This window comes from Sphaerodactylus townsendi, linkage group LG01 (assembly GCF_021028975.2).
Source record: "Sphaerodactylus townsendi isolate TG3544 linkage group LG01, MPM_Stown_v2.3, whole genome shotgun sequence".
Lineage (NCBI taxonomy): Eukaryota > Metazoa > Chordata > Lepidosauria > Squamata > Sphaerodactylidae > Sphaerodactylus > Sphaerodactylus townsendi.
Genome location: NC_059425.1, coordinates 160,914,533 through 161,136,769, shown reverse-complemented (window position 1 = coordinate 161,136,769; position 222,237 = coordinate 160,914,533). Strand labels below are relative to the sequence as shown.

At 46.3% G+C, this 222,237-nt stretch overlaps 3 protein-coding genes and 1 long non-coding RNA gene across 5 annotated transcripts; 2 read left to right on the top strand and 2 right to left on the bottom strand.

Moving 5' to 3' along the window:
• The first annotated feature begins 6,531 nt into the window (after positions 1–6,531).
• Positions 6,532–22,835, top strand: E2F6 (E2F transcription factor 6). Of its 2 annotated transcripts, none has more exons than XM_048498670.1 (7): positions 6,532–6,871; positions 14,321–14,435; positions 15,785–16,001; positions 17,917–18,075; positions 18,230–18,344; positions 19,837–19,984; positions 22,052–22,835. In XM_048498670.1, exons 1-6 carry the CDS (start codon positions 6,803–6,805, stop codon positions 19,963–19,965), a joined length of 804 nt encoding a protein of 267 aa, XP_048354627.1. In that variant the 5' UTR covers positions 6,532–6,802; the 3' UTR covers positions 19,966–19,984; positions 22,052–22,835. The 2 variants fall into 2 exon arrangements, with proteins under 2 accessions (XP_048354627.1, XP_048354638.1); XM_048498681.1 differs by lacking the exon at positions 6,532–6,871 and adding an exon at positions 8,499–8,664.
• On the bottom strand, positions 16,539–51,337 carry LOC125433821. The gene is made up of 2 exons (XR_007244673.1): positions 51,215–51,337; positions 16,539–16,980 (listed from the first exon to the last, which is right to left on the bottom strand). It is a non-coding gene; the product is annotated as an uncharacterized LOC125433821 (long non-coding RNA).
• A 389-nt stretch (positions 51,338–51,726) lies between these two features.
• ROCK2 (Rho associated coiled-coil containing protein kinase 2) lies at positions 51,727–182,253 on the top strand. The gene is made up of 33 exons (XM_048498693.1): positions 51,727–51,897; positions 111,477–111,558; positions 113,198–113,298; positions 116,917–117,054; positions 117,363–117,623; positions 122,416–122,560; positions 126,092–126,230; positions 127,637–127,728; positions 129,393–129,552; positions 129,961–130,018; positions 133,556–133,644; positions 134,875–134,923; positions 136,840–136,975; positions 137,108–137,199; positions 137,364–137,610; positions 137,874–137,980; positions 139,290–139,449; positions 141,470–141,630; positions 147,945–148,129; positions 149,637–149,706; positions 150,345–150,448; positions 150,731–150,917; positions 151,983–152,076; positions 152,178–152,272; positions 152,971–153,150; positions 153,549–153,717; positions 158,121–158,191; positions 159,472–159,560; positions 161,355–161,433; positions 162,291–162,549; positions 168,666–168,879; positions 178,564–178,688; positions 179,916–182,253. Exons 1-32 carry the CDS (start codon positions 51,727–51,729, stop codon positions 178,673–178,675), a joined length of 4,296 nt encoding a protein of 1,431 aa, XP_048354650.1. The 3' UTR covers positions 178,676–178,688; positions 179,916–182,253.
• A 2,048-nt stretch (positions 182,254–184,301) lies between these two features.
• On the bottom strand, positions 184,302–197,179 carry SLC66A3 (solute carrier family 66 member 3). The gene is made up of 7 exons (XM_048508823.1): positions 197,034–197,179; positions 194,613–194,695; positions 194,450–194,519; positions 193,106–193,163; positions 191,278–191,398; positions 189,709–189,750; positions 184,302–186,059 (listed from the first exon to the last, which is right to left on the bottom strand). The coding sequence occupies exons 1-7, from the start codon at positions 197,177–197,179 to the stop codon at positions 185,968–185,970; spliced, it is 612 nt and encodes a 203-aa protein (XP_048364780.1). The 3' UTR covers positions 184,302–185,967.
• Positions 197,180–222,237: the final 25,058 nt, after the last annotated feature.

The following is a 222,237-nucleotide window of genomic DNA, read 5'->3' as shown; positions in this document are numbered from 1 at the left end:
TTCACTGGATAACTATGAGCCAAATATAACCTTTTAGCACAGTTTACCTTCATTTCATTGACCTTTAATAGGCATAAATTTAAAAATTACATAAACATGTACTACAGCCTTAAGCATGGTTTAACAAGAAGGAAAAAAGGAAATGATCTGCATAAATTAATGGTCATATCCGACAGCTCCAGAATCACATCAATTTTTTTAATTGCTAAGAAGAATAAATGTATCCATAAAATCATCTACCCAAGTAATACAATATTACAACATAAACAAGGAAGTTTAAAATTTTTAAAGTAAAGTAGAACAGCAGTAGGTATCCTAACAGGCATACTTAATAATGTCAAAAGGAATTTTTTTTTTGCTTTAGTAGTATTGCTAAAAACGTGGCTTGCAGAAGTTCCAGTGTCATAATCTGACAGCAAAAACTGAATTGACTGGACCTTGTTTATTAATCTTTTGTTGTGAAGTAAGGCAGAAAGGCATTCACTAAGAGGACCCTCATATAGTTGACATTCAAAAATGATACGGAGTACCGAATTTAATAAACCAGACATACAGGGATAAAGTCTTTCCTGATAGATGACATCCTGAAATCTTCCTAGTAGAACATTAGATAGGAAAGCTCTTCTTTGGGCAGGGGCATCTAAATTATAAAAATAAGTTGCAGTAAAGCCCATTGCGGGGGAAAATGCAATAGGCTCTAGAAAGGGGGGAGGCAAGTAAGCATTTTCCCTTGCAATGGACTGTACTATCCTTTACCAACCCTTTCCCCCTCCCTCCACTGGCGTGCTTCCTACCTGTTGATCCCTATCGTTGGTAAGTGGGCTGGCTTCTTGTTGGGGCAGCGGGATGGTGGGTGGAGGAATGGGGAGGGTGGTGCCAGGGCTTGCAGGGCAGTGGGCGGCTTTCTGCTGTTGCCTCGCCGCACCTAGCTTGTTGTTTGGGGCGGTGGGAGGGCAGGTGGGGGACTGCCCAGGCTGCCAGGGACTCTGTGGGCCAATCGCTGTGCAGGGCTCAGTTCTGCACACAGCTTGGCAGGAACTGAGTCCTGCGCAGCGGTTGGTTAGGACTCAGGGGTGAGTTGCCATAAATCCCAATTGATTTTGAATTCCAGCAAAGGTACGTGAGCATAGAAATGGCTGAGATATAAAACATTTCTGGCACTCCTGATCCATAAGTCTCTGTTTAATAGACCTAAAACAGATATTTCCTCAGAGAGTAGTGAGTTAAAAGAAATTCAAGCTTGAGCTAGTTTCTGTAAGATGACTTGAAACTATGGAGACCTATAAGGATTGTTTTTTAAGTATACTATAGAACTTTTGGATTCAGCTCTAAAATGAATTTTAATCCAATATTTAAAAGTAGCAATCCAAGTCTTACCCTCCACACAACTTTGACCCAATTCAGCACAATTAGCTAGATAAGGAACACACTTAAGAAATCCATACTTTACTTACAGGGTTGCTGTGAGGATAAAATAGGAACAGGAAGAGCCATGTGTTCTCCTTAAACTCTGTGGGGAAAATATAACAGAATAAATAAATTTTATTTATTTAGTTAAAATATTTATATTTCATTTTACTCCCCTAGACTCAAGATAGCTAATAACATAACCACAAGTTGCAAGAACACAAACACATACAAATCAATTAACAAACTAAAAATGTACAAATTAAAAGAACAGTCAAAACAGTTAACATACCACCAAATGCTCTCTGAAATGCAGCCAGTGAAAGGGCTCACACACACACACACACACACACACACACACACACGGTTTGATAAATAGGAGGTTTCTAAGATGTGAAGAACTTTAAAGGTAATAACCAGCACTTTGAATTGGGCCCAGAAGCAAATAGGTAACCAGAGCAATTGACATAGCATTGGAATTACATGTTCTGGCTGGTGGATACCAAACAGGAATTTCATTACTGTACTTTTTATCAGTAGAAACTTCCAATACATTCTCAAAGGCTGTCCCTCATAAATACGAGGCTAGAGTATTAGAGTATGGTCTGAGAAACCCACATTTGGATCACCACTCTACCATGGAAGTTTGGTGGATGATGACTCTCAGCCTAACCCACCTCACTTGGTTGTTGGATGGTAGAATGATGTATGCAAATGTTGGAATTGCAATCTGGAATTGCAATTCTTCAACCTGTTAGATTTTGGGTCTGATAATTTAGCAGAGTGCACAAAGCCCATCTAAACTCTGTGTCTGCCAGGGACAAAATTACTTGGAGCTAATTTATCTACTCAAACTAATAGATAAACTTCATTTATTATTTCATTATACTTCATTTATTAACTTCATTATAATTTCATTATACTTCATTTATTACAGGAACTCCATTTCTGGATGGAACAGAGTATATAAAGTTTTCTAATCTAACTAACTACTGGTAGGATAGAGGGAGATACTGCATCCCATCCTCATGGTAGCAAGATGGAGAATAAGTGTGAAGAGAAGGTGGAAAAGGTGGAAGGAAGGAAACTTCCTTGGGAGTAGCAATCTACACATCAAAAGGATAGTATCAGAGCAATAGAGTGCCTTGACCCTGCTATCTCTGTGACTCTCTAGTCAAGACCCACTCTGATGCCTGAAGTTAAGAGATAGCACAAAGTCCTTCACTTCAAACAGTAAGCTACTTGGGGTGTCCTTTGCAAAGAAAGGCAGGGTATATATCCTAATGCCATTCCTTGTAAGCACATTTCTATTCTATAGAGGGGGCTTCTAATCTAATTAACACTGTATGCATTTTCTTGGCAAGAAGCATCTGGGGTGTTTATCTGAGTAAATGTACGTACAGTCAAAAGTCACACATTGAATTAGTTTAGGACGGGGTATAATAGAACACTCTTTAGCAAATGAAATGACTGCCCTCTGGTGGAAAACAAAGAAGCAAATAATTTGAACTACAGTGACTCTTTCAATCCTTTCACATAGGACAACCTGCCTCTGAATACATTATAGCACAGATTTCTAAAACATGTAAAAATACGCTTCACTGAAATGAAGACATTAAGCAAGAATAATTACAGTGTCTTAGATTCAGTGGAGAGATGTCTGTGGATTTTGTTCCCCTTTCCTGCTACAGACCTCTGACTCTCCCCATCCACACTGCTTGTGGGGCAGGCAGGGGGGTAGCTTTCCCCAACTTCAGGGGGCATTTGGAGGTTGCAACGGAAAGGAGGCAAAGAAGTCCTACTCTGTGAATAGAAATCCATTCCTATAGAAATCACCATTACATTAGACCGTAAGGCGAAATGGCCAGGTCCCAAGAGTCAGTGTCTAGAGCAGGGGTAGGGAACCTGCGGCTCTCCAGATGTTCAGGAACTACAATTCCCATCAGCCTCTGTCAGCATGGCCAATTGGCCATGCTGGTAGGGGCTGATGGGAATTGTAGTTCCTGAACATCTGGAGAGCCGCAGGTTCCCTACCCCTGCTCTAGAGGGAACAAACACAAGTGTGGAGTGAGAGCTGTCATGTACGTATTGTTGATATGATCATGTTTTGAACAAACAAGTGTATCAAAGAAAATGAGGTATATCAAGGAAAACAGGGAATGTATCAAGGAAAACAGGGATTATGTGACATGTTGTTCACCTTGACTCTGCTGTTCTGCCCTGTTACTGGATCCACTGATACTTTAACTGGCTGCAGACAGACCCTTTGCTCAATAAGAGATAGGGGCAGAGGTGGGATCCAGCAGGTTCTCACAGGTTCCCGAGAGTAGGTTACTAATTATTTGTGTGTGCCGAGAGGGGGTTACTAATTGGTGATTTTGCCACATGATTTTTGCCTTAGTTACGCTCCTCCTCTCAGCAGTAGCACACAGAACTTGAAGCAGTCTAGCAGGAGGTGCACCGGCATGCGTGGCAGCCTGCACCTGCGTGCATTTGTTTCCTGCACAAAGACCAGCGCAGCGGCTGTGTCCTTGCCACAGCCCCACCCAGGAATGCCCCACCCCCAGAATGCCCGGCCACGCCCCCGTCGTGCCCCGCCCAGCCCCACTGGCGCTACGCCACAGTTTGAATCCCACCACCATGGGAACTTGTTACTAAAATTTTTGGATCCCACCACTGGATAGGGGGTCCCACCTTGCAACTGGCCAGGTGGTGGTCAATTCTGACACCAGACCTCCAGACAATTGTGTGGTGGCAAAAAGGTAACCAATCAGGTATTTGCAAATTTTTATTGTCTGCTTGAAAGACTATATAAAAAGTGTCTTTGAAATGTGTTCTATGGACATTGTTTTTTGGCTGACTACAGAACATTGCCTCACTATTATTGCAATAAAAGCTTATCTGCTTCGTTGAACCAATCTACATGTCTCTGTGTAACTGGGAGACTGTTGGAATTTTCCAACAAAGTCAGTCCAACATATGTGAACCACAACTACACCACTGTGGAAAAGATAATTCTTCTCATAATGGCTTCACAATGTTAGTTTTCACTCAACAACAGACAAAAGTGATAACAAACTATTATTTTAATTGCAAGATTCATGAATTTAGGTTAGACCAAAGTTCCGTCAGTCTTTTGATGTATGTACAATGTATGCATCACGATCTTGGGTGTTCAATGGTAAGTCTACAGTATCTTAACCATGTGAGATTGGTCTTGTTTATAGGAGCTCTCCATCATACCTGACTCATTAACTATGGATCTTCCACTTGCATGAAGAAATCTTCACATTAGCAAAAACTCATAAGGACATCTGCCACAGCTTTGGAAACACTCCATACGACATCTGCCACCCATAGCCTGTCTGAAATAACTGCTTATTCTCCCTTGCTGTTTCTTAAGCTTAGAATTAGTGCAATTTAATCCTTCTAATATCTCTTCAATACCCACTTTTTCTGTAAACACTTTGGAGCCATTTTGAGTTTGGTATATATAATTTCCTTATACTCATGTCTTGTAATCCTTCCTTTGCCAACCTCCCCCTTGTGAAAATTAGGTTGCAATCTATAAACACGAAATACCACTCACTGACTCACTGACTGGCTCACCAACAGAACTCAAAAACCACCGAAGCCACACACATGAAATTTGGCATACCTGTTCCTTACTACTCCAGGTGCCCACTAAGAAAGGATTTCCCAAAATATTCACTTTCACTCGATTTATTACCTATTTACTGTTTTAACTGCTCATCTCTGGCCATCTGCGCGAACATTCTAAGGGCAAACCAACCGCTCAGTCCACAGACATGCTGCACGAACATTCTAAGGGTGACAGTTCAACACCACCAGCTTCATGTCCTTCACCAACTGCACTCTACCACCGCCCTCCACAACGCACGTGAACCTAGTTGAAAACAAACCCATCAGTCCACAGACAGGATGTGAGGAAATATGCTGCATGTCACCCCAAAGTTCACAAACAGGCTGCAAAAAAGTATGCTGAATGTCACCCCAAAGTTGACAGGCTGTGAAAAAGTACTCCTCCACCCACCCTCACGTTAACAACACAGCTACAGCCAAATACTATCAAAACAGATTACAAACCATACTATCACCTTGGACTATTAAACATTTGTCGGGTTTCGCATATGGACATCAGATTTATTAATGTGGAGACAAGTTTATTGCTCTCAGCCTCCGATCACCCTGTGTTTGGTGTTGTGCTCTGAAGTGATGGGATGAGTCCCCAGGAATGTGCTGCAGTGGCGGTACAGTCCAACTCCCTGCCCTTCAACCCTACCCTGAACCTCTTCACAGCCTTCTCACTCATCAGCATCCAATGGCAGAACACTTCCTTTCTGCATCCTGAAAATACAACGGCTGCTTCCACATGACGTCTTTTGGATCCCACCAGGTGAAAGAGAGCAATAACACCTATAGGAAGCTGCTGCAAAATATGTGAAACCCATCAGTCCAGACAGGCTGTGAGGAAATATGCTGCATGTCACCCCAAAGTGCACAAACAGGCTGTAAAGAAGTATGCTGAATGTCACCCCGAAATTCATAGAGAGCTTGTGATGAAGTATGCGTAGCGAAGCACGGGTGCCCTGCTAGTATTGGATAGAGGAAAAACTACCGAATAACAGCAAGAATAAGATAAGAAGTTAGCCACAGTGGGCAAGAAGCAAAAAAAAGCATAAATCACATGATGGCACCTGCCTGGGTCTGATCTAAATGTGCAGCAGAATAAAGTGGCAGAATGAAGCCAAATGAAATAAATTAAGTTTTTTTCCCCCGTTCTCCTTTATCCCTTATTTCCCCTCAGCAGAACAATAACCAGTAGCGCCAGTACCACACCAGCAGGGTTTTTTTAGTTTGGTGCTGTCTACAGGATGCAAAGGGCTACACTAGAACCTTTTTTGCTGATGTTCTCATTAACAATTTACAGAAAACTGTACATGGGGGGTGGGAAAATCATTAAAAATACAGCTCTCCAGCCGTAGTCTGGAGTGGTGCCATTCATGGCGGGGGGCGGGGAGATTAAAGCAGCTACTACGCCAAGGCCTGCCACCAGGGAAATAGGGAAGACGCTGTGAAACGAAGCCGTAGGAGGAGCTTTGCAAGGGTGGCGGTCAGCGTCAAGCCCAAACCAGTCCAGGGGAAAGGAGCAAAAGGCTGCGGCCCTAGAGCGAGATCCGTCTTGCAAAAGGAGGCGGGTCTTTGGCGAGGCAGCCAGGAAAGGGCGGCCTCTCAGCGGCCATGGTGGGAGGTGGCGCTTTCTCTGTTCTGGTTCTCTCAACCCGCCACCGAGCCCGAGGAGAGGCTGAATTGCAAGGCCGAGGGCTGACTGAAGTCTCCTCTTCTTCAAGGGGCGGGGGTTGGCTGCGTTAACATGGCCGCACGCAGCCCGGAACAGCAGTCGTCACCTCTGCTTCCCCAGCTTCCCATGGATCTACTGCAAGTGAGTAAAGGAGCAATCTAGGGAAGCGACGTTTGTTTACTCGGAAGCGAGACTCTTTGAATGCCATGGGATTTGCTTCCGAGTAGGGGAGTTTTGGATTTGCTCGGCTCCTGTGCGCTCCCTTGGCTTGGGCGTGCACGGAAAAGCAGACGGGCCCATGGTGTGTGCGCGGGCGCCCAGGAACGGGAGGGTTACTGGAAATTGGAGAGCATCCGAGAGTGTTGCAGTTGGGGTCAGGACTCTTATGCTGGGGCGCATTTAAAAACTAGGGACCTGTAAATAATAGGAGGGAACGTGCACGCGTGAGCAGCCACATCCTTGGTAGGGTGCATGGGGAAGGGGGATTGGGAGGGATTCGTCTAACCCTTCCCGCCTTTTTCAAGAAAAGCGTTGTTGCAAAAGGGTTTATGGCTTAGTTCTGTAATGTCTAGTTAGTCTGTTTCTACTCCGTCCTTACCGTCTCCGTTTCCCATTTTCTGGTTTGCAACACCTTTGTAAGGTAGATGACTCTACGGGATATGACTAGTCCATAGTCACCCAGCAAGCTTCATAGCAGAGTGAAATTTGAGTTTGCAGACTTCAGGTGCAACACTGTAGTTGCTACTGTGGCTCTCTGTTTTTCCATCTTTTCTATGCTGAATAGAAAGGACAGGTATTGTCGAAGGCTTTCAGTACCGGATTCAACTAGTTGTGGTGGGTTTTCCGGGCTATGAGGCCGTGGTCTGGTGGATCTTGTTCCTAACGTTTCGCCTGCATCTGTGGCTGGCGTCTTCAGAGGTGTATCACAGAGAGAAGTGTGTTACACACTGTGTCTAGAAAGGACAGGACTTTCTATGGCCAGGGTGAGGGTGTGTATCAGTCTCCAGAACCCATGCTGATGAACTTAAATTTTCAAAGCTCCCAATGGCACCTGGTGGGCCACTGCGAGTAGCAGAGAGCTGGACTAGATGGACTCTGGTCTGATCCAGCTGGCTTGTTCTTATGTTCTTAAAACGAGTGATTGAGAACTGTTAGTAGTGTTCAGTGGCTCATTGACGTGTGTAAATCTGTTTTGGCACTTGAAGAACTGTCACTGTTTCTCAGTTGGTACCAATATCTCTACATAAGTATGTAGCACTCTGTATTTTAGAAATAGTGATGCTAACTGCCCAGTTTTTTATGCCTGCCCCTCCTACTGTCCAGGAGTTTCAATTTGGTGTCGTCGGTAGGAATGGAGCATGAAGAGATTTACCTTTAGTGTCATAAACATTCAGAGCTGGACACTGAACAGTCTGCACGGTTAATCGAGATGTAGCCCAGTGATAAATAAAAATTATGGACCCAGTTAGATCTGTGAACCATGTCGCTGGTTACTTTTTGCTCATGTTCAGGTTTTCTAGGATACATGTATTTTTATTTAGGCAAAATATTTGTGTTAATTTTCCTAAAACATATACAGAGAGCCCATGATGTTTTTGTAGTGAACAGTATTGGTTTTTGTAGAACAGTGATTTTCAAACTTCAAGGCACCCATTCTAATCAGTTTCTGTGTCAACTTGTATGCCTTACATTAAGCCTCTATTTGCCAGATAAATGTCACCATTATTTCTAGTCTAGCTTTCTCGCTGACACTTATGGCAGATTACAGAAAATGAAAAGCAGTTCAATCTGACAGCAGATACCTCCACTAAGTAATGCAATACGACTAGGATTACAGAACTGGAAAACGACATAAACAAGAACTGTTTGAGACATGATATACCATAATGAAGAACGTGGCTTATAGTAGAAGAGGACATGGTAGTAAAAATAAGGTGATATGTATAGTAAACATTGCAATCAACTACTGTGTTGAAATGATCTTATTGAAATGATCTCCTAGGCTTTCTATTATAGTACTATTGTAATCCCTTCAAAGAAATGCCTTCTGAAATGTTTCTGTTCTGCATATTCTATTAAATGTTAGAAGTGGGGGGGCCTTCCTGACCTTTCAGACTGGTCATTCCACAAGGTGGGAGCTGCCACAAGGAATGCTCCTAAATGGATGGTTAGCTGTCTTACTCATTTGCAGGATGGCACCTTTAGAAGACTTTGCTCAGCTGTGTGAAAGTGTCATAGCACAGAGAACGGTAGATAAGGTGGTCATGCAGGTATATGGATCCAAGGCTACATATAGAAACAGAGGGCTTTTACGCACCTATGGTATTCACATTGCATGATTCTCTGTTACACATATGTTTTCTCCTCTTCATCAATCATCCCACCCTCAGAGTATGGGATCACTTCTATTGACTTTTCCTTTTACAGTCGTGAATCAACAGGATGACCAAGTATGTATTGCACAAAATGTAGGTATTTTACTGCACAGTGCTTTTATCTTTTTAAAAATTGTAGGAGACAAATAATAATAATCTCCTAAACCCCGTTAAATGTATCTAAATGTGAGTGTTCTCTTGAATGTCTCTTGGCTTCTAGAAAGACAGAGGCTATCAGAGGCACTCTCCATTGTCATGTACTTTCTTCATATAGACAGTTTGAGGTAGCTTTATAGTGAAGGTTGTGCTGTTGACAATTACAGTTTTAGGGAGCAATAAAAAGTGAAATTACCTTTGTCCATTTTGTCTTGTCACAGTTTCCTCTGCTGTCACCTCAAGCATTCTGTCAGTGGTTCATTATAACTTGATTCAAGCTGAGCAAATTAAATGTGCTGGAGTTTCTAGTGCAGTCAGGGTGGTTTTTTGTTCGGTGGGCGTGATGAATGGCCTAGGAGCACCTGTTGTTCACAACCATTCGTTTGGCATCAGTGACTGGCAGAAAGCCTACTGGAAGAGTTTTTGTACTAGGGTAACATAACAAAAATTAGAGGTTGTGTCCATTACCTATAAGTGGAATTGCCCTGTTAGAATTCAGTATACCCCTGTATATAAAGTGGTAGAGAAAAAGAGGGATACCGTATTTTTGAAAGCTTTTACGGCCAGAATCAACTGGGTGCTGTGGGTTTTCCGGGCTATGTGACTGTGGTCTGGTAGTTTTTGTTCCTAATGTTTCACCTGCATCTACGGCTGGCATTGTCAGAGGCATGTCACAGAAAGATGTGTATCTCTCTGTGCCATGGAGACACACGCTACTGTGACATGCCTCTGAAGATGCCAGCCATAGATGTGAGCAAAACATTAGGAACAAAAACTACCAGACCACAGCCACATTGGTCAGAAAACCTACAACACACACCAGAGGGAAAGATGTATTTATTTATTTAAAACATTTAGAGGCTGCCTTTCTCCCTTACAGACCTCGAGGCAGCTTACAGCATAGATAAAATGTATATATCAAATTACATTAAAAACAGAAACTACATTTTAAAATCACAATTCAGGACTGCTAATAAACTTAACCAAATGCAGTCCTAGACAAAACCATCTTCAACTGCCTCCAGAAGATTGAAAGTGAGAGAGCCAGATGCACATCTCACTGGAATTTGTTCCATAACTATGTCAGGTCACTCTTTCATGTATCCACCAAATAAGCTTCTTTGATTCATGGGACAGCTAAGAAGGCCTCTTTCTGTGATTGTAATTCTCAGTCAAGAACATATGGGAAAGGATGACATTTCAGATAACCTGGTCCCAAGCCATGTAGGGGTCAAAACCAGCACCTTGTACTAGACTTGGGAGTGGATCAGTAACCAGTGTAATTGCTGTAATATCTGGGTCACATGGTCCTGATATCTGGCCCTAACCAGCAGTCTAGCTGCAGCCTTTGAACACTCTTCAAGAGTAGCCACAAGTAGAGCATCTTACTGTAATCCAGTCTAGATGTAGCTAAGGCATAGATGACTGTGCCAGGAACAGATGCAGTTGATGCACCAGCTGAAGCTGGGCAGAAACACTCCATAGACACCTGGTTTTGTAAGCTAACTGCTCTGTTAAGTAACATTCCCAAGCTACGAACCTGACTTTTCTAGGGGAATATGACCCATTCAAGGCAGGAGACATTGTAGTCCCAGATCTGCCTTTCTGCTAACCCAGAGAACCTTGTCAGGATTAAGTTTCAGCTTGTTCACCCTCATCCATCCCATATTACTGACTCAAAACACCAGTTCATAACAGTTACAGCTTCCTTGGAATTAGGTGGGAAAGAAAGGTGTAGCTGGGTTTGAGATTATAGTTCAAACCTCCTAATGACTCCTCTCAGCACTTAATAGCATGAGGGATAAGGTTAAACTTCGTGGAAGCCCCATATCAACAGCCATTGGGTAGAGCAGGAATCTGCAGCACCCACCTCTGCAGCACCCATTGTACTGAGCTCAGTAGGATACTACTGTTGATAATCTCAAAGCCTGCTAAGAGATCCAACAGTACTAGCAGGGTTACATTCTCTCCGTCTGGGTCTCAGTAGAAGTCATCAGTCAAGGCGACCAAAACAGGCTCTGTAACAAACCATGGTCTGAAGCCGTATTGAAGTGAGTCTATAAAAATTAATCCCTTCCAAGAGCCCCTGGAACTGAAGAGCAACCACCCACGCAAGCAGATTATAAACTGGAATTTTTCAATTTAGTAGGGTTAGGAAGGATTTTTTCAAAGAGGTTTAATCACTGCTTCCTTGAGCGTGGGTAGTACAACCCCCGCCATCAGGGGAGGATATACCACTCCCTTTTCTGAGTCAGCCAGTCCCCCTTGGCCGTTTTTTTCAGTCAGGAAGGGCAAGGGTCAAGGACATGGGTGGTAGGTCTCACCTCTCCAAAGACCTTGTCCAGATCCTTCGGCTCCAGAGGCTGAAATGCATCCATATAAACTGGATATACAGGTGCCAAAGGTACATTGTCTGAATATGTGCATCTGTGCCAGCATCTAAGACAGAGTGGATCTGAATGAATTTGTGCGTTAAGTAGAAAATTGATCACATCAGGCCACTGTTTTGCCAGAATCAAATTCCCTAGGTCTATGATGTAAAAGCCATTGGACCACACAAAAGAGCTACATTTGATGATTATGTGAAGATGCAATGGTGGCAGAGATTGTTATTGAAATAAGGTTCAAAATCTGTTACTTTTAGACCCTTTAGAGGCTAAATAGTGGCTATTGGGAAAAGTGGACCATTGTCAGAGTTAAAAAGGCAGAGAAAATATTGTTCGTCTGTGTGGCGCCCCCGAGTGGTGGGATGCTGTCTTGCATAGGCTCCTTGAGATGGCTCACCAGTGCCTTGAGTCTCAAGAGTGGCCTCGGAGGTGAGGGAAGAGGACTCATTGACTGCCCCTCCCTCACAGTCCATACAGTTCTTCAGAGTTGAGAGCAGGGGATCTTGTTTCCTCCTCGACCAGGATCATCTCTGCCTCATATAGTGGCAACTCCACCAGTCCTGACCTTGTGGTAGAGTGTGTGCCCGCCCTTCTTGGGCTGTGATGGCTGTTCACCCTGTCTCTCCCTGCTGCAGCCCATCCCCTCCCATGTCCTTCTGCCACCCCTCCTCCCTGCCTCACCCAGACACCAAGGTCAGCCTGCCAGGACCGCTGCCACTTGTGGCTCTCACCCCCCCTTCTCGTTCAGCTGGGGGCCCACTTCCGTAGTGCTCAACTGCTGCTGTGTCTCATTCAGCCCCTGGCTCTTCCTTTGCCCACACTTCAATTCCTCTTTGCTGGCCTCGGCTGTGTCCAGATGGCGGCAGGAGGTGAGGAAGTCGTTGGGACCGCTGGGGTGGCGGGAGGGGTGCTTGTGCCACTCGACAGTGCTTCCTGGCCCTGGCTATTGTGCGTGGCTGGCTCTGGTTCATCCCAGAGCAACTGTGGGGGTTGGTGTGTGTGCTGACAGCAGACCTGCCTGAGTGCTAGCACCCACCTTCAGGCAGGGTGTGAGCGCCACCCTGGACAATCTGTAAAATCTTTATGACAATTCACCCTGTCGCATAATAACGAAAGTAGGCTGCATGATACAACTTCTCCATTACAGCGTTCGATGTTGTAGATCATGACTTTCTGGTCCACTGCCTCGCCGGTACTGGAGTTCAGGGGTCAGCCTTGTGTTGGCTGGCCTCATTTCTCCAAGGCCGGGGACTGCAGGTGATGTCGGGGAAGAGAACTCCAGGTGTCATCCCAGAAGTTGTGGGGTGCTTTGGGGGGCGATCCTCTCCCCGATGCTTTTTAACATCTACATGCACCCCCTGGCAGGATTGGTCCGGAGTTTTGGGCTGCAATGTCATCAGTATGCAGATGACACACAGCTCATGTTCACGATGGAGGGCCACCAGTCTTCGGCCCCTGATGCTCTCCAGCGTTGTTTGCTGGTTGGTTGAGAGTGAGTCGGCTGAAGTTAAATCCTACAAAGACGGAGGTCCTATGGCTAGGTCGGGGAGAGTGTCCAGTGTCCTTTGGCCTGCCTACGCTGTATGGTGAGGCTTTACAGCTCGCCTCATCCGCCAAAAGCCTAGGGGTGATTCTGGACCCAGCATTATCGATGGAGGCTCAGGTCACCAGACGGCCTTTTACCATCTGCGGCAGGCACGGCAACTGGCCCTGTACCTTTCCTGACCCGATCTGGCCACTGTGATTCATGCAACGGTCACCTCCAGACTAAACTACTGTAACTCGCTCTACGCGGGCTTGCCTGTAGCCATGATCCGGAAATTGAAACTCGTTCAGAATGCAGCAGCCAGGCTCCTTACTGGGATTTTGAACAGGGACCGGATTACACCGGTCCTATACCATCTGCATTGGCTGCTGATCAAGTACCGGATCATGTTTAAAGTGTTGATTTTGACCTTTAAAGCCATTCACGGCCTCGGACCTGCATACCTGAGGGACTGCCTCTCCCCATATTGCCCTGTTAGGCCCCTCCACTCCTCAGAAAAGGACCTATTGGTGATCCCTGGCCCAAAAGTGATCAGGCTGGCCTCTACAAGGGCCAGGGCCTTCTCAGCCCTGGCCCCTACCTGATGGAACAGGCTCCCCAAGGACATCAGGGCCCTGCAAGACTTGCAGAGTTTTCACAGGGCCTGCAAGATGGACCTGTTCCACCAGACCTTTGGTCAGCCTGGTTGGGCACATCTACCATTCCATCTGGGCATGAGGATGGGGAGGGGAGAGAAGCATGACACCATCTGCATTTTTATGGTTCTGGTTTTATCAAGTATACTGACATTTTATACTGTGTTTGAATGTATGTTTTAAAATTGCTGTTCATCGCCCTGAGCCCCTAGGGCAGTGGTTCTCAACCTTCCTAATGCCGTGACCCTTTAATACAGTTCCTCATGTTGTGGTGACCCCCAACCCTAACATTTATCCGTTTTACAGATGGAGAACACTGGTGCAGAGAGTCTTAGGCGACCCCTGTGAAAGGGTCATTTGACCCCCAAAGGGGTCCTGACCCACAGGTTGAGAACCACTGCCCTAGGAGGAGGGTAGTTTATAAAACTAATAAACTAACTAACATGGACACATAGTATTTCATTCAACCTACATTTCTCTTCTCTTTATAGGCACACATTAAAATTGAAAAGGAAGATGATGTTCAATTCGTATCTGTGAGTCACAAAGAAGTAGGTCACAATGAAGCAGTCACAAAGAAGGATGTACCCTTTGTGCCTGTTAGAAGTAAGTTTGTGTAGATATTTCTATAGATACCCAACCTGAGTCTCTTATTTTCACGATGCATACATGACCATAGCACCATAGTACTATATCTGCATCAATGCTAATCAGGTTTGGCTTTTAACCAGAGTTTAAAACCTGAGTTTTACATACAACCAAAGAAGGAGAGAGGAGAAGCCTCTCCTCATAACAACATATCATTAGTGAGCATGGGCTTTTCACTATGGCCCACTGATTTCTTTTCTTATACAATATGCTTTCACTGCAAGTAGGATCCCCCCCTTCACCAAATAAATCTCTGGAAGTGGAATACAGCCCATGAGTTTCCTCAGAGAATCAGAGACGTCATGTGAGCATATTATGTTATTTTCCAACTTGCTACTTCCAGTCCAAACAGATTTGTTTTTGAGTAAGGCTAGTGAGTCCCCCGGGGATAGGGCGGTATATTAAATTGAACTAATAATAATAATAATAATAATAATAATAATAATAATAATAATAATAATAATAATAGTGCAGGCGTAGCAATATAACAAAGACACTGAATAAAGGTGTTCACGTAATTTTGAGGCACAAATAGTAGTTTGGGATTCTTAGTCGATTCACCACGGTTGTCAGTAAAAACTGTCCTAGATATACTGTTTACTCTATATTATTTACATTGTTAGGTAAAGGTAGTTTCCTGTGCAAGCACCGAGTTATTACTGACCCTTGGGGTAACATCACATAACAACATCTTCTATCTAGGAAGACTATGTTTATGGAGTGGTTTGACATTGCTTTCCCCGGAGTTCCACACTTTCCCCCCAGCAAGCTAGGTACTCACTTTACCGACTTGGAAGGTGAGAAGGCTGAGCCAACCTCGAGCGAGCCGGCTACCTGAGACCAACTTCTGCTGTGATCAGATTCAAATTCAGGCTCACTCCACACAGTGCTCTTTGAAGCTGTGCGGAATAGCAAGATCCACTTGCAAACAGTTGTGAAAGTGGTTTGAAAACGCATTATTTTGCCTGTGCGGAAGGGGCCTCAGGTTGTGAGAAGAGCTTTGACTGCAGTACTGCAGCTTACCACTGTGCTCCCCGGGGTCCCTGTTTACATTTATAACAAATAGTCAAATGCACCTGTGCTGATAAATAAGCACCATGTTTCTTTATAAATAATTTTCATTAATATCCATAGTGCTTAATGGCATAACAAATGGGACAATCTTCTGTTCTAAGGAGCTTGCCAACTTAGAGGCAACAGAATAAAAATGTGTCTGCTGTTGAAGTCACTAATGTTAATGTTAAATCATCAGCATCTCTCCTACAGCTGGCATCAATTAACCTGAAAATCATCTTCAATCTGTACAGAAGCTGTGAAAGGCAGGAAGCCTCGTTATGATGGTTCTCTGGTCCAGTTGACCAGGAGGTTCATGGATCTTGTCAAAACCGCTCCAGAAGGAGTTCTCGACTTAAATGAGGTGTCACGGATGTTAGGGGTTCGGAAACGAAGAGTGTATGATATCACAAATGTTCTGGATGGAATACTTCTGATCCAGAAAAGATCAAAGAACCTTATCCAATGGATGTAAGTTGATTTGCATGTCCAGTTCTCAAGCAAATGAAATTTTGTGTAACTAAAGTATATAATAACTTTTAGGATGCAGAGTTCTAGAAAATGTGGTGTTAGATTAGGTGCAAGTAGGAGACCTGCAAGAACTTATGTATACGAATTGCATTTCTTCTTTATCTCTGTCCATTTTTGTTTTTTCGTTGCCTCACTCTGACAATGCTTGCAATCTCTTCCCATTTCTTTCTCTTCCATATATCTACCGTTCTCTTTTCTCACCCTCAGTAGCTTCTACTGTTCTCTCTTGGCCACTCACCCATATATTTTTGCCCCTCCCCTTCAGCATTATCAACTTTCCTTTTCTGGCTGTTCGTTTGTTTCTCTTCCCTCCAGCTTAGCCTTCCTTTCTTACCTTTCATGTATTTTAGACTTTAATCCTCAACAATGTTGGTTGTGGGTTGTCTAGAAACCCCAAACTGCCCATGACACCTTCCAGTATAATCTAATGAGATATCAGTGGCACACTTTATTTTAAAAAAACCCAGACTCTAGAGGTTTTCCTAAGCCCCTACATAGTTTATTATCAGATTTTCCTTCAGTTTCCCCCAAGCTTATGGAAAAATCTACTCTCTCTTTTTCTGGTCCTATTACGTGGATTTTTAAAATCTACATTCTATTGCCTGGTTCAGAATCAAATAATATATTGTAACAACAAAGAGAGGGAAGAACTTCCTGGAGATTTTGGCTTGGCCACAAAACTGTTTGCTATGAACAAGTTGTACTTTGAGCCTCAGCTCTCCATCTGTAATATGGGTGTAATCATAATGGCCTTCTTTACAGCATTGCCTGGAAGAATCCCTGTAACAGTCTTTGTGAAGAGATTGGAATTCTTGTTTTGGAAGGAGGGACAAACTCTGTATAAGTTGTTGTTCGTTGAGTGTTCTTAATCCAGCTCCTAAATACAGAATGTTTTGCAGTCCGGTTCAATATACTTTACCTAGAAAGAGACATTATGTTAAATTAAATTCTTCAGGTTTGCCTATGTAGAATTGCAGGTTTATTTACATTATGTAAAACAACAGGAAAAAGTAAGGGGGGGGGGTTGTAGCGAAATACATATAGGGCAGTGGAATGTACAACAGATGGGTTGCATAATGTAATTTGGTTTTTGAAGTATATAGGAATAAATACTTCATGTCTTTTGCATTTGGAAAAGATTGTGGGAATTCAGTTGCTTTAGGAGGAGGAGGAGTTTGGATTTATATCCCCCCTTTCTCTCCTGCAGGAGACTCAAAGGGGCTTACAATCTCCTTGCCCTTCCCCCCTCACAACAAACACCCTGTGAGGTGGGTGGGGCTGAGAGAGCTCCGAGAAGCTGTGACTAGCCCAAGGTCACCCAGCTGGCGTGTGTGGGAGTGCACAGGTTATTTTGACTTCCCCAGATAACCTTCCACAGCTCAGGCGGCAGAGCTGGGAATCAAACCCAGTTCCTCCAGATTAGATGCAAGAGCTCTAAACCTCCTATGCCACTGCTGGTCTAACTGCACAAGTGGCAGCGAGATGTGATTTTAGTACTTCTACTTGCATGAGTACTATAGTAGTGAATCTTCTGTGGAATTCAGCTCAGTAACTTATTATTATGCAGCTTGCACGGCTAAGTTCTGTGTGTTTTTAGGTGTGCCTTAACATATTAAAATCAGTGTTCTTAGATGTACTTAAATCTAAGATGGTAGGCCTGGTTCATTCTCTGAAAGCTAGATTTCTTCATACTGAGAGACCTATAACTACTGACAATTGATATTTATTACTAAGACCTGGTTTTGCTTTTGTTAAAAAAAACTCTTGCAATGATCAGCAGGTTCATGCAATAGCTTTGTTTTTTCCCTTCAAATTTCTGTATTGCAAGTCTAAAAATCTGTGTGTTCTGCCTTAGTGGTTCGGATATCAAACAGATTACAAACAGGACCCCTGAACATCAAAAGTTAAAAGATGAGCTCTATGACTTAACTGCGATGGAGGAAGCTTTGGATGAATTAATCAAGGATTGTGCTCATCAGTTGTTTGACTTAACAGATGACAAAGAAAATGCAAGATATCCTTTTCATTTTATTTCCTCTTCTAATGAGAAACATTTTGAAATGCTTGCTTTGAGCAACAGAAAGATGTTATGAATTTTTGCATGGCATGTTATAGTACTTTGCATCTCTAACAAAAGTGGTTGTTAAAATTCCTTTACTATTGCATACATTAGCGTATGTGACCTATCACGATATCCACAGCATTCAGACATTTCAAGAGCAGATTGTTATTGTAATCAAGGCACCAGAAGAAACAAAAATGGAGGTACCAGCTCCAAAAGAAGTAAGCATTTTTCTACAAATATTTTTAATTGAAGGCAAGGGTGTTAGTATAGGTAGATAAGCACAACATCTGTTTATAAAGGTCAACAGTGTAGTTTTGTTCTTTAAAAATTTCATCGAGGAAGCAGTCATATATAAAAATATATCTATATACAGTGGCATATTTGTCTAGGGACAAGGGGTACCCCTTGTCTCTGGGCGCCATTCTTCTGGTCACGGTGGGGATTGGCCCCCCATGTGACCAGGAAGACGGCAGCAGGGGTTGAGAGCGCTCAAAGACGACGAGGCAGCAGGACCTCAGAGCCTCACCCCCAGGCCGGCGGGGGTGGGGGGTGGGAATGGAGACAATTTGTCTACAGGCGTCATTTACCCCGGTCAGCCTCTGTCTATATATCAAGTGTACCTCTCCATTTAAATGTTAAAGGAATATGGAGTACAGTATACAATTTAAGCTGCCATTTTTCTTTCATGGAAGTGAGAGGCACTTGAATGAGTGCTGTTAACATCCCAATCTTAAAATGGGTTTTGGTGAAATACACTATAAGAATAATTGTTCAGCATTAGGCTGTAAGAAATGCCACTGCTCAAGGAGGACTTTGAATAAAAAGGGGTCTTGGGCACTGCTTGCTTGCTTAAATTTTGTTTTCAAATGTGCTTTAAGAGGGGGTCAGCAACTGGTAGCCCTCAGGCCAACTTTGGCCCCTAAGTGACAATATATGAACCTCCATTTCTACGCATACTCAGGCAAAAAGGGGAGATGAATGAGCAGTATCTGTGACACTAGGATAAATTTGTGGCACAAGACTCTCTGGAGAAAAATACTGAGACTTAAATCTACTGCTGTCTTCTGAGAAAATCAGTAATGGACCAGAGACTTAGTTTGTTTTGACTGATTGTGGTGGGTTTTCTGGGCTGTGTGGCCATAGTCTGGTAGATCTTGTTTCTTACGTTTCGCCTGCATCTGTGGCTGGCATTTTCAGAGGTATATCACAGAGAAAAGTTTGTTTCACACTGTGTCTAGTGAGAAGGGAAAGTTTAGTGTTCTCAAATAAAATGTTATATCCAGTTTTGTTTAACGCATGTTCTGCAACTGCATATTTTTCAGGATGGTTAAGCTGACAGTGTTTTTCGTGCTCCTTAATGCGAGTCTGAATGCTGCATTTTGTGGTTCCTATGTAAATCTTTCCACAGCTGCAGGGTATGTGATAGACTCCTGCAGAAGTGAGGGGGTCTCTCGTCCTTTGCTGAGCGTAGCATCTGCTGTATTTTCCTGGTGGGTTTGAAGATGGTTTGTAGGAACAAGATCTACCAGACCACGGCCACACAGCCCGGAAAACCCACCACAACCTGTTGAATCCAGCCATGAAAACCTTCGACTATACATTAGTGTGTTTTGTTTGTCAAAACTTTGTTAGTTTGTCAAACTTTTTTGTTAGTTTGTCAAAACTTTGAATACTGGATTCTTGCTTTAACAAAATCTTTGTGTTTTGCAGGATTCTATAGAAGTACGTATAAGAAGCACAAAAGGACCCATTGATGTCTATTTATGTGAGGTACCACTAAGTAACCCAGATGATGATGCTTTGAAAAACTCCGGCAGCCTTTCGTTCAAAACAAAATAAGCAGCTGCTGTGTTTGAAGGTAAATATAGTAAAATGGAAGGAGGACACTGATATGTACCATTTAGATGTAACACACTGGTTACGCTTGCATAAATGTAACAAAAAGAGATAGGAGTCCTGTGGCACGTTAAAAGCCAACAACGTATTCCAGTCTAAGGCTTTGAGAAGACAGGAACACATGAAGCTACCTTCTACTGATCCATCAAGGGCAATATAGTCTGCTATGATTGGCAGCCGCTGATATCACCTGATCCTCTTCTAGGATGCTAGGGGTTGAAATGGGACCTTCTCATGCAAAGCAGGTGCTCTGCAACTGAGCCATGACCCCTTCCCATCTGAAGAAGTGTGCTTGAGTCCATAAAAGCTTGTTCTGGAATACAATTGTGATACTTCATGTGCCAATTGACCTGCTTTTTACAACCGTTAAATGTTTTGCTTGTTTAAGTCAGCGCACAATATATTTAATCTTCATTGTTCAGATATGAAATGTAAAAATCTTGTGTTGTCATCTTCCATGGGACATTATACTACACAGTTCCATGGATCTGAGTTATTTAAATGATAGTGGTGTCCTGTAGTACACTATAGGATAGTCTCTGCTGAAATAAAATGGAAAATAGAGGCATTTGAATCAAAACATGCTTACTATTTCAGCAATGCTTACTTCTGCAATTAATCATAGTCTTGCATCACTGCTGTGAAAGAAATTTAGTCCACACTGTATAACCCTGTATTAATCCACACTTATCCATGCTGAAGAATTTGTATAAACCACCCTGATTCATTTATTCCAGTCTTCCTGCCCGCCTGCCCCACACACACACAGAGAAAAGCATTCCAAGCATTAGGAAATTGTCTGGGACTGCTGGTAAAATTGGTCAGGGTTCCTGGAAAGGTGCTCACATTTTGTGGCACTTGGAAATATATTTTTGTCTGGAATTTGCTCTACTTTAGAGGCTAACTGCAATGTGAATGGGGGGGGGGGGGTAGGGTTTGAAGCCGCACTGGAATGAGTGTGACGCCAGCACCATTGCCACCATTGCGCAAACAGGCCTGGACACTGACACAGAAGAACTTCAGTCGGCAGCATGGCACAGCTCTGTGGTGGGCAAATGTGAAAGTTTGCCCTTGTGGTAGTGGTCCTCTTCCTTAGGAGGCTCCGCTAGTATGGACAGGAGTGTTTCCAGAGGTGGATGTTAGTTGGTTTCCTAAGCCCTTTGGGCCTGGGAACGCTCCCTTTTTCTGACACAGGAAAAGGGTGGCATAAGTCATTCCCCTGAATGGGCCTTTTCATGGTTGGGCAGGGGTTTTTCTTTGTTTTCCTGCTGGCTGTGCTGGCCAGTGCCCCTTTGGAGGTGGTGGGGTAACGTTGTCTGTCCAATACCACCCCTTCCCTTGGATTGGCCTCCCAAGTTATCATTCCTTAGGCTAAATTTGGAATGAGAACCTTTATTGCTCGTGTCTGTCACAGCAATGGCTGCTTTTAAGAACTTGCACCATAAAAAGGTTATGTCTTTCTATGGAGTAACACTGCCCTTGCTCCCCAAAGGGCTTTGACTTCTTGTAGAACAACAGTATTTGAGTCTTATTTATAGGGTTTTTGTCATCCTTGCTGTAACAGCTAGGTACGCTTCAGCAGCACATGGTAATGGATGGTTTCTCTTTAACAGCCACTTGAGATCAGAGTAAGTACATGAGTGAGTAATGCAGTATGTTTAAGATCAGATTGCCAGCAGTCTCAACATGTAGTTTTAATGTACAGTGCAAAAGAGGTAATGTAGGTAAGAACTGTTTAACTTGGGCCCCTTCCGCACATGCAGAATAATGCACTTTGCAGCTGGATTTTACTGTGCGAAATAGCAAAATCCACTTGCAAACAATTGGGAAAGTAGATTGAAAGTGCATTATTCTGCATGTGTGGAAGGGGCCTTGCATTGGTCTCAGACTTAAGTATGCTTTTGTTGTGCATGCTTCAATGTCACTTTGGAAGCAACAGTTTTTAATCAAAACACCTTTAACAAACATGGCTTCCTTGACCAGTATGTATCTCACCCTAAAATAGCATGTCTTCTGTTTTTACTTCTAGAGCAGACAGAATAAGAAAAATGTGTGCAGCAGTCTGAGCTTCGGCTCTATGGACTTCACAGGATTTATATTACCTGGCAACACAGAGGCAACAAAGCTTTTCTTAACTGCAGTCAGGAGACAAGGATGTGTCCATGGGATTGCAGGGCCAATCCATGCCTTGAAACTTTATTCTAGCAGAGAGACTGAGACTAACCTGCATCCTTGTTCTCTAATGTCCAGTTGTAATTTGAATGCTACTGGGCCAGCCAGACTTTGAAAAGGTGGCTAGATTGCTGTCTGTGCAGCTCTTTCATCAGAAGTGTGTATGCAGGCATGCACCTGAGAACAAATCGGTAGCATCTTGTGCAGCTTAATGGAATGGCAAGGAACATGAATTTGTCAATAAAAAATACCACCTTTTGGAACTGAATTTGTAGCAAAATATGGATGGTAAGGGACAATACTTGAAGAAGTGCACTTTTTAACTCTGAAGCCAAATGGAATGATTAAGCCTGTACTGAGATACTGAAAGAACTTTGCAGGGGAAATATTTCACACAGGAAGGAAAGAATAAAGCATAACCTTGTCAAAATTATGCACTGTTCCATGGGATCTGTTTAGGTAAGGTGCATTGAGTTCAGTATTGAACTGTGGATGTAAATCTTCAAGAAATATATACTGCTTAGATCCATATGTGCATATGTGTATCACGTTTAAATAGCTGCCAGTGGGAATTTTGGCAGGGTGAGTGGCAATTCTACTTCTGTACAGAAAAATGGAAATAAACTTGTAAATTTGAAAAATGTTCAGCCTTCTGTCCTCATTAACTTATTGGTAGCACGCAACTAAAGTTTAAACATGCTTTGTAAACTAAAGCATGCAATTTTAACAATAAAATATTGCTCATATATAGAGATGTGAAGGCCCAAGAGGGAGGATAAATGGGGGAGGGGGTCCCTGAGCCCCGTTATTCATTTTTTCTCACAGAAAAAAATGGACATTTTTTGAATGAGGCAAGCAGTAAGTTTGCTGCTGATGCTTCTCAGGACTTATGGGTTAGAGCACAGGAGGGGGGAGGGAGGAAAAGAGATTATGGTGGTGATTATTATTTATTAGCTTGTGCCATCTGTTAACCATTTCGCACTGTTGTTTTATTGTTTATTGTAGTTTTAATTGTTTATTGTAACAATTTTAGTGAGTGTATAATTGATTTTATAATGTGACCCGCCCTGAGCCCTGCAGGGATTGGGTGGGATATAAAATAAACAAATAAATATTTTAATGCTCATGAACTTGAGGCTAAATTGGAATTAGAAAGGGGATCATTTAAGAAAATCTAACTTGCCCACTGAAAAGTTTTCTAGAGGTTGGTTATTGAACAGAACAGCACAGACAAGGTCTTCATGAAAACAAAGGACAAGGAAGAAGAAGAGGAGAAGGAGGAGGAGTTTGGATTTATATCCCCCCTTTCTCTCCTGTAGGAGACTCAAAGAGGCTTACAATCTCCTTGCCCTTCCCCCCTCACAACAAACACCCTGTGAGGTAGGTGGGGCTGAGAGAGCTCCGAGAAACTGTGACTAGCCCAAGGTCACCCAGCTGGCGTGTGGGGGTGCACAGGCTAATCTGAATTCCCCAGATAAGCCTCCACAACTCAAGCGGCAGAGCTGGGAATCAAACCCGGTTCCTCCAGTTCAGAATGCACCTGCTCTTAGCCACTATGCCACTGCTGCTCCTTTTACACGCCTTTACAACATATATGGTACTAACGATAGGTACTTTGCTAGGTACCTTTATTGTGTTTATTTCATCTACACTCTACTTTTCTCACTGTGACTTAAGGCATGTTACACAGCTCTAAGACAGTTTAATACAAACAAACATATAGGATGTGCCACAGGAGGTGGTGATGGCCACTAACTTGGATAGCTTTAAAAGGGACTTGGACAGATTTATGGAGGAGAAGTCGATCTATGGCTACCAATCTTGATCCTCCTTGATCTCAGATTGCAAATGCCTTAGCAGACCAGGTGCTCAGGAGCAGCAGCAGCAGAAGGCCATTGCTTTCACATCCTGCACGTGAGCTCCCAAAGGCACCTGGTGGGCCACTGCGAGTAGCAGAGCGCTGGACTAGATGGACTCTGGTTTGATCCAGCAGGCTAGTTCTTATGTTCTTAATAGTTGCATTTAGAAAGATACATACAAAAGATACTTTGTATGTATGGATTACTTCCTATGACTGGATTACAAAATTAGAGAACCTAAAATTGCAGTCATGAAACATATCAGAAGGGTTGCAGAATGTATCAATGAAGGATGACAAATCAGCAAATAAAAGCAGTTTAACTTTCAGCTCCAAAACTTTTTTTGCCTTCAAGCATGTGAGGAAGTAGAAGCTTAGGTGACTGTTCTCTGTTATTGAGGCTCAGAACATTTTGCAAATAAAGGTTTGTTTTGAACTTTTCCCCTCTTAAAGTAGACCTTGAAGTTGTTTTGTTTGATCTACACCAGTGTGTCCCTGCTAACTGGAAGAACCAGCTAGTTGGAAGATCTTGGTGTAGTCTCTCATTAGCAAGAAAGAAAAAGGCAGTCAAAAATCAGAGGCAGATATTAAGAACTGCTTTGGCATATTTGAACATGCCAAAGCATATGTCAAAAATAAGCATTCCAGTACCAAAGACCTTTTGGGTAATTAGCTGGTTCATGCTTCTGATTTGCTGTATACGCTTTCTAGTGCAGGTACATGCAATGATAATTTAATCCTAATTCTTGAAATCTTGAGAGGAAGAAGTCACAAGCAGAGCAGGATAGCAGCCTCTAACTCACTCAACAGGGTAAACCACATTACTGGAATTCTGTTTCATGGCCCAATCAGCCTACACATACAAACTAGGCTAGAAGCAGCTGAAGACAGGTTAGTTTTCAGTAGCGCTTCCACTGCATACCATATATCCCACCTGAGGAATCTTGGAGGCTTTTGAGGCAGAGGGTATGTCAAGGAAAGAAAATTCCGTATATTCAGGCAAAGAAATTTTTTCCAACACAATTGCAAGCAGCTAAATTTATTTGCAAGTCTTCTGAGATGGTACCATCGTCAGTTCATTGCAAAACCATGAACCTAGTGTCAAGAGGATCTAATATAGTAATGATTTTAGGATAATTTCTCTACATTTGGGGACCTTGTTCTAGTTGACATCTCAGCTGGTTTTGAACCAGGGTTGGCCAGGATTGTTGGCTGGTCCCAATAACATTTGAATGCTTAGAAGAAAATATAGTTTGTGCTAGAAGTGAAAGCAAAGCGTGTCGTGTTGTATGTTACAATCTAGCAGAGCTGGATTTATGCTGACTAATTGAGCTACAGTTAAAATTCCAAATTACTGTAGGGCAATGCCTCTTAAATTTGGCATGACTTAGAGCCTCGATATGTCTTAATCTGGCTCTGCATCAGAATAACTTCATACATGATGCACGTTAGATAAGCTGGAACTGAATCTGGGTAAGATACATGATAGTAGGTAGCCTGGCTTCTGAGAGAACTATTTCTGATAGGATAGTACTTTCCTCACCTCAACCATGTGGAGCTGAGGCCTCAAGTCTAGGTGATGTTAATGAAGAGCATTTTCTAACCACTTATTGTGAAGGCCTCATCCCTTTGAAAGGAAGAATTTTACTACATTTATCCTTGCCTTTGTTTAGAAGTTAATCATAGCTTCCATGGGATAGATTTTGAAAACTGTTCAGATAACACAGTTGATATAAAAGTCAGGGTTCACCATCTAGTACATGAGTAAGCAAAATATATTTGGCCTGTTTCCCAGAAATCAAAATGGCTGCCAGTTTGTTTCCTAATCTGTTCAAAGTGTTAGTTTCTTAGAGTGCTTCAGAGCCTGGGAAATGCATGGTGATCACTTTTTCCTAGATCAGCTTTCGCAGGACTTGTGGGTATTTTTAAAGAAAAATATAATGAATTCTCTTGTCAGGTTTGCAGTGAAGGGCCATGGTTGTAGAAATACAGAAAAAATAAAGCTTTATTAAGCGGTTCTTGGTGAATAGTGATGTTAAATACTGTCCCCCTGACGTATACAATATACCCACACCTCTGACTGAAACCAAAGCTGGGCCATTTAACAGTATATGCAGATATTTGTCCCTTGCCTTTCACATCTTCAGCTTTTTGTTACCTTCCAATACTTAAATGTAAGCTATTTGGGAAGAGACCAGTCATTTCACTCTGCAAAGTAATGTGCACATTGATGGTGCTGTATAAATCATATTTGTGCATCTATGTCTTGTAAGAACTGTTGTTTTCTCTAGGTGGCAGCCTTGTGCTTTTAAACAGCAGTAAGTGTCTTGGTGTGAATTCATAGTCTTGAGTAATGGTATATATTTATATATACTAAACAGGAAAAATAAAATATAATCCTGTTTAGTGTTAATTGGTTAATTGATTCCTGTGTTTTACGTGGGGACGGGGATATTGCAGTTGGTTGCAATTGGTGAGAGAATATCCACCCTTGAGCTGGTGTGTGGTGTCCCACAAGGGGGACGAGAATTTGCTCCACACCATTCATTATTTAAACAACTATATATGCAGCCCTTTAGCCAGAGTTGATCCTTGGGGTTTGGACATTGGGGATGGCTCCATTGAGTACAATGAGTGATGCTACCCAGTTATCCAATCTGACAGTGATGGACTGTCATGTCGGATGCTAGCACTTCAGGTTGTGCTGGTCAAATACCTGAAGACCATAATGGAATGGATGAAAGAGAGGTGGTTGAAACTAAATCCAGCAAAGACGGAGGACCTGTGGCAGAGCAGATAGGACGTTACTGGCTGCCATACCTTGATGGGGTGCAGCTAGTTGCTGCATCATTTGTCAAGAGCCTTGGCATATACTTGGATACCTCCTTATCAATGGAGAATTAGGTGAATACATGTGTGGCGTTTTACCATCTTTGCCAAGAGAGACAGCTGACTCCCCCATCTGTCCCAAGTTGACTTGGCTTCAGTGATCCATGTAATGGTCACCTCTATGCTGAATTACTGCAACTCGATCTACGCAGGGCTACCCTTGGGCCTGCTCCGGAAACTCCAGCTGGTCCAGAATGCAGAAGCAAGGCTACTTACAGGAGCCTCATGGCAGTCACATATACAACCTGTGCTCTGCCAGCTGCACTGGCATTAGGTGGGATACTGGATCAAGTTTTAGTACTGACATACAAAGCCCTAGAGTCTGGGACCAACATACCTGGGGGGCCACCTCTCCTATTACGTCTAGTGAAAACTTGCTCGTGGTCCCTTTTTTTAAAAGGAGCTCCAGACAACATCCATCACCCTTTCTGAATTTAATGGGTCCTTATACTACAATGCTATATGAAGCGACAAATTATTAGTCTTAAGGAATTTGTAATTTGTGGACTTGCCCTAAGACCACACAATATTCGTTTGTTTTAGAACAAGGCTTGAAGACTGCTGCATAAGATGTTTCAGTTACTTTTCAAAGCCATTTTTCATTCTGTCAAGACTTTATTTGTAGACTCTAATATATACCTGACTTATTTGTGACTGTGGATTTATTTCCTGCTGTTTGATTGTTCTTTTGATGGTGTGCAGTTGATTGTATTGGGGTGGATTCCATCAACTTCTTTGCTCAATCTTACAAAATTCTCCTAATTATAAGCCCCAAAACCATGATTTTTGATTCATGCAAGTCCCATGATCTCCAGCCAAGCCTTTTTGATAATAAAAGGAGACTCCCTGATCCTTTTTTTAAACCAGTGGAAAAGGAGATTGCAGCCTCTTTATTGGTTGTGGTTTTCACACTTAGTTGTCTTTGTTTTGTTTGTATTATCAGCCTTTGTGGAAGAAATGTAAATAAAACAAATAAAAAGACTCAGGAAGAGCAAGTATGGAACGTTTTAATCAGCAATAAGAATAAATATTATGGAGAAGTAACCTGCTTTCCTTGTACAAAATATTTACCATACAAATGAGGAACAGAATGTTCTTTTCAATCTGGAGTCATGTCATATTTGTATTTTAAAAGATTGTTTGAAAACCAAAAGCTAGCTTATTAAACATATAAAAATTTTATCTGTAGAACTAAAAACTAGTGTTTAGGAGGCTAGCTATACGGTAAGGTAATAATAGCAACATTTAGCATTTATACAGGGTTTGAAGCATTTCAGTTATGTAACCAGATAAACCCATTTCATTTTTCAGAAAATCGTCTACAAAGTTAACTTAAACTGGTGATAAATGTACACAAATAGTTGCTTAACAAATACAACATCTCCTATTTTTTCAAGAGTTCTCCCAGCATACTAATACATTTATGCACTGATTCTATTAGTTCTGAGCAAAGTATTTAACACAATTCAGTTGTTTATATGGCCTCTCGCTAAAGTGGCTTTAAATAGACTTTCCTCGTTTTAAAGACCTTTCTCTGTTCTTTTTGAATTATTTGCAATTCTATTCTGTGTAATAAAACTTTCAATACAAACTGAAATATCTAAATGAGCAAATTATGTGTATCTAGGTTTTAACACAATGTGTTAAGGGAGCAGTCGAATTCAGCCATATTTAGGCAGCCGCTGATCATTCCCTTTCATAGTTCCAGCACCCTGTCTGAACTCTATTTGGATCTGCCAGCACAGCACTGTCCATTGGGCTTGAGGGCACACTGTGTCTACCGGTTAGGGAAGGCACCTAGGTCTAGAAGGAGAACTAAACCTCACCTGGGTTGGCAAGAGGGAGATGCTTTGGAACTCACTTGTGCCCACAATTCTTTGTTGTGTCTGGGACCTCTGACACGCTGCTTATCCTACTGGGCAAAAATGACCACAGTGCCCACAAGGATTTGGATTTAGCACAAGTGGTGGAAGCCAATTGGCAAATCTTGTTTGCTCAACTCCCCAACATGCAGCTGCTCTGGCCAAATCTGCTAGAGAGGCTTTCCTGGCAGGGTGCCTGCTGCCTGGAGAAGTGGATATGTCCCGGTCGCTAGCACTGTGGGCTATGTGGTTGAGGCTAAAGAGGCTCTCTTCTGTCTGTATGATGTCCATCTCTCAGAGTAGATGCAGGACATCTGACTTCATGGGGTTCAACAAGAAGGGTGGGTTTATTTGCAGATGTAGGAGCTTTGGCAAGAGCCAAGCAGGTTTCTTGTCTGCCTGCTGTGATGATATCAGCATAGGGCTGGATCCATTTTCAGGGAAAATGTGACTTGTATACCCATTTCCCTCATCTCTGGGGACTCCCTTAAGGGATTTTAAGGTGAGGGTTTGCAGCTCACATATCCAGCTCAGGTGCTGTCATGGCACTCTCAATCTCAACTGAATTGCACCCATGTGGAATCCTGCATCCTGTCAGTCCATGATATCCCCTAGTACAGGGGTAGGGAACCTGCGGCTCTCCAGATGTTCAGGAACTACAATTCCCATCAGCCTCTGTCAGCATGGCCAATTGGCCATGCTGGTAGAGACTGATAAGGAGATATGGATTCTAATTTTATCTGAGCTTTTACAGACTACTAATGGAAGCTGGGATTTTTGTCTATCGATCAGCAAGTGAGTTGGCCGATGCTGGGACCTGCTGCTGTATGATTCTATCAACTGTAACCAATACAGTTTTGGCTATTTGAATACCAAAAAAAAAAAGTGTCTGTTGTATCTTGTTTGTATTGCCACTTGGTGCTGAGCCCACGAGTCCCCGGGAAACAAAATGGGTAGCTTTAGCTAGACAGCACAGTCTTTTCCATTTGTTCTGTATGGTGTTACCGAGACATTGGATTAACCATTGGTTTTTATACTCATAATGGAGGCTACTGCTGTTCTAACTTTCTTCCTCCCACAAGATCAGGCTACTGGAAATTCTATTCAGCCCCCTCTCCAAGTGGATTGAAAGTACGTTATTCAGCGTGTGTGTATGTGCCCTAAGTTTAGCCAACAGCCTGGAGAGAGAGAAAAAGTCCTGTTTCTTTAAAAGAGCCTTAATGGGATGTTATTTACCTCCAGCTATGAAAAGCTTCAGCTGCCCATTTTGACTCATTAAGCCTCTGGTAAAGGCACACAACATTATTCGCCAAGCCTCTTGGCAACCCTGTGATGATATTATGTACTTTGTACAGTTATTCTTATGTTAGTGCAAACAATGCTTAAAGTGTTGATTATAATGTACATTATATGTCAATCACCTATTTTTAAGAACAATTTTTAAGTTAAGGCTAGTGCTGCGTCATTAGATTTCGGCCCCAGTCCTTTACGCAGCTGGCAAGGCTGCAGTTCAAATCCTTGTTCAAGAAAACGTTCCGATGGGAGAGTATCAGATTAAACTGCCATTTCCTCTATTTATAGTTTGAAGAAAGAGCATAAACTTGGAATAAATGACTATTTGCTGCAAATGGACATTTAAAATATTTCGTAACACGGATGGAACTTGATGCATTTTTTACAGAGAAAAGTATTTGGTTTTAGATTTCAGCTAGCTCAGAAGCGTCAAAATGCAGCTGGAAAAGAGACATGAAGATTCCAAGTGTTCTCTGAATTCTAAATATATCTAAACTTCTGAAAATCTGTTGCTTGGAAATGAACACAGGACAACAGACGCTCCTTGTATATAGCTTGGCTTGAAATGGAGTTTTGTTCCCTCTGCTGGCTTTCCAACAGTGACAATTATTAGATTATTTCTCCATAAATACAAATCAAAGCCCGGTGAGGTGAGATAAGGAAGAACCTGCTTATCTTTCTGTGTGTGTGTGTATGAAGGGAGGTTTAACTATAGAAAACAACTTTCTTGACTTTACTTGCCATACAATTGTTCCAGACTGCATCCTGGTTCAAGAACAATAGCATGCACATTCTGATTATCTGGACATGAAGGACAGAGGCAGAAGTAAGTGTCAGAAATGCTGAAGGGTTCTACTTTCATGTAAGTTACCAGTCAAGACAGGCTGAGACTTTTTTCTGGGTGCAATCCCTACTGAGTAACATGGGACCAACTCCCAAGTAGACGTGCTTGGATTGCTCCCTAAGATTAGAAAATGCTAGTAAGAATCTTTTAAGGACCCAAATATTTGGGGATTTGGCTGTCCATAAAGGCATATGTACATATATGCATGCAAACCCTGTCTGTTCATTTTACAAATAAATTACCATTTTAAAAGGCAGCAAAAAAAAAAGGCCTACTTAACAGGTGGTTGTAGTAGGGATGAAAAGACCCTGGTTCAGATCCGCGTTCTGCCACAAAACTCACCAGGTGATTTTTTTTAAAAGCATTTCTCACCCTAATCTACCTCACAACACTTCAGGCAACTGTCATGATCCAGAGTTAAATCCAAAAACAAAAACCACATCATGCCAAGTAAAATATTTATTTATTTATTTAAATTTATATCCTGCCCTATCCCCGCAGGGCGATATCACAAAAAAGTATATTGATATCACAAAACAGTATTTGTTACAAAACCATATGTAAGCTTTGGAGTTTTGCTTAGCAGGTTAAAAAGTTGCTAAGTCTCTTGCTGTGATCGGAGACCTTCCATTGGCAACCACTTGTTGCCTACTCACACACTTAGCGGCAGTTGGAGACATTTTAAAAATACTAGCATCATACATGGCATGAAGTCTCTTTTTGGCTTTTGCAGGAAGTGATGTCACAGTACGTGATGCTTGCACCTCCCCCATGTCTCAATCCTCAAAGTTCCCGCTAGTTGTCAGATATGGCCTTGCAACACATAGGTGGGTATTGAAAAGCAAAATGGAGAGATAGAAAAGGAAATGTTTCAGGCCCTGATTTTATGTGTTGACTGCACGCTTTGAATGCCAGATTTGAATAAATACAAGTCAATCTAGATGCAGCTGATATCAGGTCAAATGTTTATTTTTCAGGGAATAAAAAGAAGGGAGAATGGCAACTTCCAAAGGAAAATATGAAAAATCTCTATAGTGCAACCCCATGCCGAATGCTCCATCCTAAACTTATTTGGAATCAATAGGTTTAGAATGAATTAACTTTGCATAAGATTCCACTGCTAATTGATCAAACTCTAACATCAAATGGAACATACAAGTCCTTTTAAGGGCTAAGAACAGAGGAAAAAGGTGGGCACTTCTGATAGAAGGAGGCTGCCCTACGCCTAAAGGGAAAACGGCCACTCAGATGACCCTATAGAAGTGCTGCTCCAACATCACCTTTGAGGAGGGGGAGAGAATGTTGGAGGGAACACAGGTGGAAAAGGAGTAGGGATGTACCTCAATATGAGAGTACCAAAAGCTCAGGTCTGGCTCCAGAAAAAGAGCAGACACAGTGATGGATAGCTCTGCCTGGTAGTGTGTCACAGTGGTTTAGTGCTGTCTCTAGGAGAGAATAGAGTACGTTACTGTTAGGCCAGCCTCTGGGGACAGATATAACTTGGGGGGGGGGAGCAGGAGGGAGTGGGAGCCCTGTTTTGGGTCACATGGGAAAGCATTCATCTGCCCCCTCCCCCCAGGCCAGGAAGAAGCTGGAGCATGGCCCTCATGAAGAGAGAGAGGCAGGGAGTAAGAGAAGGGCGGCCTTTCTTCCCTCCTCCTGCCACTGCTGCCACCAACGTCTCTGGTGACTTTAAAATTAAGCTTTATTTACTTCTAGAAGAAGCCTGGGGGTGGGAACAAGGGAAAAGTGTAAGAAAGGTTAAATTTTAAAGCTTAATTTTAAAGCTGCCAGAGGCTTTTGCGGCAGCAGGGGCAACCCATGAATGACATCCCCTTCTTGCCGAAGCTCTGTCACCCCTGTCTTTCTCTCTCTTCCCCCGTTCTGTCTCTTCCTCCTCCCTTTTTCTCTATTTCCCCTTTCTCTCCCTTTCCTCCATTCTGTCTCCCCCCTCATTCTTTCCCTGTCCCCCTGTTCTGTCTCTTCCCCTCCCCTATTCTCTATTTCCCTTTTTCTCTCCTTTCCCCTGGTTTGTTCCCCCCCCCTCATTCTCTCCCTTCCCCCCTTTCTCTTATCTCCTCCATTTCTCTCTATATCCCCCTTTTCCCTGGTTTGTTCCCCCACTTTGTTCTCACCCTCCTGTTCTGTCTCTTCTTTCCCATTCTCTCCCTCCCCACCCTGTTGTGTCCCCACCTTCGCCACAAGGCTGTGTGTGTGTAGTATGTCTTTGCCAAAAGGTGCTTTTGGGATGGGGGGAGTAAACATTACTTCCTGGAAAGGTTTTCTGCACATGCTCAGGGATAGAGCCTCCCACCTCCAAATAGAAAGAGCTGAGCTCTCAGGTCTATTCTGTAACAACTAAGGCCGTTTCCGCATGGCCACACTGGGGTGTGTGGTGGCGTATACAATGGCATATACAATGGCGTATACAACACACGAACAGTCCCGGTAGGGGCAGGGAAGACGGCGCAGCGCTGCGCCGTCGCCCAATTGACGTACCTTCCCTGAGACCTTCCAGCGCATCGCCAAGGCCAGGGGACACACCCCCTGCCCTGCGTGACAGCTCTGGAGTCGCAGGGCAGGGGGGCGCGTCCCCAGGCCTGGGCGACATGCCGGAAAATTGCAGGCGGTTTTGCCGTCCCTAGGGCGCTGTAAATGACCCGTGCGGAAAGGGCCTCTATGTCATCTTGCTGACAGAGAAAAGGCACTGTAAATGTTTACAAATAAGACCCACTGGCAAGACATGTCACTGAGTATATAAGGAATGCCTTTCTTTTATGAAGGAGACCAATTTCTGGTTTGGAGTGTTTATGCATTGTGTGGACCAAGGTATGGTTACCAATTGTGGGTAGGGAAATTCCTTAAGGTTCAGGTATTAAGAAGGGAGGGGTACTGGGAAGAGGAGGAATTTGAGCAGAGGAACACTGACAGAGAATTCACCCTCCAAAGCAGTCATTTTATCCAGGGTAACAGATCTCTGTAATTTGGAAATCAGTTGTAATGCTGGGAAGATTGGGCTCACCTGGAGGTTGGCAGCTCTCACAGAATTTAATTTCTCTGAGTATATTAGATTGTCCTGGAAGCAAAATGAACCATTCCTTCCAGAATCACTGCTGTCAGGTTCACTTCTCTTAAAATCTTTTCTTTGGGGGGAAAAGAGCACGTGGAAAGAGATGTGCTCATGCAAGAAGCGATGCATTTTTGGGGTCCAGCAGAGAAAATAAAATGGGTCCAGTGTCCTTCTGAGCATATGCAGAATGTCTCCTCCCTCATCAAAGCATTGGCACAGATAGGACTTTTGTTCTCCACTTTCTGTAATGTTTATACTTGGCCTTTTGGCTATGATTGCTACAGCAGTAACACAGTGTAGATCCTTGTGCTGTGCTGGCAGCTCCTGCCAAGACAACATTTTTTAAAAATCTGCAAAGCCAATCAAATCTCCGCTTTCATTTCCTGAAAACTAAAAGATGGGCGTTGTTGTTGTTTTTTGGGGTGGCGGCGATTTCATTGCTTGCCATTTTCTGTAGATATGCCCCTGTCTGGAGATAAGAAGATCTTGTACGATTCTTGAGAAAGAGCAGGCTATTATGGGTGAAATCCTGTGTGTGTGTGACAGGATCCAACCTAGAGGCTAATCAGTAAAAGCCTGTTTGTGCCTCAAAGCATTAAAGAAAATTCTACCCAGTCTCTAAATCCACACCTAATTTAAATTTATGCACCTCAGCCCAGTTTTTCTTTTGTCTTCCTAGAGCAGTGATGGTGAACCTTTTCGAGACCGAGTGCCCAATCTGCAACCCAAAACCCACTTATTTATCGCAAAGTGCCAACACGGCAATTTAACCTGAATACTGAGGTTTTAGTATAGAAAAAAATGGTTGGCTCCAAGGTGTACCGCGTTACTTTCGGGGAGTAAAAGCTTGGTGGTAATGTCGGTAGAAGCTTTTCTTTTGAAACAACCATTGCAACACTTGAAAGGGTGAGATCCGACCCTAGGAGGGGTTTTAACTCAGGAAGCAAGCCCCATTGCCAGCAACCGAGCTTACTCCCAGGTAAAGGATCATGCTTTAGTTATTTCCCATGAAAATCAGTGGGGTTTAACAGCACTTAACAGGGTTACCTACACTGCTTCCCCAAAACTAGGTCTTAGGTTTAATGCTAATAATCTCCCTGAAATAATTACACTATTATCACATGATGAACTCTGTGCACGCGTGCCCACAGAGAGGGCTCTGAGTGCCACCTCTGGCACCCGTGCCATAGGTTCGCCACCACTGTCCTAGAGAGCCGTCCTGCTGATCTTTTCCTTGAGACTAACCTGTAAATAAATAAACCTTCTGTGGTGTTTATATTTAAATTTAAATTCTGTCTCAATGATCTTGTGCAAACACAATACTTACCTCACGACAGTTAACCCAAAGCCTATACACTTGTTACCTTTAGGACACCTGGTATCTGAGGGGGAAGGTTTATAGTTCAAAACAGACCCAAAATCTTAGGAGGCTGTGCGCATCTCATCAGAAGGGTCGGGGGGGGGGGGGGAGCTTGTCACAGAGCTCTTACATGCAAATGAATATTTGCTTATGTATTTTTGTTCTGCATAATTTATTCCAATTCTGCTAGTCATGTGGAAGGTTAGCATAAGGCATTGAAGCCTCTTCTTCAAGTGTATGTTGCAACCAAGTTTTAAAAATTATATATTACTTCACAAAAATAAAAGCAGAGCTGTTCCAGTGACAGAATGCTGTAGTTCATAACAAGTTCTGCTCTGTATCTATAATGCATTCTTGCTGCGTATCAGTATAAACCATGCCTGGGGTTGTAGGTAATGCAGAGGTTATATACAGGCTACTGTTATGTCCCTTCCTCTTTCTCCGTTTTGTACTCAAGAGATATTCCCAGGCAGACATGTGTGTCTAAAAACTTTGGAACAGACGCCATTTCAGAATAGCAGAAGAACGTTCCTAATAAAGACTTTGGCCTGGAGATATTTTTGTCACTACTCTGCCAGTTACTCGGTGCTGGCAGCTTTCAAGGCACGATTATTTGGCTTGGGTACTTGTTTGATTGCTTTTTCTAACTTTATTGCCAAGGCTTGTTTTTAAAGCATTTATCTGCAACAGAATTGCAGTCTACTGGTTGCCCTGAATGACCTAGTGTAAATCAGGTGGTAAGTGATTCCCTACATGGCACGTTCACACTGGGGACAACTGCACACTTCTTTTGTTAAGACGCATTGTGCGTTCTAATTAAATTTCAAAATGCGTTCCAATTCCTCGGTTTTACTCATTAGAGGGCAGCAAAATTAACCCATCTGTAATTGCACAAGACGTGGGTGTTTTGCATGTCTGGCTCACGTAATGGTCGGACACAACGCAACAACTGTTATTTGCAGCATCTGTATCTCACCCTTTCTCTGAGGAGCTCAGCGCACGGTACCTATGATTGTTCCATTTTCACAACAACTCTATGAGGCTGGAAGACAGAAAGGCTTGGCCAGCGAAAGCCAGTGAGCTTCACACACGAGCACAGATTTAAATTCTGGTCTCTCCGGGCTATGTTTAACGCATCACACCACTCCATTCCGTGATGGTTCTTATTAGGAACTAAAACATCAAAGGTAGTTAGTAGTTATATCAACCACTACTTGGTTACTAGCTTGTAACTCTTCATATTACTCTCTCTAAGATTAATTAAACTCTGTTATTTTAATGCACTACCTGGGAGTGTGATGGAGTCTCCTTCTTTGGAGGTTTTTAGAAAGGCTTGATGCATTGCAGGGGGTTGGACTTGATGGCCCTTGGGGTCTCTTCCAACTCTATGATTCTATGATCTATGTTTTGCAACAAAGAGAAAGAAAACCTGATTGCTACTGATAACTTGGCCACTTAAACAGGGGATTCAAGTGCCCAAAAGTATCCTGAAGAGAGGGCACAGACTCTAGAAGTGATTACCACCAGAGGACAAGCAATGGATGGAAGGATCCATTGAATACTTACTGTGAAGGGTCTTTCTACTGTAGGTAAGGGGGACATCTCAGATGGGTGTCTTCTCCACCAATAGCAAGGAGGCAGGAAATCGTCATCAATTTTGTCATGTCACTTCCTGTCTTTCAAGGCCATATTTGTTCAGTATCCTTATGACCTAGCAGTCCCGTTTTAGTGACCTGAAAACTATAGACAATACTAAGAAACAATTTAATCGTTAACTTGAATAAATGAGCTAACAAACAGAGGCTCAGCGTGTGTTATTCAACACATTCAAAACTACTTATACAAAGGCCATGCGAGGGTTTTAAGCCAAAGGACCAGGGGGGGGTCGAGATGTCCCCACATACCCTACAGGTAGAAAGACCAGCCCTTCACAGTAAAGGTATTCAATGGATCGCTAAGCCCTACACTGCTTGCTAGAGTTTGCGGGACTTATCATCGAGAATAAGGACCTCCCAAGCGAAGTGTAATCCCCAAGAGTAGGGTGGGTCCATCAATCCAGTCGATGATATGTTCCAAGCAACTCTCGCGGCGAAGGCCATTTCAGTTGCTGCCAGAGTCCATCTTAACAGTGTCTGATGAAGAGAGGAACTAAACAGATGACCAAGTGGCAGCGCTATGCAACGATTACGTTCCACTGGAACCCAACCCTAATGTGCGGAAGGCAGCATTTGGTAGCTTCGCGCTGCGTGTTGAGTGCGCCGTCACGCCCCGAGGGACTATCCAACGTGAGGCCGATTTATATGCTTCCGATGATTGTAGCTTTCGAAGCGTCGAGTGCTAATCGCGCCCGCTGTGTTGACATTAAAGCGCCCACATTTGGGGGGGTAACATTAATGTGAATAGAACTTTCCGTTTTCGCGGATGTCTTCTGTCCTGATCATGAAAGGCTTTCAATGCTATAACCGGACGTCAGGTTTATGCACCACATTGCCCGATTCTTCTTTGGGATATGGAGAGGGGTTAGAGCATGAGGGAATTGGAGTACTATGATTTCTTGTTGGATATATGGAATTTGGAGTATACTTTAAAGGAATGAATGAGGGATCTAATCGTTAAGACAACTCTGTCTTTAAAGGAACGATACATTGTAAGCGTTGGCGTTGACCCGATATGGATGCTTTCAATTCCGAGGACCCTAGCGTGTTGGCGTGAAATAGCAAGTAGGAACAGAGTTTTCATCGCGGACCCATACGCCAATGATGGATGGTTTGGATGCGGTTGAGATGGGGGGGTTTGAAGTTAATGAAGTTAGGGAATGACGTATGCCAACGTATGAGGGGAACGATTTAATATCACTGAGTGGCTGAGAGAGAGTTTAACCCCTCTTAAAGAGGAATTTGCCCGCGTCGAAGGGATGTAATGCTGCGATAGGTTTTCACCTATCAGCCGGCGAGACTGTTGAGGATAGCCGAGATTTGCCTTCTTAGGGTGGCACATCGGAGTCCCTTCTCAAAACCTTTTTGGAGAAAATCCAGATAATAGCATGTCACTTACAGAGAGGAGCTTCGAAGGTCCACTTCTCGGTGCTTAGCACCATTTAACAAATGTCCTCAGGATGCATTATAGATATTGTTAATGAGTGGAGCGTTTTAAAATTGCTGCTAGTTATGGTCCTAGTGACCTTACAAGCTGGAAAGTAACCCCTCTTTGTCTCTCCAGTTTTCTTCTCGTTCACACTCCATCGCAGTCCAACCTACCGCTGAGCCACCCTAGGAATTCTGGGTGGGCTTTCAAAGGACCCTATGTTAATAGATTCCGGCGAGTATCGGAAGAACCATGGAGTCGACGGGTGGACATTTCTAGTATGCGTGGAAGGTACCACGGTCTTAAATGGCCATTGTTGATAAAGCGCCGAGGGGATGACACTGAGACTTTCTCCAACCCTGATTTTTTGCATAGGAAGCGGCGGAATCAGCAGAATTGTGGCAGGAAGGCATTAAAAGTAACAAGGCGGGGACCTGCGCAGTGCTGCAATGATGCCAGCATCCGCTTGTAGCCAGCTTTGTGGTGAAGGTAATACCTGGACATGAATTCAGGGGCGGCTGTGTATTGTATCCGCCATGGCGAACAAGGTCCATTTTAGGTTGACCCGAATTAGTAGGAACCAAGATGTCTCTGGAAGACCCTTGGGTTGAGTCTCCATTAAGCCTATGTTGTACTTGATGATTGCCTGCTCAGCCCAGTCCTGCCTTGTCATTTGTTTTATCCCCGGTATGTATTGTTGGGCCTTTCGATGGAAACCCAGTAAGTTGTGTTTTCCCGACCAGTTGAGGGACTTTTAAAGACTTCCTTACGTACGAGTTTTGGGGATCTTGAGCCCCGAAGGATTTGATTTTATATACATCTTGGTAAAGAGATGTTGTTGAAATGTCACCAATGTGATTATCCAGAATGTTGTTTGTTGTACTTCTGACTGGAAGTGTTTATGTACAAGGCTAGGAACACTGCCCGCGTCTCCAGCACATTGATGCAGGAAGTCGGGCTTCCTGAGTTAATCCAAAGGTGCCTTAAGATACCAAAATTTTTACCCCAGTTTAGCGCAGCATCCCACCCTAGTATGAAGTCTTCCCGTCTGTGAAGACTTGAGGAAGGCCCTGTGTCCAGTGGAGGTAGCACTTTGTCTTCTTTTAGGTTGTTTTGTTGCGTCTCCACCAATTGAGGGCTTTCCCTGACCCTGCGGAGTTACCTGCAGGTAAAAGGATTTAGGCGGAACCTTCCCTGACCTCGCGGAGTTAGAGTAAAGTTAAAGGCGAGAATCCAGTCCGCGGAGGAGAATTGAAGGAGCCCGAAGCGCCATTTTAGTTAGCGAAGTAGCGTAGAAAAGCCGGGAAAACCGAAGATGTTCCGCTTTTACCCCGTGCTCTGCGGGGAGTTCTGTGCTTGCCACGTTAAAGATTGGGGAGGGCGAAGGCTTTGTTGTTTCTGCTCTTTCTTTTTTTGAGTGAGATTGCACGACAAACTTGCTCCACATACACTGCGTTCACTACCTAGGAGCCTCTCCTAAACACTAGCACTCCCTGCTAGGCAGGAAAAAATACTGAACAAATATGGCCTTGAAAGACAGGAAGTGACATGACAAAATTGATGACGATTTCCTGCCTCCTTGCTATTGGTGGAGAAGACACCCATCTGAGATGTCCCCCACCTACAGTAGAAACAATGTTTCCTGTAAGCCACATGAGTGTGCTGCGCAGATGAAAATATTGCTACTCGTTGAGTAGCTGATCTCAAGCAGATGTGAGGGGCAGCCCTGCAGGGGGAGCTCTCCAGGTAACCAGTTCCCAGGTGATGTTTTAGGCACGATTTGGAGTAACTGGCCAAAGACTGGGAGCGGGGACAAGGGAGGGAACCCACATAGTCTTCCCCAACCAGTGAAGTGTGCCTCTGGATGGGGTGCGATTGAAGTCAGCCACCACGCTGCCTGACTTAGCAGCCACATCTCCAGAAGGCCAGGGTGAGTTCTGATTCCAGGTCTGTACACAGCTATTTGGGGAGGGGGCTATAGGACAGTGGTGGCGAACCTATGGCATGGGTGCCAGAGGTGGCACTCAGAACCCTCTCTGTGGGCACGCACAAATAGAGTCACCCCCACACACATCTAGGCTGGCCTGGGCCGCTGGGCTCGAATATTAGCATTAAACCTAAGACCTAGTTTTGGTGAAGCAGTGTAGGTAACCCTGTTAAGCGCTGTTAAACCCCACTGATTTTCATGCGAAGAACTAAAGTGCAATCCTTTACCTGGGAGTAAGCTCGATTGCTGGCCATGGGGCTTGCCCTCCTAGGGTTGTGATTCACCCGTTGGAAGAGTTGCACGGCTGCTTCCCAAAGAAACGAAAGCCACCGACTCTCAATACCACTGGAAACTTTTACCTCCCGAAAGTAATTGCGCATGCCTCTGGAGCTTCAATGACGTTTTTTCTAAGGCTTCTAAAACCTCAGTATTTGGGTTACATTTGACCATGGTCTGTACATCTTTAAGGTGATAAAATAAATTAACAGGTTTTGAAGGTTTGCAATTTGGAGCTTTTCGGTCTCTTGAAAAGGTTCGCCATCACTGCTATAGGACATGCCTCTGAAGTTCAGGATGAGATCAAGTTGCTGGGAGAAAAGGGGTGGCCACTCTTTTCTATTCTTTTCAGGAAAGTCCTGCTTTTTGAAACTCTGTGGGGCAGGCAATTCAACTTCCTTTGAGGCTGCCAAGTTTCCTTCCTCTGTGCCTTCTGCCCCCCCTCTGCCTTTCCAAGGTTGCATTTGGTCTAGCGCAGGGGTAGGGAACCTGCGGCTCTCCAGATGTTCAGGAACTACAATTCCCATCAGCCCCTACCAGCTGACAGAGGCTGATGGGAATTGTAGTTCCTGAACATCTGGAGAGCCGCAGGTTCCCTACCCCTGGTCTAGCGGGTCTACTATCCACAACTCTGCAGAGGTTAAGAGCCCTTGGGTGAAGCGTGGGGGAGGAGGAAGAGGAAGAGGAAGGACATAGTGGGGGGAGAGGAATTGTCGGATTAAATACAACCCTTTGTTAGTATTTAAAATTTCATTTGAACTCCGCCCAGCACAGTTCATGCTTGATTGTTGAAGTGTGGTCCCCCCCCCCCGCATCGAGAGTTTGCATAATGCACTGCAGCTCAGTTAATTATTCTGATACACAATATTTAAAAAGTGAAAGTCCAAAAGAAAAGGTAATGGAGAGGAGAGGATGGGGAAAAGGAAAAGCCGCAAAGACTACAACCCCAGTGGCACACCTCCTTTGCAACAAGCTGTAGCATGAAAACACAAGCACTGGGTCAGGCTGCAGGCTTCTTCACAACATAGCTCCTCTGACAATTGAATTTCGGGTGGACATGATGTAACTTTAAAGAATGCAACATTAAAACCTTGGGGGTGGGGGAAGATGGCTGGTCATGCTTTAAGAATGAGCCAAAGAAAACAGCCAAGATGGTTTGCAAATATTGCTTTTCCTGCAACCAACCAAACCACCCATTATTATTATTTTTTGCATGCTTATTTCTGTTACCTGAATCCCAGTCCACAAATGTGTGTTGACAAATGTGCGGGAACAGTGAGTTCTGACGAACTGTCAACTGTCGCAGATATTTGTGCGACATTTCAAGCACGCAGTACTGATTGTGAATGTGGATTTAGTCCTGTGAATTCAATGAAAAGCAAATCAAGGAAACAACTTGAGGTGTCTTATTTAAATTATCTGATGAGAATAAAGAGTTACATTTTTTCTGGATACGAAATAAATCTGGACAGAGTGCAAATTACTAGATTACCAATAAAGACAGGTGGGAGAAAATTTGTACTACCTATAGTGATTTTCTGCTGTGAGAAACTTTGAATTTATTCAAATCGTGTTGGTTATTTTTTTTAAATGTGCTTCTAGTTTTAAGCTCTTTAATTATCAGGAAAATAACTGTATGTTGAAACTCTGTAAATTCATGCAGTGTGACTTAATAGAAAAGTGCTTTTTAAACTGTAAATATGTGCTGGATAAGCTGCACAGTAGCCCTGAATCTAAAATATTTTTACTCAAACCATCAAAAGTTCCACACAGCGGTTGGGAAGTTCGGTTAAGTGGTGGGGGAAAATTAAAAGGAACATTGGCTGGAAATCATCTGCTGACTAGCACTGTCCAAGACCATTTCTGCAAGAAATAACTGGGATAAGAAATTGCTCAGTTTATGTCCTCCAGGTCAATACCCTTAGTATCCAATTGCTGAGATCCAGGAAGTCTTGTATACTGCTGCATTTTGGTATGAGAACTGCTAGATACCAGTGTATATAAGTATTTATCCATGCTTTCCATTGTTTCCACAATGCTGCTGAAATGGATGGATTGGATCAGGTAATCAGACGAATCTTACATTTGTATGTGTATATGCCTTATTTGAGGGGCTGATTTTGAAGCCATTTTTATAATCCTCTTTTTAGTCTAAAAACTGTTCAAAATCTATTTTAAGAAGAGGAGGAGTTCAGATGTACACCCTGCCTTTCTCTCCTGTAAGGAGTCCCAAAGCAGTTTACAAACTCCTTCCCTTTCTCTCCCCACAACAGACACCTTGTGAGGTAGGTGAAACAAATCTAGGGGAAACAAATCCAGTTCATTAGCAGGGAAACAATCCAGTTCATTAGATTAGAGTCCTCCACTCTTGTGGAGAGGGAAATCAAACCTGGTTCTACAGATTAGAATCCACTGCTCATAACCACTGCACCATTCTGGCTTCCTTCCACGCTGGATTAAACTGCTCTCTGTTTTATGTCTTTATAGTCTGGATTTTTAATGCTGAGATTTAATTAACAACTTCTACAGTGTTTTGGGTTTTTATCATATTTTTATTTTGTAGGTTGCCTCAGGAAATTTCCCTGGAGCGACTGCAAAAATGTGTTAAATAAATAAATTCTGAAAGAACTGTGACTAGCCCAAAGTCATCCAGCAGGGCTTCATGTATAGGACCTGGGAAACAAATCCAGTTCACCAGATTAGAGTCTGCCGCTCATATGGAGGAATGGGAAATCAAACTTAGTTCTCAGGATTAAAGTCCACCGCTCGTAACAACCACACCATTCTGGCTTTCATCTTGGCTTTAGCTACTCACTGTTTTATGTCTTTATACTATTGACTGGGTTTTCAATGCTGAACTTTAATGAACAAATTCTACAGTGTTTTATGTTTTTATTGTGTTTTATTTTGTAAGCTGCCTCAGAAAGATTCCCTGGAGAGGGCTGCAAAAACATGTTCAATAAATAAGTCATAGCTACGCTCCTCTGTGTGCTGGCAATAAGCAGGTGTCATCCTTTGGCCAATTCATAGTGGGTGGCTGTTACTGACATGTCATATTATTTTACTGTATCTCTATCATGGCAACTTACATGAAATTTACATTTCACTATATCTTCTAATAATAAAGTGTGTGGATCACACCTATCACAAAAGCAACAAAATGGAACCATCTGTAGGTCGAGGAGGAGATTCTGTTTACTTGGGCAGTCTCTAGGTAGGTACATTTAATAGCCCAATCCCAATGGGGAGTTGTGGTATGGGCTGTGGGATTGGCATGGACCCGCACCAACATGTTTGCCCACCCCACTGGCCTAAGTGGCCTCTATGTTAGCAGGGAGGGCAAACAGGGCAGCAGGTGGGCACCGTGGAGCTCTGTGGTGGCCGGCCTGGAAGAGGCTTCCACCCCCAGAGCTGCATTGGCGTAAAGGAAAATGTCAGAGCAGATGGGTGGGGGCTAGGGGCATTCCTGTGGGTTGAGTTGGCAGTAGTAACCTTCTACTTGGTTTTCAGCCTGAGAGTATCCTTGGTGCAGGCCTGTAACTTATGCCACAAAACACATGATGTAAGTTACTTTTTTCAATGGAGTTTTCTGGGCAGCAGCAGGGTTTTTTGGAGGTGATGTGGAGCCACCTCCCCTGTGCCCACCCAGCTGCTATGGAGCTCACCCCACATCTGGATTGGGTTGTAATTAATTCCTTGTTGGGCACCTGCTGACGTTATGGGAAATTCCCATTTGGGGATCCCCACAAAAGCCCTAATGTGTATAAAAGTAACCTTGTTGTAGGAAGAAACTATTTGAGCCACAGAGTTTGAAGGGAAAGTTTCTTCATTGGAATTAATATTACTGTGTTGCTATTGAATTAGCAATGGACCCTTGATTTAACAAAGATAGCTTTCAAGTTCTTTATCACGGAAAATGACATAAACATCAATTTTGTCAGTCATTTCAGAGATCTGAGGAGTCTTACCTTGTTAGCAACATGTTAATTTAGAAGAATTTATTCAAGCCACTAAACTTTGTTTGAACAAGTTGGACTTCACTAAAAATTATTTAGCCTCCTTAAGCAACCAGATATATTAAATTCTACCCCAATTATACTGGTTTCCAGCACTAATAGTACTGAGATCCCACTTTTGATAAAATTCAATCTTTTGGGTACTGTTTGAGAGTTGAGCAGCAGCCTGAATAGAAATTTTATGTATCTGAAACTTGTATTTGTTAATCTCTGTCATGCCACCCCTCCCGATGAACAAAAGAGAAGTAATGCTTTACATATTCATTCATTTTTTTAAAAATACAGTTCCATCATGTGTGATGCTATGTATTATATAAAGAAACATAAAATAATTACAAAAATAACACAATCTCATACAAGGAGAATAGATGTTGTCAGTTGTTGGTGAATGATGGTGTGTCACCCAAACATCATGGTGTGTCATCTTTGATACATGTGTCAAAGGTTTGCTATGACTGGACTAAACCAATACACTCAAATATCAGAGGGGGATATAATGTATGCAATAAATACACCACATACATCTATTTTATCCTTCCAACAGTTTTATGAAGTAGATTAAGCTAAGAAACCAATGTATAACAACAATGAACTATGAGCCTCTCACTAAAACCCGACAAATCCCAAAAATGGAAGCACAGTCTGATTGATTCTTGATTAAGCAGCATACACACAACTATGCTGGGAAAAAGCTACCTACTCTGCAACTGTAAAAATCATCTTTCATTGAATGAAGAAACTATTTAATCTTTCAACCCAAAGGAGTGGCAGTGGGAAATATATATATATATAGGCAACCTCTACTTCTGCCATTTTTACATTAGAGCACTATCCTTTTATCAGACAGAAATCTGCCTCCTTTCTGCTTCCATGTATTTATTGTCAGGTATGTCCATACAGTTCATATACTTTTAGATATACAATTCTCTCTAACTCCAATAAAACCAAGGGTCCATAAGCTAAACAATTTTAACTAAAAAATCATTGGCAAACTCAGATGATTATCAGGAGAACAAATAAATTAAAGCAAAATAAACTAAACTAGAACAGAAATTCTGGATTGGTAATCAACTGAATTTGAATAAGTACTTTAAAGTCTCAGGTCAGAAAAGATGTGTGTGTGTGTGTGGGGGGTCTTTCTGGCCACCACAAGGTAACACTATCACTTAACAGTAATTTAAAAACGCTGCAAGGACCTTATCTTGATTGGGCCCACATCACAGGCTTTGATATGCTTGTTCCTCCACTCACATGTTGTATCAAATGCCCAATGGCCACCTCCCGTGGCAGTTTTGCCACTTGAAATGCATGTGGGGGGCAAAGAACCATTTTATGTAACTTTGGCATCCTGGGGGTGGCCACAAGCATTTCATCGTGCCTACTTGGGCCCTCAGAGCTACAGAAATATATCTCACTGCCTTCTCTCAATTATGAAGTTGCTTTTTACAAAAAAAGAACTGGTTCGCATAGCTCAGTACTGCCTAGAATGGCAGCAACTCTTCAAGGTACCTGGAAGAAGCCTTCCCCAGCCCAGCTATCAGGGATTAATCAACTGGGGAGCTATAAACCCTCCCTAGCATATTATATAACCTTTTGACCCAAATCTTCTGTCTTTACAATGGAATGGATCCAACCAGCTTAAAAAAACAACAACTAATGGTGGCTTTTTGATCACCAAAAGCCTGTGCTGGGGATTATGGGAACTGAATGGACAAAAGTCATGTGGGATAGGTAAAGGTAAAGTTTCCCCTTCAGTCATGTCCGGCCCTGGGGTACCACTGCAAGAAGTGATTTCATAGGCAAGCTGTTTTTGTGGGGTAGTTTACCATTGTTTTCCCCGGCTATTCTTTACCCCCTAGCTATGTACTAGGTACTCATTTACTGACCAAGGAATGGATGGATGGCTGAGTTGACCATGAGCCAGCTGCCAAGATATCTGACCCACAGGGGGCTCGAACTCCTGACCACGTGAGTAGCAGTGCAAGCACTTAACCACTACGCCACGCTCCTCATGTGGGATATGAGGCTGTAATGAGGGGAATTCTAGACTGAATAAGAAAGCTGGCTGTGGGAGAAACCAGGGATATTACCACTTGGAATTATATTTTGCATTAGTGGTTATAATGTGTATAGCTCTATATTTTACTTATCTCATTAGTATACAAGAGGACTGAGTAGCATTTAGAAAAGGCCAGTAAGAGGTGTGTATGTGGGAATGTCTGAGAAATAACTCCTGATTTAGACATACAAATATAAAGCCTTAATGAAGATTGATTAATATAAAGTTTGCTTTTAAATTATCATGGGTATATGAAGATTTAGAACGTTAGTCAAATCTAAAGTTGCAGCTGGCAGTACTTTGCCCTTTCAGACTCCCTTGAACACCAAGGTTATGCAACTGGAATTCAAAGGATGATGCTACTGATAATTTTGGACAGAGAATGCTGCTTACTCTGCCACTGCAATTTTTATTTTGCGGTGCTTGAAATAGTAATGCTTGTTCTGTCAGGTCAAGCAAATAAGCTTGAGGGCAAATGAACCAGATCATTGCGTAAGAAGTATGACTTTTATGTAGCCATTTTCAGATTGTGACCAGATTGTGTCTTCATAAAATAGTTGTAATATGATAGATTGATTCTAAACACAGCTACTTAGTCACTAATCTCAGTGAGTTCATTTGATTGTATTTGGAAACCAGTACAGTTAGGATTCAAGGGTACACAATTCTTCCTATATGAGAGTCAGCATAGTGCAGCAGTTAAGAGTGTTAGTTTAAATTTTGACTCTGTCAGGTTCAAATTCCCACTGGATGACCTTGTGCAAGTCACTACCCCTCTCATCCTAATCTACCTCACAGAGTTATTGTGAACGTAAAATGGAGGAGGGGATAACGATGTGCATCACGAGAATTTTGGAGGAAGGGCGGGATAAAAATGTACCAATTAAGTATGTGTGTGGAAATCAATGCAAGTGACTTTAAAGGTTTCTGCGGTTTTCAGGGATTGCCTGTGCAAACTGCTGCAAAATAAAGTAAGAAAGAGGCAATAAAAAGATGAAGCAAAACACTAAAAAAGAATAATGTTATTCTTCTCCTTTTTTGAGATTGCTTAGGTAACACACCAAGGCCTGTATCCAACCATGCAGTAAAAAAAAATTGCCGTTAAGTTTTCTTAAGAAGAGGGTTGTGGTTTCCTCTGATTTCCCATCTCCTGCTACACCATATCACGAGACCCTCAGGAACAGCATAATGTGGATCTGCAGTGGGAGGGGGAAACTAATGGAAACCACCACACATTCTTGATCAAACCTCTTACAGTTTCTTATTGTGGCTGCATACAAGTCAGTATCCAGATTTGAGCCATCATCACTTGCTTTTCTCTGCAGTCTATGGGAAATTTAGGTATTAGCTGGATGTTGCTTTTGAGTTACCTTTGCTGAACATGGCTCTTGACACTCACACATTACTATATAGGCTCTGAATTAATAGAATTTTGGCCTTTTTAAAGACATCTGGCTACCCTATACAGAAGGCAGAATTTGTTTCGAGGGTCCTCAGAACATGAACTTTCAATGTCAGGACTTAGTCCAGGAGAATATAATAAAAATGCATCTCAACACACATAAAGTATATAATTGAGAACCAATCCAGTAAGGCAGGATATTTTCAGGGAGCCAATCCTCAGCATTTATAATATCATGCATTTATAATATTTCTATCCGGCTCTGTCCAGCTAAGTGCTAAGGCCAATTTACAACCTATATAAAAATTCTACAGACTCTAGAAAACCAGTCCTCCCAGGGCAAGAAATGTAGATGGGGCATATCTACAGGAAATGGTGCTTGGAGCAAACACTGAAATGGTACCCCCCCCCCCCCCGATCGCAGCTTTGCCAAGAAGGAGCAGCAGGGGGGCTACGAAAATGAGAAGAGTTCTCCCCATCTCCATAAGCCTCCCTCCCACTGTTTGTAAAGCTGGATCCCGACTTTGCAAAGCAGGGTGGTGGGGGCGCCAGCAGGTCACCTGTGAAGATGGGGAGCCCATTGTGTGAAAAAATACAATGGGCTCTAGCAAGGGGGAACTCGCAAGTGGGGACTCGAGAGGATATTACCCCTACCTTTTTCCTTCTGCTCTCCCCTTTTCTCTCTGCTTCTCACTCTCCATTCTGCCACCCCTTTTCGTAATCTTTGCTATTTTTGCCCCGCTACCACGACACTCTTTCTGCCTCCCTACCCTAGCTCTGTTTTTAACTTTCTGCTCTGCTACCCCAGATCTCTCTGTCTGCCCACTTATTTCAGGTCTCTTTCTCCCTATTCCAACTTCTTATGCTCTATGTTTCTGCCACTCTACCTCAGCTTTCCTTCTCTCTTTCTGGCCACCTACTTAGCTCTCTCTCTTTTTACCTCTCCCCAGCACTCATTTTCTTTCTGCCCCTACTCCAACTCTCCTGTTCTCTCACTATCTCCCCCACCCCACCACAACCCCCCGGCCCAATTCATAGTAGTATGCCCAGAGTGCTCTGGGTGGGTGTGGTGAGGTCTCCCCCGCACAGCTTCGCTGTCACTGCCTCAGGGTGCAGCGAGGCCTTAACCCTGCCCCCCAAATAGCCTAGGACAGGGCGGCCTGTTCCATCCTGGCTACTGTTACCAGGCTAGCTGCTGACTTACTCAACAGCTGACTCAGGCAAGGTATAGGGCAGCCATGTGAGGACCCCTACTGGAGAGTTGGCTCAGGCAGAGAATAGGACAGATCTGTGAGGACCCCAGAGCTTTAAGAAGAGTTACCACTGAGCGAGGAGGAGTCTGGAAGTTGCAGTCCTGTCAGCCCTGCTGTACAGGACTAAATCTCTCAGGGTCCTTCACTTTTTCTGATTTGTTGTCGGGAACATGCTGCTCTTGTTCTCTCTATAATGTAAGAACCCAAACATAGAATTGCCATTCTTCAAAATCACACTAAAATACTGAACGAAAAAGCTAACTTTTAACTACATCGTTTAAAGACTAAGTAGGGAAGATGGCAATACATTTTTAGAAAATTAAGCACTGTTTCTAAACTAGTTGCAGTGCTACCAATATAGGTCTCAAGGCTGCTGGCCCAGAAACATTTTCACTGAAGTGTCAATGAACTAAGTAAAACTTGTTTCCACGCACAACTATGCAGAAGCTAGCTCTGTAAGCAACTATGAGAGAAGAGTTGGGGAGAAATCTCTGGCATGTAGCATGTTATGGTTTTTGTTTGTTTCGGTAACAACAGTCTGTGGGTGTGTCAGTGTAAAAGAATCGCCTCCTTTCTGACTTCAATGAGTAAGGTGGGGAAACAGCACATTGCCGAAACCATTTAATCTGGGGTCGTTCACTGCAATTTGGGGGAGAAGCTAATTTACAGTGCAAGTCCTACCCGGAATTACCCTAGTCTAACCCCATTGATGAGCCCTGCATGGGAATGCAGACACGTGACATACAGTGCTATTTTATGCAGGGTTGACTCCAGCGTTTAAACCAATTTCTGTTTTAACTCTGCACAGGACTGCGGTGCGGCCACTGTCCCCTTCTTCCAGCGTTTGCTGCTGTGCAAGCGAAAAACTATCTGTGGAATCCCACCCCCGCCAATTCCTTAACGCTTAAACCAAAGCAGTGAAACTGACTCAAGCGAAGCAAAAAGAGAGCTTTACGTGGCTGCTGCTTCTCCAACCCGCCAAAGCTTTATATGGTCTGCACGCCATAAAACGCAAGCCTCATTCAAGGGACTGCTCCAAGGGCTCAATGTCGCTTGGGGTCGCCTCAACCCACCCCCAACACACACACACACACCCTGTGTCGTCCTTTGGGTGGAATGAGAAAAGAGGCATTTTGGGGGTGGGTGGGAAGCAAAGGCAAGCAGGGAAGCACCCTACAGCTAGCCGGAGTCTCGGCGGCGGCATTCCCGCCAGTCAGTGACTCTCTTTTGGAAGAGTCTGAAGTAAAACACGTTGCTGTGTTGCACCCCCACCCCAGCTTTGCCGCGGGGGGGGGGGGGCAACAGGGCGCCTGGGAATCCCCGTCTCCATAAGCATCCCTCGCCCCTGTTTGCAAAACTGGATGCTGATTTTGCAAAGGGGGTTGGAGCCAGCGGGGCTGCCTGTGAAGATGGGGAACCCCCACAACTGGATCCTCTCCTCAATGCGGGGAACCCTCTCAGTGTCCTCGCACTGAAGCAACAGAGGCTTGTGGGTAAAGCGGAGGCCATAGCAGCCACCCTAGTGATACTTTATGGGCCGGCGGGGGGGGGGGGGGGGGGGGGCGCTTCAGCCAGCTGCACCAGCGAACAAGGGCCCCGTCCGTTGCAAGGGGAGTGACACAAAAGCCCCAGAGAGAGGAGCCCGGCGAGGCGGTCCCAGGCCCTCCTTCTCTTCCTCACCGCAGAGGAAGAGGGGGAGGGAAGAAGCCAGCCGGGCTCATCCGCTGTTGCCTTCCCTCCCTCCCCCCCTCCCCGGGTACTACTGACCTGGTGCAAAATGGCCGAGAGACTAGCACAGGGAGACCGTCCATAACTTGCCTTCCCGCCTCGGCAAGAAGCGATAGTTGCATTCCTCAAACTGCCGCCTTCTCCCTCTGCCCCCCCCCCCCCGTTCATGCCTGAGAGGGGGGCACGCCAACAACCGGGCGGGCGGAGCTGAAGCGGCCGCGCTCGGGAGGGGCGGAGGAGGAGGAGGAGGAGGGCGGCCGCTGCTTGCGCCCCTCTTATGTGTTTCTCCCGAGACAGGCCGAGCCGGGGCTGAGCGACGCCGACGACGGCCCCTTCCCCCGAGAAGGCGGGCGACTCGTCTTTCCTTGGGCGGCGGCTGCTCCGTAGGCCCCGAAGCGGATACCCCCGGCGCTGGCGGCGGAAGGCGGCCGTCGCTTGCTGCTGCCGCCGCCGCTGCTTTCTCCTCTCGCCCGCCTCGCCTTGGAGCCCCAGAAACAGGAGAGGAGGGAAAAAGCAGCTGAAGAAGGGAGAGCCCTGCGGCGAGCGGGGGAATGAACCATCAGCCGCCGCCACCGCTGCAGCAGCAGCAGCAGCAGCAGGCGGGGAAAATGTCCGCTCCGCCGCCGCCGGAGCCCGGCGAAGGCTTCATCACGGGGCGCCAAAGGAAGCTGGAGTCGATGATCCGGGATCCCCGATCTCCGGTCAATGTGGAAAGTTTGCTGGTGAGTGGAGCGGGATTCGGGGGTGGGGTGGGGGAGTCTTTGTTTGAGGGAAGGGTGGCTGGAGAGGGATGGAATGGGGGGTCTCATTTGGTTGGGGGGGCATTTTGGGGTTTGCGGTGTTGCAGAAAGTTGAACTGCAGCCGTTTGAACAAGGCTGCTCCCGCTTCTAGTTGTTTTTGACAACTTTCTAATATTTCCGTTTTGGTTTTTTTTTTACTGGTTTCGAGTTTGCACACAGACCCTTTATATTCCGAGTGAATCTTCACTTTGGAATATAAAGGGTCTGTGTGTAAACTCACACTGGTAAAAAAACAAAAACAAAATAGAAATGTTAGAAAGTTGTCAAAAACAACTAGAATTGCAGCTTGGCATAGACAGGAGACACATTGGATGCTTAACTTTCTACAAACTCGCAGGTCCTACACAGCATGATTGTTCTTGAGGCCTTTAGGTTGTGAGAGATGGCCAAGTTCTCTCTGGGAGCACCCTTTCAAAAAAGGGGGGTGGGTGGGGGTAAGGGGATAATTTCTGTTACAGCGATGAGTCTTTATTCAAAACACTGACACCATAGTCTGGTGATCCCCCAATTGGAACACAATTCCCACCCTGTGCTCTTTCCTCCCCCCACCCCGAAAAATTCTTGACAGTGAGAGATTTTTGTTTTGCAATTGAGTAATTTGATTGGTGGACGATGCACTTAAGACACCCCCCCCCCCTCTTTTCCCTCTAGAGTGCACCAAGAGTGCTGGCATGTTATTCAGCTGGGCCTGTTGAATATTTTTCCCTAGAAAGTTAAGAAGGGGCGGCAAGGAAGTAATGCGGATCTGCAAATAGGAGTTTAGGGGAGGAGGAGGAGGAGACAAGAATTCCTCTAGTGAAAATAGTTTTGTCTTTGCTCAGTTTGGGCAACTTAAAGGCTCCCCCCTTTCATTTCTGAATAGATTTTCGTGGGAATTAAAACATACTAGGAGTCCCAATGGCGTTTGTTGACTTGCAGTTGTATGTAGAGGCATTCCGGTTCCATAGGATTGCGGAGGCAGAATCCTAAACACGTTAATTCTGGAATTTTTCTTGCTGAATTCAATTAGATTGCTACCAGGCCAATCTATTTGTAATGAGATGTAATCTTTGATTACAGTCTTTGATATCATTTGTGATCCTTTATCTTTGGTCCCTGAGTGAACTTAGTGAATTTAGGAGACTAAAGTTGACCTGCCTGCAAGCACTATGTAGGGAGAATTGAGAAATTAAGGAGCTATGAGGGGGACACATTAAGAAAGGGACAAATTAGATTCCCCCCCCACCCCCCCACCCCCAATTCTAAATATAACATTAGGCCCCTTCACAATGAGCAGTCTCCTACCATAGGAAAATAGCATTTGGGAATGCCAGAAATTTCATGCCTACTTTGGGAGAAAGAGGAATGGGATTTTTGTTTCTGTTCCAAGAGTTGTTCCCTGCAGGCATTTGGGGAGGGGGGAGAAAAGCAGCTGGAGTCATTTTCAAAAATGACTCAGTCCTGCTTGGGCAAAGTACAGGAACTGACTAAACAGTATGTGTATGTCTGTGCTGGAGGGTGTAGGGATGCCTTGTGTGGTGGTATACTTGTTACAGACACTCTGTAGTGTAATGATGACATTCATGACACTTGCTGGAAGTATTGCAGCATATTTTTTTCTAGACTATGCTTGTATTCAGCAAAAACAGTCCTTGTCTCCACTGTCCATCTCATGAGCTTTATGTTCTTCAACTAGTGAAATTCTTGACCTTTGGCAAATGGTGATAATGCAACAGTTAAACAACCAATTACCAGATAAATATTTAATTGTCTACTGGAAAATTTCCATACTTCCCTCTTTCACAATTGTTGCATTGTTGAGTTGTTATGAAAATGGAGCAAATGCAATTACACTGCAGAAATTAATTTTAGGAAGAGAAAAGTTAGCTTGGCCTTAATGTTTGTAAGTTGATAATGTTCTGTATAGTTTTGTTTGGTAATATTGGCTAAGTAATCAAAGTACATTGAATTGTAGTGAGTCTTTTGCATTTGTATACTGTATGCAGAGGGTATAAAGTGGCTCATATATATTATTTCCACGGAGTATTCATTTAAAAACTTCATTTATCTTTGGATGAACTGATGCTTTGATTTGAAAAATGTGTTACTTGAAGAGAAATCCAGTTGATTCTGATGGAACTTACAAGTATAGCTTGTAAATTGTGGATTTGTGCAAAAATACTTTATCTTTTCAAGTATTAAATGTTTAGTGTATCTTTAGTGAGTATCTTAAACAAGGATTGCAAGTTCATCAGTACGAAAAAGAACTACTGCCCCAAATAGGAAGTGTCTCAAATGTCAAATGAAATTTGCAATAGAATTTCTTTAAATGCTTTCATCATTTCCTGCTGTGTCTTATGGCTCAATTGGGGGAGAGGATGGACAAAGGGAGTTGGAGAGGCAGCAGAACCCTACACTGGTGTATCTGCGCTCCTTGGCACTTACGCCAATAGACATAAATCCACCAATGGGTGTCAGCACTCTTGCACCCCTGTCGCAGAGGTACGGCTGGGAATGGAGCTGACATTAGTCAGCTTCCACCCTGGCTTTGCCTCCTGGACTTAAGCTACTCTTTTGGTGGGGTATGCCCAGTGGTGGGATCCAAAAATTTTAATAACAGGTTCTGATGATGGTGGCAATCAAACAGTGGCGTCACCGCACACACGCACCTCCAGTCCCTATTGGGCAGGGAGGTTGCTTTAGTAACCCCTTCTCGGCACTCAGAAAAAATTAGTAACCATTTCTAGAGAAGTGGTGAGAACTGGTTGGATCCCACCTCTGGGTATGCCCATTGAGCCCAGTGGAGGCTTTTCAGTTGCAGGGAGGATTTGTTTTGTTTTGTTTTTTGCCTCCCCGCGCTGCCAAAAAGCCTTCTGGAGGCAGCAGGGCAGTGCGAGAGTGTTGCTGTCCCTGGTCACCCCAGGACTCTGGACTGGGCCTGGCTGGTTTAGAGAAGGAACACTAGTTATTTTAAAATGTGTAAACACTCGTTGACAGCTGGGGGAAACGAGAACTAGTGCATTGTGTTCCTATTCACTCAACTTGTTAATGTGGATAAATGGACATTGGAGCCGCTGGTTTGCTTTAAAATCTTGACGGATTGCACATCCATCTTCATTTCTCAGTCTTACTATGATTGACCACTTCTGAAATCATGTAGTAGTTTATGTGTATTCAGTGGCAATTCCTTTTAAACAAACATGCTTAATTTGTAAGCAACCCATGTTGTAAAACTTATGAATTGGCATTCTAAACTGAGTAGTGCTTAAAAAGGAAGACATATAGATTTTTTTCATATAATCAGGAATACATAATTGTGCCATGTATTTAAATATCTATTAAACCCACAATAATGGAGTCATTAATTGCAAAAAACCCGACAACCCTGTTAATAATTAAATAGGGCTGTTTTAAGCCCACAACCCTGTTATAATTAAATAGAGCTGTTTTTAAAATATGGATGATATCAGGTTTGTTTATAGAGTAATTAAATATCCTCTTGCTTTTAATCTGGCGTGCACTAATTTGCTAGTCCTTGGTTTTTATTCATGGTAACCTATGGAATGACAAACATTATTTTAAAATTAAAACACATGTGACTTATAAAAGAAAAAAGTCAGTTTTAAATTCAATTATACTTATTATGTACTGTTGAAAGGAGCTGTTTTTAAGAGAAGACTGGCTGGAATATAGGTACTACAATGGCTGTTAGCCATAGTGAACATGTTTGGACGCAGTACCAGTGGTGAAGTGGGGCATCTCATTGGCCATCTATGAAACACTTGTCCCCTGGATAAGGTGGGCCATTGGTCTGATCAGGCATGGCTGTTCTAATAAATATGTATCCTGGGGAAAACCAGCTACACTGTTCAACTAAGTTTGAAGCTTTCCATCCTGCCTAAGGTAGCTTCCTCCAAAGAGTCACTTTGGCTGGGTGGAAGATATTGGGGAGCAGAGTGTCTGGATCACCCCTTTATTGCCTGACAGGAGCCTTTGTTCCTATCACTTGTGACAGGTTACCACCTCTCCAAGGGAATTCCATGGATTTTTGACTATATCACTGCAGTGAAATAGTACCATTCCTTAACACCAAACGATCAGTTGAGCAGCCAACCTTACAAAGCTTTTGATGTTGAAGTGCAAATGGAAGAGTCCTTGGCTTTTTAATCTGCCTACTCATATTAAAAGTGGACCTTATATCTTTAGTCACAAAGTATTGCCAACCTGCAGCAATCTCTTTAATGGAATGGATACTATCGGTTTTCAGAGGCTGTCCGGATAGTATGCATTCTGAATGCTGATTTTGGGATTATTGCTTGCGTACTAATAGTTATAATAAAGGATTGTAAATGCCTACCTAAGATGTTATCTCTTCTAGCTCAAATTGTGGTAGGATGTTAGGAGCCAAGTATTTGTGGTATATTTAATGAACATGTCATATTTGGAAAGATAATGTTTTGTACATGTTTATGTGGTCTGTATACCAGGACTGCAGCTATAGCCTAATTCTGGCCTTTTCCAAACATTACGAGCTGATAAGTGGCTGGCAGGATTGTGCACTGTCTCTAATCTTCCATGTAAATTCAACATATTACTTTCCTTTCACCATAGTTCATAATGGTGTCAGAGCAACACATGATTAAGCAGACACTCTGTTCTTATCCTGATTTGCATGCAGTCATAGCCAAATATTTTAAACTCCTAGAAAGCAGGTTTGAAGCAACCTGAATTTGTGTTAATCATTATTAATTTCCATCAGATGTCATGCTGAACAATTGTAAAGGGAATACAAGTAATTGATGGGGGGGCGGGGTGGACTGGCAAAAATCTCCAGTCAATACTTTAAAGTCCACTAAAGACTTGTGTTGGCCTTTGACTGCAGTAGCCATTAGATATTTTCAAAGCCACTAAAATTCAAAGCTTTTTCTCTTGAAACTGTACTTTCTAGCATATTTAATACAGATTGTTTCTCACTTACTAAGATCAAAATAACCAGTCCAGTGAAATCATTGAGCTTTTGCTTGCCAACATAATTGTAGTACAGAAAAAAGTGGTTTGTTTTTGTGACATCTAGCCTACAACTGTTAATAATGTGTGTTCTTGAAAGTAAGTTCTGTTAAACTGAATAAGTAGACCTGTATGGGGTTATTCAGCATGTCGGTCTTTCCTTGAATTCTGTGTAATAGATTTCTGGAAGTATAAGTTATGTGCTTTATTGATGCTTCATGAACTTATTTAAGACATCACAGCACGTATAATGCTACTTGTATGCTTTGATCAGAGGTTACAACACAAGTCATTTATGAGCAATTCTGTTCTGCTTACAAGGAGACTTGAAAATTGTATTTTCAAGTTTTAAAAATGACTAGTTTTGAATAAATAATTGTATGATTAAAGAAAAAAATCTGAGTTATATTTTTACTGGAGACTTTAATACCAGATGCTGTATGAACACTGTGCTACACAATCAGATAGATTCCATCACACTTGTTTCCTATTAGTAGTTAACATGCCAGTCGATACCCTGCCAGGTCTGCTGGAAGTGATAGCAGGCTGGGCCTTAGGGTTAGTACTGGAGGATTTCCATATCCATTCTGACAATGCTGTGTCCAACCAGCAGGGGTAGAGCGAGGGGGAATTGTGCCCAGGGCATGTGTGCGCCCTGCACCCCTGCCCAGGAATACTCTTGCCACGCCACGCCACACCCCGCAGAGGCACATACCTGGTGTGTTGCTCACCCCCCGCCCCCTTGGCGCTGTGCCACTGCCAGCCAGGCAGTGGACCTGGTGTGTTCCATGGCAACACTGAGGCTCTCCCAGTTCATTCAAACTCCAACCAAGCCACACCTTGGACAACTGGATCAGGGTGGATCAGCATTGTTATTATCATTAGATCTGACAGCAATGTTCGATGTAGTCAACTCACCCTTGTCAGTGCTAGTATCCGGGGGTCAGCTTTGCAGGGCTATGCTCATTTCTCCAGGGACAGAGGATGGTGCTAGGGGAGAGGACATCACCACGACATTGATTGTTATGTGCCATCCCACAGGGGCGATTCTCTTCCCAATGCAGTTTAACATCTATATGTTACCCCTTACTCAGTTGGCCCAGGGTTTCAGGCTGTGCTGTCACCAATGTGCTGATAACAACCGATTATATCTGTTGATGGGTGGTTGGTCAGACTCTACCCCAGATATTTTGGGCAGTTGTTTGAAGGCTGTGGTGAAGTGGTTGAAACAGAGTTAGCTGAAGTTAAATTAATTTAAGATGGAGGTCCTATGGCTGGGCTGAGGAGACTTGGTAGTGGTGGGGAATAGCCACCTCCCAGCTCTTGATGTGGAGCAGTTAACACCTCTGCCAACCATCAAGGGTTTAGATGTGATAAGTAAAGCCTCCTTATCCATGGAGGCTCAAGTCACACAAGTGGCCAAACTGGTGTATTACCATCTCAACCAGGACAGATTACTGGCCCCCTATTGTCACACCCTGATCTAGCCACAGTGATCAATGCCACAGTTATCTCCAGATTAGATTATTGTGTCTTGAGAGTAGACTTCCCTTGAGACTGACCTGGAAATTCCCAACTGGTTTAAAATGCAGCTGCATAGTTCCTTACTGGGACTATGCCCAGGGCTCCATGGTGGGAGCATATACAACCAGACTTCCATTAGCTGCACTGGCTACAGAGTCAGGGTCAAGGTCTTGGTGTTAACCTTTAAAGCCCTGAGGGGTCAGAGGTCTTTGTAACTGTGGGACTGTCTCTCCAGATATACCCCCAAAAGAGTACTTCGCTCCATGGATAGTGACTTATTGGTAGTTACTGGCCTAAAAAGTATCTGGCTGTCCTCGACTAGGGCCAGATCATTTTCAAGTCTGGCCCCAACCTGGTGGAATGCTCTGTCGAATGAGTCAACGCCCTGTGGGACCTGTCTCTGTTCTGCATGACTGGCAAGACAGAGCTATTTTGCCAGGCCTGTGGCTGAGGGCAGTGATGCTGTTTCCTAGATAGCTGACCTCCCTACCCCTGTCCCTTTCTCCACTTTCCCCCTCCCTTCTTCCCTACTGTCTTCATTCTCCTTGACTAGAATTGGTTTTATGGTGCCGTAGGATACTATATCATGGAACTGACTTTGATTTTAATGTGTAACTTTTGTTGTAAGCTGTCCTGGGCCCATATGGGCAAAGGCGGCCTATAAATCTAATTATAAATTTAAAAAAATAGTTGCCTTGACCAGGATAGTCCCAGATTAGCCTGATCTCATCAGATCTCTGAAGTTAACAGGGTTGGTCCTGGCTATTATTTGAATGAGAGACCTCCAAGGAGTACCAGGATTGTGACATGGAGGCAGGCAATGGTTAACCACCTCTGATTGTCTCTTTCATGAAAACCCTTTGGAGTCACAATAAGCCAGCTGTGACTTAAAAAAAATTACATCTATTGTGTTCAGCAGTTACATGTGAGGCTGTCAGCTAGAGGTACTTATCCTTGCCCCACCATCTCCTCAAGCTTCCTATCCCCAAACTTCTTTGTGTCTTTGCTGGAGAACCTGAGCTCTGAGGATCCTGTGCAGGCTGTCATGCACAGTCCTTCTAGCTCTCTAGCCCTTACAATTCCTTTGCCCCAGGTAGTGACTTGATGGTTGTTTCACAACATCCCTGAAGCAACAATGCTAGACGTTGCAACTGCACCTATGTTGGGAGCAGGGCAATTTCCACATTTCTGAGCGTGAGGTGCTCAGTCATATAACTTGTAACATCTGTACATGATAATGTAGTGCTGAGTTTTAACATTATGTAGAGACAAATATGGCATTTGTTGTGGCGAAGCCTTTTAGTAGTAAATATTCTCACTCTGAGAGGGAAGGCATTTTTAGCTTAGATCAGTGGTGGCAAACCTTTGGCACTCCAGATGTTATGGACTACAGTTCCCATCAGCCCCTGCCAGCATGACCAATTGACCATGCTGGCAGGGGCTGATGGGAATTGTAGTCCATAACATCTGGAGTGCCAAAGGTTCGCCACCACGGGCTTAAATGATTCTCACCAATCAGTCAAGGAGACCAATCTTAGTTTCTGACTTCCTATCTCCAGCGGGGGGGGGGGGGGGGTGGGTCTCTCTACTCCTCAGTTGGTTTCTTCCCTTGCCAGGAGCTCAGCTTTTTTTGTGGGAACTCCAGAGCTGGACTTCCACAGCCTGCTCTTTTTTTCTGTGCTTTCCCTCATGCTGCCTCTCCCTTCTGAGGAGTGATATGGCTGAGTCAATGAAAGGACAAAAACTACAACAAAGCCACAGATGGACTCATTGCCATGGAAGACAGGAATGCCCTGTTGTTCCATAAATATGGAGACTGGGACTCTTCCCCCCATGAAACCAGGCTGGTTGAGGCCCACGAAAGCACAGGCAGCCACAGACAGCCAGAAGTGCTTTGGTCCCTTCTCTCAAACACGAACACTGTGATGCTGTGCTGGGCGCCCAGTAGGATTGCAAGCTTGGGCATTAGCATGGGTATCATGTCGGTATGAAAATCTTTGCCATGAAATGCATAAAAGCATCAGATTTCCAGTGTCTCCCAGAGAGGCGTATATGGGGGAAAACCTAAGAGCTCAAGGGATTCACAGCACTTCAGAGCTACCACTGCCTGCAAATAGCCAGGTGACTGGGGAGAGCAAAATGGAGTCATCTACATTGTTACTAGGAGGTGCAGCAACAAAACCCTCTGGAGGGTGCTGGTGGCATAAATCTAACTTTCCTTCCTTGCTTGCCCCTCTCCCTCTTTCCCCTTCAAGCAGGAAAATTCAAGGATGACCCCTAGGCCTAAGGTGGGCATGAGTCTGTGTCACCATGCAAACTTAGACAACCATATTCCTGTCAGGATTGTTACAGTGAATCCTGGTTCTTTCTAACCTATTTAGGGCAGGGAGGAGGGGGAGAGACCTATGCTTTCCCTGAACAGTTCATAAAGTCTCGAGACCCTTAGATGAAAGTAGTAATTCCACCTCAGGGGCCATATAACTCACTAGTTAGCACCCCTAACTCTCTTAGGTATTTTAATAATCAATACCTCTGTGGCAACAAATGGCCTACCTTCCTAGGCAAGCACAACTATCCAGAAATCTGCCTCAGGTCCTTTACTGAAACAGTCTCAGGCATGGAAGCCCTTCTGTGACTCACCAGGAAGGCACACCCATTCTGTTGTGTCGACCAACTGTTTTCTCTGAGCACCAGAGAAGTAGGCATCAACCATCTGAAGTAGCCTTTCTCATCTACAGTAGAGGAATTTCTGAACCCTTCTCAGCAATTTCCCTTGTTATTTGCTTTGCGTCGCACTGCCACTCACACACACGCATACACACACAGTGTGCTCAGTAATCAAAGTCCAGTCCAATGTCAGCACAGATAGTCCTTACTCACAAGCATCAAATCCAAACAGGGGGTAACATGACCAAGACAATCTGGGAATCCAGGCCAAGGTCAGAACAAAGGAGACAATGTGTGCGCACACAGCCAGGGCAGCAACAGACTCATTGCTTCCACACAGCTGCCTGTTTCCCAGCTTCTTTTAACAGGATGCCTCCCAAGCAACTGGAGATGGCCTGCACGTGGTAGCCTGCTTCTGCAAACACTCCTCTTTGCTGTTGAGGTTGGGGTGTTGCAAGACTGCCAAACATGCACTGTGCCTCAGGTTGCTATGCAGCCTTCTCCTGTAATGCTCATGGGTCTCAGATGCAGGGGGAAAGCAAGCCGGGTTCACTGTGGCTGATCTGGCGGGGGGGGGGGGGTGAGGAGCTTTTGAGCTGGTCCCTGGTTGTGGCTCACGATTTGACTGTTGATTTTTAGCTATGGTCCTGGGTTTGACTCTACAGAGGCCATCTCCTGTGACTTTACTGCTGCTTGCTAAGGGTGGAGTGCCATGCCACCATCCACATTTGAAGAATGCTCCAAATCCCTGGACTCAGCTGAGCCTGGTTGGGCCATGACATGTTCAAACATTTTGTAGAGGCACTATTGAAATCTTCTAGCTAGGTGGGAAATGAGTGATTATTCTATGGGCCCTATTGACTGTTACCAGATACATTTCCCTGCCATGAGCTTACATCAGTCTTTACAAACATGGAAGAACCTAGATTACTTGTAGTTCCTTGCACACCTTCAAGGCTCTTAGGAGGCTATAATCCCCAGCCATTTGGGTAAGGTGGAGAACTATGTGCAGGCCTGCTCATACCCTGAGGGCTCTGGATCTCTGACATGGATGATAGAACCTCAGGAGACCAGGCCTCTGCTTATTATCTCCAGCCGAACATTTCTCATGGGTCTACCAGGGCATTTGGTATAATCAGCGAGGCATTCCTTGTTTAGCAAGGACAAACCAAGTCCTGGTTGCTCAAAAACAATTTTTAAGAAACTACAATAACCCCCTGACTCTTTAGTGTCAGAAAGTTATTCATATTGTATGCTCCTCCAATAAAGGGAATGGACAGAGGCTTAGTGGTAGAAAATCTTTGCTTGTGGTTCTCTAAACTATAACCCAACCCATTTGCATCTATGGCTGATTCCGCATGGGCCAAAAACAGCAGTGTGAAAACGGTGTGAAAACAGTATAAACCCTTTTATACCATTTTAAACCCATTTACACCGTTTTCACTCTGCTGTTTTTGGCCCATGTGGAATCAGCCTATATTAGCGTGAATGGGGATCGATAATATTCCATTATATATGGTGGTGTCAGTGGGAACAGACAGCAGAATAGAGAGCAGAACAGGAGTGGGGTGAGTCTAAGAGAGAGTCCAGTCAGCTGACCAACCAGATCATGATTCATCATAAGAGGCACTATACCAGGACTGAACAGCAGAGGCATAAGCAAACCTCGCACCTCCATTGCTTCCAATTGCTTTTTTCCCCCTTATTGGATGGGTGCCTTTGGCGACTCGAAGACTTCCATTCCACATTCCCTCTTGAATGTCTCAGTTTGTATATGAGAAGAAGATCAGAAGCTTGTTGACCAAAATATTCCAGTTTATTTGAGTATTTGATGTAGGAAAGGTTTATATAGGATGTAAAAAAAAGGCCATGTCAGTTAAATCTTAAGTATCCTAATCCTACCCAGCTCTTCTTGGGTGCTGGAATCTCAATGGCGCTATCTCGATACTCTAAGCTACTATTCTCTTCAAGATTCTGATTCTCTCAGACATACCTTGTAGGGTGTAGGTGGATATCCATAGTCTCCTTACCTTCTATATACCACAAGTTTTCCTCTTCCTGTTAGAGAAAAATGATTACGTTAACAGATGGTGCCCTATGCAGGTAGGCTGTGAACCGCTACCTGTCTCCATACCCTGTAGACAAGATTCCCATGTCTAGACATCCATTTCTTCTTCTTCTTCTTCTTCTTCTTCATGAAGCAGTAATATAAGTGAGTCCTCTGACACTTAGTGTATTTCTTGGAGATCACATACAATACCATCAGTTTCAGTGACTCTGCGCTACAAATCTATAAAGAGGTCTCTGTTAAGAACTGCTTGTTTGAATTCTTTCCTCTCAGCTGAAAATTCAACAGATGGGATTTCAGAGGTGGGAGCCTTAAGATATCACAGGCTCTTATATCTTGAGGACAAGATGTCTGTGGAACAAACCTTACATTACTGTAAGGTTAATTCTGATTTCTTGACCTAAGAATTTTCATTTCTACTCCCCTTGTATTAATCTCTACACCAACAGAGAAGAAGTGAGTGTTGGTTTCAGATACACCACAACTTTTCCTGAAACAAAAGTTTCAAATAGGAATCTGATTTCTCCTTAGATCTTACCTACTACATCCATTTCTTTTTTTCCCCATGAAGCAGTAGTATAAATCAGACCAGATGGGTAGAAGGTCGCCTGTCTGACACTGAGCAAATGGCTCAGGCAGTGTGTCATCCTTGGCCAGTTCTGCACAGTACAAATGTAACGGTTTGACAAAGGGGAATATCCTGGTTTGGGCAAGAACTTTGCATTGGTCCCTTCCTCAAAGTGGGAGTGACCTGTGATATTTCCTTCAACCTGTTTTTTAAAAAACAAACAAAAAAACCCAATGCCAAAGTCGCAATCTTTTTTAAAAAAATCCCAGGTTGAACCCGCTTGCATGGGAATAGCATGGATGACAAACCACTTTATTTTTCCAACCTTCTGCCTATTCTCCTGCCTTATGTCATGTCAGTTTAGTTTCTGCTGAGCTGCCGACCAGTGTGATAAGCCCGCCATTTCAGAAACATCCCTCAAGTATGTTTTCTCCCCTTGGCAGTGATTGTGAGCACCATGTCACCCAAATGTGTACAGCAACAGGTTCACAACAAATCTGTCCAAGTTGCAGACATCTCTGTTGTTGAGTAGTAACCATTGCATTTCATTATCACCATTACCTCAGCTGAAGTGAATGGTAGAATTGCCACTTGGGCATTTCCTTCCTTCCTTCCTTCCTTCCTTCCTTCCTTCCTTCCTTCCTTCCTTCCTTCCTTCCTTCCTTCCTTCCTTCCTTCCTTCCTTCCTTCCTTCCTTCCTTCCTTCCTTCCTTCCTTCCTTCCTTCCTTCCTTCCTTCCTTCCTTCCTTCCTTCCTTCCTTCCTTCCTTCTATTATATTACCATTACATTGCTAATGGTCTTTCTGTCTTCTTATTTAGTATCTGTTCAGCTTAGAGCTGTGCAGTATTCGCCAGCCATGTTTACCTTTTTATACTTTTCTCTCTGAGTTCTAGGAGAAGCTATAATATGGCTTGCAGTGTACCTGAACTAAGGAGTAAGGTGACCCCCACTGGTAGGGACAGGAAGTTTGAAACTAAGACCCTCCTCTTTAATTGATTGTTAGGAATAGCCCATGCTAAAATGCCCTCCCTTCTGCAAAATAGAAGGAGCCCTCACTGTAAGTGCCAGCATTCATTTTTAATTAGGGTTGAGCTCGGTAAACTATGCACTTTATTCGTATGTATTTTGTGTCAGATTTCATCTCTACGAGAGAAACCTTCAGAATTTCCAGTAACTTTTAAGAGATTTATTCATCTGTAGATTTCAAGAACCTGGTTTAGATTTTAATTACAGTTGTTGTGAGAGTGAATCAACCTGATCTGATCCTCCACATATTGCCTCTTGTTAACCTTATCTTGGAAGATAACCTTAACCTTAAGTTAACCTTATCTTGGAAGAATTATATGTTGCCTTGAGTTGGAAAGACTGACCATAAGTGAAATGTATCTATAAATGATGCTATTTTTAAAAAAATCTGATTGACTATCAAAGTCAGATCCAGAATAGCCAAGTCCCGGGTATCATTTTGTAAGACACTCCATTTATCTACTCTGATACCAACTACATATGGAAATGTACAATTTGTAGAATTATAGGTAGATTGTCCTGAGAAACCTATCACATATAAACAAATAAAAATATGATGTACATTAAATAAATAGATGGAAACATAATGATATCATTTTGGGAAGTCAGGATACAAATACAGCACAAATTCCTGTTTGTGACCTCAGAATACATAGCATGTTGTATCTGGACCAGTGGCTAGTAATCATTCATACAGTAATTTTCAGCTTGAAGTTATTTGCAGCCTTCCTTGCATTTTGCTTTCACAACATTCTTATGTAGGTCACTACTATTTTGAAGATGAATCAATGCACAGGGTTGCTTTTCAACACCCACAGATTGATCCCATAGTTTCCAACTACTAAAGTCTGAGCATTTTCCAGATACTTCCTGCTGTGGAATTTTGAAGACTCTGACAGTGACTCAGACAACTACAAATATTCTGTTTAATATCTGAGACATATAGGTCAGGACTTCAGGAAGGCCTTTCCACAGTACAAGACTATAGCAGTGTTTGTGGATGCAAATCTGGCTTTCTCTCTTTCATGGTTTGAGTTGCCTTCATGGTTGGTTCAACTCTTGAGCTTGGAGTATATTTTGAAGAAAATATGAATGAATAACAATGGGATAAAGAATTTAAAGAAACAAATTTCAATATAAGAGTAACTGATGGAAAATTACATGTGTTGCTGGTAGAGCTAAGAAAAATGGAGAACAATGTATATTACCTTGATTGTAGTGGCAAAAATGTATTAAACAATGTGATGAAATTGTGGGAATTGCTGTTAGTAATGAAAATTGAATGTGCCTATAAGAATTAGATGAGAATGAGTAACACAGAGAATTTGCATATTGAAGTATAGATCAATGTTCAGTACCAATTCTTTATTTCCACAACATGTACCAAGAAAAAGGTAGACATTTCCCTAGCTGTCCCCTCTGATTATAACTGATTATATGCCACTGCATTTTCTGTTGTCCCAAAGAACATAAATGGCACTACTGAGTGGAAGAAAGGTTGAAGAAGTTGTGGCTAGACTAGAGCAACCATGTCAGTAAATAATTGAGAAGCAAATTGCCCATTCATTCTTCTGATTAATCTTCTCCTTCTACATCTTCTAGAGTTAAAGAGCTTCTGCCTCTTCAAAACCAGAAGAATGTGTGTACAACGTTAGTCTATTGTCTCCCCCTCCCATTAATTAACCAGAATTCTATAATACTAGGAAGACAGGAGCAAGTGAACCAGAGCCAGCTACGTACAATTCAGCTGTGAGGGCTAAATGTGTCTATTGCTATGTGAGCATTAAGAAGAGAGCTATGGCAGTACTCTTCACTGCTAGTTGCCTTGGCTTCAGGGAAAGGTAGACTCAATATCCTTATGCTGACTAAAGGACTGTATAGTGAAAACCAAGCTGTTTTTCCTTGACTAAAGCAAGCATTGACAATGAATTGGTCATGCCCTCATTTTTACTACCTTCTCCTTAGAAGGCTATCATGTCAGACATCCCTGTCACTCGGACATCTTCCTATCCTTGCTACAGAGCAATCCTAAATATCTTTGTGTTACTTATGTTTTCCAAATATATTCTCCTACAGACAGGGCAGGCATTAGTAGGGAGTAAGGAGACAATGGCTGGCTTACCTTTCTTGCTATGTAAAGGAGGGCATCTTGAATCTTGGGTGTTTCCTATGAGCCATTCAGGGAGGCAGGACCAAACTTTCTGTCTCCTTGATGGGTAACTTCTGAGCTAGGAAGTCGCAGTTGAATTCCTGCCTTGAGAGCATCTGGGAAATAGGTCTCCACAGCAGATATTCTTTCTACCCAAGTTCTATCAATTTCTCTCTCCTTTCAATGTCTATCCTTGTTGTTGCCAAAGTGATCTTTAATCCTCAGCCTTAATCTCTCTAGCACTCCCTTTTTCTCTCTCCTCTCCTCTGCTTGTTACTTCTTCCTCCCCTCCCCCATGAAAAAATGCAAAGGCTCAGGAGTTCAGCGCAGGCAGCTTTCTTTCTGACATTCACAAACCAAGGGCTGCTTTCTGCTTTGCTGCTGGGAGATGGCACAGTCTCCAAAAGGCTCAGATTTGTAGATTTGAGGAACCTCAGAGGAGGAGAAGGAGAGCGATAATGGGCAGAAGAGCCCTTGGTGCCAAAACAAAAGTGGCAAACTGCTGCCGAAAAAGAGTGTGAAAAGGCCTTGGCAGAGAAAACAGCCCTAACAGTTGTCAGTAGGTTCTGAGCAGCAATGATGTCAGGTTCAACCCCTTGGATAATCTCTCCCCCCACCCAGTGAAGGAAATAGAACATTTGAAACGGGGTAACTTACTACCTTACTACCACCTCTCCTCTCCTGAGATTGTGGGAGGGCAGCCATCTTGTTGCAACAACATTATGGAGATAGTCAGGAAGACCCATGGGGAAGAACTGAAGATACTTAGATGCTTCTCCTGCCTTCTAGGGAACTTTTGCCAATGCCATCAGTGGATGCTTCCAATGCAGCCTTGAGATCCACAGATCTACTACTGGAAGATGGTATGGGATCTGTAAAAGATTCCTTAGATAGAAAAGCAGATTTCATCTCCAGGAAATCCCATTATGTTTCCCCACTAGGAAGAAGAGCAGTGGCCACAGCAGCCCTCGCACATGAGCAAATCGTGTCCTCAAGGCTGTCAGATTCCTAGAAGATGCACCCCTGGGCATTATGACTTTTGCATCTCATTCCATGGCTGCAACCACTGCCGCTGCCTTTGGCTGAGTGCATGGCAAGTTGACCTTCACTGCAAGTCAATAGTGATGGCCTTTCTTTAGCGGCAGGCTGTTTGAAGACACGCCAGATAGAATCCTGGAAGAAACCAGAGACAAGAAAAAGACTTTGCCAGAAATCTACAGAAGGATGACAGGAGACCTTTCTTGCAAACATCTTTCATTCCTATTACACTCTTCTTTCGTCCAGACCTGACCATAGGAGAACCCAGTGGCCAACTAGTAGAGGACCCTTTCATAGAGGTTTACACTTCAACAGGTCTTCCCAGTTCCAATTGAACAAGAAAGATAGATTCATCAAACAAAGCAGGCCATTCATCAAACGATGCTAGGCCATTGGGTGTAACAATAATTCAATTTGCTTATGTCATAGAGTTCTGTCTTCCCATAGACTGTTTTCTTCCTTCTCTAAGAGCTCTCAGGAAGGAAAAGCACAGAAAGGTCTTAAATACCATAGAACATTTCCTGAGGATAAGTCTGATAGAACATGTACCTCCTGACCATGTTCCTGAGTATCACTCAAGAGTCTACTCTATATTCTTCAAGGTTCCCAAGAATAAGGGAGTTCAGCAGACCATTTTTTCCCAAATACATCAGCAGGTTTGTGACACCAAAACACTTCTGTATGGAGACCTTAAACTCAATCACTGAAGCTTCCAGGAGCCTTTATGACAGTGGTGGCGAACCTTTGGCACTCCAGATGTTATGGACTACAATTCCCATCAGCCCCTGCCAGCATGGCCAATTGGCTATGCTGGCAGGGGCTGATGGGAATTGTAGTCCATAACATCTGGAGTGCCAAAGGTTCGCCACCATGGCTTTATGACATCCATTAATTTAACAGAAACATATCTACATATCCCTATTTATGAGTGCCACTGCTGGTTCCTCAGTTTTTACTACCCCAGTCCTTCCTCAAACATGTTGATTCTGTTGTTGTTAAACCCTTTTTCCTATGACAGTGTTGTTTTCACCTGTTCTTGTGAATGTTTCTATGTTTGTTGTATTCCTTCCTACTCTTCCCTTTTTTAACTTGGAAAGTACTTAAACTAAGTTCAGAAGTTTCCTGTCTGCAAGAGAGAGGAAGTGATAGTTTAGTCCTGCCTCCCTGAATGACTGGAGGAAAACACCCAAATTCAACATTCCCTCCTTAGGGGAAAGGGAACCCTCGTGGTAGGTATCAAAAGTTCTGTTCTTAACAAAATGCACTGCCAGCTAGGAGATCTTAAACATACAAGGCAGTTTCATATAAAACCTGTTTGCAGAATTGTAGAATGGAAGTTGTATTTGTTGCTGACAGTAAAATAAAGACTGGAAAAGTGCAAGTAATTCAGTGGAACAAGGTGCTGTCAACACAATAAGGAAGAACTTCCTAGGAATGGGAAAGTGCCCTGATTGGGTAAGCTGACTTGCACTCTTATTGGTGGAGCAACCAGCTGACTCAGAGAGAGAGGAGGTATCTCTCTGGCCCCTTTCACTCATGCAGAATAATGCACTTTCAATACACTTTGAAGCTGGTTTTTACTGTGTGGATGAGGCTCCTTCTGCACATGCGGAATAATCCATTTTCAATCCACTTTCAATGCACTTTGCAGCTGTGCGGAATAGCAAGATCCACTTGCAACCAATTGTGAAAGTGGATTGAAAGTGCATTATTCTGCATGTGCTGAAGGGGCCTAAGAGAGGAAAACTTTTGTGTGCCTTAAAATCCAGATTCCTTCGAGTTAACCTCAGGTATCTTAGCTGTGTTAGATATCTGCTTTGAGGGAATTTCAGCTAGGGAGTGGATCTGATTTGAAATATACTGAGTTCAATGTATGCTGAAAGCAGAAAATACACAGACAGGTGAACTGGGAGTTTTATTTAGTGGTCAAGTCTGAAGATGGGATACTAGTGAGACTTTCCACAGGTGACCATAAATAAAAGGCAAGAGAATATACCTTCTGGGTGAAGAAGAATTCCTAAGCTGGGTACATTGGGAATTATACACGCAGGTTGATTCCCAGTCTGGTATATTAGTGCTGCTTAAGGTTACCTCAGGAAGGAGATTTGTGTAAAGTGGCTAGCTAACAGTGTCAAGACGATGTGTGTGTACTGTGTGAAAAGGTACCAGCTTTTTAGAATCTCAAGTCATTGTGAATCCATTAGCCAGTAACATCTAACTGAACCATCTTAAAGTAAAGAACATCTCACAACGTCTAAGCAACGGAAGAAACTTATAAAGCTTAATTGAATTGTTCCTGTGCCAGAATTGATATTTGTATATAGTTCTCTCTTGCCTGATTCCCATACATTTGAAATATCTCCTAATTCATCAGGTTTGTTCAATAAATGTAACTTTTGTTTGTTGAAGTTTCCTCAGTTTTCTGGTGCCTTGAAAAGGAGGGATTTGCCATAGGGGGAGGGGGCTCCCTTTACCTTCCTGGAGTTCCTAAGGCTGAGCTGATAAGCTTTAGACACTACCATCAAAACAGCTCAGTCATAGAAAAGGCGGGAAAACATGCCCAGCATAGTTAGGAGGCTGCCTGAGCCTGCCACAAAAAGTTAGAAGGGTGACATGACTGCCACAGTTGCACTCGGTTTTCAGGCAAATTTCACATGTTGAATCTTACAGCATTTTGACCGTCATACATGTAGTTCTATTGCTGCAGTTAGAGCAAGTGCAGTTTCTCATTCTCATGTGGATCAGAGGACAGTATCAGTCTGTATCAATACTAGCTTAGAGAATCTGTATTAATGCTTACTTAGAGAATCCTGACTTTTCAATGTTAGCAATGTAAAGGAGATGGAACAATCATTGTTCTGTGGCAGCCATGAAATAGTTAATACAAGCCCATATTTCTCTTTAGAAAGAATCTTCACTTTTGCTTATCCTACTGGAAAACAAATTAGCATATTGGGAGGAAGGCTTGGTTGAACTCTTTTTGGCAATATGTGAAGTAAGAGGAGTCTTGTGGCACCTTAAAATGTAACATCTGTTGCAGTATTAAGTTTTTGTGAAATGCTGCTAGGCTCCTGTTTGGTTTTGCTGCAACAAACTAATATGACTAATCCCTGGAATTTTCTAATATATATTCTCTACGTGCAGAAAGTTTATTTTTAATAGACCAAACACTACAACATGCAACCTGACCGCTGTTCACTCTCTGCCCTTTCCACAATCTGAAGTGCTGCATCAGAAAAAGAAAAGATTTACTACTTAATTCTTATGAAATTGTAGTCTTGTAGAAGCTGGGATTCAATTACACTCTGCCCTGCTAAAGTAGAACTGTCTTCCTTTAAGCCACAAATACAGTATGATAATGACTTCTGCTAATTCACCCATCTCCTCTAGATAATGCTGTGTAAATAAAGAATTGTCTTATCCAGTGACTCAGGAGCATGCAGACAAATGCTTCCCACCACAACTTTGCATGGAGCAAGCCATACAAAACCTTGGTGAAGCAGACAGGGGAAATGTATGTATGTAAAACGCTGCGACTGTCCAGTTGCAGATAGTCCATTTGAATTTGCTTCCTATCACTAGTAATGTGCTTTTCTGAGCACTGGATTAGGGCCTTTGTTGTTCTTACTTATCTTTAAAGAAACAGCATATCAGGTACTGATTCTGAAGTAGCATTTGTAAACTGAGAAGGTAGCCAGGCTGGGATCAGGTGTCAACTAACCATTCTAATACCTCAGTAAAAGTTGTTATAGCATGATAGTTTATTCACACATCATCAGGACTTGTGGACTATTGACTCTTCTGCTTCTACTGTTTGTGCAAGGGGTGAATGAAAATGGCTCTGACTTTTCTCATGAAATGGGAGAGGTGCTGACAGTTTGTTCTTTTATCATGTTAGTGTAGTTTTTATATAGCTTACACTATTCTTTTCTCCAGGGAACTGTGGTAAATTATTGTGTCACGTAATTTTTCAGCTAAATCTACAGCAGTGTCATGTATGCTTGAAATTGTGTTGTAGATGGTCACAAGAAGTGAAGTAACAGATTTACTCTTTCATGCTGGTATCTAGACAGTTTTCACTTTGCTGACACAGCTTTTAGTCAAATATCACAAAAGCCATATTGATAGAGCTCCTGAAACATTTAGTAGAGTTCACCAAGGGCCTAATTTTCATTATTCACTGTTATAACATAATTGTAATTACACCTTGATTGTATTTGAAATCATAGGAGTCATGCTATGCAATGATTATCTTCCGATGTCCGCCTAAAGTTAGCAGATGTCTCATATTTGAAAGAGTTGCTCCTTATTCTTAAAAAGGTTATGCACATTTTAATGAATCTTCCTCATGTCAGAACATATCAGCTCTGTCTTATTTTAATTCTACCAATTCTTGACTGAATTACTCGGCCAAATCATCTTTCATTGTTATCTTATGACTTGTTTACTGTCAAGCAAGATTGGTGCATCAAGATCTTGTGTAGTAGTAGTTCCACACGTGAAGCAGACTTAACTACCTCAGGATGCTTTGAGTGGGCAGTGTAATATGTGAACCATCAAGTCATGAAAGTACTGAAAAATGTACTGCCATGAGTGCAGAAATTGTTGCCAGCTGTTAACAGCTGTGATTCATACAAATACCTGTCCAGTGCTGTTTTCTGTGTAGACAGAAACATTTTGAGTGGTAGTTATCATTTAGGAGAAATCATTGAGGTTCCTTTTCAGTCTGGTAGGACTGACTGAACTGGCCCATGCAATCAGAAAAGTAATCTTGTTCCTGATTGACTAGGATTGTGAGAAAAGGTGGGAATGATTGTAATAGTTGAAAGGTGGCATATAAATAAAGTAAATAAGTAAAGTCCTGTTAAATACTCATTTGACACAAATATGAGTGAGGTAGCCATGCTGGTAGAGTCTCAAATCACTGGTGCAACCCCCTGGAAGCTCTGGATTGGTTTCTCAGTGCTGTTTTCAACTAAGCATGCATGCATGCACAGAGGGTTTCTCTCTGATAACTTTCCCCATCTGGGCACATAATGGCTTTTGGGATTATTTCAGGTCAGATAGGGAAGACTGTATACTGTTGCTCCAAGTGGACCCTCAAGCACCATTCAACACCGCCTTTATCACACAGATGCTAAAATCAGATCATGTGTCCTCGAAGTGCAAAAAAGAAAAAAATGCATGTATGCTTACCAACGACATCTGGTATTTTGTCATTTTCTTACATGGAGCTGCCTTGTATTTTTCATCTTCATCAAGCTAATCAGTTGGTGCCCTATCTACCTTGCCATGATGATCCATTCGATAGTCACCTCCAGGCTAAACTACTGTAACCAGAGGCGTTCCTCCCATTGGGCAAAGTGGGCAGTTGCCCTGGGCGCAGCCCTGTGGGGGGCACAGGTTTGTTTGTGGGATTTTTTGTATTTTCAGTGTTTTTCCATTTTTGGCCTGCAGAGGGCACAGCTTTTAGGCTAGCAGCTCCAAAATTTCAGGGATGTTTTGGGAGACTCTCCTGATGCTATCATCCAGGTTTGGTGAGGTTTAGTTCAGGGAGTCCAAAGTTATGGACTACCAAAGGGGGTGCCCCATCCCCCATTGTTTCCAATGGGAGCTAATAGGAGATGAGGCTACACCTTTGAGGGTTGATAACATTTGGACCCCCTGAACCAAACTTCACCAAACCTGTGAGGTATCATCAGGAGAATCTTTTACTGATACCACTCAGGTTTTGTGAAGTTTGGTCCAGGGGGTCCAAAGCTATGGACTCCCAAAGGGGGTGCCCCATCATCCATTGTTTCCAATGGGAGCTAACAGAAGATGGGGGCTACACCTTTGAGGGTCCATAACTTTAGACCCCCTGAACCAAACTTCACCAAACCTGGGTGGTATCATTAGGGGAGTCTCCTAAAGATACCCTGAAAGTTTGGTGCTGCTAGCTTAACAATTGCACCCCTGCCAGGAGGCACCTCCCAAATTTCCCCAGATTTTCCTTTTAAATCCCCCCCTTTGGCATGGATTTAAAGGGAGAATCTGAGGTCCCCAGTTTAAACATTGCAAGTGATGCTGTTTCAGGATGGGGGAGGATCAACCCCAAAATAGCATCACTTCCAATGTGTTTAAACTGGGAACCCCAGATTCTCCCTTTAAGGTGGATTTAAAAGGAGAATCTGGGCTCCCTAGTTTAAACACCATTGAAAATGATGCTGTTTGGGGGTGGATTCCATTATCACTTGTTTAAACTAGGGAGCCCAGATTCTCCTTTGAAACATTGAAAGTGATGCTGTTTCTCCCAGTTGGGGGTACTGGATACAACACCATAAAATGTTTTCATAGCAGTAATAAAACATTTTGAAAGCATTTTGAAAATGTTTTCAAAAATTATTTCTGCTGTGTGGCATGGCTTATTGCTTTGCTCAGATTTGTGAGTTGGGGCATGTTCTATAGCAGGGGTCCCCAAACTACGGCCCGGGGGCCAAATGTGGCCCCCTGAAGGCATTTATCCGGCCCGCCAGGCATGGCAGCGATGGCTCCATTCATGTGCAGTGGGGGCTCGAGGGAGAGGAGGAACCGGCCCCAACGGCTGTTGATTGCAATTACATGATGGCACCCCCAAATCTCCATGAATTTTCTGACCCAGAGTTGGAAACCTTACATGTGGCAACGCCTGCTCCGCCCTTCCCTCTCGGCTACTCCATGTGTTGCTCTCAGGCTTTCTGTTCCGCCTCACTCCCACTGGCATCAGCCAGGCTGGCGAATTGCTCGCTGGCTGCTAGGGAGGAAAGAACCCAGGAAGATACCTGATTCCTGGGTTAGATGGAATGTTTCATTGGGAAAGTTCTGCTTTTTTTTTTTTTTTACAGGGGAAGGTATTCCACAGCCTCCCCAACAATATTTGGAGCCCACCCTGTACTTGACATACTTTGGTCACTGTTTTAAAAATAGACCATGACAGAAAGGCTGAAAGGTGAAATCAAACATTTTACAATCATTTGTGCATAGGAATTTGTTCATAGTTTTTTTTACTCCGGCCCTCCAACAGTCTGAGGGACAGTGAACTGGCCTCCTGTTTAAAAAGTTTGGGGACCCCTGTTCTATAGTGTGATGGTGACTTTGAAACAACCTGGTGTAAAAAATCATTGCTTGGTCACAGTGGGGGAGGGTGCTGCCCATGGGGGGCGCCAAACTCCAGTTTGCCTAGATACGCCACTGGGCGTAGCTACAAGGGGTGGTGCACATTGCATTGGGCATGCGCCTGGGGGGGGGGATCAAACTCAGGTTTTGCCCAGGGCTCCAGTTTGCCTAGTTACGCCACTGACTGTAACTCTCTAGAGAGGACTGCCCTTCAGACTTCGCTGGTAACTTCAGCTGGTCCAGAATGCAGTAGCAAGAGTTCTTAGGGGTACGTCATTAAGATCTCATTTTCAGCCTGCACTCTGCCAGCTGCACTGACTCCCAGTTGAATCAGGTTTAAGGTTTTGGTAAAGGTGGGTTCTAGATAAGTGAGCTGTAGATCAAATCAAGCCTGACCCTAGATGCTAAAGTGACTAAATTGAGGCTGTTGTACTTTGGCCCCTTAATGAGAAGACAAGAGTCATTGGAAAAGGCAATAATGCTAGGAAAGGTTGAAGGAAGCAGGAAAAGAGGAAGACCCAACATGAGATGGATTGGCTCTATAAAGGAAGCCACAACCCTAAGTTTGCAAGACTTGGACAAGATTGTTAACAGTAGAATGTTTTGGAGAACATTGATTCATAGGGTCACCATGAGTAGAAAGTGACTGGATAACACTGAGGAGGAGGAGGAGGAGGAGGAGGAGTTTGGATGTATATCCCCCCTTTCTCTCCTGCAGGAGACTCAAAGGGGCTTACAATCTCCTTGCCCTTCCCCCCTCACAACAAACACCCTGTGAGGTAGGTGGGGCTGAGAGAGCTCCGAGAAGCTGTGACTAGCTCAAGGTCACCCAGCTGGCGTGTGTGGGAGTGTACAGGCTAATCTGAATTCCCCAGATAAGCCTCCACAGCTCAGGCGGCAGAGCTGGGAATCAAACAGTCTGGGACCATTGTATCTGTGAGACTACCTCTCCCAATATAACTTGCTGGTGATCCCTGACCTTAGAGGTGTTTGGCTATTCTCAACTAGGGCCCACAACCTTTTTTGGCTCTGGTTCTGCCCTGGTGAAACGTTTTGTTAACTGAGACCTGGGCCCTATGGGATCTGGCTCAGTTCCTCAAGGCCTACAGTTACCTCTTTACTGGTTTCCAAATCCCTGATCTTATTGTTATTTTTATTTACATTTATTCCTGTTTAATCTTATTTGTCTTATTTTTGTGGTATTTGCTTTTGATTCTCTCCTTTGTGCTCCTTCCTTGGTAGTCATCCAAATAGTGACATGGAATAAGAGCATCAGTGGGTATTTAAAATGTTGTGATTTTAATTATGAAATATGTATATGAAATATTGACTGTTTAAAGTTTTCATATTATTAGCTGCCCTGAAATGGTGGAATGATAAAACAACAACAACAACCATAAAATTGTAGGGATCATCACTGGCAGTGAGTTCCATAGGTTAGTTTTGCACTGTGTGAAGAAATGGTTCATTCTGTTCACAATCTGTTGTCAGTATACTATCTGTGGATGGTCATGAGGTTTAGATTGGGGGGAGGAGTTAGAGAGGGAATGAAAAACATCCAATTTCATTACCATTTCTATACTAGCTTTAATTTCACCACACATTGACTTTCAGCTACACCTCTAAGCACTGTGTAGGTTATGAGAAAGTTGGTGTTGCATGCTGAAATGAGCATGAATTGACTTGTCATATGATCTCACAATTAAGTTTTTCATCTTCACTATGGAAGACCCTTAATATACCATGAATGGAAGGTGGGGAAAAGAAACTCATTAAAGGAACCGAATTCATTGATTTCATTCTCTGCACTTTAGCCACAAATGTGAGCCATCGCTACTTGAGCAAGGCAATTCCATTGCTGTATTTGCCTCTGTGTGGTCAAGAGCATAACAGATTAGTTATGCTGATAGATGGGAGCCTTATTTCTACATTCTTCTAAACTGGTGGATGGTCCTTCATTTGTAGGTTGTAGTGCATTGTCTGCTGAACCCCTTTCTTAGGATATACCATTCTTAATTCATCAGCTGTATTTCTTGACCCTTGGCTGCCTTTCAGCACTGAGGCTGCTTGTTAGGGCTAACTAAATCCATCAACGATATTGCTACTATCATTGAATACCTTCAGGATCACAGATTCGTCATTAATCTATCAAAGAGCTCTCTTCAGTCCTCACAACAGCTGGAACACCTCAGGGTTCTCATGGACTCTATACAGTTCCCTATTTCTTCCCACAGCCAAAGTATGGAAACTAAAAGAGATGACATCTTCAATCATCAGCAGCAAATGCTCCTCCCTCATGCAATTGACCGAACTGATGGGGATGGTGGTGGCAGCCATAGATTCGTTACAGTGGGTTCATCTGCACTCAAAACCGCTTCAGTGTCTTCTTAGGCCATATCAACTCGACATCACGAACAGCCAAGACCAGCTGAACCTTGTACCAAGGGAGGTCAATAACTTTCTCCTATGGTGGATTGACATACCTAGCATGCAACAAGGCAAGCTGCTCCACATCCAGGACTAGGCTGTTCACGGATGCCAGCCTGCCTGGTTGGGGAATGACACTGAGAGATAATCTGACTCAGGGACTGTGGTCACCAGAGGAAATAAAACTTCCTATTAATCTCCTTGAGATCTGAACCATTTACTTGGCAATTGTCCACTTGGAACACCAACTTCAGGGTCACTTACCTAGGACAGCCTTTCTGTCTGAAGATGAGAAATTGATTTTTAATTATCTGACACTGATTCCTATGTTTCCTATAAGATGGCTCTTTTTGCCCTGGCAGCTAGGAAAACACAAGCAGAGTCCACATAAGGAGGGAAGGCATAGCTTAAACTGATGACTTATTAAGTTTCATGACAATTCAGTTCAGTATGAAAGAGGTTGTAGAAGTAGTTGATGTAGATAGTATTTGATATGGCATTTTAGCCTGTTTATAGTGAATGTAATTTATTTATATTTTAACTTAAAGACAAACTTATTTCAATTTTAGTGTTTTAATTGTATGTAATATTTTCCTGTTAGACTATTTATTCTTTTTGGATGTTATAGCCATTGGTTCAAGCAATAAAGACTATTACTACTTACTACTTAGTCAGGACAAACAGCATTTCAGCAACAATCAATAAATGTTTATTAGCCAAAGGCCATATGCGTACATAATCATAATCCATCAATAACCCAAAGAAACATTTAGCCTAAAAAAGTTTAAAAGACTAAATATATAACCACGTGATAAAATCTGAATCCATTGCAACTTTGCTTTCAAGATAGTGGTTCTTTTAACTATTTCTAGTTATAACAACATATAACACATTAAAAACATTAAATAAAAATTAAAGAATAAAATTACATGAATGTGACATAAAATCTGATTATTTGGGTGTTGTGTGATTTCCGGGCTGTATGGCCGTGTTCTAGTAGCATTCTCTCCTGACGTTTCACCTGATCTGATTATTCATAACAAAATGGGACTATAAGAATCAGCCTTATTACACTTGACTTTTATAGCGGGAGATAGTATTATCATTTCTTAAAATTAATAATATATGACTTTTTAAAAACGTTTAAGCCGAAAAAATTTAAAATTGCCAAAACCTAGCATAAAATCCTATTATGCATACCAAAATGGGCACATATTGACCGACAGTGTTACAGCTTAGTTTTTAAAATAGGAGCTTCCGTTAAATTTTTTTCCAGCTTTTGCTGCTAGAAACATAAAAGTGGCTACTTCGGTCGTAACCCCAGCAAACATATCAGCCATAAGGAGTCCTCCTCACTGCCTGTCAGACCCGTCAGGATGTCGTTGAGGTATTTGGCTCGAATAGATGTATAGAAGGGACAATGTAGGATGTCGTGTATTAAGTCCTCACTTTGGTTTGTAGTAGTTTTAACATACTTTGTTGGACTGCTCTGACTGTTTTATTACAAAGTCAGGTTTTCATTAAGTTAGTAATGAACATATGACCGTAATCCCTGGATTTAGAAATGTAAGACTGTGAGACAGTTGACACTACATGTTTTGCTGATTGGTAGCAAAAGAGTTTCTATATCTTGTATCTTCTTCTGAATGACTGACATAGGCATTATGCTAGTTGAAAAACAAGACAATGTTTATGTAACTCTTTTCAGCTCGAGCCTGCTCAGGAAAGGCAATACCGTACTGTGAAGAACTTTCGTACTAATTACTTCAGAATTGAAGACTATTAACTCAATGACTTCTGTAGACATTTTAGTTTTTACTTGCATTTGTTGCATATACCATAATTCCTCAAGTTTTTATTTATTTACAGTATTTGTGGTGCATTTTTCTCATAAAGACTGATTACACATAGTTAGTACAATCCACACAATGGGACATTCAGTAACCAATACATTAGTTTTAAAAATCTGGAACCACCCAAAAGTACCGAAACATAGTGTAAGTATTAGCATGATGCATTAAATGGTACAGAAATTACATAATGGGATCCTGTTTACAATACGCTGCACGTTATTGTCGGTGAAATCTTTGTAGCTATGTTAAAAAAACAGATTTTAATTTGCACAAATAGCCAGTTCATATGTTATAAGTAGACCCTGATCAATACAAAAAAATAGCACATGTGAGCTGTATAAAGGGAAGTCAGAATACTTTTGAAACACATGAGCAGGGATTTCTTCATCTCAAGAAGGTCTCTGTGAGGAGGCTTTTAGCCTATGTTACATTGTTAATTTGTTAAAGTATTAGCTACAGACTATTGATGGCGGTTAGTAAACTTCAATCACATCATAACCTATAATACATATATATCTTCTTCTTGGCAGGTTTTCTCAATATGGTGAATCCTTGGAGCAGAGTTAACATTTTAAAAACTCCTTTGTCCTGAATAAAATACATTTCTGGTTTTTTAAACAGGTATATATGGCAGGATGAGTGAACAGGTCATTGTAGTGGTAGTGTGGTGATTTAGAATTTTTTTTGAAAAGTACTGAGCCTAGAACCAAACCTTGTGGCACCGCACTGGATACCTCTTTCTGATCAGATTAAATACCATTGACCACTGGGAGCGGTTCCCTACCCCATCTAACTATTCTAGAGTCTAGTCTTCTGATAGGAAAAAAAGTATGCTTAGTAGATATACTTCCAAGCAAAGAACTTCAGGTTGCAAAGTGTTTCCTAATGCAAGTAAAAGGTAAAAATTTTATTTGTGTATATTTAATGTAGAGAACCTCAGGTTGTTTATCTTAATCCTTCCTTAATAATCTACCATTGAAATCAGCAGGGTTTCATTCTGATAATGCTGGCTAGGATTAAAACTAAACTTTTAAAAACTTGCTATTGAAAGCTAAATATTTAGAGTCTTAACCATCTCAAATTGCTCATTAAAATATCATTTTGGATAATATTTTTTTTAAAAAATAACTGATTAGCTTGTGTCAAAAGTGTTGGTATGACAAGCTTCCTCAGTGGAATTTGGATCATAAGTTAACTGTGTTCACTGCCTAATTCGAAAAATATTTTCCATTACATAGAGCTGTTCCTGAAAGTTTGGCCACATCCAACTGCCCCCCCCCTCCCCGCCCCAGTATGTTAAAGTTGGGGGTGGAATGAGGGGAAATTACTGTGTAGTTATGAGTTTGAAAATTTCTGGCACTTCAGGGTTTAGTTCTTCAGAAGTATTAAAAATATCAGATTCTGTTCCTGAATGTTTTAATGTTCAGATTCTAAAAGCTCTCATCTGGTGTCAGGTTACTGATGGGTTCTACATTTTACCCAAAGAGTCTGCATTAGAGATTCCAGAATGAGATTTAGTTTTGTTGATGGAAAAATCAAGAGCAAAGGGCTTTTCTTATGAGATGAATAGCCAAAGCTGCCTTGCTCAATAAAGCTTCATGGCCCTTCTGAAGTCACCACTGACCAGCCTTTTGCTGCTGTCCAAATTCAGTGACATTGATTCAAAAGACTGCTGGCACATACTTTGTTGTTACCGTCATGCCATGTTTTTGTTAATTATCAAACTTCTTAGTGCTTTTGGGTCCTGAGTTCAAATACACTCTCTAGCTGATCGTGCTTGTGTAGATTTTCTGAACTTTTGAATACTCTTCTAAGTCTCTAAAACATTCATGCTGGGTGTCAAATTTTATCAAGAAACAGTAAGAAGGTGTTAGGCTAAGCTGTAGTCACATATATCGATTTTGCATTTAATTGCCAGAAAAACTTAATATTGTGTTTTTTCTTATCACCTCCATGCCACACCAGCCTACATCCAACATTTTCTGTTATGCAAGCACTTGGTTATAATTGTGACTTTATTAACATTTGCTGTCGCTGCGCAGGAAAAGACCTTCAGTTTCAAATTGTTATTAGTTACTGTTCACCTGTATGTGAAATGGCCCACTCTGGATTACATAGAACATTGATTCCCAACCTGGGGTATGCATACGGCCAAGAAAGCGCATCAGAGTGTTTGGGGGTATGTGAAAAAAATTACATAATGGGTTTGCTAATATGGGAGTGTAATTTTAGGGAAATGGGTTGCCAAGGAGTACACAAGTGAAAAAAGGTTGGGAACCACTGATGATGAATGTTCATTTCAAAAGTAACTTTTGAGAACTGATCCAGATGTTCAGCAGGACGTATTGGACTGTACCACACCATTAATGTATGAGTGGGATTTTATATTAAGAACCAGTGTAGTGGTTAGGATATAGGGCTGCAGTCTGGGAGACCTAGATTCAACTGCCACTAAATTCTCTGGTAGACTGTGTGTTAGGCACTCCATCAGTCGAAATTAACTCATAGGTTTATTTTGAACGTGAGTAAAGAAGGAAGAAGGCAGACCCATGTATACTACTCTGAGTTTCTTTGAGGAATTAGGTTTTCAGACTTAGAGAAAGTTAGATTCAAAAGTCCACTTGGCCATGAATCTCATTTGATGATCCTTGGCCAGTCATACTTTTTCAGTTTACCTAACAACTCATTAAAGATAAAGTGAATGACAGGAGAATCCTTTGAGCTTCTTTGAAATAGGGTGAGATAAATATGTAACTGTAAATAAGGGGAACAGTTTAAGTCTGAACCTTTGCATCAGATAGATCATATGTTAATTGTCCATTGTGGTTTGTGTTGCAGTACGGTAAGCCACAACAAAGATCCTCAACACAGAATTGGTCCATATTTTTGAAAAGTTTGTTTTGTTGGTGTCTCTGCATTATCCCACATGAGGGTTCTGTTCCTGCCTGAAGCCGAGTCCATGAATTTTCTAGAGCTGTAGATATGGAGTTACTGCTCATATCCATTTTCCTTTGAGAAAGAGATTTTGAGACTATGGGTGCCATGAGGGGTAGAGAAATACCATCCAGCTGAGTTCTGTTTTTGCTTATTGCCTATTAAGTATATTTTTTCATCTCACCCAGCAAATACAGGGAGTCACATGTGGTTCCCCCTTGCCCATTTTACTCTCACAACAACTTTGTGAATTAGGTTAGGGTTGAGATAGAAATGGATCAGGGTTACTCTATGAGTTCATCACTGATCTTCTATGCAGTCCCACATTGAGACTGCTCGTGTGCAGGCCTGCTGCTGGAGATATTTTTTTTCAGATTAAAACCAGTAGAAGCTGTTAAAACCATTCTTGCCAAAATGACTGTGTTCATTGACCCTGCCATGTCTCCTTCCCCCAGTTCCTTCTTCACTGCTGTCAGAGTTGGTTGCTTCAACATGTTTCTGAGAATTTAACTGTTTTTCTCAGGAGTTCCAGGAGTTCTTCACAAGATCCCCCCCCCCCAATTTCCTCTTTTAATGTTTAAAGTCATGAGCATCTCTCCTAACAAAGGAGAACAGAGATGTCAACAAATATTCTGTCTCCACTAAGTGCAGTGAGTGTGTGACAGGATTTTTGTTGAAGTATAGTCCTAAAGAGCCTCTTCAAGAAAGGCACTTACTGCAGTGCCAAACTCACACTAACAGATGAGCATGAATTCTGTCTAATCAGCTCAGGTGAGGGTCAAAAAGTTTCTGCATGCAAGGCCAGAAATTCATCCCAAAAACCAGGAGTAACCACGTGTCAAAATATAAAGTGGCACTACAGAGAAAAGATCTTCAGTAGTCTGACCCTATACCAAAACTGACTTTGGGCCAAGAGCTCGTGTCTAAATCATCTTTGTTGGCATCATTATGCCATCGAAACTGCAATGTTGCTGATCACACTAATCTGAGATGTTCTTCAGAACCATGCACCAGTGCCCAAAGTTGAAGGAAAGCATAGGACCAATATGAAAAGGCACCAGTTGTTGGAACCAATCTGAGTCTCTTCTCCAGAGGAGGGAGACATTCTACCTAAGATTCCTTCACCTCAGCTAGCTTCAGTACAACTCTCGTTATCCAAGGTAGAACCCAAAAAGGATGTTTCTCTGGTTTCAAACCCTGTCAGATCTACAGTGACTCCCCTCCAACTCCATGGCCTCAACCACTGCAATCAATACCTTGACCACCAAATCCCCCTTTTTTTCATACCTCCTGCATATCTATAGGATGCTGTGATTATCATGTGCCACCACCTAGATCAGGGGTAGGGAACTTGCGGCTCTCCAGATGTTCAGGAACTACAATTCCCATCAGCCCCTACCAGCATGGCCAATTGGCCATGCTGACAGAGGCTGATGGGAATTGTAGTTCCTGATCATCTGGAGAGCCGCAGGTTCCCTACCCCTGACCTAGATCCATGCTATGCCAATACAGGCAACAGCACTACCCTGCTGCTACTACAATGTCAGCTATAACTTCCAAGCTACACCTATCCCCAGTTCAGATGAGGGAGTGGTTCATTCTTCCCCTGTATCCTCCACTGAAGATCTTAAAATGTATGGGGAACAAATGTTGAGGATGGCACATATTTTGAACATTGGGATAACCACTGCCGAACATTGTCCTATGGATAAAATCTGCAAACACTGATATTTGGATTCACCCTGAGTTACTGCATTGCAGGGCTTTATGGCCACAGTACAAGAGTCTTGGCAGAAGCCACCTTCTGTTCTTTCCACTGCCCAATATGTTGAGGGTTTCTACAAGGTCAGACAAAATTCAGTATTCTTCCTGTCCACTCATCTTCCTCCTTTGTCACTCATTACAAAGGAGATGCCAACCGGTGACCGGCAGTCCTATCATTCTGCTCCAATGGATTGGGCGGGTAGGAAATTAGAGGCACTGGGGAGAAAGACCTACTCCTTGGCAGCTTTAGGCATCAGAGTGCTATTGCTGGGATATCATCAATTCTTCTGGAAGGAAATGTCACCTTACTTGGATCTACTCCCAGACAATAAAAAGATACTGGCCAAGTTGCTGCAGACAGAAGCCATCAGTCTTCCAAATATGCCAGTAGACATGAAGTTGACTCAGTCACAAGAGCTATGGCTACCTCCATAGTATTTCTCAGAAATGCGTGATTCAGACTGGTGGCCTTACAGGTGGAAACCAGACAAAAAGTGGAGGACATGTATTTTGAGGATGCCACACTCTTCTTTGAAAAAATGAACCGTATATTGGTACAAATGAGAAAGAACAGACAAACTGCTATGTCATTGGGAATTACTACTTTGAGTCCTATCCAGTTTAGACAAAGATCTTTCTTCCACCAACAATGGCAACTGTACCATAAGCAGCAGAGATACTTTCCCCTGCCTCGTCAGTGGTATCCTACCGTATCCTTTGTCAAGAGAAGGAACTCCTCCAGGCCCATAGTGGGACGGCAATCTGCATCAGAAGACCAATTTCTGACTAATGCCACCCTCCTATGTTGTCCATCTCCATGACCATTTGTCACGTGTCATGTCAGCTTGTTTTTTAAATTACCGGTGATATCTGGGTTCTCCCTCAGGTTCAGGAGGACATCTTGGGTGATTCCAACCCCTGGTACCGAGAGGCAGGAACTTTTTTCTTCTGCTTCCTGTATCCTGTAGAGCAGTGGTTCTCAACCTTCCTAATGCTGCTGCCCATTAATACAGTTCCTCATGTTGTGGTGACCCCCAACCCTAACATTTATCCATTTTGCAGATGGAGAACACTGATGCAGAGAGTCTTAGGCGACCCCAGTGAAAGGGTCGTTCGACCCCAAAAGGGGCCCCGGCCCCCAGGTTGAGAACCACTGCTGTAGAGGGAGTCACCTTCTCCAGTTCTTTTCCTGCCTAGCACAGGGAGAATAATTTACCATTTGCTTTCTTCTTTAAGACTTGCCTTGTCTATTAAAACCACACTAGCTCTTGCAGGCAGATAGGATGGAGAATTTTTTTCTTTGTTGTATGTACAGTGAGGTTAACATCTTTTCTTTATTTTCATCTTAGCATCATTAAAGAGCTTTTTTTCTTTCTTTTAGCACTTAGCTTTTCACATGCCTGATGTAGAGTGGGCATATTTTTAAGAGTTCCGTGACTGCAGAAGAGGGCCCAGGATGAATTGCTAACAAAGATGAGTGTGACTGCTGTTTAATCTGACTTGAAGAAGATAATAAGATAGTCCTAGAACAGCTTTTTGATGGCTGGGGGTGGGGTGGGGGGGTTGGCAGCTGCCATTTCAGACTAGCCATCGAAGCTCCAGGCTGTGAGTTTGAAGAAAGCAGTTCTTTCTCTGAGACAGGAAGGCATCTTATGTGGGTGATTCTTACCCTCTTCTTCATTCTTTCTGCTTCCTTTCTCTCTGGTGGGAGTCATTCTCTTCCAGCTTGAATAACTCCCAAAGGATTCCAAAAATATCTGAAAAAGCAACAACTGTAACTTGCAGCACATGTGATTAATACATATTATGTCATGAACAGAGTAGGAAACAGAAAAAGACAGGAGAGTAATGAGATAGCTTCAGGAGGGGTAAGATGACTTCTGTTCTCAGAGGAGAAAGACCTTTCATGGTGAGTATCCAACTGTCCATTCTCCCTTTGAGGCAGGACATCTTGTATGGGACCTTCCAAAGCAGTTTCCCTAGAGCCGTGGTGGCGAACCTTTGGCACTCCAGATGTTATGGACTACAATTCCCATCAGCCCCTGCCAGCATGGCCAATTGGCCATGCTGGCAGGGGCTGATGGGAATTGTAGTCCATAACATCTGGAGTGCCAAAGGTTCGCCACCACTGCCCTAGAGCAGGAGTCTGCAACCTGTGGCTCTCCAGATGTTCATGGACTACAAATCCCATCAGCCCCTGCCAGCCTGGCCAATTGGCCAGGCTGGCAGGGGCAGATGGGATTTGTAGTCCATGAACATCTGGAGAGCCGCAGGTTGCAGACCCATGCCCTAGAGGGTGGATGGGTCATTGTCTAAGGTTCTACCATGTGCTGTAATACTCTCCTACCAAAGGTTGCATTAGCAAAAAATATCTGTATTTAACTTACAGTGCCTAACGAAGGTGGAAATACAGGACTATGTCATGGCTTGACAGAGGCATGTTGAGGTAATCCCGCTTTGATCACAGAGTTATGGATTGAGTATGTAGTCATACTCTAGGGAGCAGCTATTTTATGCACTTTATAGACGCCAATAATGCACATCTTAAAAGTCCTTTCATGGTGAGCATCCAATGGCTTGTTCTCCTAGGTTGAACAAGAATTATTGATATAAGCTCTAGGTTGATTTTAGTTCTATTATGACTTCTGAAGACTGTTCCTAGATGCTGTTCAAAGATACCATCTAAGTGTTCAAAAGATCAGAACTGTTCATTTCCATTGGTTTTATTTAACGATGGTGGTGATACTCTGGAACCAAAAGGGGAACGCTTACAGTGCCAAATGAAGCACATCATCTGAAGTAGTTGCTAAACATCAGTCTTTACTACTATTTGTAAATATCAACCAGCCTATAGGTTTTCAGTACCTACTTTATCTATACCAGCGGTTCTCAACCTGTGGGTCGCGACCCCTTTGGGGGTCAAACAACCCTTTCACAGGAGTCGCCCAAGACTCTCTGCATCAGTGTTCTCCATCTGTAAAATGGATAAATGTTAGGGTTGGGGGTCACCACAACATGAAGAACTGTATTAAAGGGTTGTGGCATTAGGAAGGTTGAGAACCACTGATCTATACTATTTATCTCCAGCTTCAACTTTTGGCTGGTCCCATAGATTCTGCAGTGCTAGAATCTGTACTATATAGTCTGGAGGAGTGTGTATAGTACTTGAGAACAGAGCATCACTTTACATGTTTAACCAATAGGGTCCCTTTTGGAGAACAAGGTTGAGGACAACATCCTATTTTCACCTTTGCAGGTTTTCCTGCCAATCTATTATGTGGTCTTAGGATTCTTTACACATACACTTAAACCTTTGTAGGGCCACAACGAATCACTCTGAATTCTTGATACCTCTCTCACATTTTTACCTGACAGGACCATTTTATGGAATTTGGTCAATGGCAAGTGTTTTTGGTTGTGCAGGAGGGTTGGACCCTGTTCCTTAGGCAGCATATTCACAAGGCAGGAGACATCATATATGTACTTTGCTTCCTCAGTTCTGAAGTACTACATACTCAATGAGTTCCACAGATTGCATCATGATATAGTTACGGTAGTAGTCCAATGGAGACCCTGCCAACCCTAGTTTCTTGGTAAGCAAGGAATGAATTCATAATTTCTCACTGGCAGTCTTATTCTCCCAACACCTCTGCATGTACTAACTAACTTGAAGGATCTAGTTTTAGTTGAACTGTTTCCCTGGGCTTAGGGAAGAAAAAAAAATCTTACAAAAGCATTGTCGTGGCTCTTGATACCATATTCCCTTTTTGGGCTTTCTTCTCAAAACATTGGCTTTTCAATGCTTTTATTGCAAAGTTTGTCATGAGATTTTTTAAAGTGAGTAAAAGCAACTGTAAATGAGTAGAGTGGAGGGAAACTGCTACAAAATGAATATGATAGCAACTTTTCTCCCTCCCCCCCCTATCCTATCCTATTTTGAGTTATTTTTTACTTTTACATAAACGGAGAAATGCTTCTTGAAATGTGTTAAAAACCTGCACTCATTTTTTAGACTCCAGCAGGGATGGAAGGCTCTCTTGTACTGCAAAAAATTAAAGTATAAGCTATCTTAGCCATGTTATCCTGTAGCTCGCATCCTTTTTGTCTTTCAAAATTCCCTTTCTAGTAGCGATTGTGTCTGTGCTTTGTGATATGATTTCCTTGTTTTTCATATGGACAAGGTTGTTTTTAAGCAAAGACTACATTCTATTTTTTCATCTTACGTAGGATGACCTTCCTCCACCCTACTCACCAAATTCCCAGGTTGGCTAGAACATGCAGATACTCTGTACTTTTCATGCAGAAAGAACAACAGTCATATTTGCAGGGCAAGCATTTTTTAAGGGTGCGTGTGTGTTATACTTAAGATAAATTTGCATCCTGTTTGCATGACTGTTTCCTCAGTGTTCCCGACAAGTGCGGGTCTGTGGAACAGCAGCAAATCCATTTTCTAAATAAATAAAATAAGCTGGAAAAGGGCTGTTGCCCATTGGTGAGAGCATCTGCTTGCCACGCAGAAGGTTTCAGATAGCAGGTGATGTGGAAAACCTCAGCATGAGACCCTTGAGAGCCACTACGAGTCTTAGTAAACTTGATGGACAGATGGTCTGATTTAGTACAATTTAGTGTTTGCACCCACCAAAGGTGCCTGCAGGCTCAGAAAGGCTGGAGACTTCTGATATAGCAGATTTTACACAAGAAACACATAAAGACATCAACTACTGTTTTGTCGAAGGCTTTCACGGCTGGAATCACTTGGATGCTGTGTGGTTTCCGGGCTGTATGGCCGTGTTCTAGCAGCATTCTCTCCTGACGTTTCGCCTGCATCTGTGGCTGGCATCTTCAGAGGATCCTCTGAAGATGCCAGCCACAGATGCAGGCGAAACGTCAGGAGAGAATGCTGCTAGAACACGGCCATACAGCCCGGAAACCACACAGCATCCAAACATCAACTACTGTCTGATCCTTTGAACCTGAGACCCAGCAAACTTCTATGGGATAGTGGGGATTTGAGAGCCAATGTGGTTTAATGACTAGAGTATCAAACTATAAATTAATCTGATGCATAGTAGTAAACTGCAGCATTGCAGTCAAAAGCTCTGCTCACTACCAACGTTTGATCCCTATGAAAGTCAGTTTCAGGTGGTCAGCTAAAGGGTGACTCAACTTTCCATCCTTCCAAAGTCAGTAAAATCAGTACTCAGCTTGTTGGGGTGACATGTGGAATACTAGGGAAGGCAGTGGCAAACCACCCTGTGTATCGGATGAGAGAGGCAGTGGAAAAGTATATGTAAACAAAGAGAAATCACTGTACCTAGACTACACACTCACAAAGGTAGTGAAATGATAATAAACCAAATGTATTAAAGGTGAAAAAATGTATTAAGAGAAATGTACAACAGCCAAAAATACAAAAGGACAAAAAAATCTTATGTCTGCCTCCAAAAAACTGCATAATATAAGAATAAAGCATCACAAAGATACCAAACTGTCTGTAAACCTCTTCGTCAGCATCAAAAAGACTGTGCGTAACAGAAATAAAGCATCTACAATAACATCAGGCAGTTTCCAAAACAGTTTACAAGACAGGTATTCCAGATAAATATAGTCCCTGTTTCGTGGGGAGACATGCTCTCGTCTTCCTCGGCAAAGAATGGTACACTTAATGGGGAGAGACACTCCTCCAGACCAATCTGCGTAGCTCTTTAAGTGCTCACCAATGCTGTCAAGTCCAAGAATTCAGCTTCTAAGGCTCTTCTTTGGATCTAAGTTGATTATCTAAAATATACATTACAAGATAAGACTAAAGACCAAGCTAATATAAAGCTGATATGAGGCTTAATAATATGCAGTGTAAAATATACACACCTGAACAGGTCTAAGCATAAACAGAACACCTGAATTTTGGAACATTGCAGCAGGCCTTACCAAGGCGCAGCGCATGTGTATTGCAATTGCTACCATCATATAAATACAAAGTCACAATTATTAACAAGTGGAAGTATTGTGCTGCGCAATTTACAATTAAAAAAGGTGTGAACTGATACATATGTTTTATTCCAGGTGTAATGCACTCCTATAAAGGAAAAGAATTACGGAGACCAAAAGGCTTACCTATATTCTTAAAAGCAATTCAACTTTAAAAAAAATGTGAAAACCATATTTTTTTTACAAAAATCAGACAAAATCTAAATTATGATTGAGTCGATATAGCCCAAAATGTCTGCAACTGAAAAATAAGTCGAGTTTCAGTTTGGAGCAATACCTACTCTTTGATGGGAACACGCTTGATATTTACGTAGAACACAAAAGGAAATATAGCGATCTGTGTGTCCTGTGGTCGATAAAGTGTGTCTGTGGCCAACAAGCGAAGCATCTGTATGGTTATGTCTTTTTTAGAATCTGTGTTCAGAAATCCTTAATTTCAAGGGTCTAATGCGCATTCCAATGAACAGTTTGGGGCAAAGACATTTTATAAGATAAACACATCCTTTAGTCTGACATGTGGTCAAGGTCTTAAGTTGCCATTCAGTCTCTTTACCACCCTGTAAGCACAGCCAGTCTAGTAAACGTTGTGATGTGATGTTGCCCCATGGGTCAGTAAAGAGAGATTACTGAACTAGTCCAAGTCTGAAATCGTGAGACTACAGCGAAGGAGTTTTCCTTTCCCAGCGTTATCCCTCTCATTTCCTTGCACAGACAGGATTTGCTTTCTGCTGCCACCAGCAGACCGTTATTAGAATTACAGCCTGAGGTCTATAGTCACGTAAAAAAAAATTACCTCCTCAATTCATTCAATATGGAGGAAAAATTCTCAGTTGTTGCAGAGGCGCTCAACTTGGCAGCCCCCTGCCTCTTTCTTATTCTTTGATAAGTGTGAGCTAAAGCATGAGGCTTTTTTGGTGTGTTTATGTAAACCAAATAACTCCAATTTCAGACTTTCTTTTTCCTAAAGAATATAGGCAAACTAATGAATAGAAACATACAGTTGATCAGTCGCTATGAAGTATCTTTACATGTCTCCCTGTAATCATAGCAAAAGTCTATTTGCTGTCTGAAGTATGTCAGCTCTCTGACTTAAGACTGCTTCTCTCTGAATGGCTTCTTGTTTTCAAGGGAGAATTTCTTCTACCCGTTCACCAGGAATAGAAAGTTAGTTGCTTCAGGCCTGGAAGCCTCCTCATCAATTTACAACATTCAGGTTGCTTTCATTGACATACTAATGGCTTTAGAGCCATCTACAGTTTGCAGTTTTAGAAGTATCTGACGGGGTCTCTGTGTGTATATGTCCTTGTCTCTCTCATCAGATTACTTGTATAGGCAGTTTCGACATCTGAGCCTTATGTTCATAGAGCAGTGGTTCTCAACCTGTGGGTCGCGACCCCTTTGGGGGTCGAACAACCCTTTCACAGGGGTCGCCTAAGACCATTGGAAAACACATATTTCCGATGTTCTTAGGAACTGAGACACAAATAATGTCATGTTTGGGGGCAGTGGTGGGATCCAAAAATTTTAATAACAGGTTCCAATGGTGGTGGGATTCAAACAGTGGCGCCGCCGCACACACGCACCTCCAGTCCCTATTGGGCAGGGAGGTTGCTTTAGTAACCCCTTCTCGGCACTCAGAAAAAAATTAGTAACCACTTCTAGAGAAGTGGTAAGAACTGGTTGGATCCCACCTCTGGTTGGGGGTCACCATAACATGAGGAACTGTATTAAAGGGTCGCAGCATTAGGAAGGTTGAGAACCACTGTCATAGAGTATAAACTTGGCATTTGCAAAGTAAAGTAGAAAATTCTCACACAGATATTTGGGCGAAGTATCATTTCATGCCAGGCACTATGTTCCTTCTTGCCAGTAATGAAAGCAACTCAAAGTCAGAAACTATGAAACAGCATTTCTGCTAAAGTAAAGCAAAATGTTGGGGAGCAGTCAGTAGGCAGAAGTTACGTATTTCTTTCTCGGTATCCACCCGCTGCTAAAAAAAATGTAAAATGAGTTTGATTCGGTTGAGGATGGAAACTTTGAAGCTAAATTTAAAAAGAGAGTAGGTTTAAATATATTCTTGAAGAAAGAACACAAAGGAGACCGCTGGGAATTCAGCTCTACTAGGTGCTTAAAATCACTTCCAATGCACTATCCTAGGGAGAAAGTATGATATATGGGACATTTTTGTAAACATTTTTGTCCTTCTCTCTCTCCAAGGAACTGAGAATGGCTTTCATGGGTCTACTTTTCCACTTTGTATTTCACTAATGTCTCTAAATCTTGGCTGGGTGTGTAGTGTTGCTGTTGTATTATTATTATTATTATTATTATTATTATTATTATTATTATTATTATTATTATTATTATATAGCGACTCTAGCCTGTAGGCTTCAGGATAGGTTCATGACTTGGTCTTTTGAAGAGGAACAAAGGTCCTTCTCAGCTGCCTGTTAACAGAGATACATGTTGAGAGGGGTAAGTTGCAAAGTGAGAATCTGTCCCTTGTGAAACTCCAGAAATAAGTTTTGTAATTTGCCTTAGAACAATGTATATGATGGATTTAAATGTTAGTATGCTCATGGGAAGTGTTTCTCTCCTGTCTTTCTCGCCTGAATATTTTCTGACAATAAGTCAAGTCAAAAAAGTATTCAGAAATGAGTGTTGATGTCTGGTCAGAACAGATTATGTTAGGTAATGGGTTGTTCATGATTGCAGGACCACAACTGAAATAGACGTAGGATCCGATGTGTGATATGCTTCATGGGGGAAAACAAGTAGCAGATGAAGTGTGGGAAGTGCTAAAAGAAGAACATTTTAAAACGGGATTTAATTATTTTGGCTGCTATGCATAGTTACATCAAAGTCAAATGCAACTTAGTTCTCGAATATTAAAAAATCCTATTTTTAAAAATTAGCTGGCATCTTTTTAATTTGCGATCCGCAGAAATGCATAAAATGTGGTCTGAATGTTTTCCAGTTTGCTTGTCTCGAACTTGGATCAGACTAGCAGTGATATTATTTCTTGAAACAAGACATTTGGAAATTTAAGTCTTGTATGTAGTTGCAGTCGGTGATTAGCATTTCAGATCCGATGCGTCCTCATGCGAATTCCACCCACCTAAAAACTCTTGTTGGGGAATTTTCCATATTTACGGCACATTTCCAAAATCTGCAACTGTTGATCTTCATTAATTCAGATATTGTCATCTTTACCTGTATTCTGTGAATAAAGTCTGAGAGAACTAGAAAGTTACTGTTCTCAACAAATTATTATTTGGTAGGTGAGTATGGGAAGGTAACTTCTGAGTTCCCTTTACTGAGACCTCCCATCTTAATGTGTTTCAGGAACATCTTGACTGGTGAGTAATAGGATTATTGAATGAGAACCAAAATTGTTTTTGGTTATTACATGCTGTATTGAGTTATTTGAATTGTTTACTGTATTATAGCTATGTATATACCTTATATACTCGCGCATAAGTCTACTTTTTCAGCACATTTTTGGTGCTGAAAAAGCCCCTCTTGACTTATACGTGAGTGAGGGTCCCACTTAATTCTTGTGTGGCGTTCCCCCTCTCCTGTCTTCGCTCTCTTCTGCCTTCTTCTCTGCCTCTCCCCTTTCAGCCGCTTTCTCAGCCTCCTTCTCTGCTTCACTCTCCTCTGCCTTCTTCTCTGCCTTCCCCCTTTCAGCCGCTTTATCTGCCTTTGCCTTCTTCTAAGTGGCGGCCGGCCTCTGGCTCTCAGCAGGTGACAGCTTGTCGACCTGGGTGAGCTGGACAAGCTGCGGGATGGAGAGGTCGGTGGTAGAGACCTTGGGATTGGTGAGATGGGGGGTCAGTGGCAGAGACCCCCATATAGCGCCCAACTGTATCTATTTTTATTTTTGAAATTTACCAGTAGCTGCTGCATTTCCCACCCTAGACTTATACTTGAGTCAATAAGTTTTCCCAGTTTTTTGTGGTAAAATTAGGTGCCTCGACTTATATTCGGGTCAAGTTATATACAAGTATATATGGTAGATAGAAATTTTGAGGTGAGCACATTTTATTCTTGGTAGATCATAATTATCCAGAGAATATCTTCTAATGGTATCCATTTTTCCTTCAAGGATCCCAGGTGTCTTGTAGGTTCTTCTCTTTTTACCAATCCCCAGTGTTATCATTGCAACAATTCTGTAAATAAGATTAGACAGACGGATCATTTGACAGTTGCAGAGATATACTGAAGTAAACGGAGTGGGAATTTAAATCTGCATCCTCCCAGATTAAGATTATTTCTGTCCACAACATAATATCCTTTTGTTTACTACAAAATTTGTGTTCTCTATTTCAACCTCTCAAGATAGCCAAGGTGCGTGCTAATGTAAAGTAGGGTGCAGCATCAGCACATTCTAATATTGGATATGTTCATAACGTAGCTTGTAGAAAATACAATTAAAACATAACTACACAAATTAAAACTTAGCAGTAGTGCCCTGGTTGTCTTATAGCTCTCTCAGTTAATTCTTTCAGTTTCAGTTCTAGACAAACTGTGCAAATGCAGAAAGGAGGAGCTAACAAAGATGACAGCAGGGTGTGTGGATGTAGCCGGGGACAAGGAAAAGGACAAGGGAACAGGATAAAGAGAAGGGGAAAAGGAAGGAGGAAGGAAGGAAGGAAGGAAGGAAGGAAGGAAGGAAGGAAGGAAGGAAGGAAGGAAGGAAGGAAGGAAGGAAGGAAGGAAGGAAGGAAGGAAGGAAGGAAGGAAGGAAGGAAGGAAGGAAGGAAGGAAGGAAGGAAGGAAGGAAGGAAGGAAGGAAGGAAGGAAAGGGAGACCAGCTGATGTAAAACGGTTGCTGTCCTTCACCATGAGTTTGGTGGAACATCTCTTGTCTTGCAGGTCCTGTGGAATTGTACTAAGTCCCCAGGGCTTCAGTCTCATTTGACAGAGTTTCATCAGGCTATGGTCAAGGTTGAAAAAGCCCTGACCCTGGTTGAGGACATTCGGGGCCAGGGACCACCAGTACGTTATTTGCCGAATGCAGCATTTTCTGTGGTGGCACCTCTCTTATAGAGTAACCTCCCTACAGCAGTCTGTAGGGAGTAACCTCCCTACAGCAGTCTGTTGTTCAAGTAAAAGTAAAGGGAGCCAACTGTTCAAGCACCAGGGGTTGGCATGTGTAACGAACTTGCCCCACCCTGAAGGGCTGGTGTACAGCAGGCCAAAGGGAGAAGGCCTTAGCAACAGCCAGAAAAAGAAAAAAAGGCTCCACAAGGAGAGAACCGACCTGATTGGCTGAAAAAGGTCCAGTAACGTTTGGCAAGAGCTAGGGGGAGCCAGTGGGCTTAGAGCACTGAGAGGAGAGTTGAGTGCTCATGGGAGTCGGTCAGAGAGAGAGAGAGAGCAGAGTCTGGCAGAGAGGAGTCTGTCAGCTCTGGAAGAAAAGGATTCTGTCTCAGCAGAGTTGGCTGACAGAAGTCCAGTCCCTGTCTAAGCGGTGTATGCTTGACAGAGAGAGGAGGCCCTGACTGGGTGCAGATTGAAGTGCGGTTTTAAAACTGCCCAGACCTATCTAGTCTGCCTTGCCCCTGTGTGTATCACCAGAATCACCAGTCTGGGAGAAGCCAGTCCAGAGGCAGTGAAGCCATATTAGGACTAGTGGGAGAGAGGGAGGCCAAGCGTGCCAGAATCTCCTGGGCTTGGACTGTGTGCCTGGGTGTGATCAGTGGGTATTGGAGCAGTGAGGAATAGTGTCTGTGTGCGTAAGGGAATTTATTAGTTCAAAGCTAAATCTTCCCTTAAGAGACACGCGCGTGTGTCGGTGTGCATATGAATCTGAAGTAACATCTTAAGACAGACTTATTCTGAAACCAACAAGCATTAAACCTCTCCAGTTTACCTGAGAAGCCTCTGTTTAAGCCAGCAAATAAACGTTTTAAGGTTTTGTTATATAAAAACCTCTCCAGTCTTTTATTTGTCTGTGTGTCTGTGTTCCCCAGTCAGGGTGGTGACCGTGTGGAAAATCAGTATTGAGTGGGCTATATAGAGGAAAAATATTATTGGTGGCAGTGCAGAAAGCAGAACTTATATAAGTGCTTTCGTTACAGCATGCAAGGGAGGGGGAGGGGCCCCAACATCTGGACATGGCCCACCCACCCTAGCGGAAGTAGTGGGAGGAGTGGCATGCAATGGAATGGGAAGGAGGGAGGGGAAGGAGGAAGGGGTGGCATGCAAGGGAGGGGGAACGGCATCTGGACATGGCCCACCCACCCTAGCGGAAGGAAGGGGAGGGGTGGCATGCAAGGGAAGAAGAGGGAGGGGTGGCATCTGGACATGGTCCACCCACCCTAGTGGAGGGAGGGGAAGGGAGGGGTGGCATGTAAGGGAGGGAGGGGAGGGAGGGAGTAAAGGGTGGCATGCAGGGGAGGGGGAAGGGGCCCGGCATCCGGACAAGGCCCACACCTTGGGATTAAGGTGTCAAGTGTAGTTGTTGTTATCTGTTTCAACCTTTTAGTGTGATTTTTTCCTCCAAGAACCACTATTATGTAGGGACTTCTCTATTGTATCCCAAAACTGTCTGTTGGAATGGTAGTGTTGTTTTGTGCTAGCTCCTTATGGTAGAGGCATTTTGTTTTATGGTGCTGTAAATGACTTGGTACTTCCCTGGAGAATCAGTCAAGAAGCAGCATTCATAATTATAGCCTGCAGGGGTGGCCAACCTATGGCACTCCAGATGTTCATGGAATACAATTCCCATCAGCCCCTGCCAGCATGGCCAATTACCTATGGCACTCCAGATGTTCATGGACTGCAATTCCCATCAGCCCCTGCCAGCATGGCCAATTACCTATCGCAGGGGCTGATGGGAATTGTAGTCCATGAACATCTGGAGTGCCATAGGTCGGCCCCCCCTGCCAAAACTACTGTGAGATTATTTAGCATATTCACAAGCTTCAGTACCCTAGACATTTGCTCAGTTTTAATGTCATTTATCTAGATGAACAGTTTTCTTAAATTATGGATCTTAGTTGAGAGACCTTTGTGCTAAGATGGGCTGTTAGGGTTGGGGGCGGGGATACCCCAAAGAAGTTTGGCATTTTTACTGATGTAAATGTTTTATGAATGCAGAAAATCATCTCCAAATCCAGGAAGCTCTTTATCAGTACTAATTATTGGGACATTATTGGGACATGGTAACCAGAAAGTTGTGGCTAAAATTGTGCACTGTTTTAAGCAGTTTGTCTATACAGGTTTGCTTTGCTTGTCTCATGCACACACAGACACACACTGTTATTTTTAGTTTGGTTGGCTTTCAACTTTTTGTAGAAAAAAAGGGAGAGAGGAAGGGAACAGTGAAATCGCTCCAATAACATATTTCCTGCTTGAAGTATGTTTCATCTATGAGGCCTAGACAAAGGACATGTAATTTCCTGGATTACTTATCTTTAGTATGGATGGTCTGTTGTACTGCATAATCTCTTGACCTCCACACATCCATCAAGATTCATAAGCGTAGTACACTCAAAAACCTTCACTTGCTAGTAGTCTTTTATTTACCCTGGGCACTAATCCTGAATACACTTGTATGGGATTAAATTGCATTGAAACCAGAGAGACATGTCTAACCAAATATGCTAACCAATGAGGAGGTGTGGTTTTTTTTATTCTGAAAGAGATCTTCCAGCAATAATTGTGGTAGCTGAGATGATTACTGAATTTCTAGAATGTTATGTAGAAGTACCGTGTTTCCCCGAAAATAAAATGCAACCAATTCAGCATTTAGGGTTTTACTGCCAGTTTTCTGCTGGTTATTCACAGAAAGTTCCTCGCTCGTCAGCTCCTTCAATGTGAAGAAAGAGCTCTCGGCTGTGGTGATTGTGATGCGCAGTCACAGCAGCTGAATTTGCAGTGTTTGAATGAGCCAAAATGGCAGCTGTATATTCCTCCGGGCTTGGAGAAAACTGCTGCTGCTTCTTAGAACATTTATGAGCTTTCTCTGGCTGAAGGTAATCCAGTTTGCTGGGTCCCAGGCTGGAATTGGCACGCTGCCTGATATCCTGGGCAGCAGCAGTGAGAGGTGCCTATAGTTTGGATTCAGAGAGAAAGTCGTCTCCCAAATTGTTTCCCACCATAATAACACAGGGGGGAAAGCGCAAAAATGTGGTCTGCAGGAGCCCTGACTTCCCAAGCATGTCTCTCAACTCCCCAGGCAAGGCAGACAGTCAAAAGGAAAAGGCAGACAAGAATAGTGAATTAGATAAAGATTAGAATGGAAAAAGATGCACATTAAAACTTGAAAACCGAAAGCTAGGAAATGTCAGAGCCTAGTCCTCATACTACTCTTCCTGTCTAAGGCAGGAAAAGAACAGGCAAGGATGACTCCCACCACAGGAAACAGGAAGTGGAAGAAAACCTGTTCCTGCCTCCATAAAGGAAGGGATGGGAATGATTCAAGCAAGGTGTCCTCCTGCCTCAGAGGGAGAACGGATGATGGTTCTGGCATGCATGTGGCTCCTCATGAGGAGCTATCAGGGGAATACATATTCCGTTCACGAAGCAATTTCCTCCATTCCTGTTTTCTAGCAACTGTGGCTTGCCATTACATCGAAACCAGCAAACGATGGTTTTGTGCATATCTCTTGAATCAGAATTGGAAACCAAAATGGGGAAAAAAACAGTACACAAGAGGAAAACAAGAGGGCAGAAGGCGGGTGGAAAGTAAAAATGTGGGTCGGAAGCTAGTTTATTTAAAATTATACCCAGGTTCCGTGTTTCATATGAATCAATCTTCTGAAAGGATCACAGCTACCGTGTTTCCCCGAAAATAATACAGGGTCTTATATTAATTTTTGCACCAAAAGATGCATTAGGTCTTATTTTCAGGGTGGGGCTTATTTTAGGGGAAATACGGTACCTTCACAATTCATTAAGGCGGGCTCTCAGCAACCCCATTGCTTCCCCGTCATGTGTGATGCAAGCTGCATCCTCATTGGTAGAGAGCACCGTGCTGGGTCACACTATCCTGATCTGTAACTACCAGTAGGACTTATTTTTGGAGCAGGGATTATATTTTAAGCCTCCTCCAAAAATCCTGAAAAATCATGATAGGGCTTATTTTCATGGTAGATCTTATTTTCGGGGAAACACAGTAGAAATGGCTCTCCTTATTCTTGATAATTTCTACATACCACCTTTACTGTTTAAAATGCTGTGTAGTATATTAATCTATGTAACCACTGGCGATGAATAATGTCCCCCATCTCTAATCAGAATGAGCTGGCCTACTTTATTTTCAAAACATTTGGAAATAATACTAGCTATTCTAAGCCCATTCTAGAGTTCGTACTGCTTTCATGTACTTTACAATCTCACTGAATAGCTCCAGCTCCTTGTTAATCTGTACACCTTGTGATTGTTAAAGTGCTGTCAAGTCGCTTCCGACATTGCGACCCTATGAATCCGTGTCCTCCAAAATGTCCTATCATTACAGACTTGCTCGGGTTTTTCAAACTGAGGGTCTTGGCTTCCTTTACAGAATTAATCCTTCTCCCTGGTGGTAGCAGGCCATCTGGCTGGGTTGTTCTCTACCCCACTCCGAGTAGGCAGGAAAAGGCTCTTTGTGACTTCCTGTCAGGTGCCTGTGGTGATGCTGCCCCAGTATCTTCCTGCCTCGATCAGAGTAGGCAGCAACTCGACAGGCTCCTTGCTGGATCTCAGCAATTACCTTCTCTTACATTCCTATTTTTGTTGTTTGTGTTGTGAGAGTTTTACTTGTATCGTGGGTGGTGTGAGTTGGTCTGTCGTCGTCTAGTCAGCCCTCCCTTCCTCTCCCTTGTGTTTCCCGCCAAAAACGCTGAGAGGAAGAAGACATGGCGACGGCGCCATTTTCCCCACAGAGGGACTTGTTCTGCCGCTCAGCGGTTGAGAACATTAGGTCCCGCTCTTCTATTGGATGTGGGAGGCATCTTGAATGGGTGTTTCCCAACCAGATCTCAGGGAGGCAGGACTTAACCAAAGTTGTCACTTCCTGTGGTCCGAGTGGGCGTCACCTCTTCTCCTCAGTAATTTTCCCTGCCTAACAGGGAGCGCAGCACTCTTTCGAGCTCCTGCTCACCAAAACCTTTTTTCTTCCTTTCTGTACCCTTTGTCAGTCTGTATTCCTTGTCTTCGTTTGTCTGTGTCTAGCTTTGACTTTGAAGGCGGGACTCTCTTTGGGTCAGAACTAGACAAGGTCCTTGTGGAGACCAAGGATCATAAAAAAGCTATGCCACGTTCTGTTAGGGCAGACCGACCTAGGTTTCCTGCGAAGCCTTCCTTTAGATCCTTCCGCCTCGTCGGCCAACGAGATCATAAGAATGGATCATGGGCTGGCAGTTCCAATCAGCATTCTCGAAAGAGACAGGAACTTCTTCGGCTCCAACAAATCATGGCAAGCCCTTTCAGGGCTGGACCACCACTGGCAATGGAAACAAGGCGTGGAGTGCTGAGCAGAGCTAAGTCCCGACATCGGGCTTGGGCTATTACGCTCCTTCAGTCATATTTTGGAAGGGTCGACGCTTCGATTCATTGGGTCAGGCGAAATAGAATCTGCCATTCGGCTGATAAACTCCCTGGAACTTCAAAATTTTCCCAAAAAACAGATTTCTTTTCCTTTCCCCAGTCGGCAGGCATGACAGGGCAGACAGGCTGAGATTAGCTATTGGACCATCTCCTCTGGGCCATCAAAGCCATAGAGCCAGTACAGCGCCACCAACAGGGATGGGAGTTTACTCACATTTTTTCACTGTCCCCAAAAAGAACGGGGACGTCAGAGCTATACTCAACCTAAAACATGTAAATCAGCACCTCCGCAGTTTCCGTTTCCGCATGGAAACACTTCGGACCATGGTGTCGGCCATACGGAGCAGAGACTTCCTAACATCTTTGGATCTGGCCGACGCGTACTTGCACATACCCATCCATCCAGGCCACCATCGCTTTCTCAGGTTTGCAGTAGGGGACCTCCACTTTCAGTATGTGGCTTTGCCCTTCGGGCTAGCCACCTCGCCCAGATTGTTCACCAAAGTACTGATCGCGCCCATCTCGTTGCTCCGGAGTCAGGGGGTGCACATTCACCCTTATCTCGACTTCCACTTCCCTTCTCATCTGGTAGGTCTCGCAATCAGAGAGCCAGGCAGTCAGGGATGTGGCCTAGGGTTCAACAGTTGCTGTCATGGACCACGGTTTTGTAATCAACAAGAAGAAGAGCACGCTGATCCCATCCCCAAGGCAAAATGGAAACATCTAGGAGCCCCTGGATAGATACATCCACATGTTCCCTCTCTTTTTGTCTCCATTGGCTTAAAAAGCCTCAGCACATCCAGGAGGTGAAACCCTAAGCGATGTTTCCCCAAGACCCAAGAGGCAGCCACTCTCTTCTACAGCTGGCGAGCCTCTTGGAGCCTCCTTCTGTCTACCACCATGGACCCTCATTCAGTGGGGGTCGGGCCCATACCAGACCCCTACACGCCTTTCTCGCGTCTGTATGCTTTAAAACAACAAATTATTTTGAAGAGATGCGTCCCTTGTCTCTCTTCCCTCTAGAAATTCGACCCACAGCCTCAAGTGGGCTGGAACCCGTCTATGCGCATAATCTTCGACAGGGCAAGATCTTTGCACCATCCCAGCAAGTCCACATCTTCTCAGACGCCAGTCTGTCAGGCTGGGGTGCCAAACTGGACTCTCACCTGGCACAGGGCACCTGGTCCAAATCCCAGGCTGGTTCACCTGCCGATCAACATCCTCGAAGTCAAGGCTGTTCTGATGGCTCTCAAGGCATTCAAACAACAGGTCCTGCGGAAGCACGTGGTGATACGTACGGACAACATCTCGGCAAAGTGCTATATAAATCACCAAGGGGGGTCCAGGTCTTCTGCCCTACACAGGGAGGCATTTCGGGTGATTTCATGGGCGGAACTCTTTCTAGCGTCCATTCGAGCCGAGCACATTCGCGGACTTTTGAACACCGAGGCGGACTGGCTCAGTCGGACCACACTCTCCAGTTCCGAGTGGAAGCTGAAGCTGGAGATATTCCAAAGGATCCAGGACACGTTTGGGAGAATGTCAGTCGACCTCTTTGCATCCCCATCCAATGCTCAACTCGGGACTTTTTTCACCAGATGTTACCATCCTCGAGCAGCGGCGACGGATGCCTTTCTAGCACAGTGGCCGGAGGGCCTCCTGTATGCCTTCCCTCCGCTCCCTGTTCTTCACAAACTACTTCAGAAGTTGCAGACCGAACGGAGGGAGCTGGTGTTGGTGGCCCCGGACTGGCCCAGAAGGTCGTGGTATTCAGTGCTCAGACAACTTTCCATAGCACCGCCTCTGCCCTTGCCGATAATTCCAGACCTCCTCTCACAGGGCCCTCTGTTCCATCCAGACCCAGGGTGGCTCAAGTTAACCGCCTGGCTCTTGAGCGGCGATTGTTAAAAAGAAGGGGGTACTCTAAGGGGGTGGTTAACACCATTTTGGCAGCAAGGAGGAAGTCCACCATAAGAATCTATGACTCCTCCTGGAAAGCCTTTGTGCGGTGGTGCCGTAGAAAAGGCAGAGACCCTGAATTGCCTTCCCTAGCATCCCTCCTGGATTTCCTTCAGGAGGGATTCAAATCTGGTCTGAGGGGTTCCACCTTACGTCGTCAGTTAGCAGCACTGGCCACAGTGCTCCCGGAGGTTCAGGGGGTTCCCATCACTAGGCATCCCGATACCTTAAAGTTCCTCAAAGGGGTTGCCCAGTCTCAGCCTCCTGTACAACCTTGTTTCCCTACTTGGCGTCTCCACGTGGTATTGGACGCCTTCTAACCAAGTCACCTTCGAGCCCGTCCCAGTCCATAGCACTCCTGAGGTGTACCGCCAGCATTGTTAGTTGTTCCTTGTAGCCATCACCTCGGCTAGACGGGTTTCGGAAATTAGGGCCCTGTCTTCCAATGCCAATCTATGTTGGTTCTTTCCGGACAGAGTAGTGCTCAAGCTTGACCCCACTTTTAGACCCAAAGTAGCTTCCAGGTTTCATCTCCTGCAGGAGGTGGTTTTGCCTAACTTTTGTCCTAACCCCTCTCACCCTAGAGAAAGGCTTTGGCACAATTTGGACCTGAGGCGTTCACTCAAGGCCTTTCTCCTCCGAACTGAACAAATTCGTAAGTCCGAGGCCCTATTCATCAATATAGCCCCCCCCCCCCCCAAGGTGGGAGAGGCCATGTCTGCAGCGGCTGTTAGCTCCAATATTAAGACTTGCACAATGGAGGCCCATAAGGCTAAGGGCCTTCCTCCCCCCTTTGGGGTTACAGCTCACTCTACTAGGAGTTGTGCTACGAATGCCGCCTTACTTAAATACATCCCGCTGGAACAAATCTGTAAGGCAGCCACTTGGGCTTCGCCTTTGTCTTTTGTTAGACATTATAAGCTGGCATCCATAGATGCCGTACAGGCCTCCTTCGGGAGGCGAGTGCTGGAGCACATCATCGGGGAGTAATGAACCCTCCCTTTTCTAACGGGCACTGCTTGGGAAGTTCCCAACCAGATGGCCTGCTACCACCAGGGAGAATGACCCATTGGTACTCATCGTGAAGGGGTCTTCTCCTTTGGTGGTCGCAGGCCATCTGGGCCCACCCTTCATTTTTTTCCGATGATATGCTTCTGGTTTACTCTGTTCTGTTTTATTAGCATAAGCCTGTTTTGTAGTTGGGGCTCTTTGGTTTCCCTCATTTTGGGAGTTATTTGTTTCCTAAACTGTACGGTTGTCAGAGCCGTGGTGTTGCTTGTTGTATATCTTTGTTACTGTTGTACGTCAATCCACTCGGCTGGTCAGATACTGGGGCAGCATCACCACAGGCACCTGACAGGAAGTCACAAAGAGCCTTTTCCTGCCTACTCGGAGTGGGGTAGAGAACAACCCAACCAGATGGCCTGCGACCACCAAAGGAGAAGACCCCTTCACGGTGAGTACCAGTGGGTCGATCTCATGTCCATCTCATGTTAAGAGGTGACATGATAGCCATGTTTAGATATTTGAAGGGATGTCATGTTGTTGAGGGAGCAAGCTTGTTTTCTGCTGCTCCAGAAGCTAGGATCAGGAGTGGTGGGTTCAAGGTGAAGGAAAAGAGATTCCACCTAAACATCAGGAAAAAGTTCCTGACAGTAAGGGCTCTTGGGTAATAGAATACACTGCCTCTGAATGTTGCCTTCTTTGGAGGTTTTTAAAAGAGGCTCGATGGCCACTTGTCAGGAGTGCTTTGATTGTGTGTTCCTGCATGGCAGGGGGTTGGACTTGATGGCCCTTGGGGTCTCTTCCAACTCTCTGATTCTATAACTCGAATCTAGGGGTGTGCACTATTTTTCCTGGTATTTGGGGGGGAGGGGTTGCCTTTGAAAAACCAGGAAATTTTTGAAAAAAATTGGAAAAAAACCCCAACTCAGATCTCAGGGGTGTGAGGTGGGGAGAGCTGTATGTAGTGTTTGGGTCACTTAACCTCTGCACACAGATATCTCAGTTGGCTCACAAACATATATAGCAATGATGGCGAACCTTTTCAAGACCAAGTGCCCAAATTGCAACTCAAAACCCATTTATTTATCACAAAGTGCCAACATGGCAATGTAACCCAAATACTGACATTTTAGTTTAGAAAAAACAGTTGGCTCCGAGGCATGCGTTACTCGGGAGTAATTTTGTTGGTAGTTGGTGGCTTTGCTTTGAAGCAGCTGTGCAACTCTTCCAATGGGTGAATCACGACCCTAGGAGGGCTTACTCAGAAGCAAGCCCCATGGCCAGCAACTGAGCTTACTCCCAGGTAAAGGATTGCACTTTAGTTCTTCGCATGAAAATCAGTGGGGTTTAACAGCGCTTAACAGGGTTACCTACACTGCTTCACCAAAACTAGGTCTTAGGTTTAATGCTAATATTCAAGCCCAGCGGCCCAGGCCAGCCTAGATGTGTGTGGGGGTGACTCTATTTGCTCTGAGTGCCACCTCTGGCACGCGTGCCATAGGTTTGCCACCACTGATATATAGGAAGCCTCTCGGTTTGGGTGACCTTGACTCCTATTTGATGTTAAAGAACTACATGATCTCTACAACTGATTCAGTTGTATTCACGGAGAGAGAAAGATTTATCTCCCTGCATACCAAATATGGCAGTGGAGATGAGGCATACTAAAGCAGAAAGAAATTGGAAACTTTTTTTTGGCACATATTCTAATGTTGCTTCTAATTAACTCCTATACGAAAGGTTGTCATGACTTCATGTTGTAAAAGAAATGACATCTGAAATAATGAGGCTAAGTTATCTAAAAATAAGTGAGGTATTGTGTCTTATTCTTTACATAACCTTAGCATATGGACCAGGAATATGCAGATAGAGTCACACAATGATATGGAGATGTTTTTACCAACTTGGGAGAAACCCCACTTTTGCAAAAAAAAAAAAAAATCTTAAAGTGTAAAACTAAGGATTTTTTAAATTAAAAAAAACCTAAATTTTTGAAACGATATTTGCCCTTGATGTCTTGACGCAAGGGGGAAAGAAGACCTTGCAATGCTACACCAAACAATCTCAGTTAACTATGTCAGGGTGCTTGGTGTGAAGAAAGCAACAGGAGAAAGTGGGCAGTGGTGGTACGGGGACAGCATGGAAGAGAAGAGGGCAACTGGAGTTTGGGGAAGGAACAGGAATCAATGATGGGAGCGGCCTGACCGAGAAAGTGGAAAGTGAGGGCCTGCAGTGGTGTAGAATTTCCCTTCTTCTGTGAGTTCCTTGTGGGTCTCCCAGCCTGTCTTTTTTCAAAAGAATAACAGTGATAAATATTTAAGAAAGCTGTAACTGTATACTTGGAGACTGGTTTTTAAAATCAATACTGTTTTATGCATTTTTTTTATATAGGATGAATCTAAATAATCAAGCACTTGCATTTTAAATCAACTATTTAAAATTAAGTGGCTGTTGGACAGATTTCACACCAGGGACCATCAGTAGGTTATTCTTGGCTGAAAGTGCCAGTCTCGGGGATGCTATCAGGAGAGGTGGCCCTGCAGATACGAGAGCCCCAGACTGTTAAGGGCTTTAAAGGTTAACACCAGAATCTTGAACCTGATTCAATATTTCACTTGGAGCCAGGGTACCTGGCAAAGCACTGTGGGCATTCTCCAGAGTCCCCATATGGACCCAGGCCCTGACATTCTTTACCAGCTTTCAGGATCAGTCCCAAGGGCAGCCCTGCATAGAGCAAGTTACAGTTATCTAATCCAGAGGTGACTGTTGCGTGGATCACTATGGCTGAGTTGAGACGAGATAGGTAGGAAATCAGTTGCCAGACCTGGCGAAGATGGTCTGCGTCCACTCTGGATGGCCTCCATCCACTCTGGCTACATTTGTGATCTACACCTCCATTAATAAAGAGGCAGCCAAACTCCTGATGATCAATTTTCAGGTTCCCGGTTGCAACCATCTGACCTATAGCAGTGCGGAGGGTGAAAGAATGGTCTTTCTCCTGGAATGCTACCCTGTCAGACCTGACATAACAGTGCCCTGAAAAGTAGGAGGCTGTTTCAAAACTCCATATTGGGACTGTGTCTGGCAAGAATGTCTCAAGGACTCCCCCCCCCCCCCACACACACACACAACTTCATGCCTGGCCCATACTCAGGAAATAACATTTGAATATGGAAAACAGCATACCTGGGCAAAGCCAGTTCTCTTTTGTCTATATTTGTTGAACCTTTTCAGTGACTCATCCCCTTGTGACCATCTTATATAGTAATGTCCATTAAGGGTCATTACCTGTTTTGTCCAACACCTGGCAAAAACCCATCAAAGATAATGAATCAGTCATCTCAATGGTCTGATACTAAAGACCATAACCTCACCTTGGAACAGCAGGAAGAATCCTTATTCAAGGACTTCCTTGGCCCAAGACATGCTTTTCCCTATAAAAGCATGTCTCAGACCCCAGTCAGTTGTTGAATATTAACACGCCACTATGGTGGTCAGTAATATTGTTCCATTAGCGTTGATCATCCAGAGCCCAGTCATTAGGTCTCTGTTTCCTGGACATAAAGACTGGTAAATATAATCTTTTGATATCCCATCCCTTCTCTCTATATATCCAAAACCTATCTTTCACCTCTAAATTATATCCTAGTGTGTGTGTGTTTTTACCCTAGTAATTGAGTGATTGTGAGTGAAATTTTGTTTTATTCCATTTATTTTTCCCAATAAAATCCTTTTAAAAATAATTTATTTTTCTCTGCTGGTTTCTTATGGTGAGCTGAAGCACGTATACATAGGCAATCTCTCTCTATATATATAGCGATCAAGTTAACCAATGCTCCTCGGCAACGCTAAGTGACCTTGTGCTCTGCAGCTAATTTCCCCAACCAAAGAGGGTCCTTGCGTCCAACCATTTTGGGAAACACAGTATACATACTTCATGTAATGCTGCAGGCTCTGACTAAACCACTGTTTGAGGCTCTGCGAGAGATGTCTCTCAAGTTTCTGACACTTAAAGTACTGTTCTTAATGGCAATTATTATCAGCAAGAAGAATATCCGAGTTAAGAGCACTGTCTATTGCCAAGAGATAGTGTTTCTTCCATAAAGATATGGTGGTTCTATTTCCAGATCCTGCATTTGTGCCTAAAGTGAATTCAGTTTTTCACAGAGCGCGGGAATTTTTCTTACCATCCTTCTATTCTAGTCCATCACATCCAAAAGAAAAACCAAACAAACTGGCATTCACTGGATCTGCGCAGGGCCTTGTGTATTTATAGTAAAAGAACTAGACTAATCAGAAAGTTAGAGGTCTTATAGCATATCACCCAGTTGGTGGGAGAAAAGAGCTACTCTTAGTAGGTAGTTGGAAGAATACATATCAGTAGCCTGGTGTAGTGGTTAACAGCAGGTGTGCTCTAATCTGGAGAACCAGATTCTTCCCCCCCGCCCCCCGCACTCCTATATTCCTGCTGGGTGACCTTGGCTTATTCAAGTTCTCTCAGAACTCTCTTAGCTCCACCTACTTCTCAAGGTGTCTGTTGTAAGGAGAGGAAGGGAAGAAGTTTGTAAGGCACTTTGAGGCTCCTTACAGGAGAGAAAGGTGGGGTATAAATCCAAACTCTTCTCTTTTCTTCTACTCTTTGCAAGCTGTCATCCCACCTGAAGGAATCATGGTGTATTCTACCAGAAGTGCACCTAGCATGGTAGCCTTCCTTACAGATGCCTCAGTGGAAAACATCTGAAAGCAGCAACTTGGGCATCCAAGTCAACATTTACAAGATGGACACTATGGCTGGAGCAGATGAAGCCTTTGGCCGAAGGTGGTATAGATAGACCTGTGTGAGACTGGCAGTCAGGACCCTCCCATTGGACTTGTGGCTGTGTAACCTCACAAACATACCAGGATGTCCTCCTCAAACAAAAACAGAACATTGGACTTAACATGAAGGTTCCTTTGTTTGAGAACAAGGAGGACATCCTGGACCCACCCAAGGATTTTTGAATTTTTTTGTCTCCATCTGCCAACAGGGAAATTAATCTGTGGGACTATTACTGTTTTTGCTCTGTGTTTCCTACAGTATTATTTGTTCCTGTTAAGGTTTAAGTTTTGTTCTTCTGACCAAGTTGCTTCAGAAGGTCAAGATGCAGGAAGGCTTAAGGCAGAGTAGTTTCTTTAGGAGGTATGGAAACCTTCAAACTGAAGAAAGTAGGCACTCCCTCCCCATCAGAGGTGGAAAGATCAAGCTAGTTCCTGCCTCTTAGGATGATGGGAACATGCCAGGATATCATCCTAATTCTCAAATAATAGGAACCTTCATGGTAAGTCTAATGTTCTGTTCTCAGCCTAAAGGATGTGAACAGGTACGCAGTTCACAAGTGTTTTTGCTCGAAGATCCTACCATCTATTTCAGAAGCCTTGTGCCCCAAGACCTTCATGACCGCCATTGACCTCAAAAACCCTATTTGCACATCCCCATATTTCAAGGGCATTGCAAGTTTATCCAGTTTGCCTGCAATCGTCGGCATTTCCAGTTCAGGATACTTCCCTTTGGCCTGACTTTGGCTCCTCAGGTCTTCTCCAAGGTCTTTGTAGCACTGGTAGCTCTGATCTGTCAGCAAGGAATCCAAATCTACCCATATCTGGACAACATTCTGATCTGTTCTCCAACTCTAGAGTAAGGGACCAGGGACACCCTCAGAACCATTCAGTTCCTAGAGACCTATTGCTTCATACTAAACAAGGAGAAGAGCAAACTTACCCCATCACATAGGCTGTAACACCTCAGCATGATCATAGACGCATGCAAGAACATGTGGCCACCTTCATTAGACACTACAGACTTAAGAAAGAGAAGAAGAGTTGGTTTTTATACCCCACTTTTCTATACTTTTAAGGAGTCTCACAGCGAATTACAACCACTTCTCCTCCCCACAACAGGCATCTTGTGAGGTAGGTGGGGATGAGAGAGTTTTGAGAGAACTGTGACCAATCCAAGTTCACCCAGCAGGTTTCATGTGGTGGAGTGGGGAAAACAACTTCCCAGCTAACATCAGAGTGCTACAGTATGTGGTGAAAGATCGTGAATTCCCACCCATCACTTGAGATGCTCCTATTGTAAGTCCTCTACCAAGCTGCCTTTTTCCTTGAAGTGAGAACAAACTTTGATTAATCTTCATGGCCTCTGCAGGCCAACCGTGGAGTGTTTAGCTAGTTTTAAAAAAGCTTTACTTGAATAGCAACTGCTTCCCTCCCCACAGCCATGCACCTAGGCTAACTGATTTTCCTGCCCAGGGTCCAGTAACCATTCTCCCTCCCTCCAGTTCTCCCTTTGCTGCTGTGAAGAGCATGACAGTTCCTTCTAATCTGAGATTAAGAGAGCATCCCACCCACCAAAATAAAGAAGAGAAAAGAAAAAGAGTATTTATTTTTAATTTGATTAGATTTGACTTTTAATTTATATACCGCCCTCCCCAAAAGGGCTCAGGGTGGTGTACAGCATAGTAAATAACAACAGCATATCAATACAGTAGGCATAAAACAATGTCAATTACAACAAATCCTGACACTGGTCCAACATCTCAGGTTAACAACTAACACATGTCCGCATAATAGCATCGTAACAATTTGTAACACTATAATAGCATCTTACATTTCACATCATAATAATAACATAACATCAAATGACACAACATTCTAACAACAATCAAAAATTATAAATCTATAGTACACGAAAACCTAACCATTACAACTAACAAGCCTCAGAATTAATAGCCAAGACAACAAAAGATGGCGACTTCCAATGGGATCCTTAACTTGCTCAAACACACATGATCCAGTTGTGAGGATGGGTGGAGGGAAGCTTGCTTGTTCTAACCCTTTCTGAATCCCATCATATTACGCCCCTCTGATCATCACTTGTTTGTTTCTAGCAGTTATTTTATCTCTGTTCTGTCCTTGGGTGCAATAGCTTGTGAAAAGTTGAAGAAATCGGTCCTGCCACCCTAAGTAATTCGTGGGAATCACTCATACCAATATGACCTCCGAGTCTCGGAGCAGAAGAATCCCTCATAGCAACATCCAGGGTTTCATTCTGTTCCCAACAGTGACCAGCCAGATACTTCTGGAATTTTCAGTTGGGCCATAAAGAAAATAATTACCCCTTTTGCCTCCAGTGACTGGTATTCAGAGTTATTCTGCTATAATGACAAGGAAGGCTTCATTTAGAGGCTCTAAGTTAAGCCACTGGTCTATTCTCTGTGAAATGGTCTAATCTGTTTTCAGTAAAGCAATCTAACTAGTGACTACTTCTATGGTATTGGATGTTAAGTTAATTATGAAGAAGTAATTTCTTTTGTTGTTGCGTGTTCGATCTTGCTCCTGTCATCCACTTGTTAGAATCTTCTGTTTCTTGCTCCTGTTGCTGCAACTGGTGCAAAATTCTTCACTCTTCTCCTGCCTGGAGTAGGATGCAGAGGGTGTATTTGTTCAAGGCCCAATTCAGTGTGTTTTAGAGGCATAAATATCTTGGGCCCTGTATTCCTAGGAATTGTCTTCTATGTTTCCTCTGTGGTTAGCTAGTGATGCTTCATTGCTTTGTGTACCCTCCTCTCGCCAACAGATTACATTGTATGTGACAGTTCTGCTTCTAAATGATGTGTAAAACTAGGAATAAATATGAAAAGAAAGAGAGCTTCAACATCTTAATTTGAGAATATAGGTTGTATGCAAATCGGGTAGGAGGTACAAGCAGTTTTGTAATCTGTGTATTGCAAAATATGATGTCCTCTCTGGCTAAGAAGCTATGGAGTAGGGTTGGATGAATTTCTCTAAAATTAATTATCATTAACCTTTTAAAAATTCTTTTTTATAGGATGGTCTGAATTCTTTGGTTCTTGATCTGGATTATCCAGCACTGAGGAAAAATAAGAACATAGATAACTTCCTAAATAGATGTAAGTTTCATTTGGATGCTGTCCCTGTCCATTGATACTGAATAGTTAGAGATGTTATGAATTACCCCATTTTTCTCCTTGCCTATCTGAAAAAGCCAGACTGATTTTTAAAAAGAGGGGCTTATTGTTTTCATTATATTTGATAAAAGAAGCCGTCAATATGTGTTTAATGTTAGGTATTTCATTAAATTATTCCAAACTTTACAATACTATTAATTTTTCTATGCAATTATGCAGTTTTTTTTCCTGCTAACTGGAATACTACATAGTACCTGAGATTTTGTTGTATATTGTATTGATAGGGAACCTCATTATTTGAAATGCTGAACTATTCTAATGGTAATCATTTTATTAAGATCTCTGGCCAGTAGATATAAAAATGTTTATTGATGTCAGTGGATCACTAAGTACAACTGGGAGGCTTGTGAAAACTGAGTCGTTTCCCTCTAGCATGAATAATCTCTGCTAGGATACTGTATGTGGGATCCAGTGATCTGCTAGATATGCTAGTCACATATCTTTCCCACATTCACCTCTTCCCAGCACTTCCCTCTTTGAAAAGAAAGTATTCCTTTGGTTGCACAAACTGTGTGGAACACATGTGGAAAGGCTACAGTGCCGAGGGAGAAGAGTACAAAATTGTTCTTTCTTTCAACGCAGCTCCACTGACAGAACAGAAAGAGAAAGAATAATTTTGCCCCCTCTTCTCTCTCTACAGTAGCCTCTTGAATGGTATGGCTGTTAGTTCAAATGGATTCCTCAACACCAGGAATAAATTTTCCCCAAATTTAGAAATGCTGCAGGGAAGGGAGTATAGAAAAGATCTGTAGGCCCCAGGATCGTGGATCGCTGGATCCAACCCTGTAAGGACACTGTTTCCATATCTTGATCTTCTGCTATGCAAATAACACATTGATAACAAAACATGTTACAGAAATGGTTTGTGCCATTTCTACGTTTTTTGACTTTTAATTTCTATTTGAACAGTGAAAATATGAGAGCCAGAGTAGTGCAGTGCTTAGAGGGTTGGACTAGGACAGCGTTTCCCAACCTTTTCGTCAAGGGTACCCTGACCTCACTCTTCATATCTCACGGTACCCTTGCCGCCACCCTCCACCTTCCCCTCCCATTGCCCCTGCTTGCCACACACCTCACCTTCCCCTCCCAGGGTGAAGGGAAGCACTGGAAGGGGGGGGCTGCTGACCTTGTGGCAGGCCCTGCCCAATGGGCCAGCTCCATGTCCTTGCTGGCGCCGGTGGGAGACACCACAAAAAATGGGGGGGGGGCGGTAGTGTTGCTGCGGTACCCCTGGGACATGCTCACGGCACCCCAGGGTACCACAGAACCCTGGTTGAGAATGGCTGGACTAGGATCTGGAAGAGCTGTGTTTGAATTTTCATTCTATCATGGAAACTCGCAAACTCACCTAACCTACTTCATAGAGTTTTTGTGAGGGTAAAACAGTAGTGGCAGCAACGGTCCAAGTCACTTTTGGTCCCTATGTGGGAGGAAGGTGGGGCATAGATGAAATAAACACACCCTTGTAAGAAAGTTTGATATTCTGGAAAGATAAATAGATGGCCCAGTATTTGAGTACACCTTGTGCACATTGTAATGGCATTCTCTGAATTTGTCTTAGTTGAGAAAATTGTGGAAAAAATTCGAGCTTTGCAAATGAAGGCTGAAGATTATGATGTTGTTAAAGTGATTGGAAGAGGAGCCTTTGGAGAAGTACAGCTGGTAAGAGTTGGAATTGCTATTAAACTACTGACCTTACATTTCAGTGATAGTGAATTTTCACCTGAATTAGTTTATGTTTTAATATATCTTATCCTGTGTTTTAGCTATGTTTGTATGCCACCTTGAGCTTCATAAAAAAGAAAGGTAGCTAATAAATATTTTGAACAAACAAATAATTTTTTTTTGTTTTTTGGAATAATCACAGCTTCAACTTGTCTCAAACATCTTTACCTCACATTGCATCCAGCATTCAGAAAATATGTATTGTGCGTAGGCATATCATAAAATGTGGTTTCTTGCACAAAAAAGTGGCCTCCTAGTGGTCTCAGTTCTTTCTTTCTTTGCTCTTCCAAAGGGCAAGTTACTTGACTTTATACTCTCCTTCGATGTATTGGTGGCCAGTTTAACTCAGACGTGTTTGATGCTGGAAATATGGCAAACTATGAGCATTAAAAGGTAGTTGAAAGGCAATTAATATGGCTGTTACTTGATAAAAACTTGTCTTAAGACTTCTTTAATTAATCTTGCTAAATTTGCACATGAATGAAATAGCTGTTTTCAAGGAAAAATATTCCTTGGATCCAGCCAGCTTTTTTTTACTCAATCGAACCCAGTTCTCTACTGCCGCCTCTATTCCTTCTCACTTTTGTACATACAGGTTCCTTGATCCTTAGCATAGCAAAAGGGGACCCTATCTTCCTCTTTCACTGTTGGAAAAACTGGTTGTGTTTAGATACTGTGCTCATGCACCACATCAGGTACCTCCTAAAAGTGATTCTTGGATTAAAAGGTAATAGTTTGAGGAAAATGTGCACAACACAATCAATCAGGTGCCACTTTTAAATCAAGACTGTAAATTAACTAACAGCCCAATCCAGAGATCTCTGGTGGCCAGGGATGGTGCGGCTCCTGCGCTGCCATGCCCCCTCCAGAGGGCTTCCAGGTGGAGTGTGAAGGCAGCAAACAGCAGAAACTCCCCCCCCCCCATGGGGCAAAACAAACTTACACTGGGGGCATTACCAGCTCAAAAGCCAGTTGACTCCACCACCAGGAACACCCCTAGCCAGTCCCCAGATGCTTCAGCAGCCCAGTTTAGGCTGGCACAGCTCTGTGATATCAAGGCTCTTCTGGTTTGGGCTCTCCCTGTTTGCCTTCCCTGCTGTCAAAAATCCTACTTATGTCAGCTGGATGGGCAAACATGCTGGCGTGGCCTCACGCCAGCTCTAACAGCTGATTCCCACCGCCAATCAGGATTGGACTGTAAATGTTGCCACCGTAATAACCAATAGTGTTTAAGTAATTTTGAGCACCTTTTCTAATTCCTGCTCTAAAAGAATAATCTTATCATAAGTTAACGAGGATGTCCCTGTTTATATACCTTTCCATTCTTTGCAGCCATATATCACATTCAGTTCAGAAGGTATTTTTGTGTTGTCCATATGTTGCCTTCAACTCTTAGGGTCTGCAGCCTTGTTATGGTACTTTTACCTCAGTGTGTGTTAAGTGCCGTAAAGTTGCTTCTGACTCATGGTGACTCATGCTGACCCTATGATTCAATGTCCACCAAACGTCCTGTTGTTAACAGCCTTGCTTGGGAGTCATAGTAACAGAAAGGGAGGGAGGTGGAGAATAAAAATATCTTGTAGATTTGTCGAAGGCTTTCACGGCTGGATTGTTGTGGATTTTCCGGGCTGAGTGACCGTGGTCTGGTAGATCTTGTTCCTAATGTTTCACTTGCATCTGTGGCCAGCATCTTCAGAGGTGTATCACAGAGGGGAGTCTGTTACAGTGGACACAGTGTGTAACACTTCTCTCTGTGACAGATGCATGACCTCTCCAATGGATACTCCCTGGAATTCATCAGGTTTCCTCCTGCTTGGTTTTTACTCTTGCCTACCCCAAAAGGCAGAGAGAAGTGACTAAGAACCCAAGCAGCCATTCAGCACCTCCTAAACATTAAGGCTGTTCCTATTCCAGAGACAGGTCAGGGAGTCTACTCAATACTCTTCATGGTCTCCCAAAGAAATGGGGCTTGGAAAGCCAGTCTGGACTTCAAGTGTCTGAACAAATTCATTCTCCCAAGATGCTTCCAAATAGATCCCTCCAATCATCCAAACGGCTGGAATATTTTGGGGTCCTGGTGGAGATTGTTCACAGACCACTCTTTCTTCCCACTGCCAAGGCGTGGAAGTTTAAACAAGATGGCTTCGTCGGCCATCGGCAGCAGAAGCACCTCTGGCATCCTGCTGGCAAACTGATGAGAACAATGGTTGTATCCATAGACTCAGTGTAGTGGTCTGGCCTGCACTCCAAACCCCTGCAGCATCTCCTTCAGCCCTATCAACTGGACATAATGAACAACCAAGATCATCCAATCACGGTACTAAAAGAGGCAAAAAAAACCCCTCCTTTGATGGACTGTCATGTCCAAATTGCTGCAAGGCAAACTATTTCATATCCCAGGATCAGATCCAATTGTTCAAGGTGCTGTGGTCGCACACATGCACAACACACACCCCGTAGATTGTGCAGACCACCCCAGCAGCCATTCTCCCTCCCATTGTCTCTCTCACATGGAATACAATTGAAGTCTTCCTAATCTGGGAACTGTTGACTCAAGCTCCAATTTTCTGTCTCACCCGCATGTAGCTATCTGGTTCGGTTCATGCCAGTCACAGGCAGAGTTTTACCTCGATGTGTGAAAGTGGTGATTGCTTTTGATAATTCTGTCTTACAGAGTTATTTTAATTTGATTTTCATGTTTGTAATGCCTTTTTGGAAGTTTATGATATGCAGTACTTTAGGAATTGTTAGAGGGGTCATGAGCATATAAATAGGAGGAATTAGAAAAATAGAGACTCTTACTCAGACAAGATGCTGGAAGATCTCCCCACCATTTTTAAAAAACTAAACAGCCACATGCTGTCCTGATTTGGACGGGGTTTCTGAAAAGGTGGGATGTGCACTTGTGTTTATTTATTTTTCCTGTCCAAGATTTGTAGCACAATTTCTATAGGCAAGCCACATCAGGACACTACATAGTTGCAGTTTAGCTTTAAAAATATAAAGATCCAATTGGAGATCTCCTAGCATCTTGTCTGCTTTAAGTTTCAGATACACTTTTTATGCAACATCAGAGATGGTCTGATAGCTTGTCCCATCAGAATGCGTTACTTTCAGATCTGCCTTGTGGCCACTCGATTTCTGCATTTGTACAGTTTTTGCACCCCTCACTTTTTTGTGTGTGGGTGCAGGAGATTTTATATTGTGTTTGGATTTTTAGAATGAGTTTTTATTGTGTTTTTCCTGTCATGATTTTAAAGCATGTTTTTATTGTAACCAGCCCCGAGACTATGGCAAAGGGTGGGGAATGGAATAGAATAGATTCCCTTCCCCCCCCCCCCTTTTAGTATTTAAATCAGCTGAGGAACTTTTTGCTTGCATAGAATCCATTGGTTGGGTTTGATTTTTATTATTGATGGAAGTAGTTTCAGACTTGCATGTTCTCAGTAACATACAAGTCTGAAACTGCTTCTACTTCTACTGAAGACAAAAATGCAAGAAAACCTTTTTGTAAAGTCTTAATACACTTTTTAAAAAAATGTTCTTCATCCACAGGTTCGCCATAAAACATCACAGAAGGTTTATGCAATGAAACTTCTTAGTAAATTTGAAATGATCAAAAGATCAGATTCGGCCTTTTTCTGGGAAGAGAGGGACATAATGGCCTTTGCCAACAGTCCGTGGGTAGTTCAGGTAAGGATAATTTTTGTTTGGAATATTTGTCCTTTGGGAGGTTCTTTTGAAGAAGCATCAAAACTACTGTGGTATAGCATCCTTTGCGGCAGTGGTTAATTGATAGATTTCTGCTTGTTTAGAATCCAGTTGACTTTTCCCTTTTTTAAGCTGAAGTTATAATGGCTTGCACCCACCAATAACTGTACAATACCAAAATAATACCAAAAAAAGGTTCCCTAGTGTTCTGAACTGGCTATGATCTAAATAGTATTTTGAAAGTTGACTGCCTGACAAACATCTTACAATGTCTGTTCTTCTGGCTGCAGCTTTTTTGTGCCTTTCAAGATGACCGATACTTGTATATGGTAATGGAGTACATGCCTGGTGGAGATCTTGTGAATCTTATGAGCAATTACGATGTGCCTGAAAAGTGGGCCAAATTTTATACAGCGGAAGTTGTCCTAGCTCTCAATGCAATTCACTCCCTAGGATTAATACATAGAGATGTGAAACCTGACAACATGCTTTTGGATAAATATGGACATTTGAAGCTGGCAGATTTTGGCACTTGTATGAAAATGGATGAAGTAAGTATCCAGTTCATTGTGTATTATTCTAAAATTATTAATGGTTTGATTAGCTAAGCCATATTTAAAGGGTGTAATGTAGTGGCTAGAAAGTATCTGTTTTAAATCTTACCTCTGCCCTGAGCTCACATAATGACCCCCCCTTTCCCACTTGATGAAAGCCACCCTTTCTCAGTGATCGATTCCTCACTACAAAAATTGGAGTAGATACACCCCGGGTTTGTTTGATTTGGGATCTTTTGATCGCGCTTTCACGGTCCGCACTGCAGCTTGTGGCCACCAAACGACCCCTGCTCCAGGCGACGCAGTAGCCAGGCAGAATTTCCCACTGGTTGCGGATCTACCACGCGATCCGCTCAGGGGCTTTTCTGATTGGCTGCTGCGTTGTGCTGGGGTGGGAATTTTTTTTAAATTTTCAACCAGTCATATCCACGTCTGCGCAAGCATGCGCAGAAGAACTGTAAGCACAAACAGGGAAACGGGTGTTTAAAGCAATGCCCCGTCTCTGTTATGGTTTGTCTCCTCGTATCCACGTGAATACGAGGTGTGGCATTGGTTTAGACTGTCTTGCAGGGAAAAATCATTCAAAACCAGCCCCATGTCTCCACGTATACACATGGATTTCGGCTCTGAAATTTTTTTTTAAAAAGGGCTGCACGCACATTGGGCGCAGCCCACTGCACCCTGATTGGCTGGGAGGTTCCACCTCACACACAACATTGGGAAATTCAGCCGCCGATCTTCCCCATTGCTCTCCTCCGATCTGGATTGATCCCGGCTTCATTCAAAAGGTCTACTATCATCCAGGTCCGGGAAAAGCGCATGCTAAGGGGAAGGAGCAGCGGTGAAACCTGGTTCAACCAGAACACCGTGGGTAAGTTTTCCCCAAACCGGGTTTGTTCACTTTCTTAACACACACTTTTTGACAACTGAGGAATCGCCAGTCTCCTGGCTACAGAATCCTTTATGGGGTTGTTGGAAGGATAGCTGAATAATCTGAGAAATGCGTTGGATTTTCTGCCTGTTAAGTATTAGTGGACTTTTATTACTAACATCAAGATACTTGAATCAAAGTTTAATCTCCATGTTCAAGTCACAGTTCTGCATTTGAAAGGCTAGCTTGATCCTTTCACCGATTTTCCAAGGGAATCAGAGAACATTAAAACAAATATTCAGTTCATTTAAGATTTAGAGAGAACAAAAATTGTCATGTATATTGAGGATGCAATTCTGTGTTTCAGGTTTTGAACCCAAACTCAACACACCGCCCCCCCCCCCATAACCCAAGAAAGATATAAAACCTATTATAATGAGAGACCTATTTTGAGCATTGTGAAAATCACAATGGACTGGGGGGGGGGGGGGGGACAAATTCCAAATGCCAGCTTTACCCTTACAGTTAGTTTTGGTACTGCTTGTTGTGAAGAGAGGCTGCTCAGTCAGTGTGCTTGACCAGTTATTATTAGCTTACATTAAGAACAAAATAACTATAATGATCCAGAGAGCTGGTAAAGACTTGTGTAAGGCTTTGTATACACTCAACTAGACTATTCAGTTGTTTTTCAGATTGCTGCTTCTGAGGCTGCAAGGATGTTAAACCCAGAGTGGCACCTGAATAGAACTGGAAATAGTTATCCTGGGCCTTTATGTAGTCTACACTGCTCTAAAATTCCAAGTTCAGAATATATAAAATAAGAGCCTGTCCTGCTATCAGAGGAATTTTAAATCAAGTATGATTGCTTTGATAGCATTAAATAATTAACTGAATTTTTTAATGCTGATAATGAAAGCTGAATTAAGCTTTTTAAGTCATGGTGAACACTTTACCTGACAGAATGGAGAAGTATTGGATTTTCTTAGCTATCTGGAACCAGGTTACATTTGGATTGATAATTCAGTTCTACTGCTTTTGGAAAATACATATTTTTGGTAGCGAAACTTCTATGTATGCTATGTTAATGCAAGAACTGGAAGGGGTGGATTGAATTCAGCTTTTAGTGTTTTGAATTTTTAAAAAGAACCCTGATTGGTCACAGTGATGCCTGATTCCAATGCTGATAAGCTGTTGAATTTTTAACCACTCTTTTATGGAAAGCTTGATAATGTAGACAGTAATCGTCATCTATCTACTACATACATTACTCTTCATAGCATCCCCTAGCAGTCTTCAGATGACTTACAGTACATAAAAGTTAATCCAAATCAATCAGCCAGATATAAGCTGTTGCATTTTTAACCATATTTATTATGCACATTTATCTTCATAGCATCCCCTAGTAGTCTTCAGATGATTTACTTAAAGGTTAATCCAAATCAATCAGTCAAATTTATTTAGAAAATATTCTGCTGGAGCTCATTTTTATGTTGTGGAAATATCCAACATGTTCTTGGCTATTCATATTTTTTGTCACAAAATAATGAGTTTATGAGGTCAGTTTCTAAAACCAGAAACTGTCATGAAAAGCTAGCACATTAAAAATATTTCCCAAAGTTGAAGTGAATGCAATTATAGGGTTTGAATGGGACGGCACATTAATTGCCAATGCATTTACTATTTATTATTATTATTATTATTATTATTATTATTATTATTATTATTATTATTATTATTATTATTATTATTATTATTATTATTATTATTTTATTGGGTTTATAAACCGCCCTCCCCCGAAGGGCTCAGGGCGGTGAACAACATAGGTAGAGCACTGCATCGAATTAAATACAATAAATATGGATTAAAACAGCTCTAATAAAAATAAACCCTACCCCATTTAAAATGCAGCATTAATTAACTCAGGATGGCGCCTGCTATCAATTCCCACAAAAGCCCCAAAAGGGAAGGGGTGGCAGGATCTCCATGATGTTATAAAGGAGGGAGAGGAAAAGGAGGGCCCCTTATCAACGGCTGGTCTCCCCAAAGGCCCGGTGGAACAGCTCAGTCTTGCAGGCCCTGCAGAACTCAGCAAGATCCCACAGGGCCCGGACAGCTGATGGAAGAGCGTTCCACCAGGCAGGGGCCAGCCCTGTGAAGGCTCTGGCCCGGGTGGAGGCCAGCCGTATCATCGAGGGGCTAGGGATCACCAGTAAATTGGCCTCTGCCGAACGCAGAGACCTATTCGGGACATATGGGGTAAGACGTCCCGCAGACCATGGATCAAGTTAAGGCAAAGGAGATTCATTTTCAGGAGAAGTGATAACAATAGATAATTTCCTAACAATTTGCATTGAGTAGCCCTTGCTGGGTTTCTAAAATATGCTTGGCATATGTGGTTTAGGTTGCCTGCGTGTGGACTCTGTGCATATGGATCTCTGGATTATTCTAGTGCCAGTGCCTTTAGTACATTGATGTTTGATTCGCCTCCCCCCCTGGCCCATGGTCACAGCATACTTTTGGGTTCTCCTTAAAGAGCCACTTGTGCCCCACCCCCCTTTGTATCAGCGGATGATCTGGTCCCTGGGCTAAGCCACACCTCAGTCTAAAGAGGAGCCTGAATTCAGGTCTCCATGTGTGCAGCCATTCTTTTCCCCCGGGGCCCCCCCCCCCCCCCCCCGGGTTGGCTTTTCTTGAAGGAAGCAACTGCTCGGTGGGACTACTGCAACAACCCTCTAGGACTGCTTGCAGCTCATTAACATCATCATCATCATATAATGGTTTTCCATGTCACCTAAGAAGGATACCACTTCAGATGAACATGTGCCTAGTACTTGCACACATACACAGGTCCAGAGCATGAAGTATGAAAAGAAGTGAAGTAAGTAGTTTTACGTGGAGGGGAAGATGCTCACCTTTTAATGAATACTTTGTAATACTTAATGTTTACAAAGCAGTTTTGAGCATCCAGAGCACTTCACATGCATTCTCTAAGGATATTATCACTATTAATAATCAACAGAAAAGCCCTACAATGGGACCAATATTTATGGAAATGTATCCGTACTTTCTCCAAGGAAACTTCTTTATGCCTAAGGAGCCTTCCTCCAGCTTAGGTGGTACTTCCTTCAACAGAAGAAAGTTGAAGGATGATTCCTTAAGTTTTAGCCTTTTTCTTAGTGGAGTGGGAGAATGAGGATTGGATCCAGTGGCACAGTGCCAAGGGGGCGGGGGGGGCGAGATGGTGCATGGGGGGCGCAGTTCCCACTCCGGCCCTTATTGGATCTATCCCAGAATGTTGCTTATGGGGGCGAGGGGGGGAGGCCTGCAGCTGAGGGACATTGAGCTTGTGATAGTAAATCTCTCACTTGCGTCTCAGAATGTACATGCTACTTAACTATTGTGTGCTGTGTAGTAAAATGCTAAGATACTTAGAAAGACGCACTATTTTCTGTAAAATGTCATGTTTGTATGTCTGACATCTATTTAGTACTGGCTTTAGGATTCTTTAATGGAAGATAAAACTTGTTACAAGAAACAGTGTCTTGTATGGTGCATCGAGGAAAAAGCCGCAACTGGACTGAGCTGGCCAACTTCAACAAAAATGTTTCTATATATTGTCTTCTGCTGTTCTTCTAATGTGTTTTGGAGCTTACTGTAATGCTTTCCATTTTGGGGTTGTAAATTGAGTATTGCATTCTCAACTTCTGCTTATTTAGTTTGGCTCCTGGATCAACTTCCTTCTCCTTAGCAAGATTTGTTTTCGCTTACATTGTGCGCTGTATTCACGTTATTCATATGAGTGTGATTATGCAGTTATAATATTTTTAACAAAAACAATTTTCTTTTAAGAAATGTAGGTTACTGAGCCATCATACTAATTAGTTGTGCTGTTTAATTGTCTTCTGTGTAATTATTAAGACAGGTATGGTGCGTTGTGATACGGCAGTTGGAACACCTGACTACATATCACCTGAAGTATTGAAGTCACAAGGAGGTGATGGTTATTATGGACGGGAATGTGACTGGTGGTCTGTAGGAGTTTTTCTGTTTGAGATGCTAGTTGGTGAGTAGTAAATTTTTCTTACACTCTCCCTCAGTAGTGATTAGATCTCAGATGTCTGCACATTGCTGCAAAGTTGCTGTGTTCATTATTGGTGCACTAACAGCATGATGTTGAAGATGTCTTTAGTCTTGGAAGTCTAATCCTTTGGTTTTTGCTCTGTATAACAGTGTGGATCTTCAGCTTATGAAATGGGTTGTGCTGCAGGCAGGCAGGGCGTGGTTAGGTCCAGTCCAACAGGTCAAGGCACGCGGTAGGCAAGGTGTAGTCAGGTCACAGTCCCAACAGGTCACGGCACAGGAGATCAGGCAAACAGGCTGGAGCTCAGCAGTAGACCAGGCACACAGAAGCAACAGGAAACACACTTGTGCCCCCTATTCCATGGGTTCCTAATATCATCAGGACCCATTGTCCCCCCCCCCCCCTCCTTCTTTCTAGGAGGGTTTAAGTTCAAGTAAGGTTTTTCGTGAGATTCCTATCTTGGGAAACAACTGCTGTTTTAATTGTATTTATGGAAACTGTATCTACAATTATTTTATGTATGCTGTTTTTATGTTGTACACCGCCCAGAGCCCTCCAGGGATGGGGCGGTATATCAAATCAAATAAAAAATTAATAATAGTAGTAGTAGTAGTAGTAGTTGTAGTAGTAGTAGTAGTAGTTGTTGTTGTTGTTGTTGTTGTTGTTGTTGTTGTACCCAGGCAGAAGCAAGCTCACAGCAAGGCTTATATAGAGAGCCTTGTTCAGGGGGTTGGGTTCTGCAAGGAGTTAATCCTCATCAGATGTAGAGACTTCCAATCTCCCATGTTTTACTGCCAGACGAGCACTCCTTCTGCTGTTTTGCAATAGCTGCCTCTGCTTCTGCCTTCTATGCACAGCTGGCTCGTCACTGAATTCCCTAGATCCATGGTGGCAAACCTTTGGCACTCCAGATGTTATGGACTACAGTTCCCATCAGCCCCTCCCAACATGGCCAATTGGCCATACTGGCAGGGGCTAATGGGAATTGTAGTCCATAACATCTGGAGTGCCAAAGGTTCACCACCACTGCCCTAGATAGAAGGATCTGCAGGCTCCTCCACCTGCTCAAAATTGCAGGCTCCTCCACGTGATCAGGCAGGGAAGGGCTGGGAGTTGGCTCTGCTGCCAGGTCTTCCTCTGGAGTAACTAACTCTGGCTGCACTGTGTTCTTAAAGTTTTGCCTCAGAGTCCTCTGTATCCTGGTGAATACCCAGGGGCTGGCTCATGACATGGATCTTCCAAAGGAGGCAAGAGGGATGTTATTAGAAACGATAACCTTTGCTTTCTCTTTTCCCCCATCCCAGCACGACTCTTCTATTTTCCAACTTTTGACTGGGTTATGAAGACAATGAAATGAGTTGACCCTTCCCGCATAATTCAGTGTAACATGACCAAACCATGTGGTTCACTTTCCTTGTGTCTTCCTTTTCTTGATGCTAGACAATAATGGAACAATCAAATAGTTTATATCAGTGGTCTTCAACCCAAGGGTCTGGACCCTCAGTTGGATTGCAAACCTTAGGATATTTGCCATATTTATTTTGCTGCCATTTGGGAGGACTTGTTGTTGTTTGTGTGTATTTGCAGAGAGTAAAGGCACCATGCCTAATTCCTCTCTTTGCTTGCGATCTGAAACAGCAGGTGTGGCGAGATGAGTGTAGAAGATGTATCCATGGTTCATCTGTAACTTGTTCCTCATTATGCTACACCTGCTGGTACTCAACTTGTGTTTCCTGTTCCTGGTTCTCTTGGTCTGCTTTCCACCATCCTGGCTGGACACTGATAGGGTGCTAACTCCCCTCTGTTTCCCTCCCTTCCTACTGTGACTGTGATGTCAAATGGTTGTAGCATAGTGGATGCCATTCTGCCACATAGAGGTTAAAGGAGGATCCTTACTCGGAAAGGTTGAAAATCACTCTGTTTCATAGTCCAAAGCATGTTATGAGTTTGGCTGAAAAGTACCAGTACAGGAAGAAAACTGTTCTAATTTTTTTTGTTTTTTTTTAAAAGAATTGTGTGAAGATTGTGGTTTGTTAGCTGGTTTCCTAGAGATCATGCTTTCAAAACAAGCAAAAAAAATCAAATTGCACAGGACATTGAATAGACTAAATAATTTATGATCCAAGTACGTATGTGTTGAGTGTATGGAGTTTCAAATTAAATAGACTGATAGTACTGTGTGTACCGAAAACAGCAGAATCATGGGACTTAATTTATGCTTGTTTGATGCATGTCTATGGATTAGATCCAGCGCTTGTTCACTGTTGGCAGAATGGTGTAAGTGGAAAGGGGGATTTTCCCAATTCTCCTGCGCTGGTAAAGACCCCTACATGATTCCTAGCACAGAGCTTGGGGATTCTTTGTGTCTTTACTTGCAATTCTTTGAAATAATTTTGAACTTTTGCACATGTTGATTTGGCACCTTTGCTAGCAATCACAGCAGCTCAATGTGGTTTACTTGACCTGCAGGCAACAACAATAAAAAAATCAGATATTAATATCCTCCAGGTAAAACGGTATTTACAGATCAGCTCTCAGATGTCCACCTGAAAACTATGCCCTTACGTTTCTTCCACAGAGAAGCCAGAATGTGGGCCCTATGCGCTTCCTCACGGACAGCCTTCCATATTGCTGGAACTGCTGAAAAAGAGTTGTTTGTTTGTTTAGAATATTTCTATGGCACATCTTCAGAGTCCTGCTCGAGGCACCTTACAATTAAAAACCATGATATTAAAACACAAGTGACTGGCAGCATAAACGCTATCCATAAAATAAAAGCGGACCATTAGAAAGCTGATAAGATAAAACCCCTAATTAAAAGTCTAAATTAAAAAAGATGTGTTTTAGCCTGGTTGCTAAAAGAAAGTAGTGTTATGTGCCCAGCAAGCTTCAAGGGGGAGAGCATTCCAAAAGCCGTGTGCCGCAGAGACTTAGCTCCAAGGGGGCGGGGGACACACGATGCATTGGGCACGCGGCCCTGTGGGGGCAGGGGGGCATTGCGGGGCAGGGGCAGAGGACACACGAGTGCACTGGGCGCTTTCCCCCCCTTGCTACGCCTCAGGTGTGCCTCTACAGAAAATGCCCCGTCTCTAGTCACCACCCACCTCACCTCTGAAGAATGAGGGCACAGAGAGTAAGTTTTGAGAGGCTCATCTCATCTGGCAGGCTGGATAGCATGAGAGGTGTTCTTCAGGTGTTATGCCAATCAGATAATTCAAAGATAGTAGTAGTGAGAAGGCTGAAAGGTTCTGAGTAATTGAATACACATAACAAAAGAGAAGGTGCTTTAACTAACCCCAGATCATGTTGGGCTGTAAAGGTAAAATCTGCTGCTTTTTATTGGAGGCAGAAGCATGTTGGTAGTCAGTGAAGTTTTTCCAAGATGGGAGTAATGTGACGTATAACCCGTATGCATACTGTCCCTGTTTTGTACTAGTTGAAACTGCTAGATAATCTTAAAGAGTTTGTTTGTTTTTCAACTTATTTTTCTCTTTTAACCATTTTTAATTTTAGGGGATACTCCATTTTATGCTGACTCATTGGTGGGGACATACAGTAAAATCATGGATCACAAGAACTCATTACATTTCCCAGATGATGTAGAAATCTCTAAACATGCAAAGGACCTTATATGTGCCTTTTTAACAGACAGGTATGTAAATCTGTGTATACATATATACACATATACATTTTTCCCCTTTGTCCTTTTTAACTAAAGTGGATTTCTTGATGTAAATTGTAATATCAGTGAATACTCTCAATAGGATTTTTAAACAAACAATTTTAGAACCATCCTATTATAGCAAATCAGTGAAAATTCACTCATCATTAAAATTGTGTTTTTAATTGGCAATAATTACCAATTGAACTTACGAAAATGCGTGGTGGGATTGGAAGGGCATTCTATAGAAACTCAAAAATATGCATCAAATGAGACTCTGTATTCCCTCTCCTAAATGCAGCTCCAGCAAGGTTTTGTTTACCCTCAGCCTCAACCTATCCCTCAACCAGGATCCCTCAACCTATCTTGGGGAAGTGGGGGGGGGGTCTACTGAGTGTAAAGGAATGCAGGCAAAATCCATGAGCTCCTTCCATTTACTCAGCTGTAGGGATCAACCCATAATTTATTTAATTTGTAGAATATTTTTTTCAAGACCTGGCTGTAGGCCAGATGAAGTTGCTTTCTGAGCACATAGGCAGCAGAAGAGGGGTTTGTTTTGGAGGATTACTTTAGATTGCATATTTGTGTGCGAGAAGTAGCAGAAGGGTGGAGAAGGTAATGTATGAAAAGAACTCTGAGCTCATTAAAAGAGTGCTCTGTCTGCTTCCCTTTTCCCTGGACTTGTGTATGCCCTCCCAGTTTATATTAAACATGTTGCTCAGTGAATTTATTTAAAACAGAGTGCCTTTTTATATATACAATTGCCGCTGGAACACTTAAAATGACAAGGAACGAGCATCTCTCATGTGACTTAGTAGTTTTCATACCGAAGCCTGTTTTTATGAGTTTTCAACAACGAGGAAGCTGTTTTGAAAAGAAATAAGTTTGCCACTTGTATAATGGCTTCATTATACGTCGTTAGGAAAAAATGTGCATGTGTGGCTTCGTTTTTAAGTAAGAGATGCAGCATTCAGTTTTTTTAAATACTTACTTCAGTAGGTATTGAATAACTGGTCTGTGTTTGGAAGCCGGTTTCTTCCGTCATTTTTGTCCAAATGTTAGTACTGTGGTTTGGCAAACTTTGCAGACTCTGAGTTTTTTGGAGGCTTTTATGAAGCCTTTTCCTGAATTCCTTTCCTGCATAGTCCAGTTAGAAATACACTTAATTTCAAATGTGGCAGATTGAGATTTCTAGCCATTCTGCATTTGTGAGAGTGCTAACGAACGGCTCTCTCTGTGTAGGGATTCAAATTACAATAGATCTTAATGAAAAACTGCCATGAATATATCTTCTGTGTTTAGGCATCTTGGCATGTAAATGGAATGTAAAAATATGTTTGATGAAAATGGAATGCTGTCTATTTTAATATAAAATTTGGTCTAATTGCCATGTTCAGGGATGTGCGTCTTGGAAGGAACGGAGTAGAAGAAATTAAAAACCATCTGTTCTTTAAGAACGATCAATGGAATTGGGATAATATACGAGAGAGTAAGTACCTTTTTGTTTGAAAGAAATGTGTTCCTTTTTCCTTTCTAAAAACAGAATGTGCCTTTGAGTTTGTATTAATTTAAAATGGTCTCTATTTATGGATGTTTGTACAACATATTTCTGCAAATGTCAAGGACTCACGATTTTCCTATGGAAAATCTGTCGAGTGTGAAACTATGTAACATCCTCCTGAAATAAATCGTGTGTGTACTTTCCATATGTTTTAAATATACTTGTGTGTGTAAAAATATCATTTCTTTCAGTAGTAACTGCCTACTGTGCAGATCTCCATGAGCACATGGTATGCTTCAATGGCAGGGTCAGCTATGCATGTGCAAAGGGACGTAGAGCTTCCCTCACTGTTAGCTTCCAGATCGAAGTTCTGTAGATCTGATAGGGCTTTCATGCTGATAAAGGATGTTCTAGATTAGCTGGTTTGTGTTGCTTTTTTGAACATTTAAGATTTAATGTTCTAGGTTTTTTACATTACCCATTTGAGATAAATTGAAGATCCAGTACCACTTTGTGTTTTTAAAAATCACTCCGCTTCGACTGCAGCCTTCCCTATTCACTTGAGTTTTGTATAGTTTGGATGGGTCAACATTTTTTACAAGTTTAATCTTATAGCCATGATTGACTATGGCTGAAGATTTGCAGTTAGGTGGTATAATAATGCTTTACATTTATAAACTACTTAGTGTATGTTATTGTGTAATCCTTATAACAGCCCTATAAGGTAGACCATTGTTGTTTCCCCACATTGCAGTTGAAGCGGAGAAGGTGTAGCTAGAGGCCTAGAAGATGGGCCAGTAGGGACAGAGCGAGGGGGAAGTGCGCCCTGCGCCCCTCCAAGCCTCCGGAACACTCTGTCCCACCCCCCAGAACACCCCTTCCCGTCCCCCACCATGCCTCCAGAACACCTCCGCAGGGGTGCGCACCCAGTGCATTGCACATACCCCCGCCCCCTTGGCGCTACGCCTCTGTGGGCAATTATTATTTCCCCACATTGCAGATGAAGCTGAGAAGGTTTGGCTTACTTAAGACCATCTAAGTGAGCCAATAGCAGAAGCAGAATTTTAACCACAGACCTCGTGGATTGCAGCTCATTCTCTTAGCAATTATGTTACCTTCGCTTTAGAAACTAACTCAGTGATTAAGCTTAATTTAAAACCAAAGTGTAAATGGGTTCTTTTTTAAAGATAAATTGGTGTATAGGAAATAAAACAGGTACATTTGTTTGGAGGGGAGGGGGCTTAATTCTGGTCCTATTCGCCGCAGTTACATTTGTTAGGGTTTCGGTTTCAGTCTGGTATCTGGCCTCAAAAATGCTTGAATTTTCTGTACATTTTTCAAATATCATGGAGGCTAGGGTTTCCAAAATGGAGTTCAACTTCGGGGTTGTTTAAAAATTTTAAAAAAGAATACGTCCAGTTCCTTTTCGCTCACTGTGTCACCCAGTGGTCACCGTACCTCTTCTAGAATTTTTCTTTCTAGTTTCCTTAAACTTCAGAGTATAAATAATTGGAACGGACATGCTTTGCACTGCTTTGCAAGCCTGATTGCTAAAGATGCAGCCTTTTTGTGGTGGAACGTGACTTCAGTTTTGTGTTGAGATGTGTAGTCGATTAATTTTGTTCTAACACGAGTCTCTCCCACTTTTTTAGCTGCCGCACCAGTTGTCCCTGAGCTCAGTAGTGATATAGATAGCAGCAATTTTGATGACATTGAAGACGATAGAGGAGATGTCGAAACATTTCCAATCCCCAAAGCCTTTGTTGGAAATCAGCTGCCTTTTATAGGATTTACCTACTACAGAGAGAACTTGTACGTGATATATTTCTGAAATTGTTGGTAGAGTTTCTAGCTGACATTAATGTAGTATTCAGTATAAGTATTTTGTGTTTTTGCGGGGGTGGAGGAGGGAAGAGAGAAAGTACAAGAAGGAAAATACTTAGTGTTGGGAACATTTTATTTTCCTGGCTGCATATACTGGATCTGCATTACTGCATATGAATGAAATGTTAAACGTAGACATTCAAATTATAAACTGTGTGTGGATCTGAAAGGAAGCTCTCAGAAATCTTTGGGTCAGTGAAAATAAAAAGATAGCTGAATCAGACGGCCGTTATTCTGAGAATAGTTTACTGTGTGTTAAGATTTGATCTGGTTTATTAAAATGAGTTGATTGGCATGGGGACAAGAGTTTTTGAAAACTTGAATTGTTTTCAACAGGTTGCTAAGTGACTCGTCTCAACCTTGTAGGGAAAATGAATCCTGTAGGAAAAATGAGGTAAGGATACTACTCAATTAAATGTTAAACTCACAAAAAGTTTTTTAGACTAGTATATTGTTGCATTGTAGAAACATATGTTGTTTTTTAATAGTTAGCATTATTTGTACAGATCTGTTATTTTCTTTGAATAACTCCCATTAAAGTGAAATGAATCACTGGCCATTAGATGGCTTTATGTTTTAGGTTTTAAGGTCATGAATTCTGCAATAAAAGGAAAATATGGATTTTCCTTACAAAAGGCAAACACCCAGTATCACCCTTTTATTTTGGTTCTTTGCGAGGTTACCGTAGGAAGAGGTGCGTAGTGGTTATTTCCTAAACTATGATGAAGCGATTGGGAAATATTTTCTTTCCTTATAGAAAAGGTTAGCCTGGCGGTATGGCAACGCGTAAGGCGTGGTTAGACTTTGAATAACCTTCTTTGTGGTCTCTTCCAACTCTATGACTGTATCTGTTTTTGTTTATTTTTACAATATAGATGTTTCTTTTAAATTTTATTTATTTACTTATTTATTTTGAGCATAGACGTGGTCTTTAAAAATGTAGTCATTGGCTATACATGAAATTAATATGTTCCACTCTGAAGTACTTGAGAGCCATCACTGGACAAGAAATGTTTCTCCAGTTTTGGAGTAGTGGCAACTATTTTAACAGAAAATAGTAGAAAATCTTTCAGTGTGTCAAAATTACAAACATGTGAATCTTGCTGAATTAGACCAAAAACACAATCACTTTTGCATTCAATTAAAGAATCTGGACTAAGCAATTTTTTAAAAGGCTTTTCCAATGCAAACTGTTCAGCAGCAGAGTTCTCCAGGATTTAACTCTTGAAGGATGTATATCAACCTTTAAATCTGATAATAAAACTGGTAAGGTGTGAACTGTGTTCTTTGAACGGTAACAGGCAAACCGGACTTAAAACCTTCAGAGACTTTTACATTTCATCAAAAAAAGAAATAGTTGTCTTTCTTATGCAAGAGAGTATAGGGGTATGAAAATTATCCCCATAATTACTGTTAAAAATGCTAGAATTGTGTGAGTAATATTTCAAAAGCAAACCAGGTTTTGGGTTTTGTCTTACTGCTTTTAGGAATTATCAAAAAGCCAAGTCACACATTCCCAGAAATCTCACTAATTTTCTTCTGAGACTTTTATCCAGAGATGTCTGATTTATCACAGTAATGCATGGTTATAGGAAAATATCAGTTTTTCTAAATATCTTGTATCACAATTATGTGATTACTGTTTAGATGAATATGAGATAATCAACACAAGTGGAGATGAACCAATCAGTGAGTGCATGTGTTACATCTGATAAAGCAAGATAAGAAGGCCAATCTTAACTCTTAATTTTCATTAAAAAGCAATTCATCCAATTGGTCTCTGTTTCAATTAACTGTCAAAGTTTAAGTTACTTAAAGCAGACAGAATTCACTGACAGTTGAAGAGTACGCGAACTCTTAACATGGGAAATCAACAAGAAAAACAATTAAATAATCAGCTGCCACTACATATCTGGTCCAATCACATCTGGTCTTTCCTGTAGTCGCCAACTACCAGATATCGCTGGTTATACATCTTCCAGATCTTCCATGTGGTGCAGGGAGACAAAAAAACCCCAGCTTCACAATTGCAGTCTCTTAGCATAACCCGAGAATGGATCTCTTATTTTCGCATCCAAAAAGATCCCACCCGACATTGGATTCTAGTCGCTCTGGTAAAATTACTATCACCATAATCTCAGCTACACTATGGGCAGTCCCTGACTGAAAGCTGATGGAGGCCGACTACACTTGACTTCGCCCCTGGGAATGACCCTCCCCTGCCCCAAGACGCATCCCAAGTCCCTTTGCCTTCACCCCCACCCTAGATTGGGCTGCCCACCATTAAGGTGGTAGTAATTTAGGAAAGAGAGATCCAAAGTTGGTGGATCTTTCCGTCAGTAATAAATTTGTTTAGTCTACTTTCAAAACCATCTGCCATAATTCCATCTTGTGGTAAGATCCATAAGTAAGCTGCATCGACTCATTTACTTAAATTTTGATGTAGCACCTTTGTATAAAAGTATAAAGTAGTTAATAATATCATATCAGGTAGAAAAGTACAATAACGTCACAATGATGTAGAGCAGGGGTCTGCAACCTGCGGCTCTCCAGATGTTCATGGACTACAATTCCCATCTGCCCATGCCAGCATTGGCCATGCTGGCAGGGGCTGATGGGAATTGTAGTTCATGAACATCTGGAGAGCTGCAGGTTGCAGACCCCTGATGTAGAGAGACCACATATCGTGCAAGTTTGAGTCCCTGAATGTTTTTACAGCCTAATCAATGGTCTGAAGAAAATAGTTCACAAAGCAGCAGCCCCAACCCAAATTCTTCAAGATGGCCTTACAAGACTTCCTAAAACACAGACAATGAAGGTGCCCTTCAGACCATTTCTAGTAGGTTGTTTTCAGTCGAGCAACTAAATATGCTGTAGGACAAATTAAAGCAATACGTAGAATTTATTAGGGCATTGGTTCATATTTAGAAATTCATTCAATAATTCATTAATTCAGCTTGTAAATATGGCCCCTGATTGTAAATAAAAAGTACTTGATTTCACCTGTGTTGAATCTACTGTTCCTGAGTTTCATTGCATGCCCTACTGCCGCGGTGGCGAACCTTTGGCACTCCAGATGTTATGGACTACTATTCCCATCAGCCCCTGCCAGCATGGTCAATTGGGCATGCTAGCAGGGGCTGATGGGAATTGTAGTCCATAACAGAGAGGGCCGTGAATTTGACACCTATGCCAATCTAAACCCAGTGCTTAGAATGGAATATTTCTGCATAGGGTTGCACTGTTACATGTTTTTTGGCATGCTTTTTGGATGTAAGTTTAAGGTTGTAGAGCAGATTTATACAACATTTTCACCAATTTTGGGGACGATATCAGTAATTATAATGTAACATTTGAATAACAGAAGTAAATTACTTTTTGCAATTTGTCTGTTGGCTTCAGGGGGAAATAAACTTGCTTACTTATAGACTTTATTCCCCACATTAAAGTTTTAATATAGTCTGCTAATAAATACGAATCTGCACTTGTAATGCCACATATTGTTAATATTTGATGTGGTTTAGTTTGTAGAATTTGTGAAGTTTTGCTATTTTTCAGCAATGCAGGGCAGATTGGATAGTTAAAAACAGTGTTATAATCTGGTTTAGATCCAAGAATCCCATTCCAACTGGAAGAGGCCTTCCTTTAATAAAGACTTATTGGAAAGGAATCCTTGGATCCAACTCTTGAGTGCCCATGGATTTCACTCTGCTCTGCATATTTGCTGAGTTAAATTATGCTTTTACAATACAGTGTGCCACTCTAGATATTTTCATGTGTTCTACAAACCCACTCAGTGCTGGCCTGTAGAAATAACAAACAAATCAATAATATTTGGTTCTAAATAACAAGCTTTAGGCTTCTTGTATTTATCCATGTAAATAATCTCCCATCTGATAAGCACTTAATAGCAAGACTTTTCCTTTGCCAGTTTGCACAATTTCAGAAAAAACTAAGCAAGTTAGAAGATCAGCTTCGTAATGAAGTACAACTCAAAGATGAGCTGGAACAGAAATGCAGGTAATCAGTTTTCCTTCCCCTCCCCATGCATGGGACACCTTTTTACAAGATGTATATAGCAGGATATCAAGAATGATGCCTGCATCAAGAGCCATAATACTGAGAGGCAGCCTGTATTCAAAACTTTTCTATTGCCTTGGATTTTGCATGCTCCTTGGGCTCAGGCTACTCATATTCAGCTGTCCGTCTCTCCTCAGGATAACTTAGTTTGCTGTTGAACACAGGTGCTGTAGAACACAAGCTTGCATTGGGCAGGAAGAGATGACTGGAGAGACTGTGGGAATCAGCACATGGCCTCCTTATTCCCCCTCATGGCCTGTTGCCATGTGCAGAAGATGTCAGAAGTCAGGCTATGGGAATCATTTCTGTGTTGGTAAAGCTGTGCCCATATTATATGTTTGTCAAACCTCTTGGTTTTTTAAAAACCCAAGTACAGTAGAAATAGATCCCGGGTATATTTAAAGATTCCTGTTATTCTTTGGCTGTCGAGATTAACTTAATTAGTTTTTGCTTGATTGCTATATCCTGAAACTTACAGCACTGACATGGGATCGTTAGACTGTTGAATTTTCTGATTCTTCTACATGGTCTTTATGTGTCATATTGATGGGCTTTGTACCTGTGCACAGCTACAATTTGAATTAGAGTTTTTAGGTGCAAAAGCTCCTTCCCCTCATAAGCACACAGAGGTGTAGCTGGGCCATACTGCGCCCAGTACGCAACACACACACACACCGGCAGTGCCCTGCCCCCTCCCCCCCACTTACCATAGTGAAACAGTTCAGGCTGGAGAAGCGGCCTGTTCCCTTCAGTCTGAAAACAGCCTGGTGGGAACTACACTTCCCAGGAGATCTTGGGGCTCATAAGGTCTCCTGGGAAGTATAGTTCCCACCAGGGCGTTTTCAGCCTGAAGGGAACAGGCCGCTTCTCCAGACTGCACTGTTTCACTAAGGTAAGGGGGTGGGGGTGGGGGGGTGATTTTCCACCCCCGCCCCCTGGTAGCTCCGCTTCTGGAAGCACAGCATTTACCACAGGGAAGGAATTGTTCTACATATTACTTAACAGTTGCTAACAGGGATATAGGTTGTGTGACATAGAAAAACAAATTTATAACAGAATGTTTACAATAGAAACAATACAATAAAACATTCACAATAGAAAAACAAATTAAACATTTTTGATACCTTATTCTGTGCTTTTCTCCTATCACTTGTTTCACTGTTTCCCTAGAGCTATTAATAATCGCCTGGAGAAGATAATGAAGGAATTGGATGAAGAGGTAAGCCAGTATCTTTCAAATGCTACATTTCCTTATTTTTTCTATTATCTGTGGAGAATATAAAGCATAGTAATTTTTAATTGATGCTTTTGTTTACAAGATGAGAACATATTAGCGTCTCTTTAATATTGATGAAGTTACATCAAATAGTATTTATTGGAATAAAAATGGGACTGTTGCAGATACATATGAAAAATATGTAAGATGTTGTTCTTGTCCATTTGGAAAACTGGGTTTGATTTCCCACTCCTCCACCTGAGTAGCAGAGGCTTATCTGGTGAACCAGATGCGTTTTCGCACTCCTACATTCCTGCTGGGTGACCTTGGGCTAGTCACAGTTCTTCGGAACTCTCTCAGCCCCACCTACCTCACAAGGTGTCTGTTGTGGAGAGAGGAAGGGAAAGGAGTTTGTAAGCCACCTTGAATCTCCTTACAGGAGAGAAAGATGAGGTGTAAATCCAAACCCTTCTTCTTCTTCTTCTAAACACTTCTGTACATTGACTTTTGTAATTCGATAGATGTTTAGCGTAAACTCAGGTTTTTGTTATTATTCCGTTTTTGAATGCATGCAGTTCTTATGATTTGGCAGAAAGATAAAGTAGGTTAATACCAAAAGTTTACGTGTTGAATCCCTGACACTTCTTTTAAGGAACTTTGAGCAGTTTGCAAATTTTTCACAACTACCTTCTGATGCTGTCTGGCCCCGATCCATCTAGTGAGTTTCATGGCTGTGTAAGGATTTGAGCTCATTTTCCCCCCCACTTCCAAAATCAACATTCTGAATCATTACACTGCGCTGGTGCTTTATTCCACTCCTGCTCAAGACAGATGATCTCCCTCTTCAGACTTTCCTTTGGCAACCTGAAAGCAGGATTCAACTCTGGATTCAGTCTTTCATTCAAATCAAAGTCTAGAAATAGTTTTTCCGAAGGAAGAATTGCCTGCTAATCAAGTCACCTCTGCAGCAGAGGCAGAGGTGTGGCTCCAAGGGGCTAGGGGGAGGCTCTATGCACAGGGTGCGTGCCCCTGTGGGGGTGTAGCAAGGGCGTTCCAGGGGCGTGGCGGGGGTGGAGGACGCACCGGTGTACCAGGCACTTTCCCCCCTTGCTACGCCTCTGAGCATAGGGGAAACCAATGACTTTTTAATTGTTAATTTTATTTTATTTTCTATATTGATTAATCCATTTAGGTTCGTAGTGGCGTCATTGTAGTTCACATGGCATTTTTACTAATTCCTCTGTCTCAATATGAACAACCTAATGGTTTTAAGGATTCATTATTACTTGTAAACAAATACGAGCAAGAAACGTAGCCTGGTTGTTAGGTTTCCGAGAAGACCTGAATTGAATGCCGGTGGGGGTGGGGGGGTTGTGACTATACTTATCAAAAGTTAGGTAAAGGTGTCCAAAAATAAATTCAGCTCCATAAGATCACTAGAGCTGCTTTGTGATATCAGCATATATAGTAAATCCTAAATATGGTTGCTTTAAAGGCCACGTATTGTGACTCATGTTGTACCACATTTGAATTAGACTTTTACTATTGATTTTCAGTAAGCAGAACAGTGAGTCTTTACTGTTTTGAAATTCCATGGCTGTCTGTAATTTGCACAAGCACATCTGCTAAGCGTATTTGCTGCAACAAAAATGGGAAAACACTTTTGCTTAATTGGTTGGATCAAGCCAGCTTGGGCCAGCTTCTCTCCTTATTGCAGCCCCCACCCACGTGACGTTTGTTCGCTTAAGTTTCACAATCCCAAGCCTAGACTTTTTGATGGTCAGAGGGAAGCCCATCCTCCTCTTTTAACCAGTGGAAAAAAGCTTTTAGGATCCAACACAGTGCTTTCATTAAATGTCATGAGGCTCCGTTCTTCTTTAAAAAGAAATATGCCTTCTGTGCTTCAATACATATTTTAGATAACCTCAAGAAAGAACGTAGAGTCTGCACTGAGACAGTTGGAAAGGGAAAAAGCTCTTCTCCAGCATAAGAATGCAGAATACCAGAGGAAAGCTGAACACGAAGCGGATAAAAAACGGAATCTGGAAAATGACGGTACGTGGACACGGATCTTGGCATTGTGAGAAATGAACAAAATTGTTTTCCTTCTGCTAGGAATTTATTTTCAAACAGCCACTTTTAAATTAGCACGACGGACTTAAACATTCAGTATTTTTTGAATTACAGTTAACAGTTTGAAAGATCAGCTTGAAGATTTGAAAAGGCGGAACCAGAACTCTCAGATATCAAATGAAAAAATCAGCCAGCTGCAGAGACAGGCAAGCGATCTTTCTGTTTCAGTTGTCTGCCAGACTTTGGTTTCAAACCTCTGTGTTAAAATTGCCCTGCCAGTGACAGTTTGCAGCTCTGATGTCACCTTGGAACCGTTTGTAAAAGTTTTGTTGATACTCACTTGTCCCAAATGTTTTTCATGGCTCAATAGCTGGATGAAGCCAATGCCTTACTGCGTACGGAATCTGATACGACCGCCAGGTTCAGGAAGAACCAGACGGAGAGTACGAAGCAGATTCAGCAGCTGGAAGCTAATAACAGAGATTTGCAAGATAAAAACTGTGCGCTGGAAAATGCTAAACTCAAACTAGAGAAGGACTTTCTGAACCTGCAGTCTGCACTAGAATCTGAAAGGAGAGATCGAACTCATGGGTCTGAGATTATCAGTGATCTTCAGGGTATGTAAACAGTCTGCTGGAAATTGCTTTGCGTAGTAGAAATAAGCAGTGCTGGTTGTCTGCTGCTCTTGGAATTGTCATTGCATGGAACTCCTGTTCTTGGAATTGTATAATTTACATGCTTTCTTACATGCTTTTGATTTTCTACTTAGAACAAAAAAAACGTTTTCCTTTGTTAAAATCACAGTTCCTAATACGTTAAATTTTAATAGCCTGTTTAGTAACATTTCTTTACTGATTGGTCTCTTCCAACATTTTCTTAGGCCGAATAGCTAGTTTGGAAGAAGAAGTAAAAAATGGGAGAAATTTATTAGCTAAAACCGAGACAGAGAAAAGACAATTACAGGAAAGATTCACAGATCTGGAAAAGGTAAAAAGAAGTATACAGTAGCTTGCTTTTGTAAATCATAATCAGTTCTGTTGACATTCTGATTTTTGCATACCTTAATAGCTGTAATTATATTTTCTCCCTCTTTAAAGTTACATAACATAAGGGTTAGGGATGTGGTGGGTATGTTTTAGATATGTATTTCTGTGGGGTATGCTTTTGTTTTTAAGTATGTTTTTAGGAATTTTTAGCTGTGTATGATGTTATTTTTATTGTATTGTGGGAAGCATTTTCAGATGGTTGTAACCCGCCCTGGGATGCATTTAAAGGGTGGGATAGAAATCAACTAAATAAATAAAGTGGCGGTGTTTTGCCATGAATGTATCTGTTTGTTAAGCTTGTGACTTCTACATTGGCTTTAAACCATAAGTTGTTGCTAGGAGGTATTTCTCTGAAGCTAGCTGACACGCTCATTTCTGAAGCAATAGTAGATAGACCACAATAGAGTTTCTGTTGAGAGAACAAGGCTGAATGTTCATATCTGTAGTCCAGTTTATTTTTATTTGTGGCAAGGCTTCTACAGTCTGCATGTGCCAATGATGAGTGGTAATCCTTAGTTTATATTCTATAATCTTGCAGTGCCATTTCTTGTAGCATTTTTATTTCCTTGGGCCTCTTTAATCAATGATGCTTTAATAAAGGAAGGATATAAGGAACTATGGGATAGATCTGTGGGGACTCTAGCGGCCTTGGAAGTGACAGTTGATGGAGCTGTGGGGTTAGGACAGGTGATCAGTTGGATAGAAGGAGCTGTCCAGTGAAACTGGAAATGTATCAACACATGGTATGAGATATGAGAAGAACTTTGAAGTTGCCCAGGGGTTGCCCGGTACTGGCATTGTCCACATTCCAAAAATAACAGACAATCTGACTCGCCAACCAGTGGTTATCAAGGGTCACGTTCTTTCCAGCTTTTACTATTCTTTGTGCAGTAATAAGCAGTTCAGTTGTTCTCTGTTATGGGGGGATGAATGCCACTTCTGATAGGTAGCCTAATTAGCAATTTAAATATATGTTATTTCCAGTGGTGGGATTCAGCCGGTTTGCACCACTTCGGCAGAACCGGTTGTTAAAATGATGCTTGCAAACAACCAGTTGTTAAATTATTTGAATCCCACCACTGGTTATTTCCTATTACAGAGTAGAGAATATGATCAAACCACAAATCTTAGATGAGACCATCTTTTTCTCCCGACACTGGTCAGGCCTCCCAATTAAAGTGTACATTTTTTACTTCAAGAATATTTGTGAGATTATATTCAAACTGCATCCCTGTGTGTTTCCTTAACAGGAGAAGAACAACATGGAAATAGATATGACATACAAGCTCAAAGTCTTGCAGCAGAACGTGGAACAAGAAGAAGCGGAACATAAGGCGACAAAAGCCCGGCTAGCTGACAAAAATAAAATCTATGAGTCTATTGAAGAAGCAAAGTCTGAAGCCATGAAAGGTAAAGGCATGATACATTATGTACTTATACTTTCGTCTGTCTGTCTGATTCCAAAGTGTGACCCCTGCCAGTTTGTGTGTGAGTGTGCAGGTGTGAGAGAATGAGAGATACAGTACATTGGGGGACGATAGAGTGAGCGAGCGTTTTCTTTAGAGAAATCAGGGGTGCAGAAAGAAAGAGTGCTGGCAGGTGTTATAGGGACAGACCACAAGAGAACCAGTCATTGGGGGAGGGAGAACCAGAGACCAAGAGGGAGAGAAAGAGATATGGTGAGGGAGAGGGAACAGTGGTGGCAAAACTTATGGCACTCCAGATGTTCATGGACTACAATTCCCATCAGCCCCTGCCAGCATGGCCAATTGGCCATTCTGGCAGGGGCTAATGGGAATTGTAGTCCATGAACATCTGGAGTGCCATAAGTTTCGCCACCACGGGAATAGGATGACCACTCCTGCCATTTGCTTGCAGGTTCTACCTCGTTATATAGGTTTCTTACCCTTTTTTAGGTTTTCTAAGAGAAGAATGATTTGACCACAGCTACCCTGTTGGCTTCATTGTTGAGCAGGGATTTGAACTTCCGTATTTAAGACCGACATTCTAGCCACTGTACCTTATCGCTTCACATTGCAAATTAAACTTTCCCAGTGCAAATTTGTTGTGTGAAGCTGATGTGAACTCTGGCTTCATAGCAGTGTGTCAGCGGTCAGCATCTAGAGTGGGTGGATTATGTTGGGAGAACCACATCTGGTGCGTGTGTTTCCCTTGCAAAAGTAGCAGAGCGGCACAGGCTGAACACAGGGAAGCTTACCTGGGCACAGACCCGTGGCTGAGCTTGCTAGAGAGAACTTCAGACACAAAAGAAAGTCAGAATCATTTGTAGTTTCTAATCTAATGAAAAGAGTATTTATTAGTGAACTCCATTCTGGATAGAAAGGTGGAGAGATAGGTTCACTATCTAATCTAATCTAGCTGGATGGAGACGGATGCGTAGGAGACACATCCTCTCCCTAGGCATGGTGAAGGTAAGATGGAGAGGTTCAGAGAAGAAGTCAGAAACAAGGCAGGAAGTCCCTAAGAGTATCAGTCTACATCAAAGGGATAGAGTCAGCATGATAAAGGTGACAAATTCCTAAGTCCCTATCTAGCCACTAGCTCTCTAGTAAAAACCCCCTCTGTAGGATGAGGCAAGAAAAAGCATATAGTCCCTTTCTTCCAACAGATTAGTCTGATTTAGGCAAGGTAATGTAGATAATGACCACATAGTTGTGATTGTTGTAGGATGTCGTTTCTAGAGGTCCTAGGATCTTATAATTGTATAATGCTGCTGCCTTTTGAATTTTTCAGGTGGTGTAAGGTGTCTGAGAAAATTAATATGAATGGAATTGAAATGTTTTCATAGCATAGTTGTCAGTGAAGTCAAGATGAGGTTATTTTGCCCGCTTCATTGCAGATATTGTGCATGTTGTAACGTCATTTGGTAGGGAAATTATTTTTTGCGTGTAAATCTTTACTCTAAAAACTGCTTAGGCTGTTAGCAGGTGCTAATGCTTCAATTTGACTTTGCAGTGGAACTTATAGAAGTTTCTGGGCTGTCTAGTCAGATAACAAGGCAGAAAACTGTGGCACCATGCATCACAAAGTAACTTTGCTTTCACAAAGAATTGACAATATGTGTAGGCAGTAAATGAGTCAGAACGTCTTAAAGTAGAATAATGGAAAACTGACAGTGAATTTCAAAGCCGAGGAGGGTTGCTTATATAATGCATCTTAAATAATTGTTCATGCTGACTGGGCATAATCTAAAATCATTACATGAGTGGCAGTTTCAAAAACAGTTCTCTTCAATTTAGGAGGATTCCAGTTATGCGGATCCTTCAGTAATAACTATTTTCAACTTCAGTTATATCACTTTTCTTCCCAGAAGTCCTTGATGTTTTTCAGTGTACTACCAAGTGTACGAGTGTCGAATGATAATAAAATGATAAATGCTGACTTTGCTTATACTTTTTTTATTTTATAGAAATGGAAAAGAAGCTCTCAGAGGAAAGAATTTCAAAGCAAAAAGTAGAAAACTGCTTGCTAGAAGTTGAGAAACGGTGCTCCATGTTGGACTGTGATCTAAAACAATCTCAACAGAAAATAAACGAGCTACTTAAGCAAAAAGATAAGTTGAATGAGGATGTAAGTATTAGTAAGAAACTTGCAGTAATCTTAAATTTGTTCCTGGTTATATCTACTTGGGGCTTTTGTTTCAGGTTACCTTTGTGGTAAAGTTACTTGTGTTATTTAGCTTTCTCCAACTTTCATATTAGCTCTTTACTTTAAAAAAAAAGGAAAGACAACCCCTTCCTGAAGTAGTCTTGTGCACCTGTGTATATAACCTCCCTGCAATCACTTGCAGGTTGGCAGCCCTACTGGAACAATATATGATGTGATAGTATTTTGTGTTCATTCAGGGGAGGATAGCGGAGGCGTAGCTAGGGAAAATGGAGCCCAGGGCAAAATCTGAGTGTGTCCCCCTCTCCCTGTATGGGCGGCCACCCTCCCCCATCATGACCAAAGGGCGCCCTCCCCCACCACAACCAAAGAACACCTTTTTTGCACCAGGTAATCTCAAAGTCACCATCACGTTATAGAACATGCCCCAACTCACAGATCTGAACACAGCAATGGTCCATGCCACACAGCAGAAATAAAAAATGTTGACAACATTTTTCAAAATGTTTAACAACCGCTATAACACTTTAAAGTGTTTTAAGTGTCGTATGACTTAAAATGCTTTCAAAATGTTTTATTACTGCTGTGAAAACGTGTAATGGTGTTATATCCAGCACCCCCAATTGCCCCCCAGCATTGGAAACACAGCACAGAGCCAGGAAGGAAAGGAAGGAGAGAAGAGTAACCGCATAGGATTGGCCTGCCAGTGTTATGAAATAAAAGGTGAGAGGCAGATTTAAACAGATCTCCCTCAATTCATAGTATTCTTGAATTGGAATGAAACAAAACCACCATCAAACTGTAGAGCATGTCGTTGTCTATAGGCAGCACCAAAACAATCATTCTCCGTGACACTGCAGTGGCACAAAAACCTGCTTGAAAAACATGGATCCTCATGATTTTTGCATTAAGTCACCTCCAAATCACCATCACATCACAGCTCAAGTCCTTAGGCACATGTCTGAGCACAACAATCACACCTCCTATGCTCCGTGGCACCACAGTGGCGGAAAAACATGCTTGCAAAACAAGGATCCTTATGGATTCTCATGATTTTCCCACTTGGTCATCCCAAAATCACCCTCACATCATCTCAAGCCCTTAGCCACATATCTGAGCACAACAATCATGCCTCCCATGCTCCGTGTGCACCATGGGCGCAAAAACATGCTTGAAAAACATGGATCCTCATGATTTTACTGCTTGGTCACCCCCTAATCACCATCCCATCACAGCTCACACACCCTTAGCCACATGTCTGATCACAACAATCATGCATCCCATGCTCCGTGGTGCAAAAACATGCTTCAAAAACATGGATTCTCATGATTTTCCTATTTGGTCACACCTTAGCCACATGTCTGAGCAGAGGCGATGGTCCCGGAGTCTGAAGACCTCCCTGCCTGGCAAAGATCCTAGCTTGTCTACTCCTTCCGCAGGCCCAATGAAAGAAACAGGTGGTGGCAGTGAACCCCTGCCACAAAAGAGAAAAGAAGACCCCAAAGATAAGGATGCCGGAGAGCCAGGTGGCTGGGCTTCCACGACCAAGGCTTCTGAGCAGCAATCCTCCCGAAGCAGGGGGAGCACATCCTTGGCATCCCGGTCCTCCCCCTCCCTTCTCCCCCGGCAATCAATCCAGCCCAGCAGGTGTCAGTCACCTCCTAATGGCTCCTGCGACCCAAGGCACTGGGACAGGGGCTATGCATGCAGCAGGTCCCTGAAGCTGCTGCTGATCCCTCCCAAGCCCAGGAGAGGGAGAGGGGCTGAAGGTTCACCTGGGCGGAAGAAGGTTAGGGTTAGGAGCTTGGAGGGGCACAGCCTTGAGCCCAGCACAGAAGCTAGCTGCCATTCTGTCCCCAGCTTGGGAAGCTTCCCTGTCCTTGTGCCTATTTCCCTGCCTCCCGCCCTATCATAGGACTGAGGCCAGGAGGAAGCAAGAGCCCCTTCCTCCTGGCCCTGAGCGCCCAGGGTGGGTGACTGGCTGCTGGAGGGGTGGGCTGGGGAAGACAGGAAGAGGCAGATCCCTTAGCAGCAGCCCATGAGGTCACAAGCAAGCTCTCTGTGGCAGGTCTGGATGTAGCAGCTGAACCAACACAACCAAACTCAGCAAAGTCTTTACAGTCTGCACAGAGCCCCTTCTCTGATCTCAGGCTAGCACAATAGCCAAGGGAGGATGTCATGGCACCCCGGCAAAGCAGGGCAGGGCATCCGAGTAGAACCAGATGGCACCCCCCCCTTTCCTAATAGGATGGCTCTTGCATTCTGATGTGGGCTAACTCGTGTCACAATGCCTTGGGAGATGCCTATACTCATTGGCTAGCTTTATTCTTGGGGAGAGTAGGTACAATAGGCTACTGTTGTCCTCCTGTCTGCTGTAAAAGAGCTCACTCCCCTGCCCAAATGCATACAGGGGAACTTCAGAGCTCCTGGCTATGGAAGCTAAGTCCAGGCTCAAACTCTAAGCAGCCAGAAACATATTTGTATTAAACTTTTGCAGTCCGCTCCTCCAAGAGGAATTGACACCTGCTAGCAAAGATGGACTGCAGCAGGGGAGGGGCCTCACCGGAAGTGAAGCTGGGATGGCAGGGACGAGCCCGGCCTTTAGAAAGGGGGCGGAGACCAGGATGGGGGATGTACGGACGACATGTTTGGCAGCAGGGGGTGGGTGATTCAGGAGAGGAGGGGGAGGATTGGAGAGTGCGATTGAACTTTGGAGACAGAGAACAGGTGGGCGTGGGCACAGCGGGGGGAGGGGGTGTGGGTCGGCAATTTTCCACTCCCCACTTGACCCCAACGGCTCTGCCCAGTGCTCTGGTCCCCACCCCACCCCCTGGTGGCTATACTAGTGGTGGAATTCAAATAATTTAGCAACTAGTTCCGGTGGTCGGATTCAAATAATTTAACAACTGGTTGTTTACAAGCACAATTTGAACAACCTGTTCTGCCGAAGTGGTGCAAACCTGCTGAATCCCACCACTGGGCTATACCCCTGGAGGTTAGAGAGTTCAGATCTGATAGGTTCATAGACTAGATCTAAGCTCATGTTTCAAGCGGTGCACTCTTGCGGTATAATCTGAGCCATTAATGTTCATTAGCTTAGCATGAAATAATTCTATGTTGAACTGCACTGTATATCTGCACCTGTGCTTCTTTATGTAAACTTGCTATTTTAACTGTGTGTGCGTGTTTTTGTGTCCTATGTGCCATCACTTTGGTTTTGCGGATAGAAATTCTATGAATTAATCACCTTTAAAATGCCCTATTTATTAACAATCTTGCTTAAGTCTTGCAAACTGAAGGCCGTGGCTGCCTTTACAGAATCAGTCCATTCTGTTGATTCAAAAGATGTCGAATTACCTTTTCCCACTGTCTTCACCTTTTTTTCCGGGCATTGTTGTCTTCTTCAGTGAGGCATCTCTTCTCATGACGTGACCAAAATACCTCAGTCTAGTCATTTTAGCTTCCAGAGAGAGTTCAGGCTTGTTTTGATCTGGAATCCACTTGTCTTTTTGGGTGGTCCATGGTATCTGTAATACTCTTCTCCAGCACCACATTTCAAATAAATCTATTTTCTTCTTGTCAGCTTTCTCCATTGTCCAACTTTCACATCCATACACAATAATAAAGAACACCATAGTATGAATTAGCCCGCTCTTGGTCTCCATTGGCATTTCTTAACAATTAAGGATCTTTTTTAGTTCCTTCATGGGTTGCCCTTTCAAGTCTCAGCCTTTTCCTGATTTTTTTTTACTGCAGTCTTCCTTTTGATTGAGGAAAACTGAGCCAATGAATAAAAAATGTTTTAATAACTGCTATGTAATTTCTTTATCATTACTTTTCAGCTGAATCTTACTTAGGCACTTCCTGCTTTAAATTGCAACAGAAGTCATTTCAAGTCCTTGCTCTTTTCTGACAGTAATGTTGTATCATTTGTATAGCCACCAATTTTCACTCCACCTTCTTCTAAATCTAATATAGCCTTCTTTATGATATATTCTGCATAGAGTTTGAACAGGTAGAGAAATAAAATACATCTTTGTCTGACACCTTTGCCAATTGGATACCTTTCTGTTTCTCCATATTCTATCCTATCTGTAGCCTCTTGCCTAGGAGTACTTGTCATCCGTAGCTTTTCACAACCCACACAGTTGAAAGCTTTGCTGTCATCTATAAAATACAAATTAACTTTCTTATGAAATTATCTTGTATGCTCCAGTAACCATTGTACATTTGCAATATGATCTCTAGTGATTCTTCCTTTTCTGAATCCAGCTTGAACATCTATCATTTCTAGTTCCAGATATAGGAACCGTCTTGGCTGTAAAATTTGGAGCATCACTTTGCTTGCACAGGAAATGACTGTGATGATCTGATAGTTGCTGCAGTCTTTTTTGATGTCTCCTTTTTCAGAACTGAGTTATATCCAGAGAGGTTCCAGTTTGTGGGCTGTTGATTGTTTTCTAATTTTATTGGCATTTTTTTTTAAAAAAAGATTTTGATGTTTGTGAACTTGAACTAATTCTATTGATATCCCGTCCACTCCTGGTGGTTTTTCTCCCAATGGCTTTGAGTGCAGCTTTCTCTTCACTTTCTAAAATTGCTGAAACTTTATCAAAGGTGCAATTTGTCATATTTTTATCTGTTCTATGCAAAGCTCTTGCTCCCCATTATATTTTGGGATTACCCCTTAGAAATCTTGCCCTGCCATCTACTTGGAACAACTTGCTAACCATAATCTCAGATGGGTCGTGACTAGAGCAAGATGTAATTCTTTTCCTTCAGCCATACTTCAAAGTCGTTTTCTTAATATCCCACATAGCGAGCAATGTCGGTTTTGCCCTCATATAGCTGATTCACTTTTTCATGCTTTGCTCTATTGCCCGAAATACAATAACATTAGAGCTGATTTGACTGTTTTATTATCAACAGGATTCATTATTCTTTCAGATAAAACAAAAATTTCTTAAGTTATTGAACAATCCTAATATCGAAATGTCTGAAGCTGTAGCCACATTTGTAATGCCTGTTTTACATGATGTGCAATAGTGCTTTTCCAATTGTTCGGCACATGATGGTTTTTATGCCTCATAAAGGCATTTGATTATCTGTCTATATAGTTCTTAAGTGAGTTCTTCAGTGAATGGGTTCCATACCTTTTCTTGATTTGTCCTGACCAGGTAATGTATTTCTGTGTTGATCTTTCAGAATCTCTAGCTGTGATATGAATTTGTTTTTATTTAAAACATTTAAATTCCGCCTTTCCCGATTTTCCTACTGTTTTTGATTCTGCATTTCTAGTCATCTGTAATTATCAGCCCATCTCGTTACATGTATGTTCAGTTTCTTCCTGGGCACTTGCATAAAAGCTTTCCATGGTTATGTTGTTAGGCTTGCCATAGTCGTCTTGCTATTATCTGGTCAGATTTTTCATTAAATCCTGAGTTTTTTTATACTTCTTCTCATCTCACTATTAGCGTAATGCTGTCTCAAGTACTAAATTTCAAGTACTAATGAAAACTTCTCACTTTCTGTAATGTATAATGTTTGGATCTAATAAAAGAAGTTCATAACAAGCATTATTTCATACTCATTTGGCACACCGAAGAAGGTGGGTGTTAGAAGCAGTACCAGTTGTAGAAATTTTTTCCCCTACTAATTTTTGTTGAATATAATAAATAGCTTACAGCATAAGACATAGGTTTGGATCCCTCAGAGGATAGTAGGAGATGGGAAAGAGAGCAGCCTTCATTAGTCCCTGTCCACACTGTCTGAGGGGGATTCCCCTTTCCAACACAAGCAGCATTTTGGTCTGCAGCAGAATGAGTGAAGTCCTCACTACATAGACAAAAATTATTTCAATCTGCAGAAAATTTCAGTGGGCCCAAACCAATGACACAGAACAAATCATGTCTATTAATAAAATATATGAACAGATGTGGATGGATGGACGGATGGATGGACTGCTCTCCCAGTCTCTAATTATTTTGGAAAGCATCTGAGCAGTGTATTCTTTTTTCTCAGCAGTCTTTCAATTTTCAAGCAGAAATGGTTTCTCTTCAGTAATGTAGTGGTATTTATTAGTACAAAAGAAGGTTTGCCTGTCTCTTCCTTTGAAATAGCTTTCTTTTTTTACCCCTGATTAAATGTCCCTAGATAGCTAGCTGTTCATTCTTTAAAAAAACATTGTTCAGCAAAGTGAACATGATATATATATTGTTCTTAGTGTTCCATGCATGTAAAATGTTTGTTAAAAAGGAATCAAACGTGTTATTTTCCAGGTGAAAAACTTGACATTGAAAATAGAGCAGGAAACGCAAAAGCGCTGCCTCACCCAGAATGACCTCAAGATGCAGACGCAACAAGTCAACGCACTGAAAATGTCAGAGAAGCAGCTAAAACAGGAGAATAATCATCTTGCTGAAGTCAAACTGAGTTTAGAAAAACAAAATAATGAACTCCGCAAGTAAGGCAACTCAGCAATAAGTTTGTTTTTCATTACTGTGTGTTATCCCATTAGAAATGATCGTTACTTGCTACTAAGAGAAATTTAAGGTGTTTGTAGCCATGCAGTAAACAGTCAGTTCTAAAACAATCTTGATTTAAAGAACTGGAAAAGAAATCGCGGTCTAGTGAGATGGATAACTTTGCTGTGAACTACTGTGGTGTAGTGGCTAGAGATGGGCAGCTCAATCCAGAAGGTGAGGCGGACTCAACTCTGGAGCCAGCCCAGCTTTGTGCTGGTGTGGGTACCCCCCTCACTGGTGGAAAGGCCAAATGCACCAGCAGAGGGCCAGATACGGGGGCAGACATCCCTCAACCCCTCTGCTGCAAAATCTGAAAGTCCCAACTGTGGTGCAGCAGTGGTAGTGTGTGGAACAGATGCCAGCATGTGTGTGTAGGGGTGGCCAGGATGTTCCCAAGGGTGGATTCAACATTAGTTGACTCCCATCCTGCGTTTGCAACCAGTTGTGCCGCAGCCCTGGCCCTGGAAGAGTGACTTGGGATAGTTCCTGTACCTGCATTAGCCAGCTGTATTCTCTATCTCCTGCAGAAGAGAGTGCTGTGTTGCCCTGGCAGTTATCAGCTGGACACAACGTGTCCCAGCTTGAGCTGCCAGGCAGACATATCAGGAGGGAGCCGAGTCCAGTCTGAAAGTCAGGTTTCAGCATCAGACATCCGGTCTGAGGGTCAGAATGCACAGAATCCACAAGTCAGAGGAAGCGTTGCAGCAGTCACGAGCTTTGTTGCATCCAGGCCGGGATGTTCTATAAACCTGCTTGATATAGGCTCTTCCAGCATGTTAGGCTTCATCCTCTGAAGACTCTGCCTCTCCCTGCTGCAGAACGTGCCTTCTTTGAGCTAGCAGGCACGTGCTTCTTCGTTTAACACTCAACAGCTCCCTCTGCCTCTGCCTTTGCTGACACGTGGGCTCAGGTGAGCTAGGTACTTGAGTCTCTGCAGCTGGAGCAGGGTTGTATGCACAGCTTGCTGCTGCAGGCACATCTGGCTCTGAGTTTTGACCTGGCTGTTGTTCACTCTGTAAAACCTGCAGGGGCCCTGGCTGCTCCAAGCCCAGCCCTTGTTGGCTCCCAACCTGGTCTGGGCTTACTGGGCTCTGCTCATCCCCTGAAGATTCATCGGCCTCCAGGGGATGGCCCATGACAGTTAGCTCTTGTTCTCTTCAAGGAAGACTTCACACAAGAATACAGAAGAGTGCAAACAACTAGTTGGCTCTTTCTTGCTGCAGCTTCCGTGGTTCATGTGATACTGCTGTCAAGTCCACTAAAGCAGTTTTGCAGGGACGGGGGCTGCAATATGAAGGGAAAGGCAGTAAAACTGCCTTTCGTTAATTTTTCCATTAGTGAACTGAATTACAGAAATGCAGAGAGAATTGTGAGGTGGAAAATAATTTATTAAAGCTTGTCAGAAGAACTACATAATGATCTGTGTGTATTTTCTCTTCCGAATAGGGAACGCCAGGATGCTGACGGACAAATGAAGGAACTTCAAGACCAGCTTGAAGCTGAACAATATTTTTCAGTATGTATTGCACTGGGGTCTTCATTATTCTATTTGTCTAGTTCAGGGGTCTGCAACCAATTGGCCATGCTGGCAGGGGCTGATGGGAATTGTAGTCCCTGAACATCTGGAGAGCCTCAGGTTGCAGACCCCCTGGTCTAGATTAATACAGAAATATCCTTTCCTTTCTCTGGGTGTTTTGTAGTTTTTCCCCTTGGGGATTTTAGTTGTTTACCCTTGGGAGTTAATAGATGTTTGACCGTTCCACTACTGTCTGTTTTGCATGTGCGTTTATTCATGGTTAATGCACTGCAATTTCTTGTCAAGTTAAAAACTTGAACCCATGTTTTTGCACTTGCAGTAAGGTAGTGATGGGACATTGTCAGTGTGTTTTTGTGAGACATATGGAAACTAAGCATTGTTTATTAAGCCACAACTACATGGCTACAGTTAGAGTTTAAGTAAACTGTGACTTAGTTCCGTTCATGATAATACCAGCAACTGATTGTGGCTTCCGCTGAATGCTGATGTCACAGTGACAAGCAGCTGTGAAGATTCCCTATCTTAAACAAGCATTAATGCAAATGAAAGGCCTAGAGCCATGCTTTCTTGATTAGTTGATTACAGCACAGATCACATTTTTCTTTTTTTTTAATCAGACTTTATACAAGACACAAGTTCGGGAGCTTAAAGAAGAATGTGAAGAAAAGACAAAACTTTGCAAAGAATTGCAGCAAAAGATACAAGAATTGCAAGACGAAAGGTGAGGTTTCAGCAGTTTGCTTCTTGTCCGCACATAGGGTTGCCAACAGACCCAGAGAAAAAAAATGTCCTGAGTCTTAGAGACTAAATGTATGGAAAAGACCAGTGGAAGTTTCACAGCATGGAGATAAATACCATCATTTGGTTAAAAAAACAGCCCATCAAAAGGGGAAAGATGCTGTTTCTCCAGGTAGTTGGCAACCTTATAAACATAATAGTATGCCTATATTTCAGGTTCAGAAATGGCAGGAATAATTTCTTCAACCACATCTTTGCCTTGCAGGGATTCCTTGGCGGCGCAACTTGAGATCACTTTAACCAAAGCAGATTCAGAACAGTTGGCTCGCTCCATTGCTGAAGAACAGTACTCAGATTTGGAAAAAGAGAAGATCATGAAAGAGCTGGAGATTAAAGAAATGATGGCTAGGCACAAACAGGAACTTGTTGAGAAAGACGCCACAATAGCATCTGTAAGTGGTTCACATCAAGCCCCTATTGTAGGTTTTATTTTGCCAGCTGGAATGTCTTTATTTACAAGCGGTCCTTTAGTATCATGATTCTGCCATTGCAGCTTGAAACAGTACTGAGTTCTTAAGGAAAATAATTAGATATCTGTTGCAAGATGTGTTGCACAGAATGGTTAAATGCTCAGAGAAAATGGTTCCTGGGATTGGGATTGAGAACAGATATTGTTCAGGCTTACATACTTTGAGTTTTTGGGAAGAAATACGAAAAGCCATCCAGTCATATCCTTACTAGAATCACTGCATATAGTTTAGTATTATTCCAGCCTTAGTTAGTGTAGTTCTTTGTTTAAAAGGTGTATAACTGGGCCATGAATATAATGGTGAATCAGAAATATTATAGCAGTGTCCTAACTTTAAAAAATCACAGAACTGTGAGTTGCTGTTTTAATAGTACAGTAGAATGAGTGGCAGTCCCTGCAGCTGGTCCCACAATTGTTCCATCAATTTTGAGCGCATATGCAGCAGAATGTGTAAATGTTCGCTTTATGCCTACACCCTGGTTGTTTTATTAACTGTTTGGAAGATCCCAGTTTCTGTACCTCTTCTGACTCATAGGCTGATTCCGCATGGGCCAGAAACAGCGGTGTGAAAACGGTGTAGAATCAACCATTTTCACACCGCTGTTTTTGGCTCATGCAGAATCCGCCATACATTCTGGTCCAAAGAATATTCACCTCTGAACCTGATATGTTCTTTTACTGTCTATTCTACCTTAGGTATCCTAGTCCATGACCATCGTAAACCTTTTTGCAGCCATCTTGTACTTTTGAACTTTTATTTTTTTTAATTTTCTGTTAAACTTTGTACTCGCATATTTTCTGTTTTCCACAGAGCTGTTTTTGCTTATCCTTTTACTGCTTCATTCTCCCGTGTTCATTTGCCGCATATATCCTTTTTCTCAAATGGTGACCATTTTCCTCTTACAAACAATCTCTGAATAGTTTACTTCTTCCTTTCTTTATTTACTCCTCTAAGTAACGCATTCCTTTGTTATTTTCCATATTTCAGTTGGAAGAAGCAAATAGGACGCTCACCAGTGATGTGGCTAACCTTGCAAATGAGAAAGAAGAGATGAACAATAAACTTAAAGAAATCCATGAACGTGAGCGCTTTTTCATTTTTTTCCCCCCAAAGGGGTAACTTCTATTTGAGCCAAGATTGATTTTGAAAACTTATTGACATGATTCCATTTTCTTGTTTCAGAAATTGCCAGAGTGAAAGATGAGGAAACAAGTATAGGACTTATTAAGACTCAGTATGAGAAACAGTTGTTTACTGAAAGAACGCTGAAGACACAGGTGAAAAATAAACCAAAAAGCAGCATAAAAACAGTTCGCTCACTGTTATAGGTGGCAGGCAGAGAGAGACAAAAGGAGGGGCAGGATGAAATTGATGTTTTAAAATCATGTTAATGTCCATAGCTTTAAATCTGTATCCTGGAAAGCATCCTTAACATTACTGTGTTTTAAAAACATACATTGCTTTTCCTTTTCTTAGAGAGTAACTGGTTTATTATAGCACATGTTCCTGACACTGTGGGCATTGTCTTATGTTAGGGGTATTTTCTGGGTTAGATTTGGTCACTGAAGTAGGAACATAATTCCTGGATAGGCAGAACTGTGTCTACGAATACATTATTAATGTAGTAGATGATGGGCCATCTACAAGTTTTGAATATGTGACCACTTCACACCATTTTGTAAAGTCAGGATCAACCTTGAGTAATATGAAACTTTACTGGCCCTTAAAATTGAGCCCTTAATCAGATCTTTATGAACTTCTACATAAAACTTGGTTGTGCTTTGATCTTCCCATTCCTTCCAAATGAATTAGAGCATCAAATTAAACTTGCTATGACTTTCCAAGTCAAAATATAAACACATGAATGACATTTTATGTAGGAAAATGGCTTAATAGTGCCTACTATAAGCTGAAGAACTGACCTCTGATTCTACATTTCTAATTCAGCATTTTTGTTTTCTTCCCCTTTTGAAAGGCGGTGAACAAGTTAGCTGAAATTATGAATCGCAAGGATCCTGTCAAGCGAGGTGCCGACAACGATGTCAGAAGGAAAGAAAAAGAGAACAGGAAGCTGCATATGGAGTTGAAGTCTGAGCGAGAAAAATTAACCCAGATGATGATCAAGTATCAGAAGGAGATTAATGAAATGCAAGCAGTAAGTACCTGTGCAGATAGTTATAGGAGCAAAGCTACTGCATAGTCTGGTGAAAGGATAATTATTCCGGAATAATGCTTCAGAATTTTTCAGACCTTGTAAGCAGCGTTCTACTTAAAATAATTTTGTCTATTCAGTGCACTCCCAATGATAATGACCACAGTCCCTGTGGCCTCTTAACTCCTGTTTCATTCCCTGGGTCTGTGCAACCCTGTCTATGCTCAAATGTAGACCACTTTGTAAGAATCTCTTTTAGGATGTGTATTTTGTCCGTCAATGGTGGGGGCTGGAACAATGCTCTTTGAGCAAGTCTGCAAAAAAAAAAATTCTGAACAGTGTGGTCGGTATTTATAATTGAGATGAGGTCTGATTTGCATTTGTCTAATATCCTTTTACAGCAAATAGCAGATGAGAGCCAGGTAAGAATAGAACTGCAAATGGCCCTGGACAGCAAGGATAGCGATATTGAACAGCTGCGCTCACAGCTTCAGATGATACACATTGGTCTGGACAGCACCAGTATAGGCAGTGGCCCTGGAGATGCAGAAGCCGATGATGGGTTCCCTGGTAAGTATCATTCTGTTTTGTCACAGAAATTAAAACATTTAGAATAATAGTTTTCTGTAAACTGCAAAAATGTGATAGTAATATCACCTTCTTATCTCTTCCTTCTGCCCCCAACATTTTAGCAAAAAAAATGGTTTTTGATGTTGATTAAGGTTTTTGTGTATATTTTATCTTGGTTCATAATTTTTGTGAATGGTGGAGGAAGAAAAACAATTCTTTATTTTCAGCTGCTTTCTCATTGATCTTTTTTCTGCACTCCTCCCTCCCTCGCTCCCCCCACCCCTCCAATGCTGGGTGCTCAGTTCGCATTACTCAGTCCCGTACTACGGAGTCTATGTCTTTCACCTATCAACGTTCTTCCACCTCTGTCAGTATTGCCACTAAGCCTTCCAGTTCTCGGGTGTTTCTCAACTCTGATTCTGACTCAGAGGAAGAGCCGTTGTCTTCCACACCAGTACCTTCTGAACCTGACAGCCCAGGTGACATGCCTGAAAACCATTTAGTGGCAGAATGCTCTTGCTTGAAGGTCATCTGTCTAATCATTTGTTACTAACATGGAAAGCAGTTAAAATCAAAGGAAAGTACTCTGCATGAGGAAAGGAGTGACACCTGATTCAAAAGATACACGGATACTTATTCTAATTAGACACTGCGGGTGCTATGTGGAGATGCATGCAGCTCTCGAGTTATTCCACTTATCAGCAGTTCCCGTCGGCACAATTGCTGCAGATAAGAGTGTGAGAGCTTCAGATTTTAATTGATGTAATCAGTGGCTTTAATAGGCAAATTTGTCATTGGAAGCTGAGATTGAAAGGCACTCTTGGCTTTCGTTTTATTACATGATCTGCAATTTCAAACTTTGTTCTGCATTCTCACAGGCACCTGTGTCTGTCGTGAGATTTTGGTATTCATATCTATTGAAAAATAATTGGTAAATAGCCAGATGATGATTTGATAAACTTTAATTGACTACTGGCCCCAGAAAAATGCATTTGAGCGGGGGGTGGGTGGGTGGGTGGGTGGGTTTGGTAATAAAAGCTGATTCGTAGAGAACAATGTTGAAAACAAATATGGTGTGCCTCTTGTGTGCTTAAGTGTTAAACACACAGAAATCTGGGCCAGCATACTGCATTCAAAATGGCTCTTCAAGATGGGAACAGAATGTATCCCTAAGCTAATTGACTGTGGAAGAATTCCTAAGTATGTCTACTTGGAAGTAAGTCCCATTTTATTTAATGGGACCTGCTCTGAGAATAGTGTATTTAGGATTGCAGCCCGCTTCTAGTCACCCTCAAGACATTAAATCCCCAACATGGGAGCTCACGGTTGCTTCTGGCTGTGCAGGTTCTTGACCTCGCCTACCATCTCTCACTGCCCGTTCTCCACATAAACATTTGCTTAATGATTTACCGTTACTTTAGCATGGCTTGTGTTATTGCTTGTAAGCAGCCACTTAATCTTGGTGTGTGGTAGGAGAGTAACACAACTCTGAAACGTTCCATTTTTCCTTCTGTAAAATGGAAGCGAGTGCAGAAAGCACCAAGTGGAAAGTTAACTTGGGGCATATGAAAATGGCACTCAAGTTTGTAAACTTCAAATAGCGTTTAGGGTAAACAGATGAGAGTGTTTGAGAACAATTGCAAGATGGAGACTATGAAATTGTTCTGCTATAACAGGATGAGATTTCCTTTGGGGAAATGTTTACTTTTGCTTCACCTCTTTCCAAAGCACAAACTTTCCATCAATCCCTGTCCCTAAAATATTGAAGGTCTGAAATTAATTGTATCATTGGCTGCTGGTAATACCGTGTTTCACCGAAAATAAGACAGTGTCTTATATTAATTTTTGCTCCCAAAGATGCGCTTATTTTCAGGGGATGTCTTATTTTTCCGCTCCACAGCTGCATGCTTTGGCGTTCTGTTCAATGGGCATGCTTCCAAACAAAAACTTTGCTACGTCTTACTTTCGGGGGATGTTTTATATTTAGCAAAACCTCTACTACATCTTATTCTCAGGGGATGTCTTATTTTCGGAGAAACATGCTAATGTACATTACATGCCATAGTCTTTTCCACAGAAAGATGACAGAGAAATTGTGCATTAATCTGCCATTTCCTGGATCTTCTTTGTTCTAGAATGCTCTGCTTGGGTCATAGTGCCTACCTAGTTCTGTCCTCAAGCCACTAGGACCCAAGCAGAGCATTCTAGAACAAAGAAGGTCCAGGAAATGGCAGATTAATATACAATTCTACTGTCATCTTTTGGTGGAATGAGTGCAGCAGGACTATTAACATTTTATTTTGCCAGCTAAACACTGCAGTGCTGTATTACTTGTGGGGTGTGTTTGTGTGTGTGTGCACATGCCCGTGTATGAAAGAGAGAGAGAATGTGAAAATATATATGCATACCCACATATGCACATGAAGTTTCAAATTGTGTTAGTAATACTGCCCCACAGTATTGTCAAAAGTCCATTTGATTATAGATGTGAATGTTTGTATAGCAAGTCAGTGAGAACAATTGATTGAGGAAAGATATTCAAGAATGTGAAAAGTAGTAAAATATGGCTTGCGTTTGTATTTATGCTGCACCAGGGATCTGAAGAACTAAAACAAGAATAAGGTTCTAACAAATAACTTTTTTACAAACCGTATCAAATTTAATGTAGTTACAATTTTAGTCTTAAACAAGCATTAAAATGTACAGTGTCTTTTGTAACTTTCGGTAAAAAAAAACATTCGTAAAAATATTGCTTCCATAAAATAATTTTTTAAACTCCGGCATCTTCTCCAAGACTTCTATGTCCTGAAGTTGAAATCCCAGTGGAAAATGTTTTGTGAAAATCTGTTGAGTTTACACATTTTTACAAAGTTCTGTAGATTCAGACCTATTCATTTATTTATCTTCATGCATTTTACAGATAATTTCAGTTTAGATAGGACTCGATTTTATCAGCTTGGTGATAAAGCATTGCATTTAACTTTTGTACATAAAATGGTAGTGGCGGTATATATTCGGCCGAGCTTGGTAAGCATTTATCGGTTCTACCGAAAGCATGTGCCAGTCTGGGTGGTTCTGTGAAACAGTATTACTGGCGTAAAACTGTGCCGTTGCGTTTTCCCATGCCACTGACTTAAGTGATACTGCCAACTTGGTACTTCCAAGCCCTTAATGGTTTTCCTTGGTTGCTTGGTTGTATTGTTGTTCAGCATCTAGGTTGCCTCCCCTGTTCTCTCGGTTGCCTCCCTGTTCTGGGTGATCCTAAGACTGAAATTAAGAAGGTCACAAAGAAAATAACAAGCTGAAAAAGAACAAAAACTAGGAGACTCAATTACTACTGGAAAAGCGTCGGTGTCAGAGACCTCTTGTATCTGTGCCCTGTCAGTGGCGTATGACAACAGTTAGCACCCAGAGACAAAAAATCCCTCCGGGCGCCCCCCTCGCGGAGCCCTGCTTACTCGTGAGTAAGCGCCGCAGCACTTACTTGCACAGCACCTCATCCCCCTCACTCACTCACGCTTTCCTTTCCCCTCGATGACTTTCTTAAAAGGGCAATGCTCCAATGCTTAAGCAATCTTTGGAGCATTGCCCTTTTAAGAAAGTCATAGAGACAGGCTGCCCGTATGCAGCCTCCCCAGCTGGTTCTTTGATCCTGCGTAAGCGAAAGTGGAGGATAGGTGGCAGTGGCAGCAGGGGGCTGGGGGAGGGGTGGGCAGGAGCCTGCTGGGCGCCCCCAAAGGCGTGTGCCTGGCGTCATGTGTGACCCCACGTCTCCATAGGCAGTACGCCACTGGGGTCTGTTAAGTCTAAAAAGACCCGATGCTAGAGTGTATAATGTGTTAATAGATTTCTTAAATCTTAGAATCCTACTAACACTTAAAATCTTAATGTGGGTAAAGGTGCTCCCCAGTATTGACCAAGTACCAGTGAATCAATCTGAAAACAAAATATTAAACTGTTAGAATAAGAGTACCAGAACCATTTAGCAGTAGTAGCCTCTCCAAGTACTCAGAACATCCTAGAATCACACTACTGGATATTGTGAGTTGGAATGTCTTGTTTCTGAGTATTCTGAAGGTGTGGTCGCAGGAGAACATGTGTACTTACTGGTAACGCCTTTGCAGATGAAAAATGAATGGCTGGTAGCAAACATTGCTTTATACGGCGAACGCTTTTACCAATAGAAATGCTGTCCAGTAACAGCTCAAGCACTGTGAGTTTTGTTCTTGTTGAGGAGTTGGTCTGAACTTCAGCTTTTTTGAGATGCTGTTTTTGCTTGTGGAATGGGGCTGTAGATGAACACAGCTTTGGAAAGCGTTTTTCTTGAGCTGACATGACTTTTAAAAACAAAAGAGAATGTAATTATTGCTGGTTTCAGTGCTTGCTTCCATTTTTTCCCCCAGAGTCACGATTGGAAGGTTGGCTCTCTTTGCCTGTCCGAAACAACACTAAGAAATTTGGATGGGTTAAAAAGGTAAGAATTATCTTTCTTTGATGTGCTGTTCTGATACGACATTCCGTGCTTATTCGTATTTGATTCAGCGGCCAGCAATAAAATAAGCCCCCCCCCCCCCCCCAGATTTGTTTGCTGCTTTTCTAGAAGTTAACTGTATGTCTAATTGCTGACCATGTGAGAGGTTGGCCTGTTCTAAACAGAAATTCTAAATTGAAAAGGCTCTGAAGAGGCTCCCCCATCCACCCCCGCCCTTGTACATACACAAAGCCAAGAGGCAGAGAAAGCTGGAGGGGATAGAAACTCTCACACAGTGAAGGAGGAGCTGCTGACTTCCTTTCTCCATTTGATGTTAATTTCTCATTATTAATAACTAACTTTCCCTAAGAGTATGGAGAGTGAGGAGTATGGGAAACTAGAATCCTCAGGAGGCAAAGGTTGTGTAGCGAAGCTGCTGTAAAATATTAACTGTAACCAGAGGCATAGCTCCGGGGGGGGGTGTGTGGCAGGGGCGTTCCGGGGCGAGATGGAGGCATTCCGGGGTGGGATGGGGCCGGAGGATGCATCAGTGCGCCAGGCGCTTTTCGCCATTTCTACGCCTCTGACTGTAACCTGTGGCCAGGCACTCAATAAACAAACCTGAAAGTTGAAAATATGGTAAAGTTTCTTGGTGCAATTTTTAAAAAATCTAATAATCCTCCAAGGAGTCTAATGTAAGTGTCTCTTCCTCCCCTTTCCCCCCCCCAAAACGGTGGGAATTGGAGGAGGACTGTTTGGACCAGAAGATAGGGGTAGGATCCACCTCACCAGAGCTTGGTTGGTCTATTTTAGGTGCAGATTGAAGGGGAGTTGTAATTGGTGGGAGACAGAGATTTGCTTATTTTAATAATCCAGCAGTAAGATTTATAATTATAGCTGTAAATCAGAGGTAGATGCTTTTATAGATGCTCCACCATCACCACCACCGGTATAGTTTTTATCAGCCTTGCCACGTTGTAGCTTTAGGAGACTGTTTTCTTCCTTGTACAGTTCTCATATTGGTCTTCTGCTTGTTTTTTCTGTTACAGTAGTTGCAACATTAATTGTGAATTAGTCTTCACTAAGATAATCCTTTTTAAAAGATTTTAAATGTATCGGCCAAAATATTTATTCAAATAATTCGTTATTTCATTTTGTGATTTGGTTTTTCCTTATAAATACGTTGTCATGGGAGAGAGCTGACCTAAAAATAAATGCGAACCTTGGTAATAAAAGCTGTGCTTATACTCAAGCTGAGCCTGTATGTGTATGTTTTTAAACAGTACGTAGTTGTCAGCAGCAAGAAGATCCTCTTCTATGACAGTGAGCAAGATAAAGAGCAGTCAAACCCTTACATGGTGTTAGACATAGAGTAAGTACTCTTGCAATACTTAGCTTTTGTTACGATCCTAGATGATCTTGGACCTTAGAAAAAATGTTTTTTAACAGATAAGCAAATATGAGTGGCTAAAGATGTTGTGGGCTATGGTGAGTAAATTATAATTTAAAAATGCAACCAGAAAACCTAATGGATAATGAGGTCATAGACTGGAGAAGTTTGAATATGATGCTCTGATACTTTACTTGGCATATTGCCTCTGCAAGGGAGGCCTTGAGAAAGAGAGAGCATCTAGATGTGATTTGCCCCCTCTTTGCCAGCATCATTTCAAAGTGAAATAGAACACTAGCCAATTGATTTTTTGGATCTTGGCTGCAGTGTAGTACCTGGGCCCATAATTAAATGGCATTAAGTACCTATCACTGAACAAAGAACATGATGTACTTTTCTTCCAAGGGGAGGCCGTGCTCTTCGTTGCATCCCTTTCTTTTCATTTGCTGACCATTCAGAGAACGCACATACACGCACAAAGAGAATTACACTATTTGGGTTTTTTTGTAGTTTGATTTTGATGTATTTTTAAAAAAATACCATTCAAGGCCATCAGTATTGTTTTACCAGATGACAGTACTAAAAATAAAAATTTTGGCACTTCATTTATTTATTGTCTGCACAGAATTGTGCTCAGAGGTGCTGAATCCCACCAGCATTCCCACATACAGTAGCTAGGATTCACATCAGTGATGCTCAGCGCCAAGGGAGGACCCTTGGCCAAACAGCAGATGGCTTAGGAGAATTCCCTTCATCGATAGGTGCTGAGGTGCTCATCAGGTGTTTCGGCCTAAAATTGTATTTACTTTTTTAAAAAGCTTTGAAATAACTGATCGAAGACATATATTTTACTTATTTGTTTTCAAGTAAACAACCCTCATTGTGGTTGAGTTTCACAAGGGCCAGATCCAATACCTTCCCATCGGCCATTACAAAGGGTCGTTACTTATCCATCCCTCTCCAGGATCGGGTTTGTCCACACTGTAAAAATCAAATGGAGACTCTTGCTCACATTATTCTTGACTGTCCAAGATATGTGGGCATTAGGAATTTCTCTCCCAGGCTGGCCCTTGACAAATCTGAAAGTGACTCTGACTGCTCTGTTGTGGAGCTTCTGTTAAACAACACAGATGTCATGCTCTTGGAAAAAGTAGCAAAATTTATTTTACAAGTGACAGAACTTTCTAAGTAATGAATACTGCTATATACAGTCTTCCTGTCTGCGCTTTGAATGTACTCTTGATTTGTATTTCAAAAATGTCTGGCAATGCTCTAGAACCTATTTTTAAATGCCAAATAAAGGTTGTTGTTGTGGTTGTGGTTGAGTTAGCAAATGGCCTACCAAAATTTGGAATTAGTCCATCCTTGGTGGTCAGAACTGCCATCTTCATTCCGGCTGCCTCAGATAAGATCTTAGTCCAACATAACCAGGTCTACTTAAAAAAATATTAAGATCTCTGATGAGACAATAAGAACGATTCTTTCACAGGATTAGACTAGAGCATCCCAGATTGTAAGGGACAGTCTCCAAAAATTCACATTCTGCCCTGAAGGGATCGGCTAATTCCATATAATGAATGATGATGATTGGCAATTGTACACTCTGTATTGGCAAAGCCTTAAAACACTAGTTGCCTTTTTAAAAAAGATAGATACATTTAAACCCATAATTTAGAGGCTGTGGTGAGCCCTACTGAAGTAGTTTAGGAAGGACTGCTCGCTTTTTCGTGTAGTTCAGGTTTTATTTACATTTTTATCATATTTCTGCTTGTACAGTAAATTATTCCATGTCCGGCCAGTCACACAAACGGATGTATACAGAGCAGATTCCAAAGAGATTCCAAGGATTTTCCAGGTATGCCTTTCAATAACTCTAAAACAAAAAAAAACATGTCGGTTGGGGAAACAAAGTGTTATATCTTTGCCAATGACTAGAACTAATTTAATTGTAATTTTTGACTGTACGGTTTATCTTAGAATATTCTGTATTTGCTCCAAAAAAGTCTGTAAATTGGAAAAAAAATACTTGCATCATTCTGTTACTTACATTAAAATTAAGTACTTTAGTATGCTTTGGTAAAAAAAAATGGTTGCCCCTGCATACACATTTTCTGCAGAGATCTGGTCTTGCACAAGTTCTCTGGTGTTTCAAAACATTTCCACATAGGTTAGTTGGAACCTCAAATAGGATTTGTATCTCTGTAAAAGGGGTGAACAGGATACATCAATTATTTTGCATTTTTACATACTTCTGGATAGGTTTGGATATGCATAAAAGCTTACAGGCATTCAGAGAGCAAGACTGAAGTTCATGCCACCTACCAAGTGTGCCTTCATTACTTCCATGCCTGATGTCTACATACTGGATTGGACTTGTGTCCATAAATCTCGAACTGTGTAGGTTTGAATTATGTCAACACAGTACAGCAGTTAAACTCATAAAAATACAGGAAATGATAGTACGGATCAAACCTTTGCATAGTGGGGCCTTTATTTGCATATGCCTTAATCAAATATTATGACTAAAGTATAGACAGGACATTTACAGTGTTGTCTGAATTGCCTCTCTGTCACTGCTCTTTTTCCTTCCATCTGGGTTTTTTCCCCTACCTTCATTTTTCATTTCTACTCACACTTCTTTTTACAACAACACTGACTTTCTTTCAAGGAGCTGGGACTTGTATCTTAAGTTTTTTGTTGTTTCTGTTCCAGATCCTGTATGCTAATGAAGGAGAAAGCAAAAAGGAGCAAGAGTTTCCTGTAGAGCCAATGGGGGAGAAAAATTATATTTGTCACAAAGGACACGAGTTCATACCTACTCTCTATCACTTCCCAACCAATTGTGAAGCTTGTATGAAGCCACTGTGGCACATGTTTAAACCTCCTCCTGCTTTAGAATGCCGACGCTGCCATATCAAATGTCATAAAGATCATATGGATAAAAAAGAAGAGATTATAGCACCTTGCAAAGGTAACTAGGAGATTACTTAGTATAACTTCAGTTGGTCTGTTAAGACTGACCCAATGCAATCTGTGTGACTTGTGTAGTACCAATAGAATTGCTTCAACGAGAAGATTCCCCTCCTTTTCACTGAGAGGGACAGAGTCTGTGCATTTGTGTTAACTCAAAATGCCTTTATACCTCTGCAACTTCTGAAATATAATTGAAGAACGGGATTCAGTGTGCAGAATACATGGGTAAATGCTTCCATGATTCCAATAGCAAGCATTTCAGAACCCCTTTCCAATTAGATTTCTTTATCAAGACGTCTCTGTACCTTGTAAAAAAAAAAAAACCTCTGGAGCTAGTTCTAGCGTAGGCAACTGCTTCATTCAGGGTGTGGGCAGTGGTGGGATCCAAAAACTTTAGTAACAGGTTCCCATGGTGATGGGATTCAAACTGTGGCGTAGCGCCAACGGGGCTGGGCGGGCACGACGGGGGCGTGGCTGGGCATTCTGGGGCAGGGCATTCCTGGGCGGGGTTGTGGCAAGGACGCAGCCGCTGCGCCGGTCCTTGGGCGGGAAACAAATGCACGCAGGCGCAGGCTGCCACGCACGCCAGTGCACCTCCTGCTAGACTGCTTCAAGTTCTGTGCACTACTGCTGAGAGGAGGGGCGTAACTAAGGCAAAAATCACGTGGCAAAATCACCAATTAGTAACCCCCTCTTGGCACACACAAATAATTAGTAACCTACTCTCGGGAACCTGTGAGAACCTGCTGGATCCCACCTCTGGGTGTGGGGATGGCCTATCAGGCTTCATTGTTGTCCTGCACGATTTGATTGTGAATCGTAGAATACATCCAATATTGCCCTCTGGCTTGCATGGCAAATGAGCACAGATGGCTAGCTGTTTTTCATAGAAGACTCTCATTACTTCATTCTTCCAACAATTCCAAGGTTCCCTGAAGCATAGTATGAAAATTCCACTGACTAAATTTTCTGCTAATGAAAGGGGTGGGCTCATTCCATTGTCCTGCTACAGATCCCCAATTTGCCTCTCATGTTTAGGACCTAGCAGCCGGGTCCCACTCCCAAGGTGACATCTCTTCAGATGTCATGGAGAATGAAGGCCTTGGGGATGGAGGGTGCCAGTCTGAGGTGGTGGAAGATGCTCCCTTAGATGGGATCCCTTCCTTAACTGGTGATCAGCTATCCTCTCGCACTGAGGATACCCCCCGGTGCGTGTGGGGGCTCCTTGTAGTGGGTGATTCATCATTAGAAAATGTAGAGAGTTAATGGCTCTGTGGAGAGGCGTGATGACCAGATGGTGACTTCAGTCTGCCCAGTGCTAAGGTTGCTGGATGTCACGCCTTCGCCTAGATAGGCTTTTAGACAGTGCTGGTGTGGAGTCAGCAGTTGTGGTCCACATATTGGCACCACAAATCGACATTGGGAAATGTAGCCGGGAGGGTTCTGGAAGCTAAATTTAGGCTGCTAGGAAACAGGTTGAAGTCCAGGACCTCCAAGGTGGCATTCTCAGAAATGCTACCCGTTCCACGCTGCAGGGCGGTAGCTTAGTGCAAGCGGAGGAATAAGCAGGGTCTCCAAATGCGTGCGGATGAGAAGGTGGTATAAGGCAGGAGGGTTTCAGATTTGTCATTGTAGGGAACTGGGGAACCTTTTGGGACAAGGTAGGCCTGTACAGCAAACGTGGACGTGGCTTCATCCTTAACCAAAGAGGAACCAGGCTGCTGGGCGCTCTCAACATTAAAAAAAAAGGTGGCAGAACAGCTTTTACAAACTGATCACTGGGGAAAGCCGACCCAGGAGCTGAGGTGACTTCGGTCCGGAATACAGTATACTAAGTGGGGATGCAGACAGAGAGGGAGGTTTCTTTTCTAAATCAACCGTGACGAGATACAAGCGAGGAACATAGCAATGTGCATGTGACAAGGGATAGTGTCTACAAAAGACTTGAGGGTAAAGCAGCAATTTTCCAATCCCAGGTTAAGGACAGAGACAGGGTATACAGGTGTCTTCTATGCTAATAGTAGAAGCATCTTCGACCTAAAATGGGGAACTATAGAGAGTACAGAGTTTTGAAGGAGGACTCTTTGATATAGTGGGCATTACAGAGACATGGGTGGAAATGAGGAGAACCAGTGGGATGCTGTTATACCAGGCTACAGGCTCCTATAGGGAAGGGATAGGGATAGAGGCGCATTGGGGGTGGAGTTGCCCTTTACGATCATCAAAGAGAGCATAGTATCACATAAAATAGACAATGCAAGGGGAGCTGGTTCCCCTACAGGAATCACTGTGGATATCAATACCAGGTTGTGAAGGACAGTTTAATATTAGGGAATATATTATCGTCCCCCTGACCAAAAGTGCACAAGAGGATTCTGAGATGGAAAAAAAAAAAAAAGAAATTAGAGAGGCCAACAAAAACAAAAATGTAGTGGTAATGGGTGATTTTAACTATCCCCATATAAACCTGGAAAAATGCATGTTCAGGTCATAGTAAGGGAGAGAGCATTCCTGGATATGCTAAAATGACTGTGGCTTTAGGAGCAGATGGTTGTGGAACCAAACCAGGGGAGAGGTGGATCCTAGGATCTAATTCCTATGTGGGACCCATTGGGACCTGGTGCAGAGGAAGTCAGTGTTTGTTGAGCCGATAGGGAACAGCCACTCACAATGCTGTCATTGATTCAGTTATCTCAGCATGCTTGAACAAGTGGCAACTACTAATGCTTAAGTTACATCTACTGCCTTCAGAAAGGGAAATTTCTCAAAGATGAGAGGGGGGATAGTGCGCATGGGGAAGCTGAAAGGGAAAAATCAAAGAGAGCTCAAAACTGTCCAGGGATGCTCTGGAGGTTAATTTAAAAACACATGTAATAAAAGCTCTAGCTGGAAATGTAAGTTCCACAGGTTAGAAAAAGCTGCAGCACCCAAAATCCAAAAAAGAAAAGCCACCATGGTTATACTGCAGAGAGGTTGAGGAAATTATCAGAAAAAAAGAAAAATGTCTCTTTAGGAAAAAATGGAAGTCCAGTTTGGCTGATAAGAAGAATATGAGAGGGAAATCACAAATGGTGGCAAAAGAGAAGCCAAGTTAGCTGTAAAGGTGGAGGGGCAAAAAAGGATTATGAGGAACGCATGGCATGCGATAACATCAAGAGACATTCAGCAACAAACAGTTCTTCAAGTACACTCAAAAAGCAGTGGAAGCCAGCAAGGGAAGCGGTAGGCCTGCTAGATGACAAAGGGCAAACAAAGGGTGTGCTTAAAAGATGGCAGGGAGATTGCAGAGAAGCTGAATGGGAATTCCTTTGCAATCTGTCTGTCACCCTTAAGAGGAGGTGTGTGAGGAACATTCCTGCACCTTGGGAACCAAGCTTCTTAGGGAGGCGAATCCGATGGGAACTAGCCGCCAAGATAGTGGTAGACAAGGGAAGAAGTTCTGGCAGCCATTGATAAACTAAATGTTACCTTTCAAATCCCCTGGCCCAGAGATTGCATTCACCCAAGAGAGTTCCTTAAAGAGCTCCAAGCATGAAACTGTTGCTGATCTTCTCACTTTTAATAATATGCGTAACTTATCCCTGGAATCAGGTTCCATCCCCTTGAAGACTGGAAGATGGCCAATCAGTCACACCAATTCTTTAAGAAAGGATCTAGGGGGGGACCCGGGAAATTACAGGCCAGTCAGTTTGACATCTGTTCCTGGTAAATTAGTAGAATTCCATCATTAAAGATAAAATTGAGGTAAAACATGTAGAAAGAAAGCAAGACCTGCATTGAGAAAGAGGTCAAAGGCATAGCAAGCTTTTGCAGAGGCAAATCCTGTCTTACCAAACTTACTAGAGTTCTTTGAGGGTGTAAACAGGCATGTGGACGAAAGGGTGAACCAGTGGACATTGTCTACTTGGATTTCAAAAAAAGGCTTTTGACAAAGAGTTCCTCACCAGAGACTGTTGAGAAAAACTCAGCAATGAAGGAATAAGAGGAGAAGTCCCTCCTATGGATTAAAAAACTGGTTGAGAAACAGGGGAAACAAAAGAGTGGAGTGTAAATGGGAAGTTCTCACAATGGAGAGATAAGCGTCGGGAGTGGTGTCCCCAAGGATCCGCTTTGGGAGCCAGTGCTCTTTAACCTATTCATAAATGACCTGGAAGTAGGGGTGTGGGTAGCGTGGTGGCCAAGCTCTTGCAGATGATACCAAATTATGTAGGGATTGGTGAGAAACCACAAAGGATTGCTAAGAGCTCCAAAGCCGGACCTTTGATAAATTAGGGTGAGTGGGCTCTAGAAAAATGGCATAAATGCAGTTCAATCGTAGCAAAATGTAGAAGTGCGATGCACACAGGGGCAAAAAAAATCCAAACTTCTACATATTGATCATTGCTACAGGGGTCCAGTGCTATCAGTCACAGACCAGGAAAGGGATTTAAGAAGCGCCTTAGTTGATAGTTCCTGCTGGGAATGCGTCAACTCAATGCATGGCAGCTGTGAAAAAAGGCAAAACGCTATGGCGCTGTGGGATCATTAGGAAAGGAATTGATAATAAAACTGCAAAAGATTGTCCGCCCTTATATAAAAGCAGTGAGATGCGACCGGGCGACTTGGAGTACCTGTGTCCAGTTCTGGTCGCCGCGATCTCTCAAAAAAAAGGCATATTGAGGAGATAGAAAAAAGTGCAGAGAAGTGGGCAACAAGGATGATTGAGGGACTTTGGAGCACCTTCCTATGAGTGGGAGAGGCTGCATGCGTTTGGGAACTTCCTTTAGTTTGGAGAGGAGGCTGGCTGAGGGGGGATATGGGATTGAAGTCTATAAAATTATGCATGGGGTAGAGAAATGTTTGACAGGAGAGAAATTTTTCTCTCTCTCTCAAGCAATACTAGGAAAACCAGGGGGCATTCATCTAATGAAAATGCTGGGGAAGGAATTAGGACTAATAAAAGGAAACACTTCTTCACGCAACATGTGATTGGTGTTTGGAATATGCTGCCACAGGAGGTGGTGATGGCCACTAACCTGGATAGCTTTAAAAGGGGCTTGGACAGATTTATGGAGGAGAAGTCGATTTATGGCTACCAATCTTGATCACCTCTTTGATCTAGAGATTGCAAATGCCTTAACAGAACCAGGTGGATCGGGAGCAACAGCCCCAGAAGGCCAATAATATGCGTTCACATCCCAGCATAGTGAGCTCCCAAAAAGTTGCACCTGGTGGAGCCACCAAGTCACCCAGTAGCAGAGAGCTGGACTAGATGGACTTTGGTCTGATCCAGCTGGCTTGTTCTTATGTTCCTGAGGAGCAACATTTTGGGGAGATCAGAAGCCTGCATTAGGGGAGGCAGAAACATTCTGGCCTCTTCCGCACAGCAAATGTATAATGGGTTGCAGTCGGGATAAAGTAACCCATTTTACTGTTTTCACGTTCGCATGCATCCATATGGGCAGCAATTGGAGCCCACGGAAACAATCCGGATTGCTGTCGTGCCTTTGCGCAGAGACGTGCCTATTTTTGTTAATTGACTTCCCACCAATGCGTGGCTACACAGCCATGCACAAACGAACCCCCACAGCTATGCTAATATCTCACGATGAGGCCATCTGCACCTGCATAGCTATGCAGATGTAAGCCGCAAAAACATATTTTAAAAGGAAAATGGAGGCGAATGAAGTGCCTCCTTCCTGGTCATTCACCTGCAAGCAGCTGCAATCCAGGATTTTTGAAAAGACTCGCAAATAGCATGATTCTCAAAAAACCCAGTTTGGGGAAAATAACACAGGGCAGACACATTTTAGGGGTGGGATCTGTGTGAAGCCCCCCCCCCCCCCTGGAATTTTTTTACTATCCTACACCCATTCTTATCGGCCCATGCAGATGGGTCCTCTATTTCACTGACATTAGTATCTTACTGGCATCCAACCCATTATTTTTATATTTATTGTCTTGTGGTGTGGAACAGTTTAACCAAAGATAAGCACCTTTTAATTGAGGTGAAATGGGCTCAGCTTTAGTTGGTTGCAACTATTATCTATAAAGAATAATACACTCTTTTTTATTTAAATTCAGTAAATTAAATTGACATGTCTGCATACTGAGATGCTGATTTTAATATTTCAGTAAATTATGACGTTTCAACGGCAAAAAATCTACTACTGTTAGCCAATTCTACAGAGGAGCAGCAGAAATGGGTGAGCCGTCTAGTCAAAAAGATTCCCAAAAAGCCTCCAGCACCAGATCCTTTTGCACGATCTTCTCCAAGAACTTCCATGAAGGTACAGCCAAACCAGTCTATCAGACGGCCAAGTCGACAGCTTCCTCCAAACAAACCGAGGTAAAAATATACCTGCACAGGAAATAGTTACTATGGCAGGTTTAAATAATTCTTTTTCAGATAAATGCACTGGGCAGCTCATATGAACTGTAGCCTTTTTTTCTCTGAAAAATTGTTTGTGGCATTATAAAGTATTTATTTATTTAATCTGCTTGACTTAATGAGACTATTCTAATTGAATCCTCTTTTCAAAATAGCTCAGGAAAGAAATAGTACACGAAATATCATAGAAGGTATCAACGGAAGTTAAGGCTATAGTATGAATTCAACCTTTTGTTTTAAGAGTAAAATCAATTTAAGAGTAAAATCCATACTAATTACTAATGTCTTCTTCTGATGTGTTCCATTAAACCAAAGTTACTAGAGGTTGAAGATGAGACTTCCTTTTGCTGCAAAGTTTCAAGACATATAGATTGTGTTGAAGTCAGAATTTCCACTGTATCAGATCAGACCCTCTGCTTTATCACCACTGCCCCATCTTCATAAGCGTCACCTTTTATGACATTCTGTACCGTGAGAAAATGCATGTTGAGTGTATATGCTGTAACAAACATTTTACCTTTAAAATAGTCCTAGAAACAGTATCCTGATTTCTAGCATTAAGACAAATGGAGATGTGAGATTAATTCACCTGGGTAACACTTTGGCTGGAGATCCCTCCGGCATGTTTTTTTTTTTTAAATTCCCAGTAGCCATAGAGTATTCTTATGTCTAAATCATCATTTTGTGGTTGCTCTAGGAGTTCAGAATCTGGCTTAATACTAGTTGGCAGGGAAAACACAAATCATACACTGCCAGTTTGGACATAACAGCAAATTATGGGCCGAAACACGTGTGACGTTTGTCACGCATACTGCCTATCTTGGGCATAAGACTTGTCACAAAGTGAAAGTGTCTAATTAGCTTGCTGCATATGATAGGAAGAAGGGAGAGTCCAAGGATCTTCCAGCTTTGTTCAAATAGTGGTAACCCCTGGCTTGTCATATCTGAACAAAGCAAAGATGGTGGCTATTTGATTTGTATCTTGTATGGAACGCTTTTACTCTTTCTCTGTGAGACCCATTTATATGTAACTTTTTAAAGGGCATCTTTCAGAAGTGTTCTAAGGTTACATATGTTATACTGCCTCCTTGCCTTCCTTAGTGTTCTCCACTTATTTTCACTTCCACCAAAGCTTCTTGCCTTAGAATTCTTAGTTGAACCTAAAACAAGACGGTTTAGTTGTATATCGTAGAGTGACAAAATGATCAGCTTGTGGAAGTTGCTCTGATCATTTACTCTAAATTAAATAGTTGTTTTCTCTTAAACAGAAATAGAGTTTATAAGTATAACAGCATAATAGTTTATGTATGGTTAATAAACTTCATGGTTTCAGATAGGTACATAAGTGTAATGGTTCCAGATAGGTGCAGTTCTTGTCTCTTTAGAGTTCACTGTCACGTCTTCAGTGCAGTCCCACATGGGAACTGTGCTGGCAGGTCACACAGAACTGACCAGAAGGCTTCTGAAAACTTTTTAGCGCTTGAAGCATTCTCCCCCCTCCCCTCTAGATCCAAGAAAGGCTGGTTTCCCACCCAAATGGGAAGGAGTCAGGAAGATTGCTCCTTCCTCAGTTCTTTCTACACCTCTGTGGAAAAAATACCTCCTTTAACCTGAATGTTTAATTTACTTCAGAATCTTTTCCTTCTCATCAATAATGGCATTTTTTTAAAAAGTTCCAAATGTGGAACTAGGTTGACTCAGAACAGTGACCATGATGAACGTCTCTTCTTGCCCCCTTTTTAGGACAGACATGAATAGGCCATGAGGCTTAAAGCCACTTTGTGGATACTCCCTCTAGTATGTTTTCAAAGAGGACTCACATGATCTTGGCCTTTTCAGTCCCTGTAGTTCCATCTGAGCCGCCTTCTGACTCAGCTTTGGTGGCCATGTGGGCTGCTTCAGAGCCCTCGGTAAAAAAGGCTTAAAGGAAGGTTAAAATACCTCTCAGACCAAGCTGCTGGCTCTCCAAACCTAGAGGTCATCACCAATGTGTCATAGTCACATACCCTGATTCGCTCACCAGAGGTATCTCCTCGATATTGATTGCCAGTGTTTCCTTAACGCTGAAGCTTGCCGTCCATGTATCAATCTGACTCTCCAGTTCATCAGTCTATTGTCTCTTCTCAGCTGTGATCTCTGGTATCTCAACACTGAGATCCTCCGATTCTGTTTCCTCAACATCATCCATTGTAGTGTTCTCCTCACTGGAGTCCCCATTGTACACATGGCTGGAGTCTGGGAGTCTCTCACTGAGGCTCCCACTCCCCTCACTGTCAATCATCATTGTCTCATGACAGGGACTCTGCCATCCCCGCCAGTCTGCAGCTCCTTCATTATCCCACATTGGGAGATGATGTTTTTGAAATCCCTCTGCCTCCCTTGGATCAAGAAAAATGGTTGGTGTTGTTAACTCATTCGTCTTGTCAAATGCAAGGTTTCCATCATCTTTGCCAATCTTCCTATTCAAAGCCTTCCAAAGTCAAAGTCTTGCCAGTCTTCCTATTCAAAGAATCATAGTTGGAAGTTGCCATCTAGTCCAACCTCCTGCTCAGTGCAGGATTAGCCTAGAGCAGTGGTTCTCAACCTTCCTAATGCTGCGACCCTTTAATACAGTTCCTCATGTTGTGGTGACCCCCAACCTTAACATTTATCCATTTTACAGATGGAGAACACTGATGCAGAGAGTCTTAGGTGACCCCTGTGAAAGGGTTGTTCGACCCCCAAAGGGGTCACGATCCACAGGTTGAGAACCACTGGACTAGAGCATCTCAGAACATTCATGCTTTGGGGGGATGTTTATGCCCCCCATGCCTCCTCTGTATCACCTCTTCTCATCATCAGAGATCAACTGTTCAACAACCTTTGATGTAAAAGCATGATGATACTGCCATTCTCTTTCAGTGGGGCTCATCATTCACTAAATTGTGGACCTACTCCAAGTAGCAACCTGTCTTGATACTGAGCTGCGGAAACTGGAAGGAGAGGAACGACAGCCCCCTATCGTTCTGGGAGAGAAATAGAAAGTTATATAGCCCTGCCTGAACAGTAGGGGGCATGAACTAAACCATCAGTAAATGAGGACAACTTTGAGATCCATTTCCAGTTTCTCCAACAGAGGACCTCAAGCTGATGGATGAAGATGCATCCTCTGAAGATGCCAGCCACAGATGCAGGCGAAACGTCAGGAGAAAATGCTTCTAGAACACGGCCATAAAGCCCGGAAAATACACCCCACCTCAAGCTTTATTCAGAATAATTGATTTGGATGGCAAAAGCCTTGGACATTGACTATGTCCAAGTATCCTATACAGTTCAAGGACAGGGCAGATAGCCCTCGCTTTAATTAAGTGTATTTGAGAAATTGTGTGGGGGTGTGGGCTTGATCTTTCTCTAGTCAAACCTCCACAAAAAAGTGAAGAATTTGTATAAAATTAAACAGCAGGATTCTGAATTCCTGTTCACCGTCAGTCTTCAATGCATCCCCACTTCTGAAGTTCAGTGAAGTTCTAGAGCTTCGACATCAGAGGGCGCTCCTGTGACCATCGATGTCATGTGTGTTCCCTCTCAAACAGCCATCTGGCCAACAGACAGCGCCCTCTACCCTCAGTTCCTTGTTCGCCATGGACAAGAAAATTTCTTCAGAGCTTTGCTCTTCAGTTGAGTCCTCGTTCTCCTTACCTCGTTTGCTGGCAGTGGATGCAGAGCAATGGAAATGGCTCTACAAAGCTTATTTAAAATGTATTCACAATGTGGTGTGAAGATGACTCACAATGACGAGCACACATTGTGTTTATTGTGCTTGGATTTGTCAGCAGTTTACTTCCAAGGCCAGAGCAGATAGAGTCTCCAAATTTAAAGCCACCTTGTTGACAGCCCAAGAAGGACCAAAGAATTCTGGGCAGAGTAAGAAAGTACCATCCGAGAGGTCATTGAAATCTGCTCAGTCAGGGTCTTGGTCAGATCTGGAGGGACTGAAGAGACACAGCTCACCGTCAGTTTCGAGATGTCATTTGGAACCACCAGCAAAGAAGACGAAGGAAAAGACTTAACACTTAGAGAAGAGCCCCTGACAGAGTTGGAGTAGTTAATTAAAGGGACTTCACCCATGCCTAGAATATCTTCAGTGAGGTCAGTGTTGCCAGTTATATTCCTATCAGGAGAGGAAGACGTTCAGGTGGAGAAGTCATCGGAATGGGTGATACAACCTGAACCAAGGTCAGATCCAAGACCTCCAATAGTGTAGAGGACAAATATGGTGGCAGTCTGTTGTGACAGAATTTATTTCAACTATTGGCATCACCTGTATTTCAACACCAAATTGTTTGATTTGTGCAGCCAGTTTTGAGGAACAGATTCGAAGGTTAGCACGCCATCTAGGGAGTCAGATCAGCATAGATTGACTGAACCTACATTTGAATCAGGTAGTGTGGTTGGTTCCAACAGTGGTTCTGAGATGATGTCAGAAGTTTCCCCTGACGAGCAAGTGGTGGAGATGCCAGTGATTTCACTATCTGAAGGCCTTTGCTTGTATGGAGAGCAGATGAGGAGAACGTTGGAGATGCTGGACATTCCTATTGAGGCAGTGTTTCTGAAGCCTACGGATAAGATATTATTGCATTTGGTTGCAGGGTCAGCAGGAGTGGTCACAATTCCTATGTTTGTGGGGTTCTTGGAGATGTCGACAGAGTTGTGGATGAGACCCTTGTCAGCTCCAGCAACAGCTAAGAAACTGGAAAACTATTATGAAGTGCAACAAGAGAAGTACAAGTTCCTTGGTTTGCATCCACCTGCACCATCAGTAGTGATAGAAAAGTTGCAACCTAAAAGTGATAGATATTCGGCTCCATTTCATAAGGAAGGAAGCTGGATGCATTGGGATGGAAGGTGTATGCATCAAGCTTCCTTAAGTTCACACATTGATAACTACATGGTCATTATATCAGGCTCTCAACTGGTGTTATGGGATAAGATTGACAACTGTCTAGATCTACTTCCTGAAGGTGGTAAGGTTAAAGCTAAGGAGATGTATGCAGATGCAGTGAAACTTTCAAAGCAGCAGATCAATGCCAGCAGGCGAGACACAGAAACTGCATGGAGGTTGATGGGAATGGCTGTGGTTATGGGTAGACGTGCATGACTACAGAATACGGCTTTGGAGACAATCAGAGGACAGAAGAACTACCATTTGAAGGCGACACTTTGTTTTCAGCTAAGATGGATGAGACATTATCTAAGATTTCAGAGAAGATGGGAGATAGACCTGTATTAGATTTATGTGGGTTGAACAAATATTTTTATGTCACAGAGTTCAGAATTGTCCCGTTGTGTCTAGTGTTACAGTTTTTAAAATTTTAGTGTGGTTTGCAGTGTTGGACTTGGAAGGACACTCATTTTCATGTTGTGATTCAGTACCAACAGGGACATCCAGCAGATGCTGGGATGAATGACATCAGCTACAGCTGTGTGAACAACAGCCAGGTTGTGGATGAGACCACTGCAGCTGTGGTTTCTGGGCATTTCATCCTAATAGTCAATCTCTACATAGGAGGTTGAGGATTCTCAGAACAATCAGTCAGTCTAAATAGTTAAAATGGACTGACAAACTGCATTTGTTTAAAGGGGTTCCCGCTAGGATGCCGTCACAGGACAACAGACACCTCGCAGATGGGTTGGGGAGCCTGGTGCAAGGAGTATAACATGCAAGGTTCTTGGTTACAAAATGAAAGTGAGCTACATATTAATGTGCTTGGACTCAGAGCTAGAAGGAATGGTTGCGGTGACTCTTCTACCTGCAGCCACCAAATGCGACGTCAACTCTATTTTTTCTTTCTAAACAAATGTAAAAGTGCCAACTAATATTTGAGTCCTTTCCATTTGTTAAAAATGTAAATGAACCCAGTGCCTTTTTGATCTTACCTCTTTATCACTTATTTATTTTTGTTTTAGTTCTGGGCCTGTTCTTCGAATTATTCTTCACTGATTTTTTTTTCTGTACTATGTGTTTTAACATTTCAACAGTAAGTAGTAGAGTCCTGTGGTTAAAGCATAAATGCACGCTAACTAACATTAAGGAACCCTAAATGACAATATTTGTGTAAGGGTTATATGTATCTAGTTTAATACTAGGGGTATAGAAAATGTAAGAAATAGAAAACACATTATCAGCATATAAATTTACAGAATGTGTATTGTCTTACAATACACTCTTATTCTTTTAAATCTTACAGTTCATTCTGTTTTTTTTTAAAAAAGCAATACAAATAAAAACAATATTGTCATTTAGCAACACTCAGAATTAATTTTTTTCAGTATTGCATGAAAGGCGGATTTTGTGCATTTCATGATTTGTCCTGTTGATACATATAGGATAATGTTGCAGATTCATGGCTAAAAATGTGATGTCAAAAAGTCGAACAAAAGCCCATGTTCAAAAGATTTGTGTTCTCTATCTAATGCTGGACCCCATGTGCAGATTAATAGAAAAGCAGACCAGGTTCGGGAAAGGGATACTTTTCTTCAGACCTGGGAGACCCCAAGTGTGCTAAAAATGGCGGGGGGAACCCCAAAACAGAGAAACATTGTCTGCACTTGTGCCAACAATATAAACCTACTGCAAGGAGAGGGAGGAGCCAGCTGAGTGAAGCAGTTGGAGATTCTGCCACTGACGGCTGTCCTGGCACCGCCTCTCTGTAGGCAGGCTGCTGGCTTGACAGCACTGCAGGTGGGCAGGGGAGAAGAAGCTGGAACTGCTGCTGTTTACCCTTACCAGCCCCAGTCCTGCCACTTTTATCTCTCATCAGCAGGCAGGAGAGGAGGACCTGTCTCCTGTATGAGCCAAATGGGTAAGTGGAGAGAGGAGAGTGGCAGGCTGACTGGCCCTGAAGACAGTGATGTAGATTTTTTTTTTTATTTTACAAAATAGTGGCACCTTTTTTCCATGGAGGACCTGTGTTTGAGGTGACATACGAGCAACAAAATGTTAAAAGCCACATTCTGTTTAGCCCAGTTATTTAATGTTGAAAGAAAAGCTTCTTCTTCTTAATACAAATGAATGTTTGTTCATGGTTTAAGATTGAACGTGAAGCTTTAACTCTCCATTTCTTGTAATTGTTTTAAATGCAAAATGTAATATATCTAGTCTGCTTTGGTGTCTTTGGCTCCAGTCAATTCCATGGATTGTGAATTTCTGAATTATCTGATAGCTTATCTCTGACAAATGAAACCAGGCCCTATTCATATTTCAAAGTACATAGTTGGCATTGGACTTACAGTTCATGTAAAATAATGAAATGGTCTACGTGTTTTTTGGAGAATGTAAAAGGTGAAAGAATAGTACAGGCTTAGTTCTCCTGTTTTTTTTAATCCATATATCTAATTCCCAACAGTACCTCCTGCTTGTGGATACCTCAATCCAAAGCTGGGGAGCAAATTAAACCCCAGATTTTTCTGCAGAATTTGGGGACCCTCTAGATCTGCCAAAAAAGTCTGAAATTAACAATAAAATATATGGGAGGTAAATCTTCCCCCAACAAAAAACATTTACAGAATGGAGCCACTGAGGGCTCAACAATGGCAGAGGAGGATGCTGGCGGCTGTTCCTCCAGGGTGGCGATGGTGGATGCTGGCAGCTGCCCCGGGGACAGTGAAGGTGGTGGATTCTAGAAGTTACTCTGGGCTGGCTGTGGCAGCAAACACCAGCAGCAGCCCTTGCTTCAGAGGAGGACAGAGGCGTATCTAGGCAAACTGGAGCCCAGGGACAAAACCTGAGTTTGGCGCCTCCCCTCCCACCCCAGTATGGGCGGCCACCCTCCCCTACCATGACCGAACAATGATTTTTTGCACCAGTTCACAAAACACCTCCCACCCCCAGCAAAACATACATGGCTCTCTCCCCACGAACTCTCTTTCCTAATTTTGTCCTCACACCAGCCCTATGAGGTAGGTTGTTAGCCTGAGAAACAGCTCCAAGCCAGTGCAAGTGGGTATTAAGCATGTACATCTCTCACAAATCACCCCCAACAAAACATTTACCAAACAAATGTCAGCATCATATCTCAGTGGAATCCACCCCCAAACAGCATCACTTTCAATGGTGTTTAAACTCGGGAACCCATATTCTTCTTTTAAATCCACCTTAAAGGGAGAATCTGGGTTCCCCAGTTAAAACAGCATTGAAAGTGATGCTGTTTTGTGGTGGATTCTCCCCCACCCTGAAACATCATCACTTTCACTGTTTAAACTGAGGAACTCAGATTCTTATTTATTTATTATTTGACTTATAAGCCGCCTCACCCCCGAAGGGCTCGAGGCGGCTCACAGCACGGCTGTTATTCAAACAGCAATCACACAACATAAAACTTAACCTATTACCCAGTTTAAAATTCAGAATTTAAATTTAACATTTAAAATTTAAGCAGCACCAGGGTAGGAGTTGTCACTCCATGCTGAAGAGGATGGATTTAAAAGGAGAATCTGGGGAAATGTGGGGGAGGGGTGCCTGCTTTCAGGGGTGTTAAGCTAGCAGCACCAAACTTTCAGGGTATCTTTAGGAGACTCTCCTGATGATAGCACCCAGGCTTGGTGAAGTTTGGTTCATGGGGTCCAAAGTTATAGACCCTCAAAGGTGTAGTCCCCATCGCCTATTAGCTCCCATTGAAAACAATGGGGGAAGGGGCACCCCCTTTGGGAGTACATAACTTTGGACCCCCTGAACCAAACCTCACTAAACCTGGTTGGTATCATCAGGAGAGTCTCCCCAAAATCCCTGAAATTTTGGTGCTGCTAGCCTAAAAACTGCACCCCCTGCAGGCCAAAGACCGAAAAAACTAAAAAACACAAACGAACCTGATTTTTTGCGCCGCCCCCCCCCCCCTCGGGTTACCAAATGGGGGCGTCTGGAGACATTTGACTCCCCATGTTCCCATGGTAGATATGTCCCTGGAGGAGGATGGTAGCTGCCAGCTGCAGCAGTGGATGCTGGAAGCCTCCCTAGCCTCAGAGGTAGCTGAGGAGGGTAGGAGTTGTCACTCCAGGCACTACTTCTCAGCAGTAGCACTGGAGGGGCTGGAGCCATGCCAGGCTTGGCAATGGAGGGTGGTGGTAGGATTCCCTCTTTGAGTCTCCCTCCCCACCAGTAATTACAAAGTTGGGTGCAGGAATCAATTATTGGGGGGGGGGGGGAGAGACACATAAAGGCAGATAATTGGAAAGGCGGGGAGTGGGGAGCTGGGAAAGATGAATGGGGAGGAGAGAAGATAGATATGTGGGTAGAAGAGGCTGTAAGAGGAATGGAAAGCAGGTAGGAAACAGTAGTGTTGCCTGCTGCTTCCCCTGGTCCACTGCAGCTCCCCACTTTGCCCCATACAGATCCTGAGAGTCTTCCTATTTGCAAGAGCAAAGTTGCAGGAGGTCCAGAGTGGTGCAACTGTAGGGTGAAACAGGGAAGTTGGCACACTTCAAACTCTGAGGGAGATTGAACACATGCCAATAGATTTTATTTTTATTTCACACACATGCTCAATTAAGTTTATATATTCTTTGAATCACAGAATAGGGGGGGAAAGCATATTGCCATGGTTTTTATCATGTTGAGAATGTTTTTAGCAAACTCTGGTTTATAAACTTTGAAACTTCCTTTTCCAGATTGCTTGATTTGGCATTTAAAGACTGGGATTGGTCTTTTGATGATGTTGATGATGTAGTTGTTGATGATGATGAGGATGATGATGATGATAACGATGTGTTTGATTTCTGAAGAGGAAAATGGGGTGAATATCAATAAGAATGGTTTTGATTTCTCAAAGCATGCTGTTTTGGAATTTGGCCAGCCAATAGTGTGAGCTTAAAATTCCCACCCACAAAAGCCATTTTATATTTAAAAATTACATTCAAAAAAATGTTCCATTGAAGTGGAAAACATCATTTCTTAAAATCCATAGATCCATTTTGGTTTTTTACAACATGCTTTTTCTGGTATTTATTGCTAACTATCGGCAATCAGCTTTTAAACAGTTACAGCTATAGTTTTGTTTAGTCCATTTTGTTTCTGCATGCTCAGAGTTGGGTGGAAACATGTATCTGTTTTTAAGCTTGGTACACTTTCTTTTAGCTGGTGACTTGCATTTTGTGCTTCTTGCTAGTTCTTTAGTATCTACATGTGACTCGGCTTTCTTTGTATTGGTGTGTCTTTTTGAAAACATTATTGAACGGTGCATTTATGAAAAGCAATCTAAGTTGCTTTGCAAATGCATATGAGTAATAAGTGTGCAGTGATGCCTGTACCAAATACAGCGACACTACAGATAACTATATTTGTGTTTGCGTTTTAAAGTGTTTGTAAATGAAATCTAATGGTATGTATAAATTGCAGGTAATATTTCTTTAAACTAGAAAACTCAAAACTTTTACTATTTCACTAACTAAAAGGATATCAAGTTTAATGGGAAGGGAAAGATAGGGAGTTTCAGACTTTTTCACAAGTGGGCTCCCTTTTCTTCTCCTACTCTTCCAGTCATCCTTGAAGCTACCTTGGAGATGGAGCCAGGCCTGCTTTTCAAAACATTCCTCCTTCCAAAAACAATTGCAGTGCATGAAACCACTCTCTGGGCTTTGCTGTAGTAGCAGTTTAAACACAGGATGAATTTATAAAGTCTGGGTTGGCCTGGCTAGGAAGTTTAAGAGGGAGGTCAGTACAAATTATTAGTTTGCCAGGACATGAACAGAATGTTAAGTTACCATTTAGTCAATGGCTGACTTTTATGTACATATTACTTTCTTTCCTGAGCGCATACTAAAGATGTCCCAGGGTTGGTTCTGGCTGTATATGTTTGAAAGTGGAAATGCTACAGCTCATCCACATTCAGTTGAGTGAGGAGAAACTTTAGCACGGTCGTATTTGCTGTTCATTTTAAGATCACTGCAATTAATATAATGGCCTGAAGACCAGAAAACAATCTGCTAATCAAATGTTTTTTTCTTCTTTTGTTCTTTTCCAGCTAACTGCCTTCTATAAACGCAGTCACTGTTGAAGGTGATTTTCTTCCCATTGAAAGAAGACTGAAATACTGTATCCCAAAACTAATGAAATATCTATATATCTATATAGATAGATATATTCCTGAAAGACAGCTATACATAAATCTATAGCAGAGGTTTACAGGGAAGATTTTTTTTTTGCTGCAATACAATTTACTAATAATTCTTGAAGGCTTTTTTTTAAAAATGTAATTCCTTTGGAAGACTGATTGCATTAGGAATGAGCTGTAACTGAACAAAGATTCTCTTAAATCCTGCTGTTCTGTTTTTCTTGGAAAAACTCACACTACATTTCACAAAAATATTAGGAAGTTCAGGAATATAAGAAGAATCCATTTCTTGTCCAGCTGCAGTAGAGTAATGCCACCAGCAGGGGCGCCAGAAGAAGGGGATGGGGTGGGAGAGACGTTTCTGTCACATTGATGACTGCATCCTAAAGAAGTGACCATATACTGTGTGTGTGTGTGTTTGTGCATGTGTATATATGTATATTGTACTGTAATGCTGCAAGAAGTTTTTTAAAAAAAACTGTCCACTTTATTTTTATACATATTCATCATATACCATTCACTGCAGTTGCAACTATGCACTTGTATAAAGCCATATTTTTGACGTTCATATCATTAATACATGTATATTGAAAGCTGCATGTCTGCACTCAGCAGGTTAAGTATAAGAGATCCAAGCAGATGCTCATTTCATTTTTTTTTTTTTAGTGAGCAGCCCTGTTTTACTGGTTTTTGAAATGCCTTAAATTAATTTTGTTCCCTTTAAAGTATATGCCCTTTCTAGATATTTAAGAGAGAGAAAAAATTAGAGGTTTACCAGCTCTTAGAATGCAATTTTGCTTTGTTACAGAAAAATATAGTGCACTATGTTTACATATAATAGTTTATATCAGTGTCATTTTATTCTGAATGTATATTGAAAGGTTTGGAAGGGGGTGTGTGTCAAATACTGATTTTCAGAAATAATGAACTGGTAGCATCAGCACTAATATATAGCTTTCATACATAAGCATAGCTTTTCCATCGAACCCTTTTTACAGATGTCAATTTAACCGTTGCCTTTATATACCCCTAACTAAGTGCTACAAATCTTCATTCTGCCTCCTCTCCCCCCAATTCTATCTTTTGCCTCCCCTCCCCCCGCAATTCAAGGCGTTTTTATTTCTGTTTTTACATTCTTACCACACCATATCTAAGGACTGTCACTTAATGACTAAAACATACTACAGATGCATTTTATTTTTAAATCCTGTCCTCTTAGCTCATGCCTGTGGGAATAGGAAAATAATTTCAGTTGTGTGTTTTCGAGAACATCGCTGGGAGGAAAAGGCCTTGGAGGCGCTTAAATCTTAATTTTTAGAAAATTATGTATAAAATATAATTTGTAAGCTCATTTTTGCCATGTCCATAATTCATCCCTGAAAAGTGCATGTTTTAAACAACTACAGTATGCTATGTTAAACATGTTTGCAGTAAAAGACAGGTTTGTAGCCTCCTCCCCAGTCTCTTTATTAATGTATACATATATATGCATATGTTGTATGTGCTAGTAATGAAATATAGAATTTCAATGAAGGAAATAAGACATTTCACTAGATTTGTGTTCTCTAGTAATAGAAATTAGGTATTTGGGAGGGAACCAGGAATTGTGTAACATCACAGCTACAAAAATGAGACTTGGGCTCTCACTAGAATCTTGTAGGGAACAGTTCACCAACCTTGAGGGGGTTTTTTTGCAATTCCCATTTGCTTCAGTGAGGCTTTTGCAGAAGGAAGATAACAAGAAGTTTAATTTCACAACATGCTGGGATTCATTCCTAGGCTTAACCCCTATTGAAATTAATTGGAACTGAGAGAAGATCGCGGCAGGTGAATCAGTGAGCACCTTTTCCCCACTAATACACAGACACTTACCAACTGTATAGTCAATTATATAATTTATGCACATATTTTTTTCTTTAAAAAGCTGTGCATCCCATAATTTAAACTATACTTTTTATCATTTCAGTTACCCTTGAAGCCCCAATGTGCACCAAAGGATTGCTTTATCATATTGCCTGTTTGCTTTGAACAGCCAGAGTACAGCATATTTTAAGAAATGCATATTTTTGCATACCAAACCTGTTTTCAAGTATGTGTACAATAAAAACTGTTTCCATTCACTGAAGGCATACATGTTTTATATATAAATTGTTAAAATTGTGGGAAGTTCTGAATTGGAAAAAAAATATCTATATATATATTTTTAAATAAACTTATTTGAATAAGATAAAAGCATTTCTGATGTTGACATTGATGGTTAATTTTTTTAAAAAAATGTGCATGTAAATCACATAAAGAACTTTTTCTTTACTTCAAACAACAAATAAGATAGTACTCACTTCAATTATGGAGAAAATTTTGCTTAAACTTGGAGGTTTCCAGTAACAAAGATGTTGCTAATCTTTAAAAGATGCTCTGTACTATGCGGTTCTTTTGCTTGAGCATGAAGGAATCTGATCAAGAGTTATCTCAGTTAAATGTACTGGGCAGCACTGAGCTGTTTGTCAGAGGAATGAAACGTGATTCTAGTGTGATCCAAGGAGTCAGACTTGCAACAACATTCTCTGTAAACTGCTCTGCGAGCAATTGAGACCCATTATATTGAAGAAAATGGAAGGAAAACAGCTAAAGAATTTTCAACTCTATTTGCTGTGCAAGTTACATGAACACCATTAAAAAAATGAACATTTTAAAAGACAAGGGTGGGGGCTGCAGGGGAAATCCCTCTTCCAATCACCGATGCGCCAATTCTGAATGTAGCAAGACTCTCAACCTCTGCTGCAGAGCCCGTCAGAGGCATAGCTCCAAAGGGGCGGGGAGGGGATGCAACACACCAGGTGTGTGCCCCTGTGGGGGTGTGGTGGGGGCGTTCAGGGGCGGAGGATGCACCGGGCTCTTGTCTCCCTTGCTACGCCTCTGGAGCCCATTGCAGCTTCCTGTTGGTGAACTGTCAAGAAGATTAGGAATAAATGGACAACTCACCCAATAGAAGGAAATTAGTGGGATTCAGCAAGGATCAATGTTATTTAATTTATTCACAAATGAGTCAAAATTGGGGGTGAGCTGTGTAGCATACCAAATTACTCATGATGGTAAAAACCACAGTGGATTATGAAGAGCTAGAAGAGGATCTCTCTAAACTGGGTAACAACATGGCTAATGTTCAGTGCTGCTAAGTGCAGATGATGCACATTAGAACACAAATTGCCAACTTGAAGCATGCTGATGGATCTGAATTGACAGTCTGAAAGAGATCTTTAAGGTTTATTTATTTATTTATTTATTGGTTCCACTTTTATACCGCCCTCCCCTGGAGGGCTCAGGGCGGTTCACAACATAAATACAAACAAGTGGATACATAAGATAAAAATACTAAAAATTATTATCAATTAAAATGCAGCGCTAGGTTGTAGAATGGATTAAAAGATCTCAGATGTTGTAGAAGAAAATTTGACGAAAATGCTAACTCGTCGTGCAACAGCCATCAAAAAAGCAAACTCCTTTCTTGCAATTTTTGTAAAGTGATTGAAAAAAGTGCTAATATAGTCAGATCCTTGGATAAATGTCTACATTGCTGCTAATTGAAAATATTGAGTAGGGTTCTGGTCGCTGTATCTCAAAAAGGATATTGCAGAGCTGTAAAGAAAATACAGAAGACAGCAACCAAGATAATGAGACAGGTGTATGTGAGTTTTCAGTCTACAAAAGAGATGTCTAACGGTGAAGGTATATAACATAGGATGGATAGAGGGACATTTTTCTCCCTCTTCCTTAATACCAGAACTCAGGGGCACCTAGTGAAATTCAAGGGGAAATAGCTTTGTGCTTCCTTTATGCTGTATTTTCCCATTGGCTCAATCAACTGCTGCCTATTAAAATATCCTTTCAAGAAATTGAGGCTGTAAACTGACATATCTAGAAAATAACAAAGGAAATCCTGTGAAGTAAGAACATAAGAAAGAGCCTGCTGGATCAGTTCAGAGTCCATCTAGTCCAGCACTCTGCTACTTGCAGTGGCCCACCAGGTGCCTTTGGGAGCTCACATGCAGGATGTGAAAGCAATGGCCTTCTGCTGCTGCTGCTCCCCCCGAGCACCTGGTCTGCTAAGGCATTTGCAATCTCAGATCAAGGAGGATCAAGATTGATAGCCAAAGATCGACTTCTCCTCCATAAATCTGTCCAAACCCCTTTTACAGCTAAAAGTAGACTTGGCAGACTGAATTTAACTTGCCCAGCCACCCTGAAGTAAATTTGTTATATTATTTTTGAGGAAAAATACACTATAACAGAACAACATTTCATATAAAACCTTAATTTTACTGCATAGATTTTGAGACAGAGAATTTCATGACTGACTTCAAAACGTTATAAATGCATTTTACAAAGTTAAATGCAAAGAAAATGTCTTCCCTTCACAATTCAGTGGAGTAGCTAAGAGTAGTTCTGTTCATGAATTTTTTCTTCGGTGGCTTGGCCTTTTTTGGCACAGAACAGATTCATATTTGGATTTTGTATTTAAAGGTTCCACATATCCAAACAGTGGCTTTCCAACAATGGTACTGAGATTGCTGTTCATTGCACGTGCTGTTGGATGCAAGAACTGAATTCATGGTGACTTCATATGCAAGAAGGTTTTTGCATCAACCTCTATTATCAGACCATACCTGATGTTTCAACTGAGTCCATCCTTGTACCAGAAATGGTTTTTAAAGAGCCTAAGTGAGTCTTTGTAAATAAGTAAAGGGACAGCAAAGATACTCTTACCCAATGCAGAGAAAGTTCTATTGATTTCAGTAAGAAATAAGCTCTACTAACTTCTGGCAGTTCAGGGCCATTGACTTATCAACAAATACACCACCATACCCAGACTGGTATAAATATACAACCGAGAACAAAGCTCAAGTGATAGTAGTTTAAATAATACAGTGAAGTGCAAGAAAGTGGAAAAAAGTGTAAAGCGCAATCAACAAACAATGCAATAAGCACACAGCGCTGAATAAAGCAGCACTATATGCTTACTTTGCTAAATGGATTGCCAACTAACCAGGAGAGTCCACTTGAGAGTTGTTGCCACTGTATCATTCTGCCTTAAGGACTTTTCAGTCTACTGTTTCAGCTTGAATGCTTAGGTCCTTTTATACCATTACTGCATTGTATGGATGTGAGCCTTGAACTAAGTGGACTCCTGCTGTGTTTGCTCACTGAAGTTATTTGATCTATCCGCTGAGACTTGAAGTTGTTTATTAAAGGGATTACTCCTTTATTCAGCACCAGAGGCATGGGGGGGGGGGGGATGGTGCCTGGCCCCTCCCCCCACTCCCATGTTTCCCCTTACCTAAGTCTAAAGCAGCCTAGCAGGAACTACACTTCCTGGTGTAGAAAAAGCGGCCTTGTGGGGACTACACATCCCAGGAGACCTTGCGAGCCCCAGCCTCCTGGGAAGTATAGTTCCCATCAGGCTGCTTTAAACTAAGGTAAAGGGGTGGGCATAGGGGGAAAGAGGGGTAATTTTCTAGGGGGTCCAGGCGTGTGCCTAGTGCACCGCGCACCCCCCACCCCTTATAGCTCTGCCTCTGTTCAGCACTGTATGCTTATTGTATTATTTGTTGCGCTTTACAGTTTTTTCACTTTCTTGCGCATCTTACCATGACGTACCTCTGAAGATGCCAGCAATAGATGCAGGTGAAACGTTAGGAGGAAAAAATGCCAGACCACAGCCACACAGCCCGAAAGACCCACAACAGCCTGTTGATTCTGGCCATGAAAGCCTTTGACAATAAATTTGTGGAGTTTTATCAATATAATGGAGTTCTGTTTGCAGTGGATAAACTTCAATAGTCTTCTATTAAATCAAATGTCAATTTCTGGTGAGCTTAATATTTTTGGTCCTACTTATAGGTGTTTATAGTGGCTTCTTCCTTCCTTTTGGTCCAGATTACTTAAAATTGGCAGAACTCATGTTTTAGTCGGTCTTCTGAACAGTTTTCCTATAACGCAGTATAGTTGCTGTGACCCATATATTCAGAGACATCATGACCACAAAACGAACAAGAACTGGAAGAAAAGGGAAGAAGTGGTTTCGTTAATCTGACCCATCTTTTTTTTTCTTTTTAAAATCATACACTACTCTGAATTATACAAATGCAGCTTATTCAAGTGTTAATTAGATTTTTATCCAACTCTTTTCCGAACTAGGGAAGGCTCAGGGCAGCTAACAGTTTTTTTTAAATTATACAATCAATAATTCATATACAATTTAAAATCACAGTTAAACAGTTAAACTATCCCTTGGTGCCCAATTTCCATCTGGGTGACCAATCACGAAAGGAAAGAAGCAAACCAAAAACCAGACCAATTACTAAAATAAATAATAATAGGAACCAAGGTAAATAACGATAACATTAAAGATAGGGGAAGGAAAGCAGCAAAGATGTCACTGCCACTACCACCACCATAGGCTTGGCAGAACTCCATTTTATAGGCCCTGAAGAATTCAACCAAATCATCAAGGCCTGGATCACAGTGGGTCAGGTGTTCAACCATGCCAAGCCGAGAGCCGAACATGCTCTGGCCCTGGTCGAGGACAGATGGATGCTTCTAGGCCATGGACCATCAGCAAGCTATTTTCTACTAAGCATAACCCTCCTTTCAAAGAACAGCAGAGGTATCTCTCATTCAGGAACATTCCATAAACAGTGGTTTGACCATGATTGTGTATTAGCTAAGGAAAATCTTATAAAATTATTCCACAGCTTTCAAGCTGGTGTGATCCCACAATCTCAAGTACTTGAAGGGAAAAGATCATACAAATCCCTAATAAAACATAAGAAAAAGTTGGACAGTCATGCCAAATGGCAAGCCTTAATTAGGGCGGCAAAAACCAATGATTCCAGAACTTTTTGGAGACTAATAGCACAGAATAACAATTTTTACAACTTTACCATGGCAAACACAATCCCAGCCCAGAAGTACTGGGAGAGTTATTTCTCTGAACCTTCCTCTACAAAGATCCTTAGTGCAGGCTCTTAACATTGGCATCACTTTCTGTCTTGTCTGATATCCCACTATGGCCTCCCAGTGACCACCGGATGAAATTAAAATCATGATCTTGCAATTGCAAGATGTGAAGGCCCCAGGAAAGCGACTTTATACCCACCAGAATTACTGAAAACTAATGTGTAGAGAATGGTGGAGCCCCAGTTGATTGGCTGGAAGCTTTTTACTCATATCAATAGCACCGCCTGTATTCCATCTGATTGGGAGTGCTGCAATTATAGTCCCCTATTTTAAAAAGGCTTATCCTCAAATCCAGCTCATTACAGACCAATTAGCTTACTTAGTGTTGCAAACAAACTATATACTAAATATCTGTGTATAAGGAAACTACTTGAATGGCTGAATAGAGAAAAACTTATTGGAGGATGAACAGGCTGGCTTCTTCGTAAAGGCCGTTCAACTATGGATCACTGCCTGAATACTAAACTACCTGGTAGAGAAATATGTGCTTGTCAAAAAAGGATCACTATCATCGCTAGCTTTTCGTTGATCTTAAAGCTGCATTTGACAACAATGTAACTTTCGTAGTCTGCGGCTTTGGTCAAAGTTAGCAGAAACTAATATCGATAGACGCCTTCTCCACTTAATTGTCAAGTTACATGAGAACACTCCACCTTACAGGTAAGGTTCTCTACACAAAGGTCATCTAACAGCGCATACATCTCTACTCAGAAAGAGTGTAAAGGCAAGGGTGCCTTCTAGCACCCATATTTGTTTAACTTTTATGTTAACACATTAATAACAGGAGGTTTCATAAGAAAGATACCCATGCACCTATCCTTACCGGCTGATTGAAGAGTATAGCCATTTCTCATGTATGCCGATGATGCTGTTGTATTATCATTGACAAGAGTGGGGCTAAAAAGAGCGCTAGAAAGATATTTTGCTATCCAGATATGCACAGAGGAACAGCTAAGTATCAACTACACAAAGACCAAGATAGTGCATTTTAATGCCAAATTTAAGAAACTGAAATGGCAGTTGTTAGGGTCATCCAGATTGAACAAATAAAGTGTTTCAAATAATTCCTAGGTGTGGTTTTCCAGGTACAACGGAAAACCACTCAGCCCATATACAAACAGCCATACACACAGCACAAAGGAGCCTGCTACAGGCAACCGTCCTGTAAGATATTTTTCGATCACAAGGGGTGGATTTATTCCAAGCGTGTTAGATTATTTGAAGCTAAATCCTGGCACAACTCACCTATGGAGCCCAATTGGCAATAATTTCGAGTTCACTCTATTGAGAGAGAGTCCTATCCACATTCCTCAGAGCTCTTTTTAACACTCCTAAATGTGTACAGCTAATGTAGTTTTAAGACAAAGAAGCAGGGTTGGTTAAAGTTGAGACAACCTTTTGGAGGCTTGCATTATCAAATACTGGCTTAAAGTCCTCTCCCATCCCATGGGTTTATTGCCTTTGCTTCCTGGCAGCAACACCATATCCAAGCTGGCTAGAAAAATAACATGCTTAAACTTGCTACACAGTGTGGTTTGGATCCTGTACAATTATTGGAACTGGATCAGCCTTGCCAGAGCAACAGCCTTAGCAGTCTATCTAAGCGGCTCAATGATATTGAAATGCAAACAGATTTCTCCTTTGTTACCCGGCGTTAGTATAAACCATTAAAATCTTGGACAGGTATCTCGGCTGCCCCCTTACCTGTCCAATATAACATCTATAGAAATGCCAGCTGGGACCTTTTCAAAGGAGCCCTGTTTTGGCCAGCTTTTCCATCCAGCCAATCTAATGCTGGGCAGATTTCAAAAGAAATCCCACTTATTACATAGGGAGACTCCAGTGTGGTTTGTAACTCAGGGGAAGTGGACTCTGTATTACATATTTTATTGCATTGTGAACTCCATAAAGGGGAAAGGGAGGCGTTAATTCATCCATTGTTTATCCAGTACAGAAATTTAACTAGAGTTAATTCCGACTCAGTTCTTGTGAGAATTTTGCTGGAAGACCGAGTTTCTCTTATATCTCAGCAGGTAGCTAAATTTTGTATGCTGGCATATAGTAAGAGAAGAACCATGTTGGGACCAAGAGCCAGACCACATGAGGGTGACCGTAAGAATGCTACAAGCTGATGATATTTTTTGTGTGGATTTCTGTTTCGTGGATTTCAGTTCAGATTGTTCTTTTGTTTGTTGTTCCTCCTTTTTCTTGTTCTTCTCTGCTCTTTTTTGCTGGCCTAATGGCCGTAATAAAACTGAACTGAACTACTAAGCATAACCCTTGCAGACTGTATACTGTCTACTGTACAAAAGTACACTTTTACGTGCAGATTCTTTAATTGAAATAGGAAGCTTACAAAGCACAGTGGAGGTGCATCTTTACAAGGATAGGGTGCGATATAAATTTAATAAAATTAAATAAATAAATGTCAGTGCCGCAGGATTTGGATCGGAAGGTGCATTCCTATTTATCTTTATATTATTCTATTTATTTTGCACGGAGTATTTAGTCATCAGTTTATTTATTCCCCACAACTGCTGATACTTTCCCCTAATCCTTTAAATTAAAATAGAGATTTAATGCTAAAACATTAAAAGTATTTGCCCACTACAACTATCACCCATAAAAGAAACCTGTCGCTTAAGATGTGGCAATAGCAACTTAGCAAATAAATACACAATATTACCTGTGAGATCCTTTGTTGTCATCAATGTTGTGAATATTCTTGCTGTAATTGAGAAAGTGTAGATTATGTATCCAGAAACCAGAAATATCCAGAAGAATTATACAAATACCTTGGATTCTGCAGTCCACCTATGTGAGGATTACAAATGGCCACTGCCCTCCATCCACCCCTATCCCCCAGTCCTGTCTGACTCTAGGAAAATGTAGTTTCAGGATTGTGCGGTTGTGTGGATTAATACTTACACTGCCTGGGAGGCTATAAGGGACAAAATGACTTTGTTTATATCATGCATGCAAGGACAGTTTCTAAGACACACCTTGATTAATTATCGCCATCTTTTGTTCTCAGAAACGCCATTACATATCAGAAACAATACACAAATAACCGAACCAATGTTTTACCTGAAACACACAAACTACATTTTCCATTGCAAATGCTCTAAAATTGTAAATTGAAATCCTGGAACACAAGGTAAAAAAAGCATTCAGGGTACAGAACTGCTTTAATAAACTATTATACATATAATTAGATCCTTATATTTTAAGTTATTCTTTCCAAACTGAGCATATCTTCCTACAGTTACAGACATGACTGGCCGCTTGCACTTTAGAATGATCAAACAGGACAATAATTTAAGATGTGACTGTGTAGGTTTGGACCTAGAGACTCTTCTGTTAAGTGAGAATCTTCCTCCAGTACAAGAAGACTCAGTATAACAGAGTATCTCGATTTAACCTGTAATCTTTTTCTGAGTTTAATCTCCTATTACTAAGAACATGAGCACAGAGTGGCAAGCTGCAGTAATGCAGTCAAAAGTTCTGATCACAACCTGAGTTCGATCCCAACAGAAGTTGATTTCATATTGCCGGCTCGAGGCTGATTAAGCCTTCTTCCAAGGATTGTTAAATTTGTACAAAGCTTGCTGGGGGTAAAGTATAGATGACTGGGGTAGGCAATGGCAAACTACCCCACAAACCAGGGGTGTCTAACATGTGACCTGGGGCCAGATGTGGCACGCTGAGGGGGCTAATCAGGCTTGTGAGCTAGCTGAGGCAAACCCCCCTTGCTCCTGATCTGGCTTGCCAAGCCCACTGCGAGCTCCCCAGTCCAAGCAACCACTCCACCCACCCTACTGTGGGCTTCCCAGTCCAGGCATCCCCTATCCTCAATTACCAATATGGGCTGGCGAGCCCACTGTGAGATCACTAGTTGAGGTAGCCACACCTCCCATCCAGGCCTGGCCTGACCAAGTCACATTTATGTCATATTAGGCCTTTGTAACAAAAGAGTTCAGCATCCCTGTCATAAACAGTTGTGATGTGACATCACCCATGGGTCAATAATGATCCAGTTGCTTGCACAGGGGACTACCTTTACCTACTAAGAGCAGTCCTACTGCCAGGGCAACAAACAACACTTGGGTACTTGAAAATAGCAACACTGCTATTTTAAAAATTGGGCTCAGGAAAATAATGTTTCATTTTACATTACAGAGGTACATTAAGAGTTGCCTGAACCATATCAATTGTTACTTGACACTGTAGAAAAAAACATTTTTGATATGCTTACCTGCACAGGTGTATGTAGCTAAAATCCAAGTCAAAGTGCTCACTTGTCCAGAATCTTTAGTCTGCCAGAGACATCTGAGCTGAGCAAATTTACTTGCTGCACTAACTAGAGTGGATAAATTCTGTAGGAAAGCAAAGGAAAAAGTGCAAAAACTACTGACTGAAGAACGGACAGTGGCCATAGCACCGTATATACTCGCGTAAAAGCTGAGTTTTTCAGCTCTGTTTAAAGGCTGAGAAAAGCCCCCTCGGCTTATACGCAAGTCACTATTTTCTATCCATCACAAGAAGGCTGGGGGTGGGACAGGGACAACCTCCCTGCCGGAGGGAAGCTGCTTGTTGCTGCCCTCCTCTGAGGGTGAAGGGGGAACCCCGAGGCACCCTGGCTGGCAGGGCTTGGTCAAACCCCAGAAGGCAGAGGGAGCTCCTTATTTGGGCAGTGACATCAGGGGGAGTCACTGCCCAAATAAAGAACTCCCTCTGCCTCCCGGCTGGGTTTGACAAAGTCCAGCTAGCCGGCAGTCAGAGGGAGCTCCTTATTTGGGCAGTGACTCCCCCTGATGTCACTGCCCAAATAAGGAGCTCCCTCTGCCTCCCGGGTTCCCACCCTCGGCTTATACCCAAGACAATAAGTTTTCCCAGGTTTGGGCAGTAAAATTAGATGCCTCAGCTTGTACACGGGTCGGTTTATACACAAGTATATACGGTAAGTAAAAATATCCCTGGTTTAATCTTTTTTTTTTAAATGCCCCAATACCACATCCTGGGTTTTGGCTTCAAAATCTACCAAGCAACTGTGGCTAGTCATGAGACTAAATAAATAAATAAAATGCCCGCCACAGCAACACTACCACAGGAAGCTCACAAAAATATATTGTGCATAAAAGTCAAATGACAAAATGAAGTGTGCAATCAAAGAACAAGCATAATCATGCAAAACACAAAAAAGGAGCAATTTACAAGAAAACAGTAAAGACAAAGCAAGTGTCCAGTGCGCACGGAGGAGGAAGAAAAAGCATAATGGAGGGCTGAGTATTGTCCTGGTGCAAAAACCTCAAATGCAGGTAAACACAGGTAAGTCTTACAGTCCTCCAAAAGGCAAGTACATGCAATATCTTCTATAATTATGCTAGACGGGATAATCCAGGCCTTCCTGCATTTTGCTTCATCAGTAACATGTTTATTTCAGCTGAACATAGATAACAAGAGTTATAGAAATCTGCACAGAGATTTCTGGGGAAAGTTTCTGTATTAATGGCAGGCAACCAGCTGCCCAGAGAACATCCAGTCAGACGGCTGAATTTAATCCAACTGGTTCACCAATCAGCTATGTCCTCCACAGACTAAAAGCTCCCCTTTAACCCTAAGAAATGTCTTTTTTAAGTACAGCGTTATCTTAGGATATCTCAGGATAGCCACCCCATAGGTTTACTCACTCGTGGTATACAACTATGTGAGGGGACTGATCTTTTGTCCCATGTGTTCTGGATTAAATCTTCTCATGGGATAAACTTCCTATTGCCAGCCACAATGCTGAATTTTCCAAAATCAGGGCTCCTGACCCTACTAAGGCTAACCTTTGTTCAAGCTCCCTTTTATGGATCACTGCATACTTAATTTTAACAAGATGCTCATGATACTCTCCTGTATAGCTATATTCCATTATGTGGGTGAAGGAAAGATGAAACAGAACAGAACCATTGACTATCAGGCAACCAATGTTTGGTCTTTCACATCCATCCTTTATTCAAACCAAACTAATCAGTGTTTTCCCACCAAGAATCAGAACCATTAAACAGAAGGATTTGCACAATTTATTGCTTACTTACCATAGCCACGTCCAGTATCCATTTATGCAGACCTAGTACATACCATCCCATCACAAATCTAGCCTTGTGGGTTAAGTTATATAAGGACGAAAAGTGAGCATTTTGTACAGATAAAGTATAACTGAGATTATATAATTAACTGGACTAGATACCTCCCCAGAATAAATGAAACCAACGCATTCTATCGGGAAAAAACAAGTGGGAAATTGGGGTGCTGTGTGGTTTCCGGGCTGTATGGCCGTGTTCTAGCAGCATTCTCTCCTGACGTTTCGCCTGCATCTGGCTGGCATCTTCAGAGGATCTGATCTAAGTGGGGAATTTCTGCTGCTCCTGATATTGTAGCTCAAACAGTTTTGAAGCAGAAGAACCTATTACCAAAATCCCTTATCATACTACGGTATGCAAAAATAGCAACCCCAGCTGCTCCTGGTATGGTCCCCTTCTGCCCTGTGGATGTGCTCAGTAAATTATTTCTGCTCCTGTAGAAAGGTCTTCAAAGGCACAATACAATCAGTCTAAATCCATCAATATTTGTAGAGACTGCAGTGGATCCTACAGCTATTCTGCCAGTCAACGCAGCAAAACTTGAAGCTTTCCTTCAGTTTGAGAAGTATTCACTGTGCAATTCAGCAATCATAGATTTTGGCACTGGACACGGAAATAAAGCGCGTTTTGTAAAATGTGTAACACAAGCATATTGCTAGCTTTAATGACATAAAAGCAGCTCATGTCTAACAGTGGCTCAAAACAGGAATTAAGACAGAATTATTTGCAGAAAGTGAAGTAAGTTGTAGCTAAGAAAATGAGCTGTAATTGTAGATGTCCCTAGTGTAAGTCTGAGTTCTGAGCTCAGCTTCCACTCTACAAAATAGGGCTAATAATACTGGCCTACCCTATAGGGCTGTTGTAAGACTTAGAGCAAGACCATATGTAAAGCACTGTGGAATACTGAAAGTGCAAAAAAACAACAGATAAGCAAATTTACACATCCATAGCTCATAGCAGTTAGTTTTTCTTGGCACTGGATTTCATTGCTAACAGCAGTCACACACAGACAAAATGAGTCCCAAGCATTAAGTAAAGACCTTCAAGTGCCCTGAAGTCTGTTCTCTCACCCCACCCCACCCCGCCCCCCAGTTAAATACAAATTAAGATTCAGTCCATAAACTCCACAACAACAAATGCAGTACCACTGGCAAACTTCTGTATGACAATTTTAACATATTTCATTAGAAATGCTTATTGAAAAATTAATTGTTGAATATCAGTGGTGACAGAAGATAAATGCAGGAAATTATTTGAAATGCAACATAAATAAGACTGAATATATGACCAAAAGGATACATGACAGCATAAGGAAAAGCATGCTTCATTTTGCCATTGTAGTGTAGAACAAACAGGAAGAGAATAACATCTGAAATGAAGTGTTAGGCATTACAATATGATTGGGTAAAAACAAAGCAAGGAAGAAATGAAGGTTATGGGGAGGGGAAAAGCAATCCATTACCTTGTGCAATGATGATGGGATATTCAACATATGTTGACAGAGGATAACTGTAGTAACTGTGATATCGTAGGCATACGAGGAAGCTGAAAAAAAAGAAATGTCTTTGATTAGGTCCCATGTGACCCCCCCACTACTGAAGCCTTACTTGGATAGCATAATCTCAGTGGTATGTAAGACCAGCATCCCCAGAGCAGGATCTTCTGACAGAATAATGCTAAAACTATCTACTCCGAATCCTTCTTGGGTTTTTTAAGAGGGGACTTTTCCTAGGAAAGTGTTTGGGTCTGTACTGCAAGTCACATGACACTCTGGAAATTGATTTTTGTTATCACCTCAGTCAACTGAAGACATTCCACTGAGCCTGTGAAATCAAATTTTAAAAGTTTTTCTCCTATTTATACCGCTGTTGTTGAATCTAACAGTTTTGATTTTTTTAAATCAAAAACTTTTCACAGATTGTATACGTGATACATTTGGATTCTGTTGGGGGGTTTTGTACCAAGAGCTTTCCCATTGAAGACTTTTGTGAGGCTTGCGGGTTGTTGAATTTTATTTATAAAATTTATAAAAGAGCAGCAGTGGCGTAGTGGCTAAGAGCAGTGGCTAAGAGCAGGTACACTCTGATCTGGAGGAACTGGGTTTGATTCCCAGCTCTGCCGCTTGAGTTGTGGAGGCTTATCTGAGGAATTCAGATTAGCCTGTACACTCCCACACACGCCAGCTGGGTGACCTTGGGCTAGTCACAGCTTTTCGGAGCTCTCTCAGCCCCACCCACCTCCCAGGGTATTTGTTGTGAGGGGGGAAGGGCAAGGAGATTGTAAGCCCCTTTGAGTCTCCTACAGGAGAGAAAGGGGGGATATAGATCCAAACTCCTCCTCCTCCTCCTCCTCCTCCTCTTCTTCTTCTTCTTCTTATACCTCACTTTTCTTCCCTGGTGGAATTTCAGGTGCAAACACAGAGCTTCCCAAGATGCTCCAACCAGACCCAGACCAGCTTTGCTTTCATAAATGAGCTGCATCGTGTCTGGGGCCCACTGTCCCATTGGCTTTTATTGCATCAAAGATCCTGACACAGCTCATGGCTCTACAACTGACTTCAGTTTTAACATAGAAACTAACCTTTATTGAACATATGAAGCTGCCATATACTGAATCAAACCAGTGACCCATGAAGGCCAGCAGTATATCCATGACATGGAGGCATAGAGATTTATACTACTTAGCTAACAATGTCTGGCCTTTCAGTTCCACTTTCGAATTCAGCCCAGGTGCCCTGAAATACTGAAGAAACTAAGGTTCAATTGTGCATTTATCACTATTGGCTCTGAATTAGGCAACATTTTTGCTCCTAGTTGCGGCTTCGGAATATCTTGAGTAAGGTGGCTACACTGTGCTAAGTGAGTGCTGGTGCAATGGATAATTATATGCAAAGGATCTGAGCCTACATAGTGTAGTGATTAAGAGCAACCCAGAAGGTTATTTTTGTTCTTTCCGGTATGAATGTTCTGTCGACTTGATCTTTATGAAACAAACTGCCGGGTTTGATTCCCACTCCTACACATGAGCAGTGGATTCTTATCTAACTAACCAGATTTTTCTGCTGGGTGACCCTGGGCCAATCACAGTTCTCTCAGGACTTTCTCAGCCCCACCTACCTCCCAAGGTATCTGTTGTGGGGAGAGGAAGGGAAAGGAGTTTGTAAGTGCCTTGAGAAAGGCGGGTTATAAAGGCGGGTCTTCTTCTTGATCAGGAAGCTCATCCTTTAGAAAGGGATTCACAGAGGCTGCCTGGAATATGTCAGTGGAAAAGGAAATCCACTCTGCCCATGGTCAACAGCACCATTCATGATTTTATTTGCCATAAAACTGATTCTCTGGAAGAAAAATCTGGTTAAGACTGGACATAACAGGATGGGTTCATGCCCCCAGTGGGAAAAAGATTCAGTGAATCATTATAAAGCAAACGCCTCTGAGCACGCTTACAGTATGTCTTTATCACTCCTGCAAAGATCCAAAAGCCAAGCCAACACCTTCTTATTACGCCCACCCCACATAACAGAAAGCAACGTGCAAACTTTCAAGTGGTTCATAACTCAGCCTGATGATTTCTGCAGCATTCAAGTTTGCGCTCTATGCTGTTCGGGTTAGGCTTAATAAAAACTACAACACGCTCCACAAGGTTTAGAATGCAATTTGCCTGAGTAACTGTTCTGGAACGCTGGAAACCTTGCAAAGTGGTTTGGGTGGGGTTGAAATGTAATTTTTTGCTTTCGTAATTTCCTCGCACTAAGAACAGTCACTTCCCGCCCAGAGCTTTGAGGCTCTGGTCCTCCACGTAGGAGGTAGTGACTTCCACCGTCGTCAACCAAGTGGGGCTGCTGGTGGCTAACGAAGCCCCTGCCCAGCCGTTCTGATTGCCTTACCCGCTCAGCTCTAGGACCAAACTCTCCAAACTGACTCCCCTGGCAGATTTGGCCGCCAATAAAACGACGCCCTGCGGAAGCTTCAAGACGGCGCACACCAAAATAGTGCTCCAGTTAGCCAGCTCCAGCATCCGCGCCCCGTCCATCATACCGCTTCCAGCCCCTGCGCCCCTCCGCTCCAAACCCTTGCGTGCTGCAAAGCGGTCGCCTCCGCTTTCAGCTCCCCCGCCCCGTCCTCTTGGGCGGCCCCGGGAAACAGCTTCGTGCAATTGGTTTCCTCACCCCGAAGGGGCGGGCTGCACTCCGTGGCTCTGCCTTGCCATCCAAAAAATCATAATTCTGCTTTGTTTCTGGTGTTGCAAGGGGGACTTGTAGTTTGGGGAGTGCAACATGCCAGAATTTTTTTTTAGTAGGTCTGTGATGGGTACTTTTCTTGAAATGAAGATCGTTAACCACTTTTCAGTGAATTCACCAGGTCCTAACTTTTCAATGTGAAGCAAATGAGAATTGAGCCATTGGACCAGGTTTCAGGATCAGATGTCAGACAGCAGGATTTAACGCAAAAACTCGTCGTGTTAAATTGCCTATCAATTTAATCTTGCAGCTGTTAGGGGTTTTTTTGGTGGTGGGGAGGTTTAATAAAATGATATCCTGGACTTACCTGTGAAAGTGCCTTCTCTACAGTAGGGCAAAGCTTTCCAACCCCCAATAGTTTAGGCAGGGCATGGACATTTTTGCAGCCTCTCCTGGTTGATTGGAGGGGGGCTACTTCTCCAGTATAGCGAGCCCTAGCCAGCCCTATCTGGAGAAATTGGTTGTTATCAACAGGTGAATTCAGGATAATTTCATCCTACTGTAGAGATGGACAAATTGCCCCCAGACACAATTAGGTTCCCTGGTACCCCCACCCCCACCCCACATGGCCTACTCCCAAGGTTCCCCCTGGAGCCCAGAGGGAAAACACTTACAGGTGTCCAGCAGCTTGCTTCAAGGAGATCAGGGTTGAAACAGGAGAGCTGCAGTGTAACACTCCCATGGGGCCATACCCCTTGTAGAGGCCATCCCCCATATGTACTCCAAAGCAACTTGAATGAAAACCCAGTCCTTTAGCAGGCTTAGTCCAACCTCTCAACTATCTTATGGTGATCATATTTCAACCACACACCCATGAGCCTTTGCTAAATATGCAAATGAATACCAATTCAGAAAACCAGGTCCTCCTGGGCCAGAGTGCAGCTATGCGCAGAACGGGGGTGTGTGGGTGGGTGGGTGGGTTGTAGCGACGGGGAGAAGCGAGCCTTAGCAAAATCAGTGTGCATGAAATGAGTTGACAGCTTTGGGCATGCGCAAATCGGGAGACTCACGAAATGCGCACCTTAATATTAGAAAAAATTGTTTTGCACGAAGCAACAGGCAGAAATTGCAACATTTATCCCGCTTCTTTGTGTGTTGGCCAATCAAACACGCTCCCTCCTGTCACCTATCCTCCCTCCTTTCTGGTAGCTTGTTCTGACGGAGTTGTGGTGTTGGTAGCGTTTGGTGTTGGTAGTGTTTGGTGTTAGCTTTCTGGTGTATTTTGCCTCTAGTCTGACAGTGATGGATTCTTCTGATGCAGCCTCTGTCTGCTCTGGCAGCTCCGGCTACAGAGGTGCGGCTAGAGGTATTTTGTGGAAGGAGGAGGAGACGCTGGACTTGATTGAAATTTGGGGGGAGATGGAGACCCACAAAAAGATTAAGAACTGCCAGCGTAACCTGTATCTTTTTGAAAAGGTTGCATCTGAGATGCAGAAAAGGGGACACAATAGAAGTGCGTTGGAGTGCCGCAACAAATTTAAGGCACTGAAAAGGGACTACAAGAAGGTGGTACAGCACAATCAGATCTCTGGCAGCAGTCCTAAAACCTGTGCCTTTTATGAGGAACTGGACATGCTGATGGGCAGCAGTGCAAGTATCAGGCCGAGGAACAGAATTATGCGGAGTGTTCATTGCACCACGGCCCCAGCAAACACGGAGCATCAGTCACCTCTCCTCACCATCAGAGAGGAAGACATCCGGCCTTCCAGCCCACTTGCAAGGTCTTCAGGTAAAAATGTCAATTACCTGGGAGGGAACAGAGACTATGCTCTGAGGTGACACATCCTGGGCTTCAGCCATGGTATGTTTTCTCATTGCTGGAAACTTAATACTGTGCAGAGTTAGTGGTTGACATTTTGCACTTCTTGCAGGAACTTCCCGTGACCTGTGCAGTGATGAGGAACATGAGGTCCAGAGGGATGAGACACTACAGCGGGGTGAGTGCTTGCACACCTATGGAACACCTTCTGTGGATAGGCAGATCTGCCATCCTATACAAACTAATCAAACCTTGCCTATTCCATAACCCCTCAAATTTCAATGTACTATTGTGTGCTTATGTGTGCGTGTGTGTGCGTGACTGCATGTGTGTGCCTGTTGCAACCTCTGCAAGCTTTGATGACAGACTCACACAGGGGCATAATGAGACAAACTGTAGCCACTATCCCCCATTGCTTCCAATGGGAGCTAAGTAAATGAGGGCTGCACCTTTGAGGGCCCATAACTTTGGACCCCCGAACCAAACCTCACAAAACCTGGCTGGTATCATCGGGGCAGTCTCCAGATGGTACCCTGGAATTTTGATGTCACTAGCTTTAAAAATGCTGTTTTTTTGTGGAACCCGGCAGGCTTCATGTGCAGGAGCAATGAAACACAAAAACAGCATTTTTAAAGCTAGTGACCTTGGGGTTACCTGGGGTGCCCTGATCTGGATGGTTCAAGCTAGCCCAGTCTCATCTGATCTCAGAAGCTAAGCAGTCTACTGTGTAAAGAGTAACTGCCACATTCTGCTGTTGTTTGTGTTTGTTTTACTGGTTCTGGGTAAGCCCCACCCACAAGGCATGTGCACTTGCTGATTGGCTGGAAGTGAGTGTTGTGTGGTGACTGGCTGGAAGTGAGTTGCCTTCTAGACTTGCTCAATTATATATAGAAATACCATTGATTTTATGAACAAATTGGGCTGTTCTTCTAGTAACTATAGATGTGGTCGCCATGTATATAATACTAGCAGGGCACCTGTGTTTCGCTACGCATACTTCATCACAGGCTCTCTATGAATTTCGGGGTGACATTTAGCATACTTCTTTACAGCCTGTTTGTGAACTTTGGGGTGACATGCAGCATATTTTCTCACAGCCTGTCTGTGGACTGATGGGTTTGTTTTTGCATATTTTGCACAGCTTCCTGTAGTTGTCTTTTTCTAATGCAATGTGTTATAGCTGTCTTTCACCTGGTGGACTCCAAAAGATGCCATGTGGAAGCAGCCATTGTATTTTCGGGATACAGAAAGGAAGTGTTCTGCCATTGGATGCTGATGAGTGAGAAGGCTGTGAAGAGGTTCAGGGTAGGGTTGAAGGGCAGGGAGCTGGACTGTACCACCACTGCAGCACATTCCTGGGGACTCATCCTGTCACTTCAGAGCACAACACCAAGCACAGGGTGATCGGAGGCCGAGAGCAGTAAACTTGTCTGCACAGTAATCAATCTGATGTCCATATGCAAAACCCGACAAATGTTTTGTAGTCCAAGGTGATAGTGTGGTTTGTAATCTGTTTTGATTGGATTTGGCTGTAGCGGTGTTGTTAACGTGAGGGTGAGTGGAGGAGTTCTTTTTCACAGCCTGTCTGTTAACTTCGGGGTGACATTCAGCATGCTTTTTTGCAGCCTGTTTGTTGAAGCTGGTGGTGTTTAACTGTCACCCTTAGAATGTTCATGCAGCATGTCTGTAGACTGAGGGGCTGGTTTGCCCTTAGAATGTTCGCGCAGATGGCCAGAGATGAGCAATGAAAACAGTAAAGTGTAATAACTGGAGTATAACTGAAAAATCCTTTCTTAGTGAGCACCTAAACCACATAATGAACCGGTGTGCCAAATTTCAACTTTGTAGGTTCGGTGGTTTTTGAGTTCTTTTGATGAGTCAGTCAGTCAGTGGTATTTTGCGTTTATAGATATAGATAAGTATTGTAAGTATGTTGTTATAGAAAATACAGTTATAAAGAGATTAGTTCCTTGTGGCACCAGCCGAATTAGCATTTACCAAGAATGTATTTATTTTCCATATTCAACGTATATCTATGGGTTCTCTGTGGCATTGGAGAGTGCTAATTTGCATACAGGAAGTTTTTAGGAGAAATGTATATTCAGAGATGAAACCTTTTCAAAGGTGTATCATCGATATGGTGGAGATATATTGACGATACTTTTTATATTTTTAATATGGAAATTATATTTTTAATATGGAAAGGCAGTTGTACTCAGTTGCAAGACTTTCGTCTATGAACATCATATCAATTTCCTGGATGCCATGATTAATAAAGAGTGCAATAGAATTTGGACAAATATATACAACTCCATCCCCCACCTCACACCCACCCCCACAGATAGAGCTTCCTTTTTAGGCTTTGGCAGTTTTCACCCAGAGGGTTAGAAGGAACAGTATAAAAATTGAAGATTATCAGAGAGGCAAGAATTTTTAAACAAAATCTTACCACTAGAGGTTACCCATACCACATCTTACAAAAAGCATAAGAGAAGGCTACGGCTCATAGAAGTGAAGGTTTATTACACAGCAACAAAAACAAGAGAGAATTACAGTCAGTTTGACTTGTAATCATATCAATATGCAATTTTAAAAGGGCTTATATAAAAATTGGAATATGGTGTGTGATGTTTCACACTGTCAGAAAAAAACCAACCAATCCTTTTAAAAATAACATCCAATGTGAAATACAGATTGGTACACAGCAATAGTTTTGTTCCCATAAGCCCTCAATGAATCATTCCAGGAGCAGGTTTGCCCAAAGGCTGTTTTAGATGTAAACACCGTAAGTATTGTCATCATATTCAAAATATGAAAAGTCTTATTAACCTGTTTGACAGCCAATCCGGGGGGGGGGGGGGTTAAAAAGAGAAGCTGACACAGCTTGTAGAGAAGAACCTATCGGGGGGAATCAGTGGCACCTGTAAGAAAGCTCCCTATACACTGGGCTTTAATCAATGTTGGACCAACTTGTCTATGATCTTCCTTGCTTTATATTCTTTCTTATTAACTGACCTTTGGACTGTTTTTGACTCTGGAATATATAAACTGATCCTGGACTGGGATCTTGGATTGCCTTTTGACTTTGCCTTTAATTGTGTTATTGGAGAACTCTACCATCAGACTACGTGGTTACTGTTGCAGTGGATGACTGAACGACCGTAGTGGTTTTAAACAGGTTTAAGGCAAACAATACAAACTATAGAACAGTTAACAGCTAACCAGAAGCTCTCAGTCTGAACTCCCTCAAGTCTCAGTTCCAACTGCTTTTCGCAATTCTCTTAACTTCGCCCATCAATTCAAAGTCTTAAAGGCACACATTACCACATATACACCCATTCTGAATATATAATAAAGTACAAAGTTATTTAAACAACAATATAAAAATAACTATGAATATACTGGTTAACATCCTAACTTGAGTGATGAGTAGATTATCATGCACCCCAACACTCCCTGGGTATTATTCTGCTCCATATTAGGTTGCTATTACTATCTACACATTACTCTATATATTAGTTTCCATAGTGTGCAGGTTTAATCATCCTTTGGACACATTCAGGTTGTGGCGCTTTCTTGGTACCAAGAAATTCTTCTAATTTGTAAACTAAAATTGAACTATCAGTTCCATATTCTGGCCGTTTTTGTTTCTCCTTTAATTTATATCTTGACCAGACTATCAAACACAGTCTGGCAAATTCCTCTGCTTGCACACCAAAAGGAACATCCCAAGTGGACCACTGTTCCAAAACAAAGCGAAGAGGACACCCTTTTGGAAAATACTCATGGGTCCCCCAGATCTCAGACCTGCCTGGCAAATTCTCCTGGGTCCCCCTGACCTCAGGCTTGCCTTCCATATTTCCCATTATATCCAGAACACATCAGGAGATTGCTACTATGGAACTGTTACCGCGCTGCCTGGGTAACTTTTATTTCCCCAGATCTGCCAGCTCTCAGCAGAGGAACAGCGCAGAGGAACAGAAACAGGACCAAACACAACGAGAATATTGAAAATAAAAATGAGTTTCTTGAGATGCTGACCTATGTGTCAGCACCTCCACACCACGGCAACTGCAGCTGCCTAGCAGCTTTACAACAACCTTTATACATTTTCTCCCGCCCGGGAGTCCAGGGGAATACAGGACAGCCCACAACCATTCATTTACAGATACATAGCAACCAATTCGAGTCCGAAGGGCAGTCCCTTCCTGAATCTTGAAGGCAGAAACGGGGCGAGGCAATGACATAGGCACAGGGGGGAAAAACACAAAAGAATCCTATGGGTGCTTAGGGCCAGGAATCGAAACCTAACAACGATGGCACCCTTATCTGCCTGCTGGTGGGATTAAGGCAGATGGAGGCGCTTCTTCCGGGGTTCCTTTTGTCAAACGTCCATTCATGGTTTTAGCAAACCCAGGTGGAGCAGGGGTGGATTCCTGCCTTGAGCAAAGGAGGTTCCATGCACACACAAATACAAAATACAACAGTAATTCCTACATCCTACCTAATACAACTTGTTCCTATCTAACTTATAAAGAAATAAAACGTAATTTCACCTTTATTAACAACAGGATCAGAAATTGAATAATTCATTTCTGACTCCGCTATCAGAACCACTGGTTGCTGAAGTTGTAACTGGCTTGTATTTAGAAAGCTTTTAATGCAGTGCACACATATGAACATGTGAAGCTGCCGTTTGTCCATCTAGCTCAATATCTGATGGGGCACATAGTTTTTTTCCTCACATTGGTAAAATCTGCCCAAAGGTAATCAGTTAGTCTTGCTAAAATCCGTTTCTTAACAATAGGTAATATGGAGCACAAGGTCAAATATGGAGTGAGCCACAATCTTTCAGGCCCTGAATAAAATTATTTCTCGTTAGAGAAATTCTCTTCCATATAACTTCCTGCTTTTTTCCACGGTAATCTGACCCTTGTTTAATTAAATAAGCAGCAACTTTACAGTGGGCAGATGATTAAATACATTCTGGATTTTTTTTTTAAAGAAAAGGTAATCGCTGAAATGCTGTAGTCAGTAAAGGTAGGTCTTTCAAAGTCCTCAGAATGTGATGCAACTCCCCAGCTTGGTATCAGACATGCTAAACATATTTATGACAGAGAAATACATAAGTATATTTTGATGCTAATTTTAAATCTCTACGTATGCATTATTTAGGTGGAATTTAAACCATCTGAAAAATGTGTTTTTAAAAATCATGAACCCTGATCCTCAAAGTATTAAAATAGGACTTTCTTTGGTATTCTATGAAGGCTGAAATTCCTGTGAAATTTTGTTTTTTCTTCTTCCATAGTTGAAGAAGTAATCCATTTTTACCAGAGTTTTGCCAAGATCAGTATTCTGTCTGCTGCCGATAGTATGGCCATTAGTGTTAGGAATCCTGTCTGAAAATACTGATGAATACTCAGGAAAATGCTCAAGTTCTTTTTTCTTGCCCTGGTTAAAAGAAATGACAAGTTAGTTATGTCTGAATCTATTAAAATGACTTCCATAGAGATACCATAATTAATTTATGCTGTAGTATTTAAACTGGGATAAAAAAAATCTTCCAAGGAAAAAATGTAAGACTATAATGACTGCCTTAGAAGCTCAGGCCAAAGGCCCAGTATTCTGTTTTCAGAAGTGACCAGCTAGAGGCTTCTGGGATGGTGGTAGCCATGTTGTCATTCCCCAACAACAGGTAACTTGGAACGTGACATGGAAATTAATAATTTGGGATGAAATAATTGCACAGTTTTATTTGTTGCTGATAGTCAAAGGTAATTGTAATCTTAGCTTAAGAGATAATAGAAATCAAAAGGAAAATATGAAAACCATACAAAATTTGAAAGTATAAGAACCAAACAGACATACCCCCTCTTACACACACACGCGCGCGCGCGCACGCACACACACACACGCAGGTTGATTTTTTGTGTGTGAAGCAAATTAAACTACAAGGAGTCTGAAAAACCTCCTACTTCATTAGACATATCTTTGGCCTGAATTTTCTTGGCTGCCAGTGAATGGATAGGGTCTATATCAATGAATAATTATTGTATCCACTTCGGAGCTTGAATTTAAGCATCTCTATTGATATTTCTTGATCTCTTGCATTGCTATTGGTATCTAATTGATAGGAATATATATGTGTATTAAGGCAAGATATTTTATTATGTATATTGTTATGGTTATTACAGAAATGTAAGATTTAAGCAAGACTAGCTCTTGCAAGAAGCTGTAAATTAATTAATGTAGCTAGGGTCAAAAGAATGCAAAAATAAGCCAAGAGAGATAATGGGGAGAAAAACAGGCTTGGTTGATATAGCAACCAAAATCCTGGTATGGGGCAAGGGGAGGTATGACATAAAGAGCATGCCCAAATATGGGAGAAGGTAAAGGGAGGGGGAATGTCAGAGGCAGCCCAGCCAATGAGTAAAGAAACAGGGTGTGTACGCTCAGGAAAGGTATAAGTCAGGGGTAGGGAACCTGCGGCTCTCCAGATGTTCAGGAACTACAATTCCCATCAGCCTCTGTCAGCTTGGGGGGGGGGTGGGGGGGGGGGGGGGTGGGGGGGGGGGGGGGTGGGGGGGGGGGGGGGTGGGGGGGGGGGGGGGTGGGGGGGGGGGGGGGTGGGGGGGGGGGGGGGTGGGGGGGGGGGGGGGTGGGGGGGGGGGGGGGTGGGGGGGGGGGGGGGTGGGGGGGGGGGGGGGTGGGGGGGGGGGGGGGTGGGGGGGGGGGGGGGTGGGGGGGGGGGGGGGTGGGGGGGGGGGGGGGTGGGGGGGGGGGGGGGTGGGGGGGGGGGGGGGTGGGGGGGGGGGGGGGTGGGGGGGGGGGGGGGTGGGGGGGGGGGGGGGTGGGGGGGGGGGGGGGTGGGGGGGGGGGGGGGTGGGGGGGGGGGGGGGTGGGGGGGGGGGGGGGTGGGGGGGGGGGGGGGTGGGGGGGGGGGGGGGTGGGGGGGGGGGGGGGTGGGGGGGGGGGGGGGTGGGGGGGGGGGGGGGTGGGGGGGGGGGGGGGTGGGGGGGGGGGGGGGTGGGGGGGGGGGGGGGTGGGGGGGGGGGGGGGTGGGGGGGGGGGGGGGTGGGGGGGGGGGGGGGTGGGGGGGGGGGGGGGTGGGGGGGGGGGGGGGTGGGGGGGGGGGGGGGTGGGGGGGGGGGGGGGTGGGGGGGGGGGGGGGTGGGGGGGGGGGGGGGTGGGGGGGGGGGGGGGTGGGGGGGGGGGGGGGTGGGGGGGGGGGGGGGTGGGGGGGGGGGGGGGTGGGGGGGGGGGGGGGTGGGGGGGGGGGGGGGTGGGGGGGGGGGGGGGTGGGGGGGGGGGGGGGTGGGGGGGGGGGGGGGTGGGGGGGGGGGGGGGTGGGGGGGGGGGGGGGTGGGGGGGGGGGGGGGTGGGGGGGGGGGGGGGTGGGGGGGGGGGGGGGTGGGGGGGGGGGGGGGTGGGGGGGGGGGGGGGTGGGGGGGGGGGGGGGTGGGGGGGGGGGGGGGTGGGGGGGGGGGGGGGTGGGGGGGGGGGGGGGTGGGGGGGGGGGGGGGTGGGGGGGGGGGGGGGTGGGGGGGGGGGGGGGTGGGGGGGGGGGGGGGTGGGGGGGGGGGGGGGTGGGGGGGGGGGGGGGTGGGGGGGGGGGGGGGTGGGGGGGGGGGGGGGTGGGGGGGGGGGGGGGTGGGGGGGGGGGGGGGTGGGGGGGGGGGGGGGTGGGGGGGGGGGGGGGTGGGGGGGGGGGGGGGTGGGGGGGGGGGGGGGTGGGGGGGGGGGGGGGTGGGGGGGGGGGGGGGTGGGGGGGGGGGGGGGTGGGGGGGGGGGGGGGTGGGGGGGGGGGGGGGTGGGGGGGGGGGGGGGTGGGGGGGGGGGGGGGTGGGGGGGGGGGGGGGTGGGGGGGGGGGGGGGTGGGGGGGGGGGGGGGTGGGGGGGGGGGGGGGTGGGGGGGGGGGGGGGTGGGGGGGGGGGGGGGTGGGGGGGGGGGGGGGTGGGGGGGGGGGGGGGTGGGGGGGGGGGGGGGTGGGGGGGGGGGGGGGTGGGGGGGGGGGGGGGTGGGGGGGGGGGGGGGTGGGGGGGGGGGGGGGTGGGGGGGGGGGGGGGTGGGGGGGGGGGGGGGTGGGGGGGGGGGGGGGTGGGGGGGGGGGGGGGTGGGGGGGGGGGGGGGTGGGGGGGGGGGGGGGTGGGGGGGGGGGGGGGTGGGGGGGGGGGGGGGTGGGGGGGGGGGGGGGTGGGGGGGGGGGGGGGTGGGGGGGGGGGGGGGTGGGGGGGGGGGGGGGTGGGGGGGGGGGGGGGTGGGGGGGGGGGGGGGTGGGGGGGGGGGGGGGTGGGGGGGGGGGGGGGTGGGGGGGGGGGGGGGTGGGGGGGGGGGGGGGTGGGGGGGGGGGGGGGTGGGGGGGGGGGGGGGTGGGGGGGGGGGGGGGTGGGGGGGGGGGGGGGTGGGGGGGGGGGGGGGTGGGGGGGGGGGGGGGTGGGGGGGGGGGGGGGTGGGGGGGGGGGGGGGTGGGGGGGGGGGGGGGTGGGGGGGGGGGGGGGTGGGGGGGGGGGGGGGTGGGGGGGGGGGGGGGTGGGGGGGGGGGGGGGTGGGGGGGGGGGGGGGTGGGGGGGGGGGGGGGTGGGGGGGGGGGGGGGTGGGGGGGGGGGGGGGTGGGGGGGGGGGGGGGTGGGGGGGGGGGGGGGTGGGGGGGGGGGGGGGTGGGGGGGGGGGGGGGTGGGGGGGGGGGGGGGTGGGGGGGGGGGGGGGTGGGGGGGGGGGGGGGTGGGGGGGGGGGGGGGTGGGGGGGGGGGGGGGTGGGGGGGGGGGGGGGTGGGGGGGGGGGGGGGTGGGGGGGGGGGGGGGTGGGGGGGGGGGGGGGTGGGGGGGGGGGGGGGTGGGGGGGGGGGGGGGTGGGGGGGGGGGGGGGTGGGGGGGGGGGGGGGTGGGGGGGGGGGGGGGTGGGGGGGGGGGGGGGTGGGGGGGGGGGGGGGTGGGGGGGGGGGGGGGTGGGGGGGGGGGGGGGTGGGGGGGGGGGGGGGTGGGGGGGGGGGGGGGTGGGGGGGGGGGGGGGTGGGGGGGGGGGGGGGTGGGGGGGGGGGGGGGTGGGGGGGGGGGGGGGTGGGGGGGGGGGGGGGTGGGGGGGGGGGGGGGTGGGGGGGGGGGGGGGTGGGGGGGGGGGGGGGTGGGGGGGGGGGGGGGTGGGGGGGGGGGGGGGTGGGGGGGGGGGGGGGTGGGGGGGGGGGGGGGTGGGGGGGGGGGGGGGTGGGGGGGGGGGGGGGTGGGGGGGGGGGGGGGTGGGGGGGGGGGGGGGTGGGGGGGGGGGGGGGTGGGGGGGGGGGGGGGTGGGGGGGGGGGGGGGTGGGGGGGGGGGGGGGTGGGGGGGGGGGGGGGTGGGGGGGGGGGGGGGTGGGGGGGGGGGGGGGTGGGGGGGGGGGGGGGTGGGGGGGGGGGGGGGTGGGGGGGGGGGGGGGTGGGGGGGGGGGGGGGTGGGGGGGGGGGGGGGTGGGGGGGGGGGGGGGTGGGGGGGGGGGGGGGTGGGGGGGGGGGGGGGTGGGGGGGGGGGGGGGTGGGGGGGGGGGGGGGTGGGGGGGGGGGGGGGTGGGGGGGGGGGGGGGTGGGGGGGGGGGGGGGTGGGGGGGGGGGGGGGTGGGGGGGGGGGGGGGTGGGGGGGGGGGGGGGTGGGGGGGGGGGGGGGTGGGGGGGGGGGGGGGTGGGGGGGGGGGGGGGTGGGGGGGGGGGGGGGTGGGGGGGGGGGGGGGTGGGGGGGGGGGGGGGTGGGGGGGGGGGGGGGTGGGGGGGGGGGGGGGTGGGGGGGGGGGGGGGTGGGGGGGGGGGGGGGTGGGGGGGGGGGGGGGTGGGGGGGGGGGGGGGTGGGGGGGGGGGGGGGTGGGGGGGGGGGGGGGTGGGGGGGGGGGGGGGTGGGGGGGGGGGGGGGTGGGGGGGGGGGGGGGTGGGGGGGGGGGGGGGTGGGGGGGGGGGGGGGTGGGGGGGGGGGGGGGTGGGGGGGGGGGGGGGTGGGGGGGGGGGGGGGTGGGGGGGGGGGGGGGTGGGGGGGGGGGGGGGTGGGGGGGGGGGGGGGTGGGGGGGGGGGGGGGTGGGGGGGGGGGGGGGTGGGGGGGGGGGGGGGTGGGGGGGGGGGGGGGTGGGGGGGGGGGGGGGTGGGGGGGGGGGGGGGTGGGGGGGGGGGGGGGTGGGGGGGGGGGGGGGTGGGGGGGGGGGGGGGTGGGGGGGGGGGGGGGTGGGGGGGGGGGGGGGTGGGGGGGGGGGGGGGTGGGGGGGGGGGGGGGTGGGGGGGGGGGGGGGTGGGGGGGGGGGGGGGTGGGGGGGGGGGGGGGTGGGGGGGGGGGGGGGTGGGGGGGGGGGGGGGTGGGGGGGGGGGGGGGTGGGGGGGGGGGGGGGTGGGGGGGGGGGGGGGTGGGGGGGGGGGGGGGTGGGGGGGGGGGGGGGTGGGGGGGGGGGGGGGTGGGGGGGGGGGGGGGTGGGGGGGGGGGGGGGTGGGGGGGGGGGGGGGTGGGGGGGGGGGGGGGTGGGGGGGGGGGGGGGTGGGGGGGGGGGGGGGTGGGGGGGGGGGGGGGTGGGGGGGGGGGGGGGTGGGGGGGGGGGGGGGTGGGGGGGGGGGGGGGTGGGGGGGGGGGGGGGTGGGGGGGGGGGGGGGTGGGGGGGGGGGGGGGTGGGGGGGGGGGGGGGTGGGGGGGGGGGGGGGTGGGGGGGGGGGGGGGTGGGGGGGGGGGGGGGTGGGGGGGGGGGGGGGTGGGGGGGGGGGGGGGTGGGGGGGGGGGGGGGTGGGGGGGGGGGGGGGTGGGGGGGGGGGGGGGTGGGGGGGGGGGGGGGTGGGGGGGGGGGGGGGTGGGGGGGGGGGGGGGTGGGGGGGGGGGGGGGTGGGGGGGGGGGGGGGTGGGGGGGGGGGGGGGTGGGGGGGGGGGGGGGTGGGGGGGGGGGGGGGTGGGGGGGGGGGGGGGTGGGGGGGGGGGGGGGTGGGGGGGGGGGGGGGTGGGGGGGGGGGGGGGTGGGGGGGGGGGGGGGTGGGGGGGGGGGGGGGTGGGGGGGGGGGGGGGTGGGGGGGGGGGGGGGTGGGGGGGGGGGGGGGTGGGGGGGGGGGGGGGTGGGGGGGGGGGGGGGTGGGGGGGGGGGGGGGTGGGGGGGGGGGGGGGTGGGGGGGGGGGGGGGTGGGGGGGGGGGGGGGTGGGGGGGGGGGGGGGTGGGGGGGGGGGGGGGTGGGGGGGGGGGGGGGTGGGGGGGGGGGGGGGTGGGGGGGGGGGGGGGTGGGGGGGGGGGGGGGTGGGGGGGGGGGGGGGTGGGGGGGGGGGGGGGTGGGGGGGGGGGGGGGTGGGGGGGGGGGGGGGTGGGGGGGGGGGGGGGTGGGGGGGGGGGGGGGTGGGGGGGGGGGGGGGTGGGGGGGGGGGGGGGTGGGGGGGGGGGGGGGTGGGGGGGGGGGGGGGTGGGGGGGGGGGGGGGTGGGGGGGGGGGGGGGTGGGGGGGGGGGGGGGTGGGGGGGGGGGGGGGTGGGGGGGGGGGGGGGTGGGGGGGGGGGGGGGTGGGGGGGGGGGGGGGTGGGGGGGGGGGGGGGTGGGGGGGGGGGGGGGTGGGGGGGGGGGGGGGTGGGGGGGGGGGGGGGTGGGGGGGGGGGGGGGTGGGGGGGGGGGGGGGTGGGGGGGGGGGGGGGTGGGGGGGGGGGGGGGTGGGGGGGGGGGGGGGTGGGGGGGGGGGGGGGTGGGGGGGGGGGGGGGTGGGGGGGGGGGGGGGTGGGGGGGGGGGGGGGTGGGGGGGGGGGGGGGTGGGGGGGGGGGGGGGTGGGGGGGGGGGGGGGTGGGGGGGGGGGGGGGTGGGGGGGGGGGGGGGTGGGGGGGGGGGGGGGTGGGGGGGGGGGGGGGTGGGGGGGGGGGGGGGTGGGGGGGGGGGGGGGTGGGGGGGGGGGGGGGTGGGGGGGGGGGGGGGTGGGGGGGGGGGGGGGTGGGGGGGGGGGGGGGTGGGGGGGGGGGGGGGTGGGGGGGGGGGGGGGTGGGGGGGGGGGGGGGTGGGGGGGGGGGGGGGTGGGGGGGGGGGGGGGTGGGGGGGGGGGGGGGTGGGGGGGGGGGGGGGTGGGGGGGGGGGGGGGTGGGGGGGGGGGGGGGTGGGGGGGGGGGGGGGTGGGGGGGGGGGGGGGTGGGGGGGGGGGGGGGTGGGGGGGGGGGGGGGTGGGGGGGGGGGGGGGTGGGGGGGGGGGGGGGTGGGGGGGGGGGGGGGTGGGGGGGGGGGGGGGTGGGGGGGGGGGGGGGTGGGGGGGGGGGGGGGTGGGGGGGGGGGGGGGTGGGGGGGGGGGGGGGTGGGGGGGGGGGGGGGTGGGGGGGGGGGGGGGTGGGGGGGGGGGGGGGTGGGGGGGGGGGGGGGTGGGGGGGGGGGGGGGTGGGGGGGGGGGGGGGTGGGGGGGGGGGGGGGTGGGGGGGGGGGGGGGTGGGGGGGGGGGGGGGTGGGGGGGGGGGGGGGTGGGGGGGGGGGGGGGTGGGGGGGGGGGGGGGTGGGGGGGGGGGGGGGTGGGGGGGGGGGGGGGTGGGGGGGGGGGGGGGTGGGGGGGGGGGGGGGTGGGGGGGGGGGGGGGTGGGGGGGGGGGGGGGTGGGGGGGGGGGGGGGTGGGGGGGGGGGGGGGTGGGGGGGGGGGGGGGTGGGGGGGGGGGGGGGTGGGGGGGGGGGGGGGTGGGGGGGGGGGGGGGTGGGGGGGGGGGGGGGTGGGGGGGGGGGGGGGTGGGGGGGGGGGGGGGTGGGGGGGGGGGGGGGTGGGGGGGGGGGGGGGTGGGGGGGGGGGGGGGTGGGGGGGGGGGGGGGTGGGGGGGGGGGGGGGTGGGGGGGGGGGGGGGTGGGGGGGGGGGGGGGTGGGGGGGGGGGGGGGTGGGGGGGGGGGGGGGTGGGGGGGGGGGGGGGTGGGGGGGGGGGGGGGTGGGGGGGGGGGGGGGTGGGGGGGGGGGGGGGTGGGGGGGGGGGGGGGTGGGGGGGGGGGGGGGTGGGGGGGGGGGGGGGTGGGGGGGGGGGGGGGTGGGGGGGGGGGGGGGTGGGGGGGGGGGGGGGTGGGGGGGGGGGGGGGTGGGGGGGGGGGGGGGTGGGGGGGGGGGGGGGTGGGGGGGGGGGGGGGTGGGGGGGGGGGGGGGTGGGGGGGGGGGGGGGTGGGGGGGGGGGGGGGTGGGGGGGGGGGGGGGTGGGGGGGGGGGGGGGTGGGGGGGGGGGGGGGTGGGGGGGGGGGGGGGTGGGGGGGGGGGGGGGTGGGGGGGGGGGGGGGTGGGGGGGGGGGGGGGTGGGGGGGGGGGGGGGTGGGGGGGGGGGGGGGTGGGGGGGGGGGGGGGTGGGGGGGGGGGGGGGTGGGGGGGGGGGGGGGTGGGGGGGGGGGGGGGTGGGGGGGGGGGGGGGTGGGGGGGGGGGGGGGTGGGGGGGGGGGGGGGTGGGGGGGGGGGGGGGTGGGGGGGGGGGGGGGTGGGGGGGGGGGGGGGTGGGGGGGGGGGGGGGTGGGGGGGGGGGGGGGTGGGGGGGGGGGGGGGTGGGGGGGGGGGGGGGTGGGGGGGGGGGGGGGTGGGGGGGGGGGGGGGTGGGGGGGGGGGGGGGTGGGGGGGGGGGGGGGTGGGGGGGGGGGGGGGTGGGGGGGGGGGGGGGTGGGGGGGGGGGGGGGTGGGGGGGGGGGGGGGTGGGGGGGGGGGGGGGTGGGGGGGGGGGGGGGTGGGGGGGGGGGGGGGTGGGGGGGGGGGGGGGTGGGGGGGGGGGGGGGTGGGGGGGGGGGGGGGTGGGGGGGGGGGGGGGTGGGGGGGGGGGGGGGTGGGGGGGGGGGGGGGTGGGGGGGGGGGGGGGTGGGGGGGGGGGGGGGTGGGGGGGGGGGGGGGTGGGGGGGGGGGGGGGTGGGGGGGGGGGGGGGTGGGGGGGGGGGGGGGTGGGGGGGGGGGGGGGTGGGGGGGGGGGGGGGTGGGGGGGGGGGGGGGTGGGGGGGGGGGGGGGTGGGGGGGGGGGGGGGTGGGGGGGGGGGGGGGTGGGGGGGGGGGGGGGTGGGGGGGGGGGGGGGTGGGGGGGGGGGGGGGTGGGGGGGGGGGGGGGTGGGGGGGGGGGGGGGTGGGGGGGGGGGGGGGTGGGGGGGGGGGGGGGTGGGGGGGGGGGGGGGTGGGGGGGGGGGGGGGTGGGGGGGGGGGGGGGTGGGGGGGGGGGGGGGTGGGGGGGGGGGGGGGTGGGGGGGGGGGGGGGTGGGGGGGGGGGGGGGTGGGGGGGGGGGGGGGTGGGGGGGGGGGGGGGTGGGGGGGGGGGGGGGTGGGGGGGGGGGGGGGTGGGGGGGGGGGGGGGTGGGGGGGGGGGGGGGTGGGGGGGGGGGGGGGTGGGGGGGGGGGGGGGTGGGGGGGGGGGGGGGTGGGGGGGGGGGGGGGTGGGGGGGGGGGGGGGTGGGGGGGGGGGGGGGTGGGGGGGGGGGGGGGTGGGGGGGGGGGGGGGTGGGGGGGGGGGGGGGTGGGGGGGGGGGGGGGTGGGGGGGGGGGGGGGTGGGGGGGGGGGGGGGTGGGGGGGGGGGGGGGTGGGGGGGGGGGGGGGTGGGGGGGGGGGGGGGTGGGGGGGGGGGGGGGTGGGGGGGGGGGGGGGTGGGGGGGGGGGGGGGTGGGGGGGGGGGGGGGTGGGGGGGGGGGGGGGTGGGGGGGGGGGGGGGTGGGGGGGGGGGGGGGTGGGGGGGGGGGGGGGTGGGGGGGGGGGGGGGTGGGGGGGGGGGGGGGTGGGGGGGGGGGGGGGTGGGGGGGGGGGGGGGTGGGGGGGGGGGGGGGTGGGGGGGGGGGGGGGTGGGGGGGGGGGGGGGTGGGGGGGGGGGGGGGTGGGGGGGGGGGGGGGTGGGGGGGGGGGGGGGTGGGGGGGGGGGGGGGTGGGGGGGGGGGGGGGTGGGGGGGGGGGGGGGTGGGGGGGGGGGGGGGTGGGGGGGGGGGGGGGTGGGGGGGGGGGGGGGTGGGGGGGGGGGGGGGTGGGGGGGGGGGGGGGTGGGGGGGGGGGGGGGTGGGGGGGGGGGGGGGTGGGGGGGGGGGGGGGTGGGGGGGGGGGGGGGTGGGGGGGGGGGGGGGTGGGGGGGGGGGGGGGTGGGGGGGGGGGGGGGTGGGGGGGGGGGGGGGTGGGGGGGGGGGGGGGTGGGGGGGGGGGGGGGTGGGGGGGGGGGGGGGTGGGGGGGGGGGGGGGTGGGGGGGGGGGGGGGTGGGGGGGGGGGGGGGTGGGGGGGGGGGGGGGTGGGGGGGGGGGGGGGTGGGGGGGGGGGGGGGTGGGGGGGGGGGGGGGTGGGGGGGGGGGGGGGTGGGGGGGGGGGGGGGTGGGGGGGGGGGGGGGTGGGGGGGGGGGGGGGTGGGGGGGGGGGGGGGTGGGGGGGGGGGGGGGTGGGGGGGGGGGGGGGTGGGGGGGGGGGGGGGTGGGGGGGGGGGGGGGTGGGGGGGGGGGGGGGTGGGGGGGGGGGGGGGTGGGGGGGGGGGGGGGTGGGGGGGGGGGGGGGTGGGGGGGGGGGGGGGTGGGGGGGGGGGGGGGTGGGGGGGGGGGGGGGTGGGGGGGGGGGGGGGTGGGGGGGGGGGGGGGTGGGGGGGGGGGGGGGTGGGGGGGGGGGGGGGTGGGGGGGGGGGGGGGTGGGGGGGGGGGGGGGTGGGGGGGGGGGGGGGTGGGGGGGGGGGGGGGTGGGGGGGGGGGGGGGTGGGGGGGGGGGGGGGTGGGGGGGGGGGGGGGTGGGGGGGGGGGGGGGTGGGGGGGGGGGGGGGTGGGGGGGGGGGGGGGTGGGGGGGGGGGGGGGTGGGGGGGGGGGGGGGTGGGGGGGGGGGGGGGTGGGGGGGGGGGGGGGTGGGGGGGGGGGGGGGTGGGGGGGGGGGGGGGTGGGGGGGGGGGGGGGTGGGGGGGGGGGGGGGTGGGGGGGGGGGGGGGTGGGGGGGGGGGGGGGTGGGGGGGGGGGGGGGTGGGGGGGGGGGGGGGTGGGGGGGGGGGGGGGTGGGGGGGGGGGGGGGTGGGGGGGGGGGGGGGTGGGGGGGGGGGGGGGTGGGGGGGGGGGGGGGTGGGGGGGGGGGGGGGTGGGGGGGGGGGGGGGTGGGGGGGGGGGGGGGTGGGGGGGGGGGGGGGTGGGGGGGGGGGGGGGTGGGGGGGGGGGGGGGTGGGGGGGGGGGGGGGTGGGGGGGGGGGGGGGTGGGGGGGGGGGGGGGTGGGGGGGGGGGGGGGTGGGGGGGGGGGGGGGTGGGGGGGGGGGGGGGTGGGGGGGGGGGGGGGTGGGGGGGGGGGGGGGTGGGGGGGGGGGGGGGTGGGGGGGGGGGGGGGTGGGGGGGGGGGGGGGTGGGGGGGGGGGGGGGTGGGGGGGGGGGGGGGTGGGGGGGGGGGGGGGTGGGGGGGGGGGGGGGTGGGGGGGGGGGGGGGTGGGGGGGGGGGGGGGTGGGGGGGGGGGGGGGTGGGGGGGGGGGGGGGTGGGGGGGGGGGGGGGTGGGGGGGGGGGGGGGTGGGGGGGGGGGGGGGTGGGGGGGGGGGGGGGTGGGGGGGGGGGGGGGTGGGGGGGGGGGGGGGTGGGGGGGGGGGGGGGTGGGGGGGGGGGGGGGTGGGGGGGGGGGGGGGTGGGGGGGGGGGGGGGTGGGGGGGGGGGGGGGTGGGGGGGGGGGGGGGTGGGGGGGGGGGGGGGTGGGGGGGGGGGGGGGTGGGGGGGGGGGGGGGTGGGGGGGGGGGGGGGTGGGGGGGGGGGGGGGTGGGGGGGGGGGGGGGTGGGGGGGGGGGGGGGTGGGGGGGGGGGGGGGTGGGGGGGGGGGGGGGTGGGGGGGGGGGGGGGTGGGGGGGGGGGGGGGTGGGGGGGGGGGGGGGTGGGGGGGGGGGGGGGTGGGGGGGGGGGGGGGTGGGGGGGGGGGGGGGTGGGGGGGGGGGGGGGTGGGGGGGGGGGGGGGTGGGGGGGGGGGGGGGTGGGGGGGGGGGGGGGTGGGGGGGGGGGGGGGTGGGGGGGGGGGGGGGTGGGGGGGGGGGGGGGTGGGGGGGGGGGGGGGTGGGGGGGGGGGGGGGTGGGGGGGGGGGGGGGTGGGGGGGGGGGGGGGTGGGGGGGGGGGGGGGTGGGGGGGGGGGGGGGTGGGGGGGGGGGGGGGTGGGGGGGGGGGGGGGTGGGGGGGGGGGGGGGTGGGGGGGGGGGGGGGTGGGGGGGGGGGGGGGTGGGGGGGGGGGGGGGTGGGGGGGGGGGGGGGTGGGGGGGGGGGGGGGTGGGGGGGGGGGGGGGTGGGGGGGGGGGGGGGTGGGGGGGGGGGGGGGTGGGGGGGGGGGGGGGTGGGGGGGGGGGGGGGTGGGGGGGGGGGGGGGTGGGGGGGGGGGGGGGTGGGGGGGGGGGGGGGTGGGGGGGGGGGGGGGTGGGGGGGGGGGGGGGTGGGGGGGGGGGGGGGTGGGGGGGGGGGGGGGTGGGGGGGGGGGGGGGTGGGGGGGGGGGGGGGTGGGGGGGGGGGGGGGTGGGGGGGGGGGGGGGTGGGGGGGGGGGGGGGTGGGGGGGGGGGGGGGTGGGGGGGGGGGGGGGTGGGGGGGGGGGGGGGTGGGGGGGGGGGGGGGTGGGGGGGGGGGGGGGTGGGGGGGGGGGGGGGTGGGGGGGGGGGGGGGTGGGGGGGGGGGGGGGTGGGGGGGGGGGGGGGTGGGGGGGGGGGGGGGTGGGGGGGGGGGGGGGTGGGGGGGGGGGGGGGTGGGGGGGGGGGGGGGTGGGGGGGGGGGGGGGTGGGGGGGGGGGGGGGTGGGGGGGGGGGGGGGTGGGGGGGGGGGGGGGTGGGGGGGGGGGGGGGTGGGGGGGGGGGGGGGTGGGGGGGGGGGGGGGTGGGGGGGGGGGGGGGTGGGGGGGGGGGGGGGTGGGGGGGGGGGGGGGTGGGGGGGGGGGGGGGTGGGGGGGGGGGGGGGTGGGGGGGGGGGGGGGTGGGGGGGGGGGGGGGTGGGGGGGGGGGGGGGTGGGGGGGGGGGGGGGTGGGGGGGGGGGGGGGTGGGGGGGGGGGGGGGTGGGGGGGGGGGGGGGTGGGGGGGGGGGGGGGTGGGGGGGGGGGGGGGTGGGGGGGGGGGGGGGTGGGGGGGGGGGGGGGTGGGGGGGGGGGGGGGTGGGGGGGGGGGGGGGTGGGGGGGGGGGGGGGTGGGGGGGGGGGGGGGTGGGGGGGGGGGGGGGTGGGGGGGGGGGGGGGTGGGGGGGGGGGGGGGTGGGGGGGGGGGGGGGTGGGGGGGGGGGGGGGTGGGGGGGGGGGGGGGTGGGGGGGGGGGGGGGTGGGGGGGGGGGGGGGTGGGGGGGGGGGGGGGTGGGGGGGGGGGGGGGTGGGGGGGGGGGGGGGTGGGGGGGGGGGGGGGTGGGGGGGGGGGGGGGTGGGGGGGGGGGGGGGTGGGGGGGGGGGGGGGTGGGGGGGGGGGGGGGTGGGGGGGGGGGGGGGTGGGGGGGGGGGGGGGTGGGGGGGGGGGGGGGTGGGGGGGGGGGGGGGTGGGGGGGGGGGGGGGTGGGGGGGGGGGGGGGTGGGGGGGGGGGGGGGTGGGGGGGGGGGGGGGTGGGGGGGGGGGGGGGTGGGGGGGGGGGGGGGTGGGGGGGGGGGGGGGTGGGGGGGGGGGGGGGTGGGGGGGGGGGGGGGTGGGGGGGGGGGGGGGTGGGGGGGGGGGGGGGTGGGGGGGGGGGGGGGTGGGGGGGGGGGGGGGTGGGGGGGGGGGGGGGTGGGGGGGGGGGGGGGTGGGGGGGGGGGGGGGTGGGGGGGGGGGGGGGTGGGGGGGGGGGGGGGTGGGGGGGGGGGGGGGTGGGGGGGGGGGGGGGTGGGGGGGGGGGGGGGTGGGGGGGGGGGGGGGTGGGGGGGGGGGGGGGTGGGGGGGGGGGGGGGTGGGGGGGGGGGGGGGTGGGGGGGGGGGGGGGTGGGGGGGGGGGGGGGTGGGGGGGGGGGGGGGTGGGGGGGGGGGGGGGTGGGGGGGGGGGGGGGTGGGGGGGGGGGGGGGTGGGGGGGGGGGGGGGTGGGGGGGGGGGGGGGTGGGGGGGGGGGGGGGTGGGGGGGGGGGGGGGTGGGGGGGGGGGGGGGTGGGGGGGGGGGGGGGTGGGGGGGGGGGGGGGTGGGGGGGGGGGGGGGTGGGGGGGGGGGGGGGTGGGGGGGGGGGGGGGTGGGGGGGGGGGGGGGTGGGGGGGGGGGGGGGTGGGGGGGGGGGGGGGTGGGGGGGGGGGGGGGTGGGGGGGGGGGGGGGTGGGGGGGGGGGGGGGTGGGGGGGGGGGGGGGTGGGGGGGGGGGGGGGTGGGGGGGGGGGGGGGTGGGGGGGGGGGGGGGTGGGGGGGGGGGGGGGTGGGGGGGGGGGGGGGTGGGGGGGGGGGGGGGTGGGGGGGGGGGGGGGTGGGGGGGGGGGGGGGTGGGGGGGGGGGGGGGTGGGGGGGGGGGGGGGTGGGGGGGGGGGGGGGTGGGGGGGGGGGGGGGTGGGGGGGGGGGGGGGTGGGGGGGGGGGGGGGTGGGGGGGGGGGGGGGTGGGGGGGGGGGGGGGTGGGGGGGGGGGGGGGTGGGGGGGGGGGGGGGTGGGGGGGGGGGGGGGTGGGGGGGGGGGGGGGTGGGGGGGGGGGGGGGTGGGGGGGGGGGGGGGTGGGGGGGGGGGGGGGTGGGGGGGGGGGGGGGTGGGGGGGGGGGGGGGTGGGGGGGGGGGGGGGTGGGGGGGGGGGGGGGTGGGGGGGGGGGGGGGTGGGGGGGGGGGGGGGTGGGGGGGGGGGGGGGTGGGGGGGGGGGGGGGTGGGGGGGGGGGGGGGTGGGGGGGGGGGGGGGTGGGGGGGGGGGGGGGTGGGGGGGGGGGGGGGTGGGGGGGGGGGGGGGTGGGGGGGGGGGGGGGTGGGGGGGGGGGGGGGTGGGGGGGGGGGGGGGTGGGGGGGGGGGGGGGTGGGGGGGGGGGGGGGTGGGGGGGGGGGGGGGTGGGGGGGGGGGGGGGTGGGGGGGGGGGGGGGTGGGGGGGGGGGGGGGTGGGGGGGGGGGGGGGTGGGGGGGGGGGGGGGTGGGGGGGGGGGGGGGTGGGGGGGGGGGGGGGTGGGGGGGGGGGGGGGTGGGGGGGGGGGGGGGTGGGGGGGGGGGGGGGTGGGGGGGGGGGGGGGTGGGGGGGGGGGGGGGTGGGGGGGGGGGGGGGTGGGGGGGGGGGGGGGTGGGGGGGGGGGGGGGTGGGGGGGGGGGGGGGTGGGGGGGGGGGGGGGTGGGGGGGGGGGGGGGTGGGGGGGGGGGGGGGTGGGGGGGGGGGGGGGTGGGGGGGGGGGGGGGTGGGGGGGGGGGGGGGTGGGGGGGGGGGGGGGTGGGGGGGGGGGGGGGTGGGGGGGGGGGGGGGTGGGGGGGGGGGGGGGTGGGGGGGGGGGGGGGTGGGGGGGGGGGGGGGTGGGGGGGGGGGGGGGTGGGGGGGGGGGGGGGTGGGGGGGGGGGGGGGTGGGGGGGGGGGGGGGTGGGGGGGGGGGGGGGTGGGGGGGGGGGGGGGTGGGGGGGGGGGGGGGTGGGGGGGGGGGGGGGTGGGGGGGGGGGGGGGTGGGGGGGGGGGGGGGTGGGGGGGGGGGGGGGTGGGGGGGGGGGGGGGTGGGGGGGGGGGGGGGTGGGGGGGGGGGGGGGTGGGGGGGGGGGGGGGTGGGGGGGGGGGGGGGTGGGGGGGGGGGGGGGTGGGGGGGGGGGGGGGTGGGGGGGGGGGGGGGTGGGGGGGGGGGGGGGTGGGGGGGGGGGGGGGTGGGGGGGGGGGGGGGTGGGGGGGGGGGGGGGTGGGGGGGGGGGGGGGTGGGGGGGGGGGGGGGTGGGGGGGGGGGGGGGTGGGGGGGGGGGGGGGTGGGGGGGGGGGGGGGTGGGGGGGGGGGGGGGTGGGGGGGGGGGGGGGTGGGGGGGGGGGGGGGTGGGGGGGGGGGGGGGTGGGGGGGGGGGGGGGTGGGGGGGGGGGGGGGTGGGGGGGGGGGGGGGTGGGGGGGGGGGGGGGTGGGGGGGGGGGGGGGTGGGGGGGGGGGGGGGTGGGGGGGGGGGGGGGTGGGGGGGGGGGGGGGTGGGGGGGGGGGGGGGTGGGGGGGGGGGGGGGTGGGGGGGGGGGGGGGTGGGGGGGGGGGGGGGTGGGGGGGGGGGGGGGTGGGGGGGGGGGGGGGTGGGGGGGGGGGGGGGTGGGGGGGGGGGGGGGTGGGGGGGGGGGGGGGTGGGGGGGGGGGGGGGTGGGGGGGGGGGGGGGTGGGGGGGGGGGGGGGTGGGGGGGGGGGGGGGTGGGGGGGGGGGGGGGTGGGGGGGGGGGGGGGTGGGGGGGGGGGGGGGTGGGGGGGGGGGGGGGTGGGGGGGGGGGGGGGTGGGGGGGGGGGGGGGTGGGGGGGGGGGGGGGTGGGGGGGGGGGGGGGTGGGGGGGGGGGGGGGTGGGGGGGGGGGGGGGTGGGGGGGGGGGGGGGTGGGGGGGGGGGGGGGTGGGGGGGGGGGGGGGTGGGGGGGGGGGGGGGTGGGGGGGGGGGGGGGTGGGGGGGGGGGGGGGTGGGGGGGGGGGGGGGTGGGGGGGGGGGGGGGTGGGGGGGGGGGGGGGTGGGGGGGGGGGGGGGTGGGGGGGGGGGGGGGTGGGGGGGGGGGGGGGTGGGGGGGGGGGGGGGTGGGGGGGGGGGGGGGTGGGGGGGGGGGGGGGTGGGGGGGGGGGGGGGTGGGGGGGGGGGGGGGTGGGGGGGGGGGGGGGTGGGGGGGGGGGGGGGTGGGGGGGGGGGGGGGTGGGGGGGGGGGGGGGTGGGGGGGGGGGGGGGTGGGGGGGGGGGGGGGTGGGGGGGGGGGGGGGTGGGGGGGGGGGGGGGTGGGGGGGGGGGGGGGTGGGGGGGGGGGGGGGTGGGGGGGGGGGGGGGTGGGGGGGGGGGGGGGTGGGGGGGGGGGGGGGTGGGGGGGGGGGGGGGTGGGGGGGGGGGGGGGTGGGGGGGGGGGGGGGTGGGGGGGGGGGGGGGTGGGGGGGGGGGGGGGTGGGGGGGGGGGGGGGTGGGGGGGGGGGGGGGTGGGGGGGGGGGGGGGTGGGGGGGGGGGGGGGTGGGGGGGGGGGGGGGTGGGGGGGGGGGGGGGTGGGGGGGGGGGGGGGTGGGGGGGGGGGGGGGTGGGGGGGGGGGGGGGTGGGGGGGGGGGGGGGTGGGGGGGGGGGGGGGTGGGGGGGGGGGGGGGTGGGGGGGGGGGGGGGTGGGGGGGGGGGGGGGTGGGGGGGGGGGGGGGTGGGGGGGGGGGGGGGTGGGGGGGGGGGGGGGTGGGGGGGGGGGGGGGTGGGGGGGGGGGGGGGTGGGGGGGGGGGGGGGTGGGGGGGGGGGGGGGTGGGGGGGGGGGGGGGTGGGGGGGGGGGGGGGTGGGGGGGGGGGGGGGTGGGGGGGGGGGGGGGTGGGGGGGGGGGGGGGTGGGGGGGGGGGGGGGTGGGGGGGGGGGGGGGTGGGGGGGGGGGGGGGTGGGGGGGGGGGGGGGTGGGGGGGGGGGGGGGTGGGGGGGGGGGGGGGTGGGGGGGGGGGGGGGTGGGGGGGGGGGGGGGTGGGGGGGGGGGGGGGTGGGGGGGGGGGGGGGTGGGGGGGGGGGGGGGTGGGGGGGGGGGGGGGTGGGGGGGGGGGGGGGTGGGGGGGGGGGGGGGTGGGGGGGGGGGGGGGTGGGGGGGGGGGGGGGTGGGGGGGGGGGGGGGTGGGGGGGGGGGGGGGTGGGGGGGGGGGGGGGTGGGGGGGGGGGGGGGTGGGGGGGGGGGGGGGTGGGGGGGGGGGGGGGTGGGGGGGGGGGGGGGTGGGGGGGGGGGGGGGTGGGGGGGGGGGGGGGTGGGGGGGGGGGGGGGTGGGGGGGGGGGGGGGTGGGGGGGGGGGGGGGTGGGGGGGGGGGGGGGTGGGGGGGGGGGGGGGTGGGGGGGGGGGGGGGTGGGGGGGGGGGGGGGTGGGGGGGGGGGGGGGTGGGGGGGGGGGGGGGTGGGGGGGGGGGGGGGTGGGGGGGGGGGGGGGTGGGGGGGGGGGGGGGTGGGGGGGGGGGGGGGTGGGGGGGGGGGGGGGTGGGGGGGGGGGGGGGTGGGGGGGGGGGGGGGTGGGGGGGGGGGGGGGTGGGGGGGGGGGGGGGTGGGGGGGGGGGGGGGTGGGGGGGGGGGGGGGTGGGGGGGGGGGGGGGTGGGGGGGGGGGGGGGTGGGGGGGGGGGGGGGTGGGGGGGGGGGGGGGTGGGGGGGGGGGGGGGTGGGGGGGGGGGGGGGTGGGGGGGGGGGGGGGTGGGGGGGGGGGGGGGTGGGGGGGGGGGGGGGTGGGGGGGGGGGG

Excerpts from the sequence above, each read along its gene's own strand:
- ROCK2 (XM_048498693.1), top strand. The coding sequence starts at position 51,727 with ATGAACCATCAGCCGCCGCCACCGCTGCAGCAGCAGCAGCAGCAGCAG. Across the intron at positions 117,624-122,415 it reads CTTGTATGAAAATGGATGAA|ACAGGTATGGTGCGTTGTGA; the intron begins GTAAGTATCCAG and ends GTAATTATTAAG. Across the intron at positions 150,918-151,982 it reads AAGACGCCACAATAGCATCT|TTGGAAGAAGCAAATAGGAC; the intron begins GTAAGTGGTTCA and ends TCCATATTTCAG.
- E2F6 (XM_048498670.1), top strand. The coding sequence starts at position 6,803 with ATGGCCGCACGCAGCCCGGAACAGCAGTCGTCACCTCTGCTTCCCCAG. Across the intron at positions 16,002-17,916 it reads AAGAACCTTATCCAATGGAT|TGGTTCGGATATCAAACAGA; the intron begins GTAAGTTGATTT and ends GTTCTGCCTTAG. Across the intron at positions 18,345-19,836 it reads AGGTACCAGCTCCAAAAGAA|GATTCTATAGAAGTACGTAT; the intron begins GTAAGCATTTTT and ends TGTGTTTTGCAG.
- SLC66A3 (XM_048508823.1), bottom strand. The coding sequence starts at position 197,179 with ATGGACGGGGCGCGGATGCTGGAGCTGGCTAACTGGAGCACTATTTTG. Across the intron at positions 194,520-194,612 it reads TCCCATCATCATTGCACAAG|ATGTTATTCTCTTCCTGTTT; the intron begins GTAATGGATTGC and ends ACTTCATTTCAG. Across the intron at positions 189,751-191,277 it reads AGCTACATACACCTGTGCAG|CAAGAATATTCACAACATTG; the intron begins GTAAGCATATCA and ends TCTCAATTACAG.